At 41.7% G+C, this 288,358-nt stretch overlaps 5 protein-coding genes and 2 long non-coding RNA genes across 11 annotated transcripts; 5 read left to right on the top strand and 2 right to left on the bottom strand.

Annotated features, from left to right (window-relative positions):
* Nucleotides 1-35,823: 35,823 nt before the first annotated feature.
* Nucleotides 35,824-56,017, top strand: LOC144462869 (uncharacterized). 2 transcript variants are annotated; one of them, XR_013491039.1, is made up of 3 exons: nt 35,824-35,935; nt 38,892-39,059; nt 51,810-56,017. It is a non-coding gene; the product is annotated as an uncharacterized LOC144462869 (long non-coding RNA). The 2 variants fall into 2 exon arrangements; XR_013491038.1 differs by lacking the exon at nt 35,824-35,935 and adding an exon at nt 36,695-36,819.
* A 32,797-nt stretch (nt 56,018-88,814) lies between these two features.
* Nucleotides 88,815-98,247, bottom strand: LOC144462753 (uncharacterized). The gene is made up of 3 exons (XR_013490976.1): nt 98,113-98,247; nt 93,452-93,585; nt 88,815-90,415 (listed from the first exon to the last, which is right to left on the bottom strand). It is a non-coding gene; the product is annotated as an uncharacterized LOC144462753 (long non-coding RNA).
* A 787-nt stretch (nt 98,248-99,034) lies between these two features.
* Nucleotides 99,035-108,762, top strand: ccnl1a (cyclin L1a). Its single transcript, XM_033630832.2, has 10 exons — nt 99,035-99,421; nt 99,672-99,746; nt 100,512-100,621; nt 102,652-102,772; nt 102,986-103,050; nt 105,610-105,709; nt 105,868-105,972; nt 106,219-106,472; nt 106,606-106,704; nt 106,872-108,762. The coding sequence occupies exons 1-10, from the start codon at nt 99,050-99,052 to the stop codon at nt 107,344-107,346; spliced, it is 1,776 nt and encodes a 591-aa protein (XP_033486723.2). The 5' UTR covers nt 99,035-99,049; the 3' UTR covers nt 107,347-108,762.
* Nucleotides 108,763-118,356: 9,594 nt separating this feature from the next.
* Nucleotides 118,357-226,407, bottom strand: veph1 (ventricular zone expressed PH domain-containing 1). 2 transcript variants are annotated; one of them, XM_033631871.2, is made up of 14 exons: nt 225,784-226,064; nt 225,392-225,610; nt 217,430-217,604; nt 187,821-187,984; nt 186,318-186,527; nt 171,680-171,900; nt 168,498-168,713; nt 164,738-165,114; nt 158,023-158,162; nt 157,583-157,717; nt 142,196-142,313; nt 123,349-123,485; nt 119,916-119,969; nt 118,357-119,557 (listed from the first exon to the last, which is right to left on the bottom strand). In XM_033631871.2, exons 1-14 carry the CDS (start codon nt 225,919-225,921, stop codon nt 119,375-119,377), a joined length of 2,487 nt encoding a protein of 828 aa, XP_033487762.2. In that variant the 5' UTR covers nt 225,922-226,064; the 3' UTR covers nt 118,357-119,374. The 2 variants fall into 2 exon arrangements, with proteins under 2 accessions (XP_033487762.2, XP_033487763.2); XM_033631872.2 differs by lacking the exon at nt 168,498-168,713 and having other exon boundaries at nt 225,784-226,407.
* ptx3a (pentraxin 3, long a) lies at nt 200,772-210,207 on the top strand. The gene is made up of 4 exons (XM_033631874.2): nt 200,772-201,121; nt 203,874-204,042; nt 205,345-205,787; nt 208,175-210,207. The coding sequence occupies exons 1-4, from the start codon at nt 200,980-200,982 to the stop codon at nt 208,840-208,842; spliced, it is 1,422 nt and encodes a 473-aa protein (XP_033487765.1). The 5' UTR covers nt 200,772-200,979; the 3' UTR covers nt 208,843-210,207.
* A 13,874-nt stretch (nt 226,408-240,281) lies between the features above and the next one.
* LOC117259779 (lysosomal amino acid transporter 1 homolog) lies at nt 240,282-250,285 on the top strand. Its single transcript, XM_033631477.2, has 8 exons — nt 240,282-240,441; nt 240,740-241,131; nt 242,789-242,918; nt 244,090-244,177; nt 244,593-244,702; nt 244,809-244,910; nt 246,139-246,324; nt 247,981-250,285. Exons 2-8 carry the CDS (start codon nt 240,929-240,931, stop codon nt 248,095-248,097), a joined length of 936 nt encoding a protein of 311 aa, XP_033487368.1. The 5' UTR covers nt 240,282-240,441; nt 240,740-240,928; the 3' UTR covers nt 248,098-250,285.
* A 2,391-nt stretch (nt 250,286-252,676) lies between these two features.
* Nucleotides 252,677-285,223, top strand: golim4a (golgi integral membrane protein 4a). Of its 3 annotated transcripts, XM_033631473.2 has the most exons (16): nt 252,677-253,335; nt 266,691-266,765; nt 269,105-269,154; nt 269,482-269,535; nt 271,099-271,249; nt 271,699-271,781; nt 272,014-272,097; nt 274,915-275,136; nt 275,241-275,519; nt 276,078-276,364; nt 277,136-277,212; nt 279,054-279,121; nt 279,557-279,751; nt 279,993-280,061; nt 280,288-280,377; nt 283,971-285,223. In XM_033631473.2, the coding sequence occupies exons 1-16, from the start codon at nt 253,149-253,151 to the stop codon at nt 284,124-284,126; spliced, it is 2,127 nt and encodes a 708-aa protein (XP_033487364.1). In that variant the 5' UTR covers nt 252,677-253,148; the 3' UTR covers nt 284,127-285,223. The 3 variants fall into 3 exon arrangements, with proteins under 3 accessions (XP_033487364.1, XP_033487366.1, XP_033487365.1); XM_033631475.2 differs by lacking the exon at nt 280,288-280,377; XM_033631474.2 differs by lacking the exon at nt 266,691-266,765 and having other exon boundaries at nt 253,000-253,335.
* Nucleotides 285,224-288,358: the final 3,135 nt, after the last annotated feature.

Below are 288,358 nucleotides of genomic sequence, written 5' to 3'. Positions count from 1 at the left end.
CCAAAATCAAGCTTCTAATCAGCTCCTGAAATACATTTTTTAACTTCAGTTTCGTAGGTGTTCATATGATATTATGAGTCGGATCTTTTGCTTGCCTTGCTGCTTTTTATACAGACGTAATGAAATCTACTCAAGCTGACTTGCCGAATGCGCGAGACAAAGTTCGTGTGGTGAATGTAGTGTAAAACTGGTAAGAGCTGGGGATGGGCGTGTATACATGATCGATAGGATGACGGTTTCTGTATGTGCGGACCCTGTTTGCAGACAAGTGTGTAAAAATGCACCACCTTTTTCGAGTCCCATCAGTCACTTATGTGTTTGTTTTAGTGTAAGGGTGGAAAAATGACATATTCTAAAATCTGCATATTTATTGGACCACATGACCATGACCTGTGTGTGTGTGTGTGTGTGTGTGTGTGTGTGTGTGTGTGTGTGTGTACATTTGCATTGCTTCTGCCTCTCTAATTACACTGTTATATTCCTGTAAAGTGCTTTTAGCTGCATTGTGATATAGTGCAATACAAATATACTTGAACTAAAGTCACTGGAATGAAACACTCCCTTTCTATAGATAATGTTTAATCTCTTTCTCCGTACATCCTGAATTTCCCCTCAGGGGATCAATAAAGGCTTATCTTATCTTATCTCAAAAGAGCCTCGAAATTGCAAAGGATTTCTTGGAAGAACAAAACAATATTGCAGCGGCAGCAGTGTATAGAAAGTTGTCTTTATGTAGTCTGCGGTCTATTTTATACGGTGGTACAGTGTGTTCTTTCAGACGCTTCACAGGAGACTTAGTTGAAGGTAGAACACTGAAACGATCTCGTCAACAGTCTGGAGTCGGGTTTGTGTGCTGGCGAGCTCCTTCTTTTTCTTCTAAGGAAAACCTTTACTTAGATGAGGACTGCTGCGTCTGATTCTATAAACATCTTCAGCTTTTCTCTTTATCTGTTTCAATGCAAAGGTGTAAATCGAAGTCCCGACTAGCCTCTGCCGTGTCTTTCCGTGCCTCTGACTGTTGACTGTCCAAGCAAGGGCTCTCAACTGCTCACTGCTCTCCTTCTCCCTCCTGCCCTCCATCCATTTTTAATATGTGCATGGCAAAGTCTTCCAGAGGAAAAGAGGAGGGTAGAGACGAGCCACATGTCCCAGTGAGCTACACCGTGCTACACATCTCTCCTTTTCTCTCCTCTCTCTGTCTGTCTCACTTTCTTTCTCTGTCGTTCCCTCAGTTCTCCTCTCCGTGAATAATGGATAGTTTAAAACCAGACACACTCCTCCCTTTTTTTGTCTCGATCCTTCTCCTCAATAAGACCTCAGGAGGTCGCTGGATAATGGTCGCACATGTGTTGTCTGTTCACTCTAATCAGTGTATCTCAGACTTGCTCCCTCACTCCTCCTCTCCCTGCATTGTCTCCATCACCTTTCCTGCCCCTTTTCAGTCTGTTTTCTTAAATCTGGGGGAAGAGAGAGAGATTAAGAGAGAGGCAGAGGCAGAGGGAGAGGGAGAGGGGGAGGTTTCATCAGGTGAATGCTGATCTGCAGTAATGACTGAGAGACAGCGGGGGGATTATTGTGCAATATTGTCACGGGTGTTGTCTGGAGCATGGAAATACAAAGTGACAATATTGCATGATAATCCAAGGGTCACTGCAAGGTCACCGTTGCTTTTATGAAGCAGTTGCCATGCCAGCCACTGTGGCAGTTGCTTTTGAGAGATGCACAGTAATCAAGTGTTCAGACAGTCAGGCCACAAACACAAAAATCCCAGTTATTCTCAATGATTGTTGTATATAGTCGGCATCCATATTGTCGTGTGGTGAAACTGCCCTCATTGTGTTAATGTCATGTCAAGATACCTCAGATTTGTACCGAGTTTGTGAAAGTATCTACAGCATTAAATGATAAGGGGAAGGACTTTTTTATAGACACAATATTGTGCACTGATTCTCATACAAAGAGAATAACTTCCAAAAGAGGAATAATTTCCTTACTGATAGCTGTCTCAGTGCAACATCACAATGTGTTTTGTGTTTTTGGCAAAGTGGGTGCAAATATTACTTTTTTAATAAAGGAAAATCTGTTGCAATTACCACCATTCTTGTCATTATTTTACTATCACAATTACTGCTTTCACCACTCAAGCATTTTCAAAGCTAAATACAGCTAGTCCTGGTGTGCTTTGTAGGTGCTGTTGGACTTTATTCAAGTAAACTCAATAAGCGAGGAAGAATTTTTGAAGCAAAGTGGGTACAACAGAAAGGTAAAACAGGCTAGGCAAGGCAACAAGGCAATTCAAAGAGCTTTACATAAAACTTTAAAAGCATTGAGACAAAGTGCAAAAGATAAATACTATAAAGATCATTTAAATACAATTAAAGAAACCATTAAAGAGCTAGGGTATAGGAAATAAAAACAAGCCATATAATAATAAAGGCAGCACGGTGGTGCAGTGGTTAGCATTGTCGCCTCATAGCAAGAGCATTCCTGCTTTTAACCCAGGGTGGGGGAGCCCTTCTGTGCGGAGTTTGCATGTTCTACCCATGTCAGTGTGGGTTTTCTCCGGGTACTCCAGCTTCCTCCCATGGTCCAAAGACATGAAGGTTAACTGGTGACTCTAAATTGTCTGTAGGTGTGAATGTGAGTGTGAATGGTTGTTTGTCTCTGTGTGTCAGCCCTGTGATAGTCTGGTGACCTGTCCAGGGTGTACCCGCCTCTCGCCCAATGTCAGCTGGGATAGGCTCCAGCCCCCTGCGACCCCTGATAGGATAAGCAGTTACCGAAAATGAATAAAAGAATGAATGAAAGGTATAAAATCCCTTCAGAAAGTTGCAGTGCAGTGTTAGAAAGGAATAGATATTTGATTTAATAAAAAGCAGCATCAAACAGAAAAGTCTTCAGCCGCTTTTTTTTTTTGAGAACTGAGAGTTGCAGTAGACCTGCATTTTTCTAGGAGTTTTTTTCCAGATATGCGGTACATAAAAAACTAAATGCTGCTTCTCCATGTTTAGTCTTGACTGTGGTGACACAATGCAGACCTGTCCCAGATTGCCCGTGAGGTCTCGATGGTCCATAGTGTAGCAGAAGGTCAGAAATGTATTTGAGCTCTAAACCATTCAGGGTTTTACATCCAGGAGTAGCACACCCAACAAATATACCACTAAGGTGCTTTCACACCTGCCCTGTGTGATTCTGTTCAATCAAACTCAAGTTCGTTTGCCTCTTAAGTGTGGTTCGTTTGGGCAGGTGTTAACACAGCAATCGCTCGGTTGTGCACCAAAACAACCGGACTGAGTCCTGCTTGAAGAGGTGGTTTTGGTCCGGTTACAACCAAACTCTGGTGCGGTTCGTTTGTGGTGAGAACATGTTCCGACCTGGATCCGAACCAACTGCAGTCACATGACACATTGTTTGGGTTAAACATGAGCATGTTACAGTCCTGGAGGATTATTAATGTGCACCTCCTCCTGTACTGCCTTAATATGCACATTCAGCACACCCAATGCATCAAAACATTGTTTTCTAGTTGGAGCCGCGTCTCGTTTTCAAACTGTATGGTTTGACTAAAATGAACAATGACAGCAATATAGTCCACGATGAGCAGCGCTAAAATCAGCCTGCGTAGTTGTCCCTCCATTGTGACATTAGAAAGTGTCACATTTATCTTGCAAGTGTACTCTACTTCAACGTTTTCTTTACTTCCTGGATTTTTCCCACATGGAAATTCTGACCAATCAAGAGCAGCTTTCTCACGCAAAGCATTTGATCTGTTCCGCTTGTAAATGCTGCCATGAGAACACGAGCCAACTTTAGACAATTATGCAACTTTGTAACAAAAATCAGTCCCTGATTCAGACCAAAGCAAGACAACTCTAGTCTGAAAGCACCAGAGTGATCTTACTTAACAGTGTAAGAGGAAAGGATTTTCTTGTAAACGTTAAAGTATGTTTAACACGCATTTCTCAAATCAAGGCCTTCTGTGACGTTAAGCTTGGGTTATTAGCACAGTCATACTGAATTAGAGCTGCTCTGTTTTACTCATTCAAAAGTGTCTGATGCTTCTTTGCATAATGTACTTCAGCACAGAGTTAAACACTGCAGGCGACGGCACTTGTTTTCTCTTGCTTAAGAGGGTTAAATGAGGTTGCATTTTGCTCCGCTCCACTGACTGTCATCCAGTCAGACAGAAAGTCATTCCACCTGGTTTAAGCTGCAAATGATGAACACAAAAGTAGGATAAATGTTAAGAAGGTGACAAACTGGACAGCAGCGTTAAATAGATAGAACCAGCCAGATAGATGGGCAGGCTGACACGCACAGCACACTTCAGTCAGCGTTACTTCCTCTGGCCTCTCCTGGCTTACTGTGCCGTGCTATGTCGTGCCGAGCCGTGTGTTGTGATGCGCGGTCTAGTGGGGCTAACGGAAGCACATGTGTTGTCTGCTAACTCTGATTAATGTAACAGACTATACTCCCCCTTCTCTCACTGGCTTATTTTTTTTTTTCTCTGGCCGCCCTGCTGTCCTGGCTTCACCTCCTACATGTATGTCTGCACTCAGTCTGTGTTTCAAAACTGGAGTCATTAAATTATAATACAGTGCTGCTCTAGCATATAGGGCAATGGAGTCTATAAAGTGAGCAGTGTAGGTTAAAAATGGTACAAAATGCTAGGTGCAGGGCTCAGGACAGTTTCTGGCACTGAAGAGTCAATCTAGCTTCTGTAATGTTATTATGCTGTTATAAAAAGGTCAGTTGGGAAGCGTGTAATGCAGGAGTACCCTGTGTATACATGGAGACATATATGTGTTTCAGAGTTAGTAGGATTTATGCAGTTTAGTATGAATGGATCATTCAGTAACTGGTAATTTAGAGCTATTTTGTGTGGTGCAACCCATTGTAATTTAGTGATGTGATCATTTTTGTTTTGTTAACACACAGTTATATAAGCCAAGTTTGAACTTGCCAAAGGCTGGTGCAGCTGGCTTCAGATCGCCACTAGTGAACTGTGTAGAAACTCAAACCTCCTGAGACCCGAACTTTTGTTTGGTTCACAATTTTAATTTCTCCTAGCTGTTTGGGATTAGTAGGATCTGATAAGTATCAAAAATATGAACCTTATCAACAATAATAAAGCCCCTATATCCTCAAACGTGACGATAGTTAAATGTCCTTCAGTGACCTGATGAAAAATTCCTTATGTCTTCAAACGATTACTGTCTGATTAACAGTGTCTTAGCTTGTTACCATTGCGAAAATTGGTGAAATCTGTTGCCATGTTAAACTTCAAATGTTATTAATCATCAATAAACAAGTTTCAACCATAAAACTTGATCTGGTTTTGGACCTTGTCCACTTTTGTGTTGGGATTGGTATATACTCAGGGGCTGATCACACCTACAGGTGGCGCTAGAAACCCAGACGCTTCAAAGACGCTTGAAATGCCTGAAAGGCCCTTTCAATATGCACTCCTTACGAGGAGCGCCTGTAGAGTGGGGGTGCGTGCGCAAACGGGCGATCAAAACATTGAAAATGGACCCAAGACGGAGGAGGGCACTTGCCGTTGCTCTGCTGGTGGTGCTACTGGCACCTGACGCCCAAAAGTTGAGATTATTTCAACTTTCAGCGTTTACAAACGAGCGTCTAAAAAGACGCCAGAAAGAAGCTTGGCCTAAAAAATGCTTGAAAACCAGTCAGACGCGCCGTATCATAGGGAATCAATTGTTCTACTGGCGTCTCGTTTCTAGTGCTCCTTATAGGTGTGATGCCCCCCTTACTTGGCTGAGATGGCTGCCATCTTGTTTTTACATGGATTGGTCTACTGTGGTCTTACTGCCACTGGATGGCACAAAAAAGTGTCCACGAACGAGGACAACAGGCCTAAGTTGAGTAGAATTAAGTATAAGGTCAAGTAAACCCAAAATGTGATGTGCTCGTGTGAGGACACAGGGTCTCAGGAGGATAAAGTTTTTGTCCGCGGAAGAATAATTCAGGCAGGTGTTTTACTCAGTCAGATGCACATTTCAAGGCTCTAAAGCACCCAAACAGTGATGACAGCAATTTTAATAGAATGTTAAAACAAAGGTGAGGTACACTACACAGCATACTCTTGACTACAGTACACACACATACATCATGTGCATAGGCCTCACTCTCCTGTGCCCCTGATACTGACTGTAAGAAGCTACCTGGTTGCAGAGGTCGCAGTCGCCAGTCAGTTCTGGAGATGAGCATAGTTTACTTTCAGGAACTACATTAAGACACGAAGGCTGATTGGTTGACTCCCACACGACCAAACCCCCCTCACACACGCACACACAACAAAATGGACACAGCCCATCTTCTGCCTGCTGCTCCTCAGGCTAGTTGTTTGTTGTTGTGTGTGCCGTGCCATGCCGTGCTGTGCCTCGCCCTGTGTTTGGATGTGATGTGATGCGTGGCCAAGTGCCGGTCGAGGCAGCCATAGGTGATTCTTTCCCTGCCACTGCCCTTTCCCTGCTTCCACGCAAAGGAGCAAGTGAGGTAAGCGGCCAGGCAGACGGTGAAGGGGAGGCAAGGAAAGAGAGAATAATTTAACGGGAGGACAACCAGTCAGCCGACAAACATGCAACCCTGGATTATACGGGGGTTATAAGCCCTCCGACACATGGCTCAGACCCCTCCCTCCTGCACTTTGTCTGCTCTGCTGACTTCGTCCTGACTTTCTTGTGACTGCTGCTGATCATTTCAACCTCCACCATCTGCATGCACACATCTGTCATGTGTGTGCGAGTGATTGACTGTGAATTCCTCTATTTTACTCTTCCGTACAGACACACACAACCCAAAAACTGGCCATCTTACACACTTTGATTCACCCACTCCACTGTACAGTATCCCCCTGATCTGTCAGCCCCCTCCCTTCTCTCCTCCCTGCTACTTGCACGCCTCTGCCCCCCCCCCCTGCACTTCCCTCTATCCCTTGTGACCGCCACTACCCCTCCCTGTTCTCTCCTCCACACACACCCAGATACAGACACATACACACCCAGATAAACAGACATACAAACATACTCATTCACAAAGACACGCACACCGTGCCGTGGTCAAGGAACTCACACACACACACAAATGTTCACAGAAAAAGCTCACATCTACACTCATGCACTCGCTCATAAACACACACTTGCCATGTGATGTGTGGTGCGCCATGGGGTCCAGATGAGTGGAATCTCAGTGTTGGCTCTCGCTACACTGAGCACCACAGGGGGTCTTTATCGTTGCAAAAATCAACAAAGCCACAGTCACGAAGTGCCGTCTCGATCTCACACACACACAAACACAAACGAGCACACACACACACCATGCGTGCACATGCACACAGGCATATTCACGCACACACACCGGCAACACACATAAAAGACACTAAAAAACAAAAGCGCTCACACACACACACATACTCAGTGACAAAAGCTCACAAAAACATTCTTGTTTTGACACGCAAAGACAAGAGCACAGCTGGACGATGTTTTCAGTGGGACACACACACACACACACACACACTCCTCAAGCTCTCACGCACTGTCACAGTCCAAAAAAGAAAATAATTTAGGAAAATTAGGGGAAAAAAACAAGGATAAGTCCCTCAACTACTTAATCTCTTCTTAAATGCTTGCGTGATCTATCGTGTCTGTGATTTCACAGACAGAGAGGAGCAGGATAAAGTGCCAGCGAAGCAGATGGAAAGGAGAAAGCATTTGTTAGATTGAAAGAGGACAAGAGAAAGAGTTTGAAAGAGGAATAGTTTAGCAGGATCCAGGTATGATGTGAGGCAGCACTCCTGCCTTTGTTTTTTCCTCTCTAAATCCGCCGCCCATCATCATATCACTTGATTAAACCTAATCCTAATGCCTCTAATCCTTCAGGCACCCAAAAAAAGGAAAAAATGCCTAAGTGCCTTGTACCCCTCTGCTACATCTCTCAGCGTTATTCAGTGTGCGCTGCCTTTATGCAGTGATTCTGTGACTGTGTTTGTGAGCGTGGGTTGTAGTTTTTCTAGCCTTCCTGCTTTCCGAAATTACTCAAGGGTATTCCGGTTTTTCAAGTACTGAGAATTAGAGAAATTGCTAAGTCTGTCTGTTTGTGAGGATCTGTTGGGGCCTGCTGTCAACAACAACGCCTGCTTTTGTATAGCGTGCTTGATGTCTCTCCTTCATTTTTGACCTTCTACTTATCTAATAAACGCAACTGAAGAGACAAATATTATTTTTTTTGTCAGATTTTGGCTAGGCTGATAGTGACGGATGTATTGGCCATTAAGAACCAAGAAACACAGCAGCACAGAAGTTAAAAATATGTTTGAGATAGTTTAGAAATCCGCAAAGAAGAATGGCAAAAGTAGGCTGGGTCAGTGGTAACACAAAGGGAAAAGGTAGAGGAGCTGCTTGATGTTGAAAAATTAGAAAATTTAATCTGCTTAATAAACTTTTTCAGTGCCCTTAAGTGCCTCTTTCTTTGTTGTCGTCATAATAATGAACAATAATATAGGTCTTGTGGCTTTTTTAAAAATATCTGCACTTATACAAATATGTTTTATTTCCTGTTGTGATGTAGATCTGGAAAATGTATGTTTTCTTGTGTGGCCATTGACATGTACATGTGTGTGTGTGTGTGTGTGTGTGTGTAAGTGGCTGCATTAGCTTTTGGTCATGGAATGCATGTTTGTGAGTATGAACATGCATGCATGTATGTGTGTGTGTGTGTCTGGTGCCTGCGTGTATGTGTGCATTACATGAAAGGTCTGCGTTCGTGACAGTGACCCACCTCTGGTGTTTTGATGAGCCAGATGGGTCACGGCAGCTGTAGCCAAGGAGGCGGAGGTGGACAAGGGAGAGGAGGAAGGAGGAAGATGAGGAGGAGAGGGAGGGGGGAAAGGATGGTTGTTGAGAAGGAGGAGAAAAGGACAAAGAGGAGGAAAAAGGATGCAAAGAGGAGATGGAAGATTGGGGAAAGATGAAGGTGGAGCAGGGAGCAGAGGAGAAGTTGGGGAAGATTAGATCTTTTTACGTGTCTTGTTTGCGTAGTGGTCAATCTCCACCCTCGGCATGAGACAATGAGCACCGGCACTTGCACACAGACACACACGCAGACAGTCAGGGAGTTAAAAAGGCATAACGTAAATTAATTATGTTTCTCATCCTGGCAAGAAACCAGAATGCCCCCCCACCCTGTCGGCCCCACCTGCCCCCCCTCCCTGTGCACCACTCCACCCCTCCTAAATGTTTCACATCAGGCGAGAGGTAATTGCCCCATGTTTAATTGATGGAGCATGGAGGCATTGTGGTGATAACATGGTCTGTTGAGAGGGGGGTGGGGGGGTCCGAGTCGCACAACAGAGCAGTCTTAGTACCTGTTAGGTGTAGACACTGGATGCTGGAGGTTCAGTTACAGTAAGGTGGATGATTCTGTCTTGGCTTTCTGTGGTTATTGACTCAAGATCGAGACCACTACATCACTGACGTACCCTGAGGCCTTACGCGTGCTTTGCATAGTTACATACAGCATGTTGACTTTATGATGCGGTCCTTTGTAATAGATATGTATTAACTCCCTATCATGTAGCGTGAGTGTAAGAGCTGGATGTGTCTTGAAATTTAATGTTTTAAAACCGCTCTTGGCAACAGTCCAGCATGCTAATGGAGTCAATCAAGAGACAGAATGAATGCGAGATAAGCGAGACACAAGGGGAGCCATAGAAGTGTTGTTTGCACTGGAGGACAAAAGAGGTTTTGTGTGTCAAAGCGAAGCATCTATTGGCTGCTGGCATGAAACATTTAAAGGACAACAAGACATTTTTCCTACTCTCCTTCGTTCTTTCTCTCTTTTTCTATCACTTCCTTGTTTCATTCAAACCCTCCTTGTCTCCTCTCCTCCTCCTCTTACTCCTCCTCTCAGGTAGTTTTTGCCGGCATGTGTGTGGTAGTAGTGTGTAATGTAGAGTGTGTGTTTGTGTGAGCGTGAGGAGGGGTTAGTTTTGTGGTTTGAGTGCTAAGTGAACGTGTCAGTGCCCTGGGCAAAGGGTCTCCCCGAGGGGCCGAACTCAGTCACGGGAGCACACAACCCACTGGTGGCACAGACATTCTGCCCTCAGGGCATGTGCGTGTGTGTGTCAGTGTGTGTGTGTGTGTGTGTGTGTATGTCAGTGTGTGTTAAGAGTGAGCGATTGTGTGAGTTTCCTGTCTGACTGAAGATCATGCTTATGTGAGTAAATTTGCCTTTGTGTGTGTCTGTCTACGTCTGTCTTTTGTTTGTACCCGTGCACATGTTTGTGCTTGTATCAGCGTGGGTTTTAATGTGTGTGTCTATTTGTCAGTGTGTGTGTTTCTGTCTGTGCCTTTCATCTGCCCCTGTGTGTGCAAAATGTGCTTCTCACTGTGTTTATGCTGGATTGTATGAATGTGAGAAAGCTTGCCTCTTTGTGTGTGTGTGTGTACCCAAAGCTAAGGCATGATTCAGCCCTCAGGTCACTTTAACGTTGTGTATTGCCCCCTTGTTGTCTGTTTTCATGACTTCATCACTTGCATAAAGAACTCACCCACCCTCCCACACGCACACACACATGCAAATTTACATGCATAAGCATTTTTGGAAGAAATTCAACCCCCACTCACAAATAGTCCTACACACACAGACACACACACACACTTAGTAGTTTTTGCTGTATCTATGCCTGCAGGAACCACGAGGACATCTGCACAGTAAACACTAAAACCCCCTGAGCCCCAGTCCCAAATATTGCTCACACTTGCACGCACTTACTCTCTCTGGCTCTCTCCGTCTTTCTCTCTCTCACTCACACACACACACACACACACACACACACACATACATGCTCACACTGCAAACAGATAATAGCCCATATTCCCCAAAGTGCATTCTGTGGCAACACAATGTAATACATTGTTGTGTTGTGGAGCTTTTTCCTTTTTTTTCTCCTCTGTCCATCTCTGGGCCTTTTATCAGGGCAAATGTCCAACACAGGGATATCCAACACCTAGAGCGGGATTTATAGGCCTACTTGGGCGGCAACTCTATGCAAAGCCTACGCATGTGGCCTATGCCATACTTGTGCGGTGGTGTGTCTGCCTCACTCTGCAGTTGCTCCTCCAGAACACTAGTTGGCGGTGGGGTTTCTGTAAAGCGCTGTAAAGCAAAACACACATTAAACATGGCTATATAGTGACACTTTCAAACACAAATACATAAATCAACTTCAGTATAACTCACAGCATTCACAGACAAAGCACTTTTCTTTTGCTGGAAACATTTTCCCCACAATACAACATACTAATGTTTTTAGCACAAGCCTATGGCATTTTACATTGTATAAATTAGCCTAGCAGCTAGCAGACTTTTCCTTTAATCATATTCACAACAGCAACATTTAACAAAGATAACGTTACAAAATTCAGCTCCATTACAACTCCCAAGGTTCACTGACAAAACAACGGTCTTATACTAAACAAGTTTCCCAAACAAATACAACATGCTAATGTTATTAGCGCAAGCCTATGGCATTTTACATTGTAAAGATTAGCCTAGCGACAAGCAGAGATTTCCTCTGCTTATATGTAGCCAGAATAAACCACACATAAGACTTAAAATGCTTATTTGTGGAGGGTTTATTGTCTTCACAATTTATTGTTTCTTATCTGTGAAATTAAAGTAAATAAAAGCATTGTTTCCACTGAGGGAAATGGTTTCAGCTTACAAAAAAAGACAGAAGGTCTGCCTCACTGCGATGTGTAGTTAGATTTCTGGGGAAGTGCACGTCAGGCTACGGTGTAAGTATGGTGTCAATTGGACGCAGAAGTATAAATCCGGCATTACAGTGTGACCATTAGGAGCACACCTTTGTGTTAATGTAAAAGCACTTAATTACATGGGGAACCCTGCAAAGACATGAGCATAATGGTACATAAAGCAGTCAAGAGTCAAGCCTTATACTGTTCCTTACTCCTGTTTCCAGGGTGTTGAATTGAAGGAGGCGCAAAGAACAAAGAGAACACCACTAAATAAATACATCAGGTGTGTCAAATATAGACTTTGATATGAGCATCATGGTGGAGTGTACTGATGTGTCTGAGGGTTGTATTTTCTTGTGCAGCCTTGGTTGCTTTTTCCAATCATTCCAATAGGAAACCTGAACATGAGTACAGATTATGACCGTGTCCTTCGTCCTATGGTTACTGAAGTAAATTTTAGACGTATTTTTTTCACAAGCTTCAACCCCTCTAAACATTCAGACACTGAAATGGCATACAAACAACCATGTCCACTGAGGGGAGCAGTGGTGTATGCCATTTTATACCACTGGCGCAGCTTGTAATGGGGTGTCTTCTGTTATAGAGTATATTTAGTTAGGTTTAGGTAAAAGTAAGACAGAATAAGGCGGGTCATGTCTTTTTTATCCAAGGAAATGGAAATTCACTTACTGGACTTTTGATGTGTTGTTGTTTCATGAACTGCATTTGGATTTTGGGATAAACTGTTTTGGAGCACGTTTCCTGTGTCTACCTGCATGACCCTAAAATATGTGCTCTATTTGGGCCTCTTATAAGTTGTTGTATTCCTTCTATCAAACATTGGTCTTTATTAATATCTATCGACGTACAAGCTTGTAACTTTTTGGGGTTGCAGTGTTGCTTAATCAGACAATCAGCCCACCACTTTGGTCCAGAGTGAAAGATACCAACAATTAGATGAATTGCTATGAAATCTTGAACAGACATTTATGGTTCCAAGATGATGAATCCTAATGACTCTGGTGATGCCCTGACATTTTCTCTCACACCACCATGGGGCATTACACGGTATTAATATGAGGTATTATTGAATGGATTGCCATGACATTTGTGCACACATCCATGGGCCCTTCAGGATGAATTCTAATCACTTTGGTGATCCCCTGACTTTTCATCTAGCACCAATATCAATTCAAATTGTCAGATTGTTCAGTACTTTGGTTTGTGATTAAATACCTGCAAAACTGTGGTGAAATGACCTAATTAGCACATGTGTGCACGCTAAACTAAGATGGTGAACATGGTAAACATAACTGCTAGCATTGCTGTTGACCCTTAAAGCCTTTGCGCACTGAGTCCATTTTTTTTCTTCATGCGTTTTTTAAATCCATCATCCGAAAAAAATGTTAGGCACAGAAACCTTGTACACTGATTACGATGTGTTTTATTGATCTATTTGATGTGAAAATTCAGAATACGTGACAAAATAAAAAGACACATTTCCTCCTTTGCCTCTCTCCACTGGAGTTACCTATCTAGCTGTCACCACTTTCTCCCTGTCTTTCATTTGGCACCGCCGCTGTACGAAGGGGCCGAGCTGTCCTCCACATTCTGTGTGCGGTCCACATCATCCTCCTCTTTATCATCATCCACCTGAACATTCCTATCTGACCTGCTGAAAGTGAGCAATCAGAGTAATGATATGATTCTGTGCGACCTGTCCCTCCTGTCTTGTCACAGATGTGTTCCACTGCTACGTTTTCTTCATTGATTTTTGATCAAACGTCTGACGTCTGAAAGGCTTCCAAAATGTTAATGACAGACAAAAGTTTGGGACACAGAGTGCAAATGTGATTGACACAACGTGAATTCGTATTCATTTTTAGGTGTATGACAGTTTCGGACAAAAAAAAAAAAAGACTCAGTATGCACAGGCCTTAAGTCTTGTTATTATTTGCTTGCATTGTATCGAAGTGTGCACAGCCTTCTGCTCTTGTACCTCAGCAGTGCTCTTCTTCTAAAGTGTCATTCTGTCTGTCTTTCTGTCTGTCATGGCTGCTAGAAGACAGACGCCTGCTGTCCCGAAGACATGAGGCAGACATAATGTGCACTTTGACCTGACATGGAAAGACAAGATGCTAACACAGAGCAAGCAGGCACTGTAGGTGATAGGTGGGAACAGAGAGAGAAAGTTAGATGTGGCTGACTGAGACGAAGGTGTAGAGAGAGAGAGAGAGATTCTCTATCATCTTAAAAGCGTCACATGTCAATCATTTGTCATGTCAAAAACACTTTCAAGTAAGTGTTTTGTCTGTCTGTCTCGTCTACCACCCTGTCATTCTTTTTGACTTCACTCTTACCATAAAGATGACAAAAACAAGAGAGGCAGAGGGAGAGGGATGACAAGTATTTATTCAGTGAAACCCATTTCAGTGTATTTGAGGAAAAAGACTTTTGAGCAGTGGGTCCCATTCTTATGATCTCCGTCCTTTGACTTTCTTTTCGTGTATGGGCTCTCTTGTTGTTTTGTCTTAGTTGTAGTCATTTAAACGTCATCTGAGTATAGATTTCAGTCGTTTGCTGTTATTATTCTCTAATTATGATGACTTCAGTGTCACAAAATAGTCTCATATTTACATTTGCTACATTCAGGAAGCTTATGTGTTCGCTTGCATGCTGTTCATGGAGGTAGACTTACTTTGCATTTCATTCTTTCAGCAGTATTTTAACATTTGGATTTTAGCTGTTTCCATTTTTTGCTGTCTTATTCTCTTGAAAGGATGAGTTAGACAGGAAGAGTGCAATCAAACACTCCAAAAAAACCACCACGACCATCAGTCTGTGGTGCTGTGGGTCTGGGGGCAAAGGGGAAGGTCATGGGATCACCAAAACAAATTAGACAGTTCACTTTTGAAGCGTGAATGTCCATATGAAAGTCAATTCAAGAGATATGCTTGTTAGTAAAAGGCAAGTCTGGTCTGTATGTAGCAGTGGAGAAAAGCACTGGCAGAATCAAATCAATAGGTTTCTTGCCCTTGCACACCAAGTTCATACCAAACCGGCCATTACTGGATGTCCAAAATGGAAAACACCAACAATATGACCTCTGTGCCTTGACAGCAGTAATTAAATGATCTGTTCTGTTTCCTGTTGTCTTCCAAGTCATGACGGCTTTGTTTGCACGTTTCTTTCACCTTGTTTACATCATGTAAGAGTCTTTTTGGAGCTTTCTGACATGGGGGCTGTCAGCATGTCATCCAAATATCAGCTGCCTCTCTGCCACATATCATCATGAAGATGAAAGCTCGAGGACGTGATCTTATCCCTCATAAGCCTGAAAGAAGTGACAACAGCTTGGAGAGAATGCACTGACACGCACAGAGGAAGAAAGATAATTTTGGGAGATGTTTTTTCCTGACAGACAGCAGTAAAAACAATATCTGAAGGAGGGATTAGAGTAGCTGTGTTCCTCTGCTTTGAACTGCTGACAGATAAAAAGATGTTTTTGATACCGGCGGTTGTAACGGATTGTGATGGATAATGGGGCCTGGAGTTGTCAGTCTAAATGTTTTTATAGACAGCTTTGATACTTCAGTTGTAAAGGCCCCATACAGTAAAGCATAAAAAGTGAAAGCTATTTCTAGACATCCTCAATTTTACTCCCCGATTAAAAAAAGATGAAGGTGTTATTATGCCATATTTATGTATACACTGATTTATAAAATGTATAACACACTTAAACATACTCATTATACCTACACAGTTTCAGTATTGTGTGCTTAAATAGATGATACATTATATTATGCTCGAGACGGACTCCTCATTTTGTCTCATATTTGAATGTGCCACAATTCTGGTCTGATATGGTCTACTGTACACTGGGATTATGGGGCACTGGGATATCCAATTGGAGTAGCACACAAGATGTACAGTGTATGTAATTTCTTTCTTTACAAATTCAGACTCTTACCCTCATAATTTGCACTTTTTGCATGCGTTTAATGCTTTGTTCCAAACATGATAGGAATCACTGTCTTCCAACCATCGATTTAGTTCAGTCAGGAACACTTAAGTCAAAGAGAACTTTATTTCAATTTGCAGTATTATATTTGGTGGTATGGCTCTGTTCTGGGGCCTCTCTGCCCTTCCACGTGCAAACGAGGAAAGCCTGAGGCAGGGAGAGCACACCTCTCTGCCCTTCCACATGCAAACAAGGAAAGCCTGAGGCAGGGAGAGCACACCACTCTGCCCTTCCACGTGCAAACAAGGAAAGCCTGAGGCAGAGAGAGCACACCACTCTGCCCTTCCACGTGCAAACAAAGAAAGCCTGAGGCAGAGAGAGCAAACCTCCCTACCCTTCCATGCGCCTACATGGAAAACCTGAGGCAGGAAGAGCAGCAACAAAGACCCCCTGGGAACAGAACAGAGCAGCATCCATGACAAACAGAAATGACATTGATAAGTCAGACACAGCTTGAAAGGAGGAGCTGGGGTGGAGGCAGGTCACAAAGCAGCTTGCAGAGGAAGCAGCAACAGTAGGCAGGCCAGAGCAGTTTAAATAGGGCGCTCTGAATGAGATTCGCCAATTGGTTGCATAGAAAGGAATCATGTGATCTATCAGCTGACTCCGTTCCATCAGTCAGCTGCTCCATCAGTTGATTGGGCTGTTTGAGATCAGCTGATGTAGCTGAGGTGTGAGCTGAGCTTGACATCGTGTCCTCAACTAACTCTATGCTCAATTTGATTAGCCAATTCCAAGTCCTGGTGTTGTACTTGCTTGCTAACTGTTGTTAAGTGGGACACTCAATGGAGCAGAGCCTTTGTTCACAAAATTTGTTTCACCTGTGCTTTTCCCACTATGACACTAAGAAGGTGTCAGTCTCATGTCTGTTTAGATTTTATTCAGCTTGCTAATTGTTGCCAACTTGATTGTTTCCATAACATTAAAAAAGCACGAGTGACGGCTTTGTCTTTTTAAAAACGATGTCTTTTCTCTTTAATTTGGCCAGCTGTTTGTTTCAAAGGTCCTGAAAACATATTGTGTAAGTTTCATGTATAGCTGTACATCTGTTGTTGCTTTTAAATTAATATTTCCAACAAATTGTGTGTATTTTACATTTTGGTAGTGAGTGTGAGGTACTGGAGCTGGGCAGAGTGGAGTGGGGAAGAGGAACAAAGACACAGAGAGAGCTCTGAGAGAGGAGTTTGAACAGAAGAGTGAGAAGAAGAGGCGAGAGATGAAAGAGGAAAATCTGTTGAGGCAAAGAGAAACATCTTGGAAGAGAGCTGGGAGCCATACAGGCGGAGACACCGAGGAAGCGGTTAAAAGAGCTGGAGAGGAGGGCCGAGGAGAGAGAAAGTTCTGAGTGACGCACATCAAAAGGCCAATAAAAATTCAGACGAGCTGGAAGAGAGGTGAGGTTTGTACGTGTTTGTCTGTGCTTCCCGTCCCTGGTGTGAAATGATCTCTAATGCCAGGCTTCATGTGGGCAATTATCCTGTGAGTCACGCTGTTAACACAGAAACACACAAACACACTCACAGACAAATCAGACATGTATCCCACTAGCTGGTGTGTGTTTGTGAATCTCTGACACAGACCTTGCTGTATAATTATATATTCCACTGTCATCTTCAACGCCTCCATCATCATATCTAGGAAAGGTAAAATAGATATATTAAGCTTGGGGAAAAACGTCTAAGGAAGTGAGTTTTTTTTAATTTTTTTTAATTTTAGAAAGCTTGTACTGATTAAATCCCGAGTGATTCAACCAGATTTCCGTAAAACAAGACTGTTTTGCTATATTTATTAGGTTTGTTTGAAGGAATTGTTTTGCTCAACAACAAACATAGTCATTGTAAACATGGTCTGGCTTAATAAGGAAGAAAATAGTTTGTTTGTGACACAAACATTTTTCTCTTTTTATCAGAGAACTGAAAATGTCTTTGTGGCTTATATTATATAAAACATAACCGAATAGATCACATTGCTCTGTTTCACTTTGGATCAGTGTCCAGAAATGATACATGAGCGGGCAGACTTTGTTTTAGCATCAGGATGTGTGGAGGTGTTAGGCTGACAAGAGATAACCCTGTCAGTTTCACAATGTAGCAGGGTGGAATATATTGTAGGTCTATGCAAATGTATTTAAGCTCGTATTCAACACTGTACATGCTAGAATTATAAATGGTAATAACTCTCTCCATTGTGTAGTTTGTTCTTGTGATCCTGATACCCCCACACAACATGACTACACTCATGATGAGTGTAAAAATGTTTTTTGTGAAAAAACACTGCAATGCTAATTAATGCGAACTTGTCTCAGTAGTTCTTCTTGTAAAATGAATCAGCTGCTTGCCTTGTGTGGAAGCCTGTGGTAGCCCTTGTGAGAAGTACTCATAATAGTAGCAGCTTTTGAATATTTTTGAAACACATTGGCATTCAGTGTTTTGAAGATGTTTCAACATCATGTCACCCAAATGTCAGTGTCAGCATTTATACTGTGTACAGTAACGGTTTTATCCATCCATCCATCCATCCATTCAGGGTCACAGGGGCAGCAGACTGAGCAAAGCACTCCAGACGTCCCTCTCCCCAGCAACGCTTTCCAGACCCTCCTGGGGGACCTGAGGTGTTCCCAGGCCAGACGAGATATGTAATCCCTTCAACGTATTCTGGGTCTGCCCTAGGGGCCTCCTACAAGTCCTACAGTACATCTCTTTAACAGGAAGTGCCCAGGAGACATCCTGATCAGATATCTGTACCACCTCAACTGACCCCTTTCAACACAAAGGAGCAGCAGCTCTACTCCGAGCTCCCTGCAGATGTCTGAACTCCTCACCCAATCTCTAAGGCTGAGCCCAGCAACCCTTTTGAGGAAACTCATTTTGGCTGCTTGTATCTGCGATCTCATTCTTTCGGTCACTACCCAGAGCTCGGCCTAGGTAAGGGGTTGGGACTTAACAGTTTTAATTATTCCTAATTCCTAATACACCTGCCATGACATAGTTGCACCCCCTCGCAGTGCTGAAGAATATGTGTCATTTGCTAACAGCTAGCTATTTGGGACCACCCTATATTTGCAGATAAAAGCTGTTCATTCCAAAAGTTACATTGCTGATGCTTCAAATGTCTCTCTTCTCATCTGTCTATGAATGTATAGCAGCGAGCAGGCAGTGTATCACATAAATACACTACACAGTGTATATATAATGCATGGCTAATATAGCCTGGAAATCCAGACCCAAATCTAGAAAGATTTAGGGTCTGGCCATGAGTACCACTCGAGGGGTGGCACCAAGCATGCACTTGTAAATATCACTGCACGCAATTGGATAACACTACGACCAATCAGAACAATACACGGGGTGACGTATACGCTTAGCTACCAGCGGAGCTAAGTGGTAGATTAGACTCTTGCCGTATCCGGTCGGCAAAACAGCAAATACGTCCTTCTTGCAAAGGAAAGATTCGAACGCAGTCTTCTGTTCCTCTTTTAGAGAAAAAGCCAAGTCTAACTCGTTCATTGTGGCGGCCAAAGCCGTTTCAAACAACTGATGTTCATCCGAAGCCATCTTGCAATGTTTACTGACTGATTCCGGACTTTGTCGTCGCAGCGCTGTCGTCATCTGTTTAGCTCGCCTCTGGGCTGCCTGTATCAGATACACCGATGTGATTAGCGCCCTTCCACGTTGTAGTTTCCTGTAAAAATGTCCGTGAAAAATCCCCACGATGTGAAAAATGTACACAAAATCTGAGCTTTGCGCACACAGGGCTTGCGGACGTCCGCTTTTAGTCCGGGCTTCCATGGGTCTTTAGGAAAAACCCGCCAAGTATGAAGAAGTTTGGATGAATGGTGGTCGGGGAAAATTGGAGATGACATATACATACAGACAGACAGAGACTCCTGATTTTACGTAGATAACCATGTGTAACAGACCATTTTATTGGCTGATTGGTATCTCCATTGCCGAATAATTGGGTGATGATAGAATGCTGGGTTATATCAAATCTTCATATGACATGGATACACTTTTTTGATACAGGCAAACAGTGTTCGTTGTCAGTTTTTCTGATGCTGGAAGGTAAGTCTCACATCCTCACAGTTAAAGAGGAAGGGCTTCTTTCGATCCTCACCTCAACATAAACAATCACAGAGGCTTAAGTTAGACTATTTCCTCCACTGACAGTGATGTTTATAAGGCCAGAATACAACAGAGCTGTGTGGCATGTTATGATTTAAAATAATGAGTGCTTCTCTTTCCTTTTCTCTTCATTGCTATGCCGTCATTCATTGCTATTTCGCTCCCCACCTACACATGTTCTGTATCTCAGCTGAATGCAACAGGTTCAGTCATGTCAGTCATGTTCAGTCATTCTCTGGGGGCTGTACAAAGCTATTCCAGGGAATGTAAGCTTACACCATAATGAGTCTTATATCATCTATTCATCTCGGTGTGCTTATTAACGTCATAGCTTCTTTATATAGCAAAGGCAATGCATCTCATTTAGATTCAAAATGACATGAAACATATGGTGCACACACACAAATGCACACACACGTGCGCACACAGGTGGTGAAGATTCCTGTTGTGTCACTTACATCAGCTCTTAAGTGTTTGTAATCAAATAGCAGGTGTCTGTAATCAAACAGCCCTCAAAGGCTAAGGGAAGTTTCTGGGGAAGTGTGTATGAAACGCTCGCATGTCATGACTCATGAGAATGCTATGAATAGCCCAAAACATTGAAAGGCTGTCCTGTTGACATGCAAAACAATGACATCAGTCTGAAGCCCCAGTCACATAATGGTGTGCAACCATGCATGCACACCTGTACACACCCCTGCAGCTTCACCTTGTTTTGTTTTTGGGAATGAAATTGCGTTAAAATGTACAAAACAGTGAAATTTATCTTGCCTGGCTGGGCAGCTCTCTGGGTGCTCAGCACCCCTAAACCTCTGATCCTAGAATCGCCCCTGTAAAATTCACTAACAGCTGAATCAGCGTTATTTTCCTGCTGTCATTTATGGCACCACAATGCAGAGGATCTTGTTAATTTTAAACCCTGGAAGTTGTACTTTATTTGGCTTGTGCGCCACTGAGCAACACTGAGCAACGTGAGGTACGTGAGGGTTATGGCTAAATGGTTTGTCTGCTGTGAGGGTCCAAAGGACAGAGGGATGTCGTATGCTGTAAAATCCTCTGAGGCAAATTTTGATTTGTGATATTGGGCTTTATAAATCGACTGGAACTGAATTGTCACTATTCTTCATGGCTAATAGAATTATTAGTTATCAAATTTTATTTTAAGGTGTATTCTGAGTAAAGAAATTTATGCTCTATATATAGTGTCCCCCCCCCAAAAAAATCTCCAAATGGAAGAAAGTAGTCCTCATTCGCACAGCAGTAATTTTCCCACCTATAAAATGTGGTGCACTGTGTTGTAGGTTCATTAGCAGAAAGTAGTGTCAGTGCTGTTGATGGTACTTTTCTGTTCCGTTGTGGAATATCTGAGAGCACTATGTAGTAGATACATTTTACACACTCATAAATCAAACACTCGAATAAAATCAAAGACGGGCTTGCACATCCAGTATGGATTAGCTCATACTGGATATTTTACTCTAATTTTTCCTGTTTGTGTAAGTGTGTGTGTGTGTGTGTGTATGTGCAGGCCACAGCCGGTATGCTCATATGGTTTGCTGTGTTTCAGGTTGTCCGTATGTTGTCATGTGTATGGTAGTTGGGTGAGCCAATCCACTATCTGCTCTCATGTAAGCTGATTATCTCTCGCATACACTGCCTCTTGCATCGTGCCAAAAACACACGCAAACACACACAAACATGTAGCGCACACAGTTGTGCGCTGGAGCCCTGGGGCCAAGCATGGGTCAGAAGGTCAGAGTTCAAGCAGAGATAATGATGCACAACACAGTGATGTGTGAGAGGCCAGCGTGGACTGACAGCAGCTGATTTTCTTTCTTTCTTTCTTTCTTTCTTTCTTTCTTTCTTTATTTCACTGTCTGCTCCTTGTTGTATCCAGCCGCCATTCAAATGCTTTTTATCATTTGCCTTAAGGACTTTGCACACAGTGGCCATTTATTTTCCTCATGCGATTCATTAGCCTGTCAGTATATTTTCTGAACTGGTGTTTTTATCAGTACTTCACACAGAACACAGATATTATATTATTTATTTTGAACACTTTCTGGCAATTCTAGCGCAAGGTATGAGAGAACACTCGCACTGAATGGCCTTGATTCACGTCTTAGTTTGTCTTACATGAAACCACTTCCTTCACAGTAGATTAAAAAATGAATAAAGCACATTTATAAGTGAACTACTTTAAACTGGTCAAGCCTGGACCTATAATGACCGCCAAAATGTAAGACCCAATGTATGGGCTCGGAGTACCTCTATTATACCATTATAGTGTATAGTGACTTATTAGTGTAAGATTTCTTTATTTTTCTTACATGTTGTGAAATGGTTAGAGTAGACATAAGTGTAATTTAACTTGGGGGACCAGCCTCTGTTTTGGTTTACACTTCCATCTGTATTTAGCCACTGTTTCTAGTCACTGTTTCCTTCGCAGTTCCTCAACTGGTAGGATATGAAACTGGAGACCTGGATCTAGTATCTAGTCTTGCTGGTTGTGCAGTCACCCGGCAGCTCTTCAGCATGTTGGCATGTTGAGGTCGCAAAGAAAACGATCTTATTTTGCAGCTTTTACAGGCAGTTTTCGGCTCTGCTACAAACAGTACCAAAAGTAATCTTTCCCCCATGTCATAGTTGCGTATCAACAACTAGCCGGAAGTTAACATTTTGGATGTGTAACCATTTTCAAAATACCTGTTGCTATGTGAAACTAGTCTAGCAGTGCTGGACCTATCATTTTAGCACTGTGTGTGAAACAAGACACAACAAATTCTTAGCTAGCAACCCAAACGCTTCTTTAAATTTTTTATGTGGAGTTTTCATTTGTGGGGATTTAGCCATTTTTATGCCGGTGTTCGCCTCTCCATCAAAACAAGTTCTGCTTTGCAAGGGCAGTTGCTGCATCCTGGGATTCGTGGTGGCGAAGATGATAGCGATTAGTTTAAAGAAATAGAAAACAGAAACAACCGAGAGCGTTTTTGTTTCCCCCTCAGTGCAACTTTATGATGGGTACAGGCAGATGTTTCTCCAGCGCTGGCACAGTGTGACACAGGTCTGGTTGTGTAAGACTACCATTGTCTGAACTAAGATCGCAAACTTACAAAAAATAAAATAAAAAAACTTTATTACTCCTTTCAATCTTGACAAAGACATTCTTACTTTTCAAAAAATCCTAGAAAGGCAACTCTTAAACAGAGGTAACTCTGTCTAACTTCACTCTAAGCATTTCGCTAAAAGGAAACTTAAATAGTTTACAGCAGCTCAGGGTGTACAACAGCCTACCTCAGACAGACTGACAAATGTTGCCCCGGGTCAATAGGATCTTGATAGTTATCACAAATTTGCATTGCTGTAGGCAAATCTATTCACATCAAAACCTTTCATCGAACAAGTGTTGCAACTGTCACAGATTTACATCAGTTACAAAGCTTTGATGCTAAATATTCTCAGGCGAGTATCTCACGTGTTAAGGTGATTTATTTGTCAGGCTCCTGGTGTGTAAAGGCATTTATTTCTCTGTATTGCTTTCAAATATGCAATATTTCTTTTTCCATTTATCTATCTTTTTATAATCTACCTTATTTGCCTGTTGATAAACTAACTTGCTTTTTACTCTTTCTCTCTCTTCTCTTCTTCTCTCTGTCGATCCCCAAACACTTACACCAGCAATTTGCCAGTACTTTGCTGCAATTGTACACCATCACCCACACAGGTGGTAAGAGGCAAAAGAGGGAGAGAGAGAAAAGGAGAAAGATAGCATGTGAGTGGGAGTTAATAAGGATGTTCTGAATGGCTGGCTACACAGCAGGAGTGTGACTCTGCTGTTATGTGAGATGCGTTTATGATTGACAGTCCTGCCCTCCCTTTCTGAGAAAGTTCATACAGTTTTTGTTGGGAGATTATGTAATGTACCATAAAAAGACCATAGATTGATTTTTTGTTTTTTTACAGGACTGGATGTAAAGGTTTCTAGTCAGCAGGGTACTTGTTTTTTTCCTGATACTGTTTCTGGACTCGTGCCAGTGCTTTTAGAGATCCCGTTACTGACCTACAACAAAACCCTGACACACACAGGTTTTCCTGCTGTCTTCCTATATCTGCCTTGGCCGTTTGATCCTGTGTTAGTCTGACAGGACAAGAGAAGTGGTTGCCGTGTGTGTGTGTGTGTGTGTGTGGGTGGGTGTAGTGGGAGAGCCTGACTGGTAGCTGGATAACAACACTCTCCATACAAACCAAACCTGATTAAAATGTCACCTGTCAGACAGCGTGTGTGTGTGTGTGTGTGTGTGTGTGTGTTTGTGACACGAGTGTTTGAGAGTGCGTGTGGATGACAGCTGTAAGACAGAAGAAAGCAAGGTGAGAGGGGTGGTAATGTGTAGAGTGCAATTAAATCTGATTTTTAAATGTCACCTGCTGGGCAAGTTCAAACACAGATGAGCTGCAGATTCTGATCTGCTAAAGAGAAAGGAGGAGGAAGGCAGAAAGGGAGAAGAGAAATAAACACAATCACGTCATATTAGAGTTACCTCATTTACCAGTCTGTTATTTATAAATGACGTTCATGTCAACATCCAAATCGAAATTTTGACTTCGATATACAGCTAACTTGATGCCAAAGTTTCTCAAAGGCAAACAGACAAGAATGTCTCACATTGTCCATCAGACTTCACTGAGATAGTAATGAAATGTAACTGGTAACTGTACTCTTACCTACCCCCACCATAGCTGGGACAGCTGTGGCTCAGAGGTAGAGCACCTCACCCGCTATTTTGAAGTTTGTTGGTACAATCCCCGGCTCCTGCAGGCCTGCTCCTGTTGCTCCTGTTCCACTGGTGTGTGAGAGCCTGTGAATGGTTACTGAGTAGCACATGTCACCTTGTATGGTAGCCTCGGCCACCAGTGTGTGAATGTGTGTGAATGGGTGAATGAGACATGTAGTGTAAAAGCGCTTTGAGTGGTCGGAAGATGAGAAAGGCGCTATAAAAGTCAAGCCCATTTCCCATCTATAGCTCAACAACAGATTACTGTTCATTCAGGTTGTGAATTACAGTCATTGATAGTAACTCTGACAACCAAAACAAAATTGAGGAAATGCTATAAAAAAAAAATGAAAATAATGAAATAAAAGTGACTGAAGGGCCATGTCCACGAAAGCATTTTCTTTCTGAGACCAGTGTATTTATTTAAAGCTATACAATGAGAGCGCCTGCATATCTACAAACGCCAGCAGCATGACAAGCTGCTGGGCTTGAATTTGGCACTAAGCCCTGCTGTTTGGGCGTTTCTCTTTTTTTTTCTTAGTGCTGAGAGTTGAAAAATGTTCAACTTTGGGTAAAACCGCCGCACTCAGCTATAACCTCTTCACTGTATTCTAGCAGCCAAAGTGGATGATGCAAGGAGCAGCCATAATGCTAAACTGGGATACTCTTGCAAATAGCAAGGAGGACTATTCTCAAATTTTGGATATCTAAGGACATCCCGGCACTGGACGACTGGTATAAGGAGGTAGGGAGAATTATCCCTCTGGAAAAACTGACTTACACCCTTCATGACAATATGGAGGGATTTATCAAATTATGGCAACCTGTCATGGACACGGTGGACCCCTCTGAATGCCACACTCATCACTGTCCCATCAGGCATTCAGTCACAGTGGAGGAGGGACATATACCCCAAAGACAGACAAAATATCACATCTTACATGTACAATTGCTAAGCAACAACAACTATGGAGGAGAAATATTTTGTGTATATATATTATGTTTCGTCTCATGAACCCACACAGACTGGCAGGTCCAAACTCTCTTGGGGCAGCGGTGGCTCTGTCCATAGGAACTTGGCTTGGGAACCGGAGGGTCGCCGGCTCATGTCCCAATACAAACCAAGTCTGGAGCATGGACTGGTGGCTGGAGAGATGCCAGTTTGCCTCCTGGACACTGCCAAAGTGCCCTTGAGGAAGGCCCTGAACATCCTTGGGTCCCCTGTCCAAGGCAGCCCCGTAGCTCTCTTCCCTTTGGGGATTGATAAAGTATATCTTCTTCTTCTTCTTCTTTGTCTTCTTCTTGCATGTGTCACCCTCTCCCTCATCCAAAGCAAGTACTCTGCCTTGTGACAAACCTGGAGCCAGGCCATTTCAGTAATCAAACTTACTTGTGATGAAGGCATACATTATTCTTTTAGGTCAGCTGTAGAGGTCTCTTAAGGTCCGAGTCTGACTACTCCTAGATTCCTAAGTAAAGCAACACTCTGTCAACACTAAATGCATTTCAGACACATTATTCTGTCTCACATACATTTTATAGAACAGATTTGCTTTCAGTTAAATCAATACAGGGCTGAAGTTGCTGCTGTTACGCTGATGATGTGCTGGTCTTGCTACACTAGGATACACCTGTTATTTCAAAGTGTCAGATGCATTTAATCAACATTGCATAGCATATGCTGTTCACCTCGTTTCCAAGCTGTTGCTACAGGCTGTGAACATTAATTAGGCTGCCACTCAAAACAGTTTTTGCCTTCTCAGCCTCTCATTTAGGCTTTGATGAGTGGATTCAAAACTGGATCTGGTATCGATAAAATACTGTCAATCCCAAACTCTACACTTTAGGAGTTTATTGCATACCATCAGTTCTCACCCTCCCAAATACACCTCTTGTTACGTTTTCTCTTTCCGTCTCTGTTTACATTAGTTGGGTAATGTCCATGTCAATCACAACTAACCCTTGGTAGAAGACAGTGATAAACAGGTAGGGATAGATAGACCTCATTTAACAGAAGACAGGTTGAAACATATCATGTCGCTTGTGCGCATGCTTATGGCGTTGAGAGAAGTGTCTGGGAATTTAATACGCTCTGTTTGCTTCTCCTTGGCTGACTGGTCTCAGTCTTGATCCAAACAGTGAGTCTGGGTGGGAGAGTGTTTGCGTCTGTTCCTGGCTGTGTGTGAGCGTGTGTGTTTGTCCACACGCCTGCACACACATGTATACACCTGCAGTGGATGGGGTAGTCACTCTTGTGCACATTAACAAAAATTACACTTGGCAATTATGAAGAATGAATCATAAAAATGTGTGAGAGGACACACACGCACACAAATACGCACACACACTTGGGGCTGGATTGTAACAGTGATAAGACGACTTGCAGGTGGGAGAGTGGGAGTGAAGTAGAGACAAATGATGGATGACAAATAGAAAGGCATTCATTTGTAACAAGGAAGTACTTTATGGCAAATTAGTTATGTACTCATGTGGTTTTATTTCAAATCCTGGTTTCCACTGGCAACCACAGAAACAATACACAAATCACCATACTCTCTCTCACTCTCCCTCTGTGACTATGTCTGTTTGTGTGTGTGTGTGTAGAAGTTTTAGGTAATATGCCAAGTCTAGTATGTACAGAGACAAACAGCCCTCAAAGCCAGCATGTGAGGTATTAGCACAGATCCAACTTCAAGTTCACATTACCACATCAAACAAACACACACACACACACACACACACACACACACACACACAGTACTGCGTCTGTGTTGTGTGTATTTAGGTTGTAATGAAGAGGAGCTCTCCCTGGTAGAAGATGACCTCTATTCAGCTCTACTGGTGGCTCAACTTCGCTGTGGGGCTCATGACAACAAGAGAAACAAAAAACAACAATATTAATGAGTGTGTGTCAAGAGCACACACATGTACACACACACATAGAGACATACACAATATGACAATGTTTATTTGGTAATCAACAATAACATGTTGGAGCAGTAGCATAGCAACCCACACATACAAATGAAACACAGAGAGTCGTGTTGCTTTGCTGAATTCAAATTAAAATTGACAAGCTGGAGGACAAATGCATTTTCATATCCTTTGAGTTAGCCATAATGTGATATCATTGTTTGTGCTCCTGCTCTGCATGTGCCTGTGCGCTGTTTGGATGATCACAATCATTGTTATGGCATCCCTGACATGGTTACCAGATAACTTGAAAACAAAATATATACAGACAGGTGTCACACTACACACACTCACACACACAAAACATTTGCAGTAAAGGATTATGGTTAACTGATGAGGCACTGACTGATCTCTGACTACTTAAGTTTTCATTAGAACATTTATCCAGTCTTTGACAAGCCCAGAATGTGTTTTCAGCTTCTTAATTCTAGAAAGCTGCCCATACACTGTGTTAATGTGTGTGCCTTTGGGTGTCGGTGTGTCACGTTCTGTTTGTGCTCCTGTTTTTTGGTCAAAGTAAAATGGCTTTTAGCTTTGAATGTCCTGCCATTGTGGGGATCAAAACCGTCTTTTAACTCACACACATGCGCACACACACACTGGGTGAACAGATGACACTTTGATATGTGTACTCTTTTATGTCACTTCTAATGATGACAGGAAATGCCAGCACAAACACACACACACACACATACACATATAAATATACAATGACATTTACACTGTCATGCACTCATAAGTTATCACTAGATCTATGTCACATTCACCCTGACTAATGCTGAAAGGAACAGGACATGCTGGACAATTATTTCAAGGTAAACACCAGTGTCACAGCTCCAGTGTGTGATCTGAGAGATGGTCTCTAGTGGCTGAACGAGGAATTACACCATATTTGTTTGTGTTTGCTGTTTGTTTTGAAGGCACCACTGATGTTTCCCACTGTGGCTCTGCTTCTAGAAAAAAACAGATGAAGCACACATTGTTGCACACATTGATACTCACACAGTGAACTAGTAAAACAATACAAGCAATAATACATCACAAATAATTAAAGGTAGTAAAGCAAAGAGGGGCCTTAAAGCTGTTATTTTTGGGATGTTAGTTTATTCGCATAATTAGAAGGGAAGGATGTCCTGAAGGTAAGGGCCAGCGATAGTAACATTACAATCACCCTTGAGTTTAAGCCGAGCACTCAGTCTAGCATTAGCAGTCAGAGTGACACAGAACATTTTGTACACAGTCTGGCGCTGAAAATAAACCCACTAACTTTGTTGCGCTGACCTTCAGTCCACATCTCTGAAAATATGAAGGAGCACAAAACTGGTAAACTCTTTGACACATACACACCCCAGAAGAGAAAACATTTGACTCGGTAGGTCACGATAACACTGTGGCTGGCAGAGCAGTGTTGTTGGTGTGTGTGCATTACTGTGTGTGTGTGTGTGTGTGTGTGTGTGTGTGTGTGTGTGTGTGTGTGTGTGTGTGTGTGTTGCATGTCTTGTGTGTGTATGACATGTCCTGATGAGGCAGTTGATTTGGGCTGCTGGTAGGGGGTACTCTAATCTGGCACGCACTCACTGGCACTGCGCTACCTAGTTATTCCACTGACAGCCACTGCCCTGGGAACAGGAGCTCCAGCTCACGCACACAAAACACACACAGATTCATAGACAAAATACACACACACACACATGCACACACACACATGCACCCCTCTCGAGGCAATGTTCTTTCTGATCTCACTTTGGGACTGGTGGGGACAGATGGGTGAACAGTGGGAGTCTGGGCTGCCATCACTCGAAAAGCAAAGGCACGCACGCACAAATACACACATTTCAAACACACACATACACACACGGGGACACAAACACACACGGGATCACAGGCTTACCCTGACTTGGTCAGAAAGTGGCAAACATACAAACAGACAGGCTAAAATGCTCACGGAAAAGTCTAACACGCTCTGTCTCAATTGCACACACACACACACACACACACACACACACAGCTAGGATTACTAGAAACATGCATACTTGCTCAGTCCATTCTCACCCCACACTTCTCTCAGCTGTCCCTCTGTGCATGAAGTTCTTACTGGCAGAGTTTATCACACAGTTGAGAGAACTTTCTTTTCTTTTTTAATTTGACCTTTATTTAAGTATAGTGTCTTGTGTTGATTTTTTTTTAAGTTCAGGCCAAAATAGTCGCATAAACATGTTACACATGTTACACAAACAAACAACACAACCTGGTCTCACTCTAAAGTCATGGAATATTGGCACATGGTCAGTGACTTCCAATGTCAGACGCCGATGGAAAAAAAGGCCGTCATTTCACATTGGCATGACATGCGGCTGGTTGCTGTTATTGTGTAATAGCGCCTGAAATGCAGCGGGACAACAGTGTAAGTTAAGGGGGGGCGAAAAGTCCGAGTTTGGCAGGTGAGAGTGGTGGTGGATGGGTCCAACAACCACTGACTTTCACCCTGGAGGCCTGGGTTTGCTTCCCGTACGATTAGAACGCCAAACCCTGTTCTTTGTTCCTAAACCCAACCACATGCACATGTGCATTTGTTGTTGAAGGAAAAAAAACATCAAGTCAGTGTGTTGTAACAATGCAGTCTGTTTATTTTGAAAGAGACTATATCCAAACTGTACATTTCCTGTGAAAACGGAAGTGTATTTTGAAAACGCACAATGCATATAACTGGCTGTTTTATGTTGACATGGCGTCCCAGAACGTCAGCAACCAGTGTACCCAGGGTATCTTGCATGTCATATGTCGACGTGGATGTGACGAGGTCAGAGTGAGTGTTGAAAAACAAAATTCATAGAGAAAGAACAAAGGACATAATCATTTAAACACAAAGCAATGCACCATTTCTAAGCAGAGAAAAGAAACTTTGGATTAAACAATTGTACCTGTCCTTTTAAGCCCTAAAAATGCTCTCACTTGCACACACATACACATGTCTGTTGTGTTTTACAAATCAGAATACAACCAACACAGCATGGTCATTGTCTACAAATAAGACTACCGCTGTGTGCATGGATGATCTTTCTTGACCTTTGGGAACAATATGTGGGGAAGATAATCTTTGCTGAAAGGCCCACATACTAATGAGTCTGAGCTTTTAGCTGTATCTTCATTCAGCAATGTCATGGCATAACTTTAATATGAACTCTCACACATTCAGGTGATGAAAAGTGGTAATATGTGGCGATTAAAAGCTTGAGTCATTAGTAAATGGACCTTTGAGCTTAGATTGTCTTTACCATGAGACTGCTCGAGTTTTGTGGTCACCAAAGTGTATTTAGCTCATGATGGCAGTTAATTCCACTGGAGTAAAAACAGAGTACCTAAGGTGCCACATCATCAGCTAAGTGAAATACTTATCACCATGTGTGCATGTCTTTTTGTCGACTCTGTATGTGTCCTGGACACGTGTCAGCACTTCCAACATTGTTACCTCAACCTAGCGAAAAGGACAAAGCTATCAGTTTAATTCAATTCAACTTTGTTTATCCCGAAGGAAATTCTTGTGCCAGAGAGTGCTTCAAATTACAGTATCACTAAGTACAGTAACCGGGGTCAGGGTCACTCACTGGGCCCAGTTTCAGAACAACAGAGTATTAAATATCTGGCAGAATATACAAATATAGAAAATAGAAGTGTTCTCAAGGAGCAAAAGCAAAAACCAGTGCCTAATAGAGTCACAACAGGAGTAGGATAAGTGCAGAAGTAACAATAGGAGTACAATGAATACAATCCATGTAGCTACATAGCTACAGTCAGGTCCATAATTATTTGGACAATGATACAGTTGTCGTCATTTTGGCTCTGTACACCACCACAATGGGTTTTAAATGAAACAATGAATACCTGCTTAAAGTGCAGACTCTCAGCTTTCATTTAAGGCTTTTTTCAAAAATGTAGTATGAACCGTGTAGGAATGACAACCATTTCTTCACACAGTCCCCCAACTTTAAGGGCTCATAAGTATTTGGACAAACTAACATAATCATCAATTAAACAGTCAGTTTTAATACTTGGTTGCAAATCCTTTACAGTCAATGACTGCCTGAAGTGTTGGACACATAGGCATCATCAGATGCTTGGTTTCTTCCCTGGTGATGCTCTGCCAGCCCTTTACTGCAGCCGTCTGCACTTTCTGCTTGTGTTTTGGGTGTTTTGCCCTCAGTTTTGGCTTCAGCAAGAGAAACGCATGCTCAGTTGGATTCAGGTCAGATGATATGACTTGGCCGTTGCAGAACATTCCACTTCTTTGCCTTAAAAATGTCTTTGGTTGCTTTTGCAGTATGCTTCAGGTCAATGTCCAACTGCACTGTGAAGCATCGTCCAATGAGTTTTGAAGCATTTGGTTGAATCTGAGCAGATAATGGTGCCCCAAACACTTCAGCTTTCATTTAAACTGACTGTTTAATTGATGATTATGTTAGTTTGTCCAAATACTTATGAACCCTTAAAGTCGGGGGACTGTGTGAAGAAATGGTTGTAATTCCTAGACGGTTCATACTACATTTTTGAAAAAAGTCTTAAATGAAAGCTGAGTCTGCACTTTAAGCAGGTATTCATTGTTTCATTTAAAACCCATTGTGGTGGTGTACAGAGCCAAAATGACGACAACTGTATCATTGTCCAAATAATTATGAACCTGACTGTACATATACTGCCTACTGTCTATTCAGCAGTAAGTGTAGCATCAGATAGGTTGAATACAACTTGACCTTTTACACCAACTAAACATGACATGTCTGGAACAACAGCATATATTTGGTCTCTCCCTGTTGCTTTGAATCGGTCTGTGTTTCAGGGCTTTTCCCACATAGAGAATTTTAGAATGGCTGCCTTGCTCAGATACAGCGTTGCTCATGGATTGGCCATTATTAACATAATTTACCTCATCAGAGTTTATCTCTATCTATCTATCTATCTATCTATCTATCTATCTATCTCATTTTTTATTCTTTGTCATATGAAATAGTAACATCCTTCCGTTGTAGCTCAACAGTAAGTTCATGTTATTGTTCTCATATGGTATCGGTGTGATATTTCAGGGCCTGTTTGGTTTGTATGTCAGCACATATTCTTATTTTTACTGCACTTTGTTTCTCAAACACTTCTGTGTATATAAATAGATGAGAGTTGCCAGGAAGCTGTGATGTGGCTTTACCCAGAGTTGAACACTGTCTGCAGATCAATATCACTAACACACCCACTTCACAACAGCCACGCCCGATAGACTGGTAATGAACAATGCAATCAGCAGATTCTGTTCCTGGCAGAGGGAAACAATGAGGCAAGTGCGATATTGTCTTTATGAACCTAACCGCTCATTAAACTAGTACTGGACAGCATGTACTGGGTTAGTTTTACCTCTCAGTAAAAGCAAAAGGACTTTTCTTTCCACCGTTCTATAAACAATGGCGGTCTACGGTATCATGGAAAAGAATCTCTCTCTCTGTTTGTCTTACCAGACATTTTCATCTCTCAGGTCCTCTGAATGACTCTGCTTCACATTTGTGTCTAAAGTGTTGCCAATAAGCAAAAAAGCCCCCCTGGCAAGATCACTGGATCTCAAACAAATTATACACTTCTTGATTAAACTTTCATGATTATTACCTGTCTGCTTTTAGTCTCTATTTGTCTAGTCTGCTTCTTGTAATACTTACTGCTTGTTATGTTTACTCCTTTCTCTGTCTGGCTGTCAGTGCTTATTTGTGGTGTTTTAGGAAAGAACAGGATGTGTTGTCTCTGTTTTCTAAGTGTCCAGGTCACACTATCCTGCTGTTTACGTCTTTGGTTTGATTGCTGGAATCTGTATGTCAGATTGGATTTGCTTTTGTCTGGAATCAATCAGGCTGAGAGGTACAGTATTGCGGAGGAAAGGCCTTTGCACACTGAGTCCATAATTTTCATATGCATATTTTTAATCTATTAAAGCCTTCATTTGTTGCAAAAATTTGCAATACCAGGCAAATGGGAAGGGCATTTGCTCCCTTGCTTTTCTCCACTGGAGGGAAATAAGGCTGTTGCCACTCTCTGCCAACGGCTCTGCGGCTACCTGAGTTATGAAACGATACTGTGCAGCTACTAAATCACACTGCGGTGTAACATCATTATTGCTGTTGTGTGTTTCTGAAAAGGCTAATGTTATCTTCTCTTTTTTGTGGAAGATTTCAAAAAGAACATTGCTTTCATATATTTCCATTTCTTTTATTTGATGGCCCTGTGTTCACTGACGCCCTGTTTCCACCGAGCAGTACGGTTCAGTTCAGTTCAGTTCAGTTCAGTACACTTTTCTTCTGTTCCCGTTGTCAAAAGCTGTGGATGGTACCAATGGAACCGTTCCGTACCGTCTCCATGTTCGGTCCCCCCTCTGTTGGGGTACCTAGCACACAGATCTGGTACTAAAAGGTGGAGCTGTGAACACTGCAGTCTGTTGATTGGTCAATAGAGAACGGTCACTCTGCTCAGGGCTGAGTTGTGGCTGGTTTTGAGGCTCATGTAACCACTGTTCATACTGTGGAGAGTTTTACATAATAGACTGTAACTATAAAATGAAAGGATGTTTTGATGCCTCTGGTAGCAGCTGCATTTGGAAAAAACAAAAACTTGCATCACTGGGCCGACTGCCAGCGACTTGTGGAACGTTTACTTGTAATGTTACTCAATGCATGAGTTGACGACATTGATCCACCTACACACCTTAAATTTCAATATGGCAACTTATCCAGTAGTTTTTATTGTCTCTGTTGGATGACATACATACGTAATGAGTGGATCTTCAAGTGTTTAAAAATATATATTTATTATTATTATTATTATTGGTATTATATCCCAATTCTCTGTTGGAGGAAAAAAAAAAGTGTCGAGGAGCATCGTTCCTGTGGGCTATGACAACACTAAACCCCTGAACTTGTCTGAGAAGGACTAAATGCACAAACCCGCTATGTTTAAATATCCTACGGAGAAAGACTCTCACTGCAGCCTGTTGTATTTTTTTCTGAAAATGTCGGTGTGCGACCTCGTTCTGTGGACGATAAACGAGGTGCAGACTGATAAAGGAGGAAATACAGTGACAGTGAGTGACAACAACCCCACCCACATTTAGGAGTACTGTTTGCAGTGGAAACACTAGGGTCTAGTTACCATGTCTGAAGGGTTGCTTTTGGTTCCAAAGATACCATACTGAAAGTGTTTGGTGAAAACGGGTTTATGTGTCCTGCGGGTTACGCCACATTTTCCTGACGGCTACTTGGTCAAACAACTCTCTAAAGGCTTTTAACAAATGCAAAAAATGCAAAAAAAAAATTAACCTTTACTGAAAACTTTAATGACAGACCAAAGTTTCAAAGCCAGTTTGTAAATGTGTTTTTTTTTTTTTTTTTTTGGCAACAGTTTTGGATGTTGTGCAAAAGCCTTAACAGCCTTTCCCAATAACCACACTTGTGGTCAAGAGCATGTCATAAACCTTAACTTCTTCATGTCTGTAGATTATTGTTGGTCATTAAACTAGCCTATGGACACATTACCACCAACAACTGGGCTGGGGTGGTACAGTAGAGTAGACCATAGTGAATTAGGGAATACACCCAGCTCTGACAACCGCTCCGATAAGTGCATCAAGTGTGGGTTAAGTGTAGTGCGTGTTATCATTTTTCAGATGTGGGCTACTTTTGCGGCTCATGAATATGCACTTCACTGCTCAACACTGCATGTGTGGCTAATGGGTACAAGGACAGACCCTAACTTCAGTCACGTCTGTACCTTCAAGCCACTTTGATATTAATCCACTTACTTTCTTCTTTTTTTTTAAATCTATTTTGCACTTCAATCCTATTAAATCTTTGCCTTTATGCTTTGCTGACTCTGCTTATATTCAAATAATAATTTATTATGTATTGAATTATCTGAAACCAAGATGAGCAGGGGGGAGCCCATCTCTTTATATCAATTACCACTGAGGAGCGTTTTAATTTTTCATCTCATTCCATTTCATCACGATCATCCTCTGCCCTCTATCATTAAAGTTGCATCATCTATAAGCTCATTCTACCCCGTGGGAGTACAGTGGCATTACGTTTGGCTTAGGCTCTCTAATGAGTGAATATTGTTCACGGCTCCTCACCCTCATTCTTCCACTCTCTTCCTCTTCCTCGACAGGCTGGCAATAGCGGCTTCCACGAAGGAGGAGGCAGAGCAGCTACTTGGAAAAGAGAAGCAGAAAGGGGAAATTCTCAGGTAAGGAAACAGCCTGAGAGAGAGAAAAGAGCAAGATGCAGTGATGTGAGAGAGTTGGAGTAGGGTAACATGATACAGTTCAGTGAAGTCAAAGCAGAAAGGAGATGAAACACAAAGAAAAAGTGGTCTGCATCACCCTGATTGGCTGTCAGCTCCTTGACCAGATGCCTGACAGGAAGACCGGGGCAGATGGGAAACAACTGTGGGAGATGATAGAGGGAAAACAATAAAAGAGGGAATGGAAAAACAGAGGAGAGAAAGTTAATTCAGCTGCCCCACTGGTTATTTCCTGGAAAGGAAGATTGAATGAGAGATTAGAAAAGACGTGACGGGAGAGGAGCAGAGGGGAGAGGTGGAGGTGAGGAGAGTGGGAGGAGATGAGACGTCGGGGGGGAAAAAAGAGCTTTTCAATCAGGCCGCTGACATTGAAAGCTGCTAAATGAGTAAACCATTGGGTGAGCAAACGCATGCAATCTCTTTCTCTCTCTCTCTCTCTCTGTGTTTTTCACTATCTTAGCCTTATCACCGCTGACAGATCTGGCTCATATCTGTTCCTCCATTTGGTGCTGTCAGCCTTATGATTTATGTCATCTGACATTATAAAACTGGCTCTCGTGACAAGCAGTGCCCGTGCTCTCCTGCACTCCGCACGCCCTCACTCACGCACACACACACACACACACACACACACACACGCTCAGGCACCACGGAGGAGCTCAAAGTCCCCCTTCTCGTCTCGTCTCGTCTTTGGCTGCGTTCATTTTTGATCACCTTAAGCCACAAACCCTGAATAAGAAAAACAACAACCACTCAACCCCGCTGAGCTCTCAAAATCTGTCACGTCACATTGCATGCAAGACCCAGCCATGTTCATGACGTTCGTCGTGAGTATATAGGCTTCTGTGTGTGTGTGTGTGTGTGTGTGTGTGACTGCACACCCACCTGTGTGTGTGTGTCTAAGAAAATAGGAAACTGTTCAGCGTGCTCTCGCCCACATGTTCCCTTAAAAGTGTTCTTGGAATAACAGAATGTTCTATTTCAGCAGTCTAGTTTTCCCCGTCCACGCTTTGCATGGGTTTGTGATTTGAATGAGCATGTGTGTGTGTGCACATGTGTGTGTGTGTGTGTGTGTGTGTGACTTTGTGAGCCGAGCTAGTGATCTTTTATGTTGCTCAAAGTGCTTTTCGTCTGAACATATTTCTTTGAGAGTGAGAGAGATAGAAGTGGGCCGGGGGGGGGGGGGGGGGGGGTGAGTGCTGTAAAACATGGCTGTGCCCTTTTTTAAGGACACGGTGGTTACATCCGTCCTCAGTTCCCCTCTCTTACATTCACCTGTTTTATTTATTTCATGACCTGCCTGCTTTTCGTCTCCATTCTCCGTCTGTCATTCATTCCCTGCATCTGTTGTAGCTTTTAAATTAGTCTGCAAGTCATTTGCGAGCATTCAAGCACAATTTTTTAAGAGCAGGATCTGATTCATACGGAGGGGAATTGTGTAACCATGTCTTAATAATAATTTTCTGCAATTTGTTTATGATTTTAAACTATTAGCTCAACAGTTTGACCTGGATGTGAGATGACATCCTGTTGTCCTCTGTCCATATTCAAAGTAAAAGATGGTACATTGGTGCTTTCAAACTACCAAATGGAGAGACAAAGATGAGTTTTATTTTCAGAATCAAAATGTGTTGATACTAAATTAATAAAATTACATTTCAAATACTGGCAAACCAGTTTGTTTTAAGTCAAAGTTCTGGGTCAGCTTCATTCAAAAGTAGACTTAAGTAGTTGGTACCACTAATGATTTGTGGTACCAACTACTTAAGTCTACTTTCTACTCTACTAATGATTTGTTTTTTCAATTATTTTGGGGTAATTTTTGCCATTAATTAACAACAAATATTCGAAAGGCAGACATTTGGGCAGAAAGAGAGATGACATTAAACGTGACTTAAAGTTAAGACGACTTGCAGACTTGAATAGCGATTGAATTTTTTCTTTTCTCACTCGATTCTTGTGTCGTCTATATACTTCCATGTATATCTGTCTCACATTTAAATGCCACTAAAGTTGCTTGAGGTCAGTTCTTGTCTGACTGAGACTGACACTAACCAGACACTTTGGTTAAGGTAAGGGAGAGATTGTGATTTTGGTTAAATGTTAATAAAACATTTAGGGGGTCGGTGGCGTAGTGGATAGAGCAGGTGTCCCATGTACACGGCTGTTGCCGCAGTGGCCTGGGTTGGATTCTAGCCTGTGGCCCTTTGCTGCATGTCATTCCCCCTCTCTCTCCCCCCTTCACACTAAACTGTCCTGTCAATTAAAGGCAAAAACTCCCCAAAAAATCTTAAAAAAAAAACAACAAAAAATTTAATAAAACAGGTAATAATATAATAAATGTAACATCTTGGCTCAGTTTTAAATGTCCTTTTATATTGAATTGCCTCGTCTGTTTTATGTCCGTTCTGTCTATTGTCATGTGAAGCACTCAATGCTTACGATGCCCTTATTGTGACGCACCTTGTGCTGCATTTATTGTATGAAAGGTGCTTTATAAATACTTTTTATTATTATTATTTATTATAATTACATAAGCGTAATTTGTAGGAGACAGGGCTGCTTCTTCTGCTACACACTGATAAACCCCACTGGAGCATGTTGGGACTGGGAGTCAAAGTATTTGTCAGGGAGGAAGGGAGATGATTTCCCCACCAGTGTGAGATTCTGGCTTCAGTTTTTCTGATTCACACCTCTAATGGCTAATGTTGTCTTATTCACACACTTGTCACTTTAACAGCACTTGTTAACAGCTACCTGGGTAGCCATTAGACCACTGTCTCAATCTTTACGTGGCAACTCTCGTAAGGTGTTTGGACATTGTAGCCGTCTGTGCGGTGAAGTACTGTCAATTTATTCAGACGAAATAATTAAAATGCTCTGTGTTTGTGTGTGTCAGAGGAGTGTGTGCACGGCAGCAGCAGGCCCTGCGGGCTCCTCTTCTCCCCCTGCTCTGATCCTCTGGCAGTGAGCTCACAGATGCACGGGGTTTCCTCAGCCAGCTGATGGGGGCCTGGCAGGAACTTTAGATCTCGGGTACTGCAGCACAGCACACAGGTGTTCTCAGGTAACACAGTAACTCACATACACCAACTTAAGCTCCATATTTTAAGGACGTATAAACGCATAGAGTGAGACACAGTGATTCTGATGTATGAGGGTGATTTATTGGAGAGACAGAGAGTGTATATTAATATGCAGCTGGAGCGGACATGAAAGAAAAAAGGAGGCAAAGAGAGTTGAGAGAATAATCTCTCAGCAGGAGTAAATATTAGTTTAACTGTAGCTTTTAGTTCTGATGGCAGCACCCACAATGGATGACTATAATGTGTGTGTGTAAGCGTGTGTTTACAGTCGCTACACAAACTCTCATAACCTTTACAGAGAATATAGGAAGGAGGGAATGTGTGTGTGTGTTCTAGTGTATACGCTGTAAACTGATGTAACTCCTATTATAAATTTTAAAGAGACGGCAAGCAAGTTAAGCAGAACTGCTGGCTGTGCGTGCATGCGTGTGTGGGTGTAGGTGTGTGTGTGGGTGTGCGTGTGTGTTCATCGTTGACAGTAAATACCCAAAGGAGAGCTAACCTCCGGCTCACCTCATGGGTGGGTCTTTTTCTCTCTGCTGCACGTTCCAAACAGCTGCCGTGTGTGTGTGTGTGTGTGTGTGTGTGTGTGTGTGTGTGTGTGTGTGTGTGTGTGAAAGAGAAAGAGAGAGAGAGAAAGAGGGAGGGAATGAGGGAGAGTGCGATAGAGGAAGAGGAAGAAAAAAGAAAGCCGTCTGCTGTTTGTATTGATACCGTGTGAGTATGTGTTTGTTCAGTGACGTGAGCATTAAAGGCAGCTGCTGCACGAACCAACACATGCAATAAAATACACACCCAGGAATGCACACGCACAAACGCATATAAACACACGTGCTCACGGCACAAACGATCACAGACACTTATATCTTTTCCCAAACATGTCTGCACATTCACACTCACACACTCAGACACTTAACTCTGGAATAATACCATACTTTATCTTGTGTCCTCTGCTCTGCTCTACATTATGTCCCAAAAAACAACTGTTAGTAGCACAGACAAACAAAATAGAGATTTGGCGAGGATGCTGATGATGTAAATAATATAAAAATCTACTGTTTTATTGCCAAGGTAAAATAAAAAAGATGTTTTTTGAGAAACTTAAATATCATAACAGCTACATCATTCTACATTATTGTTCTTTAGCCTAAACTTAACAGTATAATTCGACATAGTTACATTTGATGGCTCTCATTTCCTGTCTTTTAATCTGCTTTTGTATATATTTTTTCTAATTTAATCACAAAAACAATTCGGCATCATGTGGTGCGCAAATGTGTATCAGATCATTTCAGTGACCTCAGTCCAACAGCTGCCATATGTTTTGTTGTGATAGCTAATTTCCTCCAAGAAAACATTTTAATTTTGGTTTACATATCTAGCTGCAGATTCATCCGGCGTATTTACAGATCACAATACCACAAAGCAGGTGTTGGTGATAAATAAGACTGACAAGACCTATGGGATCCAGAGTCAAGCACAGAAATGGAGCTTACGGTTCTCCGGACAGGACATAGCAATATATAAATCAATACATCAATCCAGAGCTGGGATAAACAGCTACTTTCATTGTTGATTGATGGTTTGGGCCATAAAATCTCACAATATATAGTACAGGCCAAAAGTTTGGACACACCTTCTCATTCAATGCGTTTTCTTTATTTTCATGACTATTTACATTGTAGATTCTCACTGAAGGCATCAAAACTATGAATGAACACATGTGGAGTTATGTACTTAACAAAAAAAGGTGAAATAACTGAAAACATGTTTTATATTCTAGTTTCTTCAAAATAGCCACCCTTTGCTCTGATTACTGCTTTGCACACTCTTGGCATTCTCTCCATGAGCTTCAAGAGGTAGTCACCTGAAATGGTTTCCACTTCACAGGTGTGCCTTATCAGGGTTAATTAGTGGAATTTCTTGCTTTATCAATGGGGTTGGGCAGAAGTCAGGTTAATACACAGCCGACAGCCCTATTGGACAACTGTTAAAATTCATATTATGGCAAGAACCAATCAGCTAACTAAAGAAAAACGAGTGGCCATCATTACTTTAAGAAATGAAGGTCAGTCAGTCCAGAAAATTGCAAAAACTTTAAATGTGTCCCCACGTGGAGTCGCAAAAACCATCAAGCGCTACAACGAAACTGGCACACATGAGGACCGACCCAGGAAAGGAGGACCAAGAGTCACCTCTGCTTCTGAGGATAAGTTCATCCCAGTCACCAGCCTCAGAAATTGCAAGTTAACAGCAGCTCAGATCAGAGACCAGATGAATGCCACACAGAGTTCTAGCAGCAGACCCATCTCTAGAACAACTGTTAAGAGGAGACTGCGCGAATCAGGCCTTCATGGTCAAATAGCTGCTAGGAAACCACTGCTAAGGAGAGGCAACAAGCAGAAGAGATTTGTTTGGGCCAAGAAACACAAGGAATGGACATTAGACCAGTGGAAATCTGTGCTTTGGTCTGATGAGTCCAAATTTGAGATCTTTGGTTCCAACCGCCGTGTCTTTGTGAGACGCAGAAAAGGTGAACGGATGGATTCCACATGCCTGGTTCCCACTGTGAAGCATGGAGGAGGAGGTGTGATGGTGTGGGGGTGTTTTGCTGGTGACACTGTTGGGGATTTATTCAAAATTGAAGGCACACTGAACCAGCATGGCTACCACAGCATCCTGCAGCGACATGCCATCCCATCCGGTTTGCGTTTAGTTGGACAATCATTTATTTTTCAACAGGTCAATGACCCCAAACACACCTCCAGGCTGTGTAAGGGCTATTTGACCAAGAAGGAGAGTGATGGAGTGCTGCGGCAGATGACCTGGCCTCCACAGTCACCGGACCTGAACCCAGTCGAGATGGTTTGGGGTGAGCTGGACCGCAGAGTGAAGGCAAAGGGGCCAACAAGTGCTAAACACCTCTGGGAACTCCTTCAAGACTGTTGGAAAACCATTTCAGGTGACTACCTCTTGAAGCTCATGGAGAGAATGCCAAGAGTGTGCAAAGCAGTAATCAGAGCAAAGGGTGGCTATTTTGAAGAAACTAGAATATAAAACATGTTTTCAGTTATTTCACCTTTTTTTGTTAAGTACATAACTCCACATGTGTTCATTCATAGTTTTGATGCCTTCAGTGAGAATCTACAATGTAAATAGTCATGAAAATAAAGAAAACGCATTGAATGAGAAGGTGTGTCCAAACTTTTGGCCTGTACTGTATATAACTGGTGGACTCTGGTGTTGTCTGCGTTGTGCTGATATGACGAGGCCCAGACTGTGGATATCTTTGGAGGTGACCTCCTTTTATTCCTGACAGCTGACAATAACAGGTGAAAACAAAATCCTCTGTCAAATACGACCATATAAACTCGAACCCCTACACAAATTAAATGACACAGGAATATGTGAGCATAAAATGAGCTTATGAACATCTTAACAGTGTTGCTTACCTCTCCCATGGAGTACAACAGCAAAAGGGATGAGGTAAGACAGGAGACACCCCTTTATTGGTGCGATACGGTCTAAGGTGAAACTGACTATCAAACGCTCCACATATTGAGTATGGAGGCCTGAGGATGTCAGGTAAAAACAACTGAAACAAATTTGGTGTAATTATAATACTTAATATTACAAATGTACATCTGACTTTGTTACTACTGCTGTATAACTGACCCTGTTACATATAGTGACAAATGGCCATAATAATGTACTAAAAGCCAAGGTGATCATGCTTGTTTCTGGCCAACTAATTGTCCCAGTTATTAAATTTATGATCACATGACAAAGCAAACTAGCAAATCTCCCAAATGAGAAGCTGGAAGCTGGAAATGTTGCTTAAAGAAACCATTTGATTATTCAAATAGTTGCAGATTAATTCAACTAATTAATTGTGCAGCTTGTTTTAAATAATCCATTTTAATAAAAATGTCAAATGCAAAAACTGTCCGTGTAAATGTGCTTGAACTTTCAGAATGTGTGAAAAGCACACACCTTAATCAGTCACCCGTATATGACTCCAAACTGATATGGGCGTTAGCTGGCAATTAAACTGTGCTACCTGTCTATCAGCGTTCTGTGGTTAGCATCGAGCAGCAGAAGAAAGAAAGGAGGGGGGCAGACAGGGAGAAATATAAGGAGGTTGCCTAATGTGAACAGATGAATGTGGTTTATGGTTAGGTGGAGAAGAAGAGAGAAGAAGAGGGAGGAGACGAGGGAACGACCTCAAGGGATGTGGAATTTTACAGAGAACAAGACAAAGACGAGCGCTGAGAGCAGACGCAGACGGAAACATAATTGATCTCTGTTCATTTTGTGCAGATGTCAGCAGCTGACTTGTACAACTCGATGTGAAGGTGATGGACAGAGAGTTTTGAGACTGTGGGGGGAGTTTTCATTCAGCATTGTGGAAAAGAGAATAGAGGGTTGACAGGGAAATCAAGGTGAAAGGCTATGACTAAGTGTGACTAAGGGTGTGTGAATCTGTGTGTGCGTGCGTGTGTGTATATGTGTGTGCGTGTGTGACCGATCCCTGAACCGCAGCCATCTGCCAACACCCTGGGCTATCCTTAGACTATATGGTATCTAGTTCCCCGGCAGCCAACTTTGTATATGTGTGTGTGTGTGTGTGTGTGTGTTGATAGTGACAGCAGCAATATAAAAACATCAACTATGTTCTCACACAACTTGGCAAAGAGTTTTCCTTTCCGTCACCTTCCTGTCGAGCCCTGTCCTCATGTCTGTCTGTCTGTCTGTTATCTTTGTAGTATGACTATACTATGTCATACTGTATGTACTTTTAGTATGTGAATGTTCATGTCAGAAATAAACTGATTCCCTGACATACAACACCATATCCTCGTACAGCTGTTCATATGCTATCCTATGCATTAGCACCCAACAAATGATGTTACATCCTTGACATAAAGTTATGATGGTTAGGTTTAGGCCAGTAAAGTAACATAGGTTAGGTTTAGAGAAAATAAACATGGTTTGGCGTCTTTAAAGCCCTGTTTCCACCAGACACTTTTGGTATGGTACCTTTGGAACCAAAAGTAACCCTTCAGACATGGCACCTAGACCCTTTAGTTTCCACCGCAAACCGTACCCTTAAATGTGGGCGGGGTTGTTGTCACTCACTGCTCCATCTAGCACTCGCTGTATTTGCTCATCTCCGGTGACACAGATGGAAGCCTGCACCTTGTTTATCGTCCACAGAACGAGGCTACACGTCAACATTTTCAGAATGAAATATAACAGGCTGCAGTGAGAGTCTCTCTCCATGGGATATTTAAAAATAGTGGGTTTGTGCATTTAGTCCTTCTCAGGCAAGCTCAGGGGTTTAGTGTTGCTGTAGCTCACAGGAATGACGCTCTGCAGCACTTGTTTTTTTCTGAGAGTATATAGTTCACATAACCAGGTTGAAATAAGCACTTAAAGCTCCACTCATTACTAAAAGTGTATCTCATATATTAACTTAACTAATGGTCATATTTAAGGTGTGTTGACTGATTCTCATCGTCAGCTCATACATTGAATAACATTACAAGTTAACGTACCACCTTAAAAGTTGCTGGCAGCTGCAAGAGGCAGCAAAACATCCTTTATTTTATAGTCAGATTTGACCATTAAAGCTCTCCACAGTATGAACAGTGGTTACATGAGCCTCAAAACCAGCCACAACTCAGCCCTGAGCAGAGTGACCATCCTCTATTGACCAATCAGACTGCAGTGTTCACAGCTCCACCTTTTAGTACCAGATCTGTGTGCTAGGTACCCCAACAGAGGGGGGACCAAAAATGGGACGGTATGGAACAGTTCCATTGGTACCATCCACAACTTTTCAATGGAAAAAAAGCAAACTGAACTGAACTGAACTGAACTGAACTGTTTTGCTCATTGGAAATGGGGCGTAAGTTTGAGCAAGTTACTGTGGGTACTGGTCTCCCTGAGGGGAAGTCCTGTGTTTTGTGACACATCCACCACCCTCCCTCTTCACTCCTGTCATTGGTCCCATCCACACAGCCTTCCCAAATATGTGGGTTATACACAAATTACTGGCTCATAATGTGTATGATATGTAGGAATTTTGGTGCATTACTTTTCGTCAAAAAACATATAACCATTGCATGAGAACAGTCTGCATACAAACAACTACGGGAATACAGTTTGTATCTAAAGTGGAGCTACAATGAGTCACTGTGATTGAGTCATCTGATAATAAAACCTGACATTAAAAACAATTTTCTTTGTTAATTTGGCACTGCGTTAAGTTTCTGGGAGGACAAAATTCCACAGCATTCCAGTCGTACAGCTGCACTCCTCCAGGTCTCTGCAATCCAGCACTTCCATGGCTGTTTTTCCATTCTGCTGAGGTTTAGAGGTTGGAAATGCTTTTATTACGTATAATAAACTAAGCAGACACCCAAAAATGTTTGTAGTGCCCAACAACTTAATAATCTGATATTATGGACTCTCGTAAGAATTCCAAGTTGTAGCTGTTGGTGTGTGAAAAGGTAAAAATAGATGTAGCCTACAACACCCTGTAGTGTCACAGGGTCCTGTATATTACAGCTACTCACAGTTAGCTCCTTATATGTTGCCTCATACAATGTCGATTCCAGCATAACTGGAGGCGCCAGGGAGAATGTGTGACCAATTATTGTGAATTGTAAATTATTTCATGTTGAAATGAGTTAATTTAAAGTCAGTGTTACTGCAGAACATCGTAAACTGAGTGAGAATTCTCTCATCATTTGTGTGGCACTGCATTTCTCCCTTTTGTTGATTCTGTTTATGGTGTAAGACCCTGGCTTATAACACGAGAGAAGTTGTTTTTCTATTCAAACGATATAATAAAACCCAACAGAAACTGTAAGTATAGCCTGTTCTTTTCAGTTTCTGTAATGCAGAGATATTTTCTCTCTTGGTTTCATCTTGATTTTACAGTTTTCTTGTAGATTGCTCACACTTCAACTTGTCTTCTTTCAATTGTGAAAAATTGACGATGTACCCTACAAATGTGTTTGCTCATTTTGCTGAATGCTATTGTCGTTAGTATTTCGATTGAGAGAGACTGTGTGTTTTCTGTGTAAAGTAATATTGATTTACATGTGCACGTAAGTATGAGAAATGTGAATATTTTTTGGTGATTAGACCCCTTCATTATGTCATATATTTCAAGGGAGGTGATGAAGTCGTAGCAGAATAAGGAACCTAGAGTCTAGATGCTGGCGGTATTGAGATGAAGAGGGTACAAGGATCTGGATGTGATAAAGTGTGAGCTTTTGATGAGCTTGAACTGGGCATTGGATATGTTGGCTCAACCCGGTCTCACTCTGAAGTCGTCAAAATCCGACACTTAGGCAGTGACTTGCAGCGCCAGACACTGACGAAAAAAGCCATCCTTTAACATTGGCATGATACATGGCCGGTCGCTGTTACAGTTTAGCAGCACTTGGCAGTGTCAGGGGAAACGCAGCAGGACAAAAACGAACTTTAAGGTGGCCGAGTACCAGTATGACGGGCGGGAGGGGTGGTGGATGTCTCCAACAAACACCGACCTTCACCTGGGAGAGTAGTGTTTGCGTCCCTTAAGATTCTAAAGCCAAACCCTGTTCTTTATTCCTAAACCTAACCATGTGCTTTTGTTGCCTAAACCAAACCATGTGTGTTAGTTGTTGGAGGTCAATGTCAATTCGCCTTGTTGTACTGACTGAAGTGTATTTTAAAAGAAGACAATGCATGTAACAGGATGAACTTGACACAGCGTCCCAGACCATCAACAACCTTTCATGTCATATATGGATATGAAATTTCCATGACCAAACATCGATTTGTGACGAGGTCGGAGTGGGAATGTGTTGGTTGACTGGAGGTGAATGGGGAAGAGGAGCGCGCGACAGTTCCAGGTGAAATGACAGCGGGTAGCAGCAGAGAGAACAGATTTTAAAGTTTGAAAGCAGCTATATGATGAGATAATTGCAAAATTTGATTGGTTTAATTGGAAGAACGAACGCCCATAACCAGCTAATTGGGAGAAGCAGGAGAACTGTGAATGAATGAAGTATAAAGAAAGTCTTCCTGACTGAACTTGTGCAGAGCTTCATTCCTTTGTCTTTCAAGTGACCACATTAGCCCTAGTTTAGCTGCCTTAAAGCTAGCTAACAGTTAATTACAAACATCTGAGTGCCACTATGACATGATTCAGTGTATTTGTCAGTGTATAGACATTTACAACCACTTAACCCTTGGCAAGCAGCATAGTGTATCCATGAGGACTCTTTCCTGGCTTATTACGTTGATCATGTTGGTTATTTTCCACAAATACTTGACGTTATCAGATCTCTCTGCATTTATCACCTCTCCGGTTGTAACAGTGTTTGACTTAGTCAGAGGATTGCTATGAGGATCGGTCTATATGTCAAATCATGGTACACCTTAAAACCAGTATATCCTCCTGAGACCTTGTGTCCTCATATGAGGACATCACATTTTGGGTTTACTTGACCTTATGCTTCATTCTACTTAACTTAGACCTGTTGTCCTCATTCGTGGACACGTTTTTGTGCTATCTAGTGGTAGTATGAGCACAATACACTAATCCATGTAAAAACAAGATGGCAGCCATCTCTGCCAAGTCAGTCTGCAGCCGATCCCGAGGCAATTTTATGGTTGAAAGGTGTTTATTTATGATTAAAAATGTTTGTAGTTTGATATGACAACAAATTTGACCAATTTTATCAACAGTAACAAGCTCGGACACTGTTAATTAGAAAGTACTTGTTTGATATCGGTACTTTATTATCGTCTCATTTCAGGACATTTGGACTTTATTATCGTTGACAATGTTTAGCTTTTTTATATTTATCAGGTCCTGCTGATCTCAGTTAGCTAGGAGAAATTAAAAATGCTTACCAAACAAAGGTTCGGGTCTCAGGAGGATATCACTGCACCTCTTGGGTCAAAGGAACGTAGTAGTTGCACTACTAGTTTTTAAAATGACAGCAATGGCAGTCATGACAGCAGTGTACTGTGACTACAGTAAATAAACATGTACTTTAACTCCATCACTGCAAACAACCTGCCCAGTAACAATACTGTAAAGCTGCTACCGTACCTCTGTGGCCAGCTGCCAGTAAGTTGCTGTAATATTTACAGTCACCTTGTTACACTGTGTGTGTCTGTGTGTAAGCACTGTGACACATAATGGAGGCACTGTACAGAAAGTCAGACAGGCCTGGTGTGCTCTCATTGCTAAGTCTTTCTGCTCCATCAAGTATTTATACAACTATTTCTGTTTGGACCTGTCTGTTACTGTGTGTATTCCTGAGTGTTTCTCTGTGTGTGTTTTTGTTCCGCTCGTGTGTCCTTCTGCAAGTGGGTCTTTGTGTATGAATTCTTGTGTGTCCTATGTTATTGTGTGAGTCTCTGCATGTCTGTGAGTGAGTGTGTGAGTTGCTTTACCCTGGCGGACCTTGTCATGTCACAGTGACCAGAAAGCAATTATCGGCGTATTGCCGCTTTGAGAAAGACCTCCTACACTCCTCTCTTTCTGCTGAGAGAGAGAGAGGCAAGAGAGAAACAAGAAAACAGAGCCACAGAAAGAGAGGAAGAGGAGGACAAAGATTAAGAATGAGCAAGAGGGGAGAGACACAGAGGAGAGGGATAAAGGAGAGAAAAACATAGAGAGGGAGAGCATGGAAAACAAAGGCTCCCCGGAGGAGAATGTCAGGCTGACATTGCTGCATCAGTTTGAGAGCAGTCCAGAGTCCCAGCCATTGTGCCCTGCCGCACTGCTCTGAAGGACCCTCACAGACAACTCTTTTAAAATACAGTAGAGACACACACACACACACACACACATACATACACATAACACTTCTTTGACGCACTCCACTACCAAAGCTAGCCTGTTGCCCATGCAAACAGCTAGTCAGGCACCTACGTGAAGCTTTGCTTTGTAAAACAGCAGGGGCTTGATCATATTGGGAGTACTAATACAACCATTTTTTAAAAAACCTTAATTCAGATTTTCAAATAAAATCTATTGTAAATATCCCAAAAATGAAACACATAGACCAGGCATTCTCTTTCATACCAATAGCTGTGTCAAGAGAACTCATCAAACCACAGGGACCTTCATGACAAGTATGTTGGATGAATCCTTCTGCATGTCATGTCCCTGATGAGCCATTAACCCCGCCTCTCAGCGGCTCGGCCTCAGGTTCGCTCTGTGCCTTTCTGTCAAAATAAAAGCACCAAGCTAATAAAAGTGAAACTTTTTAATTTAAAGAATATAATTTACAAGAAAAGCCCCAAGCCATTAAGGTAACCTTTTTCTTTTATTGTAAATCGATGGTGCGCCAGAATTTAAAGTTTTACTGTGGTGAACACTTTTACTTTGGTGAATTTGGTAAATTCCGGATCCGCTCTCTAGACCGGAACCAGAATCCAGACAAAATTTAGAGTGAATGGAAACCAGGCTCTTCACCATACGTGAAGAACCTGGTGATGCGAGTCTAGTTTCGCTCACATGAATGACAGAAGGAAAATAACTGCTGAATTTTCCAACTTTGAGGACATAGTGATGTAAATGAGGGCTGTTTAAGTGTTGGTACAGGGAAGTTTATGTACCTGAAAGAAATTATCTGCTGATTTACAGATGTATCTTTCACAATGTAAGTCTATGGAAATGTCTTTTTGAGCTCAATGGCTTCACAAAATAGACCTGGAAGTTGTAGTTACACTGTTTGTCCACTATGCCAATATGCTTCAAAGCTGAGCTTTGTTCTAGGGGTTGTGACATTTACTCACTTTGCAATGATGCTTGTTTCCAGGGATTACATTAAGCCCTAGAATAAGTACATAATTTATGTTTGCTGCATAGTCACACAACAATAAGCGAGTGGCCACTGTAGAATTTAAAGTCTGTGTTCCTATCATTGCCTAATATATACCCATTCAATATCACTCTATGACTTGTGCATTTCACCCTTTGAAACCTGGTGCAACATCACTTTTCTAATGCTGCTTTCAGACACCTTATTCAAGTATTTTAGAATTTGAACCCTGAGCAGATTGTTCCTATTTCTTTTACAAACATGGGGAAAAAATGCAACTTAGTAAGACATGTACGCAGATTGCAAAAAAATTCAGATTTTTTTTTTAAAACTAGGGAACAAATGATTATTATTTTTACATTCTAAAATGATGTTACAGAGTTATTATAATTTTTAATTTATTTTATTTTTTTTTTAACTAATTTTCTTGTTTTTAATTTTCTTTTGTTTTTTAATGTCTCACTTCTACTCGGAGACAAGTGCCAGTTTGAAATTATTTCTACTGAAGACAGTTAGGTGCCAGATTTGGAATTTAAGAGCTTTTTTGTTGCGTGATATCCACTCCTGCCTGGAGCTGCACTGAGTCCAGCTCTACAGTCTGACAAGTTGTTGGCCTGACATAAGGCCTAAATATTGCAGTTAAGCACTTCTTCCAGGTCTGTCTCTTAATAAATGCATTCACAAGCCTGGAAACCTGTTATGTAAATTTAAATGTGCCGAAAAATGACACTGCCTACTTGTGATCACAGCACTTTCAGATTCAAGCAAGCAGACATTAGCCATATAGGCAACAACATGCTCACTCACAGGGTCCTTGCTTCAAGTAGCAACGTAGGACTTTGCAAAACAATCCAGTCATTGTTTTCGTGTTTCAAAAATGATGCGGTCTATAGCTGATTATTTTAAAAAGCAAAATGAAGAGAGACAGGAAGAGGCTAATGGTGAGGGAGAGACAACGACAGATTCTGACTCAGACACCACTGATGATAAAAGTGCAGGCAGGGAGAGACTGACTGAGCCAGTGAGGAAAACAAAGCACCACTAGTTATTTTTGTGTGACAAAGTTAGAAGGTAATAACAATGGAATATTTAGAAATGTTGGTATAGATTTATCTGTGTAAGGAACCTGTCTGTTTCATTTCACTCAATGACTTATGGAGAAGTGCTACCAGAAAAGTCTGGAACCCTGTAATTATTTTATTCTGGTGTTTTGTTTTTTTTGTTTTGTTTTATTTCTTATTGCTGTTCACTCATCGTATCATAACTGTCAGTGGGAAATGGACAGACAGTGAAGGGAGGAAACAGTAGCAACACAGCAGCTACTTTGTGTCAGACACACAACAACAAAGACTGTCAGGTTGTGGTGTACAGTTTCATGGCTTCCCATGAGCGCAAACTCCCTCATACTCCCTTCTCCTCAGCATACTCCCCTTCTTCTGCTTCCCCTTTCTTTATCATTTTCAGCTGCTTCCTTGTTCCTTCACTTTACCACCTTGGTTTTCTTTCAACCCTGCTGTTTTTCTCACTCGTTGTCCTCACCTCCTGTTTGAGGTGTACTCACGATTCTGTCTGGAACTTCTGTCTTTCTTTTGTTCCTCCTCCTCCGCCTCTTGTTTTGTTTCTCCTTCCAATCTTGTCACTCTTGTAGATAGATTTGTTTGGTGTAGGGTTTCCTCCATTGCTCAACTGTGAAGTAACAATGTGATAGAAGAATCTGCCTACTGTACCTGTCTGTCTCTTTCTGTAAAATCATACAGTCTAACAGCCTGTGGCAACAAGCCTGACTTTGAGCTGGAGTTACATGCAGGCAAGCTTTTGTAAGCTCTTACAGCATCTTCATCATGTCAAGTAAACTCGCATATGTGTGTGTGTGTGTGTGTGTATCCACAGTGCTGAGCGAGGAGCTGAAGCATTCCTGCATTCCAGTGTGGAGTTACAGAAAATGAGTCAAGAGAAAGAGCGCCTAACTCAGCAGCTGATGCAAGTGTCTACAACATGTGGTTAAACACACACACACACACACACACTCAAACACATATATTATAACATGGACATGGACAGATGGGGATGCAGGTGGATTTTGGTATGTGGAATATGCTGGGTGAAGAACAGGTCACCGCAGGGCTTGGCTCTATGTATAATTTTCCTCTACCAATCCAAACCTTCTGAGCAGCCCCGCTGGCACCGCCCAAACCAGGAAATGCTCACGTTCCACATACTGGGCTTGCTAAGCTGCAACAACAGAGGATTTGACCTGTATACACTCACACAAAGGTCTAGTCAGGGATTTAGGATTCCGGAAAAAAAAATATGCCCCTGTGGCTTTTGAAAATATGCTGATGACAAAGCTTTATCAGTTCAAACATTTTACAGCCTCTTTGACATTTTTTCACTATTTACCTGGACCTGCAGACACAGATATACACACATACACAGAGAAACACTGACACACACCCCTAACACATACTGCACAAATGCATCTAGAGATTCAGTAAATCACATAAACCAGGGTTTCTCAAACACCTAAAATTGCATGTAGCTCATCTGCATCATCACATCATACAATAAAAGTTAATAAAATGACTAGAAGAAAATTATAATGAAATATTAGGTATAAAATCATCATCATAAAGTCATCATCAGTGCAGGTCACCATACGTGTGTTTCCATTAAATCAGAGCGAATATGCCAGCTTCAAAAGGTGTGTTTTCAGACGGGATTGGGTGGAAAGGGAGTCAATATTGCGAATGTCGTGGGGAGAGCGTTCCAGAGGCAGGAGCAGAACAGCTGAAGGCTCTATAGCCCATGGTAGTCAAGCAGGCAGATGGTGATGTGAGTTGGAGTGCAGAAGACGATCTAAGAGTATGGGATGTTGTGTAGATATGAAGGAGTTCAGACAGGTAGGAGAAGGCTTGTTTATGAAGGGCCTTAAAGGTGAGAAGCGGAATCTTGAAATCGATGCAATATTGAACAGGCAGCCAGTGAAGTTGCTGGAGAACAGGAGTGATATGATCTGTAGAGGGGGTTCTGGTTATGATAGGGGCGGCTGAATTCCGGACCGGAGTTTATGAAGACACTTGAGAGGGAGACCAAAGAGGATAGAATTGCAATAATCAATACGTGATGCAACCAAAGAATGAATGAGGATAGCAGTGCTCTGAAGTGTAAGTGACAGGTGAAGACGATTAATATTTCATAGATGATAGTATGCAGACAGAGTAACATTATTGATGTGGGCCTCAGATGACAGTGTGCTGTCCAGGATGACACTCAGACCTTTAACCTGAGGGGATGGATGGATTTTGGAGTTGTCAATGGTCAGAGACGAACTGCGCCGTTTAGCCAAAGTAGATTTAATACCCACAAGGAGAACCTGAGCTGTTAAATTTGAGGAAGTTGCATGAAAGCCAAGATTTAATATCCAATAAACAGTCAGAACGGAAATAAGGGGGGAGAATGGAAGTAGGCCTACTGGATAGAAAGAGCTGGGTGTCATCAGCATAGCAGTGGACTTGAATGGCAAATTTTCTGAAAATATGGCCAAGAGGTAGAAGGTAGATGATAAATAAAAGGGGACCTAGGACAGAGCCCTGAGGAACACCACTAGTAACTGGAAAAGAGTTTGATCTGAAATGATTAGTCCTACTGACTTTCGTGATCCCCTGACTCTACCTCTACTGTTTATTTAGCACCACCATCAGGTAATATATATATATTTTTTTTTAATAATGACTTTCCCATCAGCTTCACCTTTACTTTGGGTGTAGTGCTAGCCCATTAGCTACTGTTAGGATGCTAGAGAGCTGAACATCAGTTTGAGCATTTAAGCATGGTGAAATTACTGCTGTGCTTATGGCTTCACAGAGCTGCTAGCATGGCTGCACACTCTGAGTCTTGTTTCTTGAGAAGGTATCAGCCTTGAAAATCTCCTGTGTTTTGTTCTGATTCCCATTTAAAAAAAAACCCTGCAAATTATGGCACAGTCAGAGCATGTGAGCAGAGTACAAGTGGAAGGATTTCAGATGGACCATAGAGCAGATTTTGTTTTTTTTTTTAAATGGAGCGCTGCCTTATCTCCCGCTCCAGTTTCACTCCAGTACCACTCACACCATTACAGCCGGGCTCCACCGGGCACGTCAGCGGTGCGACACGTCTGCAGCGCGAGTCCCGTAGCAGCTCGCCCCCCTGTTAATCAATTACAGCGGCTCCACCGGCAATGGGAGTGGCGCGACAACCCCCCGTCTGTCGCACAACAACTCTCTATTTTACGCGGCTCTTCTATTTTTGTCTCGCTACGCTCCCCTACGCGACCCTCCAGCAGATAAAAACTACATGAAATAGTGTGCTAAATTATGTGTTTTTAAATGAATAAACCATTATCAGAGGCGATATGTGATGATTTTTTTTCAGGCTTTTACCCATGTTTATCCGTGATCCTACTGTTTAAACTATGTATTTTAAAACAGTTGAAACTGTTTATTGTATATTGTATTGTAAATATATGTAATAACTTAGGTGGAAAATGCTTTAATTTACCCATTTCATGCAGCCTACATGCAGCCTCTCAGCTCAGCAAATGGTAAACAACCCCGCTGGCTTCTCTACGTGTCGCTTCCATACGCCGTCAGTGGAGCCCAGATGAATACGCCGCAATGCTACGCTGACGTGACGCTTATGTTTGCAGCCGGTGGAGCCCGGCCGTTAGTTTGAAGTATGCCTGATCCAGAATGCATCTGTGTATTACACACACTCAAAATTGGATGCTGGAAGCTCGACAATCGACTTAACAAAGTACTTTCAAAAGAAAACTCAGCGAGTGGAGAACTGTTTGAGCCGAGTGTGGTGGAATCTGAGTTGAGTGTGGAGCGACATTGAGCGGAGCGGCCTGGAGCGGAAATACTCACTACTCCACTCACATGCTGTGTGCACAACAGAGAAAAATCAAAATGTTTTTAGGTTGGAAAAGCAGATTAAAAACAGTGTACTCGCTATCTACTCTTTAACACAAGTACAAGAATGCTCAAACTGGTCACTGTTTAGGTCAAGTTTTGCCATCCATTAAATCCACTTTCTTTTACTGTCAAGAAATTCCAAGTGAGTAAATTATTCCATATTTGGTCCTCTCCTGAGACTTGTTTGCGCTTAACAGTGGCAACTTTTACAAATGTTTGCACGCGTCCTCATTCTGAGTTATAGTGTTATTTTTAAGCAGCGGATGGTGCTTTTTAATCTTGTGTTTGTGATGTCATTAATAATATTGTTTTAAAAATCAACCACTTCAAAAGTGCACACACAGACACACTCATAGGCAAACATCCACAGAAACACACACATCCCCCCACACACAGAGGGAGTAAATGTTAAATGTTGCTGCTATCTGATAGTCGGAACATTAAAGGACTACTTGACCTGACAAACTGCAGATGAAGCACTCATTTGCGCACTAATGTTTCCTCCTTCTTCCTGTATGACCTCCATATCAGTCTCTGTTTCTCTCTGCCAAATGTTTTTGTCATAAACTTTGTTTTTGACCTTTAGAAATTACTGTGCTCTTCCTCTCTCTTTCTTTCTTATCAGTTTCAAAGTGCTGTTGTCACTTTCGGGAAAGACTATCTACTGCAGTGCAGTGGAATCGAATTTATATTTATATGTGACTTTTTGATGAGATGATTTAAGCACCATCATCCAGTAATAGTCCAGTAATGAATTATGGCATGTTAAGGTAATGTTGCTTGGTTTTTATTTCTGTATTTTTTAATCATGAGCTGGTTAGACACAAGCTCCGTATCAAATACCAAACCGATTCAAGGAGATCATTGCTCAGCCAAATCCCTCTGCTAATATCAGAATGAAAAACCTCTGTATTTGACCTCCTGCCCTCTGCCCTGCCACACAAATATTACATGCCACTGTATGCGTGTATCAAACACCACTTTAAATTCATGTGTGTTTGTGTGCATGTGTGTGGAATGCGCACGCCCATCCAATACAGGGATCAGGGCTGAGACAGGGAGGATGGAGGGGATGTTTGCAGTCGCACGCGACCCACCCAGACATATGGACATATGCTATAGAGAGAATCAGCCTTAAGGCCATGCTGCATGATGAGGTGTATGTGGAGGAGGAGGAGGAGGAGGAGGAGGATGAGGATGAGGAGGCAGGTGTGCTCAAGACTGTGTGTGTGAGTAAAGGATTGTGGAGAGGGAAAACAGGGGCATGCATCTATCTAAGCAGCTCAACACTGCTGTCTAATGTCTACACAGCAGCACTGTGCAGATAACCTCAACTGTGGGATTTTATTTTGTTATAATGTACCTTTACATGTTCTCCAAATGACACTATTTCCAAACAATAATTTCTAATTTTACTATGTTTACGTACTTGTAAAGGTAATCTATTGAAATGAAGTGTAGTGTCACGTCAATTCTATTTACATGGCAGAAACGACCATGACCAAGGCTGACCCATTTCAAAGGCTCCTTAAAATGTGGCAGAAAAATGCAGCCAGATAAATCCCAGAATTTGGAGGATGCAACGGATGAATCCTTCGTGGCCCAGCCTATCCCAAGATGCATTGTGCACCGGTGACTATTATGTGCTGAGTTCAGTTAACTAACTAGCTTGTTAATTAGCAAATGGTCAACTGTTGTGTACATTACCATTAGCTAAAAGCACACAGCTTAAACAATCTTAAACGTGCAATATGTAATTTTCTGCCGTTATGGGGTCTCAAATCAAAACAATAACAGAAGACGGAGTTGGATGACGTCACAAAGTAGCGTGGGATCATGGGAGTTGTAGTCATATAACACATACAGATCTGCCGCTGGCCGGAGCACTGGTGCCCCGGCGGGCAGCAGTGCTTGCAATACACTGGTGGAAATGATTAATATTTCGATAACATCAGCCAGATGTTTGCTTACCTGTCTAGTAGAACACACGCGAGGTCGGCGTCGAATTGTAGTCCTAGATTTTCACGAAGCTCTCTTCTTCTCGGAAAGGCCACACCAATATTTATCCTTGATTTAGCTCTCTTCTTATCCCAAATTCTTCTGGGATCGCTTGACCTGTACGTTTCCGTTTTATCGGCTTGTTTACCGGGACAGCTTCGGTGTCAGAAGGTGCAGCAACCGTCAATGCATAATCATGATCCATGACAAGTTAGCTTAGCCTAGCAACAGTAACGTTCATTCTCTGACGTCTCATCCGGTCTGCTTCTTCTTCTTCTCCTTCATTTAACGGCTATGGTAACTGGAGTTACGTCGCCATTGACATGCGACCTAATGACACGGTCCGTAACTTTTACTAATATTTCATATTTATCTGGGTTTGAAAAATTGTTGGAAACATTTCTGATAATCAAAGTACACAACTAAACAAAATATATAATATTGGTTTAGTCGTTTTTAGACATTTTTATGTGGAAAAAATACATATTATACCTTTAATTCAATATGTTTACCTTTAAATGTTCCCTCATCAGCCTGAAATATATCAAACGGCGGTGTCTCCAGCGGTGAATCATCTCCTCAATCTCTGGGTCTATGATTTAGGGATAGCTTACTTATTAGCATACTCCTTCTTTCGTCAAGCGCAGCTGGGTGCTAGGTAACAGGAACGCCAACAGGTAGGGGTAAGAACAACCGGTGATGCAACCAGGCAATCCTCCACAAACCAGACTGTCCCATTTTCAGAGACAGTTCGGTTTGGCTGATGCGGTCTTCAAAGAGCGTGGCCGACATAGACCGCAAAGGTCTTCAAATCCTTTACTCAAGTAAAGAAGCAATACCACACTGTAAAATACTCACAAGTTAAATTCCTGCATCGGAAATGCTGTTTGCAAAGTGTTCCATAAAAGCAGAAGTTCTCAATTCAGAATAATGACCCCTATAAGTGTTATTATATTAATGCAAATCAATAGATGTTCAACTGGCATTTTACTGTTGTCAAGATGAATCTACAATATTTAATCAATGACAATGTGTCATGTTTTTACAAGATCATCATGTGTTTTGTATGTAAAATGTTGATTTGAAATGTAACTGGTAACTAATGCTGTCAAATAAATCTTGTGGAGGAAAAGTATGAAGTAGCATGGAATAAAAATATTTGAGTAACTTACAAATGTGTACTTCAGTGCAGTACTTAAGACATAATAAAGAGAACTCAATGATTTCTCTCTCTGTTGTGTGTGGTAGACAGTCAGGCGAGGTCTAGACTGAGGGCCAGATGGGACATCTGAGTTGATTGGCTAACCCTCCTTTCACTGTCCGGTCGATGCTGATTGGTCGCCTGTTTAAACACCCACTTCCACAGCCGCTCTGTGTTTGTGTGTGTGTGTGTGTGTGTGTGTGTGTGTACATGTCTGTTCTGTATTCCTCTAGTCTCACCATGTATCATATCAACTCCAGAGCTTCCCAAACCTGTGATACTCGCAAGATCCAAGAACAAAAAGAACCAGTTTGTTTGCGTGCAAGAGGGGTTACCATGACAACTGCCCAACCTCTGACCCCCACCTCCATCAAACATCAACGTTCCGCACCTGTTGCGTTTTTGTGGCGCCAGCCCCGTTGCCTTGGAAACTCACATACACACATATTTCAGGGGCGGTCTGAGGACAGTGAGCGGCTGTGGAATCCTTCTGATCCGAGCATGCAATCTGATCGGCATGCCAGAGAGACACTCAAGGGCAGCTTGTTTTGTCATGACCGTGTAGACACACACACACACACACACACACACACACACACACACACTTACACAGCCTTTGGGATCTTTTAGCTTGTTTTCAATCTTGATTGTGCCCCTGAATGTTCCTGTATTTACAATATTTGCACATGGACTTCCTTGGTTCCTTGGTATGTGAAAAGTCCTGGTTATGATGTTTGTATGATGTGAAGATCACCTTTTGTTATCTTGCTAACATATCATACTATTGGCCACTGAACAAGTCCTTAGGTGTGATAAGCAGTTATAGGCAACGTTGGGCTCATTACTCAAAAAATATAATTTATTACTCATTAGGCCTACTTATTACACTTTTGCAAAGTAATATTATTACTTTACTTATTACTCACTGTCAATAGTATTTTGTTACACTACTCATGATATTACTTTTCTTGTTACACCCAACAAAATTGGTAATTATGGGGCCGTGCACATGCCGTGTCTTTAACCATCTGGAAAACGTGAGATCAAGCGCTGAATGCTACTCTTGTACCTGTTTTGTGCCAGTTTTCAAGAGCATGGCGGCAGGTTGCCTCTGAGGTTGCTAAGCAACCTTAAGAAGTACCGTATTGGAGCCTATTTACCTGATCTTTATAAGCTTTATAAGTGTGTGGGTCTATCGTCCTTGGGACAGATGTAAAGCCCTGGCAGCCCTGCATTAAGCTGAGTAACTTTTCCACATGTATCACAGACTAATGTTTACGGAACAAGGTAAAGATGTCTGTTGGCTGTGATTGGTTGTTCCTGGTCACATGACATGCAGTGCACACTGCTGCGTTCCAAAAGTTGAACTCAATTTATCTCAGCATGCAGTTGTCACACCCTGAAAAATAGTTGCTCTGGTGTTGCTCTGGAGTTTGAGCATGTCTGCCATGTGTCTACAATGAAAACAATGAATTTGAGTGTGCAAAAAACACGACATGTGTACGGCCCCTAAGTCCCTTCTCCTCAAGATCCAGATTTTGCATATACAGCTCTGTGTGGTAATCTCCAGCAAGCACAGCTAAGGCTAGACAGTTTGCAATTTTTTTTTGTTGTTGCCTATGTGACCGGTATTTTCCCAAGGACCTGTTTGAAGTACGGAGAGTTAATTGTGGCAACAGGCAACATTTCATCTGAGACATATTCAGCCACAAGCTTCATTAGCTCTTTGTTGCTTTGAGCCTGCAGCTGTCCACAATTCAAATGCAGTTTTAGTTGGAGCATCCTCCATTGTCACAGAGGGTACACCTTTGCCGGGGTGTATATCCATGGGCTTCACACAGTTGTGCTGTCATAGTAGATGTTTCAGGAGGTTTCAGGTCATCATCTTATCATCTGACCTCCCAACAAAATCAAAGTAACGTAAATATTTCCAGCTGCTGAATGTAAGGTAAGCACTTCCATCTTTCCAGCTAGCTTGTTGCTTTGTGACATACATATGTGACAAAATGAATTTGAGGATGTGATTGATTGTTGAATTTCATCAGCAGGGGTTTGACAACAAAAGTAAGGCTGTAACAAATTATTTTGGGGGTAACTGTAATGTTATTACTGATATTTTATTAGTAATTTGTTACACTAATACAGTAACGTGTTACTTGTAATATCAGTTACTGTGTAACTGCCCAACACTGGCTACAGTATGCACTTTGCCTGATGACACTTTGACAGCCTTTGTCAAAAAGGATCACAGAGAGCATCACAAACCTCTTCCTCTAACGTCTGGAGCAGCATCCTGCTGCATTCTGATTGGCAGGAGTTGTTGAGCTCATCCTTTCATCAGAGGATGAACACATGGATCATCCGACACAGACGCAGGCCAGGTTGAAAGGATGGATTAGAGGGAAGAGAGGGATACATGAAAGACAGGATGGATGCACTGAGCAAGGGAGGAGAGATGAAAGAGTGGATGATGGAATGAGTGAAGGTCAAGAGAGAAAGAGCAAAGGATTGATGTGATTGATGTGATACAGCTTGTTTTCATAAGGTTGAAGCACGCTGGCTGCTCTGTGCATGCGTGTGCATTAAAGTGTGTGTGCAGCGTGTGTCTCTGTGACTGTTGGCAGTAAAATAACTATTGATCCCAGGGTGTATCCAAAGACCTCGTTTCCCACAAGATCTGCAACACGCACGCACGCACACACACCCTCCTTCACCTCAGCCCCCTGTTTATCTCATATTAGATAAGATCAGTCACAGCCCTTCAGGAAGGAGGAAGTCTTTTTTCTTTCCTCTTTCTTTCTCAGATTCAAAAAAAGAAAAATACAACTCACCCCTCTTGTTTCTCTCTGTTTCTCTCCATCCTCTGAGCTGTGTTATCATGTGAGCACATGCCGCACAAGAAAAGGTGTTTTCCTAAAATGCAGAGAGGGTTTTTTTTGTTTTTCCACTCATGTGGCTGTTTGGTATTTTGGTGACTTGCCATACACCACGGAGGAGAGGCTCAGCAGGGTGTTACTGGTACATTACAAGTTTTGTGTCAAGATTCACCACATTTTTCACCGTCTGCCACCCGTCTGCTCGGACTAGATCAATGGCAAACTGCATTTGGTTTTCTTCAATTTAATTTGTAGAGGCACACCCACGTTTTTCTTGTCTCTTCCACTTTTATGATACATTTTTTGACCGGCTGACACATCTAATTACACAGAAATGTATATTTCTATTCTTATTATTATAACCAAGAAGGCAGAGTGAAGATTAATATTTGATTCCTATCAGCATCTGTCATCCGCAACAGCTGATTAACTCCCTGTATATCCAGTTGAAGGACACAGGTATGCGTTCCATCTGCAGCCTGTAATTTGAGTGACACGCGCTGTCAAACTGTGATTACGCATGCCAGATCCATGACGAAGGCTTGCACAACGAGCAAACTTCTTCCCTCCTAAACACTCTGACTGCTTATGATTCATTATTCTGCATAGTTTCTTAGTTTATGCAGTGCAAGTTATTACAAGTGGAGACAGTGATGTCTTCAGCTCACTTTGGGCTCACATTTACACGGCAATTCATAAGATGATTTTACACTGAAACTCTTAAGCAGTCTGTGGTTGCAACCCACTGAACATGCCCACTGATAATGTGTGATAATAGATTCTTGTTAATCTCACCTTGTTTCCATGTGCACACCGGGTACACCACAAGCCTGCAGCTACAAATATACCCAAAGTGCTCCACTGCTCTTTTAGTGCACTGTGCACTTGACTGCACTTTGAACTCTGTGCCTTACAGTAATTCACTAAACACTCCTCCTGTTTTACATTTCTCTTTCTCCCTACTCCCTCTTCACCTCTGAGAAAAAAGGGACAGGAAAGCAATGGATAAAGAGCAGTGGAAACAGCAGCTGGGAGTCAGATATCATGTCATATCTGACCTTGAGGACAAAAAGGGGGTGAGACGGAGAAAGATGAGGGACAGTAAAGTACGAACTGTGTGCTGTGGCTAAATAGGCGGAGTGTAGGAGCACTCAGGGGTCTGCTCTAAATCACCAGTAGCTTGTGACAGCACAGGAGGAAAGGAGGGTTAAAAATGAGAGCAAAAGAGCAAGAGCGAGAGAGGAAATGGGATGGAGATGTGTGATGAGATGTACAAAGAGAAGGAGGCTGGTAGCTGGTGCCAGACAGCTGTGAGTGTATTACTCTGATTGTGTGTAGCTGGGCCTGTGTCTCCCATCTACAGCTTACATATTGTCACTGTTAAATTATGAAAATATTGCTATTAATATTTGAGAAATATCATTATATGTGGCTTCCAGCGTCAGGATGTTTAGTTATACGCTTTAAAGGAACAAAAGTCAGCCAGCCTACAATCTGTTAAAATGTAGACGTAATGAATTATTAATAGAGTGATGAACTGTGCTGGCTGTTTTTCTGAATCCACTTTAGCAAAAAAATGTACAAATAATTCCACACAGTTGCCAGAAAAGGTCTGTTGTAGATTGGCAGTGAAAACAGGCCGTCTGCCTGTGAGCTTAGACGTGCGAGCCCTCTCACTCTGTATCCTCATTGCGTGTGGCTGCAAGGTCACAGGGCTAGACAGCCAGCTACACACTCACACACACACAAACACATTAACTGATCATGCCGCCAGAGAGGGGATTAGGCTGGGAAGCCGACAGGGTTAGGAGGGTTAGGGTAAAGTCTGTTTGTGTGTGTGGGTGTGTGTGTGGGTATGGGTGAGTGTGTGCACAGGAGGCGGGAGTACCACATACTGTCATGGCACGCAGAATTAGAATTAAAACTGATTTCCAATTTACTTTCTCAAGAGCGAGGCAGCAGCTGCACAGGGAGGAAGAGGTGATTTTAAAAAAAAGAAAAAAAAAAACAGCCACACACATGCACATAGCTTATTAAGTTTAAATTTAACAACTCAAACAACATTGTTATGACTTTTGGAAAGCTGCTCGGTTGTAAAATGACATCCAATAGCATTTTGTGAGCCAGAGGAGTTGTGATATACAGGAAACTTTCTTGAACTCTTGCTGATCCCAGAGGGAGAATTCATTGTTAAGCTTCTTGCACATGGAGATTCGAGCGTAGGAGTACACAGGAGAGCAGTTGTATGGATTTGATATCTTGCTCAAGTACTTTTCAGTGACACTTGAAATTGTAGAAATGTACTCTGGGAGTAATATTATATTTCCATGTGCCTGAATGTGAAATGTGTGTACAATTAATGTGAATTGCATTTTAAGAAAAGAGGAAAGGACTTATTTTTTTTTCGGCTGTCATTTTATCTTGGTCATAAATTTACTGATTCAACAAATGGTGGAAACTGAGTGACCATGCTACGCACTTTGTGTCTCCAGGGAGCAGAGGAGACAAAGTGAGGAGCAGCTGTCCCAACATATAGACTGTGAGAATGAGCACAGGGAAAACTACTCAGGTATACTGAGTGCTCCTCTTTCTATTTCTCTGCACTTTGGCTTTATCTCGTGATAAATTCCCTTCACTTCCCTTCTCCAACTTTCCCACAATCCCTGTGCTCGTCCCACTCATTGTCCTCCAAATCATCCTCTTCCTCTGCTTCATTTCTCCTCTCCATCTCCTTCCTCCCAGAGAGAGGTGGGGATATTAGTGTCAGCTGAGATCTGCTCTTGGATCAGTTGAGGAGATCTTAGGCTCCATAAAGTGCCAGTGACACAGGGGAGAGTCTCGTGTGAGGCTGGCGCAACAGATGGAAGCACTCCTTAGTTGGCGTGGAGTCATGTTTCTCACACACACACTCACACTCATCTGCGCACAGCGGCACGCACATATCGTAGATATGCAGAGGCACTTCTATTGGAGTGCATCGCCCTAATACGCAGGCAGACACATGTGTGCACACACCCAACCCACATGCGTACACCCACAGACAGACACATACACACACACCCTCTCATCTTTCCATGCAGGCGTTAGATCTATGTGGGGTGTGTGTTTTTTCACATGGTATCTGCTGGTATTCTTTTTCTAAGCCACTGGCAGCCTGGTGTGTTCAATTACACTGTCGATTTATTTCCCTTCCCACACAGCGGTCTCTGATCTCACCCTCTGGCTCCTATACAGCTCAACATATGATAGCACTCCACTGGGGGGGTGGAGGCTATTTCAGAAGGGATGAGAGGATGGGGGGAGGAAGCTAGACCCCCACAGCTCAGAGAAAATGTAATGGGAGACAACAATTCACCAAATTGTACAAGATTGGAGACCATAGGTGCCTAACCATAATGTTTATGTGGTCAACAAGCTTTGGTTTCTGCAGAGAAATCAATAAGTAGATGATATATAATAGTTTCTGCTTTCTATCCAGTTTCACTTGGTTAAAAAAATGGCTTTTTGTGAATGCTCCTGTAGTTTCTCTTCATGTTGACCTAGGAACAGATACAAACGGCCAACACACTGGCATGTTACCATATTTGTTTAAACTGACTGATTTCAATTGCCAACCTTTCCTTAGAGTAAGGATGAGAGATAAGATGAGAAAAACCCTCTTCCTGTGTTCGATGTCATGCACTGTAACCAATTTTTCTCTCCGTCAGTCCATCTCTTTCTTTACTTGATCTCTCCTTCCAAAAAATAAAAATGATCCCACATCTGTTTCCTGATGAAGGGGGAAATCGATGAAAAGAAGAAGAGAGACAGACCAACACAGATACTGACGTACATGTGAATACATCTGTCTGTTTTCGTAGAGTAAAAGGAAAAACAGAATGGTTGTCTGAGTTCAGGGACTGGCCCAGTTTTGGTGTGTTTATGTGAGTCAACCAGCAGACTATAAGGAGCCTGATAAGGTTTGAGAATAAACAGCTTTGCTCTTATGTAACAGACTTGCTCTGACGCTCACACTCACCTGCTGACCTGTCAGGATAGTTAGTGACTGTGTGCCGGCAGGTGTGTGTGGTTATTCAAAACATGCACGCGCTTGCTCTACTGTAAATACATGCAGATAAAAAATATTTCCTCATTGAGTTTTACAGTATGGATGGTCGCTATGTTTTCTGCCTCTTGTCAAAAGATTACAAGGGGAGTTTGAGGAGAAACACAAGAGGTAGTTGTCATGCCATTGAAGGGGTGACATCATACAGGAGCAGCTGTCGTCATGGCAGCAATGAGAGGGACAAATGAGCCGGACGTACAACACAGCTGAAAAGGAAGTGACATGACTGAGGGAAGCTCTGAAGAAAGTCCAGCAGGAAATGAGAGAGCTAAGGAGAGAAAGGTCACGATTATGAGTGTCACCGCTCTACCTTCCTGGTCACCTGCTCTTTTCTGCATGGCCTGTCACCCAGCCCTCAGTCTGTAATTTTCCATTCACTCTAATTTCCCCCACCTCCCTGCCACTCTTACCTGCCTACCTATCTGTCAGCACATTTCACGCTTCTGCCTTACCACCAGGCCCACCTCATTAAGGCAACTCTGTTCACCTGTTCCTGATTACACACAGTCAGTAAATATAACCCAGCCTCACAGTCACTCTTTGTCAGATTGTTCTTCGCCACTCATGCAAAACTGTCCAGCATTTTATTACAGATTGATTTGAAAATTGAAAATGGCAAAATACAGAAAATAATAATAACTTGGCCATACCCATTGAGTACAGCATACCATACCATGACTTAGCCATACCAAAAAAAAAAAAAAAAAAAAAAAAAAAAAGAAGACATTGGACCACGGGGGGAGCCACAGCGATCACCTTGAGACGTCCTGTTCTACATATCTACCAACTTTAGTAAAAATCAATATGGCGGTTAGACCTAGATAAGAAATTAGCTCTCTAGCGCCCCCATTTTGTTTGATGGGGTCAATAATGGAGGGGTCCCCTCAGATTATGTGTGGTCATATGCCTACAAAGTTGCGTGGTGATCGGTGAAACCCTTGAGATGTTATACACCTTTATGTGATGAGCCACGCCCTCCGCAATATTCATTGCCTTATAGAAGCTCAGTTTTATTAAGTTTTCCAACTTTTGTCAAGAGAGAACTTTAGATATTGGTCCCTAGATTATGTTCACCCAGTTTCATGCAGATCGGTCAAACTTCCTAGGAAGAAATCGATTTGAAGCGTTTTTCAAAAAATTCTAAATGGCGGAAAATCTATATAACCGGAAGTTATGGGTTCTTGAGACAAATCTGTTCCTCATGAGGAGAGGCATCTCTGTGCAAAGTTTCATGTCTCTACGACATCTCATGCCCATTCAAAGTTTGCAATTTCAATCGGTTGCTATAGTGCTCCCCTTTGGCCAATTGATGTACTATTGCTTCATTCGCATCCTCCCATGACCCTCTACCAGTGTGCCAAATTTCACATGGACTGACCAAGTCAGGTAGGAGAAAAACGTGGAACAGAGACACAGACAGACAGAGTTTTCGTCATTATATAGTAAAACTGATTTAGTTTCACCTTGACTACATTTAAACATTCAAAGCACCCAAACATTTACGTATCATCCCAGTGATCGTCACATCTGGGTGATGCTATCAAATATGCTGTAGTATGTTCGATGTGTTTCCATTCACATACCTCACAATGGTGGAGCAACACAGACAACCTGTCCTCATCTTATTCAGAGCTCTCAGAGCTGACTGGGAACCTGCAGGTGGGTCTTCCAGCTCTGCCATTTCATTTGCGCTTTCCAGTGTGTCTGACACATTGCCAATCTGCTTGTTATGCTGACCTCATCATATATTGCTCACAGTAAGGCTCAAAGTTTGTGGCTGGAACTTGCGCTTGGGAACTTTGGTTCTGCATTACGTGCATCAATCTACATACTGTGTATTCTATATGCAGCTGCGTGAAGCGAACCATGGACCCAGAACCATGAAGGTCTGGTACAAATACAGCCCTATTATATATACAAATATACAAATCTGTTATGTATTTAGCTCTTTTGTGCTATAGTGTATTGGAGGGAGTATCTCTTCCATGTATCCCTTCGTGCAAGACCAACAACGTGAGGAAACTGACTTCAGTGTAAAGAGCACCGCTGCCAACAACTTCACTGCAGCACCATCCTGGATCCCACAAGAACAACAAGATTTCGACCTCTGACACCAGACAATACAACTTCTATCCTCTCTAACACAAGAGTCCAGCAGCAAATCCTTAGGATACTTTGAACATTCAATGGAACCCCCAATCGACAAATCACATCTTCACATGACCAGAGCTGTGTTACCTACAAGACGACGACGATCCAGATTATGCAGTCAAGCAAACTGAGCAGCTTGTGACCCCAGGACAATCAAGCTGAACGTTTTTCAGAGATTTCTGTGAAAGCAAACAATTCATCAATTTCTTCTGCAATAAACTTTTTGGTCCCTGGAACATTAAAGGAGACTTGTGATTTGCCCTGGATAATATTATAAAGAATTGTACTCCAGACTCAGAAGATGCTGCTTAGAAGAGAAAGCTGTTGCGGTGACAGGAAGTGAATTTGTCAAAAAGAATAAATGTATAAATCACAGAAACATTCTTGAAAGTGTGACATAAAGGTGATCAAATTTCATTAATGGGTGGTTTGTTTGCCTTATCATTTATTTGCATTGAGCTGATTTTTTTCTTTTTGTCAGAGAAGAGATCACCTAAAATCCCATAATACATTAAATAAAAATACTGTGACACTAAACTGACAGATAAATCACACAGTGTACAAGCAGAAACATTTACAAATGTTAATAGAAAGCCGTATTTTCTCTGAGAAGTTGTTTACTCCACAGCTGTCTCTCCAAAGAATAAATTGAAGAGCCTAGCACTAAAAGAATGTACTTTGTATTTCAGTGGAGCCAAAGAGATGACAAAAATATATATATGTGTATAAGTATACTTTATGGGGCAGCGGTGCAACCTGTGACCCTCATCATGGAGTTGGCCTCAAAAAGGAGATACTCCTTCCGACATCTTGCGTAAAAGAGTTTTATTTTCTTTTTTCATGTTCTCCAACAAGTTCATGACCCCGGGCAGATGTTTCTCTTGTGTGTGTTTTCATCATCAGTTCAACCATTCTTCTCCCTCAAAAGTTACTTATTGTCTTGTACAGGCAAACTCACCATCTGGGTCCTTTCTATTCTGTTGACAAGAAACAGCAGTGAGCATTTCGTAATGAAATCAAAGCCTGATGATGGGAAGGAATTACTGAGACTGTCTTCCTCCAAGATACGACCACATTGGTTGTTTGTACAAGCAGTTTATTATGATCTATATTTACGTTATTTTTAGGTGGCAACTAGTGGCCACAGTAATTATTATGGGAGTAAAGGAGGAAGTCAGGGGACCTAGTATAAATGGTGAGAAAGAGTGAGAAAGTCTGAGTAGCAAAGAGGATGAAGCAGTGGATCGACCTGATCTCACTCCGAGGTCATCGAAATCCGGCACTTGGGCAGTGATTTGCGTCCTCAGACACTGGCATAAAAAGCTGTCCTTAGATGATTAAGCGTGCCTGGCGATGTCAGGGGAAAATGTGGCAGGACAAGAACGAAAACAAGGCAGAGAAAGTCTGAGTGGGTGGGGTGTAGGATGGATCCAACAAACTACCTTCACCTGGGAGAGTGGTGTTCGCCTCCCATGAGATTATAAAGCCAAACCCTGTGTTTTTTCCCTAAACCTAACAACGTGCTTTTGTTGTTGAAGGGGAAAAAACATCAATTAGTGGTGTTGTACTGAAGAAGTGTGTTTATTTTGAAAGAGACTGTAAGGAAACTGTAAATTTCCTGTGAAAACGGAAGTGTATTTTGCGGTGTCACAGAACGTCAACAACCAAAGCACCCTTGGTTACTTGCACGTTGTATCTGGACATGGAAAGTCCGTGATCAAATGTCAATATGTGGCGAGGTCGGAGTGAGAATGTGTTGGTGGATGGATCAAAAAACACAGGACTTTCACCGAGATGACCACTGTTGGTGTCCCATGTAAAACCAAACGTCAAGTTGACTATATAACATAGTATGTCACATGACACACATTTTCTTTGTAACAAACCTTATTTCAATCCAAACCATGATCTTTTTTTCTAAATCCAAAGAAGTAGTTTTGTCGTGTAACCCAAAAGAAATAGCTTAGTACAACTGTGACTGTTTCACAACATTAACCACGTGTTTAAAACTGCAACCATTAACAGTCATATACGACCTAATCTGACGTTTAGGAAACGCTTCTGTGGGATATGTTAGAGGGTAGGCACTGACAACTTGTGTGGTCATATGGGTCTTGTTTGTTGGGATTACAGGTCCCTCTGAAAATTTCCTTTATTTTAATTATTTCATTGAACTATCCTTTCAAAGAGTGTGAAAACAAGATTTTAATGAGCCAATTATTCCCCAACAAATTGCAGAAGTATAACAATAACCCCCAAATGTTTGAATGCTAAAGTCCGTGGTAGACTTGAAAGGGAAAGCTTGCCCCTCTAGGCTCAAATACTTTAATTTTTCCAGTTGATCTCATTATTTGAATAAATATCAATGGCTCGGGGGGACACAAAGACATGTCCAAGCTTGTTTCTGTGCAGCGTCCTCAGCTGAACTGAGTTCAGTTGTTGGAGGTCCCATGGTCAATGTGTGTGTGCGTGTCTGTGTCTTAATGTCCTTTCTTCAGATGTTCAGAGAGGCTCAGAGACGAAAGGCTGGATCACTGACTCGACTGTACTCACTTTATGTCCTGACCGCAAGCGTTCACACTTTTACACACATACGCACACACAAATGCACATACACACATTCCAAGATGTTTTTTTTAGTTAGCCTTCGTTATAAAGTCAAGAGATTTGACCACTTCCACTGACCTCCAGTGACCCATGAAAGGACACGTTGTTCCCTTGTTGGTACATCGGGCACACAAACCCAGATTTATACTACACTTCTCGTCGCCCCTGTGCTTCCTGTTTACCAAACCTCAAATATTAATCTCATCCAATTCCATCTTTGTCCCCTTCTAACCCATCTTATCTCATTCACACACACCCAAACACACACTCCACCCTGTGTGCCGCCCTGTCACCGCAGATCAACACATGCCAACCCTTCTGTTGCACGATCTCACCAGAAACAAGCGTCATCTTTATACCCTGGGACCAGTTTATGCGACACCATTTTAACTGTGGTAAATTGTTTTTAGATTGAAAATATATCACTTGTGTAATAAGCCCTTTGTAGGGTGGATATGGCCTTTAAAAGTGTTTATGTCCTGCAGGAGGCTGTGGAAAAAGTAAATATAGTTTTATTCCGCCTTCATGCTCATGTTGTAGCAGTATAGTACTAAAGTGAAAACAAACTTAGATTAAAACCAAATTACTGCCACTAACAGGATAATTTCCCCTGCTGTCTATAGGCTGACTGCAGTCATGAGTCTTGTTATGTGCAACAATGCAGATGCTGATAAAAACCAGTTGTGCAGTGACAGTGAAAAGACAAGTTTAGCGACCAGCAGACAATGGTCTCCCCAGGGCAGAGCGGCGGGATGGTGGGGTGGGAAGCAAGTGAAGAAAAAACATATGAGTTGAAGGAAGGGATAGAGGGAAGCGAAGAGGAAGAGATGATGGACGGGGAGGACGACAGAGCAAAGCTTGAAAGGAGGGAGGGAAGGAAGGAGGCTGAGAGAGAGAGAGAGAGAGAGAGGGTGGGAGGCAGGGGCTGAGGGGTTGTTGTAGGGAGGAGGGATGGAGACCGTGACTGTGGTTGCGGTGGTTACTTCACACACTGTCTGGCTCTCGCATGCACACAGCCCGGGTCACAGGGGCCGCACACGATCCACACACACACACATGAAACATGACAGCTTGCCCTTGATTCGGCATAACTGACACAAAGCTAAAAACAGAGAGACAGAGCGAGAGAGGAGAAGAGGAGGGAGAGGGGGAAAAAGGAGCGAAAGTGGCAGAAAGTGGAGAGAGTAAAAGATTTAAAAGTCAAGAGAGGTCAGGAGTATCTGTGCGGCTCCTCATTCATCTGTTAAATGTGAGAGGACTTGTTTCAAGTGGTTTCGAGCAGCGGAGGAATGTTTTCGTGACAGAAATTATGATTCCAAAAACTCTCTCTTCTGTCTGTCCCTGTGCAGAGAAGTGGCTTAATGCCCGAGGCTTTACACAATTAGGCTAATAAAAGACTTTAAAGATTAATGTCAGCAGCACATCTATAAGATACTTCCTTCAGCTATGTTTACCACTCTCTCACAGCTCTTCTTTCTCTCTTCTGTTTCTGTATTTTCTCCCAGAGTGGAAAGTATTATATCACCCTTGTCTGGGTCATAACTTTTATTGTGGCTCTCAGTCCTTTTTATTCACTTGTCATAAATTGCCATTTGCTGTAAATTCATATGTCAATTTTTTTTACAAGGCAGCCGGTTCCTGCTTTGAGAGCGTGGGTGAGTGTGAGAAGATTCTTAACTTTGAAATCTTAATCATCTTTCCAGGTGGAGAGTTATGGCCCTGAAAAATAAAAAGCAAAGGATGTAAGAGATGATGTCAGCGGAGATTCCTGTTAACTGTTGATCTGCATTGTGGATTCATACACAATAAAACCTATTTAAAATTGCCCTTGAACTCTGCTGTAAAAATCGGATATCATTTGGAGTCGGCCTTCTTTGTGTGCGTGTGCACACGGAGATTGTATCAGCATAAAGTGGAAAAATGGAATGTGCCTTTTGATGAGGTAGCAGCCGCTCACACTGACACACACTGCACACACGGCACATGTACACACTCGGCTGTCCTTAAAAGCAGCCTGGCGTGTGAGTGAATGAGAGAGTGCTCCCAGATTTTCCCATCATTCCTCCCTGTAATCCCCCCAGACCTCCTTCTGAGGGCTGAATTTGCACGCTCACGCTCCCCGGGGGGTCACACACACGCACAGACACACATGTCAACACACACACACACACACACACACACACACGTGCACACAAGGCTTAAAGTTGATTTTAAAACTTCTACCTTTGCAGGGGTCTACTTACTTTTTTTGATAATCAGGGAGCCGGAATTAAATCTGACAGTGGGATACAAACACGCAAGCACACTCGCATACAGATACACACATACACACAAACAGTGTATGCATCAGCAGTTTGTTACATATTAAAAAGGCTTTAGCTTCATAAGACATCAAATCCTCACTTCCGGGGTTTTTTCCACCAGCTAAGACTTAACTGCAAAACCGCTGAAGAGTCTTTGGACACACAAAAAAATGGACCAAAATTATCTCCGGCATATAGAGTAGAAATGTCCCGAGCCGATCATATGTATCTGTATCTGGACTCAACATGATCTGAATACGCCTGGTGTCGAAGTGCATGCCACGTAACTATTCTAGACATATCTATCTAAACGTTAAAACTCTGGTGGGTAGTTTCATCATGCGTGTTTAACAGCAGCAGCCTTTTTGTAAGTTCTGTCTCCTCTCTGAATCCCATCTTTCAACAAGGCTGGGACAAATTTAAATGAGCTCTAGGAGTCAGATCTTGGCATCAAACTTGCAACTCTTGGGGAGCGTTCATGCATGGCTGTCTGTCTGCATCTATTTTTGTGCTTCTCCCTATGTGTGTGCGCGCCCGTGTGTGTGTGTGTGTGTGTGTGTGTGTGTGGTGAGTAGGCTGATGTGATTAGCCAGAGCCAGTGGAGTGAATAATATTGTGTCTGCCCTGACTAGGAAGAGATGGAATGTAGCTGCTGCTCTTTATTATACTGTAGATCATCTACTCCACTATCAGACATACACAGAGTCAAGTGTGCATACTTGAACATATGCAGACATCAGCTCACACACTTTTCTCATACAGATGCTAACACACACAAACTGCTACAAGGCAGTGGCTGTGTCACATTGGGATTTTTTTGCATGTGAATGTATTAAACTGTGTTCTTTTGAAGATCCTCTCTGCTGATTTTAACTGTATAAATATTGGCAGTAAACAGTTCCTTAACTTGTTCCTGGTTTAAGATTCATGCTGCTTCACATGTTATCAGCCAGGCCAGCTGCTGAGATGACATATTATATTTAGACAGAGGATCAACAAATAATAAAAATCACCCTTTGTAGATATCTCAACTCTCTTTCTTTATTTCTTTGCAGATGTTTCTTTTCCTTCCTCATCCCCCTGTCTCCTCTTCCCCAGAGACTTTTAGAAGTGTTCTTGTTAAATATTCTTTATGCAACCTGACATGCTGAGAGGATCATCAAAAAAAGAAGCATGTGTAAATATTATCAGAGCTTTTTGGATCGTGACAGATACAGATGTGATGCTGGCTTACTTACTTATCTATTCAACTGCAGAAAGTGCCACGCTGTAAAAATGGTTAATGCAATCTTGCGTGTATGTGTGGGTTGTGTGTGTGTGTGTGAGAGCATTTTACACTTACTTCACTCAATGACTGTTGAAGCTAAAATTTCATGTCAGTCCGTGTCACTGCATGTTATCGTTTAAGACATGTGCCAGTTTTTTTCTGATTTGTAGTTGGTGTCAGAATTTTATTATTTTGTATTTCTTTATTTTTGCATTTCTTCTGTCTTGAAGGATCTTTGTAAAACTCCAGAAGGTAAAGCAGTCAGTGACTGTGAGCATGTTTTTTGGTCTCACATGGTAATCTTAAGGTATTCACAGCAGAGCACTAATGGTTTTGGAGACAGATGGAAGACTGTTGGCAGCTGCTGTATCATGTAGGGGATTGAGTTATTTGATCTTTGAGCAGTTACTATTTGAGCATGGTTTCAGATGTTGCTGTTGACCCGATGCCACATTTATCTCCTCATTATACTGTGGATGCTGGCAGATTTGGTTTAGTTCAGAGGTACAGTATTCTAAAGGAAATATAGGTTATAAATATGGGACATTGCTTTTTATTGCAAAAGAAGATGTAATAACTGGATGTTGCAATTTTTGTGAATGTTTCCCAGTGTGTGTATCTGTGCATTTACAGGGAGATATTGAGTCTCATGGCACAGCCCTGACCAAGATGGAGGGAGACTGGAGACAGCAAATGGCCTTTGAGGTAAATCTTTAATAATTCCAACACTATTCCTGTCACTACTTATTACACAATAACCACAGTAATAACAACAACAACAAACAAATATGGCAGCTATGCCTTAAATCAGTGGTTCCCAACTGGTCCAGCCATGAGTTCTGGATTTCTCCTCAGTCATTTGTTCAAGGTCCACACAGTTTAATACATTCAGCGCCATACTTACGTTCAGCCATGTTATCAGGCTAGTTTGCCGTCTCTTTCAAGTAGCTGTCCATTAGTCATTCACTCTATAGCAGGAAACGGCACTACAAAATAATAGCTCTGTGCTGGAAATCCACTGTACTTTAAAATAAAATGTGTTTTTAACAAATTTTACAAGTTTGCGAGTCACTTAAGGTCCATTCTGACTGGACCTACGACTCACTTTTGGACCGCGAGGAACCAGGAACCACCGCCTTAAAGGAATATTTCACGCCCCAAATGATTTGATGATTTGTTACTCACACTGTGTTACATTGAATTTGTGAAGAAAAGTTCTTGAATGCCTCTGCAGTGAACGAAGAATCCAAAATGGAAAAAATCCTTGACGATATGAAGCCAAGGGGGTTGATCAGTTGGTTTCTTTGTATTGTTGTGCAACTTTGGTGAATCCAGACTTACCCTTTAAAACACCTGAGCCACACAATAACACAAACTAACCAACCAATTGAGGCAGTGGTAGACCAGCAGCTCCCGTGTTCTGCAAGGTAAAATTACTGTTTTTGTCAATGGACATTGGCTTTGTGAAGAGCATGGATGAGTTTTACTTTCAGCTCAGTTTAAAATACAAAGGTTTTAGCAAAGATGCGTGTGTGAGGGAAGTACTGAGCATATGACTGGATAAATGGGACTTGGATTATACTGCACAAGTTGTGTGAGAGCTTGTAAACAGATGTTTTGATATAGTTTTGCTGTTGTTAATCACGGACCCCATGACTTTAGTTAATAAAAGATGTTCTCAGTTTTGAATTCTTCATTCACTGTGGTGGCATGCAAGAAAAACAAAGGTTTATTCACAAATTCAGTGTAACAAGGGGTGAGTAACTGACATACAAATAGTCATTTGGAGGGTGAAATATTCTTTTAAGCCAATTTGTAGGACCAGGGACTGTGCTCAGCCACATGAAGCCTGATTCATTCCAACCCTGTGTTTGCCAGAAATGTTATAAGCAAGTTAGTTGTTGTTCAGCATATTTCAATTGCCTGTGCTTTGGTCCAAAATTACAAAAACACTGTGCAGTTGAATTCTCTAGAAAATTTTTTTAAACATGACCCAGACATCCTCACATGTAATTGACTTAAGGTTTTACCAGTGTAATCTAATTGCCAAGTGTAACTGGATATTGGTTATACGGTCTAAAGATGTAATGTTTTAATTATGTATGATGAACTCCGACAAATCAAAACACAGCTCACTGGCTTACTGACTGTGGGTGTATCAGTTTATGACTGGCAGACATTTAGTTCCAGTCTGCTGAAGTAAATAGATGCCAAAGGACGGCATCCAAGCCATTGTCACAGTTCAGAGGACTTTAACAGGGAGGATCCTGACACACACAATATGGATAAGATTATGAGGCTCCAAGACCACCAGTCTGTTTGACACCAGATAAACTGAATACACACACAAACACACACACAAAACCAATCTGTCTTTTATTAGGCAAACAGTGTAGTAGTGTCTCCTGCACTGTCTGAATGTCTGACTGTCTGCCTGACTGAGGTTTAGCTGAACGTCACAACAAAGAAGACAATTCTCCAAAAAAAAGAGTAGCATTAAATTGTCCCACATTTTGTTTATGTCTCATTTTGTGACTATTTTTGCTGTACATTGAACGCAATATCTGTGAGCAGAGTTGACTAGTTTTACCTTTTTTAATCAGAACATAAATTCAGTTTTCTTGTAGTTATAATTACCATCATTGCACAGGCTTTGAATTAGAAATGGTGACATAGAGAAAAATACTTTTACATGTGCAAGTACACACTCAGCCAGAGAAACAAGAAGTCTCTAATTACTACACACTTCCAAATGCACTGATGTTTTTTTCATGCCTCCACACTGGTGACAGCCGTGGCCAGAGGCATTATGTTTCAGGTTGTCAGTCCGTGTATCCATTTGTCCCATTCTCTAAAACACGATATCACAAGAATGCCTTTAGGTAATTTTCTTTGGATGGATTGATGGTTTGATGTGGCTTCCACAGTGCACTGTGCCAGACTGTTGTGGTGAAGAGGGAGCTGAGCTGGAAGGTGACGCTTTCCCAACCCTCACCTATGGTCATGAGCTCTGGGTAGTCACCGAAAGAATGAGATCGTGGATACAAGTGGCCGAAATGAGTTTCCTTGGTGGTGTGGCTGGGCTCAACCTTAGAGACAGGGTAAGGAGCTCTGACATCAGGAGGGAGCTCAAATTAGAGCTGCTGCTCCTTCACGCCGAAAGCGGTCAGTTGAGGTGGTTCAGGCATCTGATCAGGATGCCTCCTGGGTGCTACCTGTTAAAGAGATGTTTCGGGCACGTCCCACTGGTAGGAGGGCTCAGGGCAGACCCAGAACACGCTGGAGGGATTACATATCTCATCTGGCCTGGGAAAACCTCGGGGTCCCCCAGGAGGAGCTGGAAAGTGTTGCTGTGGAGAGGGTTGTCTGGGGTGCTTTGCTTGGCCTGCTGCCCGCAACCTGGCCCCAGATAAGCGGATGAAAATGGTCAAGGTCACTTTGACCTCATCTGTCTCATTCTTGTAAACGCGACATCTAAGGAACACCTTGAGGGAAATTCTCTTTAAATTTAGCACAAATGTCCATGTGAACTCAACGATAAACTGATTAGATTTAGGTGGTGAAAGGTCAAGGGGTCAAGGTCACTGTGACCTGCTCTTTCTCATAAATGTAATTCCTCAAGAAGGTCTTGAGGAATTACCTCAAATTTAGCACAAATGTCCACTTGGATTCAGTGATGATCTGATTAGATTTAAGTGGTCAAAGGTCAAAGGTGAAGTTCATTGTGACCCCATCCAGCTCATTCACATGAACGTCATATCTCAAGAATGCCCTGAGGGAAGTTCTCTTTAATTTTGGCACAAATGTCCACTTGGACTCAATGAAGAACTGATAAGATTTCAGTGGTCGAAGGTCAAGGGGTCAAGGTCACTATGACCTGCTGCTTCTCTTAAATGTAATTCCTCGAGAAGGCCTTGAGGGAATTTCCTCAAATTTGATCCAAACGTCTACTTGGACTCAACGATGAACTGAATAGGATTTGGTGCTCAAAGGTCAAGGCCACTGTGACTTCACAAAACATGTTTTCAGCCAAAACTAAAGAATTCACAGGTTAATTATAAAAATTTCACACAAATTTTTAACAGTAAAGAGACCGTCTTGTTGTCCATCTTGAAACTGTGCTGACTGTATAGATCTACTGTGCTGCTGGATTGTTAATACATGTGAAGCATCCATGTTGTAGCATATGCAGGTTCTTTGCAGCATCATCTATAGTCACAGGCATTGTCAACTGTCATGGCTACATATGACCCTGTATAGGGATGGCTGTAAACTGTAACTACAGCTTGACTGGTTTGTGGAGGTATACAACAGCAAGGCGGTAATTCTAGCTTTGTTTTTTTCTTTTTTGTGTACTGTACTGTTAAATTAAAGAAATAAGATTGCTCTGAACACAAGTAATTTGTAATTAGATTACTTGTTTTTGTTATACACACACAACGTTGGGAACCTTTGGTACTAGAAGGTATCACTACAGTACATGACTCTCTCACACTAAGGGTTAAAAGTCTTTCAGCTTCAGTTCTTTTTAAGAACTGTGTTTCACTTCACATGTACTTCATCTTAACCACTGACCCACTTCTTCTGCAAACACACATTAATTCCGCAAATTGCATCACAGAAACCCAACATGCTATCAAGCTTTTCTATGTCACAGTGATCAAAGACAGACTGTAACACAACAGATAAGATAATTTTGTTTGGCTTATTGTATTCTGTGCTGTTCTATTTCCGATCCCAGAAAGTGACAAACACACTGTAGATATAAAAATGTCACATGCAGTACATGCAATATGACAGATGAACACACACATGCTAAACACATGCTATGCACAAGAACAAGTTCCTGCACCCACACGTCCTTACAGGTTATTGTTCATTATGGGCTTCCTGGCTTATACCCATGGAAAGGAAGTGGTCACTTTTTAAATACAAATGGCAGCTGTGTACATACACACGTACACAAAAGGATATACACACACAAACCATCCATGCTCCTCACACGTACATTCAGCCAACAAAGAGGAAGTGGTGTTTTCTCATTTGATCCATCACACGCAATGGTAGTCTCTCATAGAGTCTCTCAAACCACAAGCATAATACACACGCACACACAGGCTCAAATATACACATTTTCACACGCCAAACCTTCCTTTTTTTTTCGTCTGACACCCACATCCACTATTTCTCTTTTTTCACACTCGCACGCATAAACGCACACAGGCACACACACACAGATAAACACACACCCACAATGATCCCAGCCTGTGGCCCTGACGCTCAGTTTGTCTGATCTTCTGGAAAACAAGGTAGCCTTGGCCAAACCTGGCTAAAAATATGTCACATGCAACTTCGGCCCCACTCGTTCAAGAGCCAAATCTGGTGTTTTATGTCCTAGACAATTCAATTTTTGACTGCCAGAGTTTGATGACAAGGCCAGTCATTGTCCCACTCAGTGACAAAGCTTTGCATAACCACAGTCCCCCTCTTATATTATGAAAAGGGTTAAGACATTGTTTCTATTTACAGCTCGCAACGTGGAACAATAACAATATCTTTTTGAGGTTAGAGACTGCGGGCAGCACAGCATTTCTTTGAAATTAAATATATTTACAGGAGCACTGATGCATTTTAGAGTTAGAGAACAGTGCCAGATCTTTTCATAAACCTTTCCTGGCAGCTAGAGAAAACTTCAAAAGGTTTTCATTAGACACATTTTCAGATTGTGTGAGTGTTTGTACCCAGCAGTTTGATGCACCGCTGCTGTCTCCTCATGTCTGTCTCTCTGCGACAAAGCTTTGTGTGACCTCCCTCCTTCCTGTTTACATCATGAAGAAATCAACACTTCACAGGCGCTGTTAGGACTTTGAATTAGAGACAGGCCTTAGGATGTGGGCTGGAGTAAACAGAGTTTTCATCATGCGCTACATGATGAGAAGTGCATTTTATATGGTCAAATGCAATAGCGTTGTCATTGTTATTGCACACTGTTACACTGGTGTGATAATGTATCACTTGTCTTTATCTTTGATTTTGTAGCTGGCTGCTGCCCTAGAAGAGCAAGTACCCCAGAATGCATTGCAGATGGAGCAGATGGAGGAGCTTTGCAGGATGGTTGAGGAAAGCGGGATTTCTAGTTGTGCGGCAGACCCTACGCCGTAGCCTGTGCACAGGGCCTACACCATTGTGAGCATTTACACTGGTGCAGTGGTGTGTCTGTGTCACTCTGCAGTTACACCTCCAAAACACCAGTTGGCTGCAGGGTTTTGTGAAGTGCCGTAGAGTTTAGTGGATTCAAAACACACATAAAACATGGCTTAATAGAGACAATTTCAAACACAAGTCCACAAATTGGCTTCACTATAACTCGCAGCATTCACAGACAAAGCACTTGTCTTTTTCTGGACACATTTTCCCCACAAGTACAACATGCTAATGTTGTTAGCGCAAGCCTATGGCATTTTACATTGTATAAATCAGCCTAGTGGCTAGTGGACTTTTCCTCTACTCATATGAAGCCAGAGACAACAGCAACATTTAACAAAGGTAACGTTACAAAATTCAGCTCCATCACAACTCACAAGGTTCAATAACAAAACAACTGTCTTATACCAAACACGTTTTCCACGTTTACATGGCATTCCACATATTAAACATGCTAACGTTATTAGCAAAAGCCTATGGCATTTTACATTGTATAAATTAGCATAGTGACGCAGGGATTTCCTCTGCTCATATGAAGCCAGGATAAATCACACACAAGATTTATAATGCTATTTTTGTGGAGGCTTTATTGTCTTCACAATTTATTGTTCTTATCTGTGAAAATAAAGTAAATAAAAGCTTTGTTTCCACTGAGGGAAATGGTTTACAGTTTACAAAAACAGACAGGAGGTCTGCGTTGCCGCAACGTGTAGTTACATTTCTGGGGAGGTGCATGTCAGGCTACAGCATAGATTATGGTGTTACATCTGTTAATTGAAACTGAAAATATAAATGACCACTGAAGACAACACAATATTACAATGCAGAATCATATTGTTGAAATGCATTGGTAATAGGGAGCTTATGGTCGTTATATTTATAATAAAAGGCGTCTTTAATATTCCTTCTTCTCCTCTGCTCTCCAGCTTTCCTTTCCTATCTCCCTTCTTTTTTTCCACATCTCTTATATATTATATTTTGAGAAGAAATCAGACCAGATGACATGACAATAGATTATTCTGTCATTGCAGAGAATATGGCAGACTGTGTGCATCACTCAGCATATTGATTATCCCTGTGCCCTCTTTTTAACTGATTTTTCTTCTTGTCTTCTTCTTTCTTCTCTTTTGGTTGCTTTTCTTCTTCTACATCCACTGTCTGCCTGTCTGTTTCCTCTCTGTGACTTCTGCCTTCCAGGAATTAAGGACTGGGACTTTCCCCTTTTTTCCCTGCATGAAACACTTCTCCTATCAGCTTATGTTACTGTCTGTATGTCTGTTTATGTTGCATATGTATCATTAATTCCCTTACATGCCTTCTGCATCATTGGGAAATGCCATTATGAACACACACTCTGCCACTGACACACACACATACGCATGCATGCAGACAGTGTGGATGGCACTGTGGTTAGTCTGTGTGTGCTGAGGGGATAAAGAAGGAAGAAAGACAGAGAGAGAGAGAGAGAGAGAGAGAGAGAGAGAGAGAGAGAGAGAGAGAGAGAGAGAGAGATTAAACCCAGACAGTGGGGGTGAGACAACAGAAAACAGTGATACATTAGGTGAAGTGTCTTCCTACTGTTACCCACACACTGAAAAATATATCCACCCACAGCAGTCACTTACATTATGAGTAACAACAAAAACATAGGGGCGTTTCAATACACTTAAAATCACGAATATGACATTGTGACAGTTGATGAAGTTGATGAGTTTCTGTAGTGTAGTAAAATTGAGAATTCCAATTAAACCCCTTCAGCTCCCACTGTGTCTGGTATTGTGTATTCCCCTCCTACTCACGTCCTGTGCAAAATCTAGATGAGGTAACAGAAAACATGTTGCCCTCAGCGTATGACATTAAACCGTCTGAAGTGTGGTAACATTTATCTTGATTTCCTTGTAATTCTTGCAGCAGATTTGTATGAGCCAGTCTAAAAACTAAATGCTGAAAAGCATTTTTTTATTATTATTATATTTATTAAACCTTTATTAAACCAGAAAAACCTCTTGAGATTAAAAATCTCTTTTTCAAGAGTGTCCTGGCCAAGACAGGCAGAAATATAAGTTATAGACAGATAGCATAGAACAAAAATACAGCTCTGAAACAAGCAATATAAAACACAAAGTAAGATTACTTCCAAGAAAAGCCAAAAATTATGATAATAATGTATATCAGAGGTCAACCATAAAACGTACAAAAGGGCAACTGATTACAAAGACCAGATAAGATACGCCATAACACTGGCATGTAGAGGATTGTGTACAAAAATCCTGACATGGCTGAGAGGAACCAAAGAGTGTAACTTTAAGTCTGTCTGCAGAGGATTCTACATAAATAAAGATGTAACATGTAATGATGTGATAAATGAAAGTGATGAATAAATAAGCAAGGAGCAAATCCAAAACTGTCCTCAGATGTATTTGGCATTGTTATCCATTTAACAGTTTTGACAAAACACATTAAAAGTTAAATTGTCATGATTAATTGAAACCTAGTCCATACCCATTGAGTGCACAGTTGCCCATGTACAGTTTCACATGGTGTGTGTTTGGGATACAGGTCATAGGAAATTGCAGATTAAATAGTCAACTGAACCCATTAAGAAGAGCAATGTATTCAGACAGAGTTAATTTGATAGTACGATTGCAGCCACAGCGATCGGTCACATTTTAGCCATTTCTAAGCATTTTTCTGTTGTTATAGCGCCACCCAGTTGCCAATTAGAGTTAAATTTCTCCAGTCACCATGAGGCGTCCTGTTCTACATATCTACCAAGTTTAGTAAAAATCGATATGGCGGTTAGGCCTAGATAAGAAATTAGCTCTCTAGCGCCCCCATTTGTTTGATGGGGTCAATAATGGAAGGGTCCCCTCAGATTATGTGTGGTCATATGCCTACAAAGTTGCGTGGGAAAAAAAAGTGTGGAACAGACACACCCACAGACAGAGTTTTCGTCATTATATAGTAAGATAGTAAGATGGCGGCACAGTGGAGCAGTGGTTAGCACTGTCACCTCACAGCAAGAGGGTTCCTGGTCCAAACCTGGGGTAGGGAGTTTGAGCGCTGGGGTGGGGGAGCCCTTCTGTGTGGAGTTTGCATGTTCTCCCTGTGTCAGTGTGGGTTTTCTCCAGGTACTCCAGCTTCCTCCCACAGTCCAAAGACATGCAGGTTAATTGGTGACACTAAATTGTCTGTAGGTGTGAATGTGAGTGTGAATGGTTGTCTGTCTCTATGTGTCAGCCCCGTGATAGTCTGGTGACCTGTCCAGGGTGTACCCTGCCTCTCGCCCAGTGTCAGCTGGGATAGGCTCCAGCCCCCCCTGATCACCAACAGGATAAATGGTTATGGCAAATCAGTGAATGAATAAATGAAAATGTAAATACCCAAAAACTGGAATTATTGTTTAAATTCTTTACCAGCTGGAGGAGAGAGAACAGGTGCTATGAGGACTGCAGGATGAGCTGCAGGATGAGAGGAGGAGGAGGAGGAGACAAGAGATGCACCAGGAGCTGCAGCGCTCCCAACAGTGGGAGGCGCTACAGCTAAGCCAGGCTAAAGCTGAGCTACAGCTGAACTTGTAGCAGTGAGTATGTCATCATCTGTGCATGTGTGTTGCTAATGTTTCTCCATCGTGTGGTGTTGAATTGCCCTTACAAGATTAAGAATTGTCACAGTATATGTGAAAACAAAGAGGGATTTGCACTTGATTTGTAATATTCTACTGGTGTGTTTCTGTGCCAGTGCTATTCAAACAGAGCTGGATTAAATTTAGCAAGTGTGTGTTTGTGCGAGTGTGGTCGCAGCGAAAGGAAGTGAGGGAGAGAGTTGAAACGCAGGGAGAGAGATAGAGACAGACAGAGTTAATATTTGCTTTGGCAGCAGAGTGTGCAGTGATGGATCTCTGTGCCAGCACTGTCTAAATGGAGCTGAAATAAATTGTGAGACAAAAAGTGAAAAGAGGGAGGCAGCACATAGGGAGAAGCAGGATGAGGCGTACATATGAAGAGCCTGAAGGAAGGAAGTGTGTGTGTGAGTGTGTGAGTGTGTGTGTGTGTGTGTGTGAAGGAGTAAATGAAAGAGGGTGAGGGAGTAAATTACAAACACGCACAAAGACAAGATGGGAAGGCGAGCATCCTAAAGTGATGAGCAAGAGTGACTTGCATGTGTATATCTCAGTGTTTTATGTGTGTGTTACCACATGGGTGCAGAGGAGCAGTCACGACACATCTGACCACTAACACACACACAGTCACGTACACTAGCACACACAATCCCACACAAACAAACACATTTATTGCCTTCTAGCTCATCTTTAATTCTCGCCACGCGTCTGTATTTCATTTTTATCTCTTCCCACTGCTTTCATCTACTTTATAATTAAGGTTTGTGTCATTTCTGTCGGGAAAAATAGTTTAGTTTGGAAAGCTGGAGGATGATTCAGCTGCAAGTCAATCAATATCACAGGAAACTCATGAATCGAGGAGGGAGATGGGCATCCATTCCAAGTTTAGACAGGTCACTAAGTCAAGTCAGTACCTCCTCTTCTTCTCATCACCTCCCGTCCTCCTCCAGCTGCAGCCTGACAGACCCCTACCAGCCCTCCCTTTTTGTTCACCACTGTCTCTTTAACTGCCTCCCTCTCAGTGCCTGTCCTGATAGGTTCAGCCAGTTCAAGGTGCCCTGATGCCAATTTCACAGCTGACATGCTCTTTTATGTCATTCGTGGACCTTTAGCACAGCAGCTCCTTCCCCCCACCACCCTCTTCTTTCTGTTCTTTCTCATCTAATTTAAAGGGCCCATTTTTTTTATACTGTGCTGTATCTGTAGTTTTAGAGCAGATCAATCAGTATAATCCCTTTAGATGATCTTTGATTTTCTTTCTTTCTTTCTTTCTTTCTTTCTTTCCTTCTTCAACACTGTTCTTCAGCTCTGTCTCTAATGATCTCTCTCAGTTCTTATCTAATTTAAAGCCAAGCTTCCATCATCCTGTTCTTCAGAAAAGTTTTATTGATCTCTGGATGTTTGTTTGTGTGTGGTGGTTAGAGATAATCAGGTTTTGATCATGACCTTGTGATATTGCTCTGTTGCCAAGATACTGTTGCAGCATCAAGGCATGTTCATTATCAAGGGTTGGAGTATATGAGTGACCTTTCACCCAGTCAGCTTTCAGGACCTGTCTCTTTAAAGGTCCAGTGGGTAGGATTTAGTGGCATCTAATGGTGAGGTTGCAGGACTGAAACATTGCCCATGTGCCAAGTGTGTAGGAGACGAATACACACACGAATGCCCCTGTTTAGAGTCAGTGTTTGGTTTGTCCATTCTAGGCTACTGTAGAACAACATGGAAGACACCGTGGAGGAGGACCTGCTCCGTATGTAGATATAAATGGCTCATTCTAAGGTAACAAAACACAATGATTCTTATTTTTAGGTGATTACACACTAACTAAAATATAGTTATGAGGGTTTAATAATATTTCTGCCAATAGATGCCCCTATATCGTACACACTGGACTTTTAAGAGTCATTTTACTGTAGAACTATACAATAGCAATCATTTCAAAAGAATCTATTTTATTCTTACAAAATTTAGCTAATTGTTTAAAGGACATATTTTATTTTAACTTTTCCATAGGTTGCTTTTACCAACAGATACTGAACCTGATGACCTCATATGGCCCCAACTCATGGTTGTATCCATTAAATCAGCACATTATAGTCATCCCTTTACCAAGACTTGAACAGTACTTCCCATAGTTCATCAACACAGTCATGACTGAAAAGTGAAGTCCAGGAGGTTTCATGTTAGTCTCTGAACATTTGAATAGTCTTTTACATTACAATATAATTGAACACATACATTTGATAACAACATGTTTGTGTGAATCTGTTTTGTTCAGTCTGTCAATAACTTTATTGACAAAAATAAGTTGATTGAAAAGTTTATATTATGTGTATTTATTTATTTATATCTTAGTGCTACAGTGTTTTTTTTCAAACGTTCACAGTCTATGTTATGACACATAATTAGGACGCCTAGGTGTACGGTTAGGGGTGGAGTTAGGATGCAGGGAGAGGCTGATGTTCCACTTGGGGTATTGGGTAACTCCCCTTCCAAGGAGCTCACACACCTGAAAAGACAGCGGTTGACTGGAGTCGGGGCTGGCTGCTGGAGACGCCGTCAGACTGCCACGCCACATTTCTGCAGAAGATTCCGACAGACATTCAGAAATCCGGAGACAAAATCCACCGATCCGGGAATGCCACTACACACCTCACTTGATCTGGGGTCGCGTTCAACCCCCCTATGAACTAAAATCACAACAACGCTGCTTGTGCTGGCCCAGCCTGGCCGTCGACCGGAGGGGACGCCCGAAGCGTCGGGTCGGGGTGGCCGCCTACAGTAGCGGTCGGGTCTGATGAAGGGTGAGTAACCCATTTACCCCCTAGACAGCTCAGAGATATACACACATTAGGTAAGTGAGGCATACGTTCAAGTCCAACTGCACACCGCAGGGAAATAACGAAGCTTAGTTAAAGGTTACAGTTACCAGCGTTAGGAGTGTCAGGTAATGTTAGGTGTGTTGTAACAGTCTATCTCTCTAGCGCCCAAATTACCTCCACCAAAAAAAAAAAAAAAAAAAAAGATAATGAGCCCCTTTAGTGAAAATCAAGTTTTTAACCTTGTTGACATGGCCATATGGCGGTTTTTATATACCACAAGACATATCGTGAGCAAAATAAGCAGTCAACACTGACCTTGGAATTGCAGTCTATCAATTAGCCTACAGCCTCAACAACACAAATTCAGACAGACAGCCTGTCACATATATAAGGAACTAATCCTGTCGACTTGTGAAACGATGGGTATCAGAGGTGAAGTCAAATGTAGCTACTTATCACTGTTTTACAAGATAAGTTTAACTTTCACATCATCTTGTCAGAGCTCACAATCGGCAACAAGATTTATCTAACATTAGCAACACAACACATTATTAGCTGTCTGATAACGTTGTCAAGTGGAAGGGTCATGTTATCTATTACTGCTATGTTTGTTATGATGCAGAGAGCAGTCAGAAGTTGAACATTAGCAGGTACGTTGGACCTGCAGGCGAACAGCTCAGGGTTTGGGGAGACATAGAGGCAGGGACCTATTTGCATATCCATAGATCAAGTATACTAAATGAGCGGAAGGTGTAGAGCTACACCTAAGCCATTTTATGGCATGAAGTGGTTTTTTTTTCATGGCATAATCCCAGTGGCAACCACCAGGGCTGAAATTGAAGTCAACATAGAGGTGCCACAAACTGCAGTTCTTAGAATGGCCACTTGAGGCTGTCTCCAGGAGTGAGCCAATCCCCATAGACACCTATTGTTAAAATGCCAAACTTTACAGTAGAAATAAACATGTTTTAGCCTGGTACAAAAAGTGGTTTTGATCTCTATAGCTGACTCCTCCTTCATGACAACTTCTGGCTCCAAGAAAACCAAGATGGCGGTGTCCAAAATGCCGAACTCAAGGCTTCAAAACTGCAGTCCACAAACCAATGGGTGATTTTTACAGTCTATGGAAAAAACTTAAAATACACATATACCTTAAATATGTAATTTTGATGAACAGAGATGGGTTTTCAGGTTTAATCAATACCAAGAGAGGAACTTAAATAACTTACAGTCATTCTAGTATAATGATGATGATGATGATGAAATTTTTAAAGCTTATGAAAACACTTAATTGCACAGATGGACACACATGAGCACACACCCAAACACACTGTGAGTGCCCAGAAAGTCTGAATCTCTCCTCTCCCTCACTGTTTCGGTTTGTTTTGTCTCTCTGCACCACCCAACCCTCCCATCATCTTGTCTACCTGTGTCTAGAGGGCAGACGCCTGACCTTTAACCTCCCACTAACAACACTGCAGTCACACACATGCAAAGTCAGAGTGTAGTGTGTAGTGTTTGTGTGTGTATCTGCGAGTTATATGTTTTAACTGCATTTGGGTGTGTTAGACTCCCATAATGCAATCCTCAACGCATCTCTATGTTCCATACATGTTGATTAGGCTCTTTGACTGTGTTTTTGCACATGTGTTTATATAGTTGTGTATGTGTTGCCGCTGGAATGTGGTTTACAGTGTTAAGATTAAAAGCAGGGGCTCTGTGGGTCTGCGTGTGACTTCCATCTAATAGCCCTGTAATCCTGCTCTCACTAGGAGCCCCTAATGATGGCTGTCTCTCTCTACAGCTAGACTGGCATGCAAGACATCACACGCACTCGCACACACACACACACTTGCACACACACATGCAGGATCTAACACATGCCTGCATATAAACAGGCAGGAAGGAGACTTGCTCTCCAAGTCTTGCACACACACAGAAAGGAAGTGGCTGAACATGTGTGTGCAAACTGTCACACGCACTCTCACAATAATTGCATACAATGGCGTAAGGCGTGACACATTGAACATGGAATGTGGATACATTGGCAAATAGGCACTTATTAACACATACAAACGCTGACAATTACAAACACATAAAAAGAAAAACGTGCAACATATGAGTGTAAACACATTTACTACATGTCTTTCGTCACCGCGGATTTTCCTCCCGATTTGGACAATGCACAGAGAATCCTTCGTTAGAAATACACTGTATGTGCATTGACAGTCAGGCAGACATGGTAGATAGTGTACACAACATGTGCATACCTGACAGTTGAGAGATACATTCTGTATTTTACCCTCAGAAACACACACGATGCCCATTATAGCAACATATGCTTTGGATCATCCCTTAACTTGTAATTATTCTGCATGATGGCAACAGGGAGCTGTTCACACAGTGTGATTTATCAGACCAGGACCAAATTACTGGTGAAACTGACAGACTGGTGTAGTTGAAAAAAGCTCAGAAGTGATCATGTCTAATAATGCGCTTAATCAACTGTGACTAAGGGTGCTTTCAGACCTAGAGTTGTCTTGCTTTGGTCTGAATCAGGGACTAATTTGTTACAAAGCTGCATAATTGTCTAGAGTTGGTTTGTGTTCTCACGGCAGCATTTACAAGCAGACCAGATCAAATGCCTTGCGTGAGAAAGCTGCTCTTGATTGGTCAGAATTTCCATGTGGGAAAAATCCAGGAAGTAAACAAAACGTTGAAGAAGAGTACACTTGCAAGATAAATGTGACACTTTCTAATGTCACAATGGAGGGACAACTACGCAGGTTGATTTTAGCGCTGCTCATCGTGGACTATATTGCTGTCATTGTTCATTTTAGTCAAACCATACAGTTTGAAAACGAGGCGCGGCTCCAACTAGAAAACAATGTTTTGATGCATTGGATGTGCTGAATGTGCATATTAAGGCAGTACAGGAGGAGGTGCACATTAATAATCCTCCAGGACTGTAACATGCTCATGTTTAACCCAAACAATGTGTCATGTGACTGCAGTTGTTTCAGATCCAGGTTGGAACACGTTCTCACCACAAACGAACTGCACCAGAGTTTGTTTGTAACTGGATCAAGACCACCTCTTCAAGAAAGTCTCGGTCCTTTTTTAAGGGGGTAGGGGCTTAAAGAGACAGGTGCTGAATCGGCACAGACTGTATGAAGAGTAAAGCCTAAGTAGTAAAAACCCCAAACACAAGTACAAACCTGATAATGGACATATCAGGTCCCCTTTAAAGACCATATGTACCACATGTGTCTGATGAGTTGTATGGGTGAATTACATCAAGAGTCCATGCAGCCTGCCAACAGTCATCTTCCTGAATATTTCATTTAGTGTCTTTCAAATTCCACCATTTTGGGATGCATACAACAAATGTCAAACAGCAGATGGTCAAAATGACGTAAAGAAGCATTCCAATGGCACGTGTTTGTAATTAAATGAGCCAGTGATTGATAGGAAATACATGTAAAAGGTGGAGACTTAGAGTGAGTAGCGTTCCTTTTTCTGGCTGTCAAACAACAAGAGCTGTAGTTTGATTCAATCAGATCTGGTTCAGTGAGAGAGGCTCTATTTCTCAGTAGATCTGAGGATGTAAACAGTTTAATGTATCACATGTTTACCTCCCGGCACCAATAATTTTCTGTGTGATTTGGTTTTGTGATTCTGGAAAGACATGCACACACACTGCATATGTGTATATGTTTTAATCTGCATCTGTATGAACAACATCATCTCTATTTGAGGCTGTAGCTTGATGTGTTTGTATGCTGTGTTTCTGTGTGTAACATCTTGTGTCGCAAACTAATTGGTGACTATTACATCTATGTATTTTTTTTGATGGGTTAGTGCTTGGAGCTGTGCTGTACATGCTATTATTACTGGATCGCTGTGACTGTGTTAGGGTAGCTTGCCTGTGTGGGTCTTGTTGACCGAGTCTCTTTGATTATGTCAGTTACTCAGTGTCAGCGAGCTGCTCAGAATGACCACCTTTATGTTCCGCATCCAAGTGTGTTTCTCTCACTACAAAGAATGTCCATCTTAAATCGCTCAGCCTCATATTCTGTCTCAAGATGCTAACATCATAGTATTGCCACAAATAGTGGGTTTTGCTTTTCAGTTAATGTACCAGTAAAACATTTCTTTAAACCGGAAAAAGGTGAGGTTATCCTCTTGAAGGAAAGTGAATATTGTTTCAAGAAAGAATCAGTACTAATGAAAATTACTTGTTGAAATATTACTTCCTGTTGTACTCTTTCTCTTTTAACACACTTTAGGTGGTGTTATTCCAGGAAACACTAAGATACAATGACCGTCCCCTGCCTGCAAAGACGAAGACAGCAGCTGCAGCACAGATGGAGGAGGAGCAGGGAGTCCTGGAATGGAAACAAAGTCAAACATAGCGATGGAGAAGAAGGAAAGACATGTTATTTTGATAGTAATTTAATATTAATCGTATTATTTTAATAGTGTTTTTGTTGTTCCATTTGAATTTAATAATACAAGCAATTTAGTTACATATCGCTCCTATTGCCTACTCTAAAAATCACATGCACATACTTATGTAGACATTCACAAAAGAGTTGTACCGGACTCAAAATTATGTCAGTCAAATCAGATTCAGCTGTTCAATAGGAATATTCCATTATTCTTTTTTTTCATTTCATAGAAAGTTTTAAAGTTTAAACAGGCACAGCAGGACGTTTTGTGTGACAACGACATTCATGCAACATAGTACACAAGCTAACGGTGCTAACAATAGATCAGAAATGAGCAACAACATTTTTTTCCGACACTAGATATCAAATAAAATTCAGAGACTGTGTCGTATTAACTTGCCGTGATCTGTAAATTCACCACCTCTAAGCAGAAGAGAGAAGATAATGTTATTTCAGAGCCTTAAGGCCTCTACACATGATCAGCTGTAAAACCGCTTTGCGCTGGCTGTCCCATTGTTTGTCTATGGAGAGGGCGGCAACACCCGACAAAGCGCCACCACTACCCTTGGCGTCGCACACCATTTGGATTTTCCGCCCGAGCACTGCGCTCAGAGTTGAAATTATTTGAACTTTGACTGCGCCGCTGCGCCGCACCTGGCAGTGAGTGAAGCGCGTTGCTCTTATCATGTGAAGGCTGCTTTACAGTGCAAAATCCTGGAACCAAGCGTCCCCAGAAGTACACTGCACAGCACCCTGAGTAGCAGAAATACAAAAAACAAAAATGCTCGAATTGAAGCACTCTCAGTCGACTAAGGGGTCTCTGAACGATGATTCGAATCTTTTCAGGCTTTCAGGGGGCAGCCCTTATAAACACAAGACACAGCTAGCCCTTCTCATACAGCAGTAAACTCCCCAGACACACACTCTCTGACAGACATGCACTTGTTTTCTCACAACCCGACTCACGCAGTTTCAATAGCACGCACAGGATTTCACGGACAAACACCCACGCACGCACATAGTGTATACACATGCATGTACACACAGGCACATGCAAACACACACACAGCACACACACAGAGCACACACAGTCTGTCACAAGGGCAGGGCTGAAGGAGCATGACAGCGTGTCCCTTGCCACCCGTGGACACAAACAAAAGGCAGGCAAACACAAAAGAAACTGTAAGGCAAGCACCCCCAGACACACACACTCACTCACTCACACATGCACACATAACAATTACCCAGCCCTCACCCCCCAGGCATTGTGTGTTATTGACATCATTCACTCCGTGCAAGGTCTTTCCATCCCTCCCCTCCCTCTCTCTCTTCCTCTCCCTCCACATTCTGGATAAATAGGCATGATGGGAGAAATGCGTAAAGGGTGTGTGGCATGGAACTCATTTTCCCGCTTACTGGCACACATGGAAAGCTTTTAGCTCGACTTCCCCGTGTCCCTCTCTTCCAACCTATCTGTGAGTCAATGCACGTGCACGTTGTTCTCACAGAAAGGTGGGCAGATAATGATTTTATCCTGCCAACGTTTCCTCTGTTTGCCAAAACACACACATATGGTTTATCTGCTAAAAGTCCCAGTCTGTACGGAGAGGACATTCACAATCAACAATCCCCAGCTGCCCCTTTATGAAAATAAATAAAAAATAAAAACATATTCCATTAATGTGGCAAAGGTAGCGTTTTCTTTTGTGCTCTGCAGCTGACTTCTTGTGGCCTTCCTGTTTTTGAGAAAGTGATTGTGTGTGGCCTTGTGTGTGTTTACTCATTGCACGAGATTCTGCCATGTGCGTGTGTCTCCAGTGAGTGATTGTTTCTGTCCCAACACCACCAGGGCCTTTTTTTGCAATCAAGAAATTAGAGCTGCCCCCTGAAAGTCGGAGATTGGAATCATCAGTCAGAGACCCCTCAGGTGACTGGGATTGCTTCAAGTTGAACAGACACTTGTGTTTTTTACGGGTTTTGTTTTGGTTTTTTGGATGTCGTTGTGCTGTGCAGTTTATTGGCGGGGACGTTTGGTCCCCAGATTTTGCTGCGGAGTAAGTGCTTTTGACTTTTACGATACTCTTTGGTTCAGTCAGCCATGGACATGTTGCGGCAGCAAATACATTAAGAGATTTTTCACTGTGGGGCTCTGAAATAACAAAATCTTCTCTCTTCTGCAAAGAAGTGGTGAACTTAAAGCCCACGGCAACTTAATGCGACAAAGTCTCTGGCTTTGTTTGATATCTAGTGTCAGAAAAAAATGTTGTTGGACATTTCTGATTCATCGTTAGCGCAGGTAGCTTGTTTGATTACATAAATATCGTGGTTACACTGAACGACCTGCTGACTTTTGTTCAAACTTTAAAACATTAAACTTTAAAAGACAGGCTTCCCTAGTGTAATGGTTAAAGCACTCGTCTTCCATGTGGAAGGTCCAGGATTTGAAACCTCTCTGGGGTCGACGTCAGCAAAGGCATGTGGTCGCAAGACGTTCCAACCGCCAAATCAAACGGGATGAGATTCCTTAAGGAGACTTCGGGATAAGAAATTAACTCCGGAATCTGAGCTAAGTCCTGAAACGGGGAGTCTAAAGCCCATTGTAGACGGGAGGTTCCAGATGTAAAAACGTGTTCATATGAAATTTAAAAAGACGTCAAATATTCGTATTGAACAGCTAAATCTGATTCAACTGACGTAATTGTGAGTTAGGTGCAGCCCTACAAGTAATGTCACTGAAGGACATCGATTATACGGTCATCATCACAATGTAATGTGTCAATTTGCCAATTTCTGTTCCAAAATTAGTTTTTTCCTGTTGCTCTGCTGTGAGAAATAAAGAGTAAACTATTCTTCTAAAGCCTGTATTCATTTAACAAGTAACGAGTAAAAAAATAAAAAAGAGCTTGACAATTCATTCTTGACCTTTGCACAGCACATGACAAAATGGCCTCAACTAAAGGTTCACTTACTCACTTGTTCCAAAACTTCTGACCACATCACATGGTCTTCATCAGCAGGTGAAGTTTGCTCAGTTAGCAACTTTACATTATTCTGAGCACCTGTCGTCCACTTTGGCTCATACGTTGAGCCTGGCAGTTCATTCCTTACTAAGAAAAACAGCAAAAGAGGAGTAAGTGAGCTTTTGTCAACTTCAATTTAGATTTAAATTAGAAACTGTCTTATCAAAGAAACAAGACCATAAGGCCCAATCCCAATACACCCCCACCACTTAGCCCTTACCCCTCCATTTTGTGTATTCATGCCCAGGGGTAGGGTGTCCCAATTCTTGTTGGGAATGAGGGGTAGAGCAACAAATTGAGGTATTTGAGAGGCCCAATGCAAGTCACGTGTTATGAGAAATCAAGAGCAAGTGGCTGCATGAGCAACAAATGAAACCCACAAATGTGTTTTTCTTTTCATTAATAAAGATAATAAAACACAAAAGCCACTGTATTATCTTATTTTAATGTTGTAACAAAAGAAATGGCTAATATGCCAAGTCTTGATAGCTAACTAGCTAACATTACATTGTTATTGCTGATTTTGACATATTTTCATGTTGCGCACTCCCCCGTTGACGATAAATGGTAGTGAAGTAGCTGCACTTTCTACCGCTCCTCCAATATCAGTGCAGATTGGCAGGGTAGGAGCATAGGTTGCTAGATGCCTGGTAATGTAGCAGTGTTCTTTTTCATTTGATGACTTGTTTGCTCGATCAATGGCGTGAAATTTAAGTTGTGAATAAATCACGAGTGTCCTCACAACTGCAAAAGGATGCCTATGGCCTACGTGAGGTAAATCACCACTGCAGAAGACGGCATATTTGCAATGTTGTCACATCTGTTTAGGTAACAAGGGTCTTGAAGGGTTGTCTGATTTCATGTAGAAAGCTTTCAACCACTATTCCTTTTAACTCTGTTTTGAGGGGCATGGTGGCGCTCAGACATAAGTGAAAATATGAAATGGGATTGGACCTAAGAACTTTTAATACTTGACATTTTTAGATGTAACAGACACCTATGGTCAATTCCAAAACCGTATTATTATATTGAGCCCTACAGACTCTTTTCACAGCAGACATTTTGACTTGTCAAAGCAGCAAAAATACAAGCAGAATTAATACAGTGACATTAATGGTGACTAAATTCTATTTAGCTGCTCTCGCTGGGGCTCCAGTATCATGCGTGCTGTCTCACTGTCACACTGACATGGCCTGCCAGGTCACTTGAATAGAACATGGCCATCATGTTACTATTTACACCTCTACTTTTCCTGCTTTGACAGAAGTGTCTTTTCCATACACATGATAACTGCTCACATTCTCCCTGCACATGCACCTCTGACCGCTGACCTTTCCTTTTATCCCTGTTAAACTTTTTCCCTCCGTGACCTGCTTGTCTGCGGTGTGTTTGAAGAGATAACCTCTTCCTTTGCCAGTCAGAGGCATTAACACACTCTGCCTGCTCCTACTCCATCCCACAGTACACACTCTCCCTGTCTTTGACACAGTCAGTGTGTGTGCTCTGACCGCACACACTTTCTGTCTCCCTCAAAACACAAACACCCTCCTCCTTCTCTCTCTCTCTCTCTCTGTCTGTGGCACACACACACACACACACACACACACACACACACAGATCTGTGTCTTTGTCAATATTCTTTTCATCTCTTTGGCCTTCTTATTATTCAACCCCTCTGACCCTGTTGCTAAAAAGGAATTCCCACTCAGCCTCTCCTCCTCTGCTTTCTGTGCCTTCACTTTATTTTTGATCCACTCAGCTCTCTTTTCTACTCCCCCCTGCTCTTTTACTGGAGCCTTCTCCTTTGCTCGTGCCCTTGCTTTGTAGCCCTTGACCTGGTGTCCTTCCTGATTTGTGTGTGTGTGTGTGTGTTTGAGAAACAGCACTGGGGCATGTGTGTGAGACTCAGTCGAACACTCTCTACCTCTTGATGTGTGTGTAACAGGCACACGACATAAAGCCCCATTACGTTGACACGAATGATCACTCTTAAACATTCAGATTTAATCACCCTTAACAAATGCCCACACGCACAAACATTCATATGTACACACACACACACACGCATGCCTTGCACACACATTTGGAGTGTGATCTCCTCGCAGCAATTATCATAGCAGGGCAGGCATGCACACGTGTCCCTGTGGAATCTGTGCAAGTTGCTGGTAAACACACACACAGTCACACACTCCAGGGAGTGGTGTGTGTGTGTATAACTAAGCCCTTGTTCGTCACTGGGCGTCCCTGAACGCCTCTCTCCTGCGTCGTTATGGTCGTTCCGGAATTCTGCCGTCCCGTGAGCCCTCCCACACCCTATAATTAGTGTCACCAGGGCAACCGGAGAAAGAATGCTCAGTATTCTTGTCGTCGTGGTAACTGCGTAAGTGTGGGGGCCGGAGGTGCTGGTTGTAGGTGTTGGTTAATGACAGGGACAATGAGACCTCAGTCTGCCACCTCATGTGGCATATTAGGAAAAGTGTGGTAGGTAAATCCATGCGTGTGTGTGGATATCTGTCCGTCCCTTACATGCCACACAGAGACCCCTATGCCATGTTTGCATGGTTACAGCTATTGCTTCCAATAGCTTCATATGCATGCAGACACACACATGCAACCTCAGGAAATAACCAACCATGGCAGGATTAAACTGTTAGTGGGACCCAGGGCAATAATTTGCTCTTGGTCTCCTACTGACCCCCCACTTCCTCCCGCTGTGAGTTCTATATGTGCCCCGTCGTCCCCATGTACACTGCACAACTAAACCCAGTCAAAAACCAGAGCTCCTGATGCTGGAAAACTACCCAGCCCCAGGATTGCTGTGTGTCAGTTAGTTTGCGGTAATTTGATTATAAACATCTGCATTTCAGAGTATGCACCATGTGAGCATAATACAAACCAGTTCAGTAGGTCACAAGATGAATCTGAGTTGTTTTGTTACATACATTTAAATTCATCCCATTTTTTTTGTGAAATATTAGTATAAGATAGTTTTACCTCCAACAAATATTCAAATTAAACAGTCTGAGAGGGTGAAATCACTGTGATGAGAGGTTGCAAGTTAACACTGCTTCACTTCAAGGAGCCAAAATGTCAGAAACCACTGATAATTACAAATTAATTGAGGTCTTAAAATAACGTTTTGACTTTCTACAAGACAGAGCCTCAAGTTTAAGTAACAATGCAGAATCCACCACAGTTTATATTTTACTTCAGTGGTTCAAATTCCTTAACAAATTTGCCATTAATCAATTACCAATTGCCAAACAGCTTGCAGTAAATTTGGGTTTCGGGGCCCTGTGCAGGCCAATTATTCTCTTTGCCAGCAACCAACAGAGACATATGGCAAGCCGTTTTAACATTTAATCGCTAAGTCTGACTATCCGGAATACCATTATAGATAGCAACAACATCATTTTGACTAGTAGTAATGTCATTGTGACTAGTATGAATTTTAATTGAAGATATCTATAACGTCATTCTGACTAGTCAAAACTGAATTACAGATATATATAACGTCATTCTGACTAGTCAAAACTACAGTTACAGATATCTGTAATTCAGTTTTGACTTGTAAGATTCAAACTATTTTTGCCATTCATGTGTATGGGGTTTGTCATTATAGATATCTACAATTACATTATGACTATCTATAATTCCAGTTTGAGATATCTACAACGTCATTTTGACTAGTCATAATTCAGTTGTAGATATCTACAACGTCATTTTGACTAGTCATAATTCAGTTACAGATATCTTCAACGTCATTTTGACTAGTCATAATTCAGTTACAGATATCTACAATGTCATTTTGACTAGTCATAATTCGAATTCTAGATAACTACAACGTCATTCTGACTATCTGAAACTCAATTCAAGATATCTAGAAAGGACCATGTAGGTATCTTCAATTGATGATAATTAAAGATATCTTGAACGTGAATTATGACTAGTCAAAATTAAATTGTAGATATCTCAAACTGGAATTACAGATATCCACAATTCAGTTGCAGATATCCGCAATAACAATTGCGGATATCCGCAACTACATTGTCGATATCTATAATGACAAACCCCATACACATGAATGGAAAAAGTAGTTTGAATCTTACTAGTCAAAACTGAATTACAAAAATCTAATTACAGATATCTTGAATAAGAGTTTTGACTAGGCAAAAGTATGTTGCAGATATCAGTAATGAATATCCAGTCTAGAGACAATGTTACTTACAGAAACACACTTACATGCTACCAGTACAGGCCCATAAGTTACTTGTCGGCAGTACAACTGTGTCAACCATTGCAAAGACTGTACTGTAGCATTGGGTCGTTGGTGGGGAACTGGTACAAGGTCAGCGTATGAGTCTTTACAGGACAGACTATAATTACAGGAAGCTCACTGCTTCACCTGGGGCACAGATTTTTAGAAACCTCAACTGATGGGTCTCTAGTTCTCTCTGCTGTCTGTTTTTAGTTACTGCAACACTTCAGGATACAAAGTCCTGGGGGCTGGCTGAACAGTGAGTGAACACAATGTTCCATGTACTCAGTGTTCTTAAGAAGCTGCACCTTTGACACAGCCCATGCCGGGGGCTTAAAAGTAACTTGATAATTTACCTTACTCCATTTTGCTTTGTTCTCCCCACTGAGGTTGCTGTAAAATTACAAAGTTGATGTATAAGTACTGACTTCCGGTACACTGTGTGTAAATGACGCATAATGATTTCATAATATAATCTGTTGAGGCCCTCATATGACACCTTTCTGTTTTTTTCTCTTAATTGGCGGATGGATATGTTCCATGCGTGAGAAGTCCGGACTTTCCCGTAAAATACGTCACTAAAACCGTTGGTGGTGAGTCGCTTCCTCCTGTTGCCTTCGGGTGATGCCGGAAACTAAACACTCACTCCAATAATGAACACATAATAAGATGTTCAGTATTGCTAACATGTGATGTGACATTTAAGAAACCAAAAAAATGGGAATATTGCTGTAATTGATTATAAAACTGAGCCTCCATTTAGTAAAAACTTCCGCTTGTTGATTAAAGTAATTGAGACACGTCAGTCACATGCCTAACATGCATTTTCTGGTATTTTCTTAATGTTTGCAGAATCAGGGGATCGGTAAAGATTTATCATAATATTGACAACTTTGAGCAGCAACTGTTTTTGTTTGTTTAAGGGTTAATTTGTTATTATTTGTCATCTAAAATACTGGTCACCTGGGGAAAACTGAGCTCAAGTGGAGTTATTGAAGGAGGCATGAGAAAACAAAGGAGACATTATTGTTTCTCAGGTCTGTCTATAAATTATTTATTTGTCTAATACGTGAGAACTTTGTCAGAGTGTACGATTAAAACCTCTATACTGGTAATATAAAAAAAAACAAAAATAAGAACGGGTAAATAGGTGACCGATTAATTAACAGTGAGAGTTTTTAATACATATTACATTCTACTACGGTTTGTGAACATTTAGGGAAAAAGATTTAATTTTTGTTATTGAGGGGCTTTTATTTTATCTTTAATTGAGGGACTATTTTACCACCGCGGATGCGCACAAACGTTTGCGTGACGACAGGATGGTACGTCACATACTTTGTCATTCACCCTGCTCCGCCGTCGTTCCGTCGAAGCTGGCTGAGCCGTAGCTGTTTGCTGATAATCGCCGTTTTTCGGGTGAAGATGGCCGCAGGTCCTCTCTCTGTATCCTCCAACGCGTCCACAAACAACGATGGCATTCTCATTGGTGACAAAGTTTATTCGGAAGTGTACCTTACGATCGACAACTCGCTCATACCGGAGGAAAGGCTTTCCCCGACGCCGTCGATGCTCGACGGCCTCGACCTGAACACAGAGACCGACCTTCGCATCCTTGGATGTGAACTGATTCAGTCGGCGGGCATTCTTCTCCGGTTACCACAGGTTAGTCCTCTCAAATAAACTCACTTCCCTTATATTATAATGTCGGTGTGTGTTTTATTCACAACAAGCACAAGATGAGTCGTGTTTGTTCCGGTCCTCGCGACACGGCCTGGTTGTTAGCTGTTTGCTAATGTTAGCTCTTCAACGTTGGCGTGGTGTTAGTCAAAATGGCGGCGGTCCATTGTGCAAGGTTAGGCCGGCTTATACAAGACAAAGTACTAACGTCATGCTCTGTATTTTGTCTGGGCAGGTGGCAATGGCAACGGGGCAGGTGCTCTTCCATCGTTTTTTCTACTCCAAGTCCTTTGTGAAGCACAGTTTTGAGGTAAGTCAGCTGTTGAGAAAAACCTCATTGTCACGCCGCTGATAATGTTAGCATAGCATAACGTTATGGTTACGTTCGTGGCAGCCATATTGTCGATACGTCGAGTTTCTTGAACTACTGTAAGACAAAGAGGGAACATACTGGATATCAATACGGAACAAATCAAAAACCAAAAAGTACATTGACAATATTTAATTTGTTTGGTATATTAATGTTCTATAGATGTACATTTCTTAAAGTATTCAAGTAATGACTTATCAAAGACACTATTAAAACTTTTTTTGAAAATCAAAATGGTGGTTGGGTAGCTGGTCAGGGCTTACAGTCTAATTGGAATTAAGCTCAGTAACGTAATAAGTCTGTCTTAATTGATTGTATGAGATGGACTGAGAAAGCAAAATTAAAGTGCTGGTCTCCAGAAGTCGCAAATATATAAATAAATCTTCCATCACACTTGTGTCATATGGACAATGTGATGAACTGACGTTATGATACAAAAGTCATGTATCATGTTGTATTAACGCAGTGCTGCTGACAGATATAAAGCATCTCGCACAACAACCAGTTTTCTCACAGATATTAAAATTGTAGCCGAAACAGTATCAACAGGCTAGATATAACAAAACCTATTGATGGTTGACATTTAGGTCTCTTAAATTAATGTTAATTCAAATTTACTGGTCACATACTTTTTATCTCTGGCTGTACATTTTAGGTTATTGAACTCTTTCTTCCCACTTTCTGCTTCAATTATCTTCTCTCCAGATTGTTGCCATGGCTTGCATCAACTTGGCCTCCAAGATTGAGGAAGCCCCGAGACGAATACGAGACGTCATCAATGTGTTTCACCATCTGAGACAGATCAGAGGCAAAAAGTAAGTATCGCATTTGAATCCAGTTTTCTCTTTTGGGAAACAGTAAATGATAATTTTTGTTGTATGGAACATGTTGCATTGCATTGTTTTTTGTTTTATTCAATATAATGTTGTATGATGTCAATCTGTTTTTGCTGTGAAAGTGCTCTTCTGTTTATCCATGTACTCTAAACCATTTTAAAACTTTTCAGTTTCCGCTTCACTGGTAGTTTCAGCAGTGTAATTGTCTACATATAACATCTGAGTTTGACATTACACTGAAATTTAAATCTCAACAAACTCACTGTAAAAAAATGGTATGCATTATAAGCATGAGGACAAGGCACCAGCGCTTTCTTTGCTTGTGCCCTTGTCTTCATAGAAATCTGTTCATGTTAATACTATAAACCTTGGTATTAACTTGGCTTCTTTTTTCCCTTGCAACCAACTAACAGCGACCAGCTACATTTACCAAAGCCTGGGTGATGTGGAATGGTACGTAAGATGAAGCAGTCGGCATGACAACCATGATGCAAGGGGGTCTCTCCACCCCCAGGGCCACCCCACCCCCTCCTGTGGGAGACGCCCGTGGTCTGAGCCACCGTGGGGCACTGGGATCGGGGATGACAGGTTGGCCGAAGGTCCTTGGCCCCCGGGGCGCCTTGAGGACTCCTGTGGTTCAATCTTAAGCTTTGGGTATCTGTCCGTATATCTGTGGACCATTGGGTAATGTTGTCTCCTTTACTGACTGCTCCTCACCATGCATTTTGTTTGTGCTTCAAGAGTAAAACCCCATTCACCAACTGTTACCCATGGCTTTAATAAATATATCACCTTGATTGTTGAAGTTAGGATAATAATTGGATAGTTGTAGTCCAAGCAAGTTAAGTTTTTGTTTAGGGTCAGTGCATGCACTGTAGCTTTTGATAGTTTGGCATCGTCTGTAGTTAATTTGAGTCGGCATTCAAGTAAATGTACCAGTAACTGTGATGCACCTGTCACAAGTTTGTTCATTAGATTTGGATTTGGACATATTTAGCTCCAGATATCACACTGATAGGTTTTTTTTTTACCATGCATGTGGTTTATGGCATGACAATATTCACATTTAGATGTTTCTGATTTAAGACCTCAAAATACAGAAGTGAGTTGTTGGTTGTTGGTTCTGTTTAAATGCTGAATCACTACTCATACGTGCTGGAAGTGGTAGAAGGAAGTCAGTCTGATTTATCAAGTTCTGTTAAATCTGTTGTGATGTAGATCATAAATAGTAAATGGTATATAAAGAAGGAGGCTGTCAGGTTACAATAGGAAGGCTAACACAGTGTGTAAACATTTACAGTTCGGAATGCATGTAATCCATGCTTTTGATTTTAAATAGGTGAGGCATTGTAATGATTGCTAGAAAACTGCCGTTTGTAGATCTGTTTGTCTGCATCAGTAGTATCTAAAATAATATGGTGTTTGCAACAGAATATTTCATATTTCATTTATTTAGGTCGGTATATCATTTGGTTTGCTGTGACAGCAAAATGTAGTCATAGGACAGAGAAAAATGCATTTTCACTGAACTTTTCTTGTTTGAATCTGGATATCCTGTTATATTTTAGTATAAATTGAGTATTTTTTTTGGTTTGGCTTAGTTAACAGTATTAATTACACTGATGTATGCAGTACATGAGAATAGGTGTGAATTACTTGTGACTCATTGTAGTTGTTTTGTCTTTTTAGTTCACAGTTCATGCTTGTAGAGGGAAATGTTTCTGTGTGGTGATGTAGTGATGTGACTGACGGTATGAGTTGATATTTCTGTTAAAGCTATGACACAGGGTGAATGAGGTCAAGAGCTGTCTACAAATCCCATTTGCTTTCACTGGAACCACAGGAGCCCACAAACCCCAGCAAACTGTCAGGCATGCTAACAGTTAGACCTGTTGCTTTGAGTTGGTTGAAACGGAAAAAAAGAGTACAAGAAACCAAAGGGCACTTTCATTCATTATTTATTTCGAAAGGGGGAAACATTATTTTATTTTGATTCCTTTATAAACCAGGACTCCAAGTTCATTGATACTTGATCAGAACTACATAAATACCAAAAACCAAGTCATCAAAGCAGAACGGCGGGTCCTGAAGGAGCTGGGCTTCTGTGTGCATGTCAAGCATCCTCACAAGGTGAGTTAAAGCCACTTTCATAACTATTTAAATTCTGTAGCACAGTGACGTTAAGCTATTGAAGCTACTAGTTTGATTCTTCGTGCAGATGCAACCACACAGGAAGCAGCTTTAGCTGACTAGTCTCACTTCTCAGAACAGGCTTGAGGTTGAACAGTGTCACACCTGGTGGTGTTTCCGTGTTTTTAACATTGAGTCATTTTATGATTCCAGGTTATCGTCATGTATCTTCAAGTCCTGGAATGTGAGAAGAACCAGACACTGGTCCAGACCGCCTGGTAAGTTCCTTCCTAGTTCCCTACTGACCACCCCCCACGGCAGCAACCTGTGTCATGTCTGCAAGAAGTGCCACCAGACCTGGGCTAAAAATGAAGTTGAAAGAGTTTCAAATGGTTGAATCACTTGAAGAGCACTTGATTTATCTGCTAGGATCTTGGGACACCCCCATATGTGGAAGCAACACCTGTCAGATAAGTAATATGGAAGTGCCCCTCATGTTTTGAAGCACAAATTTGAAAAGCATTCAACGAACATTTTGCCCAGGTCTGACCGCGACGTTCCCTCACTCCATTTTAACCCTTCCACCTCTTTTTTTTCTGATGGAGCAATTTGTTTTATTGCAAACCTGTTTCGTGTCTCACTCTCTTGTCTGCCCTTACATGGCTTTGCTGTAAAGTCTGTTTGATATGCAGTGCCCAGAGAACTTGGTTTAACTTTGTCCTTTCTCTCTACTCTTTGATTAAAGGGTAGTCCATGCTGGTAAGTCACATAAAGAACCTCTGAACTCTGCCTCCTCCAACCACATGACCTCAGGAAGCTCCCCCCATTGGCTGGCTGCCCCTCTCCTGACAGCCAATCCCAATGCCGAGATTCACTGAAGGGGGCGGGCGGGCCTTTCCCAACAGCCAGCATCGTCTTGTTTTCTCTTGGGTGTCCAAAAGGATTTGTATTTGTTGGTCTTGCTACAAAGGTTTCAACTGTAATGCCCATTTACTAAGTAGCAACATATACATTTATATTCTTTTTTCTAGTTTACTTGCATCTAGCATTGAAGTAAACTTAGCCACAACAGAATAACTTTTTTTTTTACCAGTATACCTGCCTATTTTTTTTATATTTTCAGTAGTACACTTTGTCCTGTCCCCAACTGACGTGGTGTCCAGACATGTGTCTATCTTACAGGCTGATCCGGTTTTGCCTCCAAGGACCTGTCTCACCCACGCAGCAGTCAGAATCCAACGGCCATGTGTTATCCGTAGTAGCGTTGGCATAGCAGTTTTACAGTGACCTGCCAAAGTGCAGGGCAGGTCATTTGATGAAGGCAGGTTAGACTGGAAGTAATCCCTGTGTGGCAGGTTGTCAACAAGTACTTGTGGCAAACACCCAGTGGACCAGTACATGCAATTTGAATGGGTGGAAATTGACACACACAATGTATGCATTTGGAGAAGTGTCACCACTTAAAAAAAAAAAAAAGAAAGAAAGGGGGACATTTCACTGCTTTGTGATTAGTTGTAGTGTTTTCCCTGGTTGTAGTTCCTTTTGACATTAATCTTAATGGGATCAGTGTTAGTTTATCGGGGTCTTACCATCATGTCATGTTATCACATGTTTTTGTGTCTTCAGGACTTCTATGTTTCTTACGGACATAGATGCTCACACCACCCTGTACTTGCCTGATTCATATCCTGGCCAGTTTGTCTTTCCTAATGCTCTCCCCATGGCTAATCCAATTTGTCCATTGTCCCAGACAACCTACTGACACATAATCTGTTTTGGTGCACAGAGGTTTCACTCAGCCTAAGTAGTGAGGCATAGATTGCCACCTAATGTCTTTTAGATAGTTAAAGGGGAATCGGGTTGCAGACGGGTACAATCAGTGGTCTTACAGGGGTCGTTTCAAATGATGGCTGGAAAGCATTGACGTATTTTAACCTTCCAATCAGCGTTAAAGGTTGCAGTCCTTATGGCTCAGACACAGAACGTTCAAACTTTTGTGCTGCTATTAGACCAATGCTGCATCATTTGATCACCTCAACATGACACTGACTACAAAATCTAGCTGTTGTGCATGCCACCATACATGCTGTGCCTCCCTAGTCCCTCAGATATAACAATCTGAAAGTGGCAACTGCATTCTTGATGAATGTGTTGCATCCTCATGCCTGCATGTCCCCCCTCCCCTCCTACAAGGCATGTGTCATTGTCTCAATCATCATTAGTCTTAATCTAGTTACACTATAAGGTCATAGTGTGGAAAAATGGTCTTGGCAGGTCTTCAGTAGTTTTTTTCCCTCCCCCATTTGTGTCTTCATGCTTTACCTGTGACATACAGCACTCCCATGGATGCCCCAGAGAGAAATGGACAAAGTTAAATTCAACAGATAAAAACGCATATCGCTCTTCAGTACTGTGTAACTTAAGAATGTGTAACTGCTTTTGTTATAGCTATCAGGGCTCATGATTAATTTGATGTCATCAGTGCCTCTAATGGTCAAATCCACAGCAGCTGATTGTTCAGCACATCAGTTAGTGTTGGTGCTTGTTTAGAAGTCACCCACCACAAGTTTTTTGGTGGTGAAGATTTCCTATTAGTAAGATTTTCCTAGGGTATTATCAGTGATTAATAATCTTAATCTTTATTACAAAATAGAATTTTAAAGCCCTGGTGAGTAGTTGGCATTTTAGACGAGAAATGTTTCATATTACTGACCTACAGTAACAACTTGCAGTTAAAGCTGTGACAGGTCTTAAAAGATGTGGGAATGGGTGAGAGGTGGCTTTGTTTAGAGAAGATGCTATGTTTTTGTTTCTATGTGTTCTTTTTGCCTCTATAGGAACTACATGAATGATACGCTGAGGACAAATGTGTTTGTGAGATTCCAAGCCGAGACTATTGCCTGTGCCTGCATATTCCTCGCTGCCCGAGCCCTGCAGGTAAGAGGAACTGTTTTGATAAAACACATTTTCACCTTGCCATTAATTCTTATTTTGCTGGTTTTGTTTTCACACCAAGTGTGGTTACATCACATCCTCTGTAGCTTTACAGTGTAGTCCCTCCAAATGTTTCAAACTAACGTGAATGTTTTTCCCAGATACCCCTGCCATCCAGACCTAATTGGTACCTGCTGTTTGGAGCCAGTGAGGAAGACGTGAAAGAGGTCTGCATCACCACACTTAGACTCTACACCAGGAAGAAGGTAGGCTTTTTTCTTTGAGAGAGTACTATATTAGTAATTTCAGACACTGTGTTTCTAAACCCCGTGTAAATGTGCCACAACATCAGTCTACTAAGCTGTAAACAACTCTGGTATAGACTTAATTGCTGTACACCTTCAGGGAAACCAGCTGTCACTATGAACCTATTGACAGCAGTCTGATAAACCTACCGGCTCACAGAGCCAGTACTCTGTGTTGTGTGTAAACTCAGTGTGATTCTTCCCCAGCCTAACTATGATCACCTGGAAAGGGAGGTAGAGCGGAGGAAGACGTTTTTGGCAGAGGCCAAGCTGAAGGCTAAAGGCCTGAACCCTGACGGTACCCCTGCACTGTCCACGCTGGGCGGCTTCTCTCCTGCCTCCAAGCCCTGCTCCCCAAATGTGGTGAAGGTGGAGGAGAAATCCCCAAACCCCCAGACCATTAAACCAGTCAAGAAGGAGCCAGACAGCCGGACCCAAGTCAACAAAAGTCCACACAATGGGTGAGAAGGAAACGTATTGTATTGTACTGTATTTCAGTGTTAGTCGTCCCCACATGTATATTTTTGCCTTCATTAAGGTTTTAATCTTTTCAAATCTTGTCTTTTTAATTTCATAAGCCAATTTTTTTTCCAGTTTGAGAAAAGAGGTGAAGATTGGGAGGAACAGCAGGAGCGGAAGTCGATCTCGTTCAAGAACACGTTCCAGGTCCAGATCTCGCTCCCCTCGCAGACAGTAAGATCACTTACGATATGTAAAGACATTATAGTATACTGCTCTAAGTGTTGACATGATAGTCTAACTCTTAACTTTGAATATAATAGGGATGTATTAATGTCTCTTACTTTTGTTAAACTAGCGGAATCTATTTCTCATCTTCTTCATTTCTCTTGTTTCCACAGTTACAACAGCAGACGCAGTCGCTCAGGGACCTACAGTTCTCGCTCACGTTCTCGCTCACACAGTCGCAGTCCATCACCTCGGCGACACCAGCCCTCACCCCTCCTCCCCCACCTCAAGTCCAAGACCAGCCACCATGGCAACAGCGACTCCAAGCCCAGCGGGCGCCACAGCAACAGCGGAAGCGGATCTGGCCACAAGAGGAAGCGCTCACGCTCTCGGTCCCGGTCCCGCACTCCAGTCAAAGTAGACAGGGACCGGGACAGAGAGAGGGAGCGTGAGAGAGACAGAGACCGCGGTTCCTTTGACCTTTCTACAAAGAAACACAAACACGAGCGAGGAGGCAGTCACCGAGGAGACAGGAGAGAGAGGGAGAGGTCTCGGTCCTATGACAGGGACAGAGAGAGGGAGCGTAGCCACAAGAGCAAACACCACAGCAGTAGCGGACACTCAGGACATAGCCGTCACCGCCGCTGAGACAGCACGCACACCAACAGGCAAGATCTAGGACTGATAGTCACCCAAGTATTTTCAGTATACTCAAAATAAAATCCGATTGGGCATGTTCTCTGAAGCTGTTGAATACAGTCAAGTCAGTAAATATCAGTGTAACTCCTGGTGTGTTTATTTAATGAAGTCGTGTTAACAGACACATCTTGCAAGTATTTCAAAAGACGTTGCTGACATGTCTTGGGGGGGCTGCAACCAAGAACTTGCAAAAATCTCCACGTATTGAGCAAACTGCAGCTGTTAAAGCCAAAGCTGCACCTCTGCCACGATTCAGAGAACCTGCCTTCTTTGATTGTATTTTGGGCATATTACCAGCCTCATGCCCACAAAGTTGGGTTTCTGGGTTTCTCATATGCATCATGAAAATCACCATTTAAACTATATGATTTACAGGAATGTTAATTCTCTTCAACCTTTTATTTATTTGGTCAAAGCCAAATAGCAAAACAGTTTTATTATGAAGTTGTTGTCCCTATGAAAGACTGTAATACAACCTTGACATTGGAGGCATTTACGGAAACACTGACATTGCCTGAGTCCTACACATAGCGTTTGCATGCACAGATGTCTTGGTGATAGAATATTCATTGCTTTGGCTCTCACTTACACAACAGCACACCTGTAGCTGATATTTGGCAGAGGTGTTTTATGTTGTGTTAGTACAGATTGAATGTGTGTCTGAGGAACCCAGGCTGCTGCAGAATCTACCAGCATTTAGTGGACTGTTTGTAGGTTTACTAGCCTTTTGTCACCCAGGTCAGTCATGATCAGTGGTCAAGGAAAGGCACCAATGCAGTGTGACTTCAGTCCCAGACCTGTTGTCGTCGTCCTCTCCACCTATAGGGTTTTTTTTTTTTTTTTCAGTTTCCCATGATACCTCCGCCCCTCACATCACTGTCATCCCTCCAGCCTACCCTTATGTTCTTGGTTTTACATGTAAAGTTATGGACTTTAGGAAAATGAAACTTATTTACAGTGTAAAGACGGATCGATATCTGCTGACAAAATGTGAACGCTTTGATTTTTAAAAGCGGACTGCTCAGTGGAAGGATGGAATGAATAAATGTAAAATAAAAGCGATACTTCAGGAAAGATCAATGTTTGCACATTAAGGGACTGGTGGGTGAGTGGTTTTTGTTTCTTTTTTCTTTTATTTTGGACAGATGTATGTTGCTAAAGCTGTGTTTTGTACGGTTTCAAAAGAGCTGACTCGTTATAGACATGATTTTTCTTTGTTTTGTTTTTTTGTTTGTTTTTTTTCACAGCAGGGGATGCAGACTTGAGCTCAAAAACTTTAGGGTTGTCAATTTGTTACACTGGTTTTTAGTCTGCATGTGTCCATGTCCAATTTTTATTCAATAATAAATGAGTTATGCCACTGAACTGTCTGGTCTTTATTGAACTGGTGCCTGTCACAACTAAATCCTAATGAGCAATATAACTAAAAGTGTTGTAATATGAGTAAAAACCATTGATCGGGATTATTATTATTAAGAGCATGCTATTTCAACTGCCATCTCAAAATGCCTGTTGTAAGTAGAGGCAAAGTTATAGTTACAGTCAAGATGTACTTGATTTGAGTCCTATCTCCCCCCAGTGTCCAAGTCAGTTTTGCATGAGGTACAGTTTTTAAGAGTATGTTATGACAGCCAGAGGGTGCTGTTGGCCTTATCAAGACTTGCCATATTTGGAGCTGACTCCTGAGACAACTCCATGGTGATGGTTCAGGGGACACATCCACATTGGCTACTCACTGTCTGCCTCCCTGTTCCCAGCATCATTGCTCCATCTCTGGAAACTGAGACCAGAATATTGTACTTTTTACTCCACTGCATCAGTTTTAAAGCCTTAGTTAACTAGTTGCTTTGCAGATTCAGATGAACACAAAATATGAATGAAGTATATTGTATTTTTAAGTATTAAAATACCCAGCACTATCCAGCTGCAACATCATAGTAAATACATTTATGCATCAATAATTATAAACTCATAATACCAGTATATGATCATGAATTGAATATCTCTACATTCGATATTTAACGCATATTGTGATGCTAATACTGGTGTACTTTTACTGGAAGTAAGAGTTTGAATGCAGTACTTTTACTTGTCACAGAGTATTTCTACACCGTATTATTGCTTCTTGGACTTTAGTACTTCTTCATCCACTGGTGATAACATCTGCCGGAAAGCCCAATGGCATGATGAACATACACACTGACAACATTGTCAAATGACTTGAATATAGTGACACAGGAAGCCAGTCCACACTCTGCCAGAGCATTAGATAACACTTTTCTCTGATGTAATTCAGTGCTCAGTTGAAGTGATTTGTGAAGATGCACTGACAATAACACATCAATGCCTCAACCACGGTGCTCCAATAAATCTGTCCCTGTTGTAAACAGGTAACAAGGAAGTTAAATATTTCGGGCTTGTTAGTATAGTATGTGGACATTTTTTAATCAAAAATTTCATACTATAGCGTGTCATCATTTTTTTCATCACAAAAGTCATAGTATAGTATGTCATAAATTTTTCATAACGAAAGTCATAGTATAGTATGTTGTCATTTTTTCATCAAAACATTATAGCATAGTAAGTCATTCTTTTTTCAACAAGAACGTCATAAAGTATGTTGTTTATTTTTCCTCAAAAAAAGTCATAGTATATTATGTCGACATTTTTTGACCAAAAACGTCACAGTATAGTGTGTCTTCAATTTTTCATCAAAAAAGTCACAGTATACTATGTCGTTTATTTGTCCTCAAAAAAGTCCTAGTATAATATGTCGACATTTTTTGACCAAAAACGTCAGTCTAGTATGTTGTTTATTTTCCTCAAAAAAAGTCATAGTATACTATGTTGTCATTTTTTCATCAAAAATGTCATAGTATACTATGTAGTCAATTTTTCATCAAAAAAGTCATAGTATAGTATGTCGTTTATTTTTCCTCAAAAAAAGTCACAGTATAGCATGTCATGATTTTTTTCATCAAAAAAGTCATAGTATAGTATGTCGTGATTTTTTTTCATCAAAAGAGTTATAGTATAGTATGTTGTCATTTTTTGATCAGAAAAGTCATAGTATGGTATGTTGTCATTTTTTCATCAAAAACGTCACAGTATAGTATTTCGTTTATGTTTCATCAAAAAAGTCATAGTATAGTATGTCGTGATTTTTTTTCATCAAGAGTTATAGTATAGTATGTTGTCATTTTTTGATCAGAAAAGTCATAGTATAGTATGTTGTCATTTTTTCATCAAAAACGTCATAGTATAGCATGTCGTGATTTTTTTCATCAAAACAGTCATAGTATAGTATGTCATCATTTTTTCATCAAAAACATCATAATATAGTCTGTCGTGTATTTTTCCTCAAAAAAAGTCATAGTATAGTATGTCATAAATTTTTCATAACGAAAGTCATAGTATAGTATGTTGTCATTTTTTCATCAAAAACGTCATAGCATAGTAAGTCATTCTTTTTTTTTTTTCATCAAATACGTCATAGTATAGCATGTTGTCAATTTTTCATCAAAAAAGTCATAGTATAGTATGCCGGGATTTTTTTCATCAACAATGTCATAGTACAGTATGTTGTCAATTTTTCATCAAAAATGTCATAATATAGTATGTAGGGCTGCCACTAACGATTATTTTCATTGTCGACTAATCTGTCAATTATTTCTTTGATTAGTCGACTAATCATTTCATCGAAAAACGTGTTAAAATGTTGAAAAACGTCGGTCTGTCTCGCCCAAACCCCAAAATGATGTCATCTAATGTCTTGTTTCTTACTCATGCCAAAGGGTTTTAGTTCACTGTCACAGGAGAGTGTGTAAAGCTGCCAATATTTGAACGTAAGAAGCTGCAGTAAGAGTATTTTGGGGTACATTTATAGTACTTTTCTATGAAAAATGACTCAAACCGATTAGTCGACTAATCGATGACTAATCGACTATTAAAATAATCGATGACTATTTTAGTAGTCGACTAATCATGGCAGCCCTAATAGTATGTCGTGATTTTTTTCATCAAAATAGTCATAGTATAGTATGTTGTCATTTTTTCAATTGTTCATCAAAAACGTCATAGTATAATTATCGTCAGTTTTTCATCAAAAATGTCATAGTATAGTATGTTGTCATTTTTTCATCAAAAATGTCATAGTGTAGTATGTTGTCAATTTTTCATCAAAAACGTCATAGTATAGTATGTCGTTTATTTTTCCTCAAAAAAAGTTATAGTATAGTTTGTCGTCATTTTTTCATCAAAAACTTCATAGTATAGTATGTCGTCATTTTTTCATCAAAAAAGTCATAGTATAGTATGTCGTGATTTTTTCATAAAAAAGTCATAGTATAGTATGTCTTCACTTTTTTCACAAAAAAAAGTCATAGTATAGTATTATGTCAATTTTTCGTTAAAAAAAGTCATAATATAGTATGTCGTGAATTTTTCATATAAAAAGTCATAGTATAGTATGTAATCAATTTTTCATTAAAAACATCATAGTATAGTATTTTGTAATTTTGTTTCTTCAATAACATCATAATGTAGTATGTCATCAATTGTTCATCAGAAAAGTTTTAGTATATAATGCCATCAAATTTTCATCAGAATTGTCATAGTAAAGTATGTCGTCAATTTTTCATCAAAAAAGTCATAGTATAGTATGTCATCAATTTTTCATCAAAAAAGTCATAGTATAGTATGTCGTCAATCTTTCATAAAAAAGTAATTGTATAGTAGGCTATGTCGTAATTTTTTCATCAAAAACGTCATAGTATGGTATGTCATAAAAAAGTGATAAAGTGTCATAGGTATGTCATATAAAAGGGGACAAAAAGTCATCATATATTGCTTCATAACAAAAATGTCAGAGTATAGTTTGTGAAAAAAATGTTATAAAAATGTCATGATATAGAACATCATAAGATTTTTTTTAACGAAAAATGTCATAGTATAGTGTGTCATAAAGACTTTTTTCATGAACATGCTTCAATGTTCCAACTAAAATTTTAATAGCTCTAAGAGGTTTGGTACTTCCTGCTGTTAGCAGTGAAGAAATGACAGACTTGATGCCCGTAATCAAATATCATACACTCACACTACTTCTTGCCAGAAGTTCCATAATACTTCACACTGAGTCATCCTCTAAAGCTCATGGTTGAGCTGGTCCGCCTTTTTTCCATTCCTGTGCAACAAATCTGTCTCTTGGAGTGCTTTTGAATGCTTGAAATGAGAACATAATGGCAGTTGGGAATGTCAAGTAATGTGCTCTGCCAGTCTCAGTTCAGCTGATGTGTGAAACTGGTTTCTGGATCACAACCATCATGACAGACCGACTGTGGGAGAGAGATCCAATCTGTAGCGTCTGGAGTTGGAGAAAGCTTTTTGGATTGCATGAATAGCACCAAACTACACACATGGAGGAAGGAATGCTTTGGTTTAATCTGAGGGCATATGGAATAATTTTAGTAATTTTAGTATACTGCTGCCAGTGTTTGTGTGTTTGCATCCTCCCAGGAGAGCACTGAGGCAACAGATAGAAGCTTTTGGCCTCAGGATCACTATCATTGTGGGCAACGCTCAGTGAGTCAGCCCAGTAAGTGAATTCAACTGGACAAATTAGCTAAAGCTGGTCTCGCATAGAAACAATCCCGTATCTGTTCAAATCAATTTCCTCCTTTCTTCTTGTGAAGATCCAGGAAACCATTATTCAATTTCTTTGATTATCTTATTTGTAGTTCTTTTTTACTTCAAGTGATCAAACCCAGACTTGAGAGATTTCACTGGTAAAGATTTAATGTATAATTCTGTCAGGAAAAAAAGAAAAGAAGACAGTGTCATGCAAAAGGTGCAACAAGCAAATATACAATCCATAATGATAGCAGTTTAACTGTAAATAAAAAACATCATTCAGTTGTTTGTAGTATTATTTCATAGCTATATAAACACAATGGAAAAAGCAAAGGGAAGACAGAGGTCACATTCTTTGTCCAGTAGTCGTTCAAGACATCATTGAAGTGTTATTACAGCGCTGGTAAAAAATAAATATTGACCTTATATCAAAAATCAAACATAAAATCAAATGTAATTTAACGACACTCTAAAGTAAAAAGTTAAAGCCTTTTCCTACGATTCTTTACACAAGGCTGATAATTATGTTCAGAAGTCTTTTTATACATTCAGAAACTTTAACACTCATCATCTTCACATATACAGTGTGTGTTTGTTGAGATCTACAGCAGCTTCCATCTTGATATCTACTTTCTAAACTGTAAATGTAAAATCTCATTGTGCTTTAACGTAGCGAAAATAATAACTCACTACTCTCCAGTGTGACGAACATTAGATAGATAGATAGATAGATAGATAGATAGATAGATAGATAGATAGATGCTACAGTTATCTATCCCTCAGTCTATTTACACAGCTGCCTACAAATGTATTTCATTACGAGGAAAGTACCCTAAAACAATTGCTCATTTTGGCTGTAATGCTGCCCCCCCGAGGCTTGGAAACTAGACCCACATGGCAGCGTGAAGGCGGAGAGCATTCACATTGTTACTGTACATTGTAACTTTGACATTCATATGATCAGACATTCACTTCAAACACCAAGGAATCAACACTGCAACTGAAAAGGCTAAAGTCAGCTTCATGGTACATTTAGAGCGAAGAGTAAAGGACTTTCTGAACCTCACCGACGGGTGGCAGTGGACATAACGTTTGCTCGCCAGCAGCTGCAGTCAAGTAATATGTGTGTGAAAGTGTAGTATAGGTTAGCACATATACTTTTGTTTGTTTCAGCCCAGAAAGGTAGGAATTTTCCGCAAGACAAATTAAGGAATTGTCAATAAGTTTGAAAATCCTGGTGTCTGTGAAATGATAATGTCTGACATCAGCTACTTGTCCTGAGTCACTAACCCTGACATAACTTTGTTTGCTTTTGGACAAATGAAAAAAGGGCAACCATGGTTGGCTTAATGTGAGATGTCTGATTTCACTATACGAGTCTGCACCCATGCTGATGGCACTGTGAAGCTATACTTAAAGGAATAGCTAATTTTTCATAACTGCTTATCCTGTTAGGGGTCGTGGGGGGACTGGAGCCTATCCCAGCTGACACTGGGTGAAGGGTGGGGTACACCCTGGACAGGTCACCAGACAATCACAGGGCTGACACATAGAGACAGACAACCATTCACACTCATGGACAATTTAGAGTCACCAATTAACCTGCATGTCTTTGGACTGTGGGAGGAAGCTGGAGTACCCGCAGAAAACTCAAACTGACAAGGGGAGAACATGCAGGTTTCACACAGAAGGGCTCCCCCACCCTTGGATTCGAACTGTCTTGCTGTGAAGCAACAATGCTAACCACTTTACCACTATGCCGCCTACAGGAATAGTTCACCCCCCAAATGACCACTTGTGTATCAATTACTCACCCTGTCTTATGTTGAATTTTGTGAATCCAAAAATGGGGAAAAAAGTCTTGATAAATTAAAGTCATTGGGGTCCACATTTAATGACAGCAAAACAAACTCTCACATAACTCTTGTAGTATAATCCAAGTCTCAAATTTTAACCTGATGATCACACTGAATTAAAACTTAAAGGAGCATCAAACGATATTTGAATTTATCCTCAGAGGGACATGAATGCTTGTGCTGAATCTGACGGGAATAGTTGTTGAGACGTTTCACTCAAAACGACAAATGTCAACCTGATGGTGGCACTAGAGGAGAAATCAGGGGGTCAGCAAAGTCAATGAATGACTGTACAAAATCTAAATCCAATAGTTGTTGAGCTATTTCAGCCTGGACCAACGTGATGGACACACCAACAGGAAGACTGACATAACCATCCCCAGAGCCACGCCACTAGCAAGCCTAAAAAAGTCATCTTTTGCAGTTATTGTGAGAAATCCCCCTGACTTTGGGGTGCATAGCCAGCTGTGTATGTGGGTCATAAAAAAAACGAAAGAAAAGGAAAGGGGGAGGGGGACAGAATCAAAATGTGAAGGAAAGGCATGATGTAAATAATATTATGTGTAAGCAGATGCAGGTCAGCTCTGCCATGCAGGGGGTGAGGCACAGGGACAGCAAAAAGTACAAACAGTGGTAACCTGACCCGCTGGGAAAGGCAGTGTTATGACTGCAAGTACACAGCTGACAGGGTTTTAGCTTTACGACAAGGTAAGACCAAAGAAAATGCCCTTGTCTGTCACACGAGTTAAGATTAAGGCCACCTTAAAGTATTCCGAACAGTGCGATTTATGTAATTAACCAAAGCCAAAAGCATTTGATACCACAGAGGAGAGCGATGCTTCCACCTGTGGGCAGACACACACCTCACATGTGGATCCAGATAAAGATCAAAATCAGACATCATACGAAATAATTGATTTGCCACGGCCGACCGTGAATGTTTGTCTGGTGCAGGCAGTCAGAGCTTAACTGGGTCAACATGTTTGTCATTTGCATCCTGGCTAGTGAGGAACATAAGGGAGTAAGACTGCTCCATATTCATATGTACTACTACAGACTGGTTTTACCAGTGGAAAGTTGTAAAAAGGTAGAAACTGAGACTCTTCTTTGAGTCCACTGAAATCAGAGGAAAAACTGGAGGTTAAAATGTTAACAGTCAGATGCTCACTTCCACTGTATCCAATATCTGCAGCTTAAACACAAGACCACAAAATTCACAAGCTTTTAAACTCTGACCTCTGGAAAGAAGGTTGCGATTGCTGCACATCACCTTCAGTCTCTCGCTGTCTAAACAAAAACCTTCACTGAATCGTCAATCGAAATTAAATCAGTATGACTGGACTGGCACAGTTTCGAAATCCACAAGGAAACCTCTAATTTACTTAACTGTTTTCTTAGAACTCTGTTGCCCAAACTTTACTGTTGAGCAACAGTTGAGCTGACACTGCTCCTCGTAAAACACGGAGGGAATTGTTGCAGACGTTTCTTGTTCGGAAAGCCAAAAATAGCCTGGTCCATACAGTACTTAGATTGCAACAGAACAGAAATCTGACCACTGCACTAACTCTTAGGGGACTTGCTTCATAAGTTACTTTAGTACAAGAGCAGAAACAGAAAATAGGGTCTGAATGTTTTTTCTTTAAACAAGGTGTTCTTATATGTTGGATGGAAAATTTCTGATTTTTAAATAGCTCAACTTGAGCTGTTGCGGACTGACTGGAGGAAAACAGATTTCTTAGTGATGAAAAATAGAGAATAAATCAAAAACACAAAAAATACTTGACACAAATTAGTTTAAAATGTTGGATAAATTAGGTATATCTATATTTTACATGAAAAAAATATGTATATTAAATAAACAGTTCCACATTTTAGGAAGCATGCTTTTTCGCTTTCTTGCTAATGATGATGACAACATTGTAGTCATGTCCGTTAAGTGTCTATTAAAGAAATATGAAGCTAGCGAGCTGGTTAGCACATTTGAGCATAAAGGCTGGAATAGTTGGAAACAGCAAGCTTGGCTCTGTCCAAAGGTCATTAAGTTTTGGGAGGCTTTTATATCAGGGACCTGAGCCCGGATCTGAGTTCACTTGACAACAAAGTCCAGTTTGTTTGATTAGTGTGAACACTGAGAACCATATTCAGGCACATACCCAGGCATAGGACATTGATCCATGCCTGAGTCTTCTTGAGTAGGTGGTCTGGAGTATGGTTCATGTGTACTCGGGTACAGATCGCAACAGGTGTGACAACCAACTGTACCAAAACACCAAAGTTGACAGCTATTTAACCCATGTAGCAGTTTATGAGTAAAGTTGCAAAGGCATTTCTCAGCCCCGCCAATCTCCTCCTAAATCTACATATGCCAGCAGCATGCTCTGAACTGCACTGCACAGCCATGGGTGATAAAGTAGGAAGGGAGAGGATCGTTCTGGTACTTGATATGGATAATTATACCTAATATGAAAATGTCTTTGTGCGGGACTGTTTCTTGGTTAGGAGCAGTGACATCCCGAAGCCTTGCAGTCACCATGGGGTTGCCTGGCAGCCAGTAGATACCCCAGGAAGTCACCGCACCTGGCCAAGACATAGTCCCATGCACAACACCTGAAAAACCCTAGACTCACAAGTCAGTCTTTAGACGCTTTGCTTAACTAAAGACTGATGACTTTCTCCCTGATTTTGTGTTTAGATGGGCGGATACAATTTCAGAGTTTAAAAAAACTCCCTACGTTGCAGAACCAATAGTAAATCCGCAGGGCAGTCCTTTGGTGGCTCGCTGAACTCTTGTGCCCGTAAACATAGTCCGACTGCGTTAAAAGTTTTAAACAAAGTCGCTGTAAGTCCTTCATTTCCACAATCTTGTGGACTGAGCACACGTTTGATAAAACAGAGTTAAATCTCTCGGCATCCATTTTCAATCTCTCTGTGTGTTTGTGTCCTTGCAGACGAGAAAAGGGGGAGCGCACGTTTCCGGGAGGGCGTGTCCTTTTCAAAAATGCAAGAGGCGTTGCTTTGTTGCCGGCCGTTTTCTCTGGTGTGTTAAACACACTTTAGAAAGGAGTGTCCCCAGACTATCAGAAGGCGGAGATCTCTGATTGTCTGGTGGCGAGACTAGAAAAACCCCAACTTGTCATGTTTAGCAGCAGCAACAGAGTTGTTTCCAGCTACGATAACGTTGTTACCTGCTGCAACAACATTGGCAGGTATTGTTTTCACTTTGTGAGTCATCATGAAGAAGTTTAGTCCTGGAGACACCTATTGTAGTGGGAACTACCACAGAAACCTTTGTGAGTACTTTTTCAGGTGTTCATACGTCTGTCTGTCAAAAATATTGTCACTGCGATAACGTCACAACCACGCAACCATGCCTCCAAGAAACTTTACAGCCGTGCAGTAGAGAGAGATCACATTTCCAAGAAGGTCTTGGGCCGGTCGTTGCTGTGTTCACACCTGCCCAAACAAATTGCACTTAGGGGGCAAACTAACTTGAGTTCGTCTGTACTGAATCAAACAGGGCAGATGAGAAAGCACCCTTAGAGGTGCTGGTATGAGGCTTTTGTTACCTTTGGACAGAGCCAGACTGGCTGTTTCCCCTTATTTCCAGTCTTTATGCTAAGCTAAGCTAAGCTAACCAACAGCTGGCTGTAGCTTCATATTTAGAGCACAGACGTTAGAGTGATTTCAGTCTTCCCATCTCACTCTTGGCAAAAAGTGAAAACATGCATCTCCCAAAATGTTGAACTCTTCCTTTAAGACTTCATCATACACTCTCTCACACACAGACACAGACACACACAACCACACACACACACAGTTTCAGGATTGAATGCCCTTCCCATCTGCTGTCCATTAGGCTCCTCTTCATCATCCTTCCTTCCTTTCAAGAGAATCTGTTCAGTCTCATTATTGCTTCAAGTCCTTATGAGGTCGGAGCTTCTATGAAGTCTTTATTGCTAAATACTACTCTGGCCTCAAATTCATCTCAATCATCATGCACCATTAAACCCAGAAATCCCAAGTTTCCACAGATGCTGGTTTTGTTTGCTCGCAGTCATGTCTGGGCTCGAGCGGAGGAAGTTGAAAGTTCCGCGCTGTATGATCCAGTCAGGTGAAACTTCAGTCTTTAACACTTATGTACTGTAACACACATTTATGATGGTCCACAGCTGTAGATGGATCGCGAGTCCATGGTGTAACCATCCTTCATTCTGGTTGGATACACACCATACAGCCTTTTATTGCTGGTTTATTTCAAGTCTTGAAAAAAAATACTGCATGAGTTTTTGTTTGTTTCTGACAGGCGTTGTATGCTCCTAATGACAGATATAAAGTTATGCTACTGGCAGTGGATGTTGTTGTGTACAGCTAAACAAAATAGTACTCAGCATAGTGTGTAGTAACATCACACAGTGTTTGTGTATGCATGAGTTTGCAATAGTCCGCACATGTACAATATGTGTCCTCGTCAGCTGACTGTGTTGCCGTTGCTCTCACAGGTAGGTGGTCGCCTCTCTGTTCTCCCTCTCTCTGGCCTGAGCCACGGCCACGTTGATGCACTGCAGCCACTCCTCAGCATGTTTCTCATCCTGAGCTTTCAGCACGTATGTCTTGCTGTCAGTGAAGATCTCAAAGGCTCGTGGCAGACCGCGATCACGCCGCTTCTTGGCTACCACCTATGGAGAAACAATAAGAAAGATGAGAAAGAGACTTCTGCTGTCTGGGAAGAGATGCTGCTGTCGTTTTTGAGATGGATATGACTTGGTTTTATGTAGCCTGCTTCTTTCTAGTAATTGTTGTAGTATTTGGGGATGTGCCTTCCTAAATCGTATAAAATCTGATTGAGGAAAATGTAGACCATCCACAAAGGACACTGTAACAGGAACAGATGATATTAAATTGACAACAAATTAACCTCCTTTAAAGATTAAAAGGAGGTAAATCACCAATAATGCAAAACCATGTGATCAGTGGTGACGATCGAAAGGTTTTGGCAGCAGGTTTTTGAGAGACGATCACAATATAACTCCTCACCTTGACACTTTGGACCTTGCTCAGCTCAATAGGGATGTCATCCAGCTCGTCTTTCTGTGGGGAGGACAGACAACGAGAGAAGTCAAAACCATCTTGTAAAAATTCTCAAAAAAATTCCAAATATGTCAGTGTTGGATATTATGTATTTTGATTATCATTACTGATACATAAACATGTAAGCATCATTTTAATGCTGATGTTGGTTGACATTTCAGCTTTTCTATATACTGTTAGATTTTTGTCATCCTATGTAATGTCTGATATTTTATAAGATTATTTTATGTTTATGTTATGAAGTAAAGTACAAGTACCTCAAATTTGTATTCAAGTACAGAAAAGCAGTAGAGTTGTATGAGTTTTGTAGCTTGATGTGATTTTTTTGTTTAAATAAACCACTCTTCAGCCATGTTAAAAGGGTCTTTGTGCATTTTAAGCGTATCAATATGTCTCCATGCCACAATGTCAGGGGTAGCCTCCTGTTTTCAGCATCACAATATTGTGTCACAGTGTTTCACATGTGTGTGTGCTACCTCAGAACAAACCATTCACAGGATGAACAATTACACTTTGTTCTGCTGCTTTTCCAGGACAGGAAATTAAATCCTCCACAGCACATCTCTGTTTCTTTGAGTGTCTCATTTTGAATGTGTGTGTGTGTGTGTGTGTGTGTGTGTGTGTGTGTGTGTGTGTGTTTGTGAGCATGAGGAGGTGTAGTTGTGTGTGTACTGCACCACAGCCATGTCTTTTGACTCCATCGTTAGTTATGTGGTTATAACCACATAACCAGAGCTTGATGCAACACTCATGGCAACTGCCCACATCCTTTCTGGAGTTTGTGTGTGTGTGTGTGTTTGGGAGAGACTTGTTCACAGTTTTACCCCCCGGCTGGCTGTGCTGAGGGTCTGATGTTTCCCACAGACGATTCATGTCAGTGGATTCATGAAGTGATTCAACTGGACATGTGATTGATATTAGCCATGTGGCCTATGAAAAACGATACCCTAAAGAGAAAGTCCGTCAAGCTGTTGTCTCATAATACTAAAATAATGACTTAGAACATCAATCAAACACACCTCATCTCAACTTTTTCTTTTACTATGATTTTGTACCTTAAATATGTAACTAATTAATTCTTTCATTGCATTTGACAGCTTGTATTTTGGGGTACAGTGGTGCTGGTATGAAGCCAAAGACTTGAGATTATTATTCATTCATTCATTCATTCATTATTATTCATATTTGCACATATTCATATTTGTGCTCTCAAAATCACATCTTCATCATCCTTTTCGTGACATGCATTTTTGCTTCCTGTGTCTCTTCTGCTCTTATTTTCAGACCAGTTAAATAACCTTGTAAATACATGATATGCTGGATTTTGGAACTCACAAAATGACCATTTGTATATAACCTACCCACCCCAGGTTACGCTGAAGTCACGGCGAAAACTTGAACTTTCTCACATGCCTCCATGATGAACGAAGAATCCAAAAACAGGGAAAATTCTTGAGGAATTGGAGGAAAAGGGGACTGCGTTTACTAACAGCAAAGCTATATGAAAACATCTGTTTACAACCTCTTACGCAACTCGTGCACAACATGCACTGTTGCCAAAACATTATATTTAAAGCTCTTCTGCATATGAGTAACGAGCATGGACAAGTATGAGCATTTGAACTCCGCTCGTGCATTCCACTGAGCAGGGTTCAAATGCACGTGCTTGCCTTGGCGTGCTCTCGTCCATGCATGAGACCGTTTACACCTAAGTGTTTTAAGTAGTGAGGTTTTGTAGCTAAAATGCATGTGTTTGGGAAGTACTGAGAATACATCTGGATAAATTAGACTTGGTTATACCGCACGAGTTGTGTGGGAGTTTTATAAAAAGAGGTTTTGATGTAGGTTTTACTGTTGTTAAACTCGGCCCCCCTTTTACTCCAATTCATCAAGAATTTTCTCCATTTTTGTATTCCTTGTTCACCATGAAGGCACGCAGGAAAGACCAAGATTTCTTCCCCAAATCAACGTGACACAGGGTGAGTAATAGCTGTACAATGATCATTTTGTGGGTGAAGTCTTCCTTTAGGGAGGAAATTGAGGATGAAGTGGAAGACACAGGGCAGTAAGCTGTAATATGGAGAGAAGTGGTATTCTTCTCAGATAATTTGACTCACTTGGAAATACATGCATCAATTTGAATACCAGAGTGAGATACAACACTTAGCTTTGTGTGGTTTTGGGGAATTTTTCAAACCTCTCACTGTGTCAAAGCTGCTCAACCAATCACTGTGGAGGAAACAACACAATTTTTTTGGATCTCAATCTCACTCTCCATTTGGGAAAAGCTCTTTCACAACATACCAACCACCTCCAGAACGCGCTGGCAAAGATGGACCGAGTTCTGAGAACAAAGACGCAAAACCTTTCCAATCTGTGGCTTCTGCGAAAAGAGAGGAATCCATTACCATCTGGCTAGGAGCACAAAGACTATTGTTAGGAGTCTTAAAAAAAAAGAGAGAGCTCAACTCTACTTCTGCATTTCAGCCACCAGAGAATACCCCACTGTTTCCAGATACTCCACTGAGATGTCGTGCCTCGTGCTAGTTTTTGGAGTTGATTGTATAAACATGTCCTAAAATCCTGAGGACACCCAATCTCCTATTGGCTGTGGAAATTATTTCAATTATAATTAATTGTTCCACTCTGCCATAAACCCAGATATAAGCACGGCTACACACAGGTGTAGTTAAACTTCCCAATAAATCTGATTTTCTCACGAACCGAGCTGACTGACAATATTTTTCTTCCGTCAGCTGGATAAAATCAAACTTAACCTTATTTTTTAGCAAACGTTTTCAGACCTCTGACCTCAGCAGATTTTTCATTGTGCTGCTTTCACTCTATGTTTTGATTAAACAAACTTTCCCTTTGCACAATAACTCCAATCTGTGACCTCAGCCTTTGTTCGACCCTTACAGTAAGTCTCAAGCAAACTTGGGGAAGTTGGAGTAAAAACTTTGTTGTTGCAACCCGGAGGAAAATCTCTTCACCTTTGCTCGGATAAAATTGGTCTCTCTCTCACTCGTACACACGTACTGCACGAGGCAGCACCTCCTGCTCTGTTTGCTACTTGTGCGTAATGATATCTGCTTCGAGTTATAGTGGGTGAGAGTGACTCATGTTGTTGCAGCATCATGATTTGGCCTTGGGAATTCCCCAAGAGTCCAAACCGGGGCCAAAGTTTGTTACACTCGGATTCACCAGATGCTCCTGAGGGACAGTTGAGCTTATCACGAGATGAGATTTCCACTGTTTCATACAGTTTCATCATGATTCAAATGACACGGAAAAGGGAAACATTAATGAAGATTTTCTGTGTGAGAGGCCAGAGACGGTGTGCATGTGTGATGAGGGTTCACTTTCACTGGCTACGTACTGATTTGCCTCTCCGGAAGAGTAGCTGGTTTCCTGCCAAGGTGAAGTAGCGCGTTTTCCAGCGCTTGATGAACTTCCAGCGGACCTGCTTCTCCTTCAGCTTCCCCTCGATGAGAGGCTGTCCCTCCTGGTTCACAACTAGAGGGCAATACAGACACAGGGGGAGAAACAAAGAAAGAAATAGAAAAAGAGACAGAAAGAATATAGATTAGTATTACCTTATGTTTTTCGCACATTTACTTTACATTACAGCAGACCATCAGTGGATTGATTTGGAGGTCTGCCACTTTGATGCATTCATGAGCTGGTGGGAAAATCTTACATCTAAGACCTGAGTCAGCTATTGAACAACCCTGTTTTCATGAGCTACGCTGCCAGAGACTCTAGCCCAAACCATAAACAATATGTAAAAATTCTGGTTGTGAAATAAATAATGTGGCATGTTTTGCAACCAACCAGTTACCAGCCAGTTTCAGGCCTCTGCATGTTGATTTTTACACCACAGGGCAGGCCAGATCCAACCCACAAGACTATTTCATAAGACCCCCTACAAGTTTAGAATTCATTATTACATCTGCCTCACAAATTTCAATTTTTTTTCAATGTTTTTCCTATTTGGATTCGTCTTTACAGCAATAAATTATTTTTCTAGCAATTATTACATATAAATTACCTAATTCTGGACAATGTCACTGACATTACTCTGCTAGACATGTAGATATATACTCTGCTAGACATGTAGATATATACGATTCAGTGTGGAGTATGGTTTATGTTTACTTTAACGTTTGTCAAAAATCACCACCAAGTGTTTAAGTGCACCCTGCCAGGAATGAACAACCTGGCTTATGGCCTGTGAGTAATTTATGTCTGAGAGCCCTGCCATAGTGAAATGAATGAAAACCAATGGCTGCATGCAAGATATGAGGAATGTAGGTTTTGGACATGTGCTGGCAGTGACATAAAGTACATGTAATTGAGTAAATATACAGAACTAGCCAGAAGCACCCATAAGACATCAACTGACCTTTCACTAAGCCCCGCCCCTTTATGATGATCCAACAAGCTGGCAGAGTAAGCATGGAGCCCACACTGTAACTAACTGCACTCCCTGAAGAAATATTATCATATTTTTGGAGAAATGAAACAGTGATTCCAGAGAGAAGCAGACAGAGGGGTCTACAGTCTGTGTTTGAAGGATATATCCAGGATGTCAAACTGACTCAGCAGCAACAACAGGTTAAAAAGACAAAGATAGTTAGAAGCTAAAGCCGAACTATAGGCTACAGATCACAGTGTAAAAGTGAACCACCACATCACTGCTGATCGCCACACAAGACAATGAATATAAAGGGAAACTTTGCTGATATTGAACCAGCTGTGTGGCATCACAGTGTGTGCAGATGAATGGTGTTCTTTGCCCCTGTGCTGCTGCCAGTCAAACATTGTTCATCTGCACACACTGTGATGACACACAGCTGGTTGAATATCAGCAAAGTTTCCCTGCTTCCCTTCACTGGTTCCTGTACAGCAGGGTCGGCTTTTGTTATAATCATTAAAAAGCAAAAGCAGCATGTGTATACATTCAGTAGGCTATATCTTCAGTAGCTAGCTAGCTAACCCTACACTTTTCAGAGTTTGATTTTGGTTTTGGAACAGGGAAGAAACGTATATCTTTTTCCAACCTCTCCAGGTAACGAGTATCATTAATTCACGACGTGCCCCAGGCACAACATTTAGCTCCAAATCCACAAAACCAGCCTGAAAATGAAGGAAATCTGAAACGACTGCATTAGAGTCAATGGAGCACAGCTGTGTTGTTGTCGGACCCTGGTCTGAGCCGGGCCAATGCTATGATATGATTTGCCAGTCTGTTTCCGGGGGCAGGACTTAGCAAAGGGTCAATTGCGATGTGAGTAAATGCACTAAATGTGGGGAAACCTGCAGGTCTTTAAGGTCACAAAGCACCTGTCCGCTTCATGCCCCCCCCCAGTGAAATAAATTTAAGCATTTGTGCATCTAAAGCACTTTGGAGCTGCCGTGCTGATCTGAGACTTACAAAATTAATTCTGTTCTGGTCTCAGTTTCCTTTACTTTTATTCATTCCTGTTTCTATAGCTCTTAGTTGTAAAGCACTTAAAATCTTATTTGCATGAAACTGTGGGACACAAACAAACTTGAACTTATCAACTTCCAGTCCACATTAATGAATTGCTGAGTTTAAGTCAACAAAAGCATTTTGTCTCACTCGTGTGTGTGTGTGATCAGATCGAGGGGAACTCCCACAACGTGAAGTCTGGACTGGTCTGATTGGAAACACTCACCCACATCAACCTCCTGCACTGAGTTGGATCAAGTGCTGATTTGAGTGTGTGAGGGTGTGTGTGTGTGTGTGTATAATTGCATCTATCACTGTGTTTTTGTAAATGGGTGTTTTGCTTGCATACAAATGTATCTGCTTATTTTGTTCTAACATGAAGAAACTGTCTCAATCAAAGTGACCACAGATTAATTTCCAGTAACTGATTGTGTGACTTGAGAGACTGCGATCCCCAGACCAGAACACAGACACGTTTGGGCTTGTTCACTTCTGGTGCCAGTACACCAGGACTTCAGATGTTGACCACCAAACAGAGCCATTCTTTGTATCCACGACCATGAGTAAAGCAGTGGAGAGATTACTGCGATCTGATTAGAGAGTGTGTGAACATGTGGGAATGCTGTAAAGATGATTCACAGAGGTGCCTGACGCCAAACAAGACAAACCATCAAAGGTCATCTGTTTCACATCATTGTAAATCAAATACCTTTCAGTTTGTTGACAGATGGCCAAACTAAATTGTTACAGCATTATAAAGACATTACTGTAGGGTCGGAGAAGTTTTTATGGGAATTTAATCGCATGTTTTCATAATTTATAGACTGATGAATCAATTACTTCTAAATAAATCAATATAGATAAACACTACACTTTCTTTAAGAGGATCAGACCATTTTTTGTTCATTTATTGGGCAAATAAAGCCAAAATTATCTTAAATATTGTTACAGGTAAATGACATTTTTCATCCATAAATCTAACAGTAGTTACATTTACAGCTGTGATTAAGACTGATGAGTGTTTAGTATTTGTACACTTTCTAAATTTCACTGATGATTCAGTGGGATGCCAATCACCTGAGTAAAACCTTCACATTCTTTCCAAATTATCAGTCTGTGTGTCATCTGCACCTTGACTTCCTGTCGGCCTGTTTAGACAAACCATCTGTGTCACCTGACAAATATTTCTGTTATTTTTTGGGGTGTAGAAATAAACTTGTCGGGTGCATAAATCACCGTGCCCCACGCCGTCTCTTTGCTTTGATGCAGACACCTGGAAAGTGATCCCTGGATTTGTCGTTGGCCTTGGGGCAAGCACTTGAGTTCACCTCGTCTGAGACAGGCTGATGTGAAATGAGACCCGGACACAGATGACACACATGCACGCACCGGGTCACAAGCAAATCTGCTGAGCTTTGGATTCAGTCAGATCCCAGTGTGTTCTAGTGTTTCTGCTGAATTCATGCTTCTGTTAAGATCTGTCCACATGTGGTCAGATCACCCGTGAAACATTTTTTTCTAAATCTAAATAATGCCTCTCTATCAGTGTCTCCTGTGCTCCATTTTGAGCTTCATGGAAGTGACTGACAGGATTTCAAAACTGTGACAGGAGTCAAGCGTCCAACCAAAGTCATTCCCAGAAACAGCTGTCCCTCCAAACTAGCCTAATTACGCCCTCAAGCCCAAATATGAAAATGTCTTATCCGTATTTGTCACTATGTTTACTCTGTTGTTATGTAGTATGGTTGCACTTGTGTATTAATGTGCCTGTAATTTGGTGTTTTTTGGCTTTTGTGAGAACAGTGTGAGATGTGTTGTGAAAGAAAACTATGGGTTTAAACCACACTTGACAGTGCACTTACTCACCCTTGTTAACTATCAAAGTTAGGAAAAAATGTGGTTGTAAACAAGTAAATTCCCCCACCCCTCCGACCCCCACCCCCACATACACCCTCCTCTCATGTTAAATGTCAAGTTTCAGACTTCCATAAGTCATTACCAAAAGAAAAACTGCGTCTTGTAACATGTCTAGCTCTGTGAAAACAAAAACAAAATGTTAAATCAAAGTTTGACTGCCAGGGGCCGTCACGTAGCAACTCCTCTGCTATAAATATGATGAAATGGTTACATGTAATTAACAAGGTATTACACTTTACCCTTCATGACCACAACCTTTCCTGATGATATTACCAGAATATCTAACAGCACCCTTGAGAAGCGCTCTCTGAAATCATTTCCGTGCAGTTCAAGCCTCCATCTGTGGTAATGACACTCACTTAAGCTCTGGCACAGCGTGATAAAAGCTCCTCTTAAGCCAGGGAATCTCCTGAATTTGCAACATAATTCCTGGAGGTGAGAACTTCTGTCCAGCGTGTCTTCACTGATTGATGGTAAAATGATGGAGGGTCTGTCTTGGGGTTTTCCATTTTTCTTTCCTTTTGGCAAACAGGGGATCTGTCTTCCAGACATGAGTGAATGTGTGCGCAAATCCACATGTAGAGGCATGAAGGAGTGCATGTGCACATGTTTAAGTGTATGCACGTTTGTGAGTGCTTAAATTCCAAGGTCCAGTGTAGGACTAAAGGGGATATATTGGCAAAACTGGAATAAAATACAATGAGTATGTTTTTGTTTGTGTATAATCACCTGAAAATAAGAGTTGGGTTGCGTTTTTGTTACCTTAAGCAACCTACGTTTCCACCAAACAGTACGGTTCAGTTCAGTTTGGTAACTTTTTTTCTGATTCCACTGTGAAAAGGTGTGGATGGTACCAATGGAACCATCCGTATCGTCCCCATTTTTGGTGCCCCTCTGTTGGGGTACCTAGCACACAGATCTGATACTAAAAGGTGGAGCTGTGAACACTGCAGTCTGTTGATTGGTCAATAGAGGACGGTCACTCTGCTCAGGGCTGAGTTGTGGCTGGTTTTGAGGCTCATATAACCACTGTTCATACCGTGGAGAGTTTTATTGACTGTGACAAGGTGGAGTCTGAGAAAAAAATAACTTAATTCACTGGGCCGACTGCTGGCGACTTTTAAGGTGGATCGTCAAATTATAATGTTACTCAACGTATAAGTGAATGACCTGAATCCATCTACACACCAATATTCCATATGACAACTTTGACCATTACTTTAGTTTTTATATGACGTACACTTTTAGTAATGATTGGATCTTCAAGCGTTTGTATATATTTAAATAATTTTGATCGGGAAGGCATATGTCCAAATCCTCACTCGGAGAAAAAAAAGCATTGCGGAGCGTTGTTCCCGTGGGCTTACGACAACACTAAACCCCTGAGCTTGCCTGAGAAGGACTGAATGCACAAACCCACTATTTTTAAATATCCCATGGAGAGAGACTCTCACTGCAGCCCGTACTAATTTGCTCTGAAAATATCGGTGTACAACCCCGTTCTGTGGACGATAAACAAGGCGCAGACTTCCCTCTGTGTCACCAGTGATGAGGAAATACAGTGAGTGACAACAACCCCGCCTACATTTAAGGGTACCGTTTGCGGTGGAAAAGCTATGGGTCTAGGTGCCATGTCTAAAGGGTTACTTTTGGTTCCAAAGGCACCATGTTTGGTGGAAACAGGGCATTAGAATAAGCCATTTCTATCTACATAGGGAGTAGGTCCTTGTCCACGGAGATCCCCATGTTGCACTGCCATGTTTCTACAGTGGCCCAGAATGGACCCGATGAGAGTGTCGCAAAACGCAGATTTTTTTTGTATGTAAAACTGCTTTATATTGTGGTTTTACCAGTTTAAATCACCAGGTCCATTTGTTTTGGAGAGGATCAGACCTCTGTGGATAATTCAGTTATCAAGCTATCAGAGAAAATCCTTGAGCACACATTTGCTGGGCAAGAGGACAGTCTGCAATGTGCTGGACAGGGTAGAAAAAACACTGCTTTATTCAGTTTAACCACCTGGTTCATTTGTTTTAAGGAGGAAGAGACCTCTGTGGATAATTTGGCTACCGGTAAAAACCTCCCGATCAGCAAACACTGAAGGAATTCTAACCAGGAGAAGTCTGAGCAGGCTGCATTTGGCAATCATCACCCCTAGATGCCACTAACTCTCCCTAAATCTTACACACTAGACCTTTAAGGCAATTACTGTCTTGTTTCTGGTGGTTTCACACAAACTACTTAACTCTGTTGTAAGTTTGGTGATTAGGTGACGGCATGTAGGAGCCATCCAAGTAAAAATACTCACCAGTGCCAGAAACAGCAGAAGAGAATGAGGTACATGTCAAACCTGCGTACCTTTTTCTGGCATGTACAAACACACACATACACACAACCCTGCTCATTACCACTTACTTCAAAGGCATTCCAGTAGTTAAACTCAACAGTATATCATAAAGCATCATGGAGTTGCAGTAACCACTGGCTCCACTTTGGCCTTCACAATGGAAAACACTCCACCTTTCTCCCTTTTCTCCTTCACTATTAAAAACACGAGACCAGCTCGTTGCTTGAGTGTAATCACAGCGAGCCACTCAGGCAAAGTCAGCAAGTTTTTAATATGTTAAAGCAATATAAAGCATTATAAAGTAAAATGTTGGCTGGTGGCAGCTGGTAATGTGAGCAGCATGCATACATAGTAAATATGTTCAGTGTTATGTGCTGTGTTTATGATGAAAATACAAAAGTGGGTCACCTAAAAGTGAAATGTTCCAAATCCAAATTGCATTGGGTCCAAAGTCAAGTTGTTGCATTTGTTTCAGTGAGATGAGATGAGTCATCGCTGTCATTTACTGTAACTTGACCTCATATACTGGATGTAGCTGGATAGCTTTCAGTTGGACGAGTAAGAAAGTTTCCAATGGACTGTTTTGGTTTGTTTCCTGGCTTCGACTGCATTGTTGTGGGCTTGTTTCATGGCCATTTTCATTTTGGTGAAAGACCTGTTCATATGTTTCACATCTTGAGTAGTGTCTTATATACATGAGCCATTTGATTTTGCATGAATACAGGTACTGTGGCACAATCACTGGCTTGAAATATGACTTGGCTTTTTTTTTTTTTGTCTGAACTGAGAACATATTTCCTGTAATTCCATTCAGGTTGCAAAGAAGTTGCCTCAACTTGTTCTGATCAGTCGGTGCGTTGAAAAATAAAAATGGTTTCCTTTTTTTTTTTTTTTTTTTTTTTTTGAGGCAGTTGAGCAATCCAGTAAATTTTCTGTAAAATTCTGATCACAGGTTCAAATCGTCAGTGGTAAGTGATAGTTGGGATCTTTTTTAGGGGCTTATCCATAGTCAGTGTATTACATACAGATGCTGGTGGCACGTTCAAGTTCAATAAAGTAGGCCCGAGTATGACACCAAAGCTAAGCAATGTATTGCTGTGGACAAGGGGCTGCAGCAAAACATATTTTAGCCGGTTTATTGGAGGTTCCCAGCAACAACTGAAAGAAGATCAGAGTGCAACCTTTGTCAGTTACACCCCAAAGATATGGAACACACCACCTATAGATATCAGGGAAGTTAGCTCGATAAATATTTTTAAAAGAAAGCTAAAAACATATGTGTTCACTTTAGCCTTTAACTAGCTCTGACTTTCCTAATACAGGTCTGAAACTCTTTCTTTTTACACTTCATGCTGCTGCAACTCTTTTAAAATCTTACTTGTATGATTTATAGTTTTACAATTCTATGATTTTATGATGTCATGATTCATTATATCTTATGAAAGATGGACAGATGAAGACGAGACTGAGATGAGTTCTATTTGATCCACAGTGCCACAACTGGGTGGTCGTAGATTCTGGGGCAGCTGTGGGCTGTACCCGGCACAGATAAAACCCGCAGTGAGGTTAACTCATGAAGGGCCATTTGGTTTATCAATGTCTGTTGGCGAGTCTGTGCCCACTGGGAATTATAGGCTCTGATTGTTAGTGATGTCAGAAGGCCAAAAGGTGACACAAGAAGAAATACTATATGAGATCTCGATTGATAGGCTCTCAAATCACCACCACTTTTAAATGAAAATTGTAGAATCACTTAATCCATGTTTTAAACTGTTTTAAATGTCCTTTATATTGAATTGCCTTGTCTGTTTTATGTCCATTATGTCTATTGTCATGTGTTCACTCAGTGCTTATACTGCCCTTATTGTAAAGCACTCTGTACTGCATTTCTTGTATGAAAGGTGCTATATAAATAAAATGTATTTATTATTATAATTAATTATTATTTGGCAACTTAAAATAGTCCCATCTCAAAATAATCAATAGCAGTTTAAGTGTATATACTGAGAGTATTTTCACCTTGCCACAGCAGCCCTTTCTGATGCGAAGCTGTTATCTGCTCCAGTTCCCCAATCTATGCTCTTGTTGAAGCCACCACACTCCATTGACAAAATCAATAATTTTAGCTTGCTGAACACAGAGGCTGCTGGTCTGATGCTGCCTGCATCAGTTAGTTATTTGTGTTATTGTGTTGTTTTATTGTGTGAGTTTGGTGAATCAGCACTAAACCTTTTAAACGTCAAAGTCCCACAGTAACAAAACCAAATCAACCGAATGAGGCAACGGTAGACCAGCAGCTCCTGTGTTCAATAATGTTAAATCAAATTTCTCCATGGAGTCTGGCTTTTAAGGGAGTGAAATGACAGCCTCAGTTCCCCGATTTTCTCAGGTGGCTAAAATATGCTTTGCTGCTGACCCCATCTGCAGCAGTACATTGCTCAGCTCCCGTGGCAGTACCCCTGCCTGCTTCTCCAAACTGGCGGCATGTTGACCGACATTTATTATAATACACCAACTATGAATAAGTATCTCACACAACCCCACGTCAGAGGATCCAAACTATCTCTTTAACTCAATCTGCTTCTGAAAGTGATCTAATGGTGGCCTAGGGGTCTAAGATCTTTTATGTATAACTTTTCCATTCTCCTACATTTCCTCTCTTACTCCCAACTGTATGTCATCATTTAAAACCAAAATTGGCCCAAATATAAACTATCAAAACATTGTTTAGAAATGCACCAGAGAGCACCTACTCATAAAAATGTCAATGGTGTTCCAAAAATCTATTTCATTTCATTTTTTAAAACTTGTCCTGCACAATAAAGACCACATGTACATAATGTACTCAATCAATGCTCCGCATGAAACGTTACGTAGCCCCTTGTCCTCAAAGTTATGTAGCTGACTGGTGACAGCTGACTAATGATCGGCTAGTTACTGTTGGTTCAGGCCACTGAGTTCATTCATATGAGGAACACAAAAATGTCAGGCCTCAGGTGGTATAGGTCATGGAGGGGTCGATTATTTAACACAGTAGGCTGCTTGAATGCATCGCAGGGTAGATTTATAGCCATGTTGGGAGAATTGCTTGTTCCAGGAAATAACATGTACTGATCAGGACTACTGTTGAATTCTCCGACTGCCAGGATGCATAAAATAACTCCAAGTCCTTATTTCTCTAACTCTGGCTTACATCACACATGCTCATGTGCACAAGTGTATGCTGGCTGTATGTCTATACACACATACAAACTCACTGATGCCTCTTAGTCTTGGAATGTCTTAATTTCCTGTTTCAATAAACACTCTAATCACTGGATATAGTAGCTCCATATTGCGACGAACAGCTGACTGTGTTTGTGTGTTAGCTAATGTCAACAGTGATGCAACATGTGCTGTTTTATACAGGTTTAATAATAGTGATTTCGGGTCTGCAGTTACAGGAGGTGTGTCTGTGCCTGACCTCAGTAACAGATACACTGTACATGTTGGAGTGACTCTGCTCTACTGTGTTTTACCCAATGTCTTTAATTATGGGTGGTTGGTTTAAAATGATCAACAATATCAATGTGTTTTAATAAAACGATTTCACCATAATGTGCAGGGTTAATTAAATACTTTAAACACTTGTGACTCGTTTGGGAAACAAATAAACATAGAAAAGTAGACACATTATTGGTTTAACAAAAAGGACATTACAAGTGTGACATAAACACACTGACCACATGTTGTATAACGGTGGTTACCAACTGGTCCAGCCACAGGATCCAGATTTCTCCTCAGTCATTAGTTCAAGGTCCACACAGTTTAATACATTCAGCGTCATACATGTCCACGTTGTCAGGCTAGTTTACTGTCTCTTTCAAGTAGCTGTCTCTTAGTCACTCATTCACTCTACAGCAGAAACTGGCTCTTCAAAATCAAACTTCTGTGCCGGAAATTCATTGTACTTCACAATAAAGTCACAAACATGACACATTCACAAGTCACTTGCGGTCCATTCGGAATGAACCCGCGACCCACTTTTGGAACGAGACGCACCAGTTGAAAACCACTGTTGTGTATTATGCCGTATGTATGTGTCTAGCTGCAATTGTTTGAATTTAAAGTGTACTAATGTTCAAAAAACATCTTTTCTCGCTCAAATTTGGTGACGTGAGGACATTATTTCCCCTGGTTTTTAAGCGCCTCTGAGATGTCCATATTCACAGGAAATTTTTGTATGTTAGAAAATACTCCACTGAAAACTTTACAATCGGTACGTTTACATGACTATAGAGAAAATCTATTTATTGTGTTAGTACAACTAAAACCGGACATTTAAAATGCATGTATACATATTAGTCTGAGTGAAATCCTATCAACGACGAACACACGCAAATAATGTGATTGGGAGACGATATTACTCATGCATGTATACAATCAATCGGACCCATACTGGCCGAGGTGCTCTGGACATGCTCCATAGTGTCCGCCCTGGGCTTTAACACGGAAGTCTAAAGCATTAAATGCGTAACAGAAGATGAAGCCAGTAACAACATGGTGAAATCTACATCCAGAGCCATGCATTTTTGTACGGAAAAAATGTACAGAGCTGTAAAGATGGCCACCATGGTACCAGTTTGCCACTAGCTAACAATAGCTAACATGTTTGTCGATTGTTTGGTCTGTGATGTAATAGGTCAACAGGAAAAAGGTCCAATACTAACAAGCTGAAGGTGGGCATATCTCTACCTATCATACATACAGACATACTTTGGTCCATAAATCGATTCCCCTCCAGTGCTTGTATACTGGGACAAGGACGGGAGTCCAGTTAAAAGGGCTAGTCAAGCTATAACTGTAGCTGTGCATGTAAAAGTACTGACTGAGGTCTAGAAAGAGATGTTGCTGTTGAATTCTCGAGGATAGGGAGGAGGCAAAAATCTCAGACACTGTTTGGCTGGTTACTACAATAATATACTGTATATATTGCCATTTGGGTGAACTCAACCTTTAAGTTTATACCAGACAGACATGCAGAGCAGTAGGGCCATCCGGGGCCGTAAGGACACAAATGCTTCAGTAAACACATGGATCCAAATGCACACACGCTTCCAATCACACAGTCCCAGTGGGAAAGATCTATTATTCCTTCTCTAAATCCTGCTGTAATGTAGAGAGACTGGCATGAGTCTGAAAGGTAATCATCCGTTCCTTGCAGTCATTCAGCTGGCTCGGTGATTACACTGGTTTGTTCTGAGCAGCGGAGCTGGAAGAATGGCTTTCATTTGGCTTTTGTATTGTTTGGATCGGCCAGGCTGACGTGTGTGTTTACTTCTGTGAATGTGTGTGTTTGTGTATTCAGAGAAATGGCTGATGACAAGACAATGACATGTGAGAAGGCGAAAATGAAAAGCTGTGAACTCGGCTTAATGACAGCTTCCATATAAATGAACCGAATGAATAGCAATCCCAAGATTGTTTTTCAGTCACTATATCATCTTACATCTCAAATACTGACAGCTTGAGAAACTTTCCCAAGTAGATTAGACCAATGGCTCATTGTGCTTTCAGATGAGGTCTTTCTGCCTTTATACGAAGCCAAAGCTAGTTAAACAGCTCATCTAACACTGTCATATAGTGTCATACTGTCAGTTTCCATGCTGACTTTTACTGCGAGGGAAAAGACATGTGTGGGTTGCTTTTCTGTCCTTTAGCCCCAGAACACTGTACTGAGCTGCAATGCTCCTGGCAGCAGAAATGACCACTGAAGTAAGACATAAAACTAATCAGAACTGATGGCAGGATAAAAAAATAAATGTGGAAAATATGGTCATAGTTTAGCCCTCATCATGCTTTAATGTTTCCTCTATTGGCAGCAGAGATTATTAATAATTCTAGTTAATAGTAGAGTGAGTTTCTCTTGCCTGACTGTGATCTATTAGCCACAATAAAAACTAGTTTGCTTTTACGTAAAGGTGTCAGGTTAGAACTGAGGCCATGTAGATATGGTGTTAAATGGTGGATTGTGCCACAGTAACCACCAGCACCATGTTATGGACAAGAATACAAACACATTTGGATACATATGTCAAAAATAACAAGTTTTATTGAGTTTTGTGATGTGCATCATATTTTTTTGCCAACAATTTGTCACTCATATTCCACTGATCGACAGTTGGTGGCGATAACGTGCCAGTGAATGCAGCAATGCATCAGTAAAAGGCAGGAAAGAAGAAGGCAGCTGTGGCGTGATACAGTGCATGGCAAAGTCAGGCGTGGGAATATGAAAGCTTCACAGTTGAGAAAATGTAGTGCCAAAGGAAAGGGCTGCCTGATGGCAAGGTAAAGCAATGAAAATATCCTCAATGCATCACTTAGACCGAGACTTAATTTTTAGTAGGCCTTTTTTTTGGGTGGATAAGATGCATTTTGCCGAACACCCCCATTCACAGTAATACATTGCTGAGCTTCTGGGGTGCTAGTCCCGTCTGCTTCTGCAAAGAGGGACCTCTGACTATGGATAAGTACCTCATACAACCCCACTTCAGAGGGTCCGAACTATCTTTTTAAGTCAACCTGGTTCTGAAAGTGGTCTCACGGTGGCCTAGGGGTCTAGGATCTTTTATGTATCGCGTCTCCTTTTCCATTTCCCTACATGTCCTGTCTGACTCTCAAATGTATGTCATCATTTAAAGCCAAAATTGGTCTAAACATAAACTATTAAAAAAAATAAAAATGCAGCAGAGAGCAGCTACTCTTAAAAAATGTTAATGTTGCACCAAAAATCTATTTTTTTTTAACTTGTCCTGCACATCTGCGCATCTGAACTATAACTTCAAAAAATATTTATTCAACTCATCAAAAACATGACTGCCACATATACAACTGATCAAATAATTTAAATTAGGAAGTAAAATAATCAAAATATATAACAAAGGATAGGCTGTCTGATAAAAGTGTCTTGTGTGAGAGGGGATTATTTAAAATACTTTTTTAATTCACTTGTAAAGCTGAACCAAATTGTTTTACAAGATGAGGAAAAAATAGGGAGTGCTGCACTGTGTTAAGGCTCCATTTAGTTAGTTGTAAAAAATCAGGTGCTCCTCAAGGATGGGGCAAAGAGTCACTTATAGATATGACTGTCCAGCTCACTCAGTTTAAAAGTCCATGGTACAGGCAGGCAGTCCAAAAATGTATCCGAGGCACTCTGACTGTAGTTAAAAACCCTTTATTATTACATGGATAAACCAACGTTTTTTTAACTAGAGAGTAGAGAGTCTAGAGAGAATCTGAAAACAACATGCTTTGGTTTATCCATGTATTAATAAAGGATTTACAGTCAGAGTGCCTTGGATGCACTTTTGGACTGCATGTCTGTAATATGGACTTTACTCCGAGTGAGCTACCCAGTCGTGGAGATACATATTCAGGACGTAAGTATTTGTGGTCGTATTCTCAGTCTTAAACATGGCTGAACTAGAGTCATGTGATCTGCTACTTCAGAACGGTTTAAGAACAAATATTACTGATGAACATTTTATATTCAGTGATTCACAAAATAAATGCCACTGACCAGCCATGTAGCAATCTGGCAAAATATGTGTTTGTTTGAGCCAGATCAAGGCACGATACACACGCACATGGTCGCACATGATCAGGATCCTCATTTTGAGCCGGGGAAAAACCCTGAAGGTCACTGTGACCTTTGACCTTTGACCACCAAAATCTAATCAGTTCATCTTAGAGGCAAAGTGGACGTTTCTGACAAATTTGAGGAAATTCCCTTAAGGCTTCACATTCACAAGAACGGGACGTGAGGTTGGATAACCTGAAAACACAACGCCTCCAGCCACGTCTGTCGTCGGCATGGAAAGAAGCAGAAAAAATTGTCTTTGCAAACGTGTCTTGAGGAAGGAAATGCGCTCAACACATTTGTTAGACCTCAAGAATACACACACTTTGTTTGAGTGTTAAACAGTTAATACAACACAAAAACTCCACAGGGCACCTTTAGGTTTAGTCTGTATTTCTTATTCTAACTCACTATTTACATGTTGTATCATTCAGGGGTAGTTTTCTCAACACTGCACAGTAATTATGTTTATTTGTAATATCAAAATAGCACACTTTATTTTCATAGATCTCCAAATAACCCAAACTCACCATACCCAAGTTGTTTTTCTCATTATTATTACTACATTAAACCTGTGAGATACTGATGTGGTAATCATCTATAATCTGCAACTTCATCCCTCCAAAGTACATAAACATAAATAAACACACACACACATGCTTACACTAAACTTTTACTGCATCCCATCTGCCAGCTTCCCTCCACCAGCAAATGACTTCCTGCCCGTGGCTTTAACTTTCTGGGAAATACCTGCTGACTTCTTATTAGCTGCCATCAAACGGCAGAGCCTACAAAAACATCATGTTGCTGTATGGGACGGAGATTTACAGCTACTCATTACACTTTTCTTGATTCACTTCCTCAGACGTCAGTCTCTCTTATTTTCACCTTATCTCCTCTCCCTGTCTGCTTTTTCCATATTTCTTCATCATAACACATCTGCCACAAACTGCCCTCCTCTAGCTCCTCTTATATAACTAATAACCGCTTCCATGTGACAGAGACCGACAGAGAGATATTACACGCACAGATTTAAAGCCTGTCTCCCAAACTCTGTCACATCTCTCTCCTCTGTCGCTCCCCTGAGGCTAAACTGTCACTCGTCGATTTATAGACTTTAATCCATCGTCTCATCACCTAACTGCACACACCATCTTTCGTTGTTTCTTACAGTGGGAATAGTGGCAGCCACTGTTGTGTGAGTTTTTAAAGTGCTTCATACATTTGTTTTTAATTTTTGGTCACATTTTTACAGTTTTAAGTCGCCAGTGTGTGAAGTAGACAGACAGAAAACACACACACTAATCTAAATGTGATTTAAGGATGTAGTCACTACTCTAAGTCTGACTCGATCAGGACTAAGTGCTCATCGAAGGGGGGTCGCTGGTCCAAAGTAAACTCATCAGAAGTGAGTCATGATGGCACTGACTGACTGATTACTCTGACCCTTCAAATCACACTGGCAGCTCTTAAGTAAGAGCCGCTCTCTGCTCCGTTTTCCCTGACTCTTCTGGGAAAAGATTATTCCCCTTTAAAGGCATTTTGAGTGAAAACATCCCATGGAGCTCGGCTCTGTGATGGTTTTACCATGAGACCCCTGGGAAACACCACTGTGCCCAGGAAAGCTGGTGATGTGATTGGACATGAGAGCCCACTTTACTTCTTCACTGCTCTGTTTAGAGAAGACAGCAAGAGGTAGGAGAGATTCAGGGGAGACCACACTGGACTGCTGCCTGTCAAAGTGAGTAATCTGATGTTAATATATGAGAGAGTATGTGAGGTGGAGAGGGTGAATTTATCATATTCATTCTTCCTGTCTTTTCTTGTGTTTCCTCTTTGCCTCACCTTTTAAACATTTTTACGTATGCTGTAAAGCCCTGTGAGGCAAATTGTGATTTGTGATATTGGGCTTTATAAATAAAATTGATTGATTGATTGATTGATTGATTGATTGAAACACACTTTCTTGGCTATGAATTTATTGATTTTGTTGGTTTAGTTCGCCCAGCAGTGTGTTCATACATAATCATAATCATACCCTGTCATTAACTTTCACCAAGAACTTATTCATCTCCAGAGGACATGATCTTTTGAAGTGTTCACTGATGCCGTGACAAATGTCCATGTCTAATCCCTGTCTGTGTTCTCTTAATGACAACGTTTTACTGCTGCCACAACAACAATCGTAAAAATTAAGCTCAGCGTTAGTTCAGGCAGGACACAAGGTCAAGCTCAGCTCACATCCCAGCTACATCAGCTGATCTCAAACAGCCCAATCAACTGATGGAGCAGCTGATTGATGGAGGGGAGTCAGCTGATAGATCACATGATTCCTTTCTATGCAACCAATTGGCGAATCTCATTCAGGGCGCCCTATTTAAACTGCTCTGGCCTGGCTACTATTGCTGCTTCCTCTACAAGCCGCTTTGCAACCCGCCTCCACCCCAGCTCCTCCTTTTCATGCTGTGTCTGACTCAGGGGTCGCGTTAACCGGATATTCTTGGTCATTGACCGGATTTTTACAACAATGACCAGAAAATCTGAAGGCCGTCGGTCATTTTGACTGGTTGCAATTACCACCCCTGCCCACTTGGCGGTGGAGTGCATGGTCAGTGGTTTAAGTGGCTGCCGTTTTCACACTGTCTTTAGAGAAAAAGTCATTCATCTGCTTCATGTAGCGTTGTTGACATAACGCCCTGGACACACCGGACACGGAACCGAAACACGGCGCCCAGCAGTGGAGGCAGTTTTCAGTCAGCGCCCATGTTAACCTACCTGACTGTCCACACAGGCCGCTGAGCAGAGCGGAGCGCCTGCGGAGGCAGCGCTTCAGTTCAGCGTCTGGTCTATTTTTCACAGGAGCTGCGAGCGCTTCTGCCAAGCTGGATTGAGCGGATCGTACCAAACAGGAAGTCGAACACAGAAAAGACGAGCTCCGGCCAATTTTCAAAATAAAATAACAACAGCACGCACTGCATGAGGAGAAAATACTGTGTTTATAATTTAAAATAACACAACAGTGCATATCCGAACACATTTTTCAGTACCCTAATGACTTCATTACAATTTTAATTTTGTGTCACCAAGCCTACAGGCATAACTACATAACGCCCTGGACACACCGGACGCGTTAGTGACGTCTGGTGTGTCCAGGGCAAAGCCTAATGGCACGGGTGTGTGGATGTCTGTTCATCTTTTCGTTCATGTCCTTATTAATGCACACTTTATAACTTGCTTGTTGGATTTATTAAAAACGAACGAATGAAAACTAAATATCTTTGAATATCTTTATTATCATTTAAAAACGAAAATTAAAATGACCGGTAAAAATTATTACTGGATGACCGGATTTTTCTGACCCTGTCGGTCAAAATGACCGGCGATGAAAAAGTCTAGCGCAACGTCTGGTCTGACTTATCAATGTCATTTCTGTTTGTCATTGATGCTGCTCTGTTTTGTTCCTGGGGGGTCTTTGCTGCTGCTCTCCCTGCCTTACCCCCAATTTCCACATACTCTGTCAGCGGCGCGCAGTGCAGCAACGTGGATCTGGAGCGACCGACGACGTGTACCCTCGCCTACTGGATGCCTTTCTGGAGCGTCGCACAGTGTAGCAGAGCCGCAAGCTCACGTGGGAACTGCGAGATCACGAGATAAAAAGCAATTGATAAATTGTGAGCCCGACCAAAACAATAGTTCATTCAGAAGAAGAAAGAGAGAAAACAAGTTCAACTTGAGATCGCCTTGCTGTTCACATTAACATTACTTCACGATTTTAAAAAAATTGAGAGTTTACAATCTGTAGTCTGTGCATTGTGTTGTATTTTTAAATTTACCAGATGCTATGTGTGATCCGTTTCTGGTTTGGTGCGATCTGAACTACGTGGCTTGACATGAAATGGAAGCGTAGTCCCTGAAAAATAGACCTGGCGTGTATCTCCGACGAAGCGGAGCGCCGTGCAGCTTCTAGGACGCTCCAGAGACGCTGCGCTCTGCTCGCTGTGGAAATGCAGCTATTCACTAGAATAGGAGCGTATTTGCTATGTAGTGCGCTACGCTGCGCTGTGTGCCGCTGACAGAGTATGTGGAAATTGGAGGTTAGGCTTTCCGTGTAGGTGCATGGAAGGGCAGGGAGGTTTATTCTGCCTGCCTTAGGCTCTCTTTGTAGGCCTAGGAAAAAAGGAGAGGCCCCAGAATAGAGTCATACTGCCAAATATAATACTGCACATGGAAATAAAGTGCTCTTTCTTAGTTATTCTCATACACCCAACTATTGTGTGCGTACTCTAAAGGCCTTTACATCCCGCAGTCCCGCCCTACCACCTCCGGTTGTGTAGCAGTTTTCAAGCGCACCGTTGCTGTGGCACGCCAAGAACGATTGTGATTGGTTGAAAGAAATAAAAAAAGCCGGGGCATTTTTTTCTCCAATCTTAAAGTGAGAGTCGACCCAGCCAGACCTTTCTTTTCTTGAGAAAGGTCTGGTGAGTGAGACTACAGGGCTAGTAATGCAATTTATCTTGCAGCTTGTTCTCAACACATCATCTGGGCAGAACTTTCTTCTTGTGTGGTGACCAAGAACTATTGTGTGATTGGTCAGAAATTTGATGTGGGCGTGGTTAATGTGGAAAAGCGTGTGTGACATATGCGGCAGTGGGAGGGGCCTATGGGGAATTCCCAGGAGTTCTGCAATTGAGTTTCTCGTGAAGTATGAAATGTCCTGGCCAGAACGAACTTTGTTCTTATTATTGCCACCTCGAGAAAAAGAACAAAATTTTCTGTTCTTGCGGAGTATGTACAGGGCTTCAGGACTTAATCATAGTCATGTATGATTTGGCCCGTGTTTAAGAGTGTGTGTGTGCGTGTGCGTGTACCTGTGGCCTTCTCAGGGTTGTTACACATGAAGCAGAGCCATCCTCCCTCTTCCTCACTGTAGCCAAACAGATCAAAGAAACGCACCTCCTCCAGCTGAATCTGGAGACTGTCCATGTCCTGAAGACAGACAGAAACAAGACAGAATATTCACTGAATGTCTTGTAACTACATTTGAATTTCTACTGGGTACTTCTTTATCAATATTGACACAGAAATTATGCTGACGCATCACAATCGGAAAAGCACAAGTGTAAGTGATAAAATGAATGATGGCTGGATTTCATTTAATTGCTTAAGTTTCAGGGGCCTGTTATTGTGCACTCTGGCTCACTGTCACAGTGTACTGGGACAACTGAATAAAACAGAGCCTTGCTTAATGTTATTAGTAACACCTGTGCTTTTCAACTAAACTCCTATTTGCATGGGACTAGTATGACCTGGGGACCTCATGTGAATTATAGATCACACCCCTATGCATGTGTTTCATGCAGTGCAATAGGAAGGAATGATCAAAGTCTGTATTTAACTTGAACTCACTGACATTATCCCCGGATATCATGTGCACAGTCATTTGTGACTCCACTCTACATAACACAGACTCACCACACAGCACCATGAGCAGTGATGTACAGTGTTAACCTCCTTCTTGCTTTTAAATGTGGGTTAGACAAACAGAAATGATTCGACCACACACTGTCACATGTCATTTATCTCCCCATCTTCTGAGAGTTCGCTCTTCTGATTGATTTGAACCTGCTTTCTTGCAAACGGGTCTTCACGCTGTGTAGTGAAATGAGCCTCCTGCCCTCAAAACGCCATGAAAACAATTACTCATTTATAATTACTGATGCAGCCTCCATAGTTCTCGACCAGGAAAGAGGCAGAAACAAGGTGTGGAGGAAACACAGGAAACACAGCACAGGACTAATATTATCACACGACCTCTGTGTTTGGTGAAATATGTTTGGTAATTTGCCATGGGATTTTTACTTGACAAATTACGGACATGGTGGATTTGTGCAGGTTTAAGATCACAGACGACCTTTGCAATTATTACAAATCACCAGAGGTCCCACAGTAATACTAGTCTCACATGAACAGGGCAAAGTCAAAACGTCTGCTGTGTAAAGGCCAATCTGCCACTTCTGAGTCTGATCAGTCGAATGATATTTTCATTTATTTAGTCCTGCATATTAGATCTGCACAGTGCACACACAGCCTATAGTAAGACTGGATTTGATTAGCTGTATATTTAAAAAACACAGACTGCATCATAAAGTTTCTTTAATGATTTCTTATAAAGTTTTTCCAGCGTCCTTTTGTGCTTTGTATGATATCTGTGGAGACAGGAGTGTCAGCGTAGATCAGCACAAACAATTACTCTTCATCTTCAGCTTGAACAAAATACTAGTTCAGGGCCATGTGTTTTTTTGGATGCAAAAATAAATATGACAACAACAGTAGCGCTGCTCACATTGCACACCTCTACCTCTACACTGCTATTGCCTCTAACAACTGGTGCAGCCAGATGAAACAAACAAAGGATCTGAAAGTTTATTTACAGTATCAGGTTTATACTGTTTTTTCCTGTTTTCTCTACTTTCTACTACATAAAATGCAATAAAGAGAAAGAAGAGATGGAAAGAAAGAATTGGGAATTTACAGGAGAGTTTAACCAGCCGACATAAATATTTAAAAGCTTGTTAAAGCAGCTGTACATGCAGAAACACACATACACGCAAACACAACAAGCACACACTAATGATAAGTGACCCTCAACTCTCAGTGGTAAAATCCTTGACATTCCAGTTATGGACTGTGCAAATGTGCATCAGTGTGTGTGTCTGTGTGTGTGTGTGTGTGAACAGAAAGTAATGGAAACCAATACAAATCCCTGCAGACCATCTGCACATGGTAACAGTTATACTTCACTTGAAGCACACACAAACACACTTCAGTGACACTTAAACCCATGAGATAATACATATTTATCTTAGACTGGTCTGGAGAAAAACAGCACCATTTAAAGAGATGATGGATTACTGTCATCAGTCTTCATGACAAAGAGGCAGTCATTCTCCTCCTGCGTGTGTGTTCATACTGTATTTACGCATCATCTAAGGTCAAATCCGCATGTACATGGGTAATTTTGAAAACAGGGCTTTCCCTTCTTTGTTTTTCTTGTTTTTTTTTCCGTCTAAAAAGTCCACTCAAGCAGTGTTACAAAATAAAGTGAAATCTGTCCAAATGAAGACACAATTCAAGCCCTGTCAAAAGCATGGCAAACCAACAGGCCATGATATAACTGTAACCCTAAAGCTACGCAAAGAAGAAGAAGATGTCTGCCATTTCAGGACACGAAGCCTAATTTGTGAAGCTTTAATAAGGAGATACCAGCGTACAGTCTGATGTCACAAGCCAAAAACGAGGAGTTTTATAGAGGTCTGTTTTCTGTGACCAAAAATGCAGATTGCAGTTGGATGAAAAGTGAAAAGGCATAGACAAAGCTACATTTTTGTTTAGTTTAGTTTATTTAGGACCTATACATGCACAAAGTGGAGAGATGTCAGAGTGAGGGGGCTGCCCTTGGTGAGGCGCCCCGAGCAGTTCGGGGGTTCGGTGCCTTGCTCAAGGGCACCTCGGCAGTGCCCAGGAGGTGAACTGGCACCTCTCCAGCCACCATATTTTGCTCCATATTTTGGTCCGGACGGGGACTCGAACAGGCGACCCTCCGGTTCCCAACCCAAGTCCCTATGGACCGAGCTACTGCCGCCCCCAAATACACATTCAAATACACATGTGGACAGGGCCTAAAACCAGTATTTCGGTTAGGGGTGGGAATCACTGGAGGCCCAACGATACGATATTATGAGCCCAGTCTCACTCTGAAGTCGTTAAAATCCAGCGCTTGGGCAGTGACTTGCGGTGTCAGAAACCAATGAAAAAAGGCGTCCTTTAACATCGGCATGATACGGTCACTTGTCGTTACAGTTTAGCCGTGCCCGGCGGCATCAGGAGGGAACGCAGAGGGACAAGGACGAAAGTTAAGGTGGCGAAAGTCTGAGTGGGGTGGCAGGAGGGGCGGTGGATGGGTCCAACAAACACCAACTTTCACCCGAGAGAGCGGTGTTCACATCCCATAAGATTATAAAGCTAAACCCTGATTTTTTTTTTCCTAAACCTAACCACATACATTTGTTGTTGAAGGAAAAAAAAAAAACGTCAATTCACGGTGTTGTACCGACATTTATTTTCAAAGAGACTGTATGCAAACATTAAATTTCCTGTGAAAACGAAAGACGAGAACCTGACACTGTGTTCAAGAACATCAACAACCAACGCACCCAGGGTACCTTGCACAACGTATGTGGAGGTGGAAAGTCCATGACCAAACACCAATATGTGACAAGGTCAGAGTGAGAATGTGTTGATATTATACCAATTTTAAACATTTTAAACACAGCATGTGGAGTATTGCAAAAAGATGTATTGCAAAATACTGCTTTTTGAAGCTTTTTTCAACCTTAAATTATGTCTCCAAAAGGAAACTTTGTCAACATGTTTTAACTAATGAGTTTGTTCATCTCACTTCAGCATTTTTTATTGCAGCAAAATGTAGTGGACTGAAAAAGCAACTGATTTTGTTATTCTAGCAGGCTACCAAAAGTTTAATATGTATTTGCAATATTAATAGCCTATAGCCTATATTAAAAAAACGATATTTGGCATCTTTGTATCAATACAATATTGCTTCATCACAATACCGCTTCATCCTTTCTCCGACCTGTGAAGTCCTGTTAGATTTTCTGATGATCCGTTTAAGGACGACAGTAGTTCTTCTCACCGCAGCAAAGTTGGACACACATGTAGCGCCCAGAGGCAGCAGGATTTGACTGAGTGTAAGAAAAACAGGTAGCTGCGATGGTTGAACTACCAGTGTGTTTGACCTTTTGACCTATGCCCCCGCAGTCAGTCCTTGATGTTAATGAGCGAGGATGTAAATGAGAACGCTGCTTTTCATGTGTGTATTCCCATTTGTACCACACACACACACACACATACACACACACAGTACTGGTCATGAATAAGCGCCCGTGATTGAAAGAGTGGCAGAGCATGTAGATTCATCCATACATCACAGCCTCTCTTTGTGTTGTTACAACTTAAATAATTGAGGTGAAAGGGCTTCGCCTGCGGATACAAATAAACCAGGACCATGTGTGGCTGAGAGAAATGGGCCATCTGTGGGTTCAAGCCAACATTACTATTCTGATATGATTCAGGGGACTGAGCAGTCTTCAGGAGACACATGTTGCAACTGTGAGAAATCCTGATTATGATTACTGGAAAGTCCAGACAGAGACAGTGTGAGAGGCAGAGGGGAGAAGAAAGTGCAAGTAGAATGGACTGGATACAGAAAACTATACTATATTCAAGTACAGTTTTGAGGTACATGTACTCCATCCTTAACAACCTCATGCTTGTACTCCACTAGATTGCAGGAGGAAATATTGTGCCATTTAGTCCACTACATTTAGGCTACAAGTTAATTTGCATGTTAAAATTTCACTGAAACACACAATGAGTTTATTGAATACAATGAATTCATATAGGTTTAATTACCAAATGGTACTTCACCAATTTCAAACATGAAATTCAGTTTACTCATCATGTCATCTAGTTTTCACGACGCTCTGGAGAGATCTTTCTAAAAAGATGTTACACAGATAGGGTCTATTAAAAGATGCTATCAAGTTGCATTATGGGAAGTGAAGGATTGAGGGTTTTGGGGTGTGACTCACAGAGGACAAAAATCAGGATATCTTGGACTCTGCTTTGACTTTGGCTGGTTTTAAAAAAATTGTATTCACATCTTTTAGCTCTGTTTTTGATCTTTACCAATTTCTCAGGGAAATATCCAACACATTCTCACTCCAATCTCGTCACATATTGACATTTGGTCATGGACTTTCCACATTCAGATACGATGTGAAAGGTACCCTGGGTGTGTTGGTTGTTGACGTTCACCTACTCACCTAACACAACCATAACGCCTGACCCATTGCTGGGACAGAGCCACTAACTCAAGCTCCGGACATTAACCCATGCTACGATTGTAACATTAAATTTAATTGAATCGACATAGCGACATGCCTAACGTTACTGTAACACAAATTAAAACAGACATTTGACTCCGCCATTTCACTTCGAAAATACACGCTGCCATTGCTCACTGGCTGGCACACCTCTAGTTCTTCTCATAGCAATTTTTTAATTCCTTCAATCTAGAAATGATGAATTTTCCTTATTGCTCCTTTAACTTTCACTCTTGCCCCACCGCGTTTCCCCCTGACCCCGCTGAGCACTGCTAGAATATAACGGCAATCAGCCGCATAGCATGCCGATGTTAAAGCATGTCTTTTTTCATCAGCGTCTGACGCCACAAGTCACTGACCAAGCGCTAGATTTCGACAACTTCCACTCGACGAGTGGGTTTTTTGGAGCTTTTTCACCAGAAATAGCTGCCTGCTGTGACCATAAACGAGACAATGAGCGTTAAAAGTGAATATTGTTTGTATGCCATTGAATTTTAGACATGAAAAGTTTAATCCAGGATATTCATTCAAGGAAATAATACTTAACAGAAAAATGTTATTATAGTCAAACTGTGCTCTTAAAAACTGCCAATGTTGCCACATGAGGCTGACAAATACATACATTTCTCCTGACTTTTACTCACTGAAATTTTGGACTTCACACAGTAATCTTGATTCCAACAAGTTTTGGCTTTGAGAAGAGACAATAAAAAAACAGCATTTTCTGGATTAGACAGCCCAACTCATGCCCAAACAAATGCCGAAGTAATTAAAATAGCTTTAACATTGTTTACTGATTACAAAGCTGATCTGAATCATCTATTTTCTAAAAAGCAACAAAGTAAAGACAGAAGCAGAAATACTATAAAACCAGACTGTGAGTCAGACGTTGAGCAACAATGTGTGTGAGGGTATCAGTCACTGAAGACAAATCTGCTGCATAACAGTGACAAGTAAATCATTAAATGATATGAGTAAGATGTGCATTTGCTTCCTGAGTCTATTAACAATAAACCCCAAACCGGAGCCAGTGTGTGCCAGGCTCACCACACTGCTGATGATTTGTATGTGGTTTTAACGAGCCTTAAAGAAGAAGTCCCTGTGTTGAGAGTGACAAATGTGCAGCCTGGCAACAAGCTGATGAGGACAAACACAAACCCATATTTGATCCATCAGGACCGGAGAGGTGGATTCAATAAAGAGATGAAGAAACAATGACTGGATTATGTGGGTCTGAAAATAATCCATCTATCCTCATGTAACCCCCCGTACCCTTCAGTACGCCCCCCTCTCTCCTCCTGCACCTCAACCCACCACCCTCCCTCTGTCGCTGTTTGTAGATCGTCATTATAATTTGATCAAGATGCGAGATTGTAACTGCACACGAAAACAAATGCAACTATTTTTTTCTTATGTTTAGTTTTAAAATGATATTTTACTTGAACAGCAGAAAAAAATCAGTCAGCACAGTGAGTCTCATCCATTGTTGTCATTTTTGTTGAAGGGAACTCTACCAATTTTACACATCAAAGTCGTTTTACAGGTCTTGGGGGGGGGGGTCCTACTGCAGATGTGAAAAGTTGTATAAAGCTTTTTGTGGCTCCAGAGCTTTGGAATCTGTGTAAATTCTAAGTTGTGGCCAAAAACACACTTTGTGATGTCGTTTGTGCCAAAATTGAGAAAAAGTCCCTCAAGGCTTTCTTCAGGCATAGCACAGAAGTATTGAGGGCTGAATTAAAAGTAGTTATGAAAGGGCATGTTTGGATTTCAGCCCAACTTCAACAGTAAAATGGCAACTTGGCCCGGGTAGAAGTAGATGAAATGCTTCGTCTCATGTGTCACAGAAGTTCCTCCCAGCTAGGCAGTGCCAAGTACTTTTTGAGGGAATAAGAACGAGACAGATGCAAGGTTACAGTTACCTTGACCTTTCGCATTTCACCACCAAAACGAGTTTATCCTTGACTCAAAGCGGAAATTTGTGCCAAATTTGGAGAAATTCCCTCAAGGTGTTCTTAGGATATTATGTATACAAGAATGAGACAGATGCAAGGTTCATGGTGATCTTGACCTTTGACCACCAAAACTTTATCGGTTAATGATTAAGTTCAAGTGGACATTTGTGCCAAATTTGAACAAATACTTGAGATACTACGTTTACAAAAATGGGCTGGACGGATGGACAAGACGGACAGACAACCCGAAAAGTGGGAAATGAGCTTACCATACTTCTGCATGAGGCTAATGTCACCAGGCTACTTTAGCAGCTACAATCATAACATATTGGAATTGAAAACAAGTCACACGTCACTCTTTAATGTCACCTACAAAACACACCCTCCCAATGTGGCGGTCTATTTAAGCTGCAAAATCTTCCCAGCTCTCCCTTTGCCTCGTCAATACCACTGCTGCCCTGTATCAGTACTGTTGCTCGCTCTTTCAGCCCCACCTCCACCAAAACATCCTCCTGCAGGCTCAGGCTAAAGGGGGAATATTTAATCATCACTCCCCAATATCTCATGTAAACATATCTGCGGGGAGCGATGAGGCTGGAGTCTAGATGCCAAACTCTAACTATGTTCTGCTGTTGAAATAAACATTTAAAATGTGAGTTGTCTGACTGAACTGAGTCACATTATGGGTAATGCAGGAAAAAGATGATGTTTCTGCTCATGCTGCATCAATTTAGATATTTTATTTAATAAAAAAACTATGAATTGAGTAAATGTTAGGAGTGCAACCAACATTTGTATGTGGGGCCCATGTGGGTAGAAAATGAGCTGCCAAATGGGCCCTATATTGGATTGTCCAAGGGTTCCATAAAGCCCCCATACCAATTGCCAACATGGGTGGTTTTACCCAAGTGAGCCCTAGATAAGATTCTCATTTTGGGCCCATATCCAGTCAGTACTGAGTATGGATGCACCGATCCGATATGTAGATCGAATATCGGCCCCGATATCATCAAAATAGATGGATCGGGTATCGGAAAATGCAACCTATACCTGAGGCGATCCTTTCCTTTTAAATTTATTGCGACGCAAGCTACGTCATACGTCATGGAGCGAAGGAGAGAATCTGCTGTGTGGAGGTATTTCACACTGAACACTCCAACTAGCCCGACGGCAGTTTGTAATGTCTGCAAAGTGAATGATGCTAGGGGTGGTGGTAGTACCGCCAAGTATAATACTACCAATTTAATAAATCATCTACAGAAACATCACCAAAGGGAGCACCAAGAGTTCCAGCAGTTGAGCAGGTCGAAAGGAGCAGGAGGTAATACCACACAGCAGTTAACGTTAGCAGATGCGCTGCAAAGAAGAGAGAAATTCCCCAGCAATAGCGCAAAAGCTGTGAAAATTTCTGAGAAAGTGCTGGAGTACATTGTTTCGGATGGACAACCAATGACGGTTGTTGAAAACGTGGGCTTCCAACGTTTACTGGATCACCTGGAGCCAAGGTAGAATTTGCCATCACGCAAATATTTTTCCGACTGTTCCGCACTGTCGGAAAAGTACCAGAAAGTGAGCAAACACTTGTCTCAAGAGTTACAAGATGTAGATTAATCTGTTTCATCTTGTTTCATTTTATCTTAGCAAAGAACTGTGTAGTCATCAATGTCTGATGCCTCTAGTCTTTTCTGTTCTACATGTAAAGGTATATAGCTTTTAGGTCAGCTTTGGTATCGGATCGGTATCGGGTATCGGCTGATACTAGAAGCCACAGCATTGAAACCGGTATCGAAACTGAAAAAGCTGGATCGGTGCATCTCTAGTACTCAGGCTGCCGTAGCATAACCCATGTGCGGCCCACTTGGGTAAACCCACCCATGTGGGCAATTGGCATGGGGCTATTATGGAACCCTTGGACAGTCCTGTATAGGGCCCATCTTTCAGCTCATTTACTTCCCACAGGTAGGTAGGTTGACTGTGTTGTGGAATTGTCTTTTAAAAACCTGAATAAAAAGTTAATTTACTACAAATTTTAAAAGCTTAATTTTAAAGAATCACTTCTTAATTGATCACATAAGTCAGAGATATACTAATCAGGAATTGTCAGTTACTATTTGTGTGTATTGCATACTCCTTACAGCCTGGTAGCTACCTTTTTATAAAGTCCCGACCTCACCTCCTGAACACTGTGCCCAGGAACGTCCTGAACACAGCAAAATAAGAAGAACATCCAGGCAGAGGGCAGAGCCTCTGCAGATAAATACGCTGACACACACTTGTAGTGGGTCATAAGTCCATATATGGTTTTGTAGGTAATCCTCCATATCATATTTTCAAGATATGGCACACAGTTAATTTCAGAGTTCAAGCAGTGTGCCTGTTGAAAGTCAGACTACATGTTAGTCTGGTCGATGTCATTTGAACATGGAAAGGGAAGGAGACGAGAGACAATAGGAAAAGAGAATGAATGAGACAAAAGGAGAGGACATAATGGGAGATGAGAGGACAGGGTTTCTGGAATTTCAACCACAGAGGGAAAAATAGAAAGGGAAGTGGTAGGTGGAGGCAGGAAGAGGAGTAGAGAGGGGAGTGCGAGTCAGGAGAGAGGTGAGTGGATGAGAAGTGGGAGTGTTGGAAAGGGGAGTGGATGAAGGCAATAAACAAAGCACAGGCTTTATTTTTGTCTCTCTTAACGTTCATCCTTATGTCTGTCTGGGCACAGATGTGATTATATCCATTTCAAACAGGCACAGACACAGGCAACAATTCTCATATGTAAAGCTCTTGCTCTCCTCTCCCTATCCTGCCCGTCTTTTGCCTTCCCTTCCCCGTACGTCTTTATCTGATCCCAGTCTCAGCTCTGTCTGTAGCCTTACTCTATCTCTTGGTTTTCAGCCTTACTCCTACATCCTCATACTCCAAACTCTATCTCCACCAAAGTTGTATCAACAAGCGCTGTCACTCTGGGCTACAGAAAGACAAAAGGCGAAACAATACTTGCCAAATATCTCCCCTCTCAGGCTTCCACTTTGCTCAGTCTCCTGTCATATCTCATGCCATGTCTTCCTTCTTTTCCTCTTTCACTTCCTCTTTACTCCCACCACATCCTCTGTGAAATCTCTCCACAGTTTCATCCTCCTATCTTTTTTCAGTCTGCATGTTCACGTCTTCCTCCTTCACCAGTGTTTAATCTCTCCAAATATCATATTTTTTGCCTCTACTTGTGTTTATCCTACAATACTTCGTCCTTTCCTCTCCTTCAACCATCTTTTTTCACTCTAAACTCTCTCATTCCTTTCCTACCTGTCCTCTCGTAAAGGTTTGGCACTTATCTCCCTTTTTCTTTCATGCTTTATCTTAATTTCCTCCCAAAATTTCCTCCTCTTTCAACCTTCATTGTCCACTTTCCTCCCTCGTACTGATTTATGTCTGTTGTGATTAACACAGCGATGGTGCAGCTCTCCAACTTTGTGGGGCCTATTTAAGTTAATATAGTTTTATCTTTATCTCTTGACCCCTCACCAACTCTTTTAGCCTCTCTCTTTTTACTATTTCCATGTTTAAACCCATTACTTTTTTATTGTTACTGTATATTGCTCAACCTCCTCCGCCTGAGAATCTCACATCCATCCTTTATCGCTCATCCTTACCTCCCCCCATTCCTCACATCTTCACTCGCACCAGCGTTCTGTTATCTCTGTGTGATAAAACTACTAAACTAAGTTGTCAGAGGCCATGCATAACTCCCTCTTAAATCTCCGAAGCCTCATAAAGCCCTATACTCTCCCTTTAAATCTGCCTGTCAGTGCAGACATAATCGATAACCTTCATGTCTCATATGTATATAATAGCCCTCCTCCCATTGCATCTCTTCTCCCCCGTCTCCCACTACATGTGTTTCTGATTGGGTGATAGTGACAGGAGTGAAGCTGTAGGACTAATAGAGAGGGAAAGAAAGCAAAGAGGAAATGCAGAGCATATGGATGGAGGGAAAGGTCATGGCCTTCTTCCTCCCCCTCTCCTGTTAAATCTCATCGTCTCTTCTCTGTGGTTTTTCGTGGCGCTCCCTGGACAATGAAACTGAAGCCATTTTAACATTAGCGCCGTCAACATGGTCTGACAGGCCGCTTGGGTTTTTATAATGCTAAAAAAAAATTATGTTTAAATAAAGACTACAAATCTCTCACTCTTCAACCCATTCCTACATGTGTGTTTTTGATGTTTTCAGGAGCTTAGAGGGTACTAAAATAAAACACACAAGATTTCTGAGCATTTATACCTCTGACTGTCGCCACTGTCACTGCAGTTCCCAAACTATACTTCTGTTAACATTTGTGTTCAATTTTTTGCACTTTCCTTTTTGACCAACACATTCTCACTCCGACCTCATCATGTATCAACATTTGGTCATGGACCTTACACGTCCAGATATGATATGAAAGGTACCCTGGGTGTGTTGGTTGCTGACGCTCTGGGACGCCGTGTCAAGTTCTGCCTGATACATGCATTGTCTTCTTTCAAAATACACTTCCATTTTCACAATTCAAATTTAACGTTTGCATTCAGTCTCCTTCAAAATAAACGCACTATATCGGTACAACAATGCAAACTGACGCTTTGTTTTCCTCCAACAGCACACACAGTTGGGTTTAGGCAACAAAAACATGTGGTTGGGTTTAGGAAAAAGAACAGGGTTTGGCTTTATAATCTTACAGCATCCTAACACTGCTCTCCTGGCTGAAAAGCAGTGATTGTTGGATCCATCTCACAACCCCTCCCATCCACCCTACTTAGACTTTCGCCGCCTTAACTTTCATTCTTGTCCCGCCGTGTTTCCCCCTGATGCCACTGGCCACCATTAAACTATAACAGCGACCAGCCACGTATCATGCCGACGTTCAAGGACGGCTATTTTCAGTGTCTGACACTGTCATAGTCACTGCCCAAGTGCCTGATTTTGACGACTTCGGAGTGAGACCGCGTTGTTTTGGTTGACAACTTTGGTTGGAACACAGCCTCTGATTGGATGACAGAAACTGCTAGTGGACATCAACACGAAAAAAATGGATAAATAATTACAGAGGACATTCAGAGTCAGGCCTATAATTATCAATATATTTTTTTCAAAGTTTCCAAAACGACACAACAGTTCAAGGGTGGTTTACGAAGCTTCTGAAAAGGATGTGACTGCACCTGAACCTTCGTTGTAACAGCACAACAATTAGCTTCTGAGAGTGCAATGCTCAAGCATTCCATGGGTGCGCCCTGAGATAAACAGAGATCAACTATGGGAACACAGCAGCTGGCAGATATCGTTCCTTTCTCCCATAAATATCAGAATCAGAAGTATCAGAAGTTGATCATTTTAGTGCAGGGAGAGCTTAATATCTATCCTGTGGACAATATTTAATACACACGTAAAAAACAACGCCAGGAAGACGATCAGCTCTGCACTCGTGATTTCTGGTAAGAAGGCTATGATATACAGTGCTGGTTGCTTGCTTAGCAACCTAGACACAATCTGCCTCTGCACCCATGGAAGTTGGAACAGAGTAGGTACAAGAGCAGCACCAAGCACCCTTACCCATGTTTTCCAGGGGATTTAAAAACAACTTGTGTCCTGGCTCTAGCAGAGATATTTAGTATGTTGTACACAACATCGTTAGTCGAAGCCTACAACATAACATGCTACAAGTTCTGTATTAATGTTGTTGTATTTGAGCATTGTAAAACAATGACCAGGAGACGTGCAGCAGTAAATGAATCAATGTGCATTATAAAAAATGTAAATATTGTAAATTGGCACGGGACATTGAAAATATTGTCTACCCTGCTCTGTGACAGTTTGTTTATCTCCCATAATTTCCAGTACTCTCATCAAACAAATGCATTATTGATTCGCTTGTGAACACGAACAATAAAATTACATAAGACGGTCTGGCAGACTGTTGCAGTGCCCGTGGGGGGTCCCAGAGTACTGGCTGTCCTAGTGTTAAAGCAAAAAGAGATGTCAGAAGTCTGTCAGTCTGTTAGTTTACGCTGTGTTTTTAAGGTTGATGCATCACAATGATGCAATTTCATGAACCCTCCAAAAATATAGACAACATTTTCCCAAGAACTGATATGTATTTACAGTCTCATGCTAGCTTCCACATGTCAGTACATCTGTAGTTTTTAAATTTCTGTTTGTGCACAGCTCAAAGAAGCAAGATATAACACACTATCTTTAAGAGTCACCCAGGCTAGCTGTTGTCCCCTGTGACCAGCCTTTGCTGACTGTAGCTTTGTATTTTTCCTACAGACATGAAAGTGGTCCTAATCTTCTCATCTAACTCCTAAGCAACCAAACAAGCAGATTTTAAAACGTCAAAGTATTCCTTTAAGGTTTGAGTGGTCCAGTTGGGGCCAGTTGAGAACACCAGGGAGCATATTTTACTGGTGGCTAAGAAGGTAAATCAGAGGTTTTACTGGAGACTGATACAGTGAAACCAGTAAAGCAGACATTTACGACCATGTTTGAACTGTTGAGCTTCACACAGCGTGAGTCTTCCTGCCCTGCAGTGTGAATATAACTAGGTGCATTTACCTAAGTAGAAATATGAGGTACCTGTCCTTAACTCGACTTAACATATGTTCTTTTCATGCCACTTTATACTTCTATCCTACTGTAGTTCAAAGGGAAATATTGTGCTTTTACTCCCCTACATTTATTTGACATTTATTTAGGTACTTGTTACTTTACAAGTTAAGATTTTTGAGCACAAATCATATGAAGTGCTGATGATATATGATGTTTTGTTATTAATAACTACCCGGCAGTATGTGCAAGCACAGTTGAAAATAAAATGGCAACTATTTTGACATTCTGAGATTCATTCAGTTCTATTAGCACAGGCTGAGTATTACCCAAGTATTATAGAGTCCAGTAGAGGGTGGAGCCTGTGTGAGAGAGAATAATCAGCTGATCCAATCATTAATCATTAAATACAGTCCTTTATACAAAAAAAGAGCTCCACCAGCTTCATCAGTAACATCCTGCCTTTACATTAATGCATGAGTAACAATGATATAATATATAACAGTATAACAATAGCAAGAGCTGTCTGTCTGCACTGAAGCAGTCAGGATAAGAGATAGTACCTGCAGTTTTGAGGCCATTGTTGTCTGCTGGGAAATGGTGGACTGCCCCCTCTGGGTTGGGAGAGTTACTGCCCCAAGCAAAGGAGTTAAAGTATCTAAGGGTCTTGTTCATGAGTGAGGGTAAAATAGAGTGTGAGACGGACAAGGCAGTTTGGCGCAGCATCAGCAGTGATGCAGGCACTTTGCCAGACCGTAGTGGTAGAGAGGAAGCTGAGCTGAAAGGCAAAGCCCTTGATTTACCGATCTAGCCACAGTAGTGATTCTAAGACTGAGATTGCGGATACAAGCGGCTAAATTGATTTTCCACTGCAGGGTGTCTGGGCTCAGCCTGAGAGTTGGGTGAGAAGCTCAGACATCCAGAGGGAGCTCGGAGTAGAGCCGCTGCTCCTTCGTGTCGAAAGGGCAAAAGGGGCCAGGCATTTGATCAGGATGCTGGTTGCCTCTCATCTAACAAAATGGTAGGAGGCCCCAGGGCAGACCCAGAACACGCTGGAGGGATTGAATATCTCATCTAGCCTGGGAACGCCTCAGGATCCCCCAGGAGGAGCTGGAAAGTGTTGCTGGGGAGAGGGACGTCTAGAGTGCTTTGCTCAGCCTGCTGCCCCTGTGACCCGGCCCCGGATAAGGGGATGAAAATGAATGCATATCTGTCTGCACTGAGTACTTTTAATACTCAAAGTAAAGGTTCTGAATACTTCATCCACTACTGCTTCCCTGTGTACAGTTGGTGTGTGTAATTGTGTGTGTTTATGAACAACTGGGTACGCTCATGCTCCATATGGTACCCATAGCTGGTCCATCTGATTGCAGCCACAACACATGTTCAGAGAAAGACAAACGACAGCTGTATTTTCTTTGTGGGTCTAATTATTTCCTCGCGACCACTTAGCTTGTCACAGTATGAAGGGGCTGCACGAGGAACACCACCCACATCCACGCACATACAAAAACAGACATTGAAATGGACACAGGCAGTAACACACACACCCACACACAGACATGATTAAGATGTGGAGTCGGGGTGAGCGGAGGCCTTGTATACACAACTGCCCATTTAGTGCATTCCATATTTAAACAAAGTGGATGCTGAACTTTGACACCTTCCTATGTTGGAGTTTCTTTGTGCTCCACCGCTGATGACTTCATCCCCTCTGCTTGAGACAGATAGACACACACACATGCACATACTGTAGTTAAGTACCTTTCTGTGTGGCGTGGTGTGCTGTGTCATAGCCATGGGGAAGCTGTGAGCTCCTTTTAGCTGAGTCTTCTCCCAGAGGGAGGCGAGCCTCTGGACACACTCATCTCTGGAGCACAGGGCAACACTGGATTTACTCTGGTCAAAGAAAGAGAAAAGAAAACAGCAGGGAGGAAGAAAAAACATTAAACAGAGATATGGCCCAGATAGAGATGGAGGAGAAGTATGGGGGGCAAAGAAGAGGAAAAAGGTTAGGAAAACAAAGGTACTGTTTTTTGCCATTTTACATGAACAGATGCAACCACATTTTGCATTCCTAAATATTTAACTTGACTGTAAAGCTCTTCATATTCCCCTAAATATGACAAGGAGGCTTTCAGAATAAATATTTAACTCAAAGCTTATATTTTTACAACTTCAGTGAGCAACTGTTTTCTGTGCACCTGTAGGTGTAGCAGCATGATGTGTATCCAAAGATGAGGCTGTCGGCTGGTCAGGTTGAAACAGGACTTAGCGTACAGACAGTAGTGGCCCTTAAGAGGACAGGAGAACGACAGCTTGGCCACACATCCTCGATTTGAATCTGTCACGCAGACACACGCAAAGACACATTTAAAAATGGTAAAATTATTCATCTTTCGCAGATGCTCCAATTGAAATTCCTAAGCTAAACCAGAGTCAGTCTGTGGGCTCCTCTCTGTCCCCTTGCACATATGGACCTGTGTAACCTTGGGAACATATTTACAGAGTGATTCATAGCATGCAAGGACACCGAGTCTCGCAATCAGGAAATGTCTTCTTTTCTCAACACCACCTCCCACAAACTCCCACCTATCAGCGAGGGAGAAGAAACTGGTGAAGGGGCAACAGTTTGTGCTTTACATGGAAATCATCAAAATGAAATACTAACTTAGCTACTTAGTTACTCTATGGAGTGCTTCATTTTAATATTTCATTTTTATTTTATGTCAAACAAACAAAGTCAAATATTAAGAACCTTATTTTAGCTGAATAATATGCCTCCTGCATAAAAATGGGTTTCCTGGTAAAAAAAAAAAAAAAGGATTTCTTCTGTCTTTTAAAACAATGACTGCAAATTTTTACCAGCCGTCACGAGTCATCATGTGTGTGTGTGTGTCATCATGGCGAAATGAGGTGCTGGCGACACCAGTTGTAGCGGGAACTAGCACAGAAGCTGTTTTGAGTACTTTGGCAGGTTTTTATATGATTGTCTGTCTGTGGAAAGATTTTGTCAACACAATAACATTGCAACTGTGCAAGACAGAGTCAGAGTCTCTTTTGTGTAGATAAGATCAAAATGACATCAAGTTCAAAGAAAAGTGTGTCTTGAGCAAGGGCCCTGGGAGTGGGGAAGGTGATAGCAGCTGAAGCGATTCAATAGCAAGATGGTCTCTGGCTGGTAATAAATTATTATTATTATTATTAAATCACTTTAAAATAAATCACTTGATGGTGAAAGGATATAGGAGGGAATTGATACCATGCAAAACATGGATAGTGTGCACATCCAGCTGAGTACAGCTGCTGCACAAAAAACAGCTTGCAAAGGAAAAGGGGAAGTTCGCACAATGAAAAACCTCCCAAAGACTAAATAGCTGAACATTTTTTATCGATAAGATCTTTGACAGGTAATATGAACAAAAAGCAGGTTACATATACAGACAAAAATGACAGCTCAACCTACATGGAGTCTCCACTAGTTGCCTGGCAACTGCTTCCAGCTGAGAAATAGTGCAGCACAAAATCCCCAGTAAAACTGCAAATTGTTCGCCTGATATCAGACAGAACTGTCAGCTCATTACAGTCTGAAGCTCTGGTGAAAGTTCAGCCAGGAAGACTTTTCATGCTCAGGCTGTAAGTTTCTTTCTCACCCTGCCATTCACTCCTTGCACGCATGCTCACTCACTACCTCTAGGTGTCATCATCTGGGTCTGTGAATTGAGCCTGTCAGCTGTTTTTCGGCTGATTCACAATCAACCAACAGCACAGCGACACACCTTCTCTGTCAGCCTATCATCTTACTGCTCCTTATTTTGAATATGGTTCTTTCTCTGTCGTAGTTCTTTCTAGCTGCAGTCAAGCGCACCCTCCACCTCCGCATCACCACCCACTCTTTACGGATTCATCATCCTCATCTGCCTCAGCACTCATCAGCCTCAGAGTCATCAGCCACCTCCACCACCAGTGTCTGGACTCCATGGGGGGATTTATCCTGCTGCCAATCAGATGTCCCTCAATCATAAAATATCTCCCTCTGGTGTCCAAGCACAAAAGACTTCTGTTAAATCTTAATTAAGTATTATCTTCATTCTTCTGTCTCTCCTGATTGAACTGTTTCCCTCTTCAGTCTGACATTGCTTGTACTCTGACCCATTTGCGTCGCGGAGGGGGATTTGATTTTCCCTAATCAATCACTGGAGCCCAGCGTATCTGCCTGCATCTTATATATATTAAAGTACACACTGTAGCCATGCCAACATGCTGGTTTTATTGGGGTTTGGAGCGGAGCTAAGTAAAAACAAACTGAAATGTCAGGCGATATTAAGAGGAACCCTTGACAACAGCTTTAGTCCCTTGTGGCACTCATCAGATCGATTGCTTTTCCAAGCAAGAAACCACTGTTTCACATCACGGTGCCTGATGAATCCTTCAACTCGGTGGAGTGCGCAAATTCAAAGGTGTGGACCCATACAAGCACATTTCTGTACAGATTACACACATTAGTTTTGGAGATGCTGGTAGGTTGCCTTTGGACAGAGCCAGGCCAGCTGTTTCCTCCTGCTTACTCTCTTTTTGCTGAGCTGACCTAACAGGCTGCAGGCTGTAGCCTCATATTAGACTGTCAAACACAAGAGAGGTGTCAATTTTCTCATCTAACTGTCAAAGAAAGAGCGCCTCTCCCAAAATGGTTAAAGGAATCAAACATTTTCTAGATCGTCATAAACCTGACGTTCATTTCTCATTCTGGACATGTTATCTTTGGAATAAACTCAAATGCCTTACAAATGTACAAAATCAACTCGTAGGAGACACTGTGAAAAGAAATGGTGGTAACTACACGTGTTGAACTACAGTGTGCGTCTGTTTATCCTCCTTCATTCGTTAACACATGTGTTTCTGAGAAAGTTTGTTTGTATCCAATAGTCGGTGACGCTGTATATTTTTGTGTCAACGTGTGAGAGTGTGTGTGTGGATGTTTGGATTGAGGATACATGTGCATGTGCACTCTTCTGTGTAATCCTCATCCCCTGAGACGGAGGGTCAGCAGCTCAAGTGTAGGTCAGCCAGCAGCATGATGACATCATCCAGCTGAGACCACTTGTGACATCATATCCTAAGTGCTGAGGGGTTGATTCTCATTAAGAGACTAAGAGAGGCTATGTGAAGCACCAATTATGGATGTAGGGATGGATGTGCGTCTATGTGTATGTGTTTAACAACTGTATATTTACATTCATTTTTATATTTAATCAATTAACCAGAGGCCAAAGGAGGAGTTTGTTATTTTTTGTCTTGTTTCCTCTTTTACGTGTGTGCGTACATGTGTGTGTGTGTGTGTGCATGTATGAGCGACTGTGTGTGTGTAAGGTATGACTCCTGGCTGCCTCCTAGTTAAAATGACATTAAGGCCAAAGGCGGAGTAATAACATCCCCTCCTGTCAATCAAAATATCATCACCTCTAGTGCCGCATTTGAGTCTGGTGCTTTGTGTGTGCATGTGTGCGTGTGTGTGTGTGTGTGTGTCCCAATAGGTGGGGCTCTCTGCTGCAGATGGCTCGGACGTTAAAAGGACTGTACTGTCTAATTGCATATCTATTTAAGTATGTGTGTGTTTTAAAGTGTGTTAACTGGTGTGTATTGTTGAATATGTGCATGTGAATGTCTGCACACATGGTGTTAGGTGTGTAAGGTGCCAGGGATCTTTTTACCCAGCTCAATGTATTCTATGTCTTAATGTGTCTTATCTTGTAAAATATGTGCATCTGATATATCACAAGCATATTTCATGTCGGTGTTTGGTTGAATTTAGCTGTGTGAGTCATAATTTCAGGAAGGACTGGATCAAGTTTTCAAAAAAAAATCCCAATCAAAAGGGGAAAGGTGATAACAGGCGCTGCTCCAGCACAAGATGACAATGAAGTCTTAATTCAAACAAAGCACATCGAATTGAAAAACGGAACATAAGCAGGACATGAATGAAAATAAAATATCAAATCCCTGAATATGAGAAGGATGAGAGGGGAATTGTGAAAATGGATTACAAAGTTTTAGAAAGTGGATTAGATTAGTTTGGAGACGTAAGAGGTTTCTCGTTACATTGTTTTTTCACATGAACCGATTGACCCTCGTTTCAAGTCAGCACACTCTGCTTGAACTAAGGTACGAAAGCATGCGTGCACACACACAAAACTGCACCATATATACATGCACTTCATGCATACTAAATATGTATGCATAACATCCATCTGTTTCTACTTAAACATGACTGCGTTGTATAGATGTAGCTGAATTTAATAACCCTTCCCACTTCAAAACAATTCTCTGCCTCTATACCTTGATTAATATTTCCATTAACAAATTAGCTCCGTGACATTAGCCCTATGGAGTTTGGCTCATAGTTTTTATTATAAGACTACATTGTTTCCCTGCAGATTAAGAGCAAGTACAAGTTCACTGGAGTCAGCAGCTGAATAAAAGGATTGGCAGTACTCTATATTTTTCCCATGAAAAGGCCAAAAGTAACAATAAATTGAATCTGAATCAAGGATCAGATATTGACCACAATGTTCTTATGCATTGTTTGCTTTTATGCATGGTGGTTTGCATGTAATGTAAACCTATGGATGAGGTCAATGGGGGACAAAGACAATAAAATGAATGTCATGATTTAATGTCAAATTTAATATTCTAGGGGGAGATAAACAATAAATAAACTAGAAATACCACCTCATGTTTGTGTGCCTCTGCCAGCCAGTCAGGTTACAATTTCCATCCATGTCTGTCTTAAATGAAGCCATGACTGTAGACAATGCCTCAAACATGGAGGTTGCTGCAAAGAAGCTACATGTTCCGAAACACGGATGCTTCACACACATCTTTAACCCGACAGCCCAGAAGATCTATACCTTCAGCACAGTTTCAAGGTGGGCAGCAAAGAGTAGTGTCACCAGTTTAGTATTCGGGCAGATGATACAGGATGCCCAAATTCTAACTGAATCGTAATTTGCGCCAAACTCAATTGAGATTTTAAATAATGTCCCTCGATGCGTTTGGGGTTGTGTTTTGCTTTGCTTATGGTGCTCTGTTATGTGCCAGTGTTATGTGCAATACATGAATGGGTGATGTGCAATACTGTTAAGTCGGTGAGGATTCTCAGTCATCCAGGTCATGGTAATCGTAAGTGCTAGATCGTAGGTAACTGGACTTGCTTGAGTTCTTGAAGACGTTTTGCCTCTCATTTAAAAAGCACCATCAGTTCTACGTAATTGACTGGTGCGGAGCTGCAGGCCTTAAACTCTGTGTGGGTGTGAACCCTTACAGAGTTGTTATGGTCACATGTGAGTCGTTGACCCACCTGGCCATCTTGTGTGTCGTTAGGGTTAGATGGGTCCAGGTGAGAATGGGTGTTGAGTTGTCTCGGGAGGGATCCCAACGAACACAACCGACTACGTTAAACAGAGTAGGTGGCCTACAACACCACCTATCACCAATGCAGTCTTGGGATCCCTCCCTAGACAACTTAACACCCATTCTCACGTGGACCCATCTAACGAAAACAACACACAAGATGGCCGGTGGGTTGACTCACATATTTCCTTAATGACCATGTAACTCAGAGCTCACACATGACTTCAACAACTATGTAAGGGTTCACACCCACACAGCGTTTAAAGTCTGTGACTCCTCACCAGTTCGTAAGAACTAAAGAAACCTCTTGCACGTGAGCCAAAACGTCTTCAAGAACCTCAAGCAAGTCCAGTTGCGTATCGTATTGTAGTGTAAGGTATTTTACCCAACCGCAACGCATCATACGGCATCACATTGTATCACATCGCACCATATCGTATTGTATCGTATCCTATTGCATCATAGCATAGCGTAGGGTACTGTACTGTAATGTACCACATCTTATTGTATAGTATCATATCGCACCAAATGTCGCCTCTACTATTCCTGAGGTATGAAGTGAAGTTTTCCTTTGACATTTTGGATATAAAATGTCATAATTTCATCACTTTACCCTGTTAGACACTTGTGTGAAATTTGGTCTCAATTAGCATATGAGTTCTTGAGTTAAGGCCAAAAACATGTTTTATGAGGTCACAGTGACCTTTGACCACCAAAATCTTGTCAGTTCATTATTAAGTCCAAGTGGGTGGTTGTGCCAAAACTGAGGAAATTCCTTCAAGGTGTTCTTGAGATATTGCGTACACGACAATGATGGACGAACAACCTGAAAACACAATGCCCCTGGGCACAGCTGTCGCCGACGTGAAGGCAAAAAAATGTTTGCTGTGCTTCTTAGTAACTCAACTGCCATTGCCAAATTGTTGGAGCTCATAATAGAGATATTCCCCAGGAAAATAATATGATCCTCTCCACCAGCTGGGCTGACGGTGCTCAATAACTGGAAACAGCTTTTAGCACACAAACAGTCAAAGACGCCATGTATGATATCAGGTGTCTGTCCAGACAGGATATAAATTATAAGAGGATAAAAAAATGTATTCAGGACTGAAACTACCAATGTGGCAGAGGAAGAAAAATCACATTCATATGCCCTCTGGACGGGATTAAAATCACCGATCAGCACATGCAATATTAAAATAAAACTATTCATCCGAGGGACATAAATCCTTGTCCAATTGGGGCCTGATGTGTGTGTATGTGAAAGTGGGAAGGAGAGAGGGGAAGAGGAGGCGTATTCATACCACATCATTAATCAACCCCAGCAACCACGTCTGACTGTAATCTCATTCAGGTTCAGCAGGTTACACAAACCCTCCCTCTGCTTCTCTCCCTGTGCTGCACTTCTCTTCCTACTGCACAAACCAATAACACTGTCATCAAATTATCTCTAGTACTGATCTCAAAGAAAGCATGCTCCGACAGAACGGTTTGTCATGTTCACATTACCGTCTATCACACACTGCTCTGGTATGGGGATCTGCCGCACCATGTCTCTACAGAACTCTCTGATCGTCTCCATGTTGTCTCTTAAATGGATGAAGAGTCTGTCAGCGTCCTCCTGCTCCTCCGTCTCTCCATCCTTCTCTTTGCTTTGACCTTTCTCAGCCTCTTTGACCCCTCTGTCCAGGACAGCAGAGACAGGCATCGAGCCGTCACCTATCAGTTTTCTTTCAGTGGGTGGTGCTTCCTGGTTTTCTGAGTGCAATTTCACCAATGTGTTGGAGATGATGTTGTCCGGGTTTGGCTCCAGGCCCTCACTGTCCTCCCCGGTGTCTGAGTTGATGGAGCGGGAGCGCACAGCGTGGAGGGCCAGGCTCTTTGACCTATGAAGAAGCAGGAAATAAAAACAGTCAAAGTGAATTTTGTTTGCTTCCTGTTTTAGACTCCGTAAAGCAAATGTTCCAATGTTTGTTACAGGGGTCTGTGGGCAAACAACTAAAGGAAAAACTTCAAGGAGACATTGTTGTCAATGATTTTGTAACAACTATGGGAAACAGCAAAATATCTGAACTTCAATGCATGGCAGGACTATTGCGGACAAAAGCCAATCTGGTCTCACTCCGAGGTCCTCAAAATCCAGCGCTTGGGTGGTGACTTCCGGTGTCAGACACCGATGAAAAAAGCCACCGGTAGCCAGCAGTGTTAGGGGGAAACGTGGCCGGAAAAGAAAGAAAGTTAAGACAGCGAAATTCTGAGTAAGGTGGGTTAGGGGTCCAACAAATGTCAACTTTCAACCGGGAGAGCGGTGTTCGCATCCCATTAGATTGGGCTTTTGTTGCCGAAACCCAACCATGTGTGTTAGCTGTTGAAGGTAAAAAAAATGTCCATTTGTGTTGTTGTAACAACGTACTGTGTTTATTTTGAAAGAAACTGTATGTAAACATTAAATTTCCTGTGAAAACGGAAGTGTATTTTGACAAGACAATGCATGTAATGGGCAGAACTTGACACCGCATCAACACAACATCAATAAGCAATGCATCCAGGGTACCTCGCATGTCGTATCTGGACAGAAAATCCATGACCAAACATTGATATGTGAGAAATTCGGAGTGAGAATGTGTTGCAAAAGCATGATTTTACTTTAATTACACTGAAGCGATTCAGCACTCCAGTTCGAGATGCTTCGCTAATGCCCAGTGTACCATGTAACATAGCAACGTCCACAAATCTAACATGCTAACAGACACTTGCCCACACTTTTTTCAGTGGTTTACAGGACTACTCACATTATAACACAGCAGGTACGAACCATCCACCACCAACACTGACAAGGTGAGTCAACATTCTTGTTCTAAGAGGCTCTTTGTTTAATAGACTACTTATTATATGGCTATTTATCAAATATGTCAATAATTTTATACAGTCTTACTATATCTTATCTTACTATATAATGACGAAAACTCTGTTTGTGTGTGTGTCTGTTCCACGTTTTTCTCCTCACTGACTTGGTCAATCCATGTTAAATTTGGCACAGTGGTAGAGGGTCATGGGAGGATGCAAATGAAGCAATATTACGTCAGTTGGCCACAGGGGGCGCTATAGCAACTGACTGAAATTGCAAAATTTGAATGGGCATATCTCATGCCCCGTATGTCGTAGAAACATGAAACTTTGCACAGAGATGCCTCTCCTCATGAGGAACAAATCTGCCTCAAGAACCCATAACTTCCGGTTATATAGATTTTCCGCCATTTAGAATTTTTTGAAAAACACTTAAAATCGATCTCTTCCTAGGAAGTTTGAGCGATCTGCATGAAACTCAGTGAACATAATCTAGGGACCAATATCTAAAGTTCCCTCTTGGCAAAAGTTGGAAAACTTACTAAAACTGAGCTTCTATAAGGCAATGAATATTGCGGAGGGCGTGGCTCATCACATAAAGGTGTATAACATCTCAAGGGTTTCACCCATCACCACGCAACTTTGTAGGCATATGACCACACATAATCTGAGGGGACCCCTCCATTATTGACCCCATCAAACAAAATGGGGGCGCTAGAGAGCTAATTTCTTATCTAGGCCTAACCGCCATATCGATTTTTACCAAACTTGGTAGATATGTAGAACAGGACGCCTCAAGGTGACTGGAGAAATTTAACTCTAATTGGCAACTGGGTGGCGCTATAACAACAGAAAAATGGCTAAAATGGGACAGATCACTGTGGCTGCAATCGTACTATCAAATTAACTCTGTCTGAATACATTGCTCTTCTTAATGGGTTCAGTTGACTATTTAATCTGCAATTTCCGATGACCTGTTTCCCAAACATACACCATGTGAAACTGTACGTGGGCAACTGTGCACTCATACCCATTGAGTGCACAGTTGCCCACTAGTACAGATTTATTTATGCTATTCCTTATCTCTTATCTCACATGTAATGTCACAATGTTGGATGCTCACACGGTAAACATATGTAAAAGTAATCCCTATGGGCAAAAACCTTAGGCTTCAGACTGCTCTGAATACTATTTTTCCAATGTTTTTTTCTACTTTTGGGACCTCAAGTATTGACATTAGTGTATGCAGCTACATGCTGTAATATCAAGGAAACGTGCAATCTTGGTTGCCAATGTTGTAAATTTCTCCCATTTTGGTTGTGCATTTTTTGGTTTAGATGCTTTTCTTAGTGATTTCTTTCACAGTAGAAAGTGCCACTATACTTCGTTATAGTTATTCTCCCGGCTGCAATGACGATGCAGAGAGACGCAGTGAGTGCAGATACAAAAGACACGTAAAAGCTGACCAATCAGAGCAGGCTGGGCTTTTTTGGGAGGGAGGCCCAAAGAGACAGGTACTATGCCAGTGTGTCAACACGGGGTGAACACGTGCTCCAGCAGAGACAGTGTGAGAAAAACACAATTTTTTTAAACATTAAAGCAGGTACACATGTTCTAGCAGAAAGCCAAAATACAAGTATGAACCTGAAAATGAGCATAATATGTCCTCTTTGAGATGCCAAAACATTGTGTACTTTTGCAGCAGAAACACGTGCAACAGGACTCCATGCTCTCCACGGACAGTACAGTCAAAGAAGTATGAGAAAAACCATGTGTTGGTTTTTTGGCTTTGTACACCAGCATTATGGATTTGAAATGAAATTACAGCGATGTTGTTGACGCAAGGACTTTAAGTGACAGGGGTGTTGTGTAGGAGTACTGCAGTGTGGGACTCTCGGACCTTTCACAGTCCCTTAATTTAAGTACGATGTAGCAGGACAAGACAAGCAGTACCTGCGAAGTACACAGGCCCCTTAGGAAGTTGATCCATTTCCTTAAGACCAGACTGATGGCACAAAAAATGCCTACTGATATTTCATTCCAAATCCAATGTATTGATGTAGAAAGCAAAAACTGTTGCATTATCTCACAGCTTTCAATCTTACTAAACAAAATGTAAAGATATCCAACATGATTGAGCTTCTGTGATGTGTGTTCTCAGCATGTGGACATTTTTATTGTATTTCATTTTTTATTTCTGATTTAATAAACAGTATTTCTGTATCTTTGGATGGTCTGTCTTTGGTTAGCCTCAATAAACACATACAGACAAACATCGTCTTGGCTCAAAGGATCTCTTGTTAATTTGACTGGAAATCAATAAATCCATCCACACAGTGACAGAGATAACAGTCTATTCTTCATTAAAATAAATTCTGACAATCCAGCCAGATCTGCGCAGAAACCCGGCATACCAACCGACCTGCTGAATCTCATTTCTCGTCTCTCCTCCCTGACGGCTTGGCTCAGGCTGTAGCGACGCTGGGGGGCAGGAGAGTCCTCCTCCACCTCCTCCTCCACCCCCTCCTCCCCCATTTTCTCCTCAAAGGCCTGAATTTTCACTTGCAGCCGCTGCTCTGATGCCCTCCCTCCCCCTGGAAGAGATGCACAGGGAGACGGCGGGCATGCCTCGTCCACCCTGTGACACACACACACACACACACACACACACACAGGGCAAAGGGGTTGACTTGGTTTGCATGTGGTGGGCACGTGAGATGAAGCTGGACAGACACATTTGGATGGATTTCAGTTGCCTCACTCTCCCCCTCCCTCCCTCCCCCTTCTGGCTAGCCTTTCTGTAATTCTTGCTTTCTCATGATGACTGGCTCTATTTCTGCGTCTCACCCCACGTGTCTCCCTCTCTCCCTCTTTTGCTGGCCACATCTCACCTTCTCCCCTCTCTCTATGGCTTTGTTTTTCTTTGTCCCTCACTATGGTGCCTGTCTCCTCTCTTTTGCTCTCTAACCAAACTAATTATTCCCTCCCTCCCTTCATCTCTCGTCCCCTCTTTCCCTTCCCTGTGTTTTTTCCATGAGCGGCCTTTATAACTTTATTAACCAGTCCACTTGTTTGCTGAAAGAGGACTTACAACTGCCCCATTGTTGTTTCTCTTCTGTCCTCACCCCCTGCTCTTTCGCTAATAAACCATCCTGCCTCTCTCAATCCCTCGTTCCCTCTATCTCTCTTCCAGAAGACCCCAAGCAAAGCCTCTGGAAGCCTCCAATCCTGCACACGATGTTCTTATTTCGGAGAGAGCAGTGCGTGTCATTCCCACACTGCAGCCAGTTGAATCCCAGTCAATTTGTGCACATTAACACGCAAACACACACACACACACACACACACAAGCTGTACTCCCATTTTGTGCATGCATACTGCATTTTAAAGCCCTTCTCATGACTTCCACTTATTGTAAATATAGCTATGGCATGAGAGAAGTCACTGGAGGACAAACTTGGAATGCGACATAAAGAAAAACATTTTAATGGTCTACAAATAAAAGTGTGTCGTTACAAACCCAGATTTTTAAGGGTTTAATGTGTGGGCGCAGAATTCTCTTGGCTTTGTGCAAGTTTCAAATAAGCTGCAAAACTTTTGTCTGCTCTCTGTGACGAGATGATTAAGACACTTTTTGTTAGGCGAATACTTGTGGTTCCAACAGGAATCAGTATTTCAACTATTTCGTCAATACTGATTTCATTATCAATTTTGCTCCTTTATCCAGCTGTTTACAGTTTAAGCACTTTATCAACTGCCAATTATTAATCCTAAAGCCTTTTAAAAAATAAGTAGATAAACAACAACAATTCTCATCCACTTTTCTGGGACTGGGTCATGGGGGCAGCAGACCAAGCAAAGCACCCCAGACATCCCTCTTCCCAGCAACACTTTCCAGCTCCTCCTGGGGGACCCCAACACATTCTCAGGTCAGATGACATATGTAATCCCTCTAGCGTGTTCTGGGTCTGCCCCGGGGCCTCCTACCAGTGGAACATGTCCGGAACACCTCTAACGGGAGGCGCCCAGGAGGCATCCTGATCAGATGCCCGAACCACCTCAACTGACCCCTTTCGACACAAGGAGCAGCAGCTCTACTCCGAGCTCCCTTTGGATGTCCGAGCTTTAAGGCTGAGCCCAGCCACCCCACAGAGGAAACTCATTTCGGCCGCTTGTATCTGCGATCTCACTACCCAGAGCCCATGACCTTAGGTGATGGTTGGGACGTAGATGGACCAGTAAATCTCAGCTCCCTCTTAAATACAACAGTCCGGCACAGCGACCGCATCACTGCAGAAGCCACACCAAACGGCTGATCCATCTCACGGTCCATTCTACCCTCACTCATGAACAAGACCCCGAGATACTTGAACTCCCCCACTTGAGGCAGTAACTCTCCCAACCATGGCCTCAGATTTGGAGGTGCTGACTCTGATCCGGACCACTTTATACTTGGCTGCAAACCACCCCAGTGTATGCTGGTTTAGTTTTCAAAATTTGCTATTTAACTTTCACTTACTATTATTATTATTATTTTGTATATATTGAGGAAAAGCTCAGCTGTATTACTCATAGAAACATCACTGCTTGTACAAGCACCAATAAACATATGAGCTAAAACGTTTGGCAATGTTCACAGTGAATCTCTAGTGGTCTGGAACTACTTGTTACAGTACAGTATTTCTTTATGTATAGTGTAGTACACATTGATCAGCCAAAACATGAAATCACTGTCAGGTGAAATGAATAACATTGATCATCTTGTTACAGCGTAATGTTCTTCTGGGAAAACCTTGGGTCCTGCAGTCAGGCAGATGCCATTTGACATGCATCACCCATCCAAACAATGGCTTGGCGCCCCCAGGCAGGACAATGCACCATGCCACACTGCAACAACTGCTCAGATATGGCCTGAGGAGCGTGACAAAGAGCTCAAGGCAATGACCTGTCAACCAAATTAGCCAGTTTCTAATCAGATCAAGAATCTGTGGGACGTTCTGTTACCCAACCTCACAGCCCACAGGACTCAAAGGATCAGACGCCAATGCCCTGGTGCCAGACACCACAGGACGCTCCCAGAGGTCTTGTGTCTATGCCTCGACAGGTCAGAGCCAAGTCCAATCCACAGTGGTGCTTCTGACCTGTTGAGGCATAGACATAGGACACTCTCAGAGGACCTGTGTCTATACTTCAACAGGTCAGAGCCAAGTCCAATCCACAGTGGGGTGTCTGACCTGTCGAAGCATAGACACAGGACCTCTGGCGTATCGCCATGTCCTGTGGATACTGAATCTGATTGGAATTTGGGAAATTTGGAGGTCAGGTCAATGCCTTGAGCTCCTTGTCACGTTCCTTAGGCCATTCCTGTGCAGTTTTTGCAGTGCGTTGCCCCACTTGGAGGGCAACGTGCCATCCAAGCGGGGCAACGTGCCACGCCGCACTGCACGTTGCCCCGCTTGGAGGGCCACTGCCATCGGGGAGTGCCATCGCCATGAGGGGGTGTACTTAGTCAGCAATGGTGTTCATTGCCTACTAGCAATTTCAGTAGTTAACACATAAGAGGATGAAAACAGCCTCAGACTCTGTAAATGTGTGTCTCCTTACCTGCAGTGCATGGCCGTGCTCTCCTCCAGTCTCCTCCCCAGCAGTCGGGCTATAGCAGTGAACGAGTTGCTCATCCTGTAGATGTCTTTACCGCAGCCTCCCAGTAAAGACGGGTAGCGGTCTGTCAGAGCTCTGATCTCCAGCAGCAGTGTGTGGTGAAAGCTGTGCTCCATGCTGCCTAGACAGGACACCAGGTAGACCAACGAGCTGTGTGCATGAGTCTGGAGAAAGGAGACAACACAGAAATTATAAGAAATGGAGAAAATTAAAACATCTTTTGTTGTGCTACATGCTGGCCTCACCATATAACTAAATGAAGATATAAGAAAGTAAAGAAAGAAAGGATAGGATTGCCAACAAGTTGTTTTACTGTACAAAAATCACCCATTTTAATGGTTCTGTCCAATGGTGTGGGTTGTTTTTGAGTAAACTGAAAACGACTGAAAATGGGACCAGTGTTGTGTTCGAGGACGGCTTGAAAGTATCGTGTCAAAACATGTGTTTCGATGGAAAAAAAAGAGAGCATTTTATCTAATTTGACACACATTCGTTTTACACTTCCAAGGAGTTTGGGGGGCGGGGGGTTTGGTGCAACTTTTGTTTCTAAATCACGACAAACAATAATAAATACAAACACATGCTCTCGACAAACTTGGCACTACTTCCCCAATCGGCCTTTGTAATAACACACACGCACAAACATTTCCTCATTCTCAGCCTGCTTTTTGTGTACAATTTATCCAGAGCGTACACAACCTGATCACCTTGTCGCAGAATAATACTTTAAAAGGTTTAACCCCTTGTTACGCTGTTGTTGTAGGTTCACGTGTGTTTTACATGCACTTTTTTCTGCAGTACTCCAGCTTCCTCCCACAGTCCAAAGACATGCAGGTTAATTGGTGACTGTAAATTGTCCGTAGGTGTGAATGTGAGTGTGAATGGTTGTCTGTCTCTGTAGCCCCTTTTACACTGCCAGATTTTCCGCGAATGTTGGGCCGTTTTGCCAGCAAGCTGCGAGCGTTTAGACACACAATTTTCCGCCTCGTAGGGTAGACATATTGGCGGAACCTTTTTGGTTTAAAAAGAACGAGGCGGCCTTCTGCAACGGGAGGGGTTGTTGATGACTTGTGAGAGGAGCTGTTGATGACGCCACACGTGCCACCCACTGGCGGTGGATAAACAGGAAACAGCTGATAGCAGCTAGTAGCAAGAGGGAAACGCAAACCTGACAGACACTGTAAAGATGAGCAACTGGTGAGACAAGGAATTGCGCGCCCTCCTTGTCCTCACAAATGAAGAGGCCATTAACCGTCAAATGACGGGGACGGTGAAGGACGGGCCGACTTATGAGAGAATCGCCGAAGGGCTGACCAGCCGCGACTTCCCTCGGAGTACGTCACTGTTTACATCACACGCTGAGCTACACATTTTGTTACTTGCTCACACCCCCCATTGCCCTGAAAAAGGCACATTCTGTATAAACAAAAGTAGGTAGGCAGCATTTTGCCGCACTCCCCGATTTTGTTTTTATACTGCCAATGCTGAAAAAGACTGACTGGGCTTTTCTGCAAATTTGCACAATTCCTGTTTAAAAAGGGCTTATGTGTCAGCCCTGTGATAGTTTGGTGACCTGTCCAGGGTGTACCCTGCCTCTCACCCAGTGTCAGCTGGGATGGGCTCCAGCCCCCCCTGCAACCCGAAACAGGATAAGAGGTTATGGGAAATCAATTAATAATGTTGCCTTGAAAATGCAACATTTTTGTTCTCTATTTAAATCCATTTTGGCTCCTAATAAAAAACAGACGTTTTAAAGTGGTGCAAACCAGTCAACACATGAATCATTACGATAACAGATGATCAAAAGTGACATGATTCGGTAACAGCACTCCTGCAGTGTTTTAGGGCCGAACCAGAGCCAACACAACCTCCATCTGAGGACAAAAACAAAAACAGGATTCTTTTCAAAAACTCTCCACACTTGTAAAAACTCACACTGCTCGGACTGGAAAAATAAAGACCTCCCTCTCCTCCTCCGACTGAGAGACAAACTGATTGATTGATGGAGGGACAGAGAGACAGACAGAGCCAACCTGTGCTTACAGAGCTCAAGCACACCTTGTAACGAGGAGACAAAAATGCACTTACTGCACAGTTTGGGCATGTTTCACAAGCACTCTCTGCTGGATGCTATATTTATACATGGATGCTAAAACTACCAGAAAAGGCAGAACTTGACTTTATACTGTAACAACATGCCAAGTAGGTATTTAGGAGTTTGTCGGCCTGGAGTGCAGACTGCAGGTACAAAGACTTTCCTGGGACATGCGCTACTTGTACACACAGTTCAGGCATTTATTGTTGAGATGATTTTACTTTTTAAGGACTCGCTACAAAACTTCCAAACATTACAACATGAGCAGAATTGGATCATTTACAGTTTGCAAGTGAGACATTTTACAGTAATTCTATTAAAAGCCTGCCAGGTCCTGCTTAATCATCAAATGTCACAGATCATGTTTAATTGTCTGGAAAAAAGTACTCGGCTTTGATTTTTGATGTCTTAAACACATCGCTGGTTTCACTCGTGGCCAAATTCTTATGTAAACCTGCAGCAGAGCACAATAACAGGAAGTTTTTTAAAAACTAGGAACTGTTGTATTTAATTATAACGTTTAATGTTCTCCAAAAAAATATGGCAGAGTAACAGATATTCCTCCAAAGTGCCAATCTGACAGGATACAGATCTGGGGAAATAACAGCGTCATACAGACAAGCACATAAACATCCTCTGAGAAATACACAACTTGGCCTATTCATTTCTTTCACTCCATTATCATAATTCCAACAACACTAGGAGCCAACCTCCACTGGCAGTAGCACGTGTTTGTTTGCAGGAGATATCTGTTATAAATTCATTACGAAAATACCAATGATTCAGAATTTACCAAAAAAAAAGGAAGGAAAACAATGCACCGGTGTATCAACAAGCCAAATCCTTCCTCTGCTCACTAACCTCTATTTTTTTCTATCTTTGTTTGCTCGGTCGCTTAGTTTCCCCTGATTGTCCATCAGTGCACTGAGCTCTCTGCTTCCTTCGGAGCTGCAGTCTGGCACACTAACAAGCCCCATGGAGATACTGCTGGGTGCGTGAATGTGCACTTTCCATCTCAGAGCGCATTAATTATTTGCAACAATGAGTATATATTATCAAAGACCGGATGATTTAACAGTTGAAATCTGAAAATTTCTATTTGAAAAAATTTCAGCAAAGCACATCAAAGGTGACACAGTACGAAAACATCACACTTCCCTCATCAAAACCTGAGGTTAAGTATGTTACTATATCTTACTATATAATGACGAAAACTCTGTTCCACGTTTTTCTCCTCACTGACTTGGTCAGTCCATGTGAAATGTGGCACAGTGGTAGAGGGTCATGGGAGGATGCAAATGAAGCAATATTACATCAATTGGCCAAAGGGGGGCGCTATACTAACCGACTGAAATTACAAACTTTGAATGGGCATATCTCATGCCCCGTATGTCGTAGAGACATGAAACTTTGCACAGAGATGCCTCTCCTCATGAGGAACTCATGAGGAGAGGAGGAAAAATTTGCCTCAAGAACCCATAACTTCTGGTTATATAGATTTTCCGCCATTTTGAATTTTTTGAAAAACACTTCAAATCGATCTCTTCCTAGGAAGTTTGACCGATCTGCATGAAACTGGGTGAACATAATCTAGGGACCAATATCTAAAGTTCCCTCTTGGCAGAAGTTGGAAAACTTACTAAAACTGAGCTTCTATAAGGCAATGAATATTGCTGAGGGCGTGGCTCATCACATAAAGGTGTATAACATCTCAAGGGTTTCACCGATCACCACGCAACTTTGTAGGCATATGACCACACATAATCTGAGGGGACCCCTCCATTATTGACCCCATCAAACAAAATGGGGGCGCTAGAAAGCTAATTTCTTATCTAAGCCTAACCGCCATAGCGATTTTTACTAAACTTGGTAGATATGTAGAACAGGACGCCTCAAGGTGACTGGAGAAATTTAACTCTAATTGGCAACTGGGTGGCGCTATAACAACAGAAAAAAAAAAAAAGCTTAAAAATGGCTAAAATGCGACAGATCGCTGTGGCTCCCCCTGTGGCCCAATGTTTTGTTTTTTTCTAATTTTTGGTATGACTAAGTCATGGTATGGTATGCTGTACATAATCACGGAAACTGTCAGTGTGTCATTCTGTCAGTCAGTCATTCTGTCTGTCCCACGTTTTTCAAAAACTCTGTCTGAATACATTGCTCTTCTTGATGGGTTCAGTTGACTATTTAATCTGCAACTTCTTATGACCTGTATCCCAAACACACACCATGTGAAACTGTACGTGGGCAACTGTGCACTCAATGGGTATGGACTAGTGTTGATTATTTCAGTCAATTCAATTTCTTTATAACTAATTGCCAACTGTATGTTTGTACAAACAGTGCCTCCACTGTACTATGACAATTTACAGACAGTTTTGAGTTACATTTATAAGTTATATTTCATTTTTGTGTTGGAAAAATAATGTTTTTCCTGGAGTTATGATCACGCTCAACACCATTGGCTTCACACTTTTTAAATCACCCATAAGGACTGCATGTCATGTTCTCTCTCTTTGCCAGTTGTTCCTAACCTTTTGGCTTCTCACTTGCAATCTGTGTCAATGGTTTTATATTTTTATGTGCAATGAGCAGAGAGTTATTTTTGCCTTCAAAAATTGTTATTTTGAAAAGGTTTTATAGCCCTGAAGAGGTAAAACACCTGGCTCTCAGGTCATATAAAAACTGTGAAAACATCAAAACAATCAATCCACAGTCCACATATATTCAGAAACTGTGCCTTTAAACGATCCGTCAGGACTTATGTGAAGTTGTGATGTCACAAACGTTAACATACTAATGAGCCTCTATTTCCTGTTGAAATGTTTAGCAATGCATGTGAATGACATCAGCTGATAGGAAGTAAACATGGACACAAGCTGTCAAGCTCAGAACAGCCTGGACTTTTTTGGGAGAGGGGCTTAAAGAGACAGGCGCTAAAATGGAGCGTTTCAGACGGAGGGTGAATACGGGTATATTCTAGCCTGGCAAGACCACCCTGATGACGTGAGCTCAACATTTCTGTTTTGCTCTGGCCTCACTGCTGCCAAAAACACTTTCCGTGGGCAGGAGTACTCACCTTGACAGAGAAACTCTTTCGGCCAATCAGTGTAACAAAACACCAGAGAACATTTTCATCACCAAGGGAGCCAGTTGATAAATAAAATGTTGCCAAATCTTTTCCTCTGAGACACTGTGAGTACATACTCTTCTTGTTTAATTGTTGTTACTGACTCTATTTCTGTAATTACTTCACTTCTTGCTGTGTTTACTCTGCTAAGGAGCAGGAGCTGCTTTACTATTCTGCAAGCTGTGGCCTGCATTTTATGTTACAATGCAGTCCCTGATTGGCTGCTTAGGATGTCAGGATCCCTGATTGACCCTGATTGGATTTTAATTTCTGGAAAGTGTGTGGGGCAGCAGTGGGGTCAGACTGGCACAGAGAGCACAAAAGAATGTTAAGCTCATGTCATTAGGAAGGTCTAACAAGGCTAGATATAATCAGGCAGACAATATAAGAAGAAAGAGTGTTTTTTGAGCATTAAAGCATGTAAACACTTTCCAATAGAAGCCCAAAATACAAGTATGGACCTGAAAACAAGCACAGTACGGGACCTTTAACTCACACATATGGACTGCATGTCATGTCCTCTTTCTATGTCCATTGGCTGGTAACTTGCAACCTCTGTCACAGAGTTTTATTTTTATGTGCTATGAGCAAAGAGTTTTTTTACCTTCTCAAATTGTTATCTTGAAAAGATTTTATAGGCCTGAGGAGGTAAAACTGCCCGACTCCCAGGGTCGGGAACCACTGCTCCATTCTTAAAAACAAATTATTTAATAAGTATAAAGTACGTTTCATCTCTTTTCGGCTATAATGCTTATATAAAGATGGTACACAATGTTAACAATTTTTAAACCAGTGCACCTTCTTAATCTTTAATTTGGTTATAGTAAAGTTATTGCTGTATGGAATCTGTGTGTTATATGTGTATCAACATATGTTACACAGTTTCATTTTACTGAGGATAATACTTTGGCTGTATACTTTGTGGTGATGTTGTGTTGGACTGTATGATATTGAAAGCTGTTTCTGATGCTTTGTCCACTTAATGAACACAGGAAAAGAGGCAGTATATCAAGGTCACCACAAACTACAGCCTTAAAAATTACGATAGAATCCAATCAACACGTTTATGATACAGCTTTAACATCAAATAAAAAACATCTTTTTCAAGAGCTGAAACAAAATTATGCATTAACAACCAGGACCACTTTAGATAATTGCAACTATGGGACTTTTATGCCAGGGACATAAAACATACTGTAAATTTGGATGAAATTAGAACCAAATCAAAAGAAATACAAAATAATACCTACACTATATCAATGTCTACTAGAGAAAAGAGGAAATATGACACTAAATGTAAAGCTGAAATGGGAACAAGAAGTAGGTGCTAATATTTCAGAAGATGAATGATTGCATATGTGGAGAACACAACAGTCTATAACACCTTCTCGTACTTGAAGAGAGCACTGCCGGAAGAATAAAATTAGATTCTTTATCACACCGCAGATTAAGAGCAAATACTTGTCTATGGCACAACCATGTTGGAGAAGATAAGGAGCAATAAATGTGGCTCATACTCATGTATTTTGGCTCTGTCTTGAAATTGTACAGTTTTGGGTAAATGATCATACGGTTATTATTAAAAATTTGGGTTATAATATACCCAGATCATGCATGGTATTGTGCTTAGGCAGTATGACAAGAGGAATTGTACTAACAGAAGACAGATACCTATTGAAAATCCTGTTGGCAGCTTGTTAAAAGGCCATCATGACAAGATGGTATAAGGCAGAACCACCAACACAGGATGACTGGCTGAAAATTGTGAATGAAACGCATGATATGGAGCTGTTAACCCACAGGATGAGGACTCAAGAGGAGCGATGTTGAGATTGAGTAACTAACTGGCACAGGGATGAATAGATCTTGAGAGACAGAGCAATCCAGACCTTTTTATTTATTTCGTACACTTATTTTTTGGTATGTATTCTGTTTTTTATTGTTTTTTCTCTACCTTTTTATAGCATTTTGAAAAAAACATACAAATACAATGTTAAAAAAAATCATATTCGTTTTTAAAAAATACACTTTACTACAGGAGTGTTGGGTTGGACAGCGTTACAGTATACAGGGGTTTCTTTTTCTAAACGTACTTTCACGGACATTCTGACAACAAGCCCAAAAACACAATATAGACCAACTCTCTTCAGGAGGTTAAGGAAGCCTGAGTGTGTTGTGCAATCTTGTTACAATCGAGTACAAATGCACCCCAGTGAGTGTGTGTGCGTGCATGTGTGTGGCACAAAGGCGAAACCCACAGGAGGTACTCTCCACTGCCATCACCAGGAGGCCTCTGCAGAGGCATTTCCCAGAAAAACATGGGTTATTTTCCAAATGGTTCCAGTGTGAAGAAAGACAGGACACTGAGGTCTGACCAACTGCGTGTGCGTGCATGTGTGTATGTATTTGTGTCTGCGCTCAGGCTGGGTTGGCAGGTTTTTCGACAAGAAGATTGAGGAGGAAAGGTTGCCTTGGAGTAATAGAAAACTGCATTATGGTTTCCAGCTTCGTGATCTCTGTGCCTGTGTGTGTGTGTGTGTGTGTGTGTGTGTGTGTGTGTGACAGTCATGTGATATTTTCTCCTTTCCTTAATTTCCCCAAATTGTCGTTAAACTGCCTTAAATGGACCCAGAGGAAAAGAGGGAGTGTGAGCCCTCACCCTGTCCTGCTGTCACCTTCTGATGAAGGCACACAAACACTGTAGACCGACTATAGTGTGTGACTTCATCCTAAATATCATTGCATGGTGTTGCGTGGACGGAAATAGTATTAGGTCCATACAGAGTTGATTCGACTATCCCGTGCTCAATATGCCAGGCCTGTCCCATACGTGACCTCGGCACTCTGAACACTCACACAAACCTTATTTACAACCTGTTTTCCAGCAGCAGCATCCTCCAAGTTATTTTTGTGATTGCACAAATGTTTACTGTCCAGAATGAGAACATCTTTGCCGAAAGACCTTCTCTCTGTTGGATAAAACAAACAATCAAATTCAGTATTTCCACAAACGGTGTTCAGCTCAGAGCAGAACAAGCATTTTTTGTTCATGTTGCTTCTTAAAGGCACAGCCTTTAACAAACACAGATTTTGGTGAGTGAGCATTTTGATATCAGTGAAGGAGCATACATCCATCTCCAACCTGAGATGGCGGCGATACCAAAAGGCTCAGACAACAGATGTAGCATGGTGTCGTGTGATCATGAAAATGCTTTGGAAGATGCAAACCTCCAACTGATAACAAGTAAAAACAAATATTTGTACTCCCCATTGAGGTCTGCTACATATAGGGCTCATGTCAGACATGTTTACCTGATGTGCCTGTTGACGCCATGGTGTGTGGACTATGTATACACACTACACACTATCTGGTGTGTGTCTTGTATCGTCCTTTTTACTACCTTCAGTCTTGTGTCCTCATAGGTTTGCAAGCATTTACTGTGTTGCTATGTGCTGTACCGTAGGTTTTGTAAACCCTGGCCAACAGAAGGATCTACTCTGAACCACTTTCAGATGGGTAGGAAAGATAATATAAACAGAAGAACTAAGAGTGTTAATTTAAACCATCGGATGAACAAGACTAAGAGACTCCAGCCACATTAGCAGCTGTGAGGCCGCAGCCTTCAAACATCCTCACAATGGCAATGCAAACATGCTGATGTTTAGCAGGTGTAACGTTTTTATCATTTTAATTGTGCGTGTTGTGATGTATTAGTTATCATAAAGATTTCTTCTTCTTCTTTGTGTGTGTGTGTGTGTGTGTGTGTATGTTGGTGTGTGTGAGTGCACTTGAATGCAACACTGACAAGCCCATGCAGATTTCACAGATGTGCCCCCGTACTCTGTTACCATCTGCTGTCTCCAAATTTGTCGTAGGTTGAATTCAGCTAAGCTCCACCAAAAATACTTTACTTTTTATGGTAAAGCGTGTGTTATATTTGGCATAAATGTGCCATAAAAGCTCCCCAAAACACTAACTAATGTTCTGTGATGATGTTGGATGGTTGGGGATGTATTTTAAGCAAGTAGCTGTGCAGGTTACTGTGTAGGTAACTTTAGCTTGTCAGCCGTTGGTCGCGGGTAATGTGTCAGTGCATGCTGAGCTGCACTGTTAATTAGAGCTGGCTGTGGAGGCTGATTTTCTTGTTTTATATTCACCAGTGCCGAAATAAATGCAGGTCCAAGCCGAACAGTTACTGAGAGTGGGTCATCATTTAATCTACACAACCAAGGGTACTAACCCATTACACTATCATTTGCTAACTAGTGCTAAACACAAAGTATGGCTGATGCTGACAAGAATGGCATTAGGTCTGCAGATATGTGATCATAAACTGAAAGACAAATTAGAACAAATTAGAGCTTTGACCTGATGGTGGTGCTAAATGAAAAGCCAGAGGATCACCCCGAGTTATTTCATCCTGATGGGAACATGAATGTCTAACTGAATGTCATGGCAATCCATCCAACACTTGTTGAGGCATTTCACTCAAATACAGTAATGTCAGCCCTACAGCAGCACTAAAGGAAAAGTCAGGAGATCACCAAAATTAGAAGGATGCATCATCTGGGGATCATGAATGTCTGAATCCAATTTAATGGCAATTGTAGTAGCCGTTTCAACATACCATACAAGTTCCTAGGCCACTTAGTTTGTGAGGTGTCTCGGTTTTGACTTGTGTTTCTGCTCCTTTTCTGGAGATCCACATGAGGCAGGCAAAAGGTGAACGAGGTTTAAGGCCCGAACATACTCGGGCGGAACGTTGTGCTCAGATTTTACGACCGCGCGGACTCCACTCCCCGCACCAGTGACTGCTCGGTATATATTTTTCACATCGCGGGGATTTTTCACAGACATTTTTACAGGAAACTACAACGCGGAAGTGCACTCAACTATGAAAGCCCGAATGACTGCGGACATTCCTCGTGGAGTCCGCTCCGCCTATAGTACGCCCGAGTATGGAGGATACAAAAAAGAACAACAAAATGGCAGGTCATTCTTCTGGAATTACATCTCTGGACCGACTGACATTACTGTACTGTCCTCAGAGTTATGCTACTGTTTTCTTCTTCTCCTCAAAGACAGCCAGACGGCTGATAAGACCATTAAGTGTGTTCTTATCAACGTCCTCTGTGCATGTTAGTGTCTGAGACAGCTAAACCTACATCACTGCCTCCCTCTCCAGCCCATCAGTCAGCAGTGATGCCACCCTGCAGTTTGCTCCAGTTTCTAGGCTAATTAACCTGTAATCAGCTTCTCAAGTGTTTTGGGGGCCAATAACAGTCAGCTAATGGCTGAAACACCAATTTTTACGTCAGAGGTGCCATTAGAGGCAAATGAGCAGCCAAGTCTGCGGGGCAGCCAAGTGTTTAACCCATGGGTTGGCCAAAATGAGGCTCATGGGACAAATTTAGCCTGCGCTGTAACAAATGTTGATACTGTAAGTCTTCCAGAAATGTATATTAGCTGTAGCATGATTATAGTTAGGAGTGTTTTCAAAATTGAATTCACCACTGCACCAGGAAGCTCTGCCACACATGTGTAGTTCACTGAGGTTGTCCTGTTTTTTCTTCTCTACAATAAAAATGAATTTCCTTTTCTCACAACATCTATAAAAAGTGCCTTTCTTGAGGTTAATGTTCCTTAAAATTGTGTCATGCTTGCGTCATTAGGCTGACAGTGCTGCTCCCTAACTGTCCCCACCAGGACAGTTGTTTGTTGTGTTTCTTAATTTCTATTACACTGTAGAGAGACAGATCTCTCTGAGCAGTGGGAATGTGTTTGTTTAGGACAGGCGCTGAACACTGATGTAGGTGTTAGACAGCAGTTAAAACCTCCGGATGTGCCCGGCCAGTCCGGTGGGTGAGTGTGTTTTACACTTGGCAGGACAACAGAGAGCAAGTCATGTGAGAGCGCAGCCAGTTCCTCCCTACTCATTGAAATAATCACTCCTGCGTGTTTCATTGTGTGTGTGTGTGTGTGTGTGTGTATCCACTGCTAAGCACACATCAAGAGCATTAATTATTCCCATGACATTTTTACATGATTGTGAGTATCTGTGCAGCCTGTCTCTGTTTACTACAAACAGCCTCGGCAATACAGACATTTACTGCAGAAAGCAAACAACATGTACCACCTGTGTGTGCCTTTGTGTGCCAGCTCAGAAGTTCAAAGTAAAGGCCTTTGTATTTTTTCTATGTTTTTTTTTAAATAAATCATCTGATAAAAACAAATTGGTACACAAAGAAATCTTGCACACTGAACACAATGTGATTTATGGTTTAATTCACTGTGAAAATTCCCAGTATGAGACAAAATAGAAAGACACATTTGCCCCATTGCTTCCCTGTGCGTACTGTGCGGCTATTAAATTGCACTCTGGTGTAAGCATCATCATTGCTGTCATGTATTTCTGGACAGGCTAACGTTACTGTCTCTATGTTATGGAAGTTTTTCTCGGTGGCCCCCCGTCCACTTCTGCCCTGTTTCTCTCTCTTGTTGCAGATGTATGTGTCTCACAGGTTATGCCACATTTTCTTTGCTGCTTTTAGGTCAAACAACTCTCCAAGGGCTTTTAATGGATGCAAAAAAAAAAGGCTGAGAAACCAACCTTTGTGACGGACAAAAGTCCATACAACATGAGGTCATATGTTTTTTTTTTTAAGCATGCAACAATTTGGGACAAAAACTACAAACTTGGTTTGCAACTTCCTTTGGAGCCGTAGACATATCGCATCTTTGAACCCCTGGAAAATGCAAGCTTGGGCACTGGGCGCTACTTTTGTGCCTTTTCTGTGCCAGCTTTCAAGAGCGTGTTGGCAGGTTGCATCTGAGGTTGCTAAGCAACCCCAACAAGCATGGTAACATAGTCTGTTTACCTGAAATCCTGAGTGCAGAGCTGATCTTCTTCCAGGTGCTGTTTAGGCCAATCATATGTGGGATAGATGTAAAGCTCTGGGTAGCCCTGCACTAACATGATCAACTTCTCCTTCATATTTACCACTGACTGATATTTACGGAGGAGGGGAAAGACATCTGTTGGCTGTGATTGGTTGGTCCTTGTCACATGACATGCGATGTGCGCTGCTGTGTTCCAAAAGTCGAACTCGGTTTATCTCAGGGGGCCCTGGAAAATGGGCTCTTGGGAACACTTGCACACCACGATGGTGTCGCTCTGGCATTTGAGTGCGCCTGCCTCGGGTCTACATTGAAACCCTTGAATTTGAAGGCGCAAAAAATGCAGCATGTGCACGGCCCCTTAAACACTGAATTTGTTTTGTTTTGTTTTTTTCCTTCACTCTTTCTATTTTTTTTTTTTTTTTCCCGTTCCTACTTGTCTGCATTGGTCTTCATAGCTTAGCGCCACTAAAGGGTGTAAGCTTCTTGTGAAGATTGATGCACTGTTAATCTTGCAGTCAAGTATTTTATACCCATAATGCGTGGTTGTGACCGTCACCCACCCTCCCTGGAGACTAGCCTAACAGCCTTTATTGGAAAAACTTCCTAATATGAGTCAGAGAGGGCCGTGATACACCAAAGTGTGTCAGGGGGAAAGTAAGGAAACAAGCAAGGGGGAAGGGGCAAGTGCTTAAGTCCTGAGTTATATAGTGACAGTGCATGCGGAGAAGAAGGAGGAAAAACAAACAAACAAATAAACAAACAAACGAAAAAAAAAAACAGGGGAGAAACAGGCAGTGTAGCTGATGTATTGTGGCCTTGAGGTGGTTGTGCTCCATGCAGATTATCAAAAATAAACATATACATGTCTACTATACTGTACTGAAAAACAAAAACAAAAGAGAAGTCTATACTGAACACCAAAAATGTGAGAGTCTTGGTGGAGTCTTGGTGGTGGTAGGTTTGAGAAGCAAGTGGGCCCCTTTGGAGTGATCCCATCGGTTCTTTGCGATGCATCACGGAGCTGAAGTATCGAACATGCATGCGTGTATTTGAACCCTCCCAATGTGTTTATGAAAACCATCACCAGGGTCCAGGGCCAGCCCTGCGGGGGAAGGGGGGCGGTATGGCACCCCAAGACCGCAGGAGCGCCCAGACCCCAAGACCAGGGAGCCGCAGAGGCTGCAGGACACCACGCAGGCCCAAGGACCCAGGGCGGCGATGGCCGGCACCCCGAGAGAGCCAGAGACACACCCCAGACAGGCGGGGCAGGAGAGCCCGCCCACCCACCGCCCGACGCGGACCGCCCCCACCCACCCCCAACCACCACCCGCCCCCGACCACCCGCCCGCCCCCACCCACGGACACACCCAGGGACCGCCCCCGACCCAAGGAGCCAGGCGCGGGGGCCCGGCACCGCCCCCTGGGAGAGAACCAGCACCGCACCGGACGGGCCCGCGCCAGGCGCCGGCCACCAGCAGACGCCGGACCGGACAGTAGTGAGAGGCCACCCAGGCCCGGGCAGACGAGGGAGGCAAGGAGGCGGTGATGCTGCAAGGCATATGTCCCCGGCGCATCGGGAACCAGGGGGCCGCGAAGGGCCACCCGCCCAAACCCGGGCCCCCACCAACACACAGGAGAGAGCGGCCCGCCACGAGCAGTCAATCCCCCATCGGGACCCCCTAGCAGAGGGCCCATAAACCACAGCCAGTCAGGAGGCAGAACCCCGGCAGGAACCCACAGAGCCCCCAGGGTGCCACCCGGCCCACCCGCCACAGGGCCACGGGACCCCCCAGACACCAGGAACCCAGCCACACCACCATGATGTAAATGGGCTCCCTGGCTCCAACCCTCAGCCCAGGAGGGCCGGGCCCCACTAGCCACACCATGCGTATCTACAGTGTGTGTAAACCCACCACCCCCCCTCTTACTATGATTCTCCGATCCCTGACGGAGAAACATTAACCCTACACCGTGAATGTGAGTGTGAATGCCCATAAGTGTGATGTGGTGCATTAAAATTGAAAATCCTTCACTCTTTCTAGTACCTCGTCTCACCATGTCCTTTTATCGGAGATAAGTGTATTTTTTTCTTTAAATAAATAGTTTAATATTTGAGAAATACTCTTATTTGCTTTCTTGCAGAGAGTTAGAGGAGAAAATCGATACCACTCTCATGTTTGTACGGTAAATATGAAGCCAGAGCCAACAGTCAGTTAGCTTAGCTTAGCACAAACACTGGGAGCTGGGGGAAACAGCTAGCCTGGCTCTGTCTGAAGGCAACAAAATCCTTCTACCAGCCCCCTAAAACTCACTAATAATACATTCTCTATACTCTCCCAGAGTCTACTGAAACACATGCTTCCACTTTCTCTATAAATTGAAAATCACTGCTGCAAATATATGTAAACTTGGTAATTTGTGTGAGTTTTGAGTGTTTGTGTGTGTGTGTTTGTACCTCACTAATGATACCGACGGCACCATGGATTTTGGCCACAGGACCCAGGAGAGCAGGGCATTGTTGTCCCACAATCCTCAGCGCTGGCAGGAAGCTGACCAGCGAGGAAGGGCTGGCCTGTGACACGTCCACGAGCGCACCCAACAGGGCCTCAGTCAGGGATTGGTCTCCTAGATAACTGACTAGCGTAGGCACCTGAGGGCTCAACATCTGTAAGATGAAAGCATTATTCATTATTTGTCACTCTTGTCACCACCACTCACTACCAAACAGAGGCTTATGTGTCTTTAATGAAGGCTGGAGGTGAGACGAGGGACAGTGGAGCGAGATGATAGGACTGGTGACTAATAAAACAAAAGACAAAAGCTTGACTGTAGCACTGTCTGGACAAACTGAGCGAGCGAACAGTTCCTCCTCATTATCTGGACTGGTCACACTGGACCGGATCAGACTAACAATGCCCACCATTGCCGGCCCTCCTGCTGCTAGTTTATGAGTCACTTGTCCTGAATAATCATATTAATATCAAACATTACTTGTTCATCAAAGAGAAGATGTTTCACTCCATTAAACTGAAGTTATGCAATTTCAAAGTTCAAATTATTACTTCTAATCTTTTCAGTCATTTCCAGTAAGCGGATATTAGGATGCAGAAGATTTGGTAACTTTTCTGACGGATGCAGCCACAACAGAAATATTTTGGACTGTGCGGGGGGTTCCGATTAGAATAACTCCAGATGGCTGGTTTTGTTTCTCCAGTGCTTAACGTGTGAGTGAGACTGTACATGTTTTATCACCATGTGCTCTGTTTCCTGGTATGTGGTACTTTCTTCTTGTGCTGAACATCAGCAGCTCTGCTCCGAAATGTGCAGGATTAAGGGAATTCCTACTTAGAAATGTGTACTCCACATGCAGTGCTCCACATTTACTCACTCCGAACAATGTTCCAGTGACTTTTTTTCAGCATTTCAACATGAGCTCATTACAGGATATGGCGAAGTCGAATGGTAAGAGCTCTGATTAAGCTTGACTCATGGGCTAAAATGGTACGAAAAAAGCCACACACGTACTCCACTGTAAGGCAAAGCCAAGTTAAATGTAAACTTATGCCAAGGCCATAGACTTTTGATTTAGTTGGATCGTGCTTTGTTTTCAGAAAACACCACAGTCTGATGTACTTCATTATCATTTAAATGATGGTATGTAATGCTGCTGAAAGGCTGCTAACAGTATTTTAGATGTTACAAGGCTTCTTGAAAATGTTATTACAAGGCTGACAAAGATGGGGCCGACAAAAAGTTTCAAAACATATGAGGAATGTAATTTATATTTCAATCGCTGGTAAAGTAACAGTGCTTTAAGCAGGATAATTTACTTTGGCCCATGTTATTAAAAAAAAAAAAATGACAGTCTTTTGATGGACAGCGAATAGTTTGATGATTCCCACAGTACATTGGAGCTTATTGCTACTATAACTAAACAAAAAACAACACAAACACTCACTAGTGGATGTTGCTCGGCAACAATTTGAATCAGTCTGATGAGGTGTTGTTGCTCTGGGGACTCCAGCTGAGACATCATCGCGGTGAGGTTGCCTAGGTGACAGTGGATGGTATCTGGCTGTCTGGGGTAAACTGAGGGTAACACCCGTAACAACATGTGGTTACCTGCCGGAGAGACAGAGAGACAGAGTTGCTTTCAGTGAGCTTTATTTGGATGTTGAAAGAGGCTGCCATATAAACAGTTAGACAGACAAAAAAGATTCAGTGCCCAGTGTGAATAGTAGAATTTGAGACATGAATCTTGTCTCATAAAATTCCCAAAATAGAAGAAATTTTAGATTTAATTCTATGTAAATGAACCCCCAAAATTCCAGTCTTTTGCATTACACTGATAGTTGTTTCTATTACTTTAACATCATTGAGAGTAGTCTGGATAACAGAAGCACCTCTCTGGACCAATTGCATCAAAGCCCCGTTTCCACTGAGCAGTACGGTTCAGTTCAGTTCAGTTCGCTACCCTTTTTTCTTTGTTTCCACTGTGAAAAGCTGTGGATGGTACCAATGGAACCGTCCGTACCGTCCCCATTTTTGGTCCCCCCTCTGTTGGGGTACCTAGCACACAGATCTGGTACTAAAAGGTGGAGCTGTGAACACTGCAGTCTGTTGATTGGTCGATAGAGTAAGGTCACTCTGCTCAGGGCTGAGTTGTGGCTGGTTTTGAGGCTCATGTAACCACTGTTCATACTGTGGAGAGTTGTTTTAGTAGGCTGAAACTATAAAATAAAGGATGTTTTGCTGCCTCTTGCAGCAGCTGGAGTCAGAGAAAAAATAACTTAATTCTCACTGGGCCGACTGCCGGCAACTTTTAAGGTGTAATGTTTGCTTGTAATGTTACTCAATGCATGAGTTGACAACATGAATCCATCAGCACACCTTCAATTTTACTGTGACAACTTTGACCATCACTTTAGTTTTTATATGACACATACTTTTAGTAATGAGTGGATCTTCAAGCGTTTAAAAATATATATTAATTTCAACCGGATTATGTGAATAATCTGCATATATCCCAATCCTCACTTGAAGAAAAAAAAGCATTAGAGATTTCCTCCATCAGACTTCTTGCTATTGATGTCACTACATTCCCAGACTCCAACAATTAACTCAATGACTATAATTTTATTACTAACAAAAGGACTGAAAGCCAAAACTATGAAAATCAGACCCATGTCGCCTGAAACCGGAATTTTGCTTTAAGCTGTTTGTGGTGTAACTGTATTGTAACATCATGCGCATTTCACCCGCAACTGAAGATCCCCCGTCATGATAAAACATCTGTGTTCTGTAAATAAGACTTTCTCCATTTGTTGTCAATATTCCTTCAATGATGCTGATGCAGGGAAAAAGAAAAAGTCAGTGATGACGCACAACTGGACATAAAGGCATTTGTAAATCAGCACGCAGCCCAACAAAACCCACGGCATTACCCAACAGCCTTTGACTCACGTATGACACATCTTTAAATGATTCACATCGCAGAACAAAGACCCCTGTTTTCAGATGGTAGGTTCATTATTGGTGACATTTCAAGATTTCAGACAATGGCTTTTGTGTTTGACGGTGAACCGAATGCCAGACAACAAGAGATACTGTAATTTTAATGTGTAACCACAGAAACCTTTTGGAGCTCGTATAAAAGTTATATAGAATAGAGCTATTTATAACAGATGCTGCAGGGTTTAAACCACCGACAAATAATATATGGTGTTGATGTTTGGGAAATGATTCTAATAATCTATCATATATTCAGGACAGATGGAAAAACTAAGTGAACAAAGACAGTTTGACAAACGCAGGATTAAAAGGTGATAGACTGATATTTAATGAGGTAACAAATGGAGGGTGGTTAATCAGATTTCATCGATGCAAAAACATAAACACAGCAAAAACAAGAACGTCTGTGCTGAATCCAAACAGCAACACTTCACTTCCAAGGTGCGTGGAGAAGAGGAATGTCAAAAGTCCTGAAACAGAGGGCTCGGCCGCAACAAGTGAACATGCCATCTGCTGTCATTTTAACTTGACCAGCAGACTTCATGACAAGGTGATTGGCTGTTGAAACAGGTGATGTGCTTTACGGTCTAAACCAGGTGCCAGTGATTTGACCAGCTGAGTTGCAGGTGACACCATCAGCCGGCTTCAGTCGAGCTCAGATGGCCAGTTCACACCGCTGCAACAAACAGGCAACAAGGTCCAACAACGGCCGACTGGTGCAAACAGTGTCGGACACAATGCAAAAACAAAGGCGACAAACGTTCACCGACATCCTGACACTGACCAACGGCCGACCATCGGCTTGGCGTGTCAGGGCCCCAAGGCATTTAACTCAAAACCACAAATGTGAACCTCATATTGACAGTAGAAGAAAAGTCAAGGGATGACCAACATCCTTGTCCAAACTTTCACTGCAATTTATCCATTTCCATTTCACTCTGGACTAAACTGATGTACCTGCAAACCGACTGACGTCACCGTCTCAAGAGCCATGCCCCTATCCAGTAAATTTCAGTCCATGCAGTGACAGCAGATTTGCCTTTGCATTGACGTCTTGAGGCAAAATGACAGCAGTTATCATATGTATTTATCATTAACATCTGTTCCATGGGATTTTCAAACAGCCAGTACGTGGTGAACTTTTGTCTGTCTAATAAAAATCTTACAGCGGGAACCTAAATAAATGGTTTGGCATAACAGGTGATTCACATCTATAAATCACTTTAACCACAGGCTTTATCCTGCAGGACTGACTGTTCTGTTCTGTACTGTACTGTGTTGAGGCAGAGGAGGGAAGAAGAGTGCACATAAATACAGAAGTTGGTCGCTGGCTCCTGTGATGTCCCTTTCACTTCCCTTTAATCCTAGATTACACCGTGCAACATCGCAATCACACACCCATCTCTACACTTACCACACAAATCACCATAAAACAGAGACAGATACAGTTCATGTACAGAAAGAGCAAACTTGTAATGATTATAAAGTTAGGGTTGTAGCATTTACAGGTCTGTTCAGAGGAATGTTAAAAGGCAGGAGGAGGATTTATAGGAGTGTGCCTGTTAGAGCACAATCGCCCACATTGAAACATAAGGTGTAGATTTTGGGGGAGGATGCAGGGGACGTGTTGCCCTCAATATTTAGAATAATGGCATTTGTCCCCCCAATGAAAACATGAAAGTGCAGAGGACTTTTATTTTGATGAAACTGAAGACATTTCCGACAGTAAACTGACGCAGAAAAGACAAAAACTGATACATAAAAATTCACCAGAAAGCAGGAAACACAGATAGTACACGAGAAACGAATATACTCTTTTAATTATTGATTAAATTCACTTATTAACCAATATTTCATTTTGTAAAACCATCTTATTTGACTCTCACTGTGTCCTCCCACAATGTCCTGTGTGTGCGTGTGTGTGTGGTGTGTGCACAGTATCTGACCTTCATACCTTCATTCCAACAAAGCCTACACCCAACCCATCCTCATGACTTACAAATCTCAATAAAATATCCTGTAACGACCTTTGGTTCTTGAGCACACAAGGGCGACATTTTTCCCCTCAGACATTTTCCTGATGAACCCACTCATCTGTCAAACTATTGTTAACTTCATGTGAGGAGGCGGGAGAGGACGTGACAGCTTTCTTTTGCTGTGCTGTTTTCAAATCGGCACATAAGAATCCCAAGGTGAGTTGCAAAAAAAAAAAAACAACAACATTTACCAATTCTTTTAGAGACAGTGTGAATAAAAACTGACTTTAATACAGCTATTGGCTGTATTGTTACCTAAGAGGACACTAAAAGAGTCTGAGTCATGGGGAAAATGATTTTCAGTGTCTTTGCTGTAATATGGCAGTAAAAAGCCATTTCATCCCACAGCAATGACAAAACCATAAAGCGAAGGCATCACTAACAGCGCTGGGACCAGTGTATCAACATCAGTAACTTTCCGAGATCTCTATTAAAGATGCATATTTCATTTTATGCAATTTTACATGACATTTTAGCCCTCGAAAGGATAGCACATGACAGAAGAGCAAAAAGAAGGTGTTTGACATTTCCCTAAAATCTAGCCCTGTTTCCTACTGTATAAAAATGACCATATAAAAGTCAATAGGAATCATTTTTAAAAAGGCAAGCTACTAGTGCTAAAGATGTCCGTTGTGGCAGCTCTGACGCAATTAGTAGTTTTAGATTAGGACCACAACTACGGATTATTTTTATTATCAAGTCATCTATCAATTAATCTCTTGAGTAATCACTTAGATTTTAAAAAGTCAGCAAATTGTGATCAGACATACCAAGGAACCATAGTGACATTTTCAAATGTCTTGTTGTGTCGGACCAGCAGTCAACAAGACTAAAGGCCCCATGTCCACCAAAGCATTTCTTTTTTCAGCTGAAAATGTGAAGCGCTGCTCAGGCTGTGTAAAAAGTAACAGTGATGAGTGCAGCATTTTACCCATTGTTGAACGTTTTTCAATTCTTGACAATCAGGAAAAACACCAAATGTGTGGTGCCCAGCACCTCGTCTCATCATAGAAAGATGAGGTCAACATGGAAATGCCAAAAACCGCAGTTCCTCTAACGGCCACTTGAGGCGACCTCAATTCCCATTGAACCCCATTTTAAAATGCCCAACTTTACAGCAGAAATAAACAAGTTTACAACCTGGTACAAAAAATGGTTTTGGTCTCTATAGCTAATCCCTAATCATGACAACTGTACGGGGGTTAAATTTTCAACTCACCTATTTACATTTTATTAAGGCTGAAAGTTACAAATAATTAAGGGCGGGCAGCTTTGAGTGACAAGCTGTCTGCCAATCCACCCCTCGCTCATCCACAGGTCTACACTCTCGTCCAAATATGGTCACTTCTGGCTCCAAAGAAACCAAGATGGCAACAGCCAAAATGTCCAACTCCAGTCTACAAAACGGCAGTCCACAAAGCAATGGGTGACGTGATAGCTATGTCCATTATTTTTACAGTCTATGCTCATCACACTGCCAGCAGTTTTAGCCTACTGTAAATATTAAAAAAAAATAAGCCGACCTCAGGAAAAAACACTTTGGTGGACACAGTCTACAGCTGTGCTAGCAATATTGTGAAGTACTGAGAACTAAATGCTAACATCAATATGCTCACAATGACAGTGCCAGGATGCTGATGCTTAGCAGACACGTTTATACCACGTTCACTATCTTAGCTTAGCATGCTAACGTTTGCTAATCGGGGCGGTTGTGGCTCAGAGGTAGAGCGGGTCGTCCGCTAATCAGTGGTTCGATCCCCGGATCCTCCAGTCCACATTTCAAAGTGATCTTGAGCAAAATACTGAACCCCAAATTGCTCCTATTGACTGCTCCATCAGTGTGTGAGTGTGTTCAAAACTGAGTAGCAGGTGGCACCTTGTATGGTAGCCTCGGCCACCAGTGTGTGTGTGAATGGGTGAATGTGACTCGTAGTGTAAAAAGCGCTTTGAGTGGTCGAAGGATGAGAAAGGCGCTATACAAGTGCAAGATCATTTACCATGCAGGTCCATTAATTAGCACTAAACACAGAGTATAGCTGAGGCTGATGGGGATTTCGTCAGTTTTGCCGGTATTTGGTCTTGAATGAAAATATTGACCAAGTTACAATTTTTGATCAGATGGTAGTGCGAGATGAAAAGTCATCAGGATACATCATGTGGAAACCATGCGTGAGCGCACAAAGGTGTTCCAGTCTGGACCAAAACTGTTGCATCAAAGCCAAAGACTCAAAGATTCTGTGTCATATTATGGAAGAGTAAGCCAGAAAATATTTCACATGTAAGAAGCTTTTGTTTGAAACAATGAATCACTTGTCATAATTGTCGCATCATTAATTTCCAAATAGTCAATTAACTGACTGTTGTTGCAGCCCTGTTTCGGACAGAGACAGCAACATTCCATTACAATACACATAACCTGCCAAAAGACACTTATGCAAGCTGAGTTACTGTACAGGACAAAAATGCAGAGATCAGCACAAATGATATCCAGTGGGATGTTTCTGGATAGCTTTACGACTTCAACGTGTTTTCTGTAGTAGCTTCCAACACTCATTTCGTGTATGTACGTCTCGTAAGTCGTATTTCACCCAGCTCGAATAACCCTAGGCGGGTGAGGGCGGAAGAAACTGTCAAAATGTTTCATGCATAAAAAATATTTTACATTTAAATCATAAAGGGAAAACCATAACACTGTACCTAATGCATGCAAGTGCAATTCACTGACACACACACAGAGACAGTGTCTCCTGCAAAGTTTAAACTCTGTGACCACCCCCCCCCCTCACCTAGATAACTTCACCCGTACAGACTCTCTGTTGGTGTGTGAAAGACAAAATGTCCTGTCCTTTCTGAATGGAACCACCTCCTCCTCCTCCTCCTATATTGTTATTAAGAATACTCATGATGCTTTCAGGATGTGATCAAGCCCTAAAAGACACATTACTCAGCATTCCTGTCTCTTACTGCTGAGTCAGCAGAAGGTAAGTGCAGCTGGAGGTGTAGTTGATGCATCTGTGTGCCTCATGTCATATGATATAATATCCCCTGGTGTAGTCCTTTCAATAATACTTAAACAAAGGAGCAGGACATTTGTCATTGCATAGGCACTTGTTGAACTAAAGCCGTGATTAATTTATGTTTAAACATCTAAAACTACTGAGTTAAGTTTTGGAAAGGCTGCCTTGAATGGTTACATGCAAGGAGACGAGATGCAAACCCTATTCTCTTGTACACTTTGTCTGACCCACTCCACAAGACTTTTCATTGTACTTGTACGAACGAATTTCCAATGCTGTAATTTTTCTACAGAAGAAAGTCTCACCTCCAAACTAATCGCTCTGTCCCTTGAAATTGACCCTTTCTAGATGGAGGATCATATTTGACAATGGATAAAAATGCTTCTACTCCTCCTGCTCTCGACAAAGGCATCATTTTTTTAGTGACCTGACATTTTTAAACATCACAATACAATTTTAACATACTGTATCTGGTAAAATAAAGCCCCTTCTCAGACAGTAAAAATATTTGCCTTAATATAGACAGGAAATCAGATAAAACACCTGATATACTGTAGATTTTATGGTTTTAAAACAGCAACAAATTCTCACTCCAACCTCGTCACATGTTTTGGTCATGGACCATCCATGTCCAGATATGACATGCAAGGTACCCTGGGTGCATTGGTCTGGGACACTGTGTTAAGTTCTGGCTGTTACATGCATTGTCTTCTTTCAAAATATGCTTCCGTTTTCACAGGAAATTTAATGTTTACATACAGTCTCTTTCAAAATAAATGCACTACGACAGTACAACAATGCAAATTGACGCTTTTTTTTCATTCAACAACACAAACACTTAGTTGGGTTTAGGAAAAAGGAACAGGGTTTGGCTTTAGAATCTTACGGGACATGATCACCGCTCTCCCAGGTGAAAGTCTTGGTTGTTGTTAAACTATAACGGCAACCGTCCACTTATCATGTCGACTGTAAGGACGCCTCTTTTCGTCAGCGTCTGATGCTGCAAGTCACCGCCCAAGCGCCGAATTTCGATGACTTCGGACTGAGACCAGGTTGAGAATAGGCAGTGGAGCCAGATTTCTCAGATGAATCATGCATGAAGGTTTAGACTCCTGCAAGGTAACATCTGATCTTGTAAATTACATAATATTTTCTCACGATTTCTTCAGTATAAGTCACATCAATCAAAGAATGCATGCACTGCATAAGACACAAACATGCACAATATACCTTCACACACACTGAAGTGATTTCTGCTCTGGTCTATCAGAGGAATATGTATGATGTGTTTCCAGTTGGCTTGGTTCCCACTATAGGTCACAGTCATATAGAGAAACGTGGAAACATTTACTCGCATGCACACACATGCTGTGCATATACCCACACGTTTTGTGTGTCTTTTTCAAATTTTATCTTTAAGCATATAACATCTGTCTGCCTCTATATATGATAAGGCATTATACTCTTTTAAGCTTTATATTTTTAATCTAAGTATGGGCACTGCCACTCTGTTTCAGTGCCTTTCTAATTTTATTCAGTAACATAAATAAAATACCTCCAACTAAACCTGTGTTTATTCCACATTCCAAATTCACTTCACCATTTGTCCAGCATAAATACAGCTTTATGTTTCATTTTATTTCATTTCATTTCCATCCAAAGACATAAAGTCAAGGTTTCCCACTGATTTTTTGCCAAAATTCCAGCTATGTCCTTACTTGATCTACATTCTTCAATGTGGTATCAATTGAAAGATCAGAACCCATGTTTTCATCAGATTTTCATCACTTGTTTCTGTGTTGTGATTTATGAGACATGTGTGTCCTCCTTTGCTCTCTACGTGATGTTTTCACAACTTTTTAAATTGTGGCCTAAGAATGTAACATAAATATATAATATAAAGAACAGTGTGGTTCACAGTCTGTCCAGAAAAATAATGTTACTGTTAACAGCAGGGATGTGAGGATAAAAATCAATGTGCTGACCACTGTCGGAGAAGAGTAGTTTAATACACGTCTGAAACACTGTGTTTCACTGCCCTCTGTGGCTGAGAGCTTAAAGTTTGTTGTACCTGTGACCACACCCAACGGGGATGTCACAGTGTACTGGAGTACACCTCTATGTCACAAATCCTTCACAAGCAAAATGTTGTAACAACTTAAATTGACAAAATAAATTTTCTTTGCCTGGTCAGAGACTGTTGGCAGTGGATACTCATGATGATACTCACTTCATATAAATCCCAAACATACAACATGTCATACGATGCATGTACTAACAATCCCAGTCTTAAACACGTGGTTAAGGTTGAGAAATGGTCACAGTTAGGTTTAGAAAAAAGATCATGGTGTGAACTAAAATAATACTTTTGGTACGTAATTTTGTAACCTCCGTAACATCATGTACTCACAAAATGTATTCACCCACAAAAAAACAACAACATTTGTGTGTCAATTCATTTATTTTTCTTGCATACCTCCACAGAAAACGGCAAACATTGATCTATTGATTGGTTGGGGACCACGTTTAACAACAGCAAAGCTTTATCAAAACATCCTCTTATACACTCTCACACAACTCGTGCAGTATAATCCAAGCCTCATTTATCCAGTCGCATGCTCAGTACTTCCCAAACACATGCATTTTCACAAAACATCCTCACTATCAGATTCTGGCTTTGAAGTGGGGATAGATAAATTTCCTTTTCAGTTCAGTTTTACATGGTAAGGTAAGGTACATGGTAAGGTACTGAGCAAACACCTGGATAAATGAGACTTGGATTATCCTGCATGAGTTGTGTGAGAGTTTTTAAACTGATGTTTTGCTGTTGTTAAACGTGGTCCTCAATCAATCAATAAATTAACAGTTTTAACGTTTTCCATGGAGGGATGCGAGAAAAACATAGTTTCCTGATGAATTCAAATGAACACAGCACAACAATGATCATTTTGTGGGTTAACTATTCCTTTACGTTACGGAACTTGTAATAAGTCAGCAGTGACTTTTGCTTTGACATGGGACACGAACAACAATCTCCTGGGTGAAAGTCCTGTGTTTGTTTGACCCATCCATCCACCCTGACCTACGTGTTACTCTTTATACTACATCACTTGACTTCCTCCTTTGCTCCTGTCATAATTACTAAAGCCAATAGAGGTCGCTGCCTAACTATAAAGGTAAATACAGGTCGAGCCTGGTCTCACTCTGAAGTCGTTGAAATTCGGTGCTTGGGCAGTGACTTGCGGCGTCAGAAACCAACGAAAAAGGTGTCCTTTAACGTCGATATGCTATGCCACCAGTTGCCGTTATAGTTTAATGGTGCCCGGTGGCAAAAATTAAGTGGCAAAAGTCAGATTGGAGCAGGCTGGAGGGGTGGTGGATGGGTCTAACAAACACCAACCTTCACTCGAAAGAGCAAAGTTCACGTCCCGTAAGATTCTAAAGCCAAACCCTACTCTTTTTTTCCTAAACCTAACCATGTTTGTTGCTGAAGGAAAAAAATGTCAATTTGCAGTTTATTTTGAAAGAGACTGTATGTAAACGGTAACTTTCCTGTGAAAACAGAAGTGAATTTTAAAGAAGACAATGCGTGTAACAGGCAGAACTTGACACAGCGTCCCAGAACGTCAACAACCAATGCACCAAGGGTACCTTGCACGTCGTATGTGGACGTGGAAAGTCCATGACAATATGTGACGAGGGCGGAGTGAGAATGTCTTGATGAGTTGTAATAAGCTTGGAGAAGGTGGTCTGAAACATATTGCTGCAGCTCCTGAGTAAAAAATAAAACACCTCCCATCTTGTCCATTACAGGATTTTTTACTGAGGACGTACCAGACAACAGCAGTCTAGAAATGTGCACCCAGTTGACAGGTGTGCAGAAAAATAACATCCTGCAAAAGAAAGTGTTAAATTTCACACTTTTTTTTGAGAAAATATAACAGCTTTAATGAACTGGCAACAGGTTAAACCAATATTGTGTCCCATCAAGTGGCAATACAGAGCTAAATGAAACAGCTTTTGCTACTCCACACAACTTCCTCTCTGTCTGTGCAGCTGTCTGAATGAAAAGGCTGCTTCACAACAGATAACAAGCGAACAAGTGTGTGTTTCAGCTGGTATTTGAGCGAGAGAAAACAGACACAATGAATAAGGGACACAGACAGACAGAAAGTTGGAGGGAGGGGGAGTGGGATGAGAACGGGAGAGGGGGCAAATCCTAAAATCTCATGAGGAAGTCATTATTTCCATCCCCCTGAAAACACACGCATACACACGAGAGTATATATACTCACAGCAGATAAATGCACGTAGAGTATATACACAGAAATACACACATGGTGAGGCTGACAAATAAATAAATAAACACAGCAAAGCAGGAGAACAATAAACCCATTTAGAAACCCCCGACGTCTGGGTTCCATTCAAACTTCCTCACACACACACACACACACACACACCGTCTCGGCATGGGGCAAAAATCAGGAAAGCTTGTGCTCTCTTTTTCTCCTCCCCCTTCCATTACCTCTTTCCCCTCTCACTCCTTCTCTCTGTGAGTCGCAGGGGCTGCAGTTATATCTGATTACGACATACAGGCTACCTCCAACGACGCATTACTCACCGCCTCGCTCGCAGGCTGGAGCGCTGCTTCTACATTTCTGTGCTTGTGAGAGCCACATGTTTTCACAAGGACGGAAATTTAGGGAAATTTTCAAACATTTACTTATTTTCTCAAAGGATGTTCCCCACGTGTTGGACTGTATGAGTTTGTGTAATAACAGGGTTTAAAGGGGGACTATGCACATTTCCAAAACTGGTACAGTCCAAAAATATTAGTAAAAATGAACAATTCTCTCCCAATTCCCAAGTGCTAAAACTCAAATTTGTGATGTCATCAGGTATAAAGTCTTGAGCTGTTTCATAAACAACAAATGCTGAAAGATGTATAATTGACACTGAGAGCACCCAGGGGAATGTTTTGAGTATATGGATACTTTTTCTGTGTCCGAACTCCCATTAATTGTCTATGGAGCAGCTCTAGACTTTACACTTGATGGCATCACATGTTTGACACTTACCTATATGGTTTCTAGCTTTGACAGAGAGTGGCTCATCTTCACAAAAATTCCTTGAACTTTCCTAGGCCAATGGGAAATAATATATTGGGATTCTTAATTTAGGTGGTGTTCCCCTTTAAAGTTAATCCTATAATAAGGATTAAGAGTGTGGCTCAAAGACAATTTGGAGTAAGATCTCAGATTTATAGTTTGGGTTTGTATAAGGATTAGTTTAGACAAAGCAAAACACCATAGAGAACATTGTGTAGGGCCGCTCCAGTTAGGTAATCGTGAGTCCACGTGTTAACAGTCCTTTTATTGTCCAGGCATTCACAGTGAAGCTGCGTCTATGTCTTCTGAAAGACAGTCCACTTTGCTTATTTTCTGGGGGAATATTGCTCCTGTAGACCTCAGGGAAAATGTCATCTTTCCCAGTATAAACATCTCCTTGGTTACGTCCGTCCATTGTTAAAGGCTTGGAGGCTCAGATTTGTTCTTTGTCATTGTTTTTTTTTGCATACAGATGTTGGTAGCATCACATATCAAAAAAGTTTGCCCTCTAACATCATCTTGCATGCATCACAGATATGTATTTTGATCACTATTGCAATTTGCATGTTGCATGGCTTTTCCCTGGGTACTTCGGCTTCCTCCCACAGTCCAAAGAAGGTTAACTGGTGACTCTTTGTTTTAGCCCTGCGATAGTCTGGTGACCTGTCCAGGCTGTACCCCACCTCTTGCCCAATGTCAGCTGGGATAGGCTTCAGTGGCTAGTGAGGGATAAGTGACATTTCGGACACTCACCTTCGGGTCAACCTGAAAAGAGAAGTGGCTTTGATAGTCTGGCTAGAATGTGGCCTGACTAAAATCTGTTTGATCATCTAACTGCTTGTATTTCTTTCATGTCACTGTGTTCCCAGATCTCAGCATTTAATTTATTGCGGTAAGTTGACCCAAGCTGTAATAAACCAAAGGTATCCTTTAAGAGTAAGCACGCAGCGCTGAGGGTTAAGTTTATAGATGAATAAAGTAAATCAATGGAAAGTACTCATAAGAATGATAGTAATATACGTGTGTGTGTGTGTGTGTGTGTGTGTGTGTGTGTGTGTATGTGTAGCGCAAGCAGCCCCTCTCTCTGGTTGAAGCACTCTACACTGCCGGGCTTCCTGCCAAAGGATTGCTCAGCATTTAACGAGAAAGAATGAGAGAGAGGGAGAGAGGGAGAGGAGAGAGGTGGGGAGTCATTATGGGGAGGAGGGACAAACACTGTTTGAGAGAGTGAGGGGTTGAAAAAGAGAGTGGTGGACCTGCAGCACTGTAGAAAGTGAGACAGACCTAGAGCCACACAGCCAACCTGAACACACACATACATACAGACACACAAAGACAAGCAGTCAGACCTGAAACTTAACAGACACTCACTCAGCCTCACACACTCTCACTCGCAGGCCTCATACACTCCTCTACACACAGTCAGCAACAGCAGCAGCAGCAGCATGTTCCGGTGGAGGCTCCCCCAGGCAGTGTGTGTGCTGTCGGCGTGCGTGTGTCTGGTTCTTGCATATGAGGATGATATTGAGGTCAACTACGCTGACACAAGTTACTACAATGAAATCACAGATGGAGAGACACCAGAACGTAAGTGTTAAACTGTGTGTGCATGTGTGATTTGTCGGATTAAGGCTCTCAGATGGACATGGTCGCACTTTAATTCAATTCTGGGGCGTGAAATCGATTTCCTGTAGGATTCATGCATGGGGTTGTGTGAGAGGAGATCAGTCTCTGTCATAACTTACTAAAGTGGGGATCAACATTTGACATGCTCCTGAGGGTGAAAATGATATGAGCAGACCCTTAGAACTGACAGAAAGTGCCGAAAAGTAGTTATCACTATGATTTAAGAAGTACCGCAACTATAATATTAGTATAAGATGACAGAGAGCAGACAAACTGAGGGATGGAGGAGAAATAAAGGAACAGTTGGGGTCCAGTTATACTGTAGCCACTTTACAGGCTGCAGAAAAAGACAGAAAATAATTTGGAGGTTTTTCAGAAAGGGTTAGTGGCTTCAAATACAGCTTAGAAAAAAAGACAAAACAAGTACCACAGCACGTAGAGCACACAGACTGTTGGCAGAGACAGGGTTTGCGTATGAGAGGAGCAGCATCAAAGAATATGCTGAGCCAAAAAAGCAGAGGGCTTTTTCAGCAGCTGACCGGGACCGACACATATTACAGCATGAATGACTGGCCACCAAATTGCAGCAACACCACAGCATATAATTACAAAACTCTTCTCTCAGCTGTTTTGGAAAGCATCCCTGTTTGCGAGAGAAAAGAATGTGTTCAAGTGTGTACATGAAAGGGAAAATGCAAGCGCGTGTGTTTGCGTGCGTGCATCGCACAGCTTGCATTTTTCGTTTGTTTGTTGTTTTAAAGCTGGCAGGAGGTATAATTGCAGCACCAACAGCTAACAGGCAGGAAACTTTGCTCTGGGCACGGCCCATGATGTGATTAAACCTGATTGAAGGGGAAAATGAGAGTGGCCTGAACAAATGACTGAGAACAGTGAAATACCAGCTATAAAGAAGCAAAATAGCATCTGCCAGCCAAAGTGAGAAAAGGTGAAGGCAAAAAACACAATTCATACTGCGCTTGCTGGACTGGGGGGAAAAGTCAAGTCACGTGTGTTAAATATAGTTTGTATGCAGGTGTGTGAGGAAGGAGAGGGGCCTGTAGGAAGACACAGATCACTGCTTTGACCTGCTCATATCTCTGAATCTCTGGGTGGAATTTAAATTAATGAGGGCAATGTGAAAGAGGTCACGACACAGTCCATTTTAAAATGAATGACAGGCTAAAACATGTAGCAGATAAGTAAACCCAGACTGGTGGCAGAGGGAGGGTACAGGCTGTAATTCTACTCCATTTGACTGTGTTCTTCTGTGTATTGAATCTGTATGTAAATATACGGTAGATACAGTCCTGAGATGAGTTCTTAAAGAGGTCGCTCACAGAAATAAATGTAATTCATTCATTAAAGAACAGCAGAAATAGAAATGTAATTTTTCTTAAACAAAGTGGTAAACACAGAGGCGGAATTGATTACATAAGCCTTCAAACCCCGAAGGTCAAAAGTACCATAAGGCCTATAAAAGGTCATTTTACACTCTATTTACCCCTGATCCATCAAAATCCTCTAAAACCTCTGACAGACCTGCGCAGAGTGCATGAACCTTCTGTCTAATTTACTTTGAACCTTGGGGACAGGCAGCCAAAACAAATCCCAAAACAAATGTCTGCAGGTCATAAACAGAGTTTGAGTGGCTCAAACGTTAATCAGAACGGTGTGTGACACATATTCTCAGTCACCTGGCTTCGCTTTGTGTCTCCCCTACTCTCAGCCTTTTCATTTCCTTTTCAGCGTGAACAGAAAGTTTCCTTTTCCTTCCTTTTCTTTTCCTCCTCACTCACACAGGAAGTCAGATTATCTTGCCGGAAAAGCAAAGCAAAGGGTCAATTGTGCGTCTGTGTTTCTTTCTCACGTTCTTATCTCTCCCGACAACCTCACTTCGTCCTTTATCATCGGTACTCTTCCTTTTACCTGCTGTTCCACTATCTGTTCCCACAATCTCAAAGACATTCTCGTCTTGCAGCATTAACAGATTTCTGCTCTACCAGCAGACATGAACATATTATGTTTTTTTTGTCTTTCTCTTTACGGCCCCCAAAGTTGCTGTCAAAACTGGAAAGATCATAGTATGTTCAACTCAGCACAGCTGAGAAAAGTTAAAGATATTTCCTGTGTGCAACTCTCTGAAGCCACACCTGCAATGGCATCTGGTAAAGAACTACAAACAGTAACTGCGGGACAAGTTCACTTCTCCATCGCTCTCGAGCAGAGTGTAAACACAATGACAGAGGAGTGCTTGAGGAGTTAAAATCTTGGACACTGGTGGAAGAAATGTCCTTCTTTCCATATCCACAGGGGGGCGTGGGAGTGGGTGGGGCATAAATTAGCTTAATGACACTGCCCAAGCATTGCCTGAGAATCACTATGTTTTTAAGTTTTCTTCAGTATCAAACTATTCCAATGACAGTTGTGTGTATGTTATGTTTATGAAAATTGTGGCTCCAAAACAAATGATGGCATGAGTAACTACATTTACATTTTTTTATGTTGCACTATTAATACTCTTTTACATTCGAGTAGACAGGGGGTGTTGGGGGAGTGCACTTGTCTCCATTGTGTCCGTGGGAGGCCCGGTGTTAGACTATAAAAACCCCTGTCCAGTCAAACAGGAAATCCTCCTCTCCATTCTGCAGAAACCCCAAGTATTTACTCCTTTTCTCTTCTCTTCTCTTCCCTCTTTTACCATCCCTCTCTCCAGCCACACTGACTCCAGCCCCTTGCAATTCTCCAGAGCTAATGGGACAGAACAAATGGGACAAAATCTTCTCGATGCTGGAGAACAGTCAGATGAGGGAGAACATGCTACTTCAGTATGCAGATGACATCATCAAGGTGGAGATGGGGTCACTGCGTGGAGAAATGCTAAGGTTGGTTGGACAAAGGGATCAGCGGTCCGAGTAATTACACTCTCAAATGAGATGAAAGGAGCTTTCGTGACAATTGCACAAGTTGCACTAAAAATGTGAATTGAACTCAGTCATGATATTAAGAGGTTAGGAATGAAACCCAAATGAAACATAAAAACCAGTTACCTTTACCTGTAATTCAAAGGTTTACTACACTGGTGATGAAAGTCTACAACCTTTAGGTGCAACCCTGTTCACACCTGGTTTTTAAAATGGGGCTTGGGTGATTGGATCACAAGTGGACAACACTGAATACAAGTGTGAAAAACCACAAAGATGTATTATGATCCCATCATTCAAACCACTTTCCAAGGTGGTCTAGGACAGTGGTTCCCAACTGGTGGGTCGCAGTCCAGAAGTGGGTCTTGGGTAAATTCTGAATGGACCGCAAGTGACTCACAAACATGTCAAATTTGTAAAAAACGCACTTTATTTTTAAGTACAGTGAATTTCTGGCACAGAGCTTTTATTTTGAAGTGCCGTTTCCTGATGTAAAGTGAGACACTACCTGACACAGACAGCAAACTAGCTTGATGACATGGCCAAACGCAAGTATGACGCTGAATATATTAAACTGTGTGAACCCTTAACTCATGACTAAGGAGTTTTCTTAGCTGTGCAAAACAAATCTGGTGCTTGATGATGGATTGATGTAATAACTGTGTGCAGGACCCTTTGACCTTCCAGCGAAGGTGACATTGGCGGTAACAAAAAGTAAACATAAGTGGTCAGCTGGACACTTTGGAGATGAATGATAGACACAGGGGTGAACTGCGATGTGTATCAGCTGTCCACTTGTGATCTGTTCGCCCAAGAGGCATTTTAAAATCAAGTGTAAACAGGGCCTACTAGTATTGCTATCCCTGACCCATGGAGGTCCTTCAGATTAGGGGTTGAGGCTACTTCTTATTTTCATTATTAAATAACTTACTAATTATTTTCTCGATCATTTGGTCTGTACATTTACCATTATAGACAGCCAAGAAAAATAGACAAGTGTTTATATTTGAGAGGCTTAAACCAGTGTTTTTCTTTGTCTCTTTTTCTTTAAAATTACTGAATGCTTAATCAAAATTGTTGACAATTATTTTCTAAAATTACAACTTGAGACCAGTTCCTTTAAATTTCAATGGTTTTACAAGTGAACTGGGAACCAGGATTGGTTTCAGGCCAAATTCTGGTGCTAAATGAACCTTGGCTGGTGAGGACTGAAGCGCTTCATTTGAAAAGGTTTAAATCTTTTACATTGGTCTTTTTGGTCAGGTTTGTAGCCCAGTACGGAGGCTCCTGTGGGGTTGCAGTGGAGACAGCAGGAAGAAGGATGGCCTTGCAGCTGGAGGGCCGCCTCAGAGAAACTCTGGAGCGCCTCAAATCCAGAGATCAGACTTCGGCTGCCGCTGCTGGGAATTCTGTCGGGAATTCTAACCACCTAGAGGCGATGGTGCAGCAGCTCCTCACCGCAGCGCGAACACAAGCTTCCCGACTCACCAAGCTAGAGACCAGCTGCTTCAGCAGCCCGGGAGCTGGGATGGGGATGAATACAAAGACAGGATCCCAGCTTCCAGGGAGTGGAGGGGCAGGGCTCCGGGTGCAAGAGGTCACATCACAAGAGGTGGCTTTAGACGGAGTGCTGGTTGCGCTGCAACAGACGAGGGTGGAACTGGGGGAGGTGCTGAGGTCATCAAGGCAAAGATACCTACCCGCAGGTGAGATATCCATCTTACCATCACCAATATCTCTGTCTGTCTTTACCTGTTGCTTCCTGTTTCTTTGTATTTGTCTTCAAGTTTCTCCACCCAAACAACCTTCCATCCTCATTTTTTTTGCTGCATTGACATATTCAGGTCATGCTTCAAGTAGAAGAATGAGACCCCCCTCTGTACTGGGCTTTGCTTCTGAACGTCCAATAACATGCAGCTTATGTTTGTCCTAAATACCTTTTCCACTTATTCTGTATGTCTCCAGGCATGTTGTCCTCCTCAAGTAGCAACCTATCCTTTCCCCTTCACTTACTAACATTAGTTAGAGTCGATACAGTCGAATCAAACATGGAGAAAAGGGGCTAGTGGGCAGGCAGGGGGTCAGCCGTATAATACTGACTTACTACCTCTTGTTTTTGTTTGTTTAATACTTATTATAAACATATTTTTGATAGTCATCACACAAGAAAAAAAACAACTCAGGGTCAAACTCTCAGCTCAGGCAGTGTGGGACTTCATCCATCAATCTAAACCTTGCCAGAAGCTATTTTCACTGACAGATATTTAGAGACTTTTAGATGTTTAAAGATAACAATACTGTAGAAGCCAATACATGCATGAAAAGATAAGGATAATACAGAACTCTTGCTGGACTGACTATGAACACAAATTATTCCCAGATTCAAGACACCACAGCATATGGTTTCCATTAGTAGAGCTACTACTCTGGTTTACTGTCCATCCTTGAATTAAACACTGACCAATAACAATGTAACGCTACAGATTAAGTGACTAAGTGTGAGTAAGTAAACTTAGACCAAGTTTAGTCCCACATAGTCAACACTCATGTCAGTAAGAAAACATATATTTCCTAAAATTAATCAAATAAAAGATGTAAAAACAGGATATGCTAGATTACTCATCTAATGCACACACACACTCATGCACACACACGTTTATAGTCCAGTAATGTAAATCTGGCCTACATACAGGGTCGAGGGAGGTGTAATCGTTAGGCAGTCGCCACAAAAACCACACCAAAGCACCCTGGGAAAGCAGAACCAGATGGAAACCATCATGAATACACACACACACACACACACACACACACACACACACACACACACAGATACACACAAAGCATGTTCAATATGTTTTTTTCCCCATTATTTTTTGAGTGGCAGAAACCTGAGACAAACGTAACATCAATAATTGGGATCTAGAGAGAAAAATGGGCGTGAAACATGATGAAGAGAAAACTCAAAAGAGAGTGATGAAAAAGGCAAAAGAAAGGATGTCAACTGGGATGAAAAGCAAGAGCTTTCTACATCATGAATTCAATGTGTGTAATGTTAACACACATACGTGCACACACACACACACACACACACACACACACACACACACACACACACACACACTCGATACTACTATACTTCCAACAGAGCTCATCAGCACAACATGCATTAACACTGCTTTATTTAATGGAGAATAATGTGCAGTTTCTCTCCGTGTTTTTACGTACCAAATGATTAACCTTACCTTACTTAAAAAAGTAGGTTTGACAATGAGTTTGGAAGTGTTTCGGAGTGACTGTTTGAACGATTAAAAAGAGAATAGGAAAAAAAAGTGAAATGAAGCTGAGAAACCATTGAACCAGTTGACCCAGAGACGGAGGTGTGTGTATTCATTGGTGGGGCAGGAAAAAAAACCTCCCATGATTCATGATCTCAAAGCATGAACTGAACTTTGACTGTCATTTAATCAACCCGACTTCCATATCTGATACTGCCATCTAAAAGTACTGTTTCAAAACAGCACTCAGTGTGGTCTCACTGAGGAGAGTGCACTGTGCACATGCAGGAAAATCTAGCTGTAACTTTGGTTGTCATTTCAGTGCAAGTCTCAAGCAATCTGCATTAAATATTCAGTCTCATTCTTAAAATACATTTTCATGTGGAGTCCCACAGGGTTCAATTGTGGGCCCAGTTATTTTCTGTTTGCTCAAATGAAATGCCTTAAATGCCTTCTTCGACAACCAGAAGACATGGCTTGCTTTGAGTTTAAATGATCAAATAGTAAAAAGTAGGGGTGGTTGGTTTTCATTGGGACATTATGCAACTGGTTAATGTTGAAAAAAAGGCCGTCAAGTAGACCTGAAAGAAATTATTCTGGGCTGTACATGACCTGCATATTCCTGAAATGATTTTCAAGCAATATCTATCACCAATACTAAAAATAATAAGATCAATAAAAACAGCACACCAAAGGAGAATGTCATCAGTCTATATCTCGTTGCCCCCAGCAATGAAAAAGGCAACCTAAAGCTGCATCTAGAAATGACGATTCTTATCCATTGACACTGAACATTATCACCTCTTCTTGCTGTTTAGGTTGTGAGATGGCACTCCTCTTCCCCATGCGTTCCCATCGAATCTACACCTCCGTCATACCAGACGTCCCTCTCTCCATCTCCTCCTTTACCGTCTGCATGTGGGTGAAGCCAACCACTGTCTCCAACAAAACCGTGCTGTTCTCCTACGGCAACCGTCGCAACCCATATGAGATCCAGCTGCTGCTCGGTCAGACCTCTGCGTTCTTCACCATTGGAGGAGAGGCTCATCTGGTGGAAGCACGAGGTGTGGTGACCCCAGGAGGCACATCAGAGTGGATCCACTTGTGCGGTGCTTGGTCATCTGAGCAGGGCATGGCGACTCTGTGGGCAGGTGGGAAAAAGGTGGCCTCCACACCCGGAGTGGCCGAAGGACACATCTTACCCGACGGAGGCTCACTCCAGCTGGGGCAGGAGAGGAACGGCTGCTGCCCTCCATCTATAAGCAGCAGCAGCAGCGGGGTGGCAGGGTTTGAGGCAGGCTTCGATCCCAAGATGGCGTTCGCGGGGAAGATGACAGGAGTGAACATGTGGGACAGGGTGCTGTCAGAGGAGGAGATTTCCCAACTGGCTTTGCAGGAGGGGCAGGGCTGCGAGCAGAGGGGGAACGTGGTGGCGTGGGGTGTGACGGAGATGGTGCCACATGGAGGTGCTCAGTTCATCAACTAACAGATCCGTACTCCTCGTCATGGAAATTTGCGTCAGCATCATCATAATTGTCATCATCATTGTGAATATCAGCAGCATCGTAATAAGCTTTTTCATGCCGAAAATGAAGAGAGCAACTTACAACTGCTTTTAATCATCTTTGTCCGTATAGTTAAATGTTTTAATTATTACGTTATTACCATGACTGTTATTTCCTTCATCATCTCCATCGTTACTATCATGAACCCTAATGCTGCAACGAACTTCATATGAGAGAAAGCCAATACTGTGAGAGACTGAAGTGTATTTTTGTAACATAACCTTTTGAACTGAGGCCATAACACACACACACACAAACACGTACACACACAAACACCCACAGACAGATGTACATTCAGTTTAGAAAACTTGTATTGCAGCAGGAAACATGCTGCTTTTCACCAAAGACTCAATTAGACTGCAAGAAAGACAAAGAGTCTATTGTTAACGTGAACGGGTTCTGAGCCAGTAAACAGAGTAATCAGCGGACAGCCACGGAGCAGAGGAAGACAAGAGGTCACAGAGAATTACAAGAGATGATCTTGTAACTGTAGAGCGATGTAGTTTTTAGAGGAATAATGTATTTTCTCTCTTCCTATCTAGATTTCTACAGAAATGGCAACTGCAGTTAACCAAGCACCAATGCAAAACATGCTAAACATTAATATTTTGTTTTCTACCTTTGCAGTCTTGCAGGTATTAGAAGTTGGAGATTCATCTATCCCCATTACAACTGAAAGCAGAGGTACCGTACTAATGTTTTTGTAATGCACTGTCATCTACAGCACAACGTATGATGTACAAAATACCTGTGTGTGACTGAAAACTGCTGTACTTGCTTTCATCTCAAGTATAGAAAAACCAGCATCTCTAGAGCTTCAAAACTCAATAATTTCAGTGACTTATTTCATTTGCGTGTTTTTCCTGAATTTGTGAAAGCTTTTAAAGCATTTTTAAGACCTTACATTTCCAAACTTGTACTCATCAAAGTGTTTACATTTATAAGAGTTTCATAATTCCAGTGCTTTGTAAGTTAAGTTTGTTTGTTCTCATTTAATTTTAGGATAATATATGCGTGTCTTCTTTTTTGATGCTGCATAATGTAATAGTACGACTGTTTTATTTGCAATGTAAGTTTGACATTGTTTGTTTGTCTTTATTTGATAAAAGAAACTGAGGACCATGTTTACACAATCTAATCTTTTCTGAACTAAACTGTCTTGTATTATACTGTAAATTGCTTTTGTTCTTCTTGTGAAAAGGTGAAACTGAATGTATATTGTACATAAATCTATTTTACATAAAAGTTGGAGTGTGAGGTATAAATAAACATTTCAAGTTATAGTACATTCCCTGCATGTCAGTGTTTTTTTCTGTCATTTCAAAAGCTTACTAAGACCATATTTGACAGTTAAGTCTGCTTAGGGTTTTTAGTTACACTCAGACCACAGACCACAGTTGTCGCCTTGCATTCATCCATGCACTCACTAACGTTCACTGATGGCGGAGGAGCTATATTTGCTTGTTCAGAGGCACTCCAGTGTCAGTTGTAGAAAGAGTCATACAGTAAAAATATGATGGCACCTATGCTGCTACAATGTTAGATAATACATCTGCAACTGTATCTTAAATACATGGAGGCTAACATTTAAATTATTCCTTCCAGTCATAGCAAGGGAGTTCAAGTATCTCGGGGTCTTGCTCACGAGTGATGGTAGAATGGAGCGTGAGATGGATCGGCAGTTTGGTGCAGCCTCTGCAGTGATGCGGGTGCTTCATCGGACTGTTGTGGCGAAGAGGGAGCTGAGCCAGAAGGGGAAGTTTTCAATTTATTGGTCCATACGTCCCAAACTTCACCTTTGGTCATGAGCTCTTGGTAGTGGCCGAAAGAATGAGATCACAGATACAAGGGGTCAAAATGAGTTTCCTTGCTGGGGTGGCTGGGCTCAGCCTTAGAGATAGGGTAAGGAGCTTGGATGAAAGGAGGGAGCTCAGAGTAGAGCCGCTGCTCCTACGCGTCGAAAGGTGTCAGTTGAGGTGGTTCGGGCATCTGATCAGGATGCCCCCTGGACGCCTCTCGTTAGAGGTGTTCCGGGCAAGTCCCACTGGTAGGGGGCCCCGGGGCAGACCTAGAACACGCTGGAGGGATTACATATCTCATCTGGACTGAGAACACTTTGGGGTCCCCCAGGAAGAGCTGGAAAGCGTTGCTGGGGAGAGGGACGTCTGGGGTGCTTTGCTTGGCCTGCTGCCACCACGACCCGGCCCGGGATAAGTGGATAAAAATGGATGGATGGATGGATGGCTTCTAGTCATAAGGCTCACGGCAAGGACACACTGAGTTTAATTGATGACATACAGTAGTATTGTCTGTTGATCCAAAGCTTGTAAAGTATTGGATGTCTCTTTTTAAAGCATCTTCCAAACATATAATTCAAAGTGCACTACATAAGGCAAAAAAGCATTAGATCAACATTTGAAAACACAATGTAGAGAAGTGATACTCAATTTATGGACTGCAGGCCAAGGTTGCTGGGTTGCCTGCAAGGCTTTTCTCATGTACTCTTGGTGCATTTTCCTACAAAAACGTAATGCACCAAAATTCATACATATCCTACTTAATGCTGAGCCAGTAATTCATGCATATCTCATGTATTTTGGAAGGTTGTGATCACATGATCAATGCATTCAAAGGAGTACAAAAGGAAGCAATCATGAATGGTCTAGTAAGGAGACCGGTTGGGGCGGTGAACAGGACTATTCCCAGCGTTCTGATCCATGTGAGCTTTGTGTCATTTTAAGGTACATCCTCACCATGTTTCTTTTCCCATACCTAACCACAGTTTTTGTGGCTGTCCAGCCCAGTTGCATTGGTGTGTGGCTATCTCCTCTGCCGTCCTGTCTTGGTTGTCCATTGTACAGATGCACCCAAGATAAACTTTTTGTTGCCCTAAGTAGGCGCCGTTTCACAACAGCCCTAAGACTTTGGAATGTAAGTAAGGTGCCAGAGTGCATGCAAGCATCAAAACAGACAAATGTCCCTGAATACACCTGACCTGTGCAGGACTGCTCCGACTGGCCCACGACCTCCTGTCATTTTGCAAAGTGGACCTCAAGCAAAGCAAGTTGAGCATTCCTGATTCAACGGAAAGTGCTGATCCCCATGAGCTTCCCCTTGTCATGTTACCATCTAGTATTGAGAAAAAATTGCTTCACTACATAAACCTTGGATTTAAATTTATAGTAAAGAAAAAAGTTATGGGGGGGTCATATCATGAGAACAATACATTCATCTCCAAAGAAAATGCAACAGGGAAAAGTCCAAACTCTCAAAAGAGCAGTTGTGCAAAGCTTGAATCCCGCAGATTATGATATATGGTACGGATGATATAAATTCAAGACATATGGCGTAAAGACCCTATCATTAAATACATGATCTCTTTTTGATTAAAATAATCTGACAATGACACTGAAAATACATCAGCAACTGCAGACACATACATGTTGCTGCGCTGCTCACATATGCTTACAGTTTAGTGAAGCACATCCTGCTACGTGCCCATTAGTGAGATAGACCAGGTTTCTCCCACAGCTACTCTGCGTAGTCTCCAACTGATCCTGTAACTGTGACCTGTTACGAAATGGAAACGTCAGGTTGCGCACCGACTTTCAATCAACCCGCCCGCCCCGAACTTTCCTCACTCTGCCTTCTCTTAACCTTACAAGCCGGGGTACAGTAAGTACACATGTTTCGCAGCAGGGGAGCGAGAAAAGATGTAAAACTTTGACAGTTGACACATTCCAAACTTCAGTGTTACCTTAAGATCGGATTTTACTTTGAGAAGGAAGGAACTCTAGGTTCTAAAATCCTTATGGGGCCAAAGCGATGCCATATGTTTCTGTGTGCAGGTACCATTGTGTGTATGTGTGTGTGAGTATGTGTGACATCTGATAACGGCCAAGTCCTGTTGTAGCTTACTGTAGCAGGCTATAAAACCTTCACGCTGTATCCTGCCCCTGGCTTCCTGTAACTTGTAAACATGCACGCACATCCTCGTAAACTTCGCTATACATTAAACTGTCAGGTATGACAACAAAGTAAAAAGGCAGCCGACACATTATCTCGCAAACAGCTCAGAGAAACGGATAAAATTAGTGAAAACACTCGAATGTGGTGACCTCAGGCTTCGGTAACAAACTTACAATATAAACACACACACATGAACGGTCCATCCATCCTGCTAGCTTGTGTAACCAACTCATCACACCCCCATCATCAACATCACCCGAACCCTGTTACATCAGCTCGCTTCCTGAACAGAGGGGCTGCTGGGAAAATGGAGGTCATCTGTTATTGCTTCTATGAGCTCTGTGTGTGTGTGTGTGTGTGTGTGTGCAGTTTGGCATGTGTTTGTAGCCCTGTGTTTATGTTGTGTTGTGTTTATGTTGAGGTTTCAGAGGGGAGAAGAGAAGTAGAGGCTTGTTAAAGAGGTAACATGAGGTTGAAATGTTCAGAGCGCAGTAGATGAGTCTCAGCAGTGGGTTGCAGTAGGGGGTAAAAATTTGAAACTGCCTAGACTGCATTAAAAACTGCCCAAGGAAACATAAATCTGAACTCACTTTAATAAAGCCCTCGAGCGAGCCTCGTTCACTTTCATCCTCTCTCCACTCTCAGTATGGGTGTGTGTGTGCGTGTGTGTGTGTGTGTGGGTCTTATATTCCAGCTGTAATAAGGCCCAACATCAGTTCATGACCCCCTGTCCAGCTGGATCACAGCCACTGGAAGCTTAAGTGTGTATTTGCATATAACTTTCTATCTCTCCCATCTTCTCCTCCTCTTTCACCCTTTATTTCTCCTCTCTTTTTTAAAATTTTTGTTTCTCTCTAAGTTCACGAATAAGGCCAGGTCTCTGTGTGTTGGCGAACACCAGTGTCCTGAAATGTGATATTATGTGATGACTACTGGGAAGCAATCTCAGGGTCAGAGTGTTGAAATAAACATTATAACTGTATCTCCCCTGAGCTGCTGACGATCAGGAATTCGATATGTGTATTAGGGTGCTTTCACACCTGCCCTGTTGGTTCGATTCAATCGAACTCAAGTTTGTTTGCATCCTAAGTGTGGTTCATTTGGACAGGTGTGAACACAGCAATCGCACTCGTGGGTGCGCAACAAAACAACCGGACCAAGACCTTTAGGAACTTGTCAATTAGGTAAGCGTGCTCCATCGATCTTCTCACTGAGACGCATTATATTTTGTGGTCTGATTAACTTGCGAGTGTATTTCTATTTCTTCCCACATGAAACTTTTGCAGAGCAGATTTTATCAAGATTTTAAATTGTGCATTATTTACATCCATGTTTACTCACTTGCAGTTTTCTTCCTTGCCTTTGTAGGCCGAAATGCTACGCTTCTGTGTCATCACCACTAACAACAGTCAATCAGTGTAATGCCGGGTGTGATGATGAGTCACCTGCATGCTCACTTGCATGTACACCCTCATGTGCATGCTTAATACAAGCAAAACGCCAACCAACCTGTAAAAACATTGCTCCATGGTGTTACTTCAACATTAGGTCATGCTGACTGGAAATTGTTTTCAACACCATCACCAAAAGAAAAAGTAGTTTTTTCAGTCTCATATAACTACTGCAATCATAAAAACACCTGCACTCTGTTTTCCCATAAGCATGGACCACTTGGTATCTCTATCTTCAGCCACAGTTTTATAAACCAAAGGTGTAAAGTGTCCTCCAACTATCTGCCGCTCTGAGCCCAAACCCTGGCTAAACTTCACTTGTAAAATAAGCCAGACAGCGGAGTGCTAAGCTGTTTCATGTGCTGAGCTGCTGGCAGAAAATGTGCTCGGTGGGAGCATCACTGTGGTGCTGGGTGAGCTGATTAGCACCACGTGATAGTGTGTGTGTGTATGTGTGTGTGTGTGCCTGGAATGATTTGCAGAGAAAAACACATCTACACATGCACACGCACAAAGAACCACACAAATCATGTTCACATAATGTGAACTAAATTATTTATAGAGAAAGTAAACTGTTCTCTATTAACTGAGCCCCTGCATGGCAAGCCCTCGTATAAATGGAGCGTGTGTGTGTATGTGTGTGTGTACAGGCCTGAGGGGTTAACAGATCTCCATCAGGCAGTGCTAACTGCAGGTCTTTAGACACCTACAACACACTAATGAGTCTGAAAAGCATCTGTTGTTTTGAAAAAAGGGGTTAAAAGGGCAGAGAAAAAGCTTTCAGGGAGTCATAGCTTTCTTTAACCACTGACCAGAGGTCAGCTCGGCTGCCCTCTCAGACCTTCAAGTTGTATTTCACTACTGAAAAGGTGGTCTTTTCATAAACTGGGCTGTCTGTGCAGCAGAAGGACTCAAATACTTATGACCAGGGAAACAGAGAAAAACGGCTATGGCAGTCACCTTTTCTCAAGAGGTAAAAAACCTACAACTACCAGAATACACTGCACCTCACCTCCCTCTGCTGGGTGACGTAATACTAACTTGGCTGTTTTTCCACAGGAAACAACATGACGTCCATCTGGTAGCATACAAATCTCAAATTACAGTCAAATGGTGATCCCAAATATGTTTTCTAAAATCATATGAGGCGAGAAATAGCCAGTAACAGAATCTCTGGGTGGCACGGTGATGCACAGCAAGAGGGTTCCTGGCTCAAATCCAGGGTGGTTGAGCCCTTCTGTGTGGAGTCTGCTTGTTCTCTCTGTGTCAGTGTGGGTTTTCTCCGGGTGCTCCGGTTTCCCCAACAGTCCAAAGACATGCAGGTTAATTGGTGACTCTAAACTGGCTGTAGGTGTAGGATGTACCCAGTGACAGCTGGGATGGGCTCCAGCCCCCACGGACCCCCAACAGCATAAGAGGTTATCAGCAGTGCTTATTCTTACTGTTTGATCTCAGTTTTTTAAGCCTCCGTTCTTACAATATAGTAAACAGTATAGCGCCCACTTCCTGTTCACAAATTCTCATATTTCAGCCAAACAGTGCACTAAGATATGTCTATGAAGAGATTTCAGGAGGTAAAAAGGCAATACAATAACAGAAACCTGGTTTATATTTGAGCAGCACTGCATAGTTTTACAGTTTGACCTGAGTTTAAGAGAGAAAGAAAGAAGGAGAGAGGGGAGCATCTCTCTCTTGATCCGCTTCTATACTCTGTGTCCGTGGAGGCGGGCATATGGAAATGTGGAATTACAATCTGTAGTTTGAGCAACAGCGAAAAATTTGACATTTGAGCTGAGATATAAGCAGATATATGTGGTCGCTGGTAAGATGGAGGGCAGTTTACCACAGTTCATTCACACATACTGCCCACATCGTTGTGATACAAAGCTGGTTGAAAATCAGCAAAGTATCCCGTTAACTGTTAAGAAGGGAAGTTGAAGAAGATACTGATCAGATCAATGCCTGGAGACAATTCCACCGTACACTCCTGGAGGAATTTCAGATCACATTAGTTCAGCTTTTAAAGGGGGAACTTCCTCACACACTGGGGCTGCATTCATATTAGTTGGTCATTGGGTAAACACATTAACTTTTCTTCAGCTGTTTGGAATTAAATTCCTCGTGGGGCTGAATACACAGATGATGTGTGAGCTGTGTGAAATGCAAAACTTAGGTGAGATAAGTGGAAACGTTGAGTCAACTCACAAATAGAATAATATTTGTGAACAATATGGAGGGAAAATGTATACAGCAGTGTGGTAAATCAATTAATGTAATTCAAATTTAACCTGAATGTTTAATATTTTGATAGAAAAAACAGAGAAATAGAACCTAGTTTAAAAGATGTTTATGCAACACAAAGACAAAAACAACATGAATTGGACAAGTTGCCTTTTTTCCTCCCCACAATAACTACTTCTTACGTCTAAATTTCCATGCTGCATCAAAGGGCCATCAGGGAAAAGATGATTTGTAACAGCTGTTATTTACCATCATTCTTATCCTCAATGAGCTGGCAATCATTATAAAAGCATTCACCACAGCTTAGGATAAGACTGCGGTTTGCTACTACGACTGCAGCTTACAACAGCAATTCATTTTTCCACTCCAGTAAAGCAGCTGATCCCATTGTTGCAGGTCTGCTAACAGCCCTCACAGTAAGAGCACACAAGGACTTCTTCCACCGGGCAAACCCACATGTCAACTGCAACAACTACATAAATACAACGTTACTGACGGCCTTGTTGGAAAATCCTCCTAATGTTCATTCTTGTGCAGAGCTTTTCTGCAAAGCTCATTCTGCAACTCTCTCTCTTTATAGTCTCGACAAAAGGCACACGCCCACGTGCACATTTCCCTAAGTGTGTAAGAAGATCTGTATCTATCTGGGGCAGCGAAAACTAAGCAGAGGAGAAGAGCTCTATTGCAAAGCATTGAATGTGAATGGGTAAAACTCACTCACTTCCTCTTTTTTACAGAAATATAGAGTGGTGTGTGGCAGCAGGAGGACTAAAATATCCATGTTTGTTAACAATAAGTGCACAGAACATCCTTTTTCTGTGTCCTAACATGTGCATGCGCGTCCTACCTCCCAGCACGCTGAGCGTTATGGCCTCCGTGTGTTCAGCCAGCAGATCGGCTTTGGCGATAGCAGCCAGGGAGAGATAACTGGACATGTTCCTGCTCAGCTCCCTGTTCCCTCGCTGCAGGAACCGCACTGCTACCGGGACGGCCAGCACCATGACTGACGGACAGCTGTAGTTCTGAGGGAACAAAAGGGGACAGGAAGTAGATGAGACAGCAATTATCATACATTCAGGGTAAGAAGGAAACACAGGGGGTCTTACTTAGGGAGTTGCCAAACAATTAATATTAACAGTAACTTATTTTCTGTTTGATGGGGATCCAGCTTTCTGGAGTCCTGGGTTTGCATACTGACACAAGAAAAAATCAATGTTCTGTCCTAACAGTGTTGACTTTTATTTCTTATTATTTGTCCTGGCCCAGATGCACAGTTGCCTGATCTTTGGAGGCACTGAGATTGTGACGTTAAAGGAATACTTCAGCCCCCACATAACCATCTGTATATCAGTTACTCACACTGTGTCACATTGAATTTGGGGAGTAAACTTTGTTTTTGTTTTTGTTGCATGCCTTAACCGTGAATGGAGCATCCATAAACAGAGAAAGTTCTCAATGAATGGGAACAACTGGGGACCGCATTCAACAACAGCAAAAATTGAGCTTAGTGTTAGTTCAGGCAGGACACAATGTCAAGCTCAGCTCACATCCCAGCTACATCAGCTGATCTCAAACAGCACAATCAACTGATGGAGCGGCTGATTGATGGAAGGAAGTCAGCTGACAGATCACATGATTCCTTTCTATGCAACCAATTGGTGAATCTCACTCAGGGCGCCCTATTTAAACTGCTCTGGCCTGCCTACTGTTGCTGCTTCCTCTGCAAGCCATTTTGCAACCTGCCTCCACCCCAGCTCCTCCTTTTCATGTTGTGTCTGACTTATCAATGTCATTTCTGTTCGTCACTGATGCTGCTCTGCTCTGTTCCTGAGGGGTCTTTGCTGCTGCTCTCCCTGCCTTAGGCTTTCCATGTAGACACATGGAAGGGCAGGGAGGTTTGCCGGCAGAGGGGCCCCAGAACAGAGCCATACCACCAAATAAAATCCTGCGCCAAATATAATATTGCAAACGTGAATTAAGTTTTCTTTGACAAAAGTGTTCCTGACTGAACTATATCAAAAAATCCATTTAAGAACTTTGATACAACTCCTGCAGTTTAATCCAAGTCTCATAATTCAAGTTTATCCATTCGTATGCTCAGTTCCTCCCAGACACATGCATTGTAGCTAAAATGTTACCATTTAAAACACTTCCACATACATAGCTCATGCGTGCTACTCCTCAATGCTTGAGATTGTTTATGCGGAAGTGTTTTAAATGGTAAGATCCACGTTTGGGAAGTTCTGAGTATACAATAAGACAAATGCGACTTAGGTTATACTGCACAAGTTGTGTGAGAGTGGATGCTTTGATATAGTTTTCCTGGTGGCACGGTGCAGCAGTGGTTAGCATCGTCGCCTCACAGTCTGTATATTCTCCCTGTGTCACCGTGGGTTTTCTCCAGGTACTCCAGCTTCCTCCCACAGTCCAAATACATGCAGGTTAACTGGTGACTCTAAATTGTCCGTAGGTGTGAATGTGAGCGTGAATGGTTGTCTGTCTCTATGGGTCAGCCCTGTGACAGTCTGGTAACCTGTCCAGGGTTAGCTGGGATAGATGCCAGCCCCCTGTGACTCCCAACAGGATAAGCGGTTACAGAAAACGATTGAATGAATGTTATTGAATGCTGCTCCTTTTTACTTCAATTCATTGAAAATTCCTCCATTTTGGAAAATTCTTCATTCATCATGGAGACATGCATGAAAACCACATTTTCTTTACAGATTCAACGAAACACAGGGTGAGTAATTGACATAGAAATGGTAATTTTTCACACTCGATACACTAGACAGTGTGAACTGAGAATGTCCTCACTACTGTGAGCCACGCATCAAATAGATATTTTGTCATCTCAGGCAAAAAGCAGCGGCTACCAGCAGAATTTTCCTCAGTATGAGAGCCAGAAAGATTAAAACAGTCTCTAAGACAGATTTACATCACTGACATTTACTATGAGATTGAAGTATGAAGAGGAGATAAGTGTGTTGTATTGGAGGATGCAGACACATGCAGTTTGTCCCTGTGACCATTTACACAAGGAAGACTGAGGAAAACGGATTTGAAATGCACTAGCACCCTCAACAGGACAGACTGATGACCATGTCTGTTTGAACATGCACATGTGTTTGTGTGTGACACAGACACAGAACGACGGAGGAAAAGAAACCCCCAAATGAGATTACTGCTGATCCAGACCCCCTCAGGCTACTATCCTTCTGGAAAAGGCAGAAGAGAGAAAGTCCCTCTGCTTTTAAGCCTTTTAGCTGCAGAGGTCTGATGGGAGAAAGTAGGCAAGATTCACATTTACATTTTCAAGACCCTCAGCAGTGATTACATAAATTATATTAGGTCCTTTGGATATGTTTTATGATGTTTCATTAATCTGCGATATTCACCGCACCCCTTGGACATTAGATTTTATTCTCACGTACACATACAAACTCAATGTTCTTCATCTACTTTGACCTCAGAATACCCAGAGTGCCTTTCAACCTGATTTTCACTGCTGTTGTGGAGTTTAAAAATTGTACAGCCTTATTCTCAGTGTGTCTGTCACACCTCTGTTCCGCCACTAGATGGCAATGCAGACAATGTATCCACAAAAACGTTATTATTTCACCAATCAGCATGATCCATCGAACAATCTAACCACATTCATTTAGCAAGTCCTATTTTTAATGTATACATACAGCACATTTTGGCTGCCATTGCATGTTTCTGATGTATGGATATACAGATTTATTTATTTCTCTCATCTCTCACACTGTTTCATCTTGTAAGGGAGAGTCACTTTAATCTCAAGCACAGCACTGATGAAGCAGTCCATAAAAAGTAAAGAGAAACACTCTATGCCATCATGAGCCAGAAATCTGTGGGGCACACACATGTGTGCGTGCGTTGCGCACAGGCAGCAAGCTAATGAAAACCTTCCTTCCTGCAGTTTGGTGCTTACTTTTTGCTCCTCTCTGTGGGAGTTTCAGTGGAAGGGTAAGAAGAGTGTTTGTGCATCTGCAGATTCAAAATGACAGGAAGACAAAGAGAGTAGAAGAAGATCAGAGAAAAGATAAAGATAGTTGGAGGGTAAGAGAAGCTAAAACAGAACGTGTGAGACGGGGAAATACTGTAGGTAGAATGAAATCAGGAGGAAAACAGATTGAGAGAGATGGAGAAAGAACGAGTGAATAGCTTCCTGATAACTGTTGGAGTTAAGACATCAGAGCCAGGAGCTGCTGTCAGAGCTGTCAGAACTTTTAGTCTCACCTCCATGTGTGTGTGTGTGTGTGTGTGTGTGTGTGTGTACGTGCCTTTCCTCTAGAATCAGTCTCATTACGATGGTATTAAGCACATTCCTGAAGGAAATGGAAAAAGTGGGAGACGATGAGAGTGAGAGTCCCTCTGCCTTTCGTTTGAGCTGTGGAAGTCTGATTGAGGAAGTGAGCAAGATTTTGACATTTACATTTACATTTTAAGGAACCTTCGGCAGTGATTACATAAAGTATATTTGCTATTGAAGAAAAATCTTATGGGGTGCCGTTTGTAAAGTGGTTCATGCTGAAAATAACATCAACATTTTGCCACATTTAGCTTCACACAATGTTTAAGTAAGTGTTGTGAATTTTTTAACGTCACCTTTTACCACATTTACAGCAATATTTGTTAACTTAGAAATATATTAAATAGTTAAATCTAAATATTAAATGTGGCACCTAAATGTTAAATGTTAAATCTAAATATTAAATCTACATCTAAATCTAAATGTTAAATCTAAATATTAAATGTGGCACCTAAATGTTAAATGTTAAATCTAAATATTAAATATAAATATAAATATAAATATAAATGCTAAATCTAAATCTAAATCTAAATGTTAAATCTAAATGTTCTGGGTGAAACTAAATATTTAGCTAATATGCAAATTCACACTGCCGGTCACCGGAAGTACCAAAATAAAAGCTCAAGATGGTCAGACTGTGTTTATAGAATCAAATAACGAATTAAAACCAACTTATCGGGGGAAGTGAACACTTGAACATACATTACCGTGATAATAACTACCTAAAATAACAAGAAATGTGTTTGGAGAAATTTTATTTGATGTGTACTTTGAGTTGTTAGTGTCCCTTCGGAGGGAATCACCTTGTTGTTTACAAATACTTCCAGGTAGAAAACCAGCGGAGTTTAGCTACATATATATATGTGCATATCTCATGTTTTTCACGTCACTATATCACCGTTTAGACTAATCTGGTGTTTGTAAAGTCTATAAGCACAATGATTGAACAAACATTACTATCACGTTCTGAAATTAATAACATGGTTATCGTAGATTAGCGGGGCTAACCGTTAGCTGTTAGCCCCGTCAGCGGTGTCTGTAATGACTCATTAACTCTAAACGGTCTGTGAAAAAAAATATTTTTTCCAGCGGATGTCTTAGTTACAACATGATTGAGCTAACTGGAGTAGTTTCATGTCATATCCGACAACGGGAGGCTTTTAACAGATGACGTCCTGATGTTAGCTTTGCTGCTGCTGCAACCACTTATGCTTTCTAGACATCGTGATTTCCCAAAACTGAATAAATACCACACATCGCAACACAAAACTGCTTTGCTAGCTCAGTCATATTGTAACTAAGACATCCGCTGGAAAAAAATATTTTTTTCATGGACCGTTTAAGAGTTAATGAGTCATTACAGACACTGCTAACGGTGCTAAGAGCTAACGGTTGTTAGCTTAGCTTAGGTCGTTAGTCCCTCCGAAGGGACACTAACAACTCAAAGTACACATCAAATAAAATTTCTCCAAACATGTTTCTTGTTATTTTAGGTAGTTATTATCATGCTAATGTATGTTCAAGTGTTCACTTCCCCCGATAAGTTGGTTTTAATTCGTTATTTGATTCTATAAACACAGTCTGACCATCTTGAGCTTTTATTTTGGTACTTCCGGTGACCGGCAGTGTGAATTTGCATATTAGCTAAATATTTAGTTTCACCCAGAACATTCAGATTTAACATTTAACATTTAGATTTAGATTTAGCATTTAGATTTAGATTTAATATTTATATTTATATTTATATTTAGCATTTAGATTTAACATTTAGATTTAGATTTATATTTAGCATTTAGATTTAACATTTATATTTATATTTAATATTTAGATTTAACATTTAGATTTAGATTTAGCATTTAGATTTAGATTTAATATTTAGATTTAACATTTAACATTTAGGTGCCACATTTAATATTTAGATTTAACTATTTAATATATTTCTAAGTTAACAAATATTGCTGTAAATGTGGTAAAAGTTGATGTTAAAAAATTCACAATACTTTTTTAAACATTGTTTGAAGCTAAATGTGGCAAAATGTTGATGTTATTTTCAGCGTGAGACACTTTACAAACGGCACCCCATAAAATCTCACCTTTGGATATGTTGCATAATGGATGTTATAATTTACACTTGTGCATCCACTTTCCCTCAACCCTCCTTATCTACTTATACTTGAGAACAAAGTCTTGCATCACGGGCAACCCACAAAAAGTTGCGTAAAAGGTAAAAAATGTATTTGTATAAATTCATATACATGGGCACGGGTAAAATTAGCTAATTGCAGGTGGACAGTGAGTGAGAACAATGAAAAATATTTATTTTTTCTGGAAAAATCAAAGATGAAAAGAACAGTGAGGTGTTTTCAATATCCTAAATCAGCTGATATCATCAAGCCTAATCGGCCACCAATTGTAAAAGACTACGACACAGCCAGTTTTCTCCATTCGTGACATCCAAAGCTGCCAGTCAAAGTGACTTTTCCTCAGCTGGATTTGTGATTTACGAACAGACGACCCAGCTTAAAACAGGGACTGTGGGTGATATTCTTTTTCTGCACAGCAACCTCAGAGTCGATGATTAATTCTGCCAAATAGGCTACAGTTAATTATGAATGAATTGATGTTACATGTTCCAATTGCACAGTAAAAAGAGTAAAAATAAGGCACTTTAAAATGGAGTCACTGTGAGTGTTTAATCACAGGTCAGGTCGCAGGACTTATATTAACAATCTGGGCGGATGAGGATTTGACTTGGATATAACTGCAGGTCATGGGTTGATTCTGGTACTGATCTTTGCAGGGGCAGGCAGGTGGGGGTTTGTAAAACTAGACCCATGCAAGACTCTGCTTCCCAGTATCTGGAATGCCTTTCAACCTGACCTGTGTTGTAGCTGAAAAGTAGTTCCAATAGACAGTTGAGAGATCGTAGTTTATTGTATGGCTGTTAGCTACAGCACTGAAGCTTAGGTTTAGATCAGTGGTTCCCAACCTGGACGGATGATTAATGAGACAAAGAAAAAATGTTTTGTAACATTTCTCTTGTCATTGGTTTTGGGTTGTTATGTTTTCGCCTGTTCTTCCCATTCTCGTGAACATGATATCTCAAGAACACCTTGAGAATATTCCTTAAACTTAGCAGAAATGTCCACCTGCACTTAAGGATAAACTGATTCAGTTTGGGCAGTCAAAGGTCAAAGGTCAAGGTCACTGTGAGCTCATCTGTCTAACTTGTGAATGCAATATCTCAAGAACAGCTTGAGGGAGTTTCAAACACAAATGTCCACTTGGACGGCAAAAAAAAATGCTTCAAATTCGGTGGTCGAAGGTCAAGGTCACTGTGACCTAACAAAACATGTTTTTGGCCATAACTCAAAAATTCTTACGCTAATAACGACAAAATTTCACACAAATGTCTAAAAGGAAATAATGATGAGGTTTTAACATTTTATATTAAAAAGGTCAAAGGTCAGCTTCACTGTGACATCATAATGTTCTGCATAAAACACTTCTCTGGCCATTATTCAGCATCATATCTCAGGAACAGAAGGGGGACATTTGTTCAGTTACTGAACTGGTCACACTAATCTGGGGTGACCTTGAGACTGTATTTCTTTTTTTGCCGGGGTGAAGACGTCTGTGAAGCCTCCAGGTTTTCACAGACATGGATGTAAACTGTAGAGAAACTTGACTGGTGCATAGAGGCACACAACTGCAGGGCAATAATTCTAGTTTTCCTCTGAGATTTTGGATAGTTTTAACTCATCAAGCCTCCAATAGTTTTACAGATTGAACAAACTGGTTTTAGGTTTTAGAGAAGAAACTCACATTATGTCCGCCTCATTGTCTCTTCTTGAGCTGCTTCTACCTCTAGTTCACTACTGATTTCAGGATTGTCATAGTCAGATGGATATTTTTGGACAAAGTTGAACAATGTGCCTTGGTATGTGCGTTTCATATCTGTAGTTATGCGTGTCTGATTAGCTAGCTAACGCCACTGCCTGCAACCTTGCTCTGCAAGATGTGCACTGATACACATCAGACTGTGGCCAGTTTTAGGTATACGGGAAATGCCCCTGATCAGGGGTGTGTATAAGCTGTAAACCAGTTTATATGTGCCACAACACATCTGGTGTCAAGCAACAGAAAGGTTAAGAACTCTTAATATCTTCGTTTAGAGTGCAAATTTAGTCTAATTTAGTATTGAAGTATCACATTACATAGAGTGTTATTGCGTACAGTGACACATTTAAAATACTCTGCATATTAAATTGGCTGTTCCTCAAACTTGTGCCACACTTGTGCCAGTGTGGCCCTTTTACACCACGTGGGCAAACTCAATTTCTCACGTGTCGACAGGTATGCGTAAAGGTATGTACTGTATGTGCAGTTTGAGCTTCAGGCAAAACAAATAGAGAAGTACTTGGGATAGAACACTACAAAACAATGTCGTGTATGTGTGCATGTGTGTGTGTGTACCTGCAGGATACAGCTGGTGATGTCGGACGCTATCTTGGCATGCGGCGTGTCTTCTGTGTTTTCACCTTGAGGGGTGAGGTTGTGCTCAAGACATGACTCCCACAGCCCCACCAGCGCCGTGCTGTGTTGCTCGATGGAGCCCGTCTCCCTTATGGCTGTGGTGATGCGCGTTATGCAAATCTCCACCACTGCCTGGTCATTGTCATTGGTCAAATAGTCCTGTCAGCCAGCAGACGGTGAGAGCATACAAAATTAAGGACATACCGGGCGTGATAAATGAAGGACAAAGAGATGAATTATGGATAAGAACATGAATGATTAATTAAAAGTGAAATTCATCCTGTAATATCTAGGATAAGTGTCGTCTATGCGTGTTGGTTACGCCTACTGACCGGTGAGCAGGAGATGGCCTTGATCTGGTCCAGAGCCTGAGACAGACAGGATTCGATCTCTGTGTCCTCCAGAGAAAACAGATCCCCCGCTCTGGATAGATCCCTCTGCCCCAGCACCTGGCTGAACAGCTGGTGCATCCTGGTCCTGGTGTAGGACTCCTTTCAGTCCAGTTTGGGACTGGTGCTGCTCGATTAAGAACCCTTAATTGAGACTGAATATATCCCTGACATAATTATCAAGGAAGGGAAACTTTTAAACACAGTCCTGGTTCTCGGGCACAATTTAGAGAGTATACAAAGTCCAAGTCTGCATTGTGATCCCAAAAGATTAGAAAGTACATCTACTAAAACAACAAATTTTCTAGCAGTATTTTAGGCATTCTGGGTCCTTGAATGCACCTTAATTGGTAAAATAACTACAGGAACTAATTGAGTACATGACTAATATTTGAAGAATGATTCATTGCTTGAATTCTCGTTAAATCCTCTTCAGCACAGTCCAGGATCAGGTAGGTTGGACAGGAGTGGACCAGTTTGGCCCGATGTTTTTCTGGGTCTGCCTGAGGCCCGTTACCATGGAGACAAGGCATATTCTGGAGAAGGCAGTCTGTCTACGGCAGAGTCCTGAAGGAGAGAGGGGGAAATGAGAGGGAGATTAAATTAGCAAAAGAGAACTAAATGCTGAGATATTCATTTTGTATACAAATATTAATATTCAGGCAAAAAATAGACTGAGCTGCTGAGAGTGAGAGATTCCAATGTGAGCAAGGAACAAGAGGTGTAGAGGTTTAATTCGTGACGTTTCAGTGATTTCTGGTCTCAAGAAACAGACTTGGACAACTTGGACAACCGAGAAACAGACTTACAGTAGTGGATGCAAGACAATATTAAAGGATTAGTTCAACACCTTCTACCTTCTTCCTAATATTTAGACAAGAAACAAAGAATAAAGAAATTGGGACCGCTGTTAAATATGAAACTACTATCAGCAGTCAGTTAGGTTAGCTTAGCATCAGGGGGGAGAAACAAGAAAGAGCAAGCTTCAAGCACCTTGCTGCACATCAGGGGTACAGGTGGGATGCTGGCTGACATGCCCATGCATTTTCCGACCAACACATTCTCACTAAAATCTCGTCACATATTGACGTGTTTGGTCATGGACTTTTCACGTCCAGATACGATGTGCAAGGTACCCTGGGTGTGTTGGTCGCTGACGTTCTGGGACAGTCAAGTTCTGCCTGTTACATACAGTCTCTTTCAAAATATACACACTACAGCTGTACAACACCACAAATTGACGTTTTATTTCCTTCAACAACAAATGCACGTGGTTATGTTTCGGAAAAAAGAACAGGATTTGGCTTTAAAATGTTACAGGGTGCAAACATCGCTCTCCTGGGTGAGAGTCGTTTTTTGTTGTACCCATCAACCACCCTTTCCGCTCACCCCACTTGGACTTCCATCGCTTTAACTTCTCCCGCAGCGTTACCATCTGACACAGCCAGGCATCGTGTAACTATTGCTGGCGATGCCTTGCTTTCAAACAGGCTTCATGTGAAAAATAACTTTAAATTGTGACTGCACGACATGAGAAAGATAAAATCAAGCGGCAACTTCCAGAGCTGTAAAATGAAGCCAACATGGAAATGCCAAAACTGCAGTTCTTTGAATGGCCACTTGAGGCTGGCTCCAGAAGTAAGTCATTCCCCATAGACTGCCATGTTACATGTTACAACATTACAGGGGAAATAAACAAGTTTACAGCCTGGTACAAAAATATTTTTGGACTTAAGAACTAATTTCAACATTCATGACAACTGCACATGGGGGGATTTTCATAAAAGTCAGCCATTTACTTTTTATTAAGGCTTAAAGTCATGCATAATTAAGGGCATGCCCACTTTGAATGAGAGGCTGTCTGCTGTCTGCACTTCGGGTTCACTGGGATGACGATTAAATTGTGCAGCCCTACATACTACAACAATGTTAGAAGTATCTCAAAAATGTCTGCTCAAGCACTCTTACTACCGTCCTCCTGCCTCCATCCCTCCCACAGCTTTCTCTTCTTCTGTTTTCCACTTTCTAGAGGTGCAGCAAGTGTCAGTTAATAGGTGAACTAAATAACTCACTGCTACAAAACCGTACATACCTACCAAAATGCACACAGACGTGCACACATGCATGCATGCATGCACTCTGGGAATGTGTGACTACAGTTTCACAGAGGTGTTTGCTTTAACTGTGCAGCCTCGGGGACATTCTGGGTGAAGTTATATTGTTTGGTTCAGGGTTCAGAGCATATTTGACACTATGGTGGGCTCAAATTAAACACGTGACCCCTTTGGAATAAAAGGTCAAAACAGTATTTTAATTAAGAATCTTCAAAAAAGGTTTTAACTGTGTTCAGGCTCCTAATGTGGTTTTCAGTATTTATTTATTTATGTATTACAATACAATAATTTATAATGTTAAAATGGTTCAATAAGAATAAACAGTGCTCTACCTTTAAGTATCATGAATGGAGTCAGAGTTGTGGGAAGTCAAACGCACTATGTTAACCATTATCGCTGTTTCTGTGAACCTCAATTAAACATTAAACGCCAGGAGGGGCAACCGGAAGGACGGAGGGCAGACTTGCATATAAATACACAAATGTACAATTGACATATGCTTGTTTCTGTATCTCTGGCTTCACACAATGAAAAACCCATCTGTCCTCCCACATAAAAACCTGCACTCACACACACTGCTATGTCTTTATGGAAATATTGTGCAAGGAGGAAACACACACATTCCAGTCTGTCTGCTGCCTCCCTTCAGAGGATGAGCAGCTAAGCGTATGTATCTGTGTCATCATTGTCTATTTGCTGCACCCGCTTTTCTCTACAGTCAGACGTCATCTTGTCCTCACACACCATTTCTCTGAAAGTCACATTGGAGCGAGTCCAAGCTAGACCAAAGGAAGGCACAAAGCGGAGCACTTGGGAGACCGTTGTCTCTCCTGCCAAGCCGGTGATGACCATGGAAACCCGCCCATTGCCAGGATACCACATCAGGAATTCTTATTGGTCCGAGCCAAGCTGCTGGAACCAAAACAACAAAACAACCATAAACACAGAGTGAAGCAATTTATCTGTCACACACAGACAGAGTCACACACACACACACACCTATTATCCTTGTTGTGTAGAGCAACAACCAGAGCTATTTCTGTGCATGGCTGGAGGTGCAGTGTGTTGGAGAGGTATCAGTCACCAATTACCTGCAACATGTTCTGTACATATACTGTATATCTCTCTATTATCTTGAACTTTATGACACAACAAGATCTATAACTTAAATTACAAGTCAATTAGGTGCACCTAGCTAAACCTACTCTAGTTTAAAGGCTCATTTAGGCTCAACATTAGATATGTATATGGACAGGGACAGATCCTTCTGTCTGTACATGGATATGGGCAATAAACCAGGGCAGTACCACCAGAGATCTGGGGCAGTGTAGCATATCTTAAGCGAGACACAACTGTAGGACATGACAAAGACATTTTAAAAATGGCGGAACAGGACGAATTAGTAATATAGTGAAAGGCATTCTCTGTCCACATGTTGGGATGTATTTAATGGGCTCATGGACCACGTGTCAGTGAAGATTCTTAGTCATTCAGGTCATGGTAATCTTACATGCTATATCGTAGGCAACTGGACTTGCTTGAGTTTCTTGAAGATGTTTCACCTCTTATCCAAGAGGCTTCCTTAGTTCACAACCGAAGAAGCCTCTTGGATGAGAAGTCGTCAAAGCATCTTCAAGAAACTCAAGCAAGTCCAGTTGCCTACAGTATAGCACTTGAGATAACCTTATAGACCACCAGCGTCTACAACGCTGCCCCTGTTAAAAGGTACCTATAATGACCTCCTCCACCTTTGCCATGTTTGTTTTTGTCAGTAACTTTTGAGTCTGCCATGTAGTGGATGTATCTATGCCAACATAAAGAAAACACGGAAGTATGTGGGCAGTGACACAACATTTGAAATAACTGTATTTTCATCTCAGACGCATGATAATAAATAGATACCGGACCCTGCCATGGCGCCTTTCCAATGGAGTTGCTCGCCTGGTGCATACGCCCAGAAAAGCTTCTTGCTTCAGGGTTACGTGGTCCACTAAAAATGCACAGTAATGTTTCTCCCACTGGCTCAGCCCGCAAGTTCCCGCTTGCCTCACAGACTTCATATTGCGATAATGTCACAAATTTCATTTTTCTCAGCTTGAGGAAGGTTTACGACCATGGATAAAAAATGCAAAATAAGACAAGTCATAACTGCCTTTGATTTTAGTTCAAGGTGTCCTGTCAACAGTCTCACAGACCTCTCTTTTACAACTGGTGGTCTGTTAGGAAAATGCCTTTTAGGCTGGAGGGGATTTTTTTTTGCTGCAATACCACGAGTGGCCACTGGGAAAAAACTGGAAGTAAGGCTGGGCTGCGCTCCTGTGGGCCTGATTTCTGTACGTAAAGTGAGTATAAATGTGCCTTAATACAACAGATCTGCAGTAAATCCTGATTTCATGAAGGTTATAATGTTCATTTCCTGGTAAAACTGTTTAACAGAGATCGTGCATTAGGGCTGCCAACAAGTCCCCTCTTTACACCACCTGTGCATTTCTACATAGAAAACAACAAAACAACGGCAGCATCATGTTGCTCTACTGTGTGGTTTTACAGCAGGCCGGTATCACGGAAATGAAAGAGGTGTGATGGGCGTGATGTATACCACCACAGCATCAGCCTCTGGTGTGACATATAACATACACGTCAGCAGCACTTTATAAACAATAACAATGACATTCGCACGGGAATAACAATCATTTACCCTAATTGTTATATGGTAGCTGATCTCGTCCTCTGCTCTGAAGGAGCTCCCAGACCTCATTGTTTTCCCAGTTTGCGGACATTTTCAGCTGCTTTGAGTTAGCTGCTAACTGCTACCGATTGCTTTTTAAATCTTCAACAGTGGGTCACATGCATAACACAGCCTCGAAATGTCACACCTGTGATTCCATCCTGCTGGCTGTCCCTTTAACAGATGCCGGCTTAAAGGTGAGACAACTCTGTCCCCCCACTCAGCAATTGTACCTTTTATACAGAAAGGCGATGTGACATAACAGCGTGAAATTTCCGCTTTAAAAAGCTTGTTTTGACCAGGAAAAAAGACGGAAAAAGAAAGGAAGCTAGAAAGAAAGAAGGTAAAACGCAGAGGGAGAGAGATGTAGAGGATCAGAGAGTGACAACAAAGAACAAAAACAAGAAAAGAAACACCAGGAGAAGTGCAGGAATGAGAGCTGGGCACAAACTGAGAGTAAAAGGAAAGACAGGGAGCAACAGAGGAGCTGACAGAGACAGAGAACCAGAGAGAGACACAGCCAGAGGTGGATAATGTTTCGCTGTCCTGAATTCCCTGTGTAACCTGCAGATAACTCGCATACTGAGCTGCCATTATTCTACCTGAATGCCTCATACACAAAAACTCACACTCATACACACACACACATACATACACTTGTACAGTTTGATATTTCCACATTGCCATTCTCTCTCTGCTCACTAGTGAACTGTTGCGTTTATTTACCGTAGCCTTTCCTGCTCTCACTATGTCACACACCGCCTGGGTGACTGAGTGTCAGCGTGTGCGTATGTGTGTCCATCCATGTGTGTGTGTGTGTGTGTGTGTGTGTGTGTGTAAAAGCAGAGGAAAAAATGGGCCTGAGGAATTTCAGTTCTTAAACAATCAGCTAGTTACTATTAATCACCCAGCTACGGCTCAGCAAGCTCAGGAATGCAGCCTTTACACACACTAACACACACACACACACACACACACACACACACACAGTTCGCAGCAGCAGCTTGTTTCCACCTGTAATTTCGAATACATACTTAAACTTAAATGCCTCGTAATTAACCGAACAGCATATATGAATTGTGTTTTTTTTATGTTGTTCTTGTTTCCTTCATGCTTCTCCAAATACCTAAACTCTTCCAATGAAATTTGACTCAATGTAAAGCTCTAGCAGACACCCACATGTTGCAGGAGTGGGCCACTGGGTGAGGGGTAACAGAGGGGGTGCATGCTGGGGGGCCGGTGAGAGGGTTCGAGGCTATGTGAGGACAATGTGACCGAAGGGCCTCTCTCCTTTTCCTCCACCACTGCCACTACTTACTGTCTTCACTCGGCGCTCTGAGGGGCGAGAGAGAAAACACTGGTTCTTTTGTATGACCTATAAGACAGACCTCCCTCCCCCGTCTCTCCCTCTCACTCTCTCCCTGCTCAGTCGGCCCTGTCCTTCTGTGTAATGTGCACCTGCTCGGCCTGCGAGACATCTCACACACACACACACACACACACACACACACACACACACACACATGCACACACAAATACTTTAGAAAGGAGCTGAGTGAAAGGGAGGGACCAAAGAAAAAAGCTTTGCATTCCAGTGTTTTCTCTACATAACTGCCTCATATCTGACTGAGTATCTTTCTTTCAGTCTTTATTTATGCACATAATTATTATGAGGATCTGAGAGTGTGTGTGTGTGTGTGTGTGGGCAGCTTTCAACCCTGCTGGAAAGCTGCTTTTTTAAAGGACTATTTGAAGCTCCTTACCTCACACCATTAAGACAAAGATTAGGATTTCCAACTGGCCGTCATTTTGCCAAGACATCCTCTGGAGTTTCACTCATTGCTGTTTGCTCTAATTAAGGCTACAGGGTCTGGCACTGTATGTGCGGTGCTATTTTGTCAGCTTAACTCTACTCGAAAGAGGGCATATTAACTTATTGTTTTGGGCATTTCTGACAATATGCAAACAAGAAGCATGTGTTTTAAAATGGCACTACAATAATAGGTCTTAGTTAGAATAATAGACGCAAAACCACATGCTGGAGTGCAGAGCAAAAGTCAAACATTTATGGCACTTGTTGCTGGGTGTTGGGAAAGTTGGAGGGAAATTCGGAGCTTCTCCATTAAGAGTACGCAAGTGCTCCAAAGAATAACTTGCTCCTTAAATAGCCACAGTGAGATACAAACATGTACAAGCTCATTTGATCCGATGATTATTTCCACTATCAATTAACACACCGGCGGCATGGTGGTGTGGTGGTTAGCACTGTCGCCTCACAGCAAGAGCATTCCTGGAGTTTGCATGTTCTCCCCGTGTCAGCGTGGGTTTTCTCCAGGTACTCCAGCTTCCTCCCACAGTCCAAAGACATGCAGGTTAACTGATGACTCTAAATTGACCGTAGGTGTGAATGTGAGTGTGAATGGTTGTCTGTCTCTATGTGTCAGCCCTGTGATAGTCTGGTGACCTGTCCAGGGTGTACCCTGCCTCTTGCCCAACATCAGCTGGGATAGGCTACCACGACCCTCAAGAGGATAAGCGGGTTAGAAACCCTGGAAAATGGATGGATGGATGGATTAACACACCAGTTATTTTTTCAGTTAATCAATGAACTGTTTGGGCTATAAAATGTCAGAAGATGGTGAAACTTGCCTGTCACAAATTCCTTAAGCTCAAAGTCAGATTTTGTTTTGTTCACCCAAAAGTCAAAACCCCAAATATATTCAGTTTGCAGTGATATAAAAGCAGGGGAAAACTGCAGATCTTCACATTAATCATTTCTAATCTGATCAACTATCTGGTGGTTTGAGTGCATCCAAACTGGTGTTGCTCGTTTTCCACGTTCTGGATGTCACAGGGTCAGTTATACAGCAGTAATATGTGTAACAAAGTCAAATGTACATTTCCAATATTAAGTATTATAATTACACAACATTTGTTTCAGGAGTTATTACCTGACACGCTTAGGCCTCCAGAGTCAATATGTGGAACTCTTGATACTCAGTTTCTGTACCCCTACATTCACCTCTGGGGGTACCCCACCTATAAAGGGGTGTCTCACTCCTTACCTCTCCCCTTTTGCTGTTGTACTCCATGGGAGAGGTAAGCAACATTGCTGTCATGGTCATTTCCGTGTCTTAGCGCTGTTAAGCTATGTCTAGAATTTCATTTTTAAGCCTGAATTTATTGTAAAATATGCGAACATATTCCTGTTTCACTTAATTTGTAGGGACTCGAGTTTAAATGATCGTAATTGACAGAGGATTGCTTGCTGTCACGTATGTTTTCTGTGTTTCATTGCACTGAATTGAATGTAACATGGCCGCCCTTTTGCTGTTGTGCTCCATGGGTGAGGGGCTCGAGTTATATGGTCGTAATTGACAGAGGATTTTGTTTTTACCTCTTGCTGTCGGAGGTGTTGGGAATAAACGGAGATTGCCTCCAAAGATATCCACGGTCTGGGCCTCTTCATATCAACACAGCGCAGACATCACTAGAGTCAACCGGTTATGTGGATACACCAGTCATTCTGCTGTGCTCAACTAACCAAGAAAAGCTGTTGTCTTTCAACAAAAATGTTAAATTACAGTCAATTTTTCCCATGGTATTGAAAACGGTATGGAATATTGATATTTTTTAAGGTACTGTATTGAGGATAGAAAATCCAGTATCCCGACAACACTTATCTGAACCACATCTGCACTCATTAAAACAACCTGCTGAGCATCCCAAAATTAGTACCTGCGTTGACACAACTAATCCTACATCACCACACTGAACAGCCATACTGTATCTCCTGTCACATCTTCCTGTCACATCCTGAGCAGAAATACATTGTCCATACTAACGCCATGATTAAAGGCTGGTTGGTAGTCATTCCCTATAACTGGGCCAATCAGTTATGTAACCGATGCCATGAATATCATGAATAAGTAAGATGAATAAAAGTCACAAAGAAGAGATTCCCTGAGGACTTCTCTCTGGAAATAGGTCCACACTGCCGCAGAGAACTCAGTTAAGACTTCTTGAACGACAGACCCCCGAGGTTCAGCATATTAACATAATGCATGAGTGTACTGTATTGTATGTGCGGGTGTGTGTGTGTGGGACAAAGGGAAAGTTCTCCATTATTTATGCCCTGCAGTTATGCAGCTGTGGAGCAACGATTGGGAATTACAGTATGACAGGAGCCGGCGAAAATAGCTACTGTAAAAACACACTGAAGTCTCTGAAAGATAAAGGAAGACAGAATGGGAGAAATGGAGAGACAGAGAGAGGAAACAGAGACTGAGTATGAGGGGAGCACATATCTCACTTTCACTCTTCAGAGCGGTCACTGTGAGCCTGATAAGCGAAAGCAGAGCCACACCACAGGAACACTTAATGTGACACTTAAGGATGTCACACTGCCTGCTGCAGAAGGAGCAGATATGATATGAATACCAAGTTAACAGCAGTTCAGTGTGCATGTGCAGCCTTTTATCCTGTCGATGGACCAATCAATGTGCTGTCCCAGCTCCATCACAAAGTGCTGCTATTACTGATGCTACAATCTGAGAGGATTTCTTCATAAACTTTCAGCTTCAACCCAGATTGGTCTCACAGAAATATCTTTTGGGACCCACCGTGCTGGATTCCAAGGTGAAACTAATTTGAGTCTCAGACAGGGAGAGAAAATATCATAACAAAAAGAACCCCCATCTTCAGAAGGCTGATTTGAACTGGCTTCACTGTGTTTGTGGATGCGAGTGTGTGTGTCTCTGTTGGCATGACTATGTCAAATGGCACTGAATCCAACCAAAAGTGTTACAGGCTAAAAGAACTCCCCCCGCTCGCTCTTTGCTCTCAAGTTTGGCTCCGCTGCGCTGTGAGACTCACGGCTGCTGAGAGGATTTCCATAGTGGAGAGGGGAAGTGCCGGCTGGAGTAGTGCATTACCGCAACACTCAGCCAACTAACATACACGCACATTTTCGAAACCATTCATTATTCATCACTCCCCGCTGCCTTCAGCAGCCCAAACTCACAGGCTCTGCCCTGAGAGCTGAACGGAAGCATGTTCTGGTTTTAGCAGGTCTGACCCAGGAGTACGGGCTTAAAGGAATAAATTCAGCGCATAAAATATTAGGACCTCATTCTTAATAGGGAGCTGCTCTCAAATATCCTGAATACATGTTTAATATGTTTCTAAGTTTAGACGTCTTTTCATAATTTGCATTCACGGCATTATTTGGATTTCCTGCTTCCTGAGTGAGTAAGTGGATTGAATAGGTGATTCAGCCGATGATGCATTACAGCTCTCACTTGCAAGGTGCATATCCTGGAAAACATTGTCCTAATGCATGAAGTTGTTTCCCTAAAAATAAACACAAGCTTATTATCTCTGAAGCCGAGAATCACCTAAATGCTGTCAGCATGAGGAAATGCAAAGATGACTCCACATAAACACATCCTCTCATTAAAAACTGAGCGAGTCCTCATTCCTAGATAACATCGTCTGTGAAGCCAAGACACGTGACAATCAAAGACTTGCAATCACCTGATGAAGTACATGAATATATGTGCTTTAAATGACACAATAAAATAAAATAATATTTGTTTTTTGCAGTCTGGAGAGATGCAAGTGAACAAATATGGGAAGCATGTGTTGGTGTATCTGTCAAACTGGCAGCCTCCAGCTGGAACATGACAGATTTGGCCAAAATGGAAGATGAATGAAAACATTAATGAATGAAGAAGGCAACAGTTTTATGTATATGATTAATTTCTTTCAGTGTCGGTGAAAAGAGAATTTAATATCCACTTTTTATAGAAATAATGCATGAAAACAATCAGGACATTGTCCTTCTTTTCCTGGGATATCAACATCTGTCTGTCTCAGAAGTCTGTGACCTTGAGGAGTCCCCCTCCACACACACACACACACACACACACACAAGCACACACAAGTGGAGCAACAGTAGATTTCGACTTGGACAGAGCATTAGCAGAAGAAATGCACAAACTAAATGTGAGTAATGCGACTGAACTTGCCTTTCAAGCTCTCAGAACACATTCCTCTGTATTTACACCGAAACACTCTCTCTCTCTCACACACACACACACACACACACACACACAAACATACAGAGAGAGAGAGAGAGAGAGAGAGAGAGAGAGAGTGAAAGACTACATGGAAGTAAAACAGGTGTAAAATAAGTAGTCAAGGATACAAAACCTAAATATATCAACTACAAAGTGCTGTGCTGTATCACGCTTTACATATTCACTGTAGTATAGCAGCCTATTTAAGGGCAGATAGGCTACACTGTCAGCATTATGCAATTATTAACAAGTATTTAACACTATATGCATTCAGTACCTATAGCAACAACACCTCTCCAGTCCACCTGCACGCCCCCCTGTGCAATCACATTTATTTCTGACGCGTAAAATGTATTTGATGCCCGAGCAGGAGACATCGGCGCCCTGCACACCGATCTCACCTCATCCAGTCAACTTTCCCGACATCAAGGAATGTGGGTGGCATTCATGCATTCAACCCCGGCAACGCGTTTCTGTCTCTAAAGACAGAATGCCATGCAACAAGAAAAAACAAAAACCTGATTCAGTTCCTTGCACCTACAGCGTCGGACAGCTTACCTGCTCCGTGCAGGACGAGGACGCGCGGACAGTGGATGCGGAGCTCCGTTCAGTACCTCCAGACCTCGGTCCGAAGCGGCACATAGCAACACAAATTACCCATGCACAGCTTCAAGTTCCCCCACAGAGCAGAGCCTTGTGTTCATGCTCGACAGCCACCATTGGTGAGCGCGCCATCGCGCGGCGGCTGGCGAGAGCGCGCAGGGGCAACAGGTGGATGGAGGGAGGGACAGGTTAGGGTGCTGCATTCAAGTGCTCTCGGGAAATATAGCATGACTTATTTGATCAGGCGTCACTGCAAATTAGGTCACGCGCTTTTATTTGTGAGGTCTTTATTAGGATAAATAAACCTGTAACATGGAGTGGATTAAAAGTGAGCATCAAGTCATTTCCCAGTAAATGTTTTGGATGGCTAAGGCTGTATGAAAGCCCTACAGCTCATCATACATCAGTAACACAGTTGATATGCTTCGATCTGGCATTTGTTCTTTGTGAAACATTTAACTCACACATAGCCTATTTTATCTCTAACAAATTCATCCAAGCATCGTTCACATGTTTTCAGTTTCTGTAACTCTGCGTCTGCTATTGCAGCATTTCTATGATAACTTATAAAATTAATAAAACAGTTTTTCTGCAGGGTCAATCTTGCTCATGTTTTCACCAACCATACTTGAAAATATGATCTAGCCTAATCATTGTGGGAGTTTACAGGGAGCCTTTAAAGGCAGCATGGTAGCACTGAGGGGATTGAGGGAGAGGGATAGATGAAGCCTAATGACTTCATGGCTGCATTCCAAACCAAAGTAAATTATCCTTAATCCCTTTTCCCAGCTCAGACATACTGTTTAATGTCTTCTTGAGAACCATAACTGGTCTGCTGGCAGGAAGTATGTATATGTGGAGGAGGGGAGAAGATAAAGGACATATTACATTTATTAACCTATCTTATAGTCCAGCCTACAATTCACAGTAGGCTGTGTCTTAAATTATTAGTAGTAGATGAAGTAGTACTTGTAGTAATGATTTGTTATAGACTAAATAACACAATAATAGTCTATAGGTTAAAAATCTAATGAGAAAATGCCCAACAAAAAGAGAAATGGGCTAATTTTTCATCACAGCTGTTTGCGTAGTTGGTAAAAGTAAGAATCACTTTGATTTATTTACCCTGGCTTCCGACTGCACTGATGTGAGGTTCATGTGATCGGCAGATGGTGGTATTTCGGTATTTTCCCAGGCATCATCCATCGGAAGTGAAGCTACAAAACATGTGTGCAGTTTCCGGTCCATCAGGGTAATGTAGGCCGATTAGGCACTTTGATTTCAAAATAAAAGCACGGGATTTGTCACCTTGAAGAGTCTGTAAGGCTGGTACAAATCAGCAAATGAAAACCCATGTTGAAATGTCCAAATTATTAGACTAAACTAAAAGAAATTTGTGAAAAAGTTAGCATAAGGCATAAATATAATGCTCCTGATGAGAATTTATTTTCTATATGTAAAAGCCACTGCAGTACCTAAATACCACACAGGGTAATGGGTATTTTTTTACCTTTTTAATCTCTCATTATAAGCCTATTTTTTAATGAGACATTGCAGTTAACAGTTAAACAGTTTTAATTACAAAGTAGGTCTAATTATATTCCTTCCATTGTTGGGAAGGTTAGGCCTTTTTTAAAGATAGTAGATTACAAATTCCTGGTTACTCTGTAAAAATGTCATAAGTAGCTTTTTTAATTACTTCATCAAAGTAATTTTAACTTTTCAAACAAACATTTTAAACTGGGCTGTAAAGCTGAAAAATGTCTGGGAATAGGCTATGACAAAAGATAGCATTCCTGCTCGGCAGAAAGATGCAGACCTTAAATGAGACCAAAGTTAAAACATGCCTTGGCTTTGCTATTCTTTGGTTTATCAGTTGGGGCCATTGAAGGTTGATATCAGTGACTAAGCTGTCACTTGGGAAGGGTTGTTATGTTTAAAGATCATCTGGAGATAAAGAGTTTTTCATAATACCAAACTAGAATTTGCCACCTTAGGTGGTACCGATTAGTGAAAATTCTGACCTGGGCCCACAGACTAGACCCATGAAACACGATCACCACCGATTTCCCATAACGTTTTCAACCGCAACAAACAGAAGTTTCCACTATTGCACCGTATGTGTTTCCTATCTCATCCCACCTACAATGTACAGCATGTCTTTTTCTGGTACATCATCATGAAGCACAGCGTTCCATATTTTAAATTATAATGAATTGTTTTAAGTGAATGAAAAAAAGAAGATGATGACAATAAGAGTAAATATGTTAATGGAATAGTTGAATAGAGTAGACAAGTTGCTAATAGAATCAGCTCACACACACTGTATCTCCACCTCAACCCAACCCTTCACCTCCCTTGCACTACAGTCCTCTACATAACTCTCAAACTTACAACGAATGATGGCATTACAGATTTGAAAAATATACAGAATAATCTATACCCAGTTTAGATGCAGGTAGACTTGTAGAAGAAGTGTGGCACAAACTGTGAGTGGAAAAAACTGGTAGTTGGGTAGTAGTACTTCAAATGCAGGTATAATACATCAGTATATCCTCTTAAAAGGTGTTTTATTGAAAAGATTGACCCCGAAAACTAAGGAAACGACACCAGATATGTTGGATATGTGTACGTAGACCCTCCAATATTCACATTATTTCACCCAGGCCATGTAACTGTAAAATGCTGATTTGCTTTTGACCTTGAAAAAATTCTCTTCCACTAAATCCATGAAGGTACACTTTAATATATAATGCAGGGGGGTATTAGAACCAATAAAAATTATAAAACATTACATTGCAATTTCTCCTGGGTTGGGCCCATTTTTGAGTTAGATTGTCTGGACTACTATGCTCGTTAGAAAAGAAATAACTGTCTGGAACTGTTTTATTTTGAAACTCCTCACCGGATGTTGTCATGTCATCCAGGATGTCTGCTCTCACTTGGGGACCACCAGCGATGGATAACATGAAGCTAGGGGCAAATCCGTAATGAACCCATAGAAACGTGAGGATGGGGGGAAAGTTTACGAGGGCTCACAGACACTCTGCAGTTTGTACCGACTCCATTTTGTGAGGTGAGCTGCTCACATCACCTCCATTACATCCATGTGTGTGTGTGTGTGTGTGTGTGTGTGTGTGTGTGTGTTAGCATCTCCCCTTCAGGTCTATGCAAATTAGCCTCGGCAGTGACAATGACAGTGTCTGAAGCTAATGCAAATTAAGCTAACATTGGCTCTAAGTGAGCAGATGTCACATATATGAGAGGTTTAACAGAAATACAGCCGCCATTGCTAATTTGGGACTAATTAAAGCAGCTGTGACACTTCTCAAATGCTGCGTACTTGATTTTCGTTTATTTGTTTTCTCTTTCAGACTAAATGACACAACAAGTCTTTACACATCTATTTAATGAGGTAGGTAGGTGTGTCAGACCTGCTGCCATTAGCTTTGGGTGCTGTAGCCAGAGTAAACAGTCATTCACTCACCGTCTGGAGGCAGCAGGAGGAGAGACCCAGCAGCTGAGGGGCAGGTAGCCCGGCGGACACAGCCCGGCATCCCGCCATGGCCACAGCGCGCTTCCCCGGGAAGAGTGTGGAGGTGTCTGCCTCCAACTGGACAGCTCCAGCTCTGGGCCGGCCTGTGTGTGTCAACGGGACCCCGTGGATCCTCTACCTGCTGGAGGAGTGTGTGGATAATGTGTGGGAGTACTGCAGCGTGGTGATAGGGCTGATATCCATGTTCTGCTTTCTGCTGTCCACTCTGCCGTAAGTAAAGCTGGGATCACTGTATGAATATTGACAAGACAAGACAATTTATTAGGTAACACTAGCATTTCAGTCCTCCTGGACCTTCGTCAAGAGTGTTTTACTCTTGACGAAGGTCCAGGAGGACTGAAACGTTGGTGTTTTCTAATAAATTGTGAAGCTGAGCAAGAGCAGTGTGCAGCCGTTCAAAGACTCAAGTGATATTTTCCAGCACACCTGCATCTGAGACAGCTGAATGTGCAAATACATTTATTCAAACCAATAAGATAGCTGACAAATTAAAAATATGAAGTATATTTATATAGTAGAGGACATCAGTTCAAACTGAAATTAAGTTTGAAGTGCAAAAATAGAGAAAATGGACTATTGGAGGCTTAGCTGTAACATCGTGTTACAACTAATCCTGCCAAATGGTAGCCTAGTTCAAAATGGTGCTATGTTTTAGGCAACAAGACAGTTGTTAAGATGATATATGGTTGGATTCAGTGACTTGCATAGACAGCTCAGTAATCGAAAACTAAGTATGATAAAGAAATGTACTTATGTCTGCTGAAAACACTCTTTGTTACTGAACTCAACTGGCCAGAAGCGCGAATACATCGACCTTGTGTAACCACATAAAAAGTCCATCTTACAGTTTACCCTTCATTAGGTTGTGCCTCGCACTCCCCTGGAGCACTGGGATCTGTACTGAACAAAATTAAACAATGTGGCAATCTAGGATTTCATACTTATACACAACTCTATAATTCATGTGTGTGTCCTGTGTCTGACTTTGCCTCAGGTGTTGCTGTTTCCAAGAACATACAAGTTGTAATACGGTGCATTATAGAGTGATTTGATCTTGCCTTGGTGTCCATGAATTTACTTCAGTTTTGGCCATTAGTGGATGTTTCAGCTTTGGAAAAGACTTGTAAAGATGTCAGATCAGAGACTCAATAAAATTAATTAAATTAAATTAAGGAGTTAAAATTATTATTTTATTTGAACAACTTGTTTATTTTCCAGAACAGGTTAAGCTGTGAAATTCAGGAGATTAGGAGAGAAATGTTTTGCATGTTTAGAGAAAAACTGTCTGTTGACACATTGTGTACAAACTCAAGTATAATCTTAACAAAAGACAAAGATCTCTGTGTGCATAGTTGTGCTCGGGAACATTACTATTAGCCTTAGAGACTGGAAGGTTTAACGCCGCCCCAGAGGAGGACAGAATTTGTTGTGTAATTAAGATGAAGCTGAGAATGAGGTTCACTTGTTGTTTTCCTGTCCTGTATATGACACATAAGGCATGTACTTTTAAGTCAAATGACCTCTATCTATGTTGATTTCTTTTGGCTGGATGACCATGAAAAAATGAGTTTTGTTTCAGACAGGGAACTTTTTTTTGTGGCTGAATTTCTTTACCAGGTCTGGGATAGAAGGCGGAGTATTCTGTTCTGGACTGAGTAGTTAAATAACTTGTACTTTGGATTGTCACTGTAGCATCACTGTAATGGTGTCCTGTAAATCCATGAGGGTTGGGCACATGTAAGTGTGCATGACACAATTAAAAATCAATCACTAATCAAGTGTTAAATGTTGAGGTGAAACCCTTTATGTGGTTAAAAGTGTGTGGATTTTTCATTTTAACTATTCATCCATCCATCCATCCCTCTAGGCAGGTCTGGGAGGCCTATCGCAATGGTAAAGTGGAGGAGGCCATGTCGTTTGGCTTCCTTTTCTTCCTCTTCAGTGGAGACTTGACCAGCTTTGCAGGCTGCTACCTCACCAGCCAGCTGCCTATCCAGGTAAACACACACGTATTCGCCCATCCTCGGTTTGCATGTCTGTAACTCCATCCCCTTGTTGTTTGTTCCTGGCAGATCTCATTTGTAGTCATATTTAATTTCCTTTCTTGTCCCTGACCTTCGTGAGTTATTACATTTCAGACAGCCCGTGCTCAGGCCTTCTTTTGGCTGCAGGCTGTGTCTTTTTTTGTGTGTTTGCACTGTAAACACTGTGTTCAAATTCACCGTCAGTTTGTGTATTTCAGAAAATGAAAACTATGTAGTGTTGACGTTTAACCATTTTGTTGCCATCTTGAAGAACATTCAGAGGCACATTATTTCTGGGGTTTTGAATTTTTATGACTATTGACCTCTGGTGAGTGAGAAGAGGATTCCTGCACTCTGTCCTATTACTTGGGCGGCTGAGATGCAGGGGTTAGCATTGTTGCCACGCAGCAAGAGGGTTCCTGGTTCGGACCCAGGGGGAGCCCCTCTGGGTGGAACCTGCATGTTCTCCCTGTGTCATTATGGGTTTTCTCTGGGTACTCCGGCTTCCTCCCACAGTCCAAAGACATGCAGGTTAATTGGTGACTCTAAATTGTCCGTCTCTATGTGTCAGCCCTGTGATAAGTCTGGTGACCTGCCTCTCGCCCAGTGTCCAGCCCCTCCGCAACCCCCAACAGGATAAGCGGTTACAGAAAGAAAATAAATGTCCTACTACTTGCTATAAACTTTAATTAAATACACAACTTTTTGGTCCTTAGACCTTCATCAGGTAAGGTAAAATTTAAACTGATGAAAGTCTGAAGACTGAAACATTGTGTAAATAAAGTTTATTGCAAGTTATAGGATAGTGTGTAGGAGTCCTCTTCTCTTCACCTATGGATAATTTCCTCCTATGCACCTGTCTACAAGTTATTGAAGGTGTGCATGAGCCTCTACATTCTAGAGTCTTGACCTGAATTGGTTGAATTGAAAATGACACCCGACCTCAACACCAGTCACAATCTTTTAAAGCTTGTTCTCATTGTACCCACTCCTTTTCCAGCCGTCTTAGCCCTCCTATCTCTATAGAGCAAACCACTAAACAATAGAAACTAATCTACTTGTAACCAACAAATGTTTTGAGTTAGGTTTAAATCAGACTTTTAAAATAAATTGTGGATGTCCTTTCTTCATGTCCCTCTCTCAGGTAGTCACAGTGGTGTTCTACATCTTCACAGACCTGATCCTCATCTCCCAGTTCCTCTACTATAAGATCAAGAACAGCTCCAGCAGAAGTAAGCCCCGACGTTTTCTCTGCTGCCTGTGTGACTCAACTGTATCACAACTCTCCAGATTAATGAAAAGCACAACTATGAGGATGGAAATATTTCCTGCTGTTGACTCAACATGTTTAATTTGAGCTGCATGACAGCCACCTGCTGACCTCAGTGATGATGGGGACAGTTACAGCTGTTATGTGCCTTAGAGCGGTTACCACCGTAGCCAAAAGTGAAGCCTTTTATGCAGCTGTTGTTAGCGGCTCCTTGTAATATCACTGATTCAGCAATAACTGATCTGTTGCACTTGTCTAGTGTAAAACAAGAGGTAAATGTATAGGAATGTCAGCTTAATGTCAGCTCACGTTGGAGTAATTTGCTGTGCGTGTCCTCACTGCCAGTTCTTTGCTTTGTGTTTGTGTGAGTGCTCCAGAAAGCCCTGTGCTGAAGTGGCTGTGCTTCATGTGGTGTGGCGCTGCTTCGTTAGCTCTCCTGGCTTTACCCAAACTCATCATAGACAATAGTGCAACTTTAGACACCCAGGTAGGTAGACTGTGTGTGGTGTATTGTACATATCTCCATCCGCTGTGTGTTCTTATGTGACATTTTGATCCTTCTCTCCCTCTGTCTGTGTCCTCATCTTTGCCAGAGTCCAACTACCTCTAGATCAGTGGAAATCAGTGGCTATGTATGTGGATACCTGGCATCTATCTTCTACCTCAGCTCCCGTTTCCCTCAGCTCTATAAAAATGTAAGTGGCAATTTGTTGTGAGTTTGTTTGGTTTGCACATGAGCAGTGGCATCCTGACGGGAGATCTTGGACAGCTTCCTCGGGGTCTCGTCCCAGGGGGTTGTTTGTGGAAAACTGCACTTATTATAGGTCAGTTAGTCATAAATGGGGGGCTGTGTGTTTGAAGAGGGAGGTGGGATTTGTGTGTTTGTGTACACTTTATGTGTGTCAAAATAAGAACCAGACGTGGAAGACAATGGTGCTGTTGTGCCGGAGAAACATCCTGGCTCGACTGCAGCTATTAATCACCAGAGGGGATCGTCTCAGTGTGCTGCTAGTGCCAGAGAAACTTCTGGGCACACACGCACGTGGGCGCAAACACACACACGCTTTCTCTGACTATTGTAAATCATTTAAGTTGGATTTGCCCTGTGGGAATTCCTTCATGTTCAAACGTGCTTGTTTTTTCAGCAGACAGCCCAAAACATTTTCACCATTATCACTCCCAGTAGCAAGTTGCTCATCCAGTTCGATGCATCAAAACATGATTATTTATAATTACCTTCAGTATTACTGTGACACTGTTGGGGACAGACTGAACTCAGTAGCCACAACAGAGTACAAAACTTCATTATTCAGTCGTGGTTAAATGTTTCTTTGGTTTCACAATATTTGATAGATGCTCTCATGGAAAGAAGTGATGATTGTTATTCAGATGTATTTCAACTACACTAACATAACACACATCGTTCCTGCTGTTTGTTTGAAATTACACTCTTGTCATTTACGGTAGAATAAACTAGCAGTGTAATCTGTGCAATTTTTTCTTTTCGATGTCCAGTGCCATCCCTAGAAAATATAGTAACTTATTATTGGTAAATATCCTTTCAGGGGATTTGTTGATAGCAATAAAAAAGATAAAATAACACCAGCTGTATCATCAGGGAAACGGGCGCTGCCATCTTGTGCCGGCGACATCATTTGGAGCCAGTTTTAGTTTGGCCCATGTCCCATCTGCTAACATCAAGGGGCTGGGTTGACGATCTATGCTGCAGCCAACCACGAAAGGGTTGATCAAGATGTTTCGGCTTCACTTTTGGGAGCTGTCATGCTGTCTATCGTTACAGACAATCTTTGGTTTTCACATGTATACACAAGTAGATGAAGCTTCAGAAACAGCAATAATAATCTGGTCTGGTGCAGGCTGTTTGTTCTACTAATGAAGTACCGTAAACTCTCTTTATTCTAGTTTCAGCGACAGTCTACTGAGGGCACCTCTTACCTGCTGTTTGCCCTGGCCATGATGGGCAATGGGACATATGGGCTGAGTGTCATCGTGGTCCTGCCTGCACTGAAGGGGTCAAAACAGACCTTCATCATCAAACATCTGGCCTGGCTCATCGGCAGCCTGGGGGTCCTCATACTTGACTTTTTTGTATCCTTTAAAGCACCAGGCTCAACCACGAGCTGTCTGTCTGTGCCCTCTGATAATACCTGCATGTGAAAACCTGAATCTATTATTCAGTTAAATTGTAATTCTATTTAAAGGTCCAGTGTGAAATATTTAGGGTGATGAGGATTGCAGATTGCTTCCCAGTAAGAATAACACTTAAGTGTTAATTGTTCAGGAGGTTTATACTGGGAGCTGAATTATCCGCAGAGGTCACTTCCTCTGCAAAAACAAACAGACCGGTGATTAAAACTGGTAAAAATACTTAATAAAGCCATTTCGCATTATGAGTTTATAGCCATGTTTCCATCAGCCTGTCTAGAAGTATCGCATCAGAAAATTATAATGGAAACGCCAAAATTCGAATTAAAATCCCCTGATTCGCACAAACTAAAATACGCTCGCTTTAGCCGGGTTTTGGTTGATTCGAAAAAATGTTGATTCGCAAAACGGGGGATGGAAACAGTTGTGTTCGAATTAAGTCTGACGTAGCGCACCTCTCTCCATGGTGATATCCACACTCCGGGTTGGGAAGGCGGTAATGCATTTACAAGCTGGTTGCCAACCGCCAGAAAACGTAGAAGAAGAAGAATGCGAGACTTGTTTTGTTTCCGGTTCTGCGGAAAACTCGCACGAGTTCGTAGTTTTCAGCAAATTCCGTACATTTAATGGAAACACACAGGATTCATATTTCTTTTAATGCACATTTCCCAATGATTCGAATCACTTTTGGATGGAAACATAGCTAGCGTTTCTCCATCGCTGTTTGGCATGATGAAGACAGGCTGCGAGCCCATCATCTGCCAATGTGTGCTCACCTTTTTATCCCTGATAACTTAAGAACCGGACATTCAAAAGGTTTTTACTGGATTCCGAATTTGCTGCAGAGGTCTCTTCCTCTCCAAAACAAACAGACCCAGTGATTTAAACCGGTAAAAAAAAAAAAAATCTGTGTTTTCCAATGCTCAGTCAGAGAGGGGCTGCTAACTACTGTGGCCGATGCACAAACGAGAAAGGCCCTGTCTAGAGTCGGCATTTGGTTTCTCCATTCTGGGCTACTGTACAAACATGGTGGTGCAACGCAGCGATCTTCCTAGATGACGACCTGCTCCCTGTGTAGACATAATGGCTCAATCTAAAATAACAGAAACACAGTGATTTGTATTTTCAGGTGATTATGCACTAAAGAAACCATACTTATTATATTATATTATATTCGCTGTCTGCCCCCTAAATCCTGACACTGGACCTTTAAGAGAAAATAACGTTGTTTAAGGCCCTGATCACAGAGATAGACAGCAGGTTGTCAAATAGCCCCCGAGTCATCCTAAAATATGCCTGGAAACAGCCATCATTGAGGGGAAGCTCCTGGACCAACTGGTGGTACTCCCCATGATCCATCCTCTTTTTTAGGGTCTCATGTACCCACACAGATCTCTGTTTCCCTGTGCCCAAAGAAGTATTTACTGACAGCCTCTCACCCTTAACCAGAGCTACAGTGAGTACCCTCTGCCTCAACATTTTAGGAACTAGATACTAATTACAAGGTACAGCAAGCGTTGTTTTTACAAGTGGCAAAACACTTTCTGTGTGATCGGAGCCTAACTCTGTATGTTTCTGTTTGAGCCTTAACCGAGTCAGGTGACTGCCCAGTTCGTCATGTACAGGAAGAACAGCTCCGCCAAAAGCAGCAAACTGCTCAGCATCCCAGAGGTGGAGCCTCTGCTGTGTGAGGAGGTGGAGCTGTCCGTGTTATAGGACACAGAATGGATACCAACGTGGACGAACCCAGTCAAGAATGAGCTGCTCAGTCTACGGTTTGTTTCTGATCATACTATCTGACGTCACTGATTCACTTAAAACACTTCAGCGAACAGAGGCATTTTAGAAGCATCGTAGAAGGTGTTACCAGCCATGTTATATACGTTTATAGTCTGATTCTCTGCTGTTAGGAGGACGAACATGATCAACTCTTGTCTGGTTTGCTGGGGTGACAGGACAGGAAAAGCTACAGTAACTATCTGATGATACATTTTTCTTAACACCAGGGATCTTGTTAAATTAAACACCACTTAAGAACGTTTCTCTCTGTTTGTCTCTAGGCAGGCAAGTTAGCTTCAATGAAATCTTTTTCTGGTTAGGAGTACTGTCATTTTTGATACATTCCTCCACGGGGATTTCTTGACTCTGTTTTGGATGGAATATTTTTATTGGCCTCATGGGACCATACACACCCAGAGGAGGAGACTTAGTGCTAGACGTCTCCTCACAAATGCAAGCTTTATGGAAGGATGAAGTGCCTGGTATATTTACATGTTTTTGACAGGGTGAATTCTGCTGCAGAGGATTGCAATAGTATACTAGGGTGAATAGTATGGGACTAAAGAATTGGTATTTGAGTGCTATAAAATATGAAGTTTCTTCTTTTTTTTCTGGTGGTGATTTACAGATGGTTAACTGTGGCTAACTGGGTGTGTCATGAGCCAGTCGCTCCAGTAGTAGAATCGTAGTTTGTATGACGTTAAGTAGCCAGTGTGCGAACGTCTGCAGGGAGGTATCACTCCACCTGAAGATTTAACTACAGGTGTTTTATGACCTCATTTCAGTTTCAGAGAAATTATGCACCTATGTGCTTTCTTGGTCCAAGCACCCTGCTGTCCCACTGAAACACGTTGTTTGTGCCTTTTTAAATTAAATACAGTCTTAATATAAACGCACTGCATTTCCATTTCTTAACTAAATTATTTTTAAAATTAAATTAAATTTATTAACTATTGACGGTGATTTATTTGAGCCACAATTTTTCTTAGAAAATGCAGCGAAACTTTTTCCTCTTTTTACCTTCTCTTACTCCTAAAACATGATCTGCCTCTGTCGGTGCTGTGAGCAGCATTAACTGTTTTCTTGTAACATCTCCGTGACATCCAAAAACATTCATCAAAGCAGACATTACCATTCGATAAATTATTCTCAGATGGATCTAAGAATAGGACGATTAATGGGATGTTGAAGACTCGTTAAAGTAATGAGGCTCAAAATTATTTTGCACATTTGAGACGTGTTTCGGTGCTGTCGTGCCCGTTTAAAGAACTTGTCAAGTCACATTTATTTTTAAAACACTTTGTTCTCATTAGCGTCACTGTGGTTCAGAGAGTAACACAAAAGAAATAGATGGCAGCAAAGAAAAGCAAAAATAAAAACAGGACAAATTGTCTTATTGATGACGAGCACTTGAAGTTAGTGGATATTAATTTAGATCATTAGCAAATCTAACAGCCCATCAGTGTTGTGCCAAATGTGTGTGTGTCACCTGGTCATCTGCGTCACTAAGGTACTGTACGTGCAGAGATCTGCAGATTCCTCTACCTCGTAGTGTGGGCATGATTTATTTCTCCCAATGTGGAACCAGTGTGTCTCCACATGAAGGGCAAATTAATCGAGCACACACTGCATATAAAAATGTGAAATATACAATTTGGTAGCATTTAAATGACAATGTTTTTAGAAAATCACAGTTAGGAAGTATATGTTTAATTCGGAATTCTGTAGATATTGAGGCATTTTTTCTGAATTTGTTTCCTGAAAAGGAAATTTATTTGCAAATATATGCAATAAGAGCAACATTTTTTAGGTTTTTGCAGATTATTTTTGTATTGCACGATTTATACGTTGATCCCTGAGTCTGATATACTTTTTTAATCTAACACAAAAAGTACATATTTATTGTACATATTATTACCGTATACTGTAGACCATGTAGTATTTAAGATATTAGTTTTTACTTAGTAGTGACACTATTGCTATGATATATTTATTTTCTTTAAGTGTAATTTATAATCATATTGTAATTCCAAGCTGTGTGCCAGGCCACAGTGTCCTCTGATATTAACTGTATGTAAAACCACTGTATGTATATTGTACAAAACTTGAATAAACTGCAACATACAGATATTTGTTTGTTGTTTTTAAGAGAAGCAAAAGAAACAAGTGACACATTTCTGTCATAAACCAGACATTAATGAGCAAGTAGATAATCTTCTGTAGATATTAATCATATGTCATATTGTGAATGCAGGCTCTGTTTTATGATGGCATGAGACTCAACTGTCACACTGCTAAAAGGACTTAATCACCCCCAAATGTAACAACTACAAGCAAGAGCGTATAGGTTTCATTTCCACATTTGAAACTGGTGGGGGCTCTCTGCCAGAAAATTTTGTGTGTCACTTAATTTCCTGCATTCTGGTGATTTTTTTGCACCAATTCACATGTAAATGCTTTCATTTTGTCAAAACAATCCTCTGCTACTTTTATAATTTTAGTTGCGGGGGGGACAAAGCACACGTTCTATATATTGAGGGGGTCATGTCCCCTGCATCCCCATCAAAATCTACATCTATGACATAAGTGTCCTCTGCTCGATTTGACAGATGCATAAGTTTTTAATGCTACTGTTTTACACTTGGACATGTTAGTGGGTTTATTTACATTATAGATATACCGCTAATTGTTTTGCATGTTTATGCATCCAAAGTTAATATTTAAACCGAAACATGCCTCATGCTGGATTGTATTGTTGCTTTTCAATACATTCCTAATCCCATGAGTATTACATATACCATATAGGCTAGTCAGGTAATTTGAGACACTTTTTGGTACATTACCAAGAAAACCTTTTAAAACTCTGAAGACTGCCTAAAGTGTCACTTTTATAACTTGTTATGGTTCTCTGATATATTTCTATAAAGAAAATATGTTATATAAACTTTGAACCTTCAAACACATCAAATACTCAAAATACACAAATAGAATTTTCAGGTAAAATGGAACAGTCATGTTTGTTTTTAAATGGTTAAATCTATTTAATAGTTCAGTCATTTATTCATTAAATCATTAATGTAACCTGTGGCTAATCATTAAAAAGATTGTCCAACTTTTCCTCCTTTTTTCCCCCTTGGTTTTCTTGGTGCTGTATTGTCTACAATAGACGTGCATGTGTAACAATGATGGCTAATTCTGGACCATTGTTGCTCACATGGACTCACTGCATCATTTTTTAAATACTTAAATACTTGAAATCCTTACATATATCTGCAATATCCCAAAGTAGGACACAATAGCATAACTCGTGATTTTACTGCATCATCTTTAATTTTTTTTAAGTGTCAAAAATGCCAAAACAGTGTCATTAATATTACAGGGTGGCACACAATAGCATAACTCTTGAGTTTATCGCAGCTGGTAGCTTGAAAAATGTCACATTTTATTCTCAATTCTTTTGTCCCATTTTACCTAAATGCATTAAGTACTCACTCAAAACTGTTTCCCATAAAAAAAGTAAAGTGTATTATGGTAATATTTTGATTTTAAGTCAAACATTTAATAAATTCAACACCAGTGATTTTTTTGACACTTTGCTCTGCACATACTATTTGTGTCAGACCAATAAATATAGTGTTTCATATAAAGGAGATTTGTAGAAACGATGCAATATGTTTTCTGAGTGGCTGCTGATATCTAAAGAGCCAAAGATGTGAAACCTTATCTGTCACAATTTACCTGACGTCCCAAATTACCTGACTTCACCTAATTTACACAGCAACAATCAAAATGAATCTACAAATAATTATAGTTTAAAATGATTTATGTTATGTCATGTATAATTGTTATTTCATAGGGGAGGTATCTTTATAAGACATTTTGGCTACAACCCTCTCCTGCACACTTTTTTTTTTTTACATTTAATTTCTGTTTTTCCTGTATTTTCCATACATGTATGTGCAAATAAATAAACTAAACTACAAACCTAATCATTAACCAGAACAAGACAAAGAACAAAACTAATGAAATTGAAATGTAAAAATATGTAGAAATGCATGTATTACTAATAGATGATCAATCATTCAGGAATATCTGGAAAGCCCATCATGCAAAATTTCCTCAGGGAGCTCTTTATTATGCACCTGATTGTTTCCAGTTTAACAAAATTAGGAATTTCCCTTATCCTCAGACTGTGTGCAGGAGATGTTGGGGACTTCCACTGGAGTTACAGCAAAAACTGAACTAAACTAAATTAGTGAGGTGATCTCAGGGCTTGAAATCACTGCAGTGTGACTCAAAGTCATACTGTATTTTAATACTGATCAATTCATTATTTGCACAGTATCCTAACTGTTAGGGTTACAACAGGTCTGTGTTGGGGAAACAAGCCTCCACCCTCTCATGCCCTGCTGCTTTTTGATCGAAATCTCTGGCGACCAATTGATCAAATCTTTTCCTGTGAGGGCGGGAATAGGGAAATTTATGATTTTTCGGAGGAGGGACTTCCTCCAGAGTTGTACTCGGATGGCAGGCAGCTGCTGGGCTGACACGTAACTAAAGTTATAGGTGCTATGGAGGCCTCGTCGGGAACTTGAGGTTCTTACTTTGCCATTATAAGCTTCTTTGAGTGGCGTCGGAGGAGCTAAAGCCTGCGAGGGGGAGACGAGGACGCAGATCTGGAGTGGTCAGCCTCGGTTTGTGCAGCGTTTGAGCAGAGAGCAGGAGTTTGACGGGAAGTCAAGAGAAAATCTGAGCGGCTACTTTGAAGTCGCAGGGGAGAGTCGCGAGTGGATGTGGCCGTGCTAAAATAATGTCTACATCTGGAAGTAGCTGCACTTAACTCGTACTTCTGTGTGGAAATGCTCGGGGAGTGAGGGGACCGGGGTCAGCTTCAGCTTAAAGCAGGAGGTGAAAAGTTGAGTCGGAAGTTTCCAGCAGCAGAGACGGGGTTTGCTCGCGCAGACAGCGGGGAGGGGTGCGGGTCCAACATGGGAAGCGGGGTGTGCTCCCGGAGGCAGCGGAGGATCTTCCAGTGTCTCCTGCTGGTCACCGTGGTCTGCGGGGTGATGTACGGGGGGATGATATCCTATGAGATGCACAAGCAGCTCAAGAGGACGGAGGCGATGGCACTCAAGTATCAGCAACATCAGGAGTCCCTCTCGGCACAGCTACAAGGTAAACACAGTGACGGGGATGTGATTTAAGTTTGTTCAGGTGACCGAGGTGAGCGTGAGAACTCGCTGTCTTCTGGGTGTAGCCAGACTCCATTAACAAAACTGCAATTTTAATCTTTTCGAGTTATCTGTGAAATGCTCACACCTCTTAAACCAAACCTCGATTCATTACCATCCACATTTCAGTTCGGCATGCAGTAAACACCCAAACACGTCTTACTTTAATAAATTATTGTCATATAAAGGACATTTGTAGAAACACTGCAACACATGTTTGGTGACTGGCTGCAAATGTTAAAAGAGCCTAAAACGCAAAACCATATTTGTCACATTTTATATGACGTCCCAAATTACCTGACTTCACCCTACTAGTTTGTTCAGGTGACAGAAGTGAGCGTGAGAACTCCGTCTCTGCTGGGTGTAGCCAGACTCCATTAACAAAACTGCCAATTTTATTGTTTTCGTGTTTGTTGTGAAATGCTTGCACCACTTAAACCAAACATGAGGATTTATTATAGTGTATTATGATTCATTACAACCCATAGTTCAGTTCGGCATCCAGTAAACACCTAAAAACGTTACATTTTCTGGTGTCATATTACCCAAAATAAACAGTGGGTGGAGGTTGTAGCACGCAATGCCAAGCGCTTGTTTGTGTTTGTGTGTCAAATGCCATACTGACTGCCATCTGACCCAACTGGAGTGTAACTACACTCTAGACTAGAGGCAAGCAGAGATTTAGCAAGAGCCTGTTTTTGACCTTTGACCTTAGGTGGCCTAATCCTGTGATAAACCAGGTTAAGGTCGGAGCAGATTGAGCTGTAAAGTTCAACAGAGGGTTCATTTGGCTGGACGGGCTCGGCTTCTGCACAGGCCCACTGTAAGGCTGAAATTAGACCCCACACAAGTGAGGTTTACTGCTGACTGGAGGCGACAGACACTCACATGCACAGCTCACACACAAAAAGATACACCTGGTTGTAGTCACTGTGTCCCCAGGCTCACCTCAACAGTGTACAGATACCTTTAAGTCACAAGGTCAGCTGGAACATCTGCTTCTGTCAGGCACAGCTGGAGGAACACAGGAGGAAAAGACGGCACACTCACCTTGATTTCAAGCAAAGGTGTAAAAATGTTACTTACAGTGTTGGCTTTGTTTTTGAAACCATTTGAGGCGTGAGGCAGCTGGGTACACAGCTGCAGCATCCTGATATTGTGTGTTGACAGTATTTTTTTGTATCACTTTGGGTTTTGATGTGGCCATATTGTAATGCCCTCTAGCCTCCCTGTCAACAGCATAGATCCTACTATATAAACTCTGGGGATACATTAGTATTATTGGGATTGTAAATATGTTGCGATACACTGAGTATTACGATAAGATATACTGCGATTTACGACCTTTTAAAACTGTAAATTATGTCTTCAAAGGAAAACTTATGTTTTATATAATATGATCAAGTTTTCAGTCTGTTCATCCAGTGTTTCCCACAGGATTTTTGGAGACTATGGCGGGGGAAATTAAACTATGGCGGGCCGCCATAGTCTCGTCAATGTATGGGAAACACTGGTTCATCTCACTTCAGCCATTTTTTTTGCAGCAGCAAAATGTATCTAGTTAACTGAAAAGCAATTGATTGTATTATTCTAGTAGGCTAAAGTTTAATTTGTATTTGTCAGAATAATAATTTATGTAATAAAAACATCGATAGTTGTGATACGATATTGTTACACAAAAATACTGCGATACTGTGCTGCATTCATTTTTCCACTTATATAGATAGATATAATAATATCTATATATATCTATAATATCTATAATAATTTTGCGTGTTTTGCAAATGTTTTTGTCCCATGTTATCATAAATTACTGATGTAAACAAACCTATCATTGCAGCATAAAACACTGACAACTAAGATTTAGTTGAATAAAAACCATGTGAAAGATGGAGAGTGATAGCAGGTCCAACTTAGAGCTACAACTGGTGATTATTTTCGTAGAAATTAGTAATAGTATCATTTTAAATGTTAGAAAATGGTGAAAAATGCTCGCTACGATTTCCTAAATCCAAGGTCGATGCCTTCAAGAAGCTTGTTTTGTCAAAAATCCCAAAATGATCAACTTTAACAGAAGACTAAGAAAAGAAAAGTGAAATTAATGAAAAATCAAACTAGTTGAAGATCAGTTTTCTGTCAGTCTATTTATCCATGAATTGAAAAATCATTCCAGCCCTGTGTTGCAAATTTTGATAGAAAATTCAATACCAGTTTGTTTGGATCAGGGATTTTTCTTTCACAGTATCCCTGGCTGCATTTCAAAATGTGATAAGATACCTGCGTTATAAAGCTGTGTTGACACAGAGTCACCAGTTTATTCAATTAGTCATGAAACATCAGTAAAACTGCATCATTCATGTTTGGACTATCATGTTTGCTTTACTGCCATGGTTTTAAAATAGCGACACACACTCCCACTGTTAGACCCACCCTATGTCTCCCTATATTACCAACAGAATGTTTCTATTAAAAACCTCACAAGCTTCTTGTGTGTGCCCCCCCTCCTCTACATAGATAAAACCGTCTTGCCCTGCAGTAACCTCACATATTTACTCCCTCCGTATAAACACACTCTGCTGTGCTGACAGGATGTGAGGTTTTGTGTCATGCCATTATGCCATGAGTTTAAAATTACCAGCTGGGTGGAGAGCCGGCTCCTACATGACTCCATGTTTTCAGGACAAGGTTTGTGCCCACATTAGGGAGTCGAATAGTGTGTCAGGGTTTGAGCCCAGACTGTGGACCTGTTAATTTAATGCAGCCTTTGATCCACCTAAACAGCAGTTATCTCTTTTATCGTCGTCTACAGCCTGGTTCAGCAGACCTAACATCAAGTTGTGCTTAAGCTCGTTCCTGTCCTGTTTGTAAAAGTATATGTATGTTGCACAGAAGCCCGTGTTTGTTGTCATGTGAAGCACCCGGTGACTAATATCATGTTGTTGTTGTTGTTGTTGAGTGGTTATGGCTTCCAAGTATGCAGCCTTATATAAGAAATATTTTTACTTCCTCTGCATTCATACTTTTTATTGTGTTGATTTCCAAGACAGAGATAGTTGGGTGGGGGCGGACAGCTGCCCCACTTTTAACAAGATGAAAAACAAAGTACCTCAAGTAAAGCAGTGTAAAAACCCCACCTCAATTGAATCAGTTTTCCCCGAGGTCATCAGCCTCTTTAAGTCAGTTTCAGGTCGACGCAAAACAAATGGATCCTGTTTCATTTTTTTCAAAAAGCCGCAGCCAAGCCGATGCATCCAGAAACAGAGAGCCTAACAGTATAATGTGACACTCTGAATGAAGTGGGTATTGCTTAACTCCATTTGTATCTCTCAATTTGTGCACCACACCCTGACTTTCATTGTGAAGCGATGGATCATTCAGTCAATCACAAGGCCCGGGCCACTTGATCTCCATGGCTGACGGTTGATCGCTGTTTTTTGTGTCCTATATTTAGAGGTGGGCCATAGCTTGGGGCCTGCAAGCCGGCCATATTGATTCACTGTCGCCCACTACAACCACAGGCTGGCAGTTGTCAGTCATTTAAAAGGATCAACTGGCACTTTGTGGTTTTGCATGCACTCTGACAAATGTGTCCCTGTGATTTAACACCCATTCAACCCCCCACCCCGCACACACACACACACACACATCATTGTTTGTCATTTGCAAACATTAATCAAATGGAATAATTGCAGCCATCTCTAAGTGAGTGTTGTAATATTTTTACATCACCAACACTGTTGTCGCCTGCTGTTCATTGTAATGAGCGCTCTTGTCTCAACAGTTGAAATGCTTTGTTTTTATCCATGAGATAAAATAAATGCTAATGGTCTTTGCATTAGATATGTGCTTTCTCCTTGGATTTACCAAACCCAATCCTTTTGTGTGGTTTTGTCTGTATTTTTTAACAATAATGAGACGTTCAGGTTCACTTTGTACATCCGGAATACAACCAGCGGCAAATGTGAATGTTAAAATATTTAGGCCTTGTTTACACGAAAACGATCAACTAAAAACGGAATTGTTCCTCATTTTTGTTTCGATAACAATCGCTGTGCACACGGATCCGCAAAAAAGACCAAAAACTTTATAATGAAACAACACACGCCTGTGCACATGTGCTTCCTTCTACATAGCAGTGATGTATAAACAAACAAAATGGCAACCGCACGAACATTTGTGTGGACGGACGATGAGGTGGAGTTGCTACAGTAAATCTACACCTTGCTGGAGAAGCATCGACATATTGCAAGTTTACATGACAACGGAGACGGTGCCGTTTCCAAAAAATTCCTTAGACTTTGTGTCTAGGATTTTTTTGCAAGATTTTTGGGTCAGGGGTCTCAAATGTCCAAATCTCTCTGCCCTTCGACTCTCATCTTGAAGTCCATTATTTGCTTGATGAATGAGTGAGTTTCTTGTCAGGTTCTCACCTGTCCGGCCTGTGAAAACTCACAGCACCTAGCTTTTGTCTTCTGAGTATCTTTTGTGTCAAACATTTTAAAAATAACCAATTTCTGTGTAGTTTTATGGGTTTACGGGGTTGAAAGGGACTAGGGCCACAAGTGAAAGACGTATTATTGAGTTGTGTGAATAAAGACAGAATTCTGACTGTAAGCACACGTGGGCCTAATCCTCCTCTCTGTGGTACCTGTGTGGGTCATGGTTATGAGAAGGAAATAGAAATAAAGCTGCAAGAATTTCCATGAGAGGAGGAAGTTTGAAAGCCACAGTATGTTTTTTTTGCCAGCTTTGCGCAAGTTTCCTCTGCCTGCTCATACAAGAGAGAGTTAAAAATAAAAAAAGATCTGCAGTTGTGAATACATGTTTTGCTTCCATGGCCTGAAATGCATCCTGGATCAGCTAGTGTTGTTGCCCAGTGCGGGGCTTGACCCGGATGTAAAGAGGATTGTGTGTCAGATTACCTGCTGAGGACAGTAGGCATTCTGTAAGGTGTTCTTCCACAACATACATGAACCATGTGCAGTATGGGAATAAGATAAGATCTGTAATCAATCTCACTGCCTTTTAAATTGCACTGGTCTCTTGTGTGTGTGTGAGTGTAGACAAGGGAAGAAGTGTGAACACTCACACAAACACTCCTCAAATGGAATCTTGGAGCCCATTTCCCCGTGTGATTGATAGTATTCACAGTGCACACCAGCCCCGCCAAATCTAACCAGTCCAGTCGTCTCCCCATCTCCACCAGTAGGCCAGTAAAGGTCACCACCATAGAGAGCTCTCTGTTCTTGCTCTGCCGATGCACTTTAACCACACCTCGAGGGAAATGCTTCACTGGTCTGAGGGGAAGCCCTCAAACAATAAATGTTAGTTCTCATGGTCATTGAGGTTTGAATGAGATAAGGGCTGGTGAAGAAGCTTGAGGAAATGTTGTTTTAGGAATAGTAGTCTGAACGACATCACTCATTTTACAGTGGGAACATTCAGTAATGACTGGTAGGTTTTAGGTTGTAGTTTGTGATGTTGTTATATTGCAATCATTTTTATATATATAAACATATCTGTATATCTATGCAGAATCTGAAGGTGATGGGACAAGATTCCGCTTTCCCTTTGTAGCCTGAGTGGTATTAACCAATTACATTTGAACGGTAGGTAAACAGTCCGTAGGGAGAGGCTGAAATACAGTCTCGGAACTCGTTGGCTGTTGTGCGACGATGATTTAGCTTTATATTAGCTTTTAAAAAATGTATTGGCATGCATATTAGTTTATTAACAGAAGAGGAAGTCTTGGCTTGCATATCTGCTAGAGCAGTGGTTCCCTGGCTGGTCCAGCCACAGGGTCCAGATTTGAGAGACAGTGGAGCACAAAGGCTCCGGAGAAAAAGCAGAGTTAGTGACATGCAGTAAAGCTGAGTTAGCGAGATGCAATAACAGGATGTGAATGTTAGCAAGCGAAGAAGAACCAACTTTTCAGAAACTAAGGAGAGAGAGAAGAAGAGAAGGGGCTTGGTGTATTATAGGAGGTTCCCCAGCAGACTAGGCCTATGTCAGCCTAACTAGGGGCTGGTCCAAGACAAGCCTGAGCCAGCCCTAACTATAAGCTTTATCAAAAAGGAAGGTCTTAAGTTTAGTCTTAAATGTGTCTGCCGGTGTCTGCCTCCCGGACCGGAACAGGAAGATGTTGTTCTTGTTCTTCTCTCTTTACCTCGTCCTGTTATGTTTTATAAGCACTTGTTTATGTGTGGCACATTGACTTTCTGTATGAAATAGACTATGTAAATTACGACTTTCCCTCTTGGCACTGGTAGTGGATTTTAATAATTCAAAAGCACATTTAAATAACATCCGTTTTTAGACTGTAGCCTCTCTGTAGCTGCTGCCCTGCTTGTCCATGCTGTCCCCCAGAGAGAGGGTGTGTGTGAGGAGTGGCCTAAACGGAGCTGAGCTAAGAGCAACATGGCCTCATCTTTGGCACTTCTCACTGCTCAGAGGGTACAGAGCCTCCAGCAAGTCAAGTAAAACCTCCCCAATCTCATGTATCGTACATATGATCAAGCTCAGAGACGTTTGAAGAAATGCATGCAGTCAGTTCGTATTATAAGAAATAACTTGGAAAGGAGCTTATTGAAAGTTTGTTAGATTTAAGCCTTTTTTTTCCCCGGTATTAAATCTGAAGGTCACATGTTACCTCTGAAGCAGTCTTATGATGTGGAGTTATGAGCATTACACATAATCCTATAAAACTTTGTATTGTCAACACTGACGAGGTCTTGGCAGCGTCCACTGATGACTCACTGGTCACAGTGTCTAAGAGGTGATGGGCACAGATTTAAACTTCAGTATTTTCCAATGTTTATACGGTTGTAACAGTAAAAATAAAGTTTATCTGTATAGCACCAGTGTTACCAAGTGCTACATACAAAAGAATCAATAAAAAAAAGATACAGGAATAAAATCAAAGTGCAGACATTTCTTTAGATGATATGAGCTCGCTGATTTGGTATTCAAAATTGGAGCTGGAATCACATATGGACCAGTGTTTTTAGCACATGGTTGATGATGTTAGCACAGCCTCAAGATATTTCTTGATCTGCACATGCAGGTTTTTTTCAAGGCCAGTGACCAGAATCTTATTTTTATTTTTATTTTTTTTAGTTTAAATAGCCAGATAGGACAGATCAGAAGGGGAATTGGGCTTTATGGAGACCTCTAGGTATCATGTGTAGAGAAAATCAGTTTATCGTTAGTCCGACTAAAACCAAACTTTTAAAATACATGTAAACATGTTAGTCTGACTGAAATCGTACTGTTTCAAATTTCCATTTTTTTAAGTCGGACTAACACCCAGATAATGCGATTGGGAGTCGAATTACTCCTGCTTATATACAGTCATTCAGACTCAAACTGGCCGAAGCGTTGCTGGCACATGCTCCAAAGTATTACCTCTCTCAGTGATAGCCAGCTCTGAACTGTAGTTGGGAACACCTGGCTTATTAACATTAAATTACCTTTGCCTGGTATTAGCTGGTAACTAGTTTCTAGCAGTCAAGGCCTTCAGGTGCCGTTCACCAACAGTGCCTTTATTGCAGCCTTCACCACACAACAACAACCGTGGCCTTCCCATGAGGTTGATCAGCAGCCCTGAGCTTATCTAGACACTTAACTCTACTGACTGACATCACTACTTGCTGCATGCGCCTTCACCATGACACCCTGAGAGAGCTGCTTCCCTCCACATACACACACCGAAGCACACACTTCACACCCTCACAGGTCACCCAGACGGCCACCAGCCACAAAGAGGAAAAACAGTGAGCCGGCAACAACACTTTCTGCCACGAGCTTTGACCCAGAAGTTGAAATCATTAAATGCGTTACAATAGAAGAAGCAGGTCACAACATGGTGAAATCTACATCCAGAGCTGTGCATTTCTGGTCAGATGAAATGTACAGAACTGTAAAGTTGTCCATCAGAGTACCAATTTGCTGCTAGCTAACCATAGCTAACTTGTTTGTCGAATGGTTTGTGATGTCATAGGTCAACCGGAAGAAGGTCCAATACTAACAAGCTGTAAGCGGGCATATCGCCACCTATTGTAGCAGAGTTGGACATACTTCCATCAATAAATCAATTCTCCTCCCATGCTTGTATACTGGGACAGGGACAGTAGTCCGATTAACTGGCCTAATCAAGCTTCACCCCTAGCTCGACTAAACTGTGCTTGTCTGTGTAAGATGTGACTCAAGAGGAGTACATACAGGTAAAATAAGATCAGTCCTAGAATTGAACTCTTGGACCTAACGAGGAGACACTGTTATCATTTGAAAGACGTAACCATCAGACAAATACACTCATAAACCCTACTGGAACCAACCCACTGCTGAAATCTGTTTATCAAACTGTCATGACCCACTGTGTCAAGTCTCAAGGCTGCACTTAAGTCTCACAAAATGATAATGGAGCGCTCGCCGACATCTGCCATCATTAAAAGGTCGTTTGTAACTCGAAAGGCGGTTTCTTTGCTTTGATTTTTCCAAAAGCCTTACTGCATGACAGGGCTTTCTAACACTGTCTTTTGTAAGATAGAAAGCTAAAAACGCATGTTTGGAAACAGGTCTGTAGATGGGGAGATCAAGGCCAGGTTATTTGAGAAGAGACTGGACACAAGCAGTCTTTAAATAGTCAGGGACACAGCTGGTAGACAGGTAGAAGGTATTCACTATATTATGCAACCACATTCCAAAGTTGTAATAAAAATTTCAAGGGCATTACATCAGCTGGACTAAAGGAGGGTTTAAAATGAAGCACATTGTTTTTAGAGCATCATTAGAAACTGTGGTGAGATGGCTGACAAAAGGAACTACTGGGGCAGGACGTGGACATGTTGGACCTGATACCTTCAGTTTAGTCAGTGAAAAAGCTAATAAGCAGTAGCACTCATTACTAGATGAGAAAAGCTGTTTGGGTTAGTTTGAATTTAATGTTTGTCCTTTGTAAGTTGAGGTACGTTAATACACCTCACTCTTACTGTATGTGTGTGTGTGTATGTGTGTGTGTTTCCCTTCAGTCTCTCCTGGTTTGTGTGTTTATTGACCCTATTCGTGCCTGAGTCATCTGTGTGAGCTTTCCTCCGGTTCAATCTCCATTTTTCTTTACGCTAATTCTCTCTGCCCACATTTGCTTTTCTGTCTTTGCCCTTCTCCGTTTTGTCATCTTCATTATGAGATCGTCTACCTAAAACTTTATCCTGAAATCTGTTGCGTTGGCACTCAGGAGGAAGAACAGCCACATCATCAGTTAGAACGAACACCCGGCCCCCCAACCTGAAGCAGCAGAGTCAGAGAGAACGTGTAAGAAACTGGAAGAAGAGAATTTTTTGTTAAGCTGGGTGAGTCAGAGGCTGGCCCCAGACCACGACAAGGGATTAGTGCCAGAATAGATTGTATTTAAATTGTGATTTAGAGTTGGACCATATTTTCATATGGGAGTAGTAAAATAATAGGCTACATTACTGAACAAATGGACTGCACAGAGCGTTTATAACCAAAGTGTTGATGGGAGTTGCTACTACTGTCACTTGGTACTTATCAGCGCAAAGTTTCACAGTGAGTCACATAAACAAACCCCCCAAAAACAAGAGTTCAGTGACACTTAACTCAAAACCATGTGGTTGTGAATTCTTCCCTCTGCTTAGTGAATGTGAGAATACTGTTCATAATGGCTGACTAATTTTTGTTTAAATTTGAAGGTGACTCACGAATATTTCTTTTATCACTAGAAAGCGTTTGCAGATCCAAAACAATAAAATCACACTAGTACACTTGCAAATCAAGTTCAGTAAGCCATTAAGGTAAGAAACTGTCATCTACTAAATACATCTTACTTTATCATGACAAAAACTCTGTCTGTGTGTCTGTTCCACGTTTTTCTCCTCACTGACTTGGTCAGTCCATGTGAAATTTGGCACAGTGGTAGAGGGTCATGGGAGGATGCGAATGAAGCAATATTACATCAGTTGGCCAAAGGGGGGCACTATAGCAACCGATTGAAATTCCAAACTTTGAATGGGCATATCTCATGCCCTGTACGTCGTAGAGACATGAAACTTTGCACAGAGATGCCTCTCCTCATGAGGAATAAATTTGTCCCAAGAACCCATAACTTCCAGTTATATAGATTTTCCGCCATTTTGAATTTTTTGAAAAACACTTAAAATCGATCTCTTCCTAGGAAGTTTGACCGATCTGGGTGAACATAATCTAGGGACCAATATCTAAAGTTCCCTCTTGGCAAAAGTTGGAAAACTTACTAAAACTGAGCTTCTATAAGGCAATGAATATTGCGGAGGGCGTGGCTCATCACATAAAGGTGTATAACACCTCAAGGGTTTCACCGATCACCACGCAACTTTGTAGGCATATGACCACACATAATCTGAGAGGACCCTCCATTATTGACCCCATCAAACAAAATGGGGGTGCTAGAGAGCTAATTTCTTATCTAGGCCTAACCGCCATATTGATTTTTACTAAAGTTGGTAGATATGTAGAACAGGACGCCTCAAGGTGACTGGAGAAATTTAACTCTAATTGGCAACTGGGTGGCGCTATAACAACAGAAAAATGCTTAAAAATGGCTAAAATGTGACCGATCGCTGTGGCTCCCCCTGTGGACCAATGTTGTTGTTTTTTTTTTCTAATTTTTGGTATGACTAAGTCATGGTATGGTATGCTGTACTCAATGGGTATGGACTACTTTATTATTAATTGCCTGATTGTCGAATAAGGCCAGTGATGAAAGTGTAGATAAATAAATGAACAGAGAGTCTTTTGTATTCTGTAACAACTTTACATTTACACTACATGCTGCTGCCAGACGACTAACTAGATCAAACAGACACTGTCATAGTACCTACACTAAAATCCCTCCATTGACTCCCTGTTGAGTATAGGATCCATTTCAAAATCCTCAGTCTTTCTTACAGAGCATTACAAGGTCAGGCTCCCTGTTATGTAGCTGAACTACTTCATCTGTATTCTTGTATATTGTTGTTGTGTAGTGTGAATTCTTTTTTTTTGTGTGTGTGTGTGTGCAAATAGTTTTGCTAGTTGTACTCTTGCTACATGGCTCACGTAGTCACTTTGTCTTTATGATTTCTTCTAGTTGTATATTGCCCTTGTCAAGCACTTTATGACCTATGTCAGTGGAATGCGTGATTGTAAATAAATTTTACTTACCTTTCCTTACTTACTTACTTATGCAAATGCACAACAAAAGTGGGCTCACAGCAACAGAGTTGGTCTCAGGTGCCTGTGCAGGACCGAGCCATGGCACAAGCCTTCGCAGATCAGGTATAGACAACAGCATTGATTACAATGAGAGTGGATCTGTGTTTTGAAGAGACGACTGACCTCCAGTGACAATCTGGTGTTAAATGCTCAATATGACTGACTACGTTTACAGGCACAAAATATTCCAGTTTTTGCCCTTACTCTGAAAATGACAATATCCCTACTGAGCTGTTTTTAAGAAGTGGTTACACTTATATTCCTGTTTACATGCATCCAGGCGCACTCCGAGTAAAGTCTCCTAACACGTCATTCATCATGTCAAAATATGGAAAAGTGGGCCGACTGAAGCCCCTTGTGCTGTTATGCTTTTGTGCATTACAATAGGATTTTTGAAAAAGTTTTCCACCAGATGCAGACATGTTGGACTGTGCAAACACAGCCTTCCTTTGCTTTCCTTCAAGCACCATTTATGAAGCGGTTGTCACAATTTTGCACATATGCAAAAGCCTATTAATATCAAAGTTTTTCATAGTGTTTAAAAGCTGTTTTTCTCCTTGCAATCAGAAATTTGGGCTTTTCTTTTGAGCATGCATCTCTACACCAGCCTTGTAAACTGTTGGTTAGTTGGGTCGTATACAACGTATTCATGAGGCTGCACAGAGCCACCCACATACAGTCAAGACACTGTGTGTTGCAAACATCTGTAAAAACCCCAAGTGAGACACATATTCCGAATGCGCTGCACACATGCCCAAAGAATGCTCCTAAAACCTGATCCCATATGTCTTAATCAGAAAATGGTAAATCTGGTAAAAGGCGTACTTCAGGATATCCAGACTGAATTTGCTTTTTACATGGCACTTATGAAATTTGGAATATTCAGTCATATTCGGAATAATAATGGAAAATTAGCAGGCGCGTAAACAGTCATGGACAAAAACAATTGACATACATATACATATTCACTTTTTAAGGCATCACATTGCAGTGTATGAGCATGTTCGCAGTTTAAATGCTGTTTTATCAAAATATTTTTTCTTCCTGTATGACTCCATCCATCTCCCCTACTCTTCCTCTTCCTTCCTCTTTTGTTTAATTTGGTGGTTGTTATTTGCTCCAACCTCCCTTCTGCCAGAACATGTACAGACGCACACACACAGGCACACTGAGCCTTGATGATCTGATTTTATAGATAGTTTAGGCTCACCGGAGTTTTCTAGATCGCCAATCAGCGAGGCTTCATGTGAAAGAACACAAGCGAGGATGAATAGAGCAGGTGAATAAAACAGACCTGCAGGATGAAAACCCGCCATTAGCTGTTCATCTGTTGCATTGTTTGTGTGTGTAACTATCTGTTGTATCAGCTTCACAACACTGTATTATCTCCAGTCTGTGCTCTGCTGCTACAATGACCCTAATTCCCCGCAGGGATCATTTCCATTTCACTGGATTGAATCTTGAATCTTGTGAAGGTGAAAAATGGCGGGAAAACAAAGAATGTGTGTGATAGCGTGTGTGAGTTTAGAGGACAGCTGGAGAGATTACAAGTGAGTGTAAGAGCTGAAGTGGGATCTCAGTCAACTCTCAGAAAGTCTCCTGTAATCATATACTTCCTCATGATTGTACTACTGCTGGTGTCAGACGCCACCCACCAGGCGCAGAAGCAGCCTGAACCAAACTCGTAGTATTTGTAAATACCTTTTGACCACCGGCCTCGTGAGGAATACCACAGCTGTCTGCGGATACAGGAGCTGTCATGTCTGGAGATCACAGTCTGGCTGAATAAACATCACACCTGGCTCTCATATTAACCATAACATGCACATCCTATTCCTCTCTAAAAATGAATGTGTAAGCATTTGTGTATGTAAATGTTTTGCGCAGTGTACATGTTTGTGTTACACCTCTGTTTTTGTTTAGTTTGCCTTCCACCTGCTGCAAACAGAGTTCAAACTGCTGCTCACTAATCCTCTGTGTTATTTCTCTCCACCTCCCTCCCCTCGTCTATCCCCTCTGTCTCCCTCCACCTCTGCTTTATATGTTCAGTGGTGTACGAGCATCGCTCCCGGTTAGAGAAGTCTCTACAGAAGGAGAGGTTAGAGCACAAAAAGGCCAAAGAAGGTGAGAAAAATAAAATCTACACTTCAGATCTTTGTGAAATTATTATTGTAAGTCAACTTGGACAAAGGCATCTGCTGAATAGAAGTGCGAATGTGCGAATAAATTGTAATGCGATGTAATATAATGTAAGTATTTAACCAAGTTTTTACCTTAAAGGAATACTTCACCCACAAAATGATCATTTGCATATCAATTTCTCAGCCCGTGTTATATTTAATTTGTGAAGAAAACTTTGGGTTTTTTGTTAGGACTGTTATTCCATTCAAATATTTAATTTTATTTTTAGTTTATTATTTTATTATTTTATTTTATTTTTATTTAATTATATGATTGTCCATGCAGTTAATCTCAAATTAATTTTCGTCTGTTCTAAATGTACCTTAAAGGGACATTTTCTATGTCGTAGTGGACAAATATGCTTACGTATGTTTATTATTATTGCAACAATCCAAAATAATGGCAAATACTGTCCAGATTATTCTCCAGAATAACCTCAAATTTACTGCAAATATGCTGAAAGCATACCATGCCAAACTCAAGCCCAACAAGCAACAACAGACTGACATATTGACCTTAAAGTAACATTACTTAGTTAACTAACACAATGTAAAAATGTACTAAACATCCAGTTTTTTAAAAAACAGCTGAGCGTACTCCGCTGGTAACTCACTTCACATCGACAGCAAATGCAAATAACTTTGGTCTTGTGGAGAGAAACATGTGGCAGAGCTTTGACGCTGAACGCGCCATTCAAAAGACACCTTTCTTTATCCATTTCCGCTCACGGATGTTTGTTTCTGCTTGCCATCCACAGCATTACTGCTGCATCGCTTCCTGATTTCCCAAACTACAGGGTGGGCTGAGGGTCATAATTACAGAACGTATATGTGCATACGTCAAAAAAAAAATTAGTGAGGAAGTAAAGGAATTTGTGTTAACTCCTTATTAATACACTAACTTTGACAGCCCTAGTTTTTTACATACATCAACAATGAACAAAATACTATACTACAACATCTGTTAACAAACTCGCACACAACTGCAGTATAATCCAAGTCTCATACATCCAGTCATATCCTCAGTACTTCTCAAACACATGCATTAATTTCCTAAAACCTCATTGTTTAAAGCAGTGAACTCTGCGTGTGTATTCCATTGAGCAGAGTTCAAAGGCGTCTGTGCGTGAGACTGTTCATGCAGTTTTTTAAATGTTAAGTTTTTAAAGAAAATGCATGTGTTTGGGAAGTCCTGAGCATACTGGGTAAATGATGCGTTATGCTGCGATGCTAAACCTGGCTCGTGAAACCACATCGACTAAGGCTAGCTGTTACTCAGTGCCTCTCCCTACGTGTTGTATTAGACGTGAGAAATGTGCCTGGACCTCCTTGGGTGAGTGTGACGTCTCCTATCTGGAGGGGGGTGTGGTTGATTCACCACTAGGCCACCGCACTCGCTCCTTGGACCAGCTTGCTCAGACCGGACGACTCCGCTGGACACCCCTCGGATACCATTCCCTCAGACCAGTCGGCCGGCCAGCTAGCTCTTCTTTGTGGTTATTCAGAGTGCATTTGTATTAGATAATTCGTGGTGGGTTGTCAATGTCAAACGCTTTCTCAGTCTCTTTTGTCTTCAGAGTGTCTTGCCTCCGCTGTCTCCCTCATGGCTTGCCAGTTCAGCTCAAAGGCCTCTCAAAAGCTCTCCCTCTAGGTGCGGCTAATAGCGGCTAATGAGTCATTACCACCAACCCACAATGTGACTTCACTGCTGACCCTGCCTCCTATCACTTACCTAAAACACACTCACATCTAAAAGACATTTAGTAATCTACCAATAAAGCTATCATAACATAACACTTGAGCTACACTGTACAGGTTGTGTGTGAGTTTATTAACGGATGCTTTGAATTAGTTCTGTTGTTACTTGAAGTCATCAAGACTTTTCTCCTGCTTTGGGTTCTTTGCTCACTGCAAAGGCATGCAGGAAAAACAACATTCTCTTCACTAATTTAACGTAACTCGTGGTGAGTAATTGATACACAAATGATCATTTTGTGGGTGACGTATTCCTTTAAACATTTCCACATCACCATCTGCAGCAGCTGAGCGGTGCAGACCTATAATAGCATGTGTTTTATTTTCAAACAAGATAAAGATGTGTAAGAGGGCTTATGATTCAGGGAGATATGATTCATTTTTGTCGGTTGACTGAAGTTTGGGATTTATGGTGTTTACTTGGCATCAGATTGGAGCTCATGCTCAAAAGCAAGTTATCGACCAAGTTCACACACACTTACTTTATTGTTAAAAAAAGATTGACCTGTGTTGTTTCTGTTTTTCTAGATTACTTGGTTTATAAACTTGACGCACAACAGTTACTCAACAAGGAGAAGGTATGTTTCCACACAGTAGCCACGGCTGCTGTGACTAAATATCATCATTTAAAACTGTTGTCAAACTTATAGTATAGTCTGTCTCATATCACCTGACCATTGTTTTCAGTCAGCTTGTATTGCTTTGTTAAATCCTACTGCTACAACTGCCGCCATCAGCCATTATTCATCTCTTCACTGTGATCCGTTGTGACAGATTAATGACAGAATGTGTTTGTGTGTGTGTTGTGACAGATATTAGTGAGCCTACAGACACTAGTTTGATTTCTCTCAATAACCACAGAAGCATGAAAGTTCTTCATAACCTTTGTTTTTATGTTCAAACAGCAAGAGGCCAGCAGCAGGCTCAGCGCTCTCCAAGTGCAACATCAGATGCTGAAGGTATAAATCGTGATAATCCCCTCACACACAAACACATTGTCACACTGTAGGTCTCTTTATCCTCTTTATTCACACACACACACACACACACACACACACACACACACACACCCCTCATGTTTAACTTTCTTTCTTCCTGTCGTCTTTGTTACACACACCGTCTGACCTTACCACACTACATCCTTCCTCTCTTTTATGTGTGTGTATGTGGGGGAGGGGGTGTTGCAGTGTAAAATGTCAAAATAACTAGTTATCGAACATCTGTTTAAAAAAAATCACTAAATGCCTTTTGCATTAATACCAGATGCAGATCAGGAAAACAGAATTAACACTCATATTTTGTTTGCACCTGGGTTGCTCAGAGCTTTGGATCCACTGCTAGCTGTCCCTGTACCCCAGACGAGATGGGGAAGTACAAAATTAACCCAAAAAATTGCCATTAAAGCAAGATTTTGCAGCGTGACTGAAACTGGTACAAAGCAATGCATAAAGTTTTTCAAACTCAGCACAACAGAAACACAAATTTGCTAAGATAACCTGCCAGCACACACCAGATATTTGTCAGTTCTTAGACCAGAAGCCAGGTCCAGCCCTCACCTCTTTTTCATTTTTTATCATTCTTGTTAGCCTGTACTTTGGGCCGTCACAACTTGATAAAAAGCACCCCCAACTCAGGGCTGTCTGGTCTCAGGGGTCCCCTTTTTTGGGACATATCTCTGGCATAATGATATAAATGCAAATATCAGGGCACTATGATGGCATATATAGTCATACAAGTATGAAATTTGGCATGGAGTATCCTGACACAAAGGGGAAAGTAGCAAAATAAGATCTTGGGGCTTGCTGCCATTTTATTTCAACACATCACACACAGCATCCCCCCTAAAAAAACAAAAATGACTGTCCGTTTGACAAATAATTCTCATCAAAAATGATTATTTTTCATCACTTTGTGTTTAATATCACTGCTTCACTTGTACACAGAAAACATCCCAAGATGATGAGCTTCAATTTGAGCCCAAGTTGACCTTTTCATCTCAAAGATTACACTTGCTTTGGCCTAAATTTGTCACTATGTCAAATCAGAGAAAACTGAATTTTCAGTCACTAGCCTTCCAGAGAGGCTACTTGCTAGCAGTGTGAATCTGGAAGTGTTGAGTCCCCAAAGTTTTATGTTGTACAGATTCGGTGCCCAGCATTTAGAAACTGTTCTACCCTCGTCTCCACAACGCCTCCACCCCCACTGCTGATACCAGTGCTAGGGTCAGCCGCGAACAGATATCCGAACAACATTCAGGTGTCTAAACAGAAAGCAGATGCACTGTGGTGTCTGAGCCCGGTCACAAAATACCAACAATTATACAAGTTGAATGAGGGAGAAGAGACCTATTCTCCGCAATGTTCCCGCTTCATGTGTTTTTAACTCCCTACAATTTTAGTTATGGTAAAACTGCTCTTAAATTTCATTCCAAGTATTTAATCTAACCTGCCTCAAGCTGTAGAAACCTTTATATAGGCTTTACATATTGTCATATGATGACAGTAGTTTCCCCTCTGTGTCAGAACCAGCACGACGACCTGAAGAAGCAGTTTTACGATCTGCAGGAGCAGCACCAAGTCCAGGGTGACGACCACAACCGGCTGCTGGACGAGCACAAAGAGCACTACGAGAAACTGCAGCAAATGAAAGAGGTGGAAATCTCCCACCTCAAAGGTACACATGGTCACACACACAAATGTATTTTAACACTACTTAGTCACACACAAATACAGTGCAGCTCTCTGTTGTGGTGCTGTCATTTAACACTCTTACTTTGTCTCCACCTTCTGACATAATAAAATACTGCATGCCTGAAGTAGTGTGAGTGTTTTATGTGCAGGCTTTTAGATCGACACTAGAACAATGTTTTGTTGTACTGCACCATTCAGTATGTGCTTAAAATCATCCTCTGACTCGAGCCTCATTACGTCAAATTAAATTTTTATAATGCTGTGGGACCAGAATTTGTGACATGAGTCATGAGGATAAAAAAGAAACATGAAAAACATAAGTGGTCCTATTTGTTTTTCCAGATGTTTTGCAGTGAAGTATTGCTCTTATTTTATGTGTCCAGTGTTTAGCTGCATGCTCTCTGTTAATGTTTGTTGTTTGTGTGATGGCAGATAATGTATATAACCTGAGAGAGGAGAATAAACAGCTGAGGAAAGCCCACCATGACATTCACACACAGCTACAGGATGCACAGGTGAGACTAAACCTGCTCTGTTCAGTTTGTCTTTTCGCAGTCTGTCGACTTCCTTTTAGTATGAAGAGACAAATAATTTACCTCTCTGAAATGGAAGAAGGAAAGTTGTCAGTCATGAATGTGTGCCAGTAAAATTACGGGGAAAAAAAGAAAGATTTCTGGTAGTTAAATTTCAGCCTCACATAAAGATAAATGGTTCACTCATGCATCTTGGTTGCACCTGTGTGTCCAGATTCGGCATCAGGACCTGAAGGCAGCCCACGACAACCTCGCACTGACACTGGAAGACCACAAGAGTGCGCTGGCTGCAGCTCAGGTAGGACTTCACTGTAGAGATGCAGCCTCATTGTTCACTCCAGTCACTGAACACAACAGCTGATTGATGCTAAATTGCTGCATCACAAGTATTTCAGTCACATAATTTTCTTCCCATCAAGTGTGCAAATGTTATTACCTGGAGTAATTGAAGGCGGCTCTAGGAGAGACTTTGACATATGGAAAGGCTGAAGAGATGCATTTTAATTCATCATGAGAAATGGGTTTGTGTGTTTAGCATGTTAGCAGTGAGGCTACAGAGAGTAAGGCGGTGTTAATGGAGTAAAACAGCCAGGTGATGGAGAGTCTGTGTTGCTGCTGTACAGTTTGTCAATAATACAAATAAGCTGATGAAAGACAAGGTCATACTTTCAATCTGGAGAGTAAGTCCTGCTCTGCATTCCTCTCAGACTTCCTTTAACCTTTCCTTTAACCTTCTCAAGAAAGCAGAAACAATGTTTATTGTAGCCGACTGTATGATCCCCAGTGGAGGAGAAATAAAGATGCCCGAGGTGTTTGGTCATTGGGTAATTAGATCAGATGTTTGCTGTTTCTCCCTGAAACCGACCTTTGAGATGCCTGAATGCTTTATTGAATATACAGTGCATTGCTGATTTGTTTGAAATGCTCTCCTCCTCTCCGTCTGCATTAATAGATATTCAGTCACTCTGCTCTCTCTGTGTGTCTGTCTGTATTTGCTAATTTATTTTAAAGCCTGTCCTGCTTTCAGGGCTTCTGGTTGGACGGACACACATGCACGCACACAAACACACACAGCTCTTTGCTTCCCTCCAGGGGGTTTAGTTTAGTCAGGGCTGTCAGAGCAGTACATCTAAAGCACGTTCCAGCCAATCAGCCAGAAAGATATAATGGAGAGAGTGAAGCGAGATAAAGAGAGAGCGGAGGAATTTGGCAAGAATTTTTAGAATTTAACCCTCAGGCTGAGTTTGACTGTGTGTGTGTGTGTGTGTGTGTGTGTGTGTGTGTGTGTAAGTAAAGATAGTGTCCTTTAATGGTATACTGGTCTAAACTGGATGGACGATTTCAGAAGCGTTCAAATGTTAAAATGAATGTGTTTTTCTATATGCAGGTGAGTTAGCGTCTGAGTAGGGCTGCCCCCCTAGTCGACCAATAGTCATCATTTAGGGCCATTAGTCGACTAGTTCCCCGCATGTTTTCAATATTGATTTAATTATTAAATGATATATTTTGGGTGGGGCAACACAATGGTTTGAGTTGAAGGTGTGAGAAAGAATAGTATCAGTAACATTGTTAACACTGTGCTACATTACAGAGAAATACAAAACCGTACTAATGAACCTTCATTAATATAGGCCTATATTTTATCTACAAGTGGCTAATGGGCATGTAGCTACTTCCATGTTTCAGATGATATGTCATGTTTGTAGTCGACCAATGAAGATGAGTTTACATATCACCTTGGGTTCGTCCTTCACCTTCTCAAAATGATCCCACACTTTGGATTTCCTGCCCGACATGTTATTAACTAGCCTGTGGAATAACCGCAGGTACCAGCCCTGGAAATTAACATGACCTTTCAAATAAATTCCCACATGGTCCAGTCATATAGGTTTTGATTATTTTGACAAGGTGCAGCTCCTATTAGAGTTTCAAGTTTTGTTTTTCCTGCGACTAAGTGACCAATGAAATCTTGCCGACTAATGACCTTTCTGGTTAATTAATGTTTAGTCGACTTAGTAGGGGGCAGCCCTTCATCTGAGCAATGGCTATATATAACTTTCTTGTGTGGTAGTTGTCCATGCTTCCCGAACATTAGAAGACATTTCATTTGACACTAGGGCTGTACCGAATACTTTGAAGCTTCAGAGTTCCATTCATAACATTGACAGTAGAATTCTAACTCCACATTCAGTTTTCCATGTTTGTTCACTCTGTTTAATCCTGGTATTTCTGCACAGTGTCAGATAAAGATACGGCTACACTAACATTATTAGTATAATGCTATTTGCAGAATTAGATTATAGTGGTGGCTGTGTAGGATTGTGTCCGATTCGTGCGAGTCAAATATTTACGATAACATTAAGATGTTCAAAGGCCCAAAAATCAAATTAATTGGGGGGCAAAATAGACATAATAATTTACAACAAGTTTTTATCTAATGAGATATTTTGCTTCTGTCCATATTTGTTCACGTTTAGTCTTCAAATACAACATTTTCACACCAGTCAAACAACTGTTTGCTCTTCTGCTTGCTGCACAGAAGGAAGGCAGGTGACTATATCAATGTGGTGGTCTGGCAGCAATCTAACAGCACCATAAATTACATTTTTATAACCACAATTACAAAATATTTATTTAGGCTTGCACACTATTATAGCAAATTTCTTATACTGTTAAAAAAGAGTTAACTCACTCAATTTTTTAAGGGTGATTACATCATAAAATATGATGACAGACATTCAAACTGTAATTTGAAAACTCCAATAGATGCTTAAAATGTAAGGGGGGAGAAACGACATTTGGTTCAGTCCTATTTGAAACATTCTCACATTTAATAGCTTACAGTATGTTTATAGGGCGTCAGGGCTGGGTAGGCCAGTGTGTTCAGACATCACTGACTATTTGTTGGCTTCTTTTTGAAATAGGAAACAAAGGTTTTGTCGAAAAGCATGTTTAAATGTTTCAGCGTGAGGCGTCATAACTTAAATATCATATCAGCACTGGTATAGAAAGATTTCAGTCGATATCCAGCCTATTCTGTCACAATCATCTCACAATTTTCCCAGGCTTTTCTCTCTAAGCTCTCCTGTGTGTGTGTGTGTGTTGGTCCCTTCAGGTGCAGGTGGATGAATACAAGCAGCTGAGGGAGTCTCTGAACAGAGCACCAAACATAAGACAGCCTGAACAAAACCATGCCCCCCAGCATCTGCAAGCAGCTGTCATAGCGCCCGAGTCCCATGTTCACGCAGTCCAACAGGCCGCAATCCTGGAACAGCCACACAAAGACGAGCCTGCCCATGAGGACCATCACCAGGATCACCAGGACGCTGAGTCCAGGGTAAAGGGGGGATTTTTCGAATCACATTACTATCAAGAGAAAAGGTACACTGTAAATATAAAAACACACACATCCTATTATTTTTCTTGTTGCTTTGTCCTCAGTTGGACCATCAAGAGGAGGAGATGCACGCCCAGTCCCAGCTCAAGTCCCATCCCACCGTGTCCCAGCACACCTTGTCAGACAAAGAGGAGGACAGAGAGGGAGAGGCTGAGAGGAGGAGGGAGCTGGCGGAGGAGGAGATGGCTCAAGCGGGACAGCCTCAGAAGCTGGAGGAGGACCCGGACCAAACGCAGGATGAGCAGCAGGAGGAAGAGGAGGAGCAAGAGCAGGAGCAGCCAGACGAGAACGCCTTGGACCAACAGAGACACCAGCAACAACCGGTCAGAACTGGTTTAGACTAATTAGTTTTATCCAAAGGGCTTTGATTTTCTGTATCTCAGTTGAGTGTCATTAGTTTAGAGTGGGTCGATTTCTGGTTTTGTGGGTCTGATCTGATGTGCGAGCTTCAACCTTACACCGGCCCACACCTAGTTTACAGTGACTTGTATATGGTATCGTTAAGTTTTTTTCAAAATAGCTTAACTGAGCAACATAACAAATTATGTAATCATAAATTAGTCACATGTCTTTGCCATGTCAGGGACACAGCTTCTGCTTAAATTAAGTGCGAATCATTTATCTTAACTCCCAGAGGAGCTGGAATAAATTACAACCTTCCCTCACTGTTTACTTCTTTGATTAATGACAGCCTGCTCATTATGTGCTGTGCTCATTGTTTTATTTCATTTTCATCGATTAAACTCTCCCAACAGATGAATTAAACCATATGTCCACATTTATGTCTCAAATTAGCACCAGGTCTGTGTGTTTAATTTGCTCTAATACTTTCCCGCTGCTCTACATATTTGTCCTCTTCCATCTGTTTGTCTTCTCCAAAGGGTCCCCATCCGGAGCTGCATCAGGACACCCAGCTGCAGCACGAGGCGCACGCCCAGGTGGAGCGTGTGAAGTCGGCCTACGAGCAGCAGCAGGAGCAGCAGCGCCTGGAGGCTCAGAGGGCCGAGGAGCGCAGGCAGATCCAGATGCGACAGGAGGCCCTGCAGGCCCAGAGAGACAAGGTGCTGAAGGAGAGGGAGCAGAGGCTGAAGCTGGAGCAGGAGCGAGAGCAGGAGCACCACAGGGAGGCCGACAGACGGGAGCAGCTGCTCAGAGAGGAGCACGAGAGGTCAGATTTTGAATCAGAGATGGAATTAATTTAACTCGGGTGCAGGAGGATTTTGCCCAAATCACAAAAATAAACTTAAACTTACTTTAACTCAGAGGTATCAAGCAAAGCAGATAATTTTAGTTTTATCCAGGTTTTAGGATACCTTTGTGGGAGGAAACCAGAGTACCCGGAGAAAACCCACGCTGACATGGAAGGAAACATGCAGACTCCACACTGCTTTATCTTTATCTACATCTACATCAGCCCAAAAGCCACATGGAAAGTCTGCAGCTCAGTCAGCGATGGCTGTCGCCCATTTTCTTAATTATCTTTTTCAAAAGGAACACTTAATGAGACCAGCATCGCACTGATTAACCTGAGCAATAACAAAGTCTCCCTCCTGCAGACTAGATGCAGTAATTTTACTGCCATGTTTGCCACTCAGCAAACTAATTATTCTCTGAGCCTGGCAGTAACACAAACATCCATAATCCATAAAGAAACATTTGACACTTTGATTAAGTTTGTGCAACGACAAAGGGGAAAATTCTATTTGTCTTAATATGCAGGTGTGTAAATGAAAGTGCAGACTAGGACAGTTCAAACAATATACAGTATTGATTGCTCAAAATAGGGCTGCTTACCAAAAACTGCTTTATGGCAAGCAGGACATTTTTAAACACACTCTAGTACACGTGCATATTTCTTTATATTAATAGCTCTGCAGTGAAGTGGCTCGTAACGCCTGTGCTCTTCTGACCGTGCTGTCATTGTCATTGCTGTCATTAGGAAGAGGGCCGAGTACGAGAACATGGACAATGATATCGTTCAAGGGGAAGAGGACCGCCACACTGATGATGAAGAAGGTGAGACAGGAAGATTGCTAGTAGGAAGTCCTTGGATCCAGTTCAACAGTCAGATACTTAAGAATGCTTATCATGACATCATATGAGGAATATAGTATCATAGAATGTTTGTCACTGTAAATCACAGTTATTTCACATGATTACCCGTTGACTGTGGAAACATCATGCATTTATTTAACTTTTTTAAAAAATGTTAAAAGTGGATTTTCTTGAACTATGAATATATTCAACTGCAGGTGGCTCATTGGCTGTAATTCTTACTGTGACAGTAAGACACTTAAATACAGAAATATTGTCATTAACAACAAAAATTGTAACAAAAATAAACAACACTAATGTCAGTAATATAATTCTCCATCATAATAATCTCCTGTTGATAATTCCTGAACTGCAGCTTGTGCTTGTTTATACACAGCATGCACAGCAGGCTAAAATGCACACTGAAGCGCTGCTCAGGCACTTTGACCCCATGCTAATTGGTATTCTGTCTGAGTGTGGTCAGATATCTGTAGCAATAAACAGTCAATAGCATCATTTATTACTTAAGCATGGTCGAATCTGCCGTGGGAGGCCGCCTGAACGCTGTGGGGGGAAGGGATGCCTTCCAGTCTTTTAGCCTTGGAAGCAAACAGTACTCTTTCATGTGGGCGGGGTTGTTGTCAATCACTGTATTTCCTCCTTTTTCAGTCTGCTTCCTTGTTTTATTGTCCACAGACCAAGGCTGCACACCGACATTTTCAGAGCAAAATAAAACATGCTGCAGTGAGAGTCTCTCTCCATGGGTTATTTAAACTTATTGGGTTTGCGCATCTTGCTCTTCTTAGGCAAGCTCAGGGGTTTAGTGTTGCTGTAGCCCACAGGTACAATGCTTCCCAACGCTTTGGGGGTCGTCCCCCCCCCACCCCCAATATAGAATATAGGCAATTCACATAATCTGGTAGAAATTGATATATATTAACACATGAAGATCCACTCATTACTAAAAGTCATATAAGAACTAAAGTGATGGTCAAAGTTGTCACAGTGAAATTCAAGGTGTGTTGATGGATTCACATGTCATCAGCTCATGCATTGAATAAAACTACAAGTTAACGTTTCACCTTAAAAGTCGCCGGCAGTCGGCCCAGTGAGAATTAAGTTATTTTTTTCTATGATTCCAGCTGCTGCAAGAGGCAGCAAAACATCCTTTTATTTTATAGTTACAGTAAGAAAACTCTCCACAGTATGAACAGTGGTAACATGAGCCTCAAAACCAGCCACAACTCAGCTCTGAGCAGAGTGACCATCTTCTATTGACCAATCAACAGACTGCAGTGTTCACAGCTCCACCTTTTAGTACCAGATCTGTGTGCTAGGTACCCCAACAGAGGGGGGACCAAAAATGGGGATGATATGGAATGGTTCCATTGGTACCATCCACAACTTTTCACAGTGGAAACAGAAAAAAAGTCTCCTGAACTGAACTGCTCGGTGGAAACAGGGCTCTCATTACCCTAATCAACACATTTGGGTGATGCCCCTGTGAATAATGTTCGCAGCCATCCTGAGAGCTCCGCCTTGTGATGTAATGAGAGCTCAACAGCGGATTATTTTTAGAAATGTCACTAGAGGGTCTGAAAAGTTGCTAAATCTAGCGAGAAGGTCGCCAATTTGGCCACACTGCTGTAAAGGAGAGGGCTGCACTGGATTTATAACAGAAGACAAAAAAGAGAGTGCTGCTGCGAAACGAAAAACAGAACAATAATCATTTAATCTTTATCTTGTTTTCATAATTGAAAATAAAATTCTGTCTATCGCCCAGCCCTGATTCATATTCAGTGGATCTGTTTGTGTGTTAACAGACGGTGACATGGTACACGAGGAGGAGGAGAACCAAGAAGTGGATCACAGAGTGCCGTCACATCAGCAGGTGACTGTCTATCCATCCGGCTTGCTCCCTTCTGTCAACACATCATCTGTCTATCCCCTCAGCTCACTCAGTCACTTAACATTCACACCGGCGTATCGTGTGTCATACGTCCATCCACAAATCGATACTTTCATCCTTCCTACCCACTGTCCTCCGCTGCCATGTTCATCTCCCCTCCATCCATCTTCCACTTGTCAGTCAACCCAGTGATGTGTCAAAGCTCCTGAATTCCAACAAGGCAATTAATACAACATCAAAGTTTTATCTGCCAAACATATTCACTTATAAATCCTCCACACTGCAGTTTTATTGCGTGCATTTTATCATATCCTTTGCTCTTGTTCTAATATTAATGCACCATGTATCTTATGCAAATATGAGCCCACTATCTCCATTATTATTCCATCTCCTCCTCACTCTCTCTAAATGTTGCAGGGTGCTGCAGTCGGTGATCTGGACCCGGAGGATGACCCCAACAACCAGGGAGAGGACGAGTTTGAGGAGGCCGAGGACGAGCGGCCGCAGCACAGGGTCGCAGAAGAGGAGGAGGAAGAGGGGCCAGCAGCGCCGGCCCAGCACAAAGACACTCACCCGGGCCCTGAACAACCTGCTGTGGAGGAGGGGCTGGTGGTGAGTAGGAGGCCGGAGGAGAAACAGGGCATAGGTCACATATACAGACATTATATTCAGCGTCAACAGGTTACAGCAGGAGGAAGGAGATCAGAAGTTGCGATGAGAGAGTGATGCATTTACAGCCTCACACACAAACACTGCTCAGGGTGGCATGATGAAACTGTGAGAGTGTGAGAACTGGAGACTTCTGGGTGAAAGAAATGATTTTTACGGTGTTTTTTAACTTGTGTGTGTTCAGATGGCTGGAAACCCAGATCAACAGGAAGACACGCTGGATGATCAGTACCAGGAGGAGGCAGAGGACGAGGTGTGTAACTCTTATGCTCAGATGAATTCTGTACATATTGAGTAAAGTACAGTAACACAAAAGATATGATGGAGCAAAACGTGCATGTAGGAACGACCGATTCACTCTTGAAACGCATGTCATATGGAACAGTTTAGTAGAATTTAGGTGTAAATATTGATCAGTCAGTGATTTTTTTTTTTTTTTTTTTTTTTTTTTTTTTTGTCTCGTTGGTAATGTCTCAAAGGCTCAGGAGGACATAGCTGGTGGGCAGAAGAGAGAGGAGGAGGTGGAGGAGGAAGGAGAGGATCCATATAATGAGGAGACCATAGATCAGGTGGGTTTGTCTGAGGGGAACCAAACTCAGACAATTTCTGGATTCTCCTCAAGGCATCAGAAATTGTAATATACCGTTAAGTAACGCATTCTTCCCTCAACCCAAACTGATAATAGTTTTTTTGTATGTATGGTGCACAACTGCTACGAGCAGTAACAGCAGACAGTAAGCCTATCAAGCTCAGAACGAGCCTTAGCAACGACTAGCTGTTGCTCACTTAGCCTGTTAGCAGACTCACAGCGCAGGTTAGGACATCTTCATTAAAACAGTACTGAAACTGTCAGTATATACTCTGATAAAGAACCTCTTTATTCTGAACCTGCCTTTTACACAGGCATCTCTCCTTCTGTCTTTTAATATTAAACCTGACTTTCAGCTCATCCGTCATTTCTGTACTATTCAGGAGATGGACCGTCCTATTGACGATATTTAAGCTGTTATCTGGGGTTCATGGGAATGGGGTGGATTGTGATTAGGTGTCTTGCTTTGTTCCTCGTCATATATAAGCTTTGTTAAGTTTGATACCTGTTGTGAATAAACACTCATTGGCATCACATCCAAGTGAGAGATGTAACACCTCCATGTGTCGCTTGTTTGAAAAACTGCTCTGGCTCTTTTTTTGGCAAAGCTTTGAGCACCTCAAACCTATTTTTTGAGCAACAGCAAGCTTTTCCTTAGGCTCACTGAGGGCTCAATAGGCTCCTTGAATGTTGCTGTCACTCGCTGTTTGTTAGGAATAGGTGTTTAAAGGCTGCATCTTAACGTACTTTCACAGTTTGAAAATTCAGCCATGATGGTTGCCGCTTAGGCAGCTACCAATAATAATTATTATCCATTAGGGTTGGGTCGGTTCTCGGTAATACCAATTCGGTTCGGTACTCCGTCTTGGACTGGGGTTTTTTTTTTATTTATTTTTTTTTTTTGAGACCGACTGGACCGCATGCTCGGGCGGAACGTATGTGGAGCAGATGCCACGGAGGTCCGCCCGGTAAAAGTGGACATCCGCAAGCCCTGTGCGCGCAAAGCATGACCGCGCGGACTCCACTCCACACACCAGTATCACACAAAAGACTGTTCGGCATGTATTTTTCACACCGCGGGGATTTTCACGGACATTTTTACACGGAGTCCGCTCCACTTATAGTATGCCCGAGTCTCTGGGCGCCTCTACTGTAGCCTGGAGTTTGTTTAATAGTGACGGGGAGTCGATAATGGCGGACAATTTAGTCTCGACGAAATCAAAGAATGCGCCACTATGGCAACACTTTGGCTTTGAGCCAGACAAAGGAGGCAACCCGTGTTTGCACTGATTGAGTAAGCTGCAAAATTTATTTGTAACGAATAAAAGAAACAACTTGTTACTGTCACTCTGTTGTCCTAAGGTCGTTTTTTATTTTAAATGAGTCAATTGCGCCCCCAAGTGGCGAAAATCCAGTATTACCAACTTGATGCAGTTTTTTTTTTACAAAAACCGGACCGTTTTTTTTTTTGTTTGTTTGTTTGTTTTGTTGTTTTTTTTTTGTTTTTTGTTTTCCTCATACCAACCCGACCCTATTATCCATTTCGTCATTACTGGGGAGTCCATTTTTATTCTTTGGGATGTTTTGTTAGTTCCTTACCTGCGCAATATCACACCCAGAAACAGAGTTGAAAGCACCTGTTGTACACAATAAAATATTTTGGTATCACATCTGCAAATATTTACAACAGTGACATATTAGTTGTGTTGCTACGCAGGGTTGGAGATGTGTGTGCCTGCCTTTGTTTTGTCCCTGTAACTTGAACCTCGTCCGTGTGTGTCCTGTTAAATGAGGGGGATCAGGTGTCGAGTCTGATGGAGTGTCGGGTCACCACCTGGACTTGGTTTATTCAGTTTGTCCTGGGAGGAAATCTGTTTGAATGATGAGGCTCACACACATTTTTTTTTACCTTTAAATAAAAAGCTAGTGTAGTGTATTTACTTCTTCACTACAGTGTTATAAAATGGCTGATGTATGCTCGGTTGGTCTTGATATTTTTATTAGGTGATTTTTTAATTTTAAGAGTTGGATAATGTACAAACTTTCTGATAACCTGCAGCCCACCTTGCTGAGGTGTCCTCAAGCAAGACATTTGCCTCCCTACTACGCCCTGTTGTGTAACTGACTCCTGACCTCCTTAGACAGTGACATTAATTAATTTATAATCCCTAGTTTTTTGCCAGGAACACTGTGCTGTGTACCTGTAAGGTCCTTAGTCTCCTCACTCCTTTAACTGACTTGTGTTTCATACTCTGCTGGTCACCCAATGAGTGAACATGCTTATGTTTCTCTGTAATTTGAGCTCAGTGGAGCTTTGACTTCATTCAGCTTCATTCATCCGCAGCTGCACAGTTGGTCCGGCATGAGGTGTTGCAGTTGAACCTTTGCACAAGTGTATCTGTCTCCATTTATTTTCAACAGAGTCAAATTTCTATGTTACAATCCTTTAGACAGATAAGCAGGAGAAACGTGCTACTGTGTTAACACCTTTCCCTCCATCACAAAGGTACAAAGCATGAGCACCGTTTCCACCAAACACTTTGGGTAACCCTTCAGACATGGCACCTAGACCCTAGGTCCGTTTAGCGTTTCCACCACTAACAGTACTAAGTGTGGGCGTGTTTGTTGTCACTTTACACGATTTTCACCCTGATTTTGCGTCGCGGAGACTGTCGTAATCTTTTGAGTGTTCATATCTGGCAACGTGTGTTCCTGTCGTCAACTGCGTTACGACCTGTGTGTGCACACCACAAGATTTCTCCACCGAGCCCTCGCCGACAGAGCCCCAGATAACACGGTGACGTCACCAAACTTGGAGACGACACATCGTAAAGGCATGGATATTCTTCCCAGTGTTGAATCAGATCTGCCTCCAGGGCCTGGGTCCAAACACAACGCGCTCCCCGTGATCCTGTGGACGCCGCCATTGTTGTTGCTTGCCAGCTTGTCAGTGTTGCCAGATCTTGGCAGAGAAACAAGCAACCAGGGCTATGGAAACAAGCCCAAAAGAAGCAACTATCGTGCGTTTAAATGGAAGGTGACGTTTAGAGAGCAAGCCCAAATAAGCAAATCCACTTTAGAAACAAGCCCAAAGTCATCCCACCTCTCACTGGCTGATGCTCTTTGTCAGTCGTGTCAGACTTCTCTAGTTTTCTAGCATGCTAGTCCCAGTCGCAGACGAGGGGGCGACTTGCTCATAGGCTTGTTCACACATGAGGACTCGTCGTGGCAGACTATCTGCCGAATCACCTCCGACCCAAGGTGGCTCTCAAGATCCTCTGCAACGTCAAAATCGCTGTGAAAATCGTGTAATGTGAACTAGGCTTTACTGTCACTGTCAGCAACTTGTTTATCGGCCACAGAGCAAAAATGCCTCCATACTTGGTTGCCTCCACTCCTAAATTGTGAAATGGCATGAAATCTGAATTGAGTTTATAATGGAAATAGGTATGTTAAAACAGTGTGAAGCCGAATAATGTAATTTCCATATAAGTTAAATTTTGTCTTGATGTCTGAAATGATTTGGATATTGGATATTAAATAGTCTCGTTGTGTGCTTGTGATTTACACCAGGATGACGTAAAAAACCAGGAGGGACCAAGAAAGGAGGGGGATCATAGAAAAGAGGCCGAGAACAACGAGGAAGAGAACTACGAGGAGGAAGAGGAGGAAGTAGAGGAGGACACGGCTGGTCACGACAAGGGAACCAATCGGAGGGCAGAGATGTGAGACGGACGCAGACTTTGACCAGTTGCAGTGCCTTTTTTTGGCTGCCTGTAGAGCCTTTTCGGATCTTTCTTCCCCTTGTTTCCCAAAGGAATAAAACCAGCCATCCATTCAGAGTTCCAATTAGGAAAATTGGGATACTACGCCTGGAAGATGGGATGCTATTCCAAACACTGTGGGGATGGAACTGAGCAGCTTACACTGTGGAAACGGACAGAATTTGTCAGACGTAAATGGGATGTATACTGTATATTTTTTTCATTCATCTGCTTCTCTGTCTACTCACTCGTCTGCCTAATTGCCTGCCTGGTTCTGTTTTTGAACAGCAGACAGGCAGAGAATGTATTTCTATCATGTGCTGTCTTTGAGTATTTGTAAAGAAAAGCAAAGATAAATTATGTTATTCAGATGTCCTCATGTTCAGGCCTTTGTATGTCTGTTTTATGCAAACAGTTTTTATTCTTTGTAGAGCTCAAGTTTTAATTTACACCTTGCATTCCAATAGATCAAGTCGTTTTCTGTTATTTATTGTTGAACGTAACAACTCTGACAATCGTTAAGGAAAAAAAAAAGGTGCAACATTTCTTTTTCTGAACCAGTCGTAATGGCTTTCACCAACTATTTGAAGCTGATCCGCAGGAGAATTTCCACTGGATATTTCTGCAAAATGCCAGTCAAAGAGACATTTCTGGTGAAGCCGCTCTGGGCTGAAAGTGTCACACTGACATGTGCCTTTCCATTCTTGGAAACCTCCTCTAGGTCTTAGTCATTTTTACATGTGGAAAATCATTTCAGTAGACGGGAGGAGACACAATGCCAGTTAGTGCTCAGCCTCTTGTGTCTTGCTTCAGCATAGCCTTAAACGGAGGGCTGTTTCACGTCGACTGCTGGTGTGAATTCATTTCACAAACCTTAATTCAAATTACTGCAAAATCTTTAGTCTACTGTACATTTCATAATAAACAGTTGCTGACAATTTGTACATGTTTTCCACCAGTTACATTTGATACAAAAAGCAGGAGGTCATGATTGTATTGCACCATGTTTGCCACCTGAATGGTGTGTGTGGAATAAAGAGGTCAGAGGATTTCAGGTAACTGTGATTGTGTCGTCTGATTCTGTACGTTTTTGAAGATACATTTGAAAGTTGACACCAGTCAGACTCCAGTGGAGGCTTCATGTGTGGCGGAGCTACTAGCCTAGATAGAAGCTCAAAGGGCAAAGTATTAGGCAGTGCTAACTCAAGCCCTGAGGTCATTTCAGGACGTTAGCTGCCTTAGTTGGATGTTGGAGTAGCAAGTAGAGCTTTCCCCAGGGTTAGCAGTTGGGCTGTGATCGGTTTTTACCTGTATCCTGCCTGTGGGGGGGGGAAATGAAGAAGTTAACAAGTCTTTGCTGAGAGCACAGGGCTCTTTAGGTTAGATGAATAACACCAAGTTGGACTAGTGCTGCTGGTGATTTTGCCCTCATGCCATAAAGCACTTTTTATTTTTTGTTTATAAATTCTTTACAAATTAAGGGGACAGTTCACCCCCAAATCAAAAATACATATCCTTCCTCTTACCTGTAGTGCTATTTATCCATCTAGATCGTTTCGGAGTGAGTTGCAGAGTGTTGGAGATACTGTCCATAGAGATGGCTGCCTTCTCCCCAATATAACCAACCTGGATGGCACTCAGCTTGTGGTGCTCAAAGTGTCAAAAAATACATTTAAAAACTCAACAGCAATGTCTCAACAAAAATCATGACCCTGTTACTCAAGATAATCCACAGACTTTGTTGTGAGCAATTTTATGTTTGAACTATTTTCTTTCTACTGAACGACACCCCTCAATCGTATCACAGTGCAGAAGGAAGAGTGCATCTACTCATGGACAAGGGGCTCATACCCGGACAGCATGAGACGTACACCTAATGGTACTGTATATGGTATACTGTATATGTAACATTAATGGCGTCCTCCTTGGCTGAGCTGTAATGTTAGCTAGCTCAGTGGTGCTAGGTGAGCTAGTAGCAGATGCACGCTTCCTTCTGCGCAGCGATACAGTTGGCAGGAGAAGCTCTGTTGTTCTTACAAGAAACTCCTCCCAACAAATTCTGTGGATTATCTTGACAGATATATAGAGGTGGTCATAGACATCTCCACAGCTACAACATTTATCAACTCACACTAAAACAATCTAGATTAATAAATAGCACTACAGGTAAAATGTGTATTCTTCATTTAGGGGTGTACTGTCTCTTTAAGTTAACTATCATTAAATGTCAGCCATGAGAGATGTAGTCCAAACTCTCTACAAACTAAGAAAAGCTGCTTCTTTACTTCCTCAGCTGTTAGGAAAGAGATTGAGATACTGCAGTTCTGGCAATGGACCAGTCCTCACTCCAGCAAAATTTGAGAATAAGCTGTTGAAGGTTGAAGGTTTATAAAGTATATGGCTATTTTTTTTCTGACATTTTAAAAGCAAAACAATGAATTGGATAATTAAGAAAATAATTTGACAGATTAATTGCAAATAAAAATGGGGACCTTGGGACGATAAAAAAAAAATCAGTAGATTAAAAAAAAGTTTTAAAACTGAAAATATAAATTAATTCATTTAAATAAATAAAGACCTGAAACTTGAAAAACAAGGTCTAAAACTGAAAATATGAATTAATTTATTTAAATAAATAAACATCTGAAACTTAAAAAAACAAGGTCTAAAACTGAAAATATGAATTAATTTAAATAAATAAATAAATATCTGAAACTTAAAAAAAAACAAGGTCTAAAACTGAAAATATGAATTAATTTGTTTAAATAAATAAATAAATATCTGAAACTTTAAAAAAAAAACAAGGTCTAAAACTGAAAATATGAATTAATTTATTTAAATAAATAAACATCTGAAACTTAAAAAAACAAGGTCTAAAACTGAAAATATTAATTAATTCATTTAAATAAATAAATATCTGAAACTTAAAAAAAAAACAAGGTCTGAAACTGAAAATATGAATTAATTTATTTAAATGCATAAATAAATAAATAAATATCTGAAACTTTAAAAAACAAGGTCTAAAACTGAAAATATGAATTAATTTATTTAAATCCATAAATAAATAAATATCTGAAACTTAAAAAAAACAAGGTCTAAAATTGAAAATATAATTAAATTTATTTAAATGAATACAAAATTAAATATATAAATAATAACATTGGTAACATTGCTATTTTTTTCTTTGAGTGTTAAAAACTACACTAAAGCTTTCACTGCCATATTTTCCTTTTTAATTCACCATTTTCTTTTTAGAATCGACAAAACTTTTGGTGCATATTTGTCACCATACCTCGTTATGTAGGCCTATTGCCTATTAAATATTTACTCCTGGATGAGGAGCCCAGTCAGCTGGAGGGACCTCAGAGATGTACTGCTCCTCTTTGACTAAACTGCTGATGAGAACAGTGAATCTGCAGCGTGCCAGAGAGCAGCCTGTGCTCCATGAAAGATGCAGAGGAAGTTGTCAGGATGCTCCGCTGCTGTTGTTGTCCTGTTCCCTGACATGACTAATAAAACAGATAGATTGATGTATCCCTAACATGACTTGAGCTGCGTGCAATTCCTCTGTCAAGTGTGTTTTCAAACAGAGATGATGATTATAAATATGTATCAAGTAGAAGGCAAAAAAATTGTTCACGTCTACACTGCAAACCACAAATGTTCCCAAGTATAAATCCTCTCACCTCCTGTTCTCTCCCCTCTCCGGCTGAGGATGACGAGGTGAGAAGATTGCGCATGAATTCGCTCACATGGGAAATGAACCGACAAATCAGGATGAAATGAAAATCAAACGAGAGGGGGTTGACTGAGAGAGGCAATTACCTCTAATGAACAACATTTGTCCTCGGCACACAGTCTCAATCAAATCATCCCTCCTCCTCTCAGGCTCTATTTCTGCTCTGCCTTTCACTTCCTGTCATCGTCCCTGTGCTTTCTCTCCATTTCCTCCCTCTCTACCTCTCACCGTCGTTCTCCCCCTCTCTTCTCTATTCCACCCTTCCCTCGCCTCTTTTCTTCCTGTCATCATCCCTCTGCTGTTGTGAGACTGTTGATCTCCCCAGAGGAGCTTGTGGGATGCTGGAGGAGTTTGAGAGTAACAGGTGTCTCATTACTGTGCTAATAGCAGGCCACATGGAGACACACACACACACACACACACACACACACACACACACACACACACACACATATTTT

This window comes from Epinephelus lanceolatus, chromosome 4 (genome assembly GCF_041903045.1).
Source record: "Epinephelus lanceolatus isolate andai-2023 chromosome 4, ASM4190304v1, whole genome shotgun sequence".
Taxonomy (NCBI): Eukaryota; Metazoa; Chordata; class Actinopteri; order Perciformes; family Serranidae; genus Epinephelus; species Epinephelus lanceolatus.
The sequence above is the reverse complement of the archived record's forward strand: the minus strand, read 5'-3'. Positions and strand labels throughout refer to the sequence as shown.

Bases quoted from the DNA above. Each gene is read 5' to 3' on its own strand.
- ccnl1a (XM_033630832.2), top strand. From the start codon at position 99,050: ATGCGCACAAACGTTTGCGTGACGACAGGATGGTACGTCACATACTTT. The intron at 103,051-105,609 runs GTAAGTTCCTTC...TTGCCTCTATAG, and splicing joins ACACTGGTCCAGACCGCCTG to GAACTACATGAATGATACGC. The intron at 106,705-106,871 runs GTAAGATCACTT...TTGTTTCCACAG, and splicing joins TCTCGCTCCCCTCGCAGACA to TTACAACAGCAGACGCAGTC.
- veph1 (XM_033631871.2), bottom strand. From the start codon at position 225,921: ATGCACCAGCTGTTCAGCCAGGTGCTGGGGCAGAGGGATCTATCCAGA. The intron at 168,714-171,679 runs GTAAGGAGACAC...TGTGTGTCACAG, and splicing joins AGCACGGCCATGCACTGCAG to GGTGGACGAGGCATGCCCGC. The intron at 142,314-157,582 runs GTACTTAACTAC...GTCTGTCTTCAG, and splicing joins ACACCACGCCACACAGAAAG to GACATGGACAGTCTCCAGAT.
- golim4a (XM_033631473.2), top strand. From the start codon at position 253,149: ATGGGAAGCGGGGTGTGCTCCCGGAGGCAGCGGAGGATCTTCCAGTGT. The intron at 271,782-272,013 runs GTGAGACTAAAC...CTGTGTGTCCAG, and splicing joins CACAGCTACAGGATGCACAG to ATTCGGCATCAGGACCTGAA. The intron at 275,137-275,240 runs GTAAAGGGGGGA...CTTTGTCCTCAG, and splicing joins ACCAGGACGCTGAGTCCAGG to TTGGACCATCAAGAGGAGGA.
- ptx3a (XM_033631874.2), top strand. From the start codon at position 200,980: ATGTTCCGGTGGAGGCTCCCCCAGGCAGTGTGTGTGCTGTCGGCGTGC. The intron at 204,043-205,344 runs GTTGGTTGGACA...CTTTTTGGTCAG, and splicing joins CTGCGTGGAGAAATGCTAAG to GTTTGTAGCCCAGTACGGAG. The intron at 205,788-208,174 runs GTGAGATATCCA...CTTGCTGTTTAG, and splicing joins GCAAAGATACCTACCCGCAG to GTTGTGAGATGGCACTCCTC.
- LOC117259779 (XM_033631477.2), top strand. From the start codon at position 240,929: ATGGCCACAGCGCGCTTCCCCGGGAAGAGTGTGGAGGTGTCTGCCTCC. The intron at 242,919-244,089 runs GTAAACACACAC...TCCCTCTCTCAG, and splicing joins CCAGCCAGCTGCCTATCCAG to GTAGTCACAGTGGTGTTCTA. The intron at 246,325-247,980 runs GTATCCTTTAAA...TAACCGAGTCAG, and splicing joins TCCTCATACTTGACTTTTTT to GTGACTGCCCAGTTCGTCAT.